This window comes from Sylvia atricapilla, chromosome 6 (genome assembly GCF_009819655.1).
Source record: "Sylvia atricapilla isolate bSylAtr1 chromosome 6, bSylAtr1.pri, whole genome shotgun sequence".
NCBI lineage: Eukaryota > Metazoa > Chordata > Aves > Passeriformes > Sylviidae > Sylvia > Sylvia atricapilla.
The window spans coordinates 11,917,011-12,137,739 of record NC_089145.1 but is presented as its reverse complement, the minus strand read 5'-3'; the positions used below and the strand labels follow the sequence as shown (position 1 = coordinate 12,137,739).

The following is a 220,729-nucleotide window of genomic DNA, read 5'->3' as shown; positions in this document are numbered from 1 at the left end:
TGAAGCAATGCTTCAGATGCTGTGACTGCTGAGAGACTAATGAGTGGTGAGGTAGACAGGAATAAGAAGTAGGTGGAGCGATAAATAGAATCTATTTACTAGAGGTTTGTGACGGGGTGGACATGAGCTGCTTTTTATTTAATAAATAACTGTCACTGCAACTACTGTGTGAGTGAATCTTACTCTTTATCCCTAGAGAGTACACCACTGAAGTCATGGCTGGCTCTTCCAAGGCTGGCTGCTTTAAGTGGAGGTGAAGGGCTGTTGCAAACCAGGCTGCAGCTCAGCTTTCACATTTGTTCAGCGTCGTCGTATTTGCAGTGGGTTTATTTGCTTTTCTCATTCTACTAATTTCTGTTTCAGCTACTGAAGGGGATGAAGGGAAGGGTATTATTTGTGTTGCTGTATTTCTTATATGTGTTATTTAAAGAAGGGCAGAGTTCACTAATAACTAGTGCAAACTGCCTTCTGGGCAGGTGCTGTCTGGAGCTGAAAGATTCAGCAAAGCTTTGCTCTGTAAGGATGTGTGAGTTGAATTGCAGCCCTCGTGTTCCATTTCTCCTAAGCTTGGCCTTTAAAAATAAATAAATAAATATATAAATAAACATAAATATTGGTTTCTGGATCACAGAATACCTCCTTCTTAAGTACCTGTATTTATAAATATTATTTTATTAGTAGTGGAAATTAAATCCAAACATTCCATTGCAGCAGTGGAGTGCGAAGAAAGCTTCTAAAAGCTGAAACCCAGCCTCTGTGGCAATATCAAAGGAAGGTCCTGAGGACTCTGACACTGTTCACGTGCCATTTCCGTGACTAAGACAAGGTAAGTGACCCTATTGCCTTGCAGAAATCTGCCTGTGCCTGTGACCTGTGGCTCGCCCTCCTGAGGAACAAGGCCAGCTCCGTGTAAAGGTGAAATGGAATTGCCTCCGTTTATCAGTTATAAAGAGCTAATGTGTTTGGTGTGCACTTACAGATTGCTTGCAGATAAACACTAGGACACAAAAAGCAGATCTCTTTCCTGTTTCTTCATGTGTCCTCCAGAATGGCTGCAGAGCCCTTTTTTTTCTGTCGTATTTGATAGCTACTATTCTCATTAACTCTGCAGTAAGAACCTCACCAATTTCAGCCAGTGTTGCATTGATCCCTTAAAAGGGGAATAAGATGGTGAATTGCTTATTGCTTTGCTTACCTCACCAAGGATACTTTAAGCTCAGGAACCCTGCAGTGAGATCAAATCAAATTCATCCTAATCTCAATGTAGTGGGTCAGAAAATGATACAAATGCATCTTTCTCATTCAGTAGAGAAAAAAACAGGGAAAATGTAGCCCCTTACTCTGTTTTGTTTCTACAACTGACTTCCTATATCTGTGTATTTTTTCTCTTAATATGGTAGTTGTATTATTAGAGAACCCAAGAGTTTGTTGATAGTCACATCTGTGCCCTTGTGTATTTCTCTGAAAAGCATTTCAGTATCCAGTGTTTTAATTGTCTGAGTAGAGATTCATTGCCTTCATTTTATTTCAGAGAAATCCTGAGTGACATATGAATCTATGAAATCCTGAGTACATGCCAAATGAATTGAGATTTTTACAAAGATTTTATGAACTTGTTACAAACCTATTTTAAAATGCTTACTAAGTCCCTAATAAGTAAGTCCTGGACTGAAACTACTAATGCAAGGAGCCACTTCTGACATTTCTAGGGAAGAAAAAAAAAAAACCCATAAAAAAAGCATTTACTGAAGAAATTACTAAGTTCACAGAATCATGGAATGGGTCTGTGAATGGACCACAGGGGGCTTATCCAACCTCTCTGCTCTAGCAGGGTCATGCCATGGCACAGGACTGTGTCCAGATGGCTCTGGAATATCTCCATTGAGGGACACTCCCCACCCTCTCTGGCCAGCTTGTTCAGTGCTGGTTGACAGCACAGTAATGAGGTTCTTCCCCATGTTCAGGTGGAACTTCCTGAGCATCAGTTTCTGCTAAGGAATGTGCAGTCTGCTGTACTTCCCACAGAGGTCTTGTTAGTCACTCAGAAAAAGTAAACTGCATTTGATGAAGTTCCCCCTGGTATTTCAAGGAGAAGAGTTCAAATCTAACTCGCTCTTACAGAAAAAAAAAATGATCTGTTGAAACAATTAAACTGCAAAATGCCACGCTGTGCTATTTTGGCAGTGATCTGAATCGTGACACACCTTCTCCCATTTGTGTGGGGGAGATCTCAAGTGGAATGCAAGATTAATTATTCTGTGATGGTTGAGTTTTCTTCCACCAGCGATTACCTCTTTGCATAGCTATGAGCTGCTGGTGGCAGTTCCTGTCCATATCCCCAGGAAAAGCAAGTCCCTGTGTCACAGAATGGAGTCAGAGACCACTATCAGCCACAGCTGCACCTGGTGCAGGGAATGGAGCTTGTTTCTATACACGCTGCAGTTCTCAACTGCTCCTGTCTGACAGTCCCCATGTGACCTGTTGTGTTTGCACAGAGACCAATTTGATTTCAGAAAGGCTCTGTGCAGTCACTGCAGCCTGTCTTGATGTTATCATCTGAGAGATGAGAGTCATAGATCTTAATTCTCACTGTTAAGGAGTGTCAAAAATACACAGCAGGAGCCCTTATGTTATGTGTATATTACTTAGACCTACCTGTTATCCCTAGGGCAGCTTTTTTTATCCATTGAGACACAAACATGATACAATCATGCTGCTTTGGATGTAATATCTGTAGCTGTGTGCGATCCATTCCCACATGGCCAGAAAAGGTGGTCTTTGCACTATGCCTCTTGTTATTGAATGCAGACTGACATGAAAGAAGTGGTGAGGATGAATCCATGCTCAGATATAGCATCACAATAAAAAGTCAAAACCAAAACTGAAGTTTTGTCAACATTAGACATTGTTTCCAGAAAAAAAAAAAGCCTATCCTTTACTCCCCACGCTGAAAAGCATTTACACTTCATTGCCTGATTATCTATGAAGGTTCTCCAATACTAAGGCAAGTGTCAAAAGAAGAGTCAAAACTCCTGTAGGGCATGGACGAATGACAAGTTTGTTTTTATGACTTCCTACAATGAAATGTGAAATGACTTTACTTTTCAGAGAGTGGGAATTGCAAAGAAATTTAGTCAAACACATAGTGTGAAATCTTTGCTTTCAACAAAGCAAGAAGCATTTTCATCAAATCTGAAGGCGTGGCTTAATGGAAGTATTTGGAAGCCAAAGCCTTCGCTTTGGGCCTAAATGTAAAAAATCTGAATGTCTATCGTTTCACTACTATCAGGTAAATCCAAACAATGAACAGACCATACCTTTTGGCTGTGTCATCAAGTGGCTTCTGGTGCTGGGATTCTTATGGCCCTGTTGAGGAGCAAGCGATGTTTGCTTCCTCCTGCCTTGGGCCCCATCCTGCCGTGTAGGAGGCTCCTTGGCCACGGCCAGACAAGGATCCTCACTGCTCTGGGCTGTGGCTGAAGCCACACACTCGCTTGCTCCCAGTCCCTTTGAGGACAACTAAGTTGGCAGTACTTGGTTTGGCTGTGCTTGTGGTCTGACCCTCTGCTGAGCTGTGATGAGGGCTCTGCTGTTCTGTCTGATCCCAGGGCTGTACCACCACTGTGTCCTTGGTCTGTAATTCCCTCACTGCAGCACTATGGAGCAATTGTCATGGGGTAGAAGTTGTATTTTCTGCCAGGATAGTTTCTTGCTTCACTCTTTGTGTGCCCAAGGAGTGCCAGGTAGGCCTGTTAAGGGAGCACAAGAAAGAACAGTGTCTGTTGTGTCCTCCTCTCTTCAGAGTCCTCTTTAGGTGTGGGCTGAAGTGCACAAAATGGCAGCAGGCTCTGCACCACAGGGTGACCTTTTAGGAGTCTCCTCTCCATGACATGGAGGGGCTTAAAGCCACCTGGGGTACAGGTGGCCTCTTGTGAGGTCCAGCAGGCACAGCCACTCCATGTATAGAGTGGTTGGCCAAAAGCCTTGGTAAAAGGGGAAATGACCAGTTTCTCTAAAGATAAAAAACATTAGAAAATGGGACAGGATAAAAGGTCTTATGTCAATGTGGACAGGAGGGAGAAAGGATTTCCTTGGTGAAGGGTGCTTTTTTTTTTGTCCTGCATGATCCAACCAGCTGGTTCCTTGCCTTGCCTTTCTAGCCCTCATCAACTCTTCCTCCCCCATCCATACGAGCTGCTTACACAGCCTTATTCCTTCTGCCACTCTCTCCACTGCCTCCCAGGAAGCAGACAGCAAGCAAATGTCTCCTCACCCTCCCCCCTTTCCTGAGCTGCATGGCACGGCCACTTGTCAGCTGCGTTTTTCCCTAGCAGAACACGTAGCCCTCAGCCCGTGATGTTTCCTGAGGGTTGTGGAGGCAGCAGTCACAGCTGCATGCCAGAATGCTCAAAAGGTCAAAAAGGACACAGAGGGCCAGGACAGGCACAGTCAGAGAAACCATGCTCTTCCTCAGAAGCACAGATTGAGGTGCCCCAGGGAGTGAGGGTAAAGCAGGCACACCTAAACCTTTCCTCTGGGAAACAGAATGGGATAGAAAAGTCATTGAGCTCCACCTTATCCTGCTCAGTTGACCCTAATAATGAAGGCATGGTTAGACACAGAGGGTCATCTGGCTTCTCCACCTACCCACAGACTGCAGACGATGAGCATAAAGCTGCTGAAGAAATAGTCCTTGCTCGGTCCAGATGGAAGGGATAGCCAGTTCCTTGCAGAAGCTGTGTAGGACACAACAGCCATCAGGGCCGCACTGTTTGTGCAGCCTGTGCAGTTTGCACATTCGTGTCTAGTCTGTCAATCAGGACCTGCCATACTGTAGTCAACGAAAAAAGCACATTCCATTTATTTACAGTATTTCATAGCATGTGGTTAAACTAGCCCTGCTCCCTGCTGTTGTGCCAGTATGGCTTCACCACCAACAGCACCGAGGGCTCTCAGCCTCTTCCACTCCATGCTGTGAATGATTCTGCTTGGATTGGCGACCCCCTTTGAACCTGATGATGGAGGAGAGGAAAACACAGATACCACAAAGCCTCCTGGGGCAGCCTGCTGGGATGTCTGCAAATGTGTATTGGTTGGTCCATCAGAGGACTGACCACTGACTGGCAGCCCCTGTGGGTTATGTAGTTGGAGCTGCCCTGGGGTGGGGTCTGAATGGGAGAATGGGATTGTCATAAAGGGGAATCTGTGGAGAGCAGTGTCTTGGATGCTCAGTGAGAACTCTGACTGGTAAAGTCTAAACTGAGGTTTGGACAAGGGCTGCAGGATTTAAAGGGTGGCTGACAAGGGCCACAAAGAGCTTGAGAAATTCAATGCCTTTTTCTTCTTCTCCCAAGCCTGAACAGCCTCCCAAGGCTGTTCAGAAAGAGCCAGTTCACTCTGGGTGTCCTGAGGAGCTGCCTTGGCTGCCTCTCATTCTGCCTCTGCCTGCAGCCCAGCTTAGCACCGGGAGAAGGCCTGGACAGCAGGTCCACAGGGTCACCCAGAATAGGACAAAGAATGTTAACAGGAGCATGGCCATAAGAAAGAGGTGTGCAAAAAGTCTTGTCTCCTGATCCACTCCTATTTCACCGCATTCCTTGTTAGCAGGCAGTGCTCAGGCAGGAACTTCAATGTTTTCATTTGCTGGGAGCCAAGTGGGCAAATATTTCCTTGCATCTTCTAAGCTGCTCTGAAGAAGTGCAAATCTAACACACTAGACATGATGCCAGACCCAGAAAAACTGCAGGTCACTTTCTGCAGTTCCCCACACGGCTCCTGCCAATGTGATAATGTGAGAAAAAGCTGCTGGTTTCCTGCACAAGCTCTGCTGTAGCCAGGGAAGATGTGCTGACCTTGGGGTTGGATATCTTGCCAGCTCTCTTGTCACCACTGAATGTGTTAGTTAACATTGTCTCTGCTGATTTTCATTTTCACCACTTTCCTTTTTGTCCTTCTTGCTTTTTGAGATGGCGCTCGTTAAAACCAGGCCATAGCCTTGAAAATGATTTTGGAGAATGTCCATTCAAAAGTCCTGTCTGGGGGACCAAGAAATTATTTAGTTGGGTAAGAGTTAACTGGAATATTACTCAGTTACTATAAAGTAGTATAGGCAAGTGGTGTTTTGAGTACATGAGTGAGTTTGGTGAGTGGTGAATGCCCACATCTCAGTGAGCTCACAGGTGTAAGCTCCTCAGTGTGACTGTTTATTCTATGTAATAGAAAGATATATTTATATTTAATGGTAAATTTGAATATTATCATAGGTTTTTTTCCATTACAATTTTGTGTGACTACTACTATTTTTAAATATCTTTAAAATATACTTTCCTTTAATAGGAGATTTGACAGTGAGCCAAAGTGTCTTAAATATTTTGCTTTATTGCATTAAGACTTTTAAAGATGGGAGTTGGTGTTGCTAGGAACAGAAAATCCTAGAGATGTGTTTTTTCAATTTTTCTGAAAGAAATTATTTGGCAAGTAGAACATTTGTCTTGCACGATGCTTATCAGAGAAGACAGAATTTAAAAAAATTGTACATTGAAAAAATAGTGTCTGATTACATACAACATGTTCTGCCAGATATTCTGAGACAGCACCAGAAGGCACCACATTTCAAGTGGCAACAACATGTCATGGAAATATCTGAAAAGCCCCCCTCTCAGTGAAATGTCTGTTTACCATGCACTTGTTGTCAAGCTGACTTGTTTACTTTTACCTGAATTTCCCCATTTTTCCACTGTTAGACATATTTTCTGTTTTTCAGATAGATTCTTATTTTCGGTGACATAACAGGATAAAAAAGCAGAATATTTGTTTTAAAATATATATTTAAAGGTAATTCGTTCCTACAGCAGTTATGTTGATCTCATTGATTCTTATTGACTTCAATCTCTTGTTCTCATGGACATAAATAATGACAACAAAAAGAAAATAGATTTCAACAGCTTCTTCACCTGTGGTGTTCTTGGTGATGAATTAATAGGCTGATTTAGGGGAAGATACAGAGTGTCTGGAGCAGCAATAAGTAAAGGGCTTGTGTTGTTCATACCCCAATATGGCTCACTTGACTGATGTAGTCTTTCTGAGTGTCCTCAGGCATATTCCTTGGCATGTTTGTGCTTGAATGGGATGGGATAATATGTGTCTGCAACGGGATAATAGTATTTCTTCTGTCTGTCTAGATGGTAATTTCCGTGTGACAGAAACTGGATCTTACAACATGTTGGTGCAGAACCCACTGGTGTGATCCACTAGTACTGCTTCTTTAAATTGATGGTAAGTAACAACTTGGACAAATATGAAAATACTGATTCCTCAGCTGACATCTCAGTACAATCTAATTTCACGTATTTGAACAAACACTTTTTTTCTGCTTGGCAACAGCCTCACAGGTCAAAACATGAGAGATTTGGCAAAATCTCCTAGTACCACCTTTGACCCAAAAGCTCAAGTGCCTCTGAAGCTGGACAGAAGATATTGTGAATATAGAGTCTTTTTCTGTGTGTGTAGGGTTTCCTTGAGGTATGCAGATTGAAGCAGGAGGAAAAGGAGTGGAAGAGGAATTGCTCAGACTCTGCAGACATGCTATTTTCTCTTCTCTGGCAATTATTTTTGCACTCTTATGTCTCCATATAGGTATGGAGACCTATGGCTTGCCCTAACTGGGGCAAGCCAGAAGGCAACAATCTCACTTGTGCAGTGTATGTCTGTTGAGTTATGGAAAAACACCCTTCCAAGACCTTGAGCTGCCATTCAGCAGTGTCTCACAATACCTTGTATCCTGAGAAAGGGCTCCCTGGCCTGTTGATGACATGAGGAGCATGGAAAGGGTGTTGACTTCATTGTTCATGTGTTGAGATGTACAGGGGGTTTGAGAAGCCCACCACCCTGCAGGACTCAGTGGCGGAATCTTAGACAAAGATTGGCAAAAGAAATCAGTGGTGAGAGAGTTTGCCAACAAGGAATAGGAAGAAAATACAGCAAGAATGGTAGAGAGGAGAAAAAGATACATTTTACAGGATTTTTACATTGGTTTTTCAATTCGCATACCCAAAGAATATGAACTGCTGAACCTTCTCCTGTTCACCCACAAGTAACCCTTACATGATGAAATGACAGCGCTGAAGGAAATTGTTGTAGGCTGAGAAAACAGTTTCCCTAAGCCATAGCTGTGATTTCAGCTAGCTGTGACATTTGAAAACACAGCCAGACTAACCTGTCCTTTATTCCCTAGCAGCAGAGATGCCCTGATATGTTCCATTATCAGCAGCTGAGTTGACCCAAATAACAAGGGAAGCCTCAGCTGTTGGGGCATCTTGAAGGTATGAAGAAATGTGGCATTTTGGTGATAGGATGGTTGAAAAAGAGAGTGGAGATGGGAAAAGTATTTATTTAAAAGAAATTCGTGTCCCCAGGCAGTGTTTACTCCTAGAAAGAGTAATGCTTATTCATCTACGAACGTCTCTCTAGACAGGACCTTGCTGTACAAACCCCATTGCTAACAACAGCACTGTTTCAAGACATCTCTAGGTGAAGAACCCTCCCTGCCTATTTTTAGCACTGGAAATTTAAAAGATGATGTAATTGTTTTGAAGAACAGCTCTTCTTGTGGTGCCTAGATGGTGATGCCGCACTGCATGAATTTTTGGTCATTTCAGACACCTGACGAGCCAAACATTAAACCACCAACAACAGAGGGGTTATCACCATCAGACCAGTGCTGATGGTTCAAGGAAGAGCCCCACATTTCATATCAATGGAGAGAGAACCTTTCACTGTGCTCAGGATGTACATGCATTGCACAGATAAGTGCACACTGGAGAGGCAGGGTTGGCAAACTAGTCTGGGCACCTAAGTCATGGATCCACATGTAGATAAACTTGTTTAAATATACTTGCAGTATCTCTCTCCTATCCAGTAATCTCATTTTTTTTTAAACCACTCCGAAGTACTGACTCTTAAATCTCATAATTTCCTACACTCAGACATCTGGTAAACTCCATCTGTGCTGTGGAATTATGCTATTTCAAGGTCATGCATTTCAGTAAATGATTCCTAGTGCATTTTGCTCCTCTGTGGATTTAGAGTTCTCAGAATTAACCAGACAGATCTCTACATCCAGCTGAGGTACAGAAATACTGGAACAATGAATTCTAGAAAAATTGCATCCCAACGTTAATCAGTGGAAATGGGTCATGAAGGGTAAAGGGAAATAGAACTGGGGCTGGAAGTGAGTGGCCTTACAAAAAGTGAGTTTATAGGAAATAGCAAAGTAGGCAGTTTGCTAAATAAATGCCATGAAGCACAAGCACGCATCACCCCGGTGCAAGAGGAGGATGGGAATTTCAGTCAGACCAGTGCCTCAATCATTAGCTCTCCTTTGATCTCAGCATAAGAAGGAAATATGCAGAAATGAAATGTAGGTCATCATACTAAAGAGTTATACTAAAATGGTAATACAAGCCTTTATCGTGGAAATTACACTGTAAGTTAGCCAGAGAAATAAAATGCAAGGAAGGATATTTCTGAAAGTACATACATAAAGGAGGGAGTTCAGGCTCAAATGGTGTAAAATACCAAGAAGCAAGGAAAAGCACCAAGGAAAGAGAAAGTATTTTTTCCTTTTTTTTTTTTTTTCTAATATACATAACTGCAATCAAATAACTAACAAATTCTTGTCTACAGGCAGAACAATATGTGCATTGTTTCTGAATTGCATTTTCTTTTTTTAGAACTTTTCTTTAATTCTTGTGGTTATTCACAAGTCTTGTTTTCTTCCCTGGCATGCAGTTTCTGAAAATGTAGGACATGTGCTTTCTTGTTTCATAATCTAGGTTATTACTAAAATATTTAATAATACTAGATGGTGTGACATCTTCTGGATTGTGTGCTGCTGCCCTCAATTCTGTCCATGAATCACTGAAAATCACTGGGTTCAGCTGTCCCACCTGCCCTGCTGCAGCTTTACTGCTGCCATCTAACATAACACAGGGGTTATAAAATCACCTAATTATAAGCTATAAAAATTATAATCATAAAACCATACAATAGCCTGGGTTGGGAGGGACCTAAAAGATCCTCTGGTTCCAAACCCTTCTTCATGGGCAGCGACACCTTCCACTAAACTAAGCTGCTCAGAGCCCCATCCATCTGGGCTTTGAACACTTCCAGAGATGGAGCATCCACCACTTGGTCTGGGCAACATGTGCCAGTGCCCCACCATCCTCACTGTAAAGAATTTCTTCCAAGTATCTAATCCAAACCTGCTCTCTTTCAGTTTGAAGCTGTTCCCCCTTGTCCTGTCAGTACATGCTTGTGTAAAAAGTCCCTCTCCATCTTTCTTGTCAGCTCTCTTTAGATTTTAGAAGGTACAATTAGGTCACCCTGGAGCCTTCTGTTCTCCAGGCTGAACAAACTGAATCATGAAAGACTACCAAGGTATAGGAAGCATACTGCTTCCTCCTACTCAAGTGCCCATTAGTGCATCTCAGGAGAACAATATTTTGATTAGACACCGTTTGTTCTTGGAGAAGGACATATTTGTTGTCAGTTGCCTCCTTGTTTTCTTAGAGGTATGAACAAATAGTTTAAATATTTGTTTTAATACTTTTTATTCCAGAAAATGAGAGTGGAGTGACTGACAGATAATTTTCTACTCTTCCTTTTTAACCTTCTCCTCAGCTTCTCGCCCACTTTCTATAAAGCTCTAAGGGTCACCACCAATGCCTCTGAGACTCCTAACCATGTACTTTACAGTGAATGTTGTCAGACTCAGATGATTTAGGCCAACCTACCTAATTTCTTGCCCTTTCTTTCTCTAATCAAGCTTAACTATCACCTAGGTGGATCTAGTGCAGTCCCCGTGTGGGGGCTTTGGTGAGAAGTGGAAATGTGGTTTTCTTGCCTGCACCATCTTGCAAACTCCAAAAATGCAATAGAAGCCAACCAAGAGGTGCCCACAAACTTTCAGGTTTTTGCAAGGTGAGCAGCAGAGTAGTCTTGGGACAGGTGGTAAAAGCTGCTTTTCCATTCTGGGGTAGCAGGACCATGAATGATGGAAAGGTGTATAAAAATCTGGCTGTTCCTCAGGCTGAGATTCAGAGGCAGGTTTGGATAGCTTTGTATTTCCTACACGAGAACCATCTTTTTGTTGTGCTGCCTCTTGTAGCTCTGTGGAAAGATAAAAAACATGAGAAAGCACACAGGCTCATTGCATCAGGGGATAAGAAGTTGCTTATATCCTGTATGAGGGGAACAGAAACCAGCAGTGTTTAGCAGATTTGGTGGCAAAGAAAAAAACCCCGTTTCTGAGTCTTGTGAGGGCAGAGATTCTGATAATACTGTGGTGGTACATGGAGTGGCTGTGTACCTTAGTTAAGGTAGCTCATTTTCTGGCCAAGGAAATCCAGCCATGGTCCGTGGAATTGCCTTTCACAGCACTGGCGGTTCATCCCCTCCCAAAGCCCCCCACATTGAGGAGTGGTGCATGCAGTGAACTTGGCTCCTGAGCCCCTTCAGGCTGGAAGGGTCCTCCTGCAGGGTGACAGGAGAGAGGAGCAGCTCTGTGGGGTGTGCTGATGTGAGTCTGGCAGGCTGGGAATCCTCTAAACCGCCCTCATGCAGGTGGCACGTGCTGCCATTAGGAATGTACCCCGAGACCAGCACAGGGACAGAGAGTTGCAGGTGTTAGCTCAGCTCTCAACTCTGAACTCGCCACCCACGGGTTCTCTGCAGTAAGTCTGGAGGTCCACTCTTGTTTTGGGGCTCAGCACTCCACTGGGGGCAAGTTGTGGTGCTACATGGCAGCTGCCTTTCCTGAGAGACAGCCCTCAACCTGCCCCTGCATCGTGGAATGGTGGATGCCATTCCTATAAAAAAGTTATCCACCAAGGAATGGACACCATAACACAATCTCCCCTGGGATCTCTCTGGCCCAGAGACAGTTCTCAGAAGATGCCATGAAGACTCTGCAAGGAGTACAAACAGTGACCAAGGGCACGTGTGGAGCTCACCAGCCTCTGGGGAATGCTCCTGCCAGGTCCCGTGCTGTGAGGAAGATGGGTCAGTCATAACCACACTGGATGGAGGGCATTTGTAGTGTAAGGGATTGAAGGCACCAGCTCCATGGTGCAACATGAATGTGGCCACTCTGCTCCAGAGGGAACACCATCTGCTCTGAGCTCATTTCTGTGGTCTATCACAACCAGTGTCTGTACCCATACTTACTGCCTTCCTCTTGAAATAGACCGGGAAAGGTTCATGCCTTTCCAACAGAGTAAAGGTTTTCTTTCAAGTAGTAATTTGGAGGTGATTTGTGGGGAAATTTCCTTTTGGGATCACTTTCTCATTTTTAAAGTCTACAGGGGAAGTCTAAAAGGCTTGGGCTTCTTCCCTGCCTCTTTTTTCCCCATGTAACATAATTAAATAAACAGATAAATCAATACATGTGTAAAAATAGATAAATACATATTATCTAAATATATCCAGAATCATATAAATCAATCAAGATTGGATTGCTTGGTTTGGTACAGGATTGACTGAAGGCCCAGGTGTGCAGAACTTGAGCTGCTCACTAAAGAGATGATGCTGCTGCATTCTCTAAAAAAAAGCAACCATATATTGCCCCATGTGTTAATTGTTCAAGGCAGTTATGTAAATGTTAGGGAAAGCACATAGCATCACAAACTTACACAATCTTGTCTAAAAATCCTATTCCTATGCAGTTTATTTTACTCTTTTCTCTTGAGATATTATTTCTCTGTAATTATTCCTGAATATAAACACATGTGAATTGCTAATGTAATCATAATAATTAATGAAAATTGACAAGCCCGTCTTAAACATTATGGAAAAAAGAATTAGGACTTTTGTTTGTAGATCAGTTCCAAGCCTCCAAGAAAATGACACATTTTGAAGTGTTTACTATAGACTACTTTACTGGAATAGGTAGATGTAAAAATAGATCAAGATTTATAAAAAGCTGTAGTTACTTGGCTGAAAATAGTTTTACTTTTTACTCAGATAGAAACTAATAAGTATGTCTGGGGAGAAACGGCTTATTTTTCTCCCAGTTTCTGGGTGCTCACTGCTCATTACAAAGCTCATGTTCTTTGCATAGACAAGAAAAAATATCACCTGTTTTATTCTGAATTGGGTCTTGCTTTCCTATTTTTTATATCTTTTTTTCCAAAACTTTTTGTTTTATGGCTTTGAGAAAGCCAGTTTCCTCAAATATTCTTACGGTCAGCAGTGGAGTCCTTGATGGGAATTGCAGCACATGGATGTCCTTTAGGTAACACTCTTTACATGATAGGAGGGGTGAGGTTTAAGGCATGTTTAAGCCTGGTCAATAAACAAGTGCCAGTGATAGGTACATATATAATCATAAATCAGTGGAATAACTCAGAGTTAAAGTTACCTGCCACTATGACTCATGTCCCAAATATTTTTGTAACTTTTTTTCTGTGCTAAGCCTGAGAACAAGTTCTCTTCTAATTAAGATTTTAGGTTCTCACAGAGTGTTTTTTAGCTTTCAATATGTCACTTGCTGCATACACGTCTTCTAACCTTCCAAACCCACATCTTTGCCAGGCTGCCAATGTAAAATAACGTTCTGGATCTTTCCCTCAAGCACTTCCTGAAGATTTTTTTTTTCTCCTGTCATTATATAAAGCGCTATGGTGATCTTTCTTTTAAGCCTGCCATCTGGATGTCATTCCTGATTTTGTCTCTTTTTCAATATGCATATTCAGGCTAGACCTGAAGTGACGCAGCTTCTTCCCATGCAACGCTTCTAAAAGCTGTACTTTCTTTCCCAGCTGCTTCATCAAAACTTTGGTCATGGCTTCATCATCTCAAGTATTGGTATTTCGAGTTCTTCCTCTCTGTTATGAAATCCCACACTTACTACTTCCCTAGGGATATGAGAACTGGTGCTGTGAAATTTATTTTCCTGGCTGCATGGGGCATCCCAAACTCCTTTTGCATCATGTTCTCTTGCTGCTTCCTGTCAGTCACAAGTTTCTTGTCTTCACCTGCTGGATAAAGTGCCTCACCAGTCAAATCTGTCCCAGGTTAGTTGATCTTGAAGTGAATCCTGGAGTGTGTCATTCCCTCTTATCCATGTCTTTATTCATGTGCGTACTCCTTGTCTTCCGAAACCAGAGCTCACAGCAAGGGCTGCTCCTGAGGGAAGACAAGGTGTTGACTTGAGTCAGGGCTCAGGGTGCAGGGAGTAGAGACTGGCACTTCCAGGGCTAGATCTGCCCTGACTGCCCTGGGTTTAGACTGTCTCTGTCGTTGATGTTCTCTCCCTCTACCTATGTTTATACAGCAAAGAGTAAACAATTCCTACTGACATCTTTGGGTGCAGTTACAAAACTACAAAGCCCACCGCTGTTCATTAGTTGCAATCCATCTCCTGTTTTGCTGTGATCACTGCTTTGTGTTTCAAAAGAATATAACTCTATTTATGAAACTAGATTTCAAAATTTACAAATACAAAGAATTTAACAGTATTTTTTTTTGCAATAGAATCTTTTGATCATAATAGATTATTGTATTATTTTAACCCTTTGTCATATTTGTCAGTGTCATTGAAAGAACCGCAAGATTTTCTCACAGAATTCACAAGATAAGAAAGCTATATCAGAGACAATATTTATTGTTTTTAGAATACTAAATTTGTTTCAAATTATGCATAATGAAACTGAAACCTAAAAACTAAGGGATAATAAAACTGTTTGGCTTTCTATGTAACTTTGAACAAAGAACTCAGATATCCTACTCCAATAGTTTGCACAGAGATTAGTGTGTTCTTAAAGCGCTCTTAAAATCTACTTTCCATATCACTGCAATTCCTGGCAGTGGAGTTTAGTGGTTACTGTACTAATGGCCAACTGCGAGATTGCAGCTGTATTTTGATTAAAAAACACCCAATACTTGATAAATTAGCTGCAGCTTCACTTCACAGTCTGTACTTTTGATTTTTCTTAGGCTAGAGAACATAATTAAGAATTAGGAGACTTGTCCTGCTGGATCAGTACTCGCACGGGTCCCTGATCCTGTCAGTGGCCAGTAATTGATTTGTAGGTGAGAGAACACCAGAACCAGGACACATGGGAAGAAAGTGGGTTCTTTGTTTAGCCAACCTGCCTCCAGGCTGCCAGAGCTTTAGGGACTTCCCTTCGCTGTGCTTAGTAGCTGCTTTATGCTGCTCTTTGCTCTGTGACTTTGTCTAACCTTTTGTCACTCACATGCAGTTTCATTTTCCACAGCGCCTTGTGGCAGAGATTTCCACAGTGCCATTGATTGTGTCTGTGGAAAACAGTATCCTCTTTTATCCTTTTTTGTTTGTTTAAACCGGTTCCTTTCTACTATCACTGGGTGTCTCTTAGTTCTCCTATTTTAAGGCTTTCTCTGTTCAACTTCCCTGTGCTGCTTAGGAATTTATAGACCTCTGTTTTATCTCCCTCTCACTTATCTTTTTTTCCGAACTGGAAAATATTAGGCTACGTATTCTCTCCTGTGCGAGTTGTTCCTTATTTCTGATCAGCATGAGCAATAAGGAAACGGATGTGGAAAAGTGTACCTTATCACTACAGGAGAGTACCGAGGCAACTGAGCCTGAGTGCTGGCATTCCTCTTCCAAAATACTGTTGTGAATCCCGTGACAAAGTATCTTCTTCTCATACAGTTACGCCATTGACTCACAAAGTATCGGTTTGTTTCTTGTGTGTCGGACACTCTTCTCCCCTGAGACAGAATGAGCGTTGAAGGATGTTGTTCTTGGTTTCAAAGTTTCGGGGATTTAAGCAGAGGAATTCAGTTAAAGAATTGCATGACCCATGCAGATTGGGTAATGGTGGAATTACGATTAGAGCTACATCATGGATTTGCTCCCATGTGTATATATGATATCATGTTCGTTGTTAATTAGCTGCACAAGCTGTAATTTCTCTGTGGATCTCTGTTAGTTCCACAGAGAACTAACAGAGCAGTCGGTGCTGCCCTGGGTCTGTGCGGGGAAGGAGGCTCCTGCCTGTGGGACCCTCCCCTCATTTTGGTGCAGAGCTGAAATATGTGTTGAATGTTGAAAGTCTGAGTTTCTTGGATAAGCAGGCATGGATTGCTGTTCCTATCTCCCCACACAGCTCCAGTGTTGTACAGGTCAGGTCCTTTCAGCAATGATCCCATGCATGGCCACTGCTTCTGGAGTTTTGTTTGTAGGGAGGAGGAGCGTGTCTATCTTGCTGATGTGGTTATGCCGTTCAGGAACATGATAACAGCTTTCTGTCATTCTGTGTGGGCAAAAGGAAGCTCTTATGTACAGGTGTGTAAAATTAGACAGACGTGAGGTCGTTGCTTTACATCTTCACAAAAAGGGGAGGGGAAGCAAAGAAGAAATTCCCTGAAAGCAGGTCTAACAGCAAAACTTCTGCTTTGTATTTGGACCATGTGCCAGGTGTTGGGTGTACAGAAACATCCTGGGCAGGGAGATATTACCCAAAGGGGCAGGACACCGCTGGAAGATCACAGCAGCCTGTCCCCAGCCGAAGTGGTGGAGATGCAAAGGATGAATTCACCATGCACTGAAAGCAGAGTGCTCTGATCGAGTACAGAAGGGGATGAATATGGGGCTGTGACATCCAGCAATGGGTGACACTGGGAGGAGAGGGTGCACTTGATCTGAATGGCCCAAACCAGTGAGAAACCCGTTTGAGCGCGTGGTCAAAATAACCTGATGAAGAGTGGCGAAGGGCTTTAGTCACTATGACTTTTTCACATTTTTCTCTCTCAGTGGGAAGCGACATTAGCGACGCTTCGGCTTCAAACCTCTCTGAGCCTTGGCTCTTCATCTGTACGCAGGGTCACCAACAGCTCCCTCTCCATCCCGCGGGCACCCGGAGCCTCATTAATGTTGATGAGGCACTCAGACGGGCGCCCCACCAAAGCCCACGAGGACACCGCTAATTACCTCCTGTCTGCCGGGGAGGCAGCGGGGACCCCCGGGGCCGCCACCACCCGCACGACACAAACACGGCGGCGTGGCGGGGCCGCGGGGCGGGCACCCCTCATACATATGCATCATCTCATTAGCATGGCCGTGCCGCGGCCCCGCCTCCCGCGGCTCCTTGTACGGCGGCTCCCCGCTGGCCCCGCCCCCGCGCGCACCCACCTCATTAGCATGCAGCTTGGGATGCCCCGCCCCCTCATTAGCATGGCGCTGAGCGGCCCCGCCCCCGGCGGCCATTAGTGCCGCGGCGCCCTGGCTGCGGGGGCGGGCGGTGCTGCGCGCTCCGCTCCGCTCGGCGCTGCTGCTGCCGGCGGCGCTCGGCGCGGCGGGGCCTGCGGCTCTCAGCCCCGGCGGCACCGGGAGCAGCGGGAGGAGAGCGCCAGCGACAGAAGCAGGCGTCGGACCCCGCGGCGGCGCTGCCGCGATCGCCCCGCTCGGCTCCCCCATGGCCGCGGGCTGCAGGGACGGCCCGGGGCAGGAGAAGTACCGGCTGGTGGTGGTGGGCGGCGGCGGCGTGGGCAAGTCAGCGCTCACCATCCAGTTCATCCAGGTGAGGGGCCGCGGCGCCCGGCGGGAAGCGCTCCGCTTGCCGGGGCCTGGGCGCTGCCCGGCGCGGGGGGGCCGGGGCTGGAGCCGGCGCGGCGGGCGGCAGCTCCCGGCGGCGCCGTGGGATGCTGCCGGCGGGGCAGCGGGAAGCCCGGGGCGGGGAGGCGGCGGCGTGACCTTGAGGGGCCCGGGGCGGCGGCGGTCGGGCTGGTGCGAGCCCCCGGGAAGGTTCTGGAGGGCGGGAAGAGGCGGCCGCCGCCCCCGGCCCGCCGGGCGCCGCCGCCGGGGTGGGGTTCGCGGCCGGGCTCCGGGGCCGCCGCGGCGCTCGGGACCGGCGGCTTCGGTGTCGCGGGCGGGGTCCGGCCCCGCGCTCCGCCCGGGAAGCGGCAGGCGCGGCCGGGGAGCGGTGACACTCGGCGTCCGGCTCCGAAATAGCTGCCCCGGGCTGAGCATCTTGTGCCGGCCCGGCAAGGGGCCAGGAAGCTCCCGCGGCTCCCCCCGAGAGCAGCGGTGTTTGCGGCGGGGCACGCTGTGCGAGCTGGGGCCAGCCAGCGCCCACCGCCCCTCCGAGCGCCTGCTGTTCATCCTGCAACTTGTAGACAATTGAACTTTTTCGTCTATTCGTTTTCAGTAAAAAACACGCCCCAATAGGCGATACAAAGGGTGCGTCTCAGTGTTACGAGGAAGATCCCGTTTTACTGTTTCACCACGGATTCAGCCGTGCCTCCTTTACTTGTTTTCATCCTTTGCCCTGTTGCTGTTAGCATTTCTACCTCTGTTTATGGTGGTAGGAGGAGACAACTACTTGCGTTCTGCTTGCTGTTGTTGCTGACGGCAGAGCAGCAAATCTGGAGAGCATGGCTTCTTGTTTGTTTTCTTTTATTCCACTGAGGAGAGGCGGATAATGCTCTACCTACCCCTAAGATGGGCTGCTGGACAGCGGGGCATACTTGTCCTTTAATGCTTGGGGCAATGATGGTCTCAACTAACATTTTGTTAGAATAGGTGATCTGATAGCAAAGAAACTGTTTCTGTATTTCAGTGGGTTTTTTCACTCACACGTGCATTCATGTGTTCATTAGCTCAACTACTCTGTTAAGAATTTAAGCTCTGCAGCATAGACTAAGTAACTACATAGAAAACAACACTTTGAATTTTTGGGTAAGTGCTGGATATCTGAACGCTTATATGATCCAATGTTGTACAGAACATTAAAAGAGGGGACACTTGTGGGGAGAATTAGTTCTGTGGAACTAGTTTAGTTTGAATGTTGTTTTTTGAGATGTTTTGTAGAGGTGTCTTGTCAGATGTATAGATATGGCTGGTCAGTTTTTGGTAAAATACTGCCTGGTTGATCTGTTTGAAGGTGGTGGGGCTGGAATAACTGCAGTCCTCTCAGTGTGTGGATTGAAATCCTCATTGCTTGAGTATGGAGATAATTAAACCCTGAGTTTTCTGCGGCTGGTTTAGGGTGCCATTGACTCCAACACGGCTCTGCTGCTTTAGCTGGTGTTCCCTGTGTCTTGCTGTGGCAGTAATGTCTGCAGCTGGATATGGCTGCTGTTCTGAGATGCTGCTGTCTCGGGAAATGTTGCTGAAGGGGTTTCTGGATTCTGTGGCAGCATTGAGGGCTTTGGGATAACTTTACCTTCACAACAAAAAAGCTGTAATTTCTACTAAAGACATAAGAAGGAAGAAAAGGGAAGTTCACACTTGATGCCTTTGTATGGCCATCTTTTTTAAGAGCAGTAAGGTTTTGCTGAGTACTGGATAGATAGTATTTGAGTACTTGTAGAAATTAATTCTTTCACCTAAAAGTTTGAGTTTATATTAAATATAAATATAAATTTTGTGTCAAGTGCTGTGACTGACACCTGTCTTTGTCAGACACCACGTGTCTGCAAAAGAGGAACCTGTGTCTGTTTTGTCACCTACAAGGATCTTTTCAAATTAACAGCAGAAAAATAAATAGTTCACTTTGAAAGAATGTTGAGGGAACAGCACCATGGTGTTAAGCTGACACGTTGAGGGTGAATTCTTCAAAACAACTTATTGTCAGTTTGCATTAAGTTATCTCCACCTTCTTGCCCTCCCGGCAGCTTTATCCTGAGATAAAATCTTGCCGCTGCAAAGTGAAGTTTAGCAGAAAATTCGGTCTTAAAAACCCCCTAAACAACCCAAAACAAAACCAAAGAAAAATAGCTGGGAAATAAAGACTTGGACGGTACCTCAGGTACCTTAGAGAAGAGCTTTGTGTTGTTTCCATGCTTGCTGTGTGGTTTTTGGACAAGAAGAGATGAGGCTTGGTGTGCTATTTATATCCCACAGCGTCTTCTTGAGCTCTTAAATCTGTGATGTTATCGAGTGTGTGCTTTGCCGTGCAGGCACCTGCGTAGTTTCTGTATGGCAAGTGTATTGCCAGATAGGTTGTTTGTCTTTTAAGGCTGCACAGAAACTGCTCCAAGTTGTTTTAAAATTGATTACAAGCAAGTCACGTGCTTCATTTTTGGAATTTCTTAGGATTAAGTGACAAACGTGTAGTGGCCTTCACTAAAACATGGATCAGTACTAGCTTTTGCTACATGACAGATCTTGGTGTCAGTGGAGAATTTAAATTCTTTTTCATTTCTTTATTGCTTGTGTTTAAAATAAGTCTGTGACCAACTGAGTTCTGAAGCTTAAAAAGGAAAGGGTTGTTTTTTTTTTTTTCTTACTAGCAAATATTTCTACACTTGGTTTTGCTTTCCTTTTTAATTTTCAGTAAATCAGTACTCAAGTACAGCTGTTGCTTTTGCTTCAGTGCTGATTGTTTTCCAGGGGATAGGACTTTTGTGGTGATAGGATATCATGAGGAATGCGGCATGCGTGTGCCGCAATTTGGGTTGTATCTTTGAAAGACGACAGGGGATTCATCTTTGAAAATGGGAAGACTCTTCCTTGATTTCAGATAAAACAAAGGGAAACATGAGACAGTGAGGATGTAAGAAGAACCAGTTAATCTTCTTTCTTTTGCCAGCTTTCTGGGGTCTCTGCACAGCTCATCCTTCCCTGCCTTGTTTAGATGATGGTGGGGAGACAGAGCATTCATTCCTACCCGAGCAGCAGTGGCTGAGGTTATGGCAGTGCAGAGTGCTCTGCTGCTTGCTGTCCTGTGTGAGACTATCAGTTCCTGATGATTGCCTGGCCTGGAACAACAGTGTGTTTGTAAGGAGGCTGAGTGAGCAAACCCATTCCATGCAATGGAAGCTGTTTGGTGTCCTCAGTTCAGCCTCGGGTGCTAATCAGTGCAGTGCAAGAGTAGGTGAGGTGTAACTGGTCACTTGTGTACAGCTGCCTGTGATCTTGGGTTCGCCTCTCAGACGTTCATCTGACACCTTGGAGTAACTTTAGAGTACAAATTAGCAGATCAAAGCTTTCAGTGGTTAGATGAGTAGTGTGTTCCTCAAAATTCTTCCTCTAGGGAGAGAAACACGGCTCAATATTGCTGTTGGTGGGCCAGGATTTCATCCTGGAAATATCAGATCATTTCCTTTAAATCAGGATATGATAGATGAACTTACTGCTGTTGAGCCTGTTCACTGGTAAGACAGGAAGTGAAGATGTTTTAATTGTGGAGGAGAGTTAATGGGATGTTGCAGCTATAAACTCTAGGAAAGCAGCAGTGACTGATAGTTCAGCATTACACCACAGCATTTTGTAAAAGTCTAAGTGGTAGAACTAAGCATTCCTTCTGTTATTGAAAACATACACAAATAATCCATCATGCTCACATCCCAAGAGGCAGAGAACTTTTAAAATGCACTGCAGTCAGTTAACTGGCCTCTTAGCAGGCTGAGGTATTTGGGAGTATGAGCTCTGCAGAGCACACAGCTGTTGCCACAATGGCTTTTCTCCAGCTGTCATGCAGAGGTCTGTCACAAAATACCCCACATTCCCTTGTAACTCAGCCCTTTGTAATATTCAGGTTTCCTTGCTCAAAGGGAATACAGCCTAGCAACTACCTAATCACTCTGATTTTTTTTATCCTCCAGTTGCCATTTACTTCATGCCTTTTTTTTTTTCCCCCAAAACTGAACAATATGTAGCTAGTTTTAGCAGTGTGCAGCAAGAAAGCCACTGATATTTTATTCTTTCAAGTCTGCTGTGCAAAATACTGTTTACTTTTGATCAGAATTGATAAAATTTTAGTCCAGGTGTTTTTTCCTCGTTGTAAAACTATGGCTTTTGTTTTGTGGCAGTGACATGTATAGTTTTGCATAGTGAGTAGGCTTTAGTGACTTGTGTGCATGTATCAGTTAATAAATGTCACTAGATCCTTGAGGTGGTATTGAATGGATGTAATTCAGTGCGGCTGAGATGAGCTCAGTTTGTCAGTCAGTTTAGTGTTACCTGTGGTAATGCACGAACATGTTGGAAACTGCCAAGACACTTAGCACGATACAAAATCTGTGTAGGGCTTCAGTGTTTGGGGCTTGCTTTGTTTGTTTACTGATTTCATGCTGTATTTACAAGCTCAAATCTTACTGCCAAGTTTGTAAAAGAAAATACTTTTCCTACTGCTCCTAAAGTGTCTGTAACAAATTCTTATTGGAGCTGAGCTTACTGTTCCACTCACTAGTGAGTAAAATAACTTGGATGTAGATTTTTGACTCTTGAATTTTCAGACGTTTTGTCTGAAAGCAAGCATATGACTTGCAGATGGATGGGTGAGCAGTTGGTCAGGCTTTTTTCCCCCTTTTTCTTTTCCTTTTCCGAGCTGCTACTTTCACAAGACTGTTCTCATTAACTGGCAATAAACCCAAAGGTAGGTTATCTCAAAGTGTCTTTTATCTCTGAAATAGCTGTTGGGCAACAAAACGGCTTGTTCTGAATTTTATGCCCCATATATGAATTCCAAGCTCCAAAATAGAGTAGTAAAGTAGATTGAAAAGCAACAACTGAACGTGCAGCTGGTGTTTGAGCTGGCCTGCTGGGTGTTTGACAGACCCTGGTGCCTTGGTGCCCCACTTCCCTGTGCTGGACTTGGGATGTGCAAATCCCTCCACAGTTTCTGGGTATTCTGACTAACCCTCATCAAAAAACGCTCTTAGAGTAAGCATGCAAGCAAGTTAAAGGAATAAAATGCCACGGATTCCAGGCTGCAGATTCACACAGGGCTACGCTGGGGCCGGTATGCTCACACTGAGATAAAGCCTGGGGCCTCCTTACGGTAACTCAAGGTGACAAAATACAGTTTAGGAACAACTGATTGTCGACATCTGTTGAGGTTAAAGGTGAGAAATAAAAACCCTAATCAAAACAAAGGACTTGTGATGCAGTCACCTGGAATAATAAGGGCTGCTTGTCGCCCCTCTTGTGAAACTTGAACTGCTCGGCTCCTTGCTTCCTGCAACACTGCTACCAGGCAAAACTCTGGGCTTGCTCTGGTTACAGATCTACAGCCTGGGAATGTAGTAGGTGACTTCAGGCTTGCCTTGCAGAAAGCAGGAAACCTCAGGCTGCATGTGAGTGTTTCAGTATAGCCAGCAGTGGTATAATGAATCTTATTATCCAGCAGTCACGCCTTGTACTAGTGCACACACAGGGGACAGCTGAGCTGGGTTCAAAGCCTGGCATAAATTTGGAGCAGTGCTTAAGTTTTCAGATACTTACCGTTCTGGTTTTGAGCGATTTACAATTTTTTTTTTTTTTCCAAAGTGAAGTTCCTTTGGGACAACTTAACCCACGTGGCAGTCTGAGAGCACCTTTCTGTGTGTTAGCTCCTAGCAGCGGTTGCTTATATAGTGAACAAATATTGACGTACCTTTTGGTTATCAGGTCGTCTCCTACTGCCGCTTGCACAAGGAGTGCTGGCACAGTTTCCCAGATCCCTGCCTGGCATGCCCTTTGCCCTCCCGGACATGAATAGGCAGCCGCTGGCCTCTAGCCCTGTGCCTTCCCATACTACAGGGAGAGGCTCCTGCCTCTGGTTTTGGCTGGAGCTCTGAATTCCAGTGCTCAGTAGTGGTGGTGGAGGGTGGCTCTTATAAGTAGGGCCCTTATATTCCAAGAGTTTGGAAGGACCTAAATGGCTCGTGTTTGTGTACCTCGTGCAACCTGTTCGCACTTACCGAAAGCATTCCCGGCGCTGAAAGTGTCGTGGCTGAGCTCCTTGGAAGTATCCAAAGATAAATACCAGCTTCGTGAAGTGGAATGTAGCAGACTTGTGGCTGGCTGGTAGGAAGATAGTTTTGCTGCAGACCTTCCCAAATTAGTCAGTCTGCAGGTCTAGACTGGTGTGACACAAGCAGAGAACTTCTCCCATTTTCTAACAATCCAGGTGGCTTAACTGCACTGGTTTGGTAGTCTTGTCTTCGGTTATGGTCATAAGGCACTTTAAAGGAAAATGGAACCAGATAAATGCACCACTTCTTGTTCTAGTTCAAGAAGTATGTAAAACCAACATTAAAACAGAAATTGTGCCTGTAATTGGTACTTTTAATTTTTTTTAAACTTGTTGCTCCGCATAGGACACGTCCAAAGATTTCTGGATGTAACTTTAACCAACCAAGACAAACTCTTACTGTGCGGATTAGGAGGGAACCAGATTGAAAAGTTTAATTGCAAATAATGCACTTAGGCGATGTTGGCCTGCAAGTGGTTTGCTGTACAAAGTTACTGGAGTTCTGTTTTGAAATTCTGAGAGATAGCAGTGTTAGGCTGCTGCTACAGATTTCTGGTTAGATCCCAAGGGAATTGTTTCGGTCTGGGTAGCGAGTGAGGCCCTTACTGTTCACCTTGAACTGTATCCTTCTTTACCAAGACCTGCTCTTTGACTGAGAACAACTATTGTCTCTTTTTTATCTTCTCTTCTTTGCTATTTTGTATATTATGTCTCATGGCTCAAGTGTGGTTGCAACTTGGGTTTGGGATAGCCTGTAGGGCACTTAGTGAGGACAGGTTACACGAAAGAAAATATTTCTTTCCTCTCTTTATAACTTAGTTACTTAAAGTAGATAGCAGACAAGGGATGTTTGCTTAATAAGTTTGCTTTGCCTTTTCTTACTTTTTTTTGCCATGCATATACTTAAGCTGGTCACATCCTAGTGGAGTTCATGATGGGCAGTGGTGCTTCTGGATGGAACTTTGGTGAGGTTGAAATTACTTCTTTTGTAGATTGCTTGCTTTTGCTAGGTTGTTTTTAAGAGGGCTGGCTGGACTGCTGTGCCTGGACTGGTGTTGGTTAAGCTAAAGAAGGTCATGTCTCCATGTTTGAAGTCCTTGGTCTTGAGACTCATCAAGTGTTGTGTGCAAGGACTGTTGTCACGGCGATGTCATTCTAATCTGGAATGGAGAGCTTGGATTTATGCAGAGCCTCAGACCTGACCGAGTGAGACGTTGCTGAGGAGGATGGTGTGCACTGCTCTAGTTCCATGGGGAAATGCCTTAAACTCTGCTTACAGAGGGAGATCCAGCTGGATGATGGCGTTCATGGCGAATCTTTGTATCACACAGATGTGCTCACCCTAAATCTCCCAAAGGACAGGGCCTCTGGAAGAGGCTTGTGTGGAGCTCCCCAGAGCTGCAGTTGGCAAGTGAGGGCTGCATATGTGACCACGAGGGCTGTGCTGGTGTGCAGATGGGGAGCTGAAGGGCCTTGAAAGCGAGGGCAAGTTGATTGTTTGCTTTTTAGAAGGGACTGACAGTGGGGAGGCACGAGGCTGGGGAAATATTTTTGTTCTTCAAGCCTGAAGAAACAGGGCTTTGCTGTAATTGAAGGTTTAATTTGATAAGCTAGTACTACAAGTAAGGAAAAATGTTCAAAAGGTCCCCTTGCTGCCACAGCAGTTTGCCATTATAGCTACTTACTCCCTCCAGTGCACCGAAACTCCGCAAGCCATCTGAGTTAAAAATAACCAGGGAATGTTTTTACCCAGGATCAGTTACCCTGTCTGGTTCACTGTGCAGCTCTGCAAACAACTTCATCTGGCAGGCGAGCTCATTTAACCAGGCCTGTACCAGCTTCTCAGTTGGGAGCAGAAAGTGAAGTGTAGTTTTTGGTGAATCCAGATAGGAATGAGTTCAGGCGATAGGAATGTATGCAGAAGGGCACTATTAAAGATAGCATAAAGTGCTGGCTGCTGTGACCAGCGTGCTTTAATAATTAACTAGATGTTAGCACTGACACATAAAAAAATGGTGCAGTTGAAGAAAAGAATTAGTGTAACACTCGCAAGCAAAGTATTCCACAAAGATCTTTATTCAAGGGACCTATAAGAAGCGTCATTTCTCAACAGATTAGCTGTGGGTACACACATTAATAACTTTCAAATGTGTCACTTTCTTCAAGTCTTCTAAGCCAGAAAATAAACTTGAGCTTCCACACAACTTAGCAGCAAATTATTTTTCCAGTCCTGTTCAGAGCATTCTGTAACTGTAGTGATATAATATGTTGAGTCATCAGTTATATTTGCTAGGAAAAGAAGTTTTAAAATCGCTCTTATTACCATTTTCCCGACAAAACTAACAACCCAACTCATATTGCAGAGCATCTTCAGTATTCCTCATTTAAGCAGACATAAATCTATAAACCTGCAAGCAAATCTGAGTGTTTTGCTTTGAATGTGGTAAGTAGACCATGAAATGGTAGGATGCCAGTGATAAATCTGTGTGAAAAATCTGGCATCTTTGGGTAGAAAAATGATCTACTAAATTTCTTCTGTTATTAGACTTGTTTCATGCAGGGAAAATAAGTGGGATTACAGTAATATGCACTGTGTGAGGTAGGGAGTTACTTAACTGTGTGTTCATAATATTTCTGTGTTTCTCCCTCCTTTTAAGAAGGTGCTTTGTGATCATGTAAAAAGGTACCTGTCTATGATATACTTGTATATGTGCTGCCAGCTCTACTAAAAAAGCATGCAGTGTTTTCCTCTACTAGCTCACACTAACCAAGCCTTCATTAGCAAAACCCAATAAAGTAGTGGTGATGTATTTAAATGGATTCTGGCTTTACATGACCCAGTATTACTGAGAATGCAATAATGAGTATATTTTAACTTTGCCTTGCAATTTCAGTTGCTGCTTACGATTTTTTTTCCTAGCAGCTTGTCTTTGAAGTCCTCCAGAAACACAGCATCTTTGCCTTTGCATCCTATTCTCCTGCCTCCTCTCAGACCCCACACTATAATACCTGAATCTTGACCACGTCCTGAGAGATTCCCAAGATGTGCCCATACGTACTGTATCACTTTGATTTCCCATACTTTGATTTTCCTTAAACTGATATTCCCCCTCCTTCTGAAGCAGGCTTGCATCCTGATGGGAATTCTGAAAATGTCATGGATGGAGGTGATATCCTCCTGTGCTCAGCAGCACGCCTGTTGCAGCAAATTGTGCAGCTTTTTTCTGATGGATGCATGCCATGATAAACATTTTCCAGACCCTCCAGTTTGAAAGTGAACCTGTAAGACCAAGATCATTTTTAGCACATCAGCAAAGTTAACCAACTGCGCCTTGAGAATATTTAAGGGAGAACTCTTAAACTGTGGACATAATCTTATTTCTGTCTCTGTAAGGGCCTTAAAAGGAGTGTTTGTGGTGGGGTTTTTTGGGTGGGTTTTGTTTGTTTGTTTGTTTGCTTTTGTTTTTCTTCTAGAAATAAATTGTTCTGTCTGTGGCATCCAGTGGACCAACCACTTTAAATGTCCTCCCTGGCTGCTTTTATTGCTGGCTCTTAGCAGGTTGTCACCAAGCCATAGTGCTGTTGTCTGCTTAGCTTTGGTTTGGAGTCTTGTGCTTCCAGCTCTATTGAGTCGGTTTAACTGCTTCTCTAGCTGTTGGGACGATAGTATTTTATGTTGTACAGATGATACTACCAACTGAAGGCGAACTAAACCCTTGAGTACTAAACCTTAAAGCTGGTTTGATTGCTGCAGTGACTGCATGTTTAAGTGCCATTCCAGGAATATGGGAGGTTTAATCCTCTGGGAGCACTCCAGAATCATCAAGAAATTATCAGAAGGGAATCGGGCTGCTCACTGGAACTTTTGGAACATTATTTTAGCATTAAATTTTACATAAAAACCAGACCTTCTGCCGTAATGTAATTTTAGATGCTTCTGCTTCTAGCAATTACGCGGTTTGTAACTCGCTCTGTCATACCACGTCAGCCTCGCGGTGATGCTGTAGGAAGGATCACGAAGGTCCAGGTAGAATGGGAGAATTCTGTGTAGCTCACGGGGACCAACAGAGCCGTGGTGAGACCCTTGTGCAGGCAGGGTGGGTGGGACAGGCAGCTGCTTCTGCGGTGGGTTAACCACAGAGGCTGCTGTGCGTACAGCTGCCTGCAGCCTTGTGCAATGGGGGGAAGTTAACCCGTTCCGGGGTGCAGGCTGAGACTGCGGGGTGGTTTTCTTTCCTCCTGCGGAGGGCAACAGGAGAGCTGTGAAATGCCCCCCTTGTGCGTAATCCTCGTGAGCAAGTCCTGCTCTCAGAAGTGAAGTCTCAGAGGTCAGACTGTCAGAGCAGCTAATGGAGCAAGAGGTTTGATTTCTTTCAGGTTCAGCCTATAATGTCAAGGCAGCTCCTAAGTTTTTGAGATGTTGTAGTGTTCTGGCTGATCCAGGTGCTGTAGGAGCCTGCACATCCCTGAGACCAGAGACTGGCAGTGGGTTTGCTCTTTGATCTGTCCTGAGAGCATTACTTAGTGCAAAGAGACGTTTTAAACAGAGTGCTTCACTTTCATCAGGGATGTTTAAAACCTGAAGCGTTTCTGAATTCCTGTATCTGTGACCTAAATCTACTAACTATAGAAAATGTTTTGTCTCACACAGAGTTTCTGCTTTGTTTCCATCTTGCTGGAGCAGTACACCAAATATATTACTGCAGACATCTCAGTTTCTTTGAATTAAAAAAAAAAAAAAAGACTTGAAAGCTCAGCTTTTGAAGTAGCTAAAGACATGTTTTCCTTTAGCTGTCTAAAAGTTTTTGCACCCATTAGAATGGATATAGTGTCTATCAGGTAACTGAAGGATTTGACGATTTTTTTTGGTCTGTTAAACTACTTTTAGTCACATGTATCCTACAAAATTTGATAAAATTCACTAGCGTCTGTAAATTTGAAATTGCCCAGTGTCTGTTGGTGGGACTGTATGGGAAAAGAGCCTCAGATCTGAAGTAGTCGACTTCCTTGTCCCATTATCTGCCTTCAGCCGGGTAGGTTACATTCCACACATTTTTAATAGTGGCTTCCCCTCCTCCTTAGCTGCTTTGACTTGTTTTGTAGGAGGGCTTGAATATTTCAACTGACACACCAGAGGTTTTCTCCCAAAAAAGGAAACTGATTATAAAATTGTTCACTTAAAGCAGAATTTGAAAATAATCTGGTCTGTGCTGATCTGGGTGTCTGCTTGTTGAAATTGTGACCTGGGGTTTTAAAATCCAATTTAATTGGGGATTTTGCTCAAGGTTGGAGGAGTGGCGGTTTTTTTTTGGTTTGGGTTGTTGTTGTTGTTTGATGTTTTTATTTTATTTTGTAGTTTAAGAGCTAAAATTGCACCACAAAATTCTATCTTCTGTGCATTTCTTCAATTTACAAATACTCTGAAGAAAATAAACATAAGCTCTGCATTTCTTGAGCTGATCGCCTGAAAAAGATACTGGATGCCTGCCTGCAGGAGGGAAGAGGGTGATCTGGAAGAATTTGTTCAGGGTGATTTCAGCAGATGAATAATTTAAACTGCAGCCACTTGCTTCAGACTAGATAATTGAGGCTGGGTTTTCTAACAGCTGAACAGCTTATGTTAAAACTTAAAAAATTCCCTGCAGCACATGTACTTTAGGTAGCTGTTTTGTACATGAGTTAATCCCATGCCAGTTGAGTAGCATGAGAAATTTAAAAGTATCTCAGCTTTTCCTCTGTTTTAGGAGTTGAGAGATGCTACTGTGCACTATTCACCTAGTTTTTGTCATCTTTTTGTTACTTCTTCCTTGAATGGATTCTCTCCTCAGTCCAGAAAATACATGATAGATGTAGGGAAAGGGACCTGTGCTACTTTATTCTCCTGGACAAAACCCCATGTTCTGTTATTGCTGACTGAAGACGTCCAGGTTGGAGCACTGACTTTTGTCAGCTTCCAGCCTGTGCTTTGAAGTGGGAACTGTTGGAAATGAGTGGCTGCCTGCTCTCCCAGCAGCGGGCTGTCACTGTGATTCCCGGGAAGATATCCCCAGATTGCTTTGTATGTCTTCAGGATCTGACAGTCATTTCCTAAACCTAAAGCACGTAGACTGTCAGTGCCAAAACTTACTTGAAGAGGACTTTGTTATAACTCCACTTTCCTGGCTTAAAAAAAAAAACGAAACTAAAATAATAAATAATAAAATTATATATATATATATGTGTGTATATATGAAAACCAGCAATGCATTAGTGGGCTTTGATTCTGTTCCACATGTTTGTAACGCATACGATCCCTCCTGGCAGCTTTGAGTTTTGGTCATTATGAAAGGTTGAATTTAACACATGCACAGGAAATGAGTCTTCTAAGACGTATGACTTAAATTAAAATACTTTCTAATGCTGGAAGAAAGCTCAAAAGAGAAACTACTTGCCTTTAATTGGTAGCATCCACCCTGTCTTTGTAAATAACATCAGCTTTGCAGCCTGTTAAACGCTGGCAGAGCTGTGTGCTGCTGATGCTCTGATCAGAGGGACGTTCACACTCTGTACATCCAAGTTAAGCAACAAGAAGATAAGGTCTTCTGAGGGGTTTCTGCTTGTCACACTGGGGGACTGGCTGTCCAGAGGCTTCACCTGTGATTGCTGGAAATCTGAATAGTCCATTATTCTAAGGCTGTTGAAGTTGAAGAACCTGTTTCTAATCTATAAAAATGGAGAGAAACTCAAATTGTGCTTTCCTGTGGCTTTTGGTGCAGAAGGCTGTCCGCCTGTGCATTCCACGCTCTGTTTTCTCTTCACTGAATGCCTTAACCACAAGACCTCTACTTGGTGCAATATGGGAGCGGAAATAGCAGTAGGGTTTATTTTTTTTAAAAAAAGCCAACCCAAAAAAAAAAAAAAAAAAAACCAAAAAAACCCCGCTGATCAAACCCCGTGCATTCTAAAGCTGCTTTCTGGAAGTAAACAAATTGAAGGTCTTTGCATACTGCTCACACATTTTAAGGCAGCATTTGCTGTACTGCTGTTTCTTTATACCTTTAAATGAAACATTTGCAGGAGTTCTTTGCTCCAGAAAGCAATCAAGTAATGATGTTCCCTACTTATTTGAGGTGATACTTTATTATGTGTCAGATCAGGGCAGAATGTTGCACACTGCAATTTGAATTTAGATGTTGCTCTGTAAATCAATTTCCTAATGAAAACAAGTGGCTTTAGGTGATGGAGTATGTTCTCGCCTTCAGGGCAGGATGTTTTAAGCTGTCTTCCCTACTAGATGTATGGTAAAGCCACTTTTTCACGTGCTGTTAACCTGTTAATAGCAGGTTAGCAGAGGTTGGAGTTAGAGTTAGTACAGAAGGACTGTGACATGTAGTGAGTCTGGTTGGTTTGCTGAGTTCCTTACTTCTGGACATGTTCTGAACTGGGATTGGGTAATTTACTAGTTAGCTACTCATTTCCTGTCAGTGTGAACTTGCTTGCAGAGAGAACAACTTGAATTTTGTTTGTTTCTAAAGTTTTTGTTTGTGGATTTTATAATTGCTGCATTTCATGCTGCAGAAGCTCTTAGGCTGCCTTCTTTCTTGCTCTTTGCAAGGGGTAGGAAGGCCTCCTTGTGCTGTCCCTTCTGTGCTCTAGAATCAGCCCCTGCAGAATTATGGCCTCCAGAAATGAAGAATGGAGGGATTGCTTTGGAGATGACTAAAAAGCAAGTAACAGCAGCAAAGAGTTACATTTCAGGAGTACTGGCTCCTCTCCTGGAAAGTCTTACAGGACTTGTCAAGTTGAAAGACTGTAAGTTAACATAGTGTGACTGATTATGGCATGGAAGTATCACTTGGCATGTTGAGATGATAAACAAAAGGGATCTTCTTCATAAGTTGGTTCTAGACTATGGAGAAATCTAATACTTTCTGTGCTATTTGTGGAGTTCATAGAGTACCCTCTTTTCTGAGTGTGCTATATGCCTAAAGAATATTGGTCTAACATTGTTTTCAAAGGCAAAGTATTTTAGTAATAAACAAATTAGAGTTACTTTTCTGGCAGTGACAGTTCAGTGTCTGTCTTGAAGAAGGCAGCTTACTTCACTGAAGATTTGTTACAAGTTAGTAATCAGAAAATCAGAGAGAGAGATAGCAGCTGCTAGTGGAACCAGCTTGTCTGAAGTAGAGAAATACAACTTGCATGATCAAATTATTTTTCTTCAGCCCTTATCCTCCTTCCCTTTGATCATCCATGTATGTGGTTTAGACAATGTGTTTACCAGTGCTTCTCACGACCTATATTCTTCTGATGTGCACCTCTGTTTTCCAAATAATAATGCTTTTCCCCTTAACTGATATCTGTAAGAGAATAATGTATAGAGAAGTCAGCCTGTATCTTCTAATGCAAATTAGGTAAAAATCATGTTGTCTGGCCACCCTGTGCAGGCTGGCTTGTAAGTTTAGAAAACAAGTTTATTTGAGAATTTATGTAAATTCTTTGTAAGAATGAGTGCACACGGGACAGAAGGGAAATCACCTTGCTGGAAACCCCCGGCGCAGATCTTGACTATGTGCTGTTACTGAACTGAAGCATCTGAATTTGAACCCTTAGTTTTTAAGTTCACACCTTCAACAATCTGAAAAATCTCAAAGCTTGCCAGTCTTCATGAGGAGGTGATAGTAAACTGGTCAGTGTGAGTATGCTGTAGGAGAGAAATAAATTATTTGCATTTTTAGTGGTGTGCCTTCCTTATTTTCCCTTAAAATTTGAAAGCCTGCTAAAGTATTAGATTGTTTTATTCAGAACAGGAGTATCAGGAGAAGAAGAAAAGAATTTATTCAAGTGCAATTTATTTGAAGGGTTGTTTTTGAAGGTTTGTGTGGACCTACCTGGATGACTCCAAAGATTTAGCTCTTAGGAAATGGCAACAGAAAACTGCTCAAATCTGCTTAAGTAAGCACATAAAGTTACAGTTTTGCAAAAGGATGAGAAGAATAGTTTGTTTACCTGAACTGAGCTGAGATGAATTATGTGTAGTCTGATGGTGCTTTTGTCCTCTTCTAGTTGGGGTGGAGCACTTCCCTAAAGCAAAGTAAGTGACAGAGCAAGATCCCTCAGCCAAAGGTCCTTCCTTTCTCTTGATGGTTGGTCTGCTAAGCCTTGGGATTCCAGCAAAGGCCATACTATAGATACCATCTTGTCAGGATTTGTGTACCTGCAGCATAGATGGTGTCCCAGAGGTTGTTAATATGAGGGTCAGGTGAAGAGCAAGGGAAGAGTGCATAAAGTTTCTAGATCCAGTGAAGGTTTGCCTGCTCTTGATGGTCTCACGTTCTGTAGATGCATTTAATAGTTTTCACAGAGTTTGCTGCTGTGCTGTAGGAAGAGCATTTTTATGTTAAAGCCCTGTTTGCTGTATTAATTTGCTTGCCCACTTAAGGAAAGCTGTGTTTACAAGCTTTAGATGACAGAACCAAGAGTGGAGAATGACGCTCTGAGGGTCGTGCTGTCACAGCATGTGTGGCTGGATTGGTATATGGAACACTTGTGCTTCAAACAAGGAATTACAATGCCCATTGTTGCATGACAGAAGGTCTCCACTGGAGTGCTCAGGTTCAGCCTGAGCATCCAGCTCTGGAAGGAAATTAGCACTGTTCCCCTTCAGCAGTTCATGTGCTTCTGAAGGAGGAGTGTTTGCTCTTAATTTGATCTCTTAACTCTTCTTCCCCTTGGAGGAACTTCACTCACGAATGGGTAGAGAACTATTTTGGAGCCTGCTCTAATATACTGCTAAATAGGATGTTGGAGAAGAAAATACTAAACAGATTTTCAGTGATCCTGAGCTCTATGTGACTCTAGAAAATGCTTGTAGCTCAAACTGTGAATTCCTGAAATAACGATGGATTGCCTGTAGATGTGCTGTTTGATGCACATCATGTTTTTTATCTGTTATTTGGAATCAGCTCCACCATGGGAAGTGATGGTACTCAGTGTGAAACTGCTCCAATCTTTCATTTGCCTTCTTTATTGCTACCATAAATGGCCATACTGTAAAAACATTTGTTGACTGTGTGTGATGTTTGATTGTACAGCGCCTCAGCTGGATGTTTGCTTGCAGTTTCTTGATGTGGTTCGTCACAGATGTGGCTTTTTGAAATGTGAGAGTAGGTGTTTGCGCATAAAACCAGTTTGTGGCATGAAGTAGATCTTAGCATTAGAACAAGTCTCCCAACATGCATCTTGAATGTGCTGTGTCTCTGTGTTTTAATGGAATGAGAATGGTCCCTTACAGCAGATGTTTGGCTTTTTTTGCTTTAGTTATAAGAGCATGTGGTTTGGGGTTAGTTATATTCTCATTATGTTCTGAGGTAGAACAATCCTTGCTTTTAAGATATACGTGCTCTAAAAATGCAAAAGCTAGGATTAGCATCCAACTGGGTAGGTCCCCCAACTCAAGAAGTCATGTGAAATACTCATCTAACAATCACAGAATCGGTTTGGCTGGAAAAGACCTCTGAGATCATCAGGTCCAACCTTTGATCACCAGCATGTTACCTAGACCATGGCACAAAGTGCCTCCTCCAGTCCTTTCTGACACATTCTTAACATTAACATCAATACCATAGATATTAAGGTTAACTATCTCTATCTTTTTCTATTCCATTGTCTGTGACAATTCAAAGTAAAAAATAAACTCCTTCTGAGATTTCCCTGTCCTGTGAGTGGGGTGATGCTGACTAAGAGTGGTACTACACCCGCAGGTGCATAGGCAAAGGGGAAGAAACACTGTGGTTGGTTTTAGTACAACCAAATGTTTTGCTGGTAAATAAGGGGTTTTTTAGATGGAAATCGTTGCTTGCTTAAATTTGTAGACTGACTACTGAGGGCAAAAGCATTTTTATATAAAATTTGAGGACATAAATGTGTTTCCATTTGACTTCCTTTTGACTTCATAATCTGGAGTTGCTGAGGCTGAAAATTCTGGCACTGCTTAAGAGCATTTTAATTATGCTTACTGGGGCTTTAGCATCTCTTCCTTTTCCCTGTAGATCTGCTAACAAGCTAATTTACGAAGACAGTGCTTATAACCAGTTCTGTGCTATGAAATCCTACTCATGTCAGGATCAGCAATGATAAAACCATTCAGTAGTTTCTGGTTCCTGGAATTTGACTGTGTGCACATTTCTCTGTATCTGAGCTGCAACAATATTGGTCACATAGTGCTTTTAAAGTCTTGACTAATTGGGAGGATAATGCTACCCAAGAACTTGCCTCTGTCAAGCTCTCTAGTGAATATTCCAGTTATGGATGATTTGGCTTTGTGTCTGCCATGCTGCTGGGGTGGGCCTGTGTATGGTGTTTGCTTGGTGGAACAAAAGGATGGCCATCCATGCATCTTCTGCCAGGAAAGCCTCCTCTGCCCAGAAAGCATCTCCCCCTTCCTTGTTCTGTGGTGATGTTGATGGGACTTCATGCACGCTGTCAAATAACTCAGGAAAATATTTACTGCCTCATTTAATACTCTTGAACTGAGTCTAAGTGAATGTGGCTTCTGAAGGAGGGGCACAGACAATGTTTGGGTTGCACACAAACTTCATGTGTCACTCTGCAAATGTGGTGATTTCAGAGTGATCTCACTGAATAACCTTGTGCCACTGAGGTGCAGGGTCTAGAGACACTGCAGGACACCATGTTTGGGTTGACTTGTGGGACGTTGATGCAAAACATGGAGTGGAGCCATAAATTCTGTCTTCCCAACCATGAGTCTGGTGGTTTGGGTTTCCTTGTTGTTGTTATTTATATTTAGGATAAAACTTTCTCTTTTTCCTCTTGGGCTTCTTCTAAGAACTTCAGCTGTCTGCTTGTAATGTAGAAGTTCCAGTAGACATGGCTTTGCTTCTGAAAAGCCAGAAATGAAGTGCTACATAGCCTGTTGTAAACAATCCTCATGTGCTGTACTGTGCCCTAGCCACTTGATGAGAAAACCAGGCTGAATTATGCTGTTGTCAGATGGGAAGGAGTAATAACCTTTGATCTTGAAATCTGCTTCTGCTGGTAGTGACAGAGACTATGAAGACATTCTTCAAGGACATTAAGATTAAACTTCTCTGCAAGCACTGATTAGGCTGGAAAGGAAAGCATTGTACTCCCCTGGTATCTGTGCTGGGAGATACTCTGTATTGCTTTTTTTTTTCAAAGTGGTTTGTCCAGCTGAAACTTTGTTCCAGTTACACCAGTCCACAGGGCAGGCTCTTGCACCCTATGTATTTGATTTCTAAGTTTTGTTCTTCCAGAAACCTGGAATTTAGAGGATAGTGATAATTATTTGAACGATTGCTTCTGAAGCAGTAGTGTCCACATCTGTGAGACTAGCCTCTGTTTATTGTACTTGTGCTTTGACAGGCATCATGCCTCAGGATGATCTCAGGTCAGCCTGCATCATGAAATATCTATGTTAGGTATCTCTCTGCTCACGTGGGGTAGGATTTCTCCATCTCACTCCAGAGGTGGAGTGACTTACCATGTTGCTTTGCTAGCTTCAGCTTACAATGGCTAAGTCTGGGTTCTTTTTCTTCCCACCTGTCAGAACTGGATCTGTTGAACACCGTGCCCAAGCAGTAGGACAAAACAAAGCTTGTGTGCCAGGAAGGTCTGAACGTGCTGTGCCTAGAGTGAAAAGGCTTGCACAGCCTGCTCTACCTTGGAAGAGATCCCCATCCTTCCTTTCCACTCTCACAATCAGGTGGGTTAACCTGACACCTTAGGTCAGAGCCACAACAAAAAATACTCTTAGCTTTTTGTTGTTTGGCTCTAAATCCCAAACTGAGGTTATGAGCGCTTCTCCTTGATGTGTGTGGGTTAAAAATCAGATGCTGAAATTCGAATCTCTTGAAGAACTTCACGTGGCAGAGGGGACGTGAAGGTTGTGGAACTTTTTGCTGATTTGGGAGTGAGTGGTGTGACGTGCTTTGTTCTGCTTCTTGGTCCCTGTGGGAGCCTGTGAACAGGGCTCTCCTCAGAGCAGCCAAATCTGCAAGTACACATCAGATGGAAAAAAAACACCTACTGACCACTGCAAATTCTCCTTCTTTCTGAGGTTTTGTTGCTTAGTCACAAACTTCTGAGAAATGGTTTCAGGTGGAGGAAAGCACATTTTCATCTTAGAATACAGCATGATTGATGACTGATATGGATGTGCAAAAAAACCCTGGGTACTCCTGACTTCTGAGCTGCTGGGCCTGCAGCATGGGACCAATGGGCCTTGGGTTAATCAGCCTGGCTTGGTGTGGCTTTCATGCCCTGTCACTGTGGCGTGTGGAAAACTTTAGAAATTGCTGCGTTAGAAGTGTGTGTTGAGTACGTTTTTGCTGTTGGAGTTTTCAGCATGAATTTCTTGTTGGTGGCTTGCCACCTGCAAGGTGTTCAGACACCCTTTTCTGAAGGAAAGGTACCCAGTGTGTTTTTATTTTAATGAATTTTGCAGCACATTTTACCATTATAATATATGCACCATGCAGCCTCTGATGCTGGCACTCCTGAATGATTAACACACTTTGAAGGAGTCCATTGTTTCATGGGTAGGCAACCAATTATTTCATTATCATTTAAAATTGTCATGCTCCAGAATAACTGCCATGTGTTTTACTGAGTTGGGTGAGGATCTGGGGAGAGGGCTAGTAATTATTAGCCTTGCTAATGAAAATAGATGGCTAAATAACACTTACACAGCTGTAATTTCAGCATTTCTGGCACTTCTGGTTATGACACTTTCCAAACTTAAAGATAATAGTAATTGTCTGTAGTCTGCAAAATTAGTCTAGACAGTCTAATCTAAGGCCAAAAGGTTGGAATTGAATAAATATGTAATTTGGGCAAATAAAGCTCTTAGAGCTGTGCTTATCTTCTTGAAGCAATAGTTCTTATTAGATATAAGTGCTATTTTATAGCTTTTTCCTAAATAATTAGCTTTTAATGATCAGTCAACAAATCTTTGAAAAATAAAGTACTCCAGACTTTGCTAATGAAACTGAATGTTATTGTGTTGGATATTGTCCAAGCTGGTGTCTAAAAATTCCATGGAATTTACTGGTAATAGAAAAAACTCTACAGGACAGGAACTAGTGCATTGCTATCAGTGTCTACAGTGATCTGGCAGTGTAAATAAAATGTGTTACTGAGCCTGAAAGAGTCATTTCAACCTTTTTGTTTCCCAGCAGAACAAGTGCTATGATCAAGAATTCTGGAAGCTTTCATTCTTTGGGCTCAGTACCTGATTGGCACTTATATATTTAAGCAAATAGCGTATTAATAAAATAGTTAAAATAGTTGTATATATTAAAGTTGTGTCAAAAGGCATCTCTTGGTGATACCATGTGAAATTTATTAAGATGCCTGGACATATAAATGTGGTTTGTGTGGCTAGAATTTATTTGGATGAGGGATTTTTTATTATTTTTATGTGGCAATTTGAGCTTTCTGGTGTTTTGATCATCCTGAAGGCAGCAGGGAGTTACAGTGGAATATCAGGAGTGGAGCTGAAAAAACCTCCCTTTTCCACTAGGAAGTTGCTGTAGTTTAATTGTAGAATGAAATACTAGCCTATAAATATTTAATCCTAGCTTGACTCGTTCTAGAAAACTGTAGGCTCTGGGTTTAGTGGGCTAGTCAACCTGATTGTATCTCCATGTTAAACAAATGTTTTAAGAGGAAGAATGTGGAGAATTTACCTTCCTCCAACTTTCTACCTGACTCTCATGAGCCATCAGAATAAGAAAGGTGTTAACTTCAGAAAGTTTTGATCTTAACTTGCTGTGGAGTTCCAGGGATCAAACATCATCAGATACATAAAATGTGAAATAGGGGTTAGAGTTGCTGGAGTGCAGCTTTGTTTTACTGGCTTGTTGGGCTAGAAAAGCTTCTTACTTTAATTAATTTAATTAATGTAATTGTCTGACTCCAAACGTCCATAACCTAAGCTAGACAATCTGAAAAGTCCAAGTTCATCAGAGTTATGAAGTGGCTTCTTTGTTCATAGACTGGAAATGCCCTCAACATGAGTCTCCTCGGAGCCACTAAGCTGAAGTCTGCTGCTGACTGTGGTATAGTTACATCTAAATTACAGAAGTGAAGAGAGATTTTAATTGACTCTAAATCTTCTCCAGTTACTGTACTTGGTTTATAAACCAAAATCTTTCAATTACACTATATATCTGGAGGTGTTCTAATGGTTTCATGTGTATGAAAAAAAGTATTCTGTGACTTTTGCCTCACCAGGGGATTTTTGGAGCAACTTACTTTTTCTCTTACAGCTGCAGTCCCCATTATCTGGTTATGCACAGTCCTAAAATCAGATATGTACTTCTGAAAAAAAAAAAAATCACTGTTTTCTTGAGGAAGCAAAACTTGAGTTTGTCATAAAGAGTTTGTGTGAGCTGCTAGTTTGAAAACCATCTAAACATGATAAAACTTATGGATGAAAAGATAGTGTATTGTGAATGTTTTAAACATTCCTTGAATTAAGGTTAAGTGGTTAAGAGTGGTTAAGATGAGGAAGGTGAAGTACCTGGAGTGTTCATAGTTCCTGTACATGTTTACTGTGAAGCAAAAATGAAGTGAAATTAAATCAAGACTCAACTAAGCTTGCAGTATAGAATATGCTTTCCAGTCAGACATGTTTCAACCTGAAAAATTGCAGAACCTCCTTCAAAGAATTCTGTAGGTGCTTACCGGCATTAAAGGGCATTAACTGAAGGCATTACAAAGGCCTTCTCAGACAGTGAAAGTGCACCTTTCTCTGATCTTGAGCAATGAAAACTCCACCACTAGGAAGTACTCAAGATGCCAAAGTTTAGTGCACATATTACCTAAACCAGGTGTCTGAGCGTGCTTGGTGTTTGGTGCGGTTTGATTTTGAGATATTTGAGAATTATAAATTGGAGGGAAATGTTCACAGGCTGGTGAGCTGTTTAAACCAGGTTGCTGTCACATGGGGAGAACTGTAAGCTGGGAACTGAAAGGGGACCTAAGCACGGTGCAGATTCATTTTGAGTTTAAGAGGTGAAAGCTGTCTTTAAAAAGTATCAATCTGTTGTTTTTTAAGGAAGTTAATATTTTAAAAGATGTTCACATGCATTGCAAAATATATGTGAAAAGAACCCACTCTCATCAGTATTCACATTAAGTTCATGTAGCCAGCACCCACTCTGTCCATAATTGGCCTCACAGAATCCTTTAGATTGGAAAAGACATTTAAGGTCATCAAGTCAAGACTGTACTGGCATCTGATGGTGTGTTTAAGCTTGGCAGTGTGTTAGCAGAAGGGCACGTAACTTTCCAGAAATGTGGTTTTAATGATTATTCTTGAAAGCTCTGTGATTTGGACATACACTGAAAGGCTGTCTTAGTCAAAAGTCTCAAAGACACTTTCTTTTCCCCAAGCAAATCTACTGGGTTGTTTTGGGTTTGTTTTTCCACTAGATCATGTAATTATCTGTTTAGCAGTTGCACTCTCCAGATTTCTATCTGTAAACCCAAGCTATTTTGTCAGCCACGCCTTAGGTGACAGGTTTGAGGGAGAAAAAAGGGTGGAGTTGGAGAAGGTAAAACTGCTTTAAGTAGCAGTGAGGGGAAGGACAAAAATTGGCAGAGGGTTTTTGAGGCATGTTGAAATGTGTAAGAGGTGATGGATGTTCCCTGCCAGTGCACAAAAGTCAGTTTGATTTCAATCTTTCATGTTCCTGAGTCTTGGTCCACTATGTGACTGCAGAATAAGTTGATGCTCCAAAACCAACCCAGCTTTTGAATCTGTCACACAAATCAGTCCTGCTTAACTGGGGATGAAGTCTGAAATTTCCCAGCATACAGCTATCTGGAGAAATACTGTTGGAAGTGAGTGTGTTTATGGATACAAAATCGAAATGTTCATTAAAAAAATGCAAAAATTAAAGGTCTATACACAGATTTATGTGTTAGCATTCAAATTGAAGACACTTTACCCTCCATATCATTTCCCATTGTCCATCCTAGCTCATCTTCCCTCACACCTGTGAGGGATGCAAAATCAGTTTTGTTATTAGGTGCTTTGGGTAGTGAGCAGAACAAAGCCCATATAGAAGAGAGCCATGTTATATTTAGCTACGTGCATTAAATATGCCCATGCACTGAACACAGTTTTCTTATGAGCTTTCTTTTTCTGATGTGCTCACTCAGTGTCAATGTCCATGGAGAGAGAGGGACAGAAGAATATGTGCCTGTGTAATAGGACTCACACTTTCAGTGTTTCCAGGCTAAGCACAGCTTTTGACAATCCTTGCATTGCATTAAAAAAATGAGGAAAAGACTTACCTCTGTGTAACCAAGTCAGGTGTTTATTTCTCACTATCCCACTATCTCTTCTGTCTTTGAGTTGTATCTTAGCAAGGGAGTAATCTAATGGATGTACTCTAAGGCTGCCTTGACTTATACAACAACTGTGCATTTTCCATTATGATTTTCTTCTTTAGTAGAACCATTAATGTGTGATTAAGCATATATTTAATTGTAAAGCTTGATATTATATATATATGTGTGTTGCTATTTTTTCAGGAACAAATCAGAATTTTCAACTTGTGTATGAATTTCCAGGGGGCTTAGCTTGTACATGTCTCATGTTTCTTTCACTCTATAATGGCAGTAATTGAAGTTACAAATGACATTTGTTTCCCTGGACAGCCATAACAATGCTGACAGTACACATTAGGGCAGTGGGAAGTAGCGCAAATTGAGGGAAGCATCATTGATTACTTGCAAGCACTGACTGTCTTTTAATTTATATTTCTTGGAAGAAAGGAATGGGTGCTCTTACTGTTTGTATAATTAAAAGAAAGAACCTCTTAAAGATTTGTAGGAATATGGGATGATTGGATGATGACACACTTAGCCTTCTGTAGCATGAGGCAGTGTTCAGATCATTGTTTCTTTAGTCTGGTCTTTATCAGGATAATTCTAGACCTTTGGTCTCCTATTCTCCTAACATTCAACACCAAAATATTTACCCTCATTCTGTAAAGTGTGACTTTATGCCAGCAAAGTGCACTGAATGCAGTCCTGAATACCTGTGTTTGAAATGTTGCTGGGTTGCTGTGGGTACCTCCTGCAGTCCTTTTCTGGTACCAGTTTGGCACTGCACAAAACCTTTGCAGAGGTGGCACTTCCTGTCATCAACCCCAACACATCCACCTCCTGCTTTTCCAGCACCAACCAGTAAACCAGTCTGGAAGTACTGAGTCCTAGTGAACCACCTGCTCATGGGGAGGTGTATGTTTGCTATTGGAACAAGCTTGTCAGAGACTCTCTTGATTTGTGGTGTGCTTCTAGTTTGTTTGGGTTTTTCTGTGGCCCAAATGCTTGGGGCACTGCAAAATGCTAAATTCGTGTGTTTTGCTCTGTCTGTTCCTTTATTCTGGAATGCTGTCTGGGTTTATGTTTGCTTCTAGAAGTCAGGGTTTTTTTACAGCATGTTTTCCTTGTTTTCTAGCCAGCCAACTCAATGTACTCTAAAGAAATTACTTCTCTTTTGTGCTGTGAAGGAGGTTCTTTTAATCCCTTGAGGTGCTGAGACCCTGAGCTGCTGCTTTGCCTGGTTTTCCCTTCTGCTGGGCAGGTTATCTCTGGACTAGGGCAGCAGAGTGCTTGGGCAAGGTGACAGGTTACTGTCACCCATCCTCTAGGAACTTGCCTGTGGTGACATAGAACCTGTCTGCTTGCTCCTCCAGGGACAGGAGCATAGATTAGAACTCCTAGAAATGGTCTCCCACCTCCTTTGCAACCTGGAGCAGGGCACAATGTGTCACTGGGGTTACTTTAGCAGAGACTTGGCTGCTCTGCCACTCTTAGGTAGAAGAGTTGAAGGCAGAGGCTATAGGATTTAATGGGTGGGAAAACAGTGGAAGTTGTAAACAGACTTATGCAGTCAGTCATTTAGATCTTAATTCATGGTCTGGGAAGGCTTTTATGCTGTAGCCAAGCACATCAAACAGAAAGCTGTCTACTTATGGCCCTACTAACTGGCCATGGCAGTGGAGCTCTGGTCTTAACCCATGGCACTGGCTTTCTCTAAAGTTTGGAATGAATGGTAGAAATACTCATTTAAATGAAGAGAACTTAGGTTTCCGTCTTTTTCTGGGTTAGATATTTCTTATGTGATCAGCGTGGTTGTGTGATACTGCTGTTTGTTGTATGCCCATGGTGAAGACCTGGCAGTGCAGGGGATGAGTTGGGCTTCACATTGGTTGAGTGGGTCAAGAGCAGGCTTGCTCTTGGTGAAGGGCAGGAGAAATGGGACAAAACCTAGAGAAGAGATGATAGTGTAAAATACTGGCAAAGAAGAGACTGCCAGGAGAAGTTCTCTGTCAAGGAGGATAGCACAGGAATGTCTTGGGATCACTTATTTCAGGTATTTGGGAATGTATTCAAGTCTAAAATTGAAGCTTTGGTGTTGGTGGATGCTACACATTTGTTTTAAGTTCTAGCATAAAAATTACAACTAGGGAGGATTTTTGGGCTGTTTGCAATGCTCAAATTGCAGATGCTTATTTAAATCCAGAGCTGGTCTGTAACTGTAGCTGGAGGGTGGAAACCCTTTATTTCCTTGCCTTTACTGGGTTTGAACCAAAACCTTAAAACATGTGGAAAAAATTTAAATAAGCAACCAGTGGCTCTTGGAAACATTATGTGTGTGTTTAGTAAATACAGATGGAGATTATAGAGACAGCAAGGATGAATATATATTTTGGCATGTACCTCTCCTTTAACTTAGTCGTAGTGGTGTGCTCTCACTGTTCTGGGCTGCCTTTCATTTCATGGCCTTGGTGTAAAGAGAAAGGGAAGAATGTTGTGCAGCCAGCCTCTGGACTGCAGCCTCCTGTCAGCAACATCCTACTTCTCTCCCATCCTAAAACATAAAAGTACAAAATAAAGTTATCTCCTGGCTTTTTAGCTTGCGAACTGTTGATTGCTTTAGGAAGGGTAAATAAAAAGCTGCTTAAGAGCAGTGATTTGGAACTGGGTTTTTCCATCAGAGGTGCCTTTACTTAGTCATTTTTATTAATTTATGGGGTGGGACTCAAGCTTGTAAGGAAGGAATTTCTCTGTGTGTATTAAAGGCAACATATAGATGGAGGAAGATGATAAACTTAAGAGCAGGTTTTCATATCCACTTTACCAAAAGACTTGAGTGATTAAAACAAATGATTTAGGGATTGCTACTGCATAAAACAGAGACTGCTATAGCAGTACTCTGTGTTGTGTCATTGTTTCCATGCACTGCAGGTAGAAACTTCCTTCTCCAGGTGAAGGTCAGGAGATCATTTGAAATGCATTTTAGGATGATGAGTGTGTCTATAAGAAGGGATTTTAGTGGTGAGTCGCCCTGCTGTATGTGATGTAGGTAGTGTGGGGATGGGGAATTTTATGTTCTTTTGGTTTTTTTCCCCTTTGCAGAAGTCCTTGGCAGCGGGCTTTCCCATCTCTGGACTCGATTGCCTCAGCAGTCATAGAAAGAGAAAACCTAGAAAACCTGTTGCATAATATTCTGGGTAAATTGAATGGTTGATGAGACTACTGGGCTCAACTTCTCGTTTCCCTTCCAGGAGATGGGTGGAAAGAGCTTTGATTTTGCTGGTGATTAAGGGAGTGGTGTAACAGGGAGAGCGTGTTCAAGTTACTATCTCCTTAGAAGAAATATAACTGCTTCTAATTATTTCCTGCAGGCAGTGGCCAACTGCAGCGGAGCCAGCTGAATGAGTCGTGGCTCTTTGGATTTGTCAGAGAAACTCAACTTCTCCTAGAAAAGCAGATGTGACAACCTGGGCTGTGTCAGGCCACCCTAGAGAGCTGAGCCGTGTGTTCTGTGCCAGCTCTCATCCCAAGCTCCTGCTGTAGCTGAGCAGGGTGGCTGCTCTGAGGTGTTCGGGCTTGCACAGACAGCTTTCATAAAACAGACAGCAGTAGGCAGGCCTGGGTATTCCGACACTCTGGGATGTGCTTGCGCCTCTAATTTGTCTGGGCTTGGCATCTGTTTGAGACCAGTAGGTTGTCAGTGGTTTGTGTCTGCTGGAATTGTGCTCCTGTTAGGCTTTTAAGCAGTCCTGCCACAAACTCCTTGGCCTCTACAAAGTAATTTATGCTGTTGTGGGGTCTTGGGCTTGCTGGGTGCACAGACACCATGCCCAGATGGCATTCAGGAGCAAAGGGATAGCTTCATGGGATGTTTCAGGGTATGCTTTGCCACGCCTTAATTCTTTAAACACTGCCTGAACAGCAGCAGGAAGGTCCATTTCTGCTCAAATTGATAAATACTGTGTCTGCTACCTCTATTTTTTGTAAATCATTCCAGACCGAGTAAGGCCTGCAAAGCTGTGGTTGTTGTTTCCTGCAGCACATAGTCCCAGTGCAATTTGGGAAGACTCCTTCAAAACCAGCAGCTGTTTCAGGCACATAAGCCTTGTCCAGTGCCTGGAGGTAAACCACAGCCCTAACTGCCTTGCAAACCTCTCCTGTAGTGGCTGTGACAGCAGGTTTGGCAGTGAAACTCCATGGGAGGGAAGTAAATACTTGTAAGAGCGATTGTTACATGGGGGAGCTGTGGCATCTGCTGCTTCTGAATTTGACATGTGGCTGATGCTGCATCAGGACAACTTAATCTTGTTTCCCTTTTTAGGGAGGAACCATATTCCGTGTCTCTGTACCTAGTCTTGCACTCTTGCTTTGTGTATAGTTGGAGGTTTTTTTAATTAAAAAAAAAACAAAAAGGGTGGAGGGACTCACAGAAATGCCCTGCAGATTACAGAACATGCTGTAGTTGTTGGCCCTTGGACAGATAATGAGGAAAATAAGAAGAATCTGTCTGAGATCATTATGGCTTTCTTTTTCTGGACACCCTTAGTGAAAAATATTGCCCTTGCTGGATATAAACTTGCTGCTTTAGGTGTTCTACTAGCACTGATTCATGAGAGAAAAAGAAATTGATTCCAAATTCTCCCTTTTATTTAAATGCTGCTATCCTTCACCATTTTGTAGATGTAAAAGTTCAGACAGTAACTTTGAATTCTGCAGGATGGAGGAATGAAAGCTGAAGCTGGAGAGGGATAGGGAGTAATTTCAGAGTTCAGGCTTTATCTTCCATGGTTTAGTCACCTAATGCTTTTTTATAAGTATCACTTTGTTTTCTTAATGAAACATAAGACTTAAATTCCCTTTCTTGTGATCATCCCTTTAAAGTCAGATTCTGTAAATTATTGTATTTATGCATCTTTATGCTTGCATCACTTTCTCATCCATCTTTCAAGGTTTGTTAAAGGCCACAGAAAAATTGAGACCTTATTTAGAGTTTATGTAAATTAATTCCTCATAGTCTCTTCTTAACCTCCTGGATAGCACGTTTTGAGTCATGGATACAGACAAAGGAAAAGATGAGAACAGTTTTGAAGGCTGAATTTTTTTCCTTCTTAAATCTTAAAGGGAAGCAAGGTAAAGGGATGTAGTTGAAAGAGCTTGTTGTTCTGAGGTGAGTGTTCTGCTGCCTCTAGATGGGCACTTGGGCTGTGGGTTGCGTTTAGGGTCCCATGCCTGTTGGTTTACTGGATATTTTTTCTTAGTGGTAGAGGGTTTGTTTGCGGTTTTTTTTTGTTTTGATTGGTGTGGGTGGGATTGAAGCAGGGAGGCTGTTCAGCCTGGGTGCCATCAGTGCAGAGTGGCTGAGACTGCTGTGTAGGTGTATCCTGAGAGGACACTGGTGTCTGCTTGAAATGCAAAGGAGCTGCTCAGGGTCTCTGCTCTGGGGGGCAGCAGTTTTTTAGTGTGGTGCCAGATCTAAATGAACAGGTCAACAGCAACCTGTACAAGGTCCTCCTGCAGACAACTGCACCATGGTTGTGGTACATGAACACAGGTTATATATAGCATCCACAGCTGGTCCAGTGTGCTGCAACTGGTGATGTGTTTCTCCCAGGAAGGCAGCTGCAGCTCAGTCCATGAGCTCTGCTGGGGAGCCCCTGTCCATGCTGCTACACCAGGAGCCTGGCATGGACATGGACAGGTCCAAGTGCTGGAGTCAATTGGGTGCAGTCAGGACAGCGTCCTGCAGGCTGCCCTCATGAGCAGCTCCTAACCAGAACTGGACAAGGGCAAATGCAGCCACATAAATTATCTGCAAAGAGCAGAGTTAGCTGTGTTTTTGCACGGACAGTGGTGTGTCTGGACAAGGTTAGTGGGCTAGTGCTGTGATTTCAGTTCTTCCTTTTATTTTTGTTTTCCCTTTTCTTTTTCTTTCATGATTTTCCTAACCAAGACATCTGTTGACTTGATTTTGGTTAAGTTTAGAGGAGCAGAGTGTTGTCTTGGTATCTTTAAGTTTGTGTGATGGGCTTTGTTTTTGTTAATTTGTGGATTTGCTTCAGTAAAGCTTTTTTTTTTTTCTTTCCCCTTCCTAGTAGCCAATATGTAGTTTCAAAACATTCCTAATTTCTTACTGGTTTACAGAACTGAATAATGTACACTGGTGGTACTCCTGCAGTTCTGCACAAATTGTGCACTGAGTGCCTGCTGGGAGCACAGATGGGAACGAATTTGATCAGGGTTCAGATTTGTTATGCCAATGTGATTGCTTTAGTTTTAGGTGAAGTTAACTTTATTATGACTACGTGCAAGCTAAAACTTCATCCTTTGAATTCTAAACTTGTCTTTTGATGGTGGTGTTTACCCAGTATTCAATACCAGATCTCTACAGAAATGTACCAGGATGTGCTTTGCTCTGCAGTCTGGGAGATAAGCAGCAGCCTGGCAGTGTCTGGTGGAGCCTTGTGCTTAGGCCATGGGTGGCACAGGCATTTCATGCCTTATTCTGCTTTCAGAGGTTGTCTTTCTGGAGCATGTGAGTGCTTAAAGTCATTAAAACCAGGAGAGAAATCCTGGGAATGAGGATGTTCCAACTAACTTCATTCAGCTGACAAACTGAGTGTCACTTGTGCTGTGTGGAGCTGTTGCTAGAAATTGTTCTAAAACTGCTAGAGAATTCTAGAAACGGCTGAGATAATCCTGGTGCTTCCTAGAATTGGCTGGCTCTGGGAACAGGAGAGGAAGTCCTGTAAACTAATTTCTCTGAACTTCTAAACCCTACCAGAAGTTCAGAGAAATTACAAGAGACCTTAGAAACTCCTAGAAACTTTCAGTTTCTAGGGATTTCTGAAAAATCCTAGGAGTTACCAGTAATGTCTGGAGAATGTTGGGAAGGCTGTGGGAATCCAGTGAACTCAGTGACTCTGCTAGTAATCTCTACAATTTATGAGCATTTGCTAGGAATAGGAAAACCATTCCTGGTTATCTCTGGATGAAATGTCAGATGGTTGTACATGGATAAACACACTCAACTTCCTTATGCTGTCAAGTGTCCAGTTTTAGCATCTCCCTCAATGAGTGTCCTGTGTGTGCTTGTCTAAGACACAACCTTGTTTTGTTCCCTGCAGTCCTACTTTGTCACGGATTATGACCCAACCATTGAGGACTCCTACACCAAGCAATGTGTGATCGACGAGAGAGCAGCGCGCTTGGACAGTAAGTGCCCACCCACAGTGCCCACAAAACTGGGATTAGGAACTTGTATTATTCCCAGGAGTTACCTGGGTGACATGGTGGCATGAAAAACAAACCCCTCTGTGCTGCCTATCCCAAGTGCAATAAAAATGCTTTGCTTTAAAAATTTCAGTTCTTGCATGTTGGTGGTTTCTTTAAGAATAAACTGACAATCCTCATCCTCACGTGTTTGTGAGCATTTTCCATGTGTTTCAGATGGTCATGAATTAGCAGAAGTCCTCAAGTGTTTTGTTGTTCAGTTTGTTTGATAGGTCTTGTTCTTGCACTGACTGAACAATTCTTGTTGAGAATATTAGAAAAATATCCAGTATTGTCTGCAAAAAGTGGGTTTTGCTTTGCTGTGATGCACAGGAGATACTCACAGTATTTTATCAGGAATATTTTTTTTTTCAGTCTATCTGAACATGCAGCGTAGTAATCCATATTTTTGCTTATGTTCAGTTCTGGATACAGCAGGACAAGAAGAATTTGGAGCCATGCGTGAACAGTACATGAGGACAGGGGAAGGTTTTCTGCTTGTTTTCTCAGTCACAGATAGAGGAAGGTAAGCCTGAGGTCAAGTTATTAAAACAAACAAGTTTGAATTATTCTTAAATTGCACCTTATCCTTAACTGAAATAACCTCAAATAAAGCATTAAGTATGTATTCACTCTTACGTTCAAGGTTGATGCTCTTTCAGCACTAAAGAGGACCAATTTTGAACCAATCACTTTGTGAAAGTGTCTGTGTGTTTCAATAGATGACTTTAAAGCATAAACAAAAAAATGACAGCTGTATTCAAGAACTTCATTACAGTCCAGAATATAATTTTCCTCTGAGTGGCTGGTATTCATTCAGTCCTTAGGAACATCCCTTTGCCATGAGCAGCATCAAGTAGCTGGCTTTGGGTTTCTGAGTGGGTTTAGGGTGTAGTATCTACACTCTTTTGCAGGCAGAGGTCCCTCTGCTTACTCCTGTGCATTGACTGAATGGCTGCAGAATGGAGATGAAACATCTTCTTAGAAGCTCATGGAGAGCTGTGCTTAGTGACATACATCCTTCTAGTTCACCTTTCATGAAGTGTCTGGCTATCTAATTCTTTTTAATGTGACTTTTTTTACTGATGATCATCTTGCTTTTAAATTTTAGCTGGCAAATTAAGTGTAAATGCCTTCAGACTATGTCTGGAAGGCTACAAAAGGTATGTGATTGTCTGCAAATGTCTGTGCTGAAGGTCCTTATGTAGTGATGTACCTTTAACAGTGTTTACTTGAAAGCAGTGACTTATTATTCATTCTCCCAAAATCATTGCTTATGCCAGAATTAGCTTGTTTAGTATACTGTCTTGGAAGAAGTTTTTTGCTCTGCTCACCTTTCCTTTAACACTGCTGGAATATTCCTTATGCTTGAACAGCATCAGTACCTGGTATAACTTAGTTGGTAGCTAGAAAGCTTTCTGATCATTTAGCCCTGCCATTTTTGTGTCCTTGATGAAACAAAACTTTCCAGCTTTGATAGCTTCCCCCAAAATTCTTAGAAATAGCTCTGAAGGTTTCCAGCTGGAATATTGATCACCAGGGTCTCTATGCTGTAGTTTGAATATTCTAGATGGAGTAGAACTCCAGAGTCAGTATTTGTGAAGTAGACTGTGGCTGGTTGATTCTCTGAGTCCCTGTGGATTGCAGCACAGTGAGTGTTTTGTTCACCCTGCAGCCCCACCTCAACCCAGTGCAGGGGACACTGCTCACTTGGGGAATTTTTTGGTTTGAGTGTTGAATGGTTCTCTGACTGGTCATGCTGTGACTCTGGAGTGCCTGCAGCTGTCTGTGCTTGTGTGTCATGGCAGGGCAAGTCCCAATAGGTGATTCATCATTTCTGAACTTTTTCAGAACCTGAGAATCTGTGAATTAGTGCACTGATGATCTACTCGTGTTCTTTCACAGCTTTGAAGAAATCTATAAGTTTCAGCGACAGATTCTTAGAGTGAAAGATCGTGATGAGTTTCCAATGATTCTTGTCGGTAATAAAGCAGATCTGGACCACCAAAGACAGGTAATTCATCTGCTCACTTTCTTCCAGAATATTCTGTTTTCCCCCCAAAACTCAACTTCCTCCCAGAATGGAAAAAAAGCAAATTGAAAAAAGTCAATCATACAAACTAATTCCAATGCAAGAAACTCCACTCAGTTTTTGTACTTGAAGAACCTTAAGAGCACGATGGCATTCCATACCCAGCACATCTCCTGCCTGACTCAGTGGGGATATGTTGAGACCAAGTCTATTCACAGAGCTGAGAGCCTTCTGTCATGACTTGATTACTCAGGCATGAACATGTCTAATTCCTCAGTTCTGTTACTCACCACTGCACTGTGCCAGCAGAGTGCATTCCAACACTAACTCCAATGATCCTTAGTCTTCAGTGCTCTTGCTTTTACCTTTCACTGCTCTTATGTATAATTCACTGTTTTCTCTTTGGCCACTCATCTTCTGCATAACAGACTTAAAGCTTTAAAAGCTGGAAGTATAGCAACAATTTCTGTTATATTTATGTACCTTAAAGTTTTGCAACCAATAGTTTTCAACCTCACTGCTAGTCACAAGACAAATTAAAATATTTACCTTAGAATGATTTGAAAGACTTTCAACTGTGTTTTTCATACTTGCTGTTGATTTTTAATGAATCAAACTAACTTGAGCTGAAGTGAAAAGCTTATTATAGCAGCAGGAAAGGAACAGATGTCAAACTTGTATTTTCTTCAGCAGCTAATTTGAGAAGCTTAATATTGTCTCATGAGACAGTAAGATGACATCTAAAGCTTGGTGGCAAACACATGATTTTCTAAGAATAAAGTAAATATTACTAAAATTGCTGTAATTGTTTTAAGAGTTTTGCAAGAAAAAACATAGCTTAAAGAGCTGAGTGAGTTTGTGCAATGTTGAATTGCAGTTACAGTACAAAAAAAGTTCCTGTTGAATATGGTCCCTTGACTGTCACAGCCTCGTCATCCTGAAGCTGTGTAGAAAGATCAGGACAAAATTAAAAGCTGTGCAGAAAGGTCCTGCCTTGAAAGAAGTTTCACAGAAGTAACTCACAAATTCCTCTAAAGTAACTTGGAGTACTCACACATTCACAGAACAGCTTGTCCCTGAGACAGAAGCAAAACTCTCATTTTTCAGTTACCATCATGCCCTCATCAAAATTCCTAGATTTAACCTTGCAGGTTCTGGAACATGTGAACTTTATCTCCTGTTGGCATGGATATTACGGACATGGAACTGAACTACTCTGCTAGTTGTTGCTGCTGAAGGAGAAGCACCCAGATGCTTTGGGAGGGAAATAATAACATCATTGCTGTCAGGCCCAGCTCTCAGGATACCTGCAGTTGTAGTTGATAATCCTGTACATCTATTTCTAGAAACAGCTGTGAACTTTGTTCTCTCTCCTCCACCCTTCTGATGTTATTACACTGCCTCTGTTTCTCCCTTAAAGGCAGAGAGGTGCCTGTCAGCTGTTCTGCTGGTCCCTCTGTCCTGTTCCAAGGTTCTTTTTCAGGTGGAGATGGGCTGGAACACATTCATGCTCAAAGCAACTTTTTCTAGATTGCCTGACTTTGCAATTTTGCCGCTTGGATCAATATATGTCTCCAAAAATTAACTTTGCTTTTTATGGCTATGTCGATTGCCTTAATTGATTAGATGCTGATGGGCATAACTTTTTGGTGCTCTCACCATTTATATACCAATTGGTGGGCTTGTCACTCCCATCATAAGCTGGGGCTTAGGCAAATGTAGCTGAGAAAACTCTTCTGGGTTTGCTTAAATAGCTACTACATATTCTTAACTCTTCCTTGTCCCTTTCCCATCACATGGTGTGTTTCACTTGGCCTTCAGTCAGTGTGAAGGAATGGTTTAGGGATGCTGAGCTGACATAATTGGTCCCCACATGGGAGATGCTCCCCTCCCTCTTGACTTCACATTCCCACTCTTCCCCAGATCTCACTTGAAGCACTTTTGGAGTTGAATCATCTCTCTGGATGGGGAGGAGCAGGAATGTCTTCCTGGGACCTGTGTGAGCTAAATCAGCTTGCAGAAAGATTCAAGTGCCAGTGCTGGAAGCGTGGGGAGGGGTGGGACTGTGGCTTGGAGCAGAGCAGGGAGGAGCTGGGGTGGGGGGAAGCCAGTGAGACCTCGCCTTTTGGCAGCACTGAGCAGTGAGATGTTATCAGCTGGGTGTTAAACAGGGGAGTTGGTTCTGCTCCACCACGAGAGCTCGAAGTACAGCCATCCAGTCACTGAGGGGCACCAGCTTGTTCCTCTGGCTGAAAACTTGTCCACTAGTCCTGCCCACCAGCTAAACCAGCCAGTCCAAAAGTGAGGAAAAACTTCAGCCTGACAAGCAAGGTCATCCTGCTCTGGCTGCAGGTTTCTTGAGCAGGCAGCTGCGATGGGAGGTGTGGGGTCAAAGGACAGAGTGCTCCCTCCCCTTGGCCGGGAGTGCTGGGTGACTGGGAAGTGTGGGGTATCCTCAGACTGTAAACCTCTAGGCAGAAGCATGAGAAGGGCAAGTCCTCTGAACTTTTACACCTTGCCTGCTGGTGTGTCAGGCCTCACTGGGCACCACTAAAAACCTGCTAGGCCACACTAGTGTCACATCTATCTTTTACTTACCTGGTTCTCCCTCTCTTGTTTAATCCCAGCTGAACATTTTCCAGCTTCAGAATTAATATAACATTTTTAGAAAGTCAGGAAGCTGGGAAGCTTTTAAAGCAAAAATGCTTGTACTGGGCATCTGCCTGCTTTTTGCAAAAGGCAGGAGGCAGACCAGAGAAACACGTGCAAGCTCTGAGAGACTGAAACTAAGCTAAAGAAAGTAATTTAGTGTGTGTTTGGATCAGCAAATGATACTCAACGAATCTTGCCAGAAGCCAAAAGAGTTAAACATGTGGAAGAGTTCTGGATGTCTCAAGGGTCTGGCCACACCTCTATCCAAGTAAATGTGTGTAGAGGTTGAACAGAGTACAGAGTACTATCATTGGGACACCGTAAATCTGAAGGCTAATGATGCATAACTAATCATCCTTGTGTGGTGGCAACTGTTTCTCAGGAAATACATGATCTGGGTTGTACAGCAGAAGTGCACAAACAATGGTATGATCTTGATGAATTGCTGGGGCTCACCAAAGGTGTGGTGTAAATTAGTGGGGCTCTTGTATACCAGAGACCAACTCACAAGTGGTTTTGGGAGGGATGTGAAAGAGTGAGTTTGAAATAGCAATTTGTCATGGTAATAACTGTTTAGATAAACAGAGTTAAGCAGCTTTCTTGTGATTCTTGTCTCTCAATATCCACAGGTTACATTGACAAAGAAAAATGAGTCTTTAGAGGACAAGCAAGCATTAATCTCTAGAATGTATGATAAGGAATGAAGCTACCAGTGTTTCCAAATTCCCCAGTCACAAATTGCTGACTCTGAAACTAGAATTGAAGCACTATCTCTCACTGCTCTTTCCTAAAGTTAATGCTGTGTAGCAATATTTTCTGTTAAATGGGTTAATTCCTTAGAACTCAACACTAGATATTTCTACTGTCAGATAATTCAGTAGAGCACCAGATGTTTTAATAATAACCACTATAGATGGAGGAGTAGACTTGTCAGTGCAGGATATGTATGACTTTCTGTAGATAACTACTAGCTTACACTGGGTCAAGTCTGATCATTCCCCAGATGGCAGGGTTTCAAGGAAAATCCAAGTTGCAACAGGAAAGTGCTCGGGTTTCATTTAATACTAGTTCTTGTTTTGCATCATGACTGACCTTACACCTATGACCTAGTGCTGAGATCATCTCTACTGCCAGTTACCTTTAAACTGAAGTCTTAAAGAAAAGTCCATGTGACTCCCTCTTAACAATCACTTTGTGGTATTGTCATACTTTCATAACTTCTTGCAGGGGTAGATATTGGGATTGTGTCCAGGGACACCTCTGTGCCCACAGACAGATTGCACCTTCTGGTCCTGCCATGGCTTGTGTGATTTTGGGCTTTATAGAGAATGAGCAGTTGGGCATCCGATGTGGTGTCTGAATACAGTGAGCCAGTCTGAATATGTGTCAGTGCTTACAGCCACAGATGGCATGTGCCAAAGCCACCTTTGATAGGAGAGTGTGGACAAGCTGGAATTAGGGGATAGTGAACTACCCCTGCAGGGAAATTGGGATGACAGATGCACTCTCCGGGAGCGATGGAACTCTTGGCAGAAATGGGCAATGTGTTTGTGCTGGGAGCACTGTAGGGTGGCCACTGAGTGATAGAAACGGATTGCTCTCAAACTTGAGGAAATATTTAAATGTTACCTCTATGATGTGTCCCATGGTCTTGTGTAAGTGTCCAGGTAAAATAGAGGTGCAGTGTTAGGTTAGGCAGCCTTGTAGAGTTCCTTTAGGTGGAGGAAAGCTTGGAAACTTCAGAAATTAATGTATTTCTGACAGATATAAGACAGACTAGTGATGAGAGAAGGACATGTGTTCACAGGATTATTGTGCAGATACTCAAATGGGAACTGTTTCAGAAGAAGAATGTAAACTTCGGGAGGTGGGTAATAAGCTTTTCCATGTTTGACTGGCTCACATCTTCTGTAATGAGTTTTCATTTGAGAAACTTTTACTAACTGTGTGAACAGTACAAATGAGTGATATCCAGAAACGGAGAGTAAAATATCCTATTACAAAAAAGGATGAGCATTCTGAGTGGTTCTCATTCCTATTCAGCCTTAAGCTTGCTAAAACTGCGGAGCCAACACACAGATGTACACACAGTCACTACCATCAATCTGTGGTTCTCTTTAGCTCTGTCAAAATAACATCCAGTCTTCTTTGAAGAAAAAAGATTTAGTTTTTATCTTGGTGGTGATGTTAAATAAGCTGTTCCATCACAGTTCCTGGAAAACCTGTCATGTAACAGGGTTGTCATGCTCAAGAAGGGACAACAAAAAGATGAAAATTCGTGTTTTTATTTACAAGTATTTCTGTGTCTGTACTTGCATTTCCCTCAGCTTTGAAGATGGAACTGGTATGTGCTGGCCTCTAATTTACATCTTGGGCACTGCTCATGTTTCCATCGTGTTTTCAAACCAAGTATTTTTTTAAAGTGACTTCGAGGTTACTAAAATTGATCACAAGTAACTTGACAGTGTACTCGTAAGACTGACAAAAAATTATTTTGGAATTTAGCAGTTACAAATATTCTAGTAAATACAAGAACTTTAGTGTATTCATAATGTTTCAGATGCAGGATATTGTGTAAGTGTAGCTAACTTTATTACAGTGTTAGTTTGACTTGCACCTGTAGTGTGCTTTTAGTACAATAATAGTAAAGAAATTCTTTAAACATATGTTTAACGATCGAGTTCCATTTCTCCTCAGAATTATAAATTTCTTGTCAATTTATTTATTTTTATTGAACTTCAGCCTCTCTCTCTCTGGGGCTGCAATAAACTATGCAGGGATGAAGAAAAGTAAAAGGAGTTAGTTTTGCTAGAACTGTTTTAACTTATTAGTCTGAGGTAGAGATGTACAGAAGGTTCTGGTGCAAACTTTAGGAGATTCTACAGTCATTCATGTGCCAGAAAACACATAAATGCTATAAATATTTGTCCAAGTGGAGTCTTCATAAGCTTTGCAATTGGAATATTTCAACATCTGAGGTCAGAGTGGAGGGTTAAAGTGGAATTGTTCTAACTGGGGGAGCAGGAGTCTTCATTAGTATTCAGTTTTCAAACAGCAGTAGGGGATTGAAGGCTTCCAGTTCTCCTTATGTGCCCTGCAGTTGTTGATCTGGGGGTTGAGTTGGTTCAGAGGGTTTCTTTTCTGGCTTCAGCTGGTGATGACAGCACTAAAATGAATGTAGAGTTGCTGTGGGTGTTTGAGATCAGCAGATGCATCCTGAATTACTCCAGCTAATGGCACAGGGTGCTGGGAGCATTTTGTAGAGCTTCATGAGGGGTTTAGGGGGAGCAGCCCTGATTTCAGCAGGAACTATATGGATATAGTACCAGTGGGATGCTAAGGACAGAGGAATCAAACATGTGGAGATGCCATGCATGAAGGCTCTTAAACCACTGTGCAGCTGTTAAGAAACTATTTTGCAAGCTGAGGAGTACTTCATGCACTGTGGTGAATGCTACCACTACTTTTCTATTCCCATCTATTTCCATTTCTGTGTAGCTTCTTAATCTAATGAATATTCTGAGTTCCTTTTCAAAACTGATTTTAAAATAAACCCTCCTTACTTTTGTTCTTTTATCAGTCCTCTACGTGCTAGTTTAATGTTTTTCTGTGAAAGCAGTGTAATCTTTGACATTTCTTCCATTAGGCATTGTCTTGGCAAGATCTGTTGTACTTCCTTTTATCACTGAAGGCTGCCCTTTCCTCCCTGGCCCTGTGGGTGACCTTCCCGTTGGAGCCTTGCATGCCTTGCACCACTCAGGGTGGCCTCTGTTCTCTGACCTCACTGCTTTCCACCTCATCCAAAAATACTCCTTTGCTTTTGCCTTGTGCCTGACTTATTTCTCCTTCCTAGAATGGTCTGCTGGGCTTCCTGTCTTCTGCCTCATCGCTTTAAATTTTGTACCAGCTTTTCAGGGTCCTTCTTTCCTGTTCAGCTCCTTTTCCACTGTTGTCTCAAGGAGTCATTATGTAGCCAGGGTTTCTTTAATATTTCTGGTTTACCTGAGGGGCCTCATGGATTTTTAGAACTCTGGTAATCTAAGCTATGTTTAAAACTGGCTGTGTTAATATTTTGTTGTGTCATTAACAGATTTTTTAATGACTTTTGTAAAGACTAAGTAAGACTTTTGTAAGAAGCTAAACAGCAGTTGTTTTAATAGTAGTCTGATTTTGTTTGTTTCTCTAGATTTAGCTGGGACATTGCAAAGGCGAATTTAGTGATAACATTCAGAATTCTGTTAGTAATCCAGCAGATGCTGATGGAAGCACTTGCTTTGAGAAGCAGCAAGGGACTATTGTCTGCATGTGAAGGAAAACTTGGTCTTATGCAGAACTAAAGTGGAGGCACCTGGAGAGAGAGGAATTTCTTGTAAAGTCAGGCTTTGTCTGTTGCAGAAAATTCCTTTAAAACAAGTCTGTTTCCCAGCTGTAGAACATGGACAGGGTGGAAACTGTGCTGTGCCCAAATAACCATCATTGTTTGAGGGAGCTGGATCCTTAACACACAGCGTGTACTGATACAAACCTGCTTGCAGAACCCTTGAGCTTCATGACTGCTCTCTCTTACAGGTGACACAAGAGGAAGGCCAGCAGCTGGCACGGCAACTTAAAGTAATGTACATGGAAGCCTCAGCAAAAATCAGATTGAATGTAGACCAAGCTTTTCATGAACTTGTCAGAGTTATAAGGTATGTTAAGTGAGACTGGATAATTCATGTCCATGTATTAATGGGTTGCTGCAGCAAAGGTGTTGAAATGCAGTGGGAAATTGCTGGGAAGGTTCTGCCTGCTGTTACCTCTAGCTTTAGCCAGTGATCTCCATTATAAAATACTCAGGTGCATTAGGAAAAATGCTTACATGAATTTAATATATATTTGAAAGAGAATTTTGCTGCCTTAATCTTTCAGATTTTGTTGATCACCCAGTCAGTAAATGGGATAAACTACATCTGAGACTGGCCTGTAAAAAATAATGTTTCTTTAAAAAAAGCCCTAAAAGGTGAACTCAGAAAATACCACTTATTTTATCAGTAATTTAAATGTAAAAAGGAAGTGAATTCCCTATGAAAGTATAAAAAGAAAGTGTTGAATGCAGTAGTTGTGTTTATTTACCTGAAAATTATTCTGTGAATTTAATCTGAAATTCTTATTTCCAGGAAATTTCAGGAACAAGAGTGCCCTCCTTCACCAGAGCCAACACGGAAAGAAAAAGACAAGAAAGGCTGCCATTGTGTTATTTTCTGAGAATCCCAAGAACCAAGCTATCAACTGCCAGATCATTTTTTTTTCTTTCCATCATTTTACATCACTTCTGGTATTGGTCTAGCCTTATATGTGCATGTCCTAAAAGTGGTCACCAGAATAGCCTTAGTCCAAGAAGCTGGCAGAATAGTTCTTGAAGAAGACTCGGTCATCCTGGGGCAGACTTCAAACCAAAACACTAAGGCTGCTTCTCTAATACCACAGTTTCTTCCTTCTCTCCCTTCAGAGCTTGCACCTTGTGGAGTTTTATTCGCAAAGGAGATGAAACAAAACCGTGTAGGACGAGGTGTTGAAGTCATGCATAAGTTGTCTCTTGTGAATTAATTTATTTTTACTTCTGACATTTCATTAGCTATTACAAAGACCTATATTGGAGTATAGAGAATACTTTTTAAAAAAGGGGTGGATTGGCTTTTTTTTTTGTTTTGTTTCTGCCCTCAGTTAAATTAGACTTGAGTATTCAGCTAGCCTTAAGAAACCTACACTGAATTTCATTGTCAGCAAAATTTTTCATCTCTCATTTATGCTGCAGTTTTATTTCGGTGGCCAAAACATTCTACTGTATTTATTTTTTGAATCCAGAACAGCTACAGGATGATTACTACTACTATTAGGATATGGCCAAATACCTGAGCTCATTCTGGATTGAGGCATTTCAGCTTATTAAGAAATTTCACATTATGTTTGAAAACAAATTGTGTCTTCCTTTGTATTTCTGGGTAAGGGATTAAGGAAAACTTAAATTGTAGCTGTTTTTGTTTCATGTGATATAAAAACGAATTTGATCTTTCCATTGTCAGAGATGATTAAATGTTTTTGCTATATACTTTTATACATTATTTTCTTATCAAACTAGTTAACAAGTATTTTTATATGTTTGTAAGCAAATATGCTTTCACAGCATAACTTGTGTATATGTAAAGATGAGTATTTAATTCTCACAGTTCACTTTTAACTGACAAAATGTGGGATTTGCCAAACTGTGGTAAATTTCTCCTTACTCTCCTGGTTATACCCAAGAATGGCAAATTATGTGCCTGCCCAGCACACCTATAGAGTAAAATCTAGTGTTGTGTTTTAATGAATTTCAGTATCCCTTACTAAAGACTGACCATTATGTGAATTATTAAACTGTAAGACTTTTAACTGATTGTTTAGTTAAACTGTGGATGGTGGTTTAATTTTGAGTTCTGTGGATTGTGTTTAAACAATTCAAGAGTATGGTCCCTGATATTGAAATACTGAGTGGTATTGCACAGTTGTCACCTTAACTGAATGTGTCCAACAGTTCTTTGAAACTTGATTATTAAGCAAACCCTTGTATAACTTCAGGTGCTAGAATTAAAGATGATCTAACCATTTCTGGGGGGTAAGCACACTGCCTCTTTCTGAATCTCTTCCAAAACCTGCATTTTTTTTGGGGGGGCAGGGGGGAGAAGGGAGTGATGGAACCTGGCTAGGGAGTAGCAACACGTGTCTGCAATAGCATTTTCCTCAAGCTTGGAAGTAAAGAAACTTTACTTTCAAGCAACATTTCAACTTAAGTCATGACAGATGACAAAAGCTGATGTTTGCTTTGGCTGGAAGTGTGTAGTCAGTGGTCCAATCAACAGTCCTTGTGTTTTCAGGCTATGCTCACTGTCAGGTGCTCTGCCATAAATCTGGAAGTGTCTCCTGAGAAAACAGGACTGAAACAATTTCCAGGTACCTTTACAGCAGCAAGGCATTAAACCTTGAATTCAAACTACTGCCAGGCATTGCAGAGGAATTTGAGTTCTTAAATGTAATTTAGATTAGCTTGTGTAATGCAGTTTTGAGAGAGTGTGTAGCTTCCCCTCCCCAGTGAATTTATTGGTTGATGAAAGGCTACTTAGGAGGAGTGTGTGGAAGGTCCAAACCAGAGGTTACAGTGGAAACACATTTGGGAGATGCATTGCATTTTTTCGAGTCAGATGTAAGAAATTACAGCCTGTAGCAAACACCATGTGCTTTCTTAACTATGTAAAGCTCTCTGGGGTTAAATCACTGAATATGTGGCTTTAGAATGAGTTAAGACAAGAGATTACAGCATGTATGCTGAAACTGAACTTATGAAGTGAACATATCTTTGGCTTTTATAATTATTTTCCTTTTTTTTTGTTTTTAACCTTTCACTCATGGTAGAATGGCTTTAAATAGTAGAGTATTACATAGATAAGTTTTTTTTTTTTTAGCATGCAGTTCCTCATAACTGATAGAGAAGGTGGTAAAGCTCCATGTGGAGAGATGGATAACTTTGAGGAGGTTCATGCCAAGGGACCTACACCTGCGAGCCACACTGTAAACATGGAGAACCTTACAAAATAAACAACCCTGGGACCACCAGCAGCTGCTGTGCAAAGTTTCTTAACTAAGACACGTGCAGGTGTTTTTCAAGGCTTCTGTTGTAGACAACATGCAGAGACATCTCCGTGTGATGTTACCAGCCCTTTTCAAGACTGTGGCACTTTAAGGAGCTGTTAAATGTAGGCATTTGGATCCTACTCTTCAGGCATGAAGTAAATATTTAGAAAAGTAGTAGGGATTTTTGGCCTGTGATGATCTAGGTGGTTGTGAGTTCAAAACAACTAAAGGTATTTCAACTATTTGTTTTTCTAATTGTTGTAGCTGAAAGTAATGGTGAAAAATGATCCTTCTGGCCCTGGTGTGGTGCTTGACAAAAATATAATAGTGACCTTGTCAGTCTCTTTAAAAGTAGTAGCCCTGATCCTTAGGCCTTGGATTGGTTGTGAATTTACAACATTGCCACCTTGCTGTAGGATAGAGTTTAGCTGACAGTTCAAGAGACATTCTTACAACTTTTCCTGGCAGAAGAAATGCTTTAAATTTGTCACTTCTGTTTGTAGTTACCTCAGTTCAAGGCCACATCCATAAATGTATTAAACTTGCAGTTCAGGAATCTAGAGTGCTTAAAATGTACCCAGCAATGATCTCCTGTTCTTTCCTAGAGCACAGGGTAGGGTCTGAATCTGTGTCTAAGCACAAAATAACACCACTTTCTGGCATCTCACACTGCTGAACCTGCTGCTCCTCTAGATGAGGAGTGAGGTTGATGTGCCCATAGGCAAAAGCCTTTTTATGCACAGGAGCATGAGCTGAGCTGTTTTGAAAGGGTTAATAAAGTAAAATATATTTGGAAGGTGTTAACTCCCACTAATGCCAAGGGAAACTCTGACTTTAATGCATGGCCTTGTGGTTAGTCATCATTGATAAAGTTCAAGTCTGGATTCAAACAAAAATATTGGCTGACGTTCTCCTGACATCATTTATGTGACAAGATTTCACCCGTGGTGAAGTGTAGTCACTGACTGGCCTTGCCATGTCTTGTTACAGGACTTTGATGAACTTACTCCAAACAGGAGACTTTTGAAGTCAGTCACCACAAGCCCAACACTGCCAAAAATTATCTGCACTTATTCTTTAGAAGCTCATTGCTGGGAAAGGGTCAGGCTGAGCAGAATGCATTTGCACTTGATTTAGGCATAAGATTTGAAGTTGGTTACCCTCATGTACCAAAACCATGCTAAAACACTCAAACAGAATTTAGGAAAACATCCGAGCTGGAAATAGGAGGGCATTGGGAGTGTTTGCTTTGTTACTGCACTGACCCACAGCAGGGCAGCAGTCTGCCAAAACATGAAGGCTTCAAACTGTCAAGATGGGCTCTTGTTCTGAGCATCCTGAATGGTAAATGCACTGCTCATCACTTTGCAAGTGTGGATTTTTCTGCCTGCTTACCTGAGTCCGTAGTAAAGTCAAGTTAAAATTGCAGGCTTGAAGCAAATTCTGGGTTTCGCATGATGGTAAGTAGAGATCTTAGTCCGAATGTTGTGTACACATGTTGGAAGGCCAGAAAACTTCAGAAAATTCTTAAATATTCTTAAATAATACCTAAATATTCTTGTAGGGCTCTGACCATGGCAACACTTGTATCAGGTACAGAAATGAGGATGGATGGCAGAGTAGCCTTTAGCTGGGAAGATAAAGAGCTTTAAATGAGAAACCACAGATGTGGAAAAGGCAAGGGATTAAACCACAAGGAAAACTTAATACTCAGGAGCAACATTGTCAATATGTGCTGGGCTTGCTTTACATTCTAGACTTTCCTGTTTCTTGCTTGCTATCATGGACTTTTAAGACTTCAGTTATTAAGGGTTTGAGAGACTCTCACTTATTTGTAGTGACTTCAGCACTTCTTGAATTACTACATTTTTGAAAAATGCTTCTGACACTAAGGTATTGTAGAGGGAGAAATTAGCCAGCAAAGTGTAAACACCAGAAATGCAATTAGAGACAGTGATTAAACCTCATCATTCCCTATCTCCTGGTCCAAGGCGTGGATTAGGGTGTATTAAAACCAGTTTTCACATCAATTTAACTGAACTGGAGAACAGTGGAGCGCAATTACTTCTCTGAGTATCCCAGGATCTCCTGCAGACCACCACGAGATGGCACCAGGGGCAGCCCTACGTGCTGCTGCTTTCCCCAGGATCCCTGCACAGAGTTCAAGTGCCTGCTCTTGAAGACGTGGTAGGAATGAACAGCAAAAACCATAACAAAGCTGTTGATCTGTAGTTAAGCAGGGCTGTGTGTCAGGGCGATTTTAGGGTAATTATTTTCCATGAGTTCTGTAAAATCCTGATGGTCAGTAGCTGGGGGAAAAAACAGTGGTTTATAAATAGTGGTTCTGAAGAAATTGATATGAAAAGCAGGAATGATGCTTGCAAGTCTAAAGCATTTGATGCATGTTAATTAAAACATTGTACAAATTATTACTTTCCTCAGAGTTTGCCAACTTTTATAGTTGCTGGCTGCGTCAGGAATATCAGAGACAAAGCAAAAATGAGTGATATTTGTGTATCATTAGTAGCAATAATGACAATAAACAACATACATCTGCAGTCAGAACGTTATGTATAGACACTTCATGTTCAATGAAAGAATACATCCATGATGATTACTGATACCAAATTTTGTTGGGTTTGTTGGATATCTGGGAGAGCATCTATCACTGCTGGGTTCTAAGGTTTGGGCTCTTCCATTGCTGCCAGAAGCTGCTTTGTGATGACTTCTTTCCAGTATTACTTGTCATGAATGTCCTTGAAGGGCTCTGGAGTGGAAACAGAAAATTCACATCTGTTTCCATTTGTAGCACCAGAGCAATCCCTTAGAATTCCTATTTGACTTCTTCATATTGCCGGGACTGAATGTGACATTCCTCTGACTGTTCCAGACCATTCCCCTCTGTTTGTTGGTCTTTCAGGAGGTAGGTGCTGGACAAGGGAAATGGGGAGCTGTTCCTGGGTGATTTAGTGACAGTAGCCACAGTACCCAGAGCCTCCATTCATTGCCTCTTGACCAGGCTGATTTCCAAGGGCCATGTGAGGAGGTGGAATGAGGAGATGAAGCAGGAGCAGTGGGTAAGGATCAAGGCAGGGGTTACTTTGAAGGGCTCGGCCCATACAAATTCACAGGACCTGATGGAGCCCATCCAGGATGGAGAGAGAACCTGCTGGTGCTCTCACAAGGCTGCTGGGACACCTTTCATGACCATCTTTAACGGAGAGCAGGGAAATTCCTGGAGGAAAGCAAGTGTTGCCCCCCTCTTCAAGCAAGGCCTGGGAGCAATGAACTGCAGGGAGTCATCCTTGCTGCTGTGTGTGGAAAGCCCTGCAGTGAGTCCTTCAGGAACATGTTCCTGGGCACATTACAAAAAAAAAAGGTGGTTGGGAATGGTCTGTGTAAATGTATGGATTTACTGGAATCAGTCACACCTGACCACCAGGATTGCCCTGTGTGATAAAGTGATGATAAATTTGTGGATGAGGAGAGAGCAGTGTATGTTTTTACCTCAACTCAGCAAGCCTTTCAACACTGTTTCCCACCCTGTTTTGATGTCTAGGTTCAGGGTGTTGTGGGCTGGGTAAAGCACTGGCTGATGGATTGGGCTCTGAGGGAGTGGTCATCCTCAGTGTGTGACAGCCTGACCTCCAGGTAGAGTCTGGTGACAAGAGAGATGCTGCAGGGATCTCACCTGGCATCTTGAACATTTTGCCAGTCACCTGAAGGAGACACCTCAGTGCACCCATAATGTGTTTGCAAGTGACACCATGTTGGGGACAACCAGCTGGTGAGCTTGGGCATGGGGCTGCTGGAGGAACAGGTGCCTGGAATTTTACAAGGAGAAAGGCAAAGACCTTTTTAAGATCAGAAGTTTCCTTTAAAGCAGCTTAGAATTCCAGCAGAGCTCTGTGACTTACCTGGGGGTCAGGTTTGCACTCATACATGCCAGAAGGTTGCACTGGGCTGTGCATTGCTGGCTCCAGTTCATCAAAGATCCAGAAAAAAAGGAGCAGGAGCTGTGGCTTGTGCAGCTGATGTGTTTTAGGGGGTTAATCAGATACCTCTGTTATATTTTTGGAAGTTACAATTTTGAATGGAGAAGTTGCTTGTTTCTGGGCAAGGAGTAACTTGTTGGCTGGGATGTCAGGAAGACAAAGGTGAGGTCATGCAGCCCAAGCTCAGATGTTTTAAGTGAACCATGAAACAGGTGTTGTGTGCAGAAGGACAAGGGGGTTTGGTCTTTAATTACGGGCTGCTGCCTATGAATGAGGAATAAATATGTTACAAGGCTTTTGCAGTTTGGTTTCCAACTGGTCACCTGCCAGAAGATTCTGCCACTTTAATATCCATACATGGATCTTCTGAAGTAATGCCCTGCACAAGAGCAGACCTCTACTGTGGTTTTATGGTCTAGTGAAGGATTTTGTAATTCAAAACTCTTCTCTACCTGAGCAGGATCAAGTGACTCCTTTTCCTTATCTGGCTATTACATTATCCATTTGAGAGCAACATTAAAAACCTGGAAAACGTAACTGCTGTGTTCCAGGGTGAAATCTGTCACTGTTTATCACAAACCTGAGATGTGAAAGGGCTGACAGCTGCAGGGAGATCTGTTGGTGCTTTTTACCTGCTCTTCTGAAGATGTCAGGTTTTTTCGCTCTTTGAAATGTGGTTGCCATCTCATTGTTGGCTTTGTGACATTTTTGTAGTGACATTTGTGTCACTACACTGAGGTGACAAAGTTCCCACTTTCCAGTAGAAGGGACAGCCTGATGCATGTGACGTCTCCCTGGATTTCAAATTCACTTTCTGATATTTTCATGTTCTGTTTACCTAAAGTAATCCAAATTTCTCGTGACATTTAAATAAGGATAATGTATTTTGTAAGCTTTAAAATTAATTTTTAAAAGAGTAAATTGGTCGAAATATTTTTTTTGTTTTGCTGTTTCTGCTCCCCCCCCCCCACCCCCCCCCACCCCTCTGGATTCTGATTTATTTATAAATTCTGAGGAGCCTTTTTTAATGCTCCTGGTGCTGAATTCCTTCTCTAGCAAAATGCCTTATGGAAGAAAGTTTTTACTGTGAAGGTGTTGAGGCACTGGAAAGGTTGCCCAGGGGAGTTGTGGATGCCTCTTCCCTGGACGTGTTCAAAGCCAGGCTGGCCTTGGTCTGCTGGGAGGTGTCACTGCCTGTGGCAGGGGGTTGGAATGAGATGCTCTTTGATTTCCCTTCCAACCCAAACCATTCTGTGGTTTAAAATCTCTGTATTAGAAGCCAGTCAGTGTCAGTCTTTGTTCAGGACAGGGCAGCCTGGCTGGCTGCTTATCCACTGTCTGTGGTAGCTGCAGAAATCTGGGAATGTCACTATGGTGTCTGAGGACACAACCAAACGAGGAACCAGCAGGAGCCATAGAGGATCAGGAATGGGAATAACATATGTAGGTGCAGGGCAAGGATTTAAAACACCTTTACTTACACCTGGTTCTGTACTGGGGCTGATGTCATTGCTCCTGCAGCATAAACTGGAAAAATAATCCAACTGTTGTGGTTTTGTTAAACCTGCATTTCAGTTCGTAAAGCTCAAAACTTCTTTCACAGATAGGAGGATGCCAGTCCAGAGGGATGAATGCAATATAAAAATCCCCAGCAGATGGGGACTGGAATTTCCCAAAGAGTGGCACTGCCAGCTGGCTCCTGAGGGGCTTCAGGGCTGACACAAGCTGCTGCAGCCTGAGGGAAACACTGGGAGGCTGCTGGTGTCTCTGAGGAGGGGAACGTTGTGGGGATTTGAGCATCATTGTCCAGAGCTGCTTTGTGCCTTCTTTAACACAAGGGAAGTTCCAAATTGTCAGAGCAATTTTTTTATCTTCTTATTTTTATTGATTAACAAAGCAGTACCTCACAGGAGGCAGCTATACTCATCCATTGGCACAGTCTTATGTTTTATGTAAATGGGATGTACATGTGGGAAATATTTCAGAGAGGAGTAAATAATATATATATTTCAGAGAGGAGTAAATAATGAAAAGAGCTAATGAATTACTAAGAGATTGCCTTAGCAGTTCACACTGTACAGATGGATGAAAACAGCACACTGTCCTTTCAGCAATATGGTCTTTGAGGGAGACTGAGCTGCTAAAAAATACAGATCAGCACCCACGCTGCTGTGGACTTCCTCTGCTTTAGTAATTATGTATTTTCTATACAGCAAGTATAGTGTACACATCATATATATATATAGTAAATATAGTATTTTCTAGCTCTTAAAAAGAAGGAAGAAGTTGAGCTCTCATGAACACAGTGCCAGTTTGTTACACTTGTGAAGGCTAGGACTTCAAAACCACCATGGTCAGGTTTCTAAACACTTCCAGGCAGATTACCAGAGGGTTGGGTCATCCTGTGGCTGTGTAAGAGTGAGGGCATCACAGTGTGGAGGCTGCAGGGCCAATGTGGGTGTCTCCCAGGGTTTCTTTGTTGCTGCTAGGAAAGCTGTGCTGCTTCAGGTTCCCCTCTGCAAGATGTAAATTGTCATGCTGGCTTCTTCACAAAATGCCTGGAGCCTGAGAAATGAAATTGTTTATTGTGTCAGGAGCACCATAAAATCATAATGGCTCTTGGAGGGAATTTTTAGAAGCTGCATTATCCTTGGAAAGGAAGATGAAATACAGACATATGCCAGATGCTCTTAAGGATGTAAATACCCTCTTTTCAGGCAAAATCGTTAAGCCCAACTTTCACAAGCTTTACCTTGGCAGGGTAATGTGAGGGAAGGTGGAAAAGCAGACAGGCATGTTCCGAGTTCCCCTGCACGAAGCATTATGTCATCCCAGGCACTGGCTTACGGAGTCCTCAGCATGGATGCTGGACATCCTGGAGTCACCGCTGCTTGTCCCATTGCCTCGTGTTTCTCCTCATTTTAACAAGCTGCTCCGCTTTTGTGCTGTTGTCTTCTTTTAATTTTAAAATTATGTAGTGGTTTTCTTCACAGGCATCTCATGTTTCATGTAAGGCAGCAGAGCTCCTGTGGGGCTGCAGGCCCTGCAGTGCTGGTCCTGTGTCCTGGGCCCAAACCTCCTCCTCCTAAGCGAGGCCCAGGTGTTTGTTCTGCAGGGGAAGGCGCTGTCCAGGTGTGACAGGGTCTGTAACTGCTTTTCCTGGAGGTTTTCCTGGAGCTGGCTCAGAACCTGCCTGTCAACCCTGAAAAATCCCCTTAGTGCTTAGGAGACCAGATCTCCCCTGTCCTCACTGTCCCCCCACCTCCTCCTCACCTGCAGAACCCGATGTGAGCCCGGGCAGCCCCTCAGCAGGACAAAGGGAGGAACTTTGTCAGAGCAGCAGGGCAGGGACATTAATGCTCAGAGCCGGGAGCATCCTCACCTCCAGGCAGCAGCCCCGAGGGCTTGGAAAAAATCCCTGCTTGCGTAAACACTAATTAGCACTGCTGGAGGACTCTAATCTCATTGAGGAACTGTTCGGGGTGGTGGCGGCAGCGTCCCTGCTGTTGATACAATATATATATATATATATATATATATATATACATAATCACAGAGTGGGTATGCCCAAAATGCACACTTAAAACTCAGAGTGTTTCTAGAATATCTAATCGGGAGTAGGTTTTGTTCTTGACTTTCCACTGTTAAACCTGTTAGGCTCCATCCAGTGACTCAGCAGGTACTTTGCCATTTGTCTGCAGGGAAATGCAGCAACAGCCTGTTTGCTCCAGCCCTGCTGCCAGTTTAATTTCTGTGCTGTTTCAACAGCTCAAGCTAGTATTCTCGATCACATTTGTTTGGGTGATAAGGTCATTTGCCGTATTCTGAACACCTGAAACAAGGAAGATTTTGTGTCTTTTCAGTGGTCGGTTCTAGTCTTTCTCCCAGCTGGCACTGGGATGAGGGGGGTCTGTGGGGTAGCTTCTCAATGCTTTTAAGAACAACTGAAATGTTATTAGTGCTCCAGCATTCATATGCTGTAACCCAGAAGCCCAGCCCTTTGCTCCCCCCGGATTAAACATGCTTGCCTTGAGATGTCCCTGCATCTGCAGTGGTCAGAGGGAATCTCTGGAAGCAGGGAGCAGACGTGACTCATTTCGGATGTGTGTGGATGCAGCCATGCTCAAACACATGGTGACACATGCCCTAAAGCACTGGAAGCAGAAGGAACGGCAAGAAAACCGTTTCTGTCTGACAATTCCAGCATGGATCTCATTTGTGTCGCTGCCCCTTGCACGGGCCCATGAGTGCCCCAGCTTCACCATCAAAACCTTTTTGACAATTTCAGCTTTGAATAACACTGTCAGCAATGCAGGCTGTGGGGTCAGGGGGCAGGAGCTGAGCTGGGACACTTGCAGAGGAAAGTCACTGCCCAGCAGCAGGACCTGGAGGTGCCCACAACTGATCACGGGCAAAGAATTCCCTGTCAGTCATCAGCATTTGTTTGGAATTAGTGAAACAAGAACTGACGCACTCCTGAGCAGAAGGATTGGGAGAATTTGCATTCAGGGAGCCATCACCGTGCAGGAAGCAGGAAGACAGACACCTGCTCCCAGGAGGCTAAGTCTGCTGCCCAAGGTATTTTTCTGAGGACTCTCAAGCTGTGGTTTACCTGCAGCAGAACAGTGGAGACCACACTAGGTTCTTCTCTGGAGCACCTCTTGTGTGAGGATGTGTGTGGAGTCCCCTGAGGCAGACACAGGCAAGTTCTCCAAGCACTACTCTGCCAAAATTTGTGGGGATGGTGGCTTGGTTTTGATGTGTTACCCATGTAGAGAGGCTGTGCTTGCCCTGAGGTTCAGCAGGGTCAACCCCAAATCTTTGCATCCCACCTGCCTCAGCATGCTGGGACAAGACGGCTCTGGGTGTATGGCTGTGTTTGCCCTGTCAGAATGAACCACTGTGGCTGACATTCTCCTGCTCAGTGCTTTGGCCCAGGATGGGTGAGAAGGAGCCTGGGGTGCCAGTGAGCTACACTTTGAATGAGGCATGTGAAGAGGAGGGCAGCCAACCTGTGCTCCTTGCTTTTATTCAGGTGTTTTGTTTCTGACAGAGGCTTCTCTAGGCTGCAGGGGCTCATCAGGACGGTTTTCAGCTGCTCCCATGTGGAAAATGTTGTCCTGAGTAATCCCACAGATAAGTAAATGGTTTCAGTGTGCCCATTTCCAAATGTCTCAGTTTGAGCAGAGCAGGTGGGTGGAGGAGATGGGCTGTGAGTAACTCTGCTTTCCAGATGGTCCAATTCATCCAGGTCACTCGATGTGGATTATAAGTGAGACAAATGGGAATGCACTGTCTATACATCACATCAACAATAGGGTATATGCAGCTACAAGGAGCAGGGCTCAGGCTTGGACATTTTTATTGCCATTCCAAGGATCCCTGCCTGATGTTTCCCCTGTTTGAAAGGCCAAGTACCACCCATATTCAGGACAGGTTTGATTTGGGTTAAAACTGCTACATGGAAAAAGCTCTGGAGGTTGTTCTGCCTGTCCTGATGCAAAGGGATTGAGGGTGTGGTCTATCCACCCTTCAGAAATAGCGACTGGAAATCAAAAGAGTGATGGCAGGTGTTAATTTTCTTAAACTAAAGGAACCATTGGCTAACTGATGTCCATTAATACCTTTGAGCTAGGAATGGGAAGTCTCTGTCAGCAGAGTGGAACTCCAGGACTTTCAGGTGCTTTCTGGAGCTCTAGCAGCCTCTGGAGCTTCAGCCTGAAACCCTTATTACATGTAGTGGTTTGTGAGATGAGTGACTGTGCCTGACCCAAGTCCCTTCCAGTCCTTATTTATGTAGCCTTGGGATTTTTATACATTTCTCAGGAGAGATCTTACATGTAAGAGCAGGGCTGGGCACTTGGCTGGCCTAGCAGTGGAAGAAGGAGCCAGAAGGTGCTAGCACAGCCCAGAGAGCTGGGACTGTGTGGGAAAGGTTTGAGAGCAGTCCCCACCTCTCTGTGTGTCTGTAGATACCCTGCATTGCCCTGGGGGCTGACTGTGCTGACCTGGCACTGCTGCTGGCAGCATCTCCCTTGGCCTGGGGCTGCTCAGGAGCTCTGGGCAGCCCCATGTGCTGTGGTGCTGCAGGGGACGGGGTCACGGTCCTGCTGTCCCTGTGCCTGACGCTGCACAGCCGCACGCCTCAGCAGCCAAGCCTCACATCCGTGTGACACTGGGGAGCCAGACCTGCTTCCCAGCCACTGGGCAGGTGTGGGCACCTGGGAGCACCACAGGCGCTGGGCTGCCTGCAGCTGAGAGGTGAGAACCAGAGGTGTCAGCAGAGGCCCTGGCGCTGCACACTGTCCCCAGCAGGGCCGTGTGGCAGGGGCCGTGAGGGGTGCTTTGGCCGCTGTCCCTCACGCAGCTCAGGGGGAGCCCCTCGGGGCTCTGACATCCCTGGCTGGGCTGAGCAGGGACCGTGCAAACCCAGTGAGTGCAGAGAGGCTCGTTCCGAGCCCTGGCTGCCCCCTGCCCACCCACCTGCCGCCTGCAGCGGGCGGCGGGCCCGTGTCCCGGGGGCCGATCCCGACCCCGGGCAGCGGTGGGCTGGATCCGTGCGCGCCTGCAGGATCACGCCGGCGGGACCCGGGGACCGGCGGTGGGTGGGAGTGATGTCAGCGCCATGGGCCCGTATCTGTGGCAACCGGGATAAATAAATAAATAAGGCGCGTGTGCCGGAGCAGGAGGCGCACACGGCGCTCCTCAGCGCAGCCCCGCCGAATATCCCTTAAGCGGCTTAGCGGCCGCGCTCCGGTTTGTTACCTGCGCGTCCCCGTGTCTGCCGCCTGCCTCAGAGCGTCCAGCCCCCTCGGCGGGACCCCGGGAGCCTCCCCCTCTCTTCATCCCTCCTCCCCGGCGCTGGCAGTGGGTTGCTGCGGGCGCCCAGAGCTCGATGCGAAGCCGCTGTTCGGGTGTCGCGGCGCAGGGCCGGAGGCGGCTGTCCCTGTCCCCGGGGCGGGCCGCTGTGTGAGCGCCGAGCCATGCCCGGAGTGCTGTAGCCGAGCCGGAGATGGATGGTGGCAGCAGCAACAGGAACATGTCTTACAGTAGATGGAGTTACAACAGGTATCGTCTGTCTGCTTTTTGGTTTGTTGTTCTCTTGGTTTTTTCTTGTTCTTCTTTTTTTTTTTTTTTTTTTTTTTTTTTTTTTTTTTTTTTACTTCCTGATATTGTAAGACCATCACTCTGTTTATATAAACCGAGACGGGGAGCGCCTCTTCAGGGGAAGCAAAACCCTTTATTGGTGCTGCTTTTCCAGTCTTGGGACACCGTGTGTTCCCAGCAAGTCCAGCTGCGGTGTTTGATGATGTTTGGCCGGTGTTTGTCTGGAAATCAGGGTGGGAGTCCCACCCTGGGGTGGCCAGACTGAGGGTGCTCCCAGCCCTGAATGCAAATGTCTCTCCTCTGAGCTGCACTGACCACCTCAGCAGCCACCCAGACTTCTGAAAGGTGGTCTGTGGGAACTGCTGCTCAAAGCTTTCAACAAATATAAACTAAAGCTTGGGAAATGGAGGTGGCAGGGAGCCAGGATGGGGATAAAGAGTGATGATTTCGAGTAAGCACTGTGTGCAGCCCAGGTACCACAGAGCTGAGAGGGCTGAATTTGGTGTCTCATTGAGACAGTTGAAATATTCTCACTGCGTTTCACAGCAGCTCGTGTACTTTTCCTCTTCCCGGAAACAGAAATTTGTTGTAGCATTAATTTTTCGGTTTTTTTTTTAATGTGATTCACAGCTGTGACTGACAGGTTAAAAAAAAAAAAAAAAGGCACAAACTCCATACTCTTATTTTTTTTTTTTTCTTCTGTGTAAATGTTGCACCTGAAATGCTAAGCAAAAGCAATGTTAGCATCCCACTGAATCATTACCACAAGCCACCATGAGATTCTGGAGAAATAGCCCTTGGAAGTGGTTTTCAGTGCTCAGCCAGGTATTCAGCATTGCCCACACTCCCTGGATGCGTGGGTATGTATGTTTTATATGTGCATCTAGAGAGTTTCACTCATTTTTGGTGCATTCCCACTGCCTTGGCAGTAAAAATACAGATACCGTGGTACCAATGGAACAGTATCTTCTTTTTTAAAAAAACTGTATGTATTTCTGTGTACTTAAATCTGAGTTATACAACAAGCTGTGATTTTATGCGTGCATTGTCCCATGCAGAGGATCCTTTCCATCTGATGCCACATCCTCAAAGGGCAGCAGTGAGACCCTGAAGAGCTCAGTCTGCCCCATGCAGCCCAGGTTTACAACAGTTTCAATATTCTTACCCTACAGTAAAATCCAGACATCTCACAGAAACTCCTCTTGAAGGTTTTCTCCCAGTGCTATCACATTGTGATCTAATATTCTGTATTACTTGCAACCTATTTCTCCAGTTTTCAGTCTTCCTGACCCTGACAGAGAAGTCACTGATGAGTGTTCATCAGCCTGGGAACGTCCTGCACTTATGTGTCCACCCTGCATGGCTCTCCTACATCACCTGGGGGGATAAATACAACATTTCAGTGCCCAGGCTGGTTTTTGGTGGCCTGTTTTTAGATTTGGGGATTTTTCCTAATAAATCCAACTATGTAATATATATACACACACACACATATATATATATATATATATATATATACAAACATATATATATACACACGTTTCAGTGCTGTGAGGATGAGGAGTAAATCGTGGCTTTTAATGTCTTCATCTGAAAACCAGTGCAGAGTTGCTCTCTCAGGCTGAGCCTGCCCTTCCACACCCCCCTTGTGCCCAGGCTCCTGGCAGGAGAAGGAACTAACTCTATTTTATCCCAAACCCTGGCGGCTGATGTTTGCTTTTGGATCATGTCCCAGCTTTGGTCTGTCTCACCAGTGGCCACAGGAGTCCCAGCAGCTCTGTGGCAGAGGGACTCTGCGGCACAGGGCATGTGGGACAGCCCTGTGAACAGCCAAGCACTGTGTGAAGTCTTTTTCTTGAGAAAAAGAGCACACAGGTACTCCTCTTACGTTGGCATCCTTGAATCAGCATTGCAGGAATAGAGGGACAGGGCCAATGGAGGAGGTGCTGTCTCTCATAAACACAATTGCATCCGTAATTAGAAAAGAAACCAGGCATTATCTAAGAAATTTAGCTAATTAAACCAAGAGTTTGGCCATTGGACTCGGTAAGATGTGTGCATGAACTTTTCCCCATGGAAATGAGGGGAGTTTCTGTGTCTCTTCTAAATGGCTCACAGGAATGCAGCTGGCAGGTGCTTCTCAGTGGGGTTTATTTGACATTTGTTGTGTATCTCAGCATTTGGCCCTGTGGTTGTGGTATTCCTTTGGGCTTGCTGCCCAGGATCTCCACAGGTTGTTCCTGCAGATGATTTGTGCAGGCAGAGGCACTTGACTGCACAACTGGAGGTGAGGGAGCCCTGCTCAGCACAGCTGCCCTCCTGACCAGGGGGAAGCTTCCCCCGCTCCCTCTCCCAGCCTAGACCAGTGTGTGTGCATGTAAAAGAATCAGGTATAATTGGAAAAGGCTCTTAATGATCACTTTTGGCATTTCCACACCTGGCACCAAGAAGCTGGCCTTATCTTTGCTTTCCTCCCATTTTAGTGTTGTTGTAACTCCTTGGTCACTCTGAACATTGCCAGCTGAAAGCACAGGACAGGCAGCAATTTACACAAAAACCGGGGATATTATGATGAACCCTGAAACACTTGGGAACTCTGGGTTCAGATGGCTAACTCCTCGAGTAAAAAAAAGCTTTTCTTTCACCTTCTGCCCTTGGTGACAAGCTGTTTATTGGACAAATTTATATTCAGTTTCTGTTTGGTTTCTTTTCCTACTCATCATGCCTTCAGTCCCTGGGTATGCAGACATGCTCACCTTCCAGGGCAGAGTGAAACTTGCTCTCTTCCAAACTTTCAGTGTTCAGTGCTGGTGCAGGTTTTGGCAGCTGGGCTGGTGCCCACCAGCACTCTTGCTGCCTCCTCCCAGCTTTCTTTGGGAACAGTGCAGGCCCTTGCTCTTGGAGATGCTTGAAACCTCCTTGTGCTGGTGCTATCTGCAAATAGAGGTGGCAGGTGGAGGTTTTGCCCGTGCTTCTCATCATTCCCATGTGGTTTCATTTCCCGTGCAAGCTCAGAGAGAAGAGTCATTAATATGATAGGAAGGTGACAGTGGGGAATACTCTTTGGCTGCTGTGGGGCTGAGGAGACATTCCCATGAGCTGGAACACCTGAGTCCTTTGTAGCACTCACAGCAGCTGGTGACCAGATTGTCAAATGCTTAAACCTCAGCAACACCACCCAATTTTGACCACTGAAGGTCAAAATGGTGCTTGTGAAGGCTTGAGGGAGCTTTGATACCATTCATGATGTTGAATTCAGTTGAAGGCACAATTTAGGACAGTGTGTGGGATTCAGCCAATCCATGGGCACAGCAGACCAGTTTGATATCAATTATATGGGTAAGTACTGCACAATGGGAATCTGCAGTCCCCATTTGGAAAAACTGTGCAAGAAATCAGTGGTTCTCCATGATTTTGCAAGTTTTTTTCATGAATCAGTGGTCTGTGCTTAGCTCTCATGGCTGGTCCAGAAGGATTTCTTCAGGAGCAGCAGGGAGTTTTGCAGAAGTAACAGGTAACCTTCACATCATACCTATGCCTGAAAAAAAAGGTTTCTTTACAAAAAATCAACAAACCAACAAGCCATAGCAAAATACTGGATGTGAAGTCATCCCTCCTTTCTCACATCTCTTCCTGACACCACTCCATCCATAGTTTTCCACACATCCCCATTTTCTCTCTTTGTTTTGTCTCCAGACTTACTTTCTATTTCTTTCCTGGTGGGCTTCAGTGCAGCCATCCCGACCTCACCAATTACCACAAATGAATGACAGAGGTTTTCATCCACCAGCATTTGGAAGTATATTTTGGGAAACCAACTCCTAGGATGTTTCAACTGTTGGAGACAGTTCGAAAGTTTTTTCTATTGATCTCTATCTTTGTTCTGTTCTGAATATCAGTGCTGCTTTTTACATCCTTTTGAAGCCACTATTTCTGGTTTTGCCTTTTTTTAGCCTGTGTTGAAAAGCTGTGACAGTGCATCTGGGTCATGATGTTGGAGGATATGGATCTTAGATCTTTGTTTTTGATGGTTTTAGACTCCTCTGCCTTGATTTTTCTGGGACATGCTTTCATCAGTGAGTAAATAGGGGCTGTCCTCCAAACTTAATCCAAAAAAGTTGTCTTAGAGAAACTTAACTTTCTTTTTCCTTCTCTTCTTTGAAGTAGCATCTGTGGAATCCTGAAGCATGCACAGGTTTGCTGCAGTGAGTGCACTTTAACTACATCAGAGAGCAGCTCCTCTCCATTGTCAGCCAAGCCACCCTTCTCTCCTCTGCCTTCTTGTGTCTTCGGGTGTTTCCTCCTGGGTGAGGTACCTTTAAAGCTGTAATCACTGGGCAAAGGATCTGGGAGGACAAAAAGAGGAAGCTGTTCGACAGGACAAAAGGAGAGGTAGAATCAGCCAACCCTCAAGTGAAGCCAGAATAAAACATTTCTGTAACAGATACAGAAAATCCTTAGAAGTTTATCAGTCTTGTGCACTGAGTTTGCTGGAATCAGGTTCTGTGTTTTTCTTTCACATCTTCATTTCAATGACATAGGAAAAGTTAGACTTTGGGAGTGATGTTTCTTTCCTTAAGCCAAGGCACTAGGAATGACCTGAGGTGAATTCATGTGCATCCTCCCGTGCTCAGGGTGAATGTTTTGCACTGGTTGGCTGCACATCCTTGGAGTGTGTGAATTCTCCAGAGACTTGTGGCAGCCTTGCAGAGAGGTGTGGGAGAGGAAATTGTAGCTCCCTTTTCCCTGAAGAAGAAATTTTAAAGCTTCTTAAACAAAAGTAGCCTGAGAATATAATTTAAACCTACTTGGCTCATGTACAGCATAACAATCTTAACAAATGTAAGAATTTCTTCACTGAAAGAGTTGCAAGCACTGGAACGGGCTGCCCAGGGAACTGGCTGAGTCTCCATCCCTGGAGATATTTAAAAGCCGTGTTGATGTGACTCCTGGGGACGTGGTTTAGTGGTGGACTTGGCAGTGCTGGTTCAATGGTTGGATTTGGTCTCCACGGTTGTTTCCAACATAAATGATTCCGTGGTTGGTGTTTGGAGCAGTAAAAATCACAGCCAGCAGCTCAGTAGTGAGTGCAGGGTAAGTTTTTAAAGGAGAGTCAGCATTTATCCCTAGTAATGTTATATATCCAGGTAACGTAAGTTCGGAATTTTCAGTAAGAAGGAGAGAGTCACTTGAGTCTTAGCTTGCAATAAAAATGGACAGAAAATGTACACATCTTTTGTCAGTACGGTTAGAGACCTCTGTAGAAGTTCCAAGGTCTCTGCAAAGCTTTGTGCCTAAATCCTGCCTTCAGGTAGTCTCTTGAAACATAAAGACAACTCAAGCATTTCTTCAGGATAGAAGGGGGAATAGGAAACCAGCAAAACTGTCTGTGAAGAGTGATGTACGGCGTGTGAAGTACCTCAAGAAATGCTGCTCTGGGTCTCTTATTAGCACTTTTGTCTCTCCTTGCTCTGTTGTCTTATCGCACAATCCGTGTGAATGTGCCTTTTAGACATGGTAGCCAAAGGTATTAAGTGCCAAATCTCTGATGCTGGAGCACGGAATTGTCACTCTGCTGTGCCTGAATCCATGCACAACGCAGGGAAGATAGAACACTGCAGCTCTGAGCTATCAGAGACTCCTCGTGCCCTCACTGCAGCTCTCAGCATTAGATTATATCTTAAAGAAAAATCAACCATGTCGCTCATGGTCTGCATTATCATAAAATTGAAAACCTTTTCTCTCTCCAATACATAATTTGTATAAATGCCACTACTAATGGAAGTCTGAGGAATAATGTTCATGGCTGAACACCAACACAGAGGGTTTTCCCCTTCAGAAATTAATCGGGACAGAAGACCCACGCCAGCTGTGGACACAGTGGGATGTCCAGTTGAGATGGCCAGGCTGAGCTCAGCCAGCAGCCACCTGTGCTTGTAGAAAGCAGTGTTAGCCAGTGCTCGGATATAGCTGAAATGCTTGAATGCTGAGGTCAAGAACAGGGGAAGATTCCAAGGGCCTGTATGAAAACAAAGATGCTCCCAGAGGAGTACAGGTCTTTGAAGAGCAAATTGTCAACTAATCAGCTCAAAAACAATTTCAGAAGTAATTCTTAACTTGTAATTTGTCTCTAGAAGTACACGACATAGATGATCAGACAGGTAAGCCACCTTGCTTGAAAAAAAAAATATTATTTCCTTATTTTATGAGCTTGCTGTGCGGTGTGTTTGATTCCTTTTATCCTGCTGGTGCTGTGGTGTGTTACAGTCCTGTTACTGTGACAAACTGCCACGCTGTGTCAAACATCCAGTTGCTTACCTACCTGTCAGGGAAATGTGCCAGTTCAAACTTTTCCAATTTGTGGGTCCTTAGGGAGACAAGATCATGCCTAGATGTGATTCCAGAGGCAGTGCTCTTCTGTTCTGGAGACAGTCCAGTTTGTTTGGAAGTTTCACTGTTTCATGAACCCCCAGCTGTGCATTTCTGCTGCCTGTGAACACAAAGGGCTGTTTGGAGGGTGGAACTGTTCCTCGTGGCCCCTCCAGGAGCTGATGCCATTGATATTAAACTATTGATCTGTTCCTGGGGAATTGTGTGCGAGCTCACCTAGATTCACTCCTGTCTTCGCAGAGTTTGCTGGCAATCCTTTGAAACATATTTCTCAAAGTGAACCTTTTCCAGCTTGAAAATCCTGCTTGAAAATCCTGCTCCAACATCTTCTGCTGGGACTCCTGGAGTATCAAAGCCAATTCCTCACCATGGCTTTTCTAGACATGCTCTCACAGGTTGTTTTGCAGAGCTGTAACCTAAAATTCTACTGAAAGCCAGGGAATTTGCTTGGTTGGTGAGAGATGCTCTCAGAGAGCTTTCTGAGAAGGCTGAGTAAGGAAAAGGTCTGGAGGGACTCAGCAGGAGCTATCAATCAGAGAGTCAGTCCGGAAGAGGCTGGCTCCACACAGATTGTTTTCTCTGTCTGCAGGATGCTCTGGTTTCTAGCAATATAACTTCATTTTTGCTTCATTCCTCGCTTGAATTTGGTTCTTTTTTAACACAGCACTATTGAAGTACAGGTGCATGAGCTTTCCCAAACTGAAGTTTCTGCTCAAAGTTAGTTTATCCCTCCATCATATTTGTTTTTATCTTAGGTGGAACAAATAAAGTGCTCTGCTTTTTAGTATAATTTGGCTCGTTTTAGGAAGGATAATGAAATTTGGGCTTCAAAACAGGGCCTCGTAGAATTGAGTTATCATCTGGATTGTGAAACTATGAACTCAGACTAGAAAAGATTTTTTTTTGGTCGGAAGATGCAGATGAATCAGAAGCAGGAAATGAAGAGAGGGGTCAGTAGAGAAACTGGGAGCTGTTCATTATTAAACACTGTAGAGCAGGTGAGCTGATTTTTATGTACATGTGAGGCAGCGCTGTCACCGAGAACGATGTATGTGGCCAGTGGATTTGGTTGAGTTTCTTTAGGTGGGTCTGAGTAAATCTCAGAGGAGCTAACTTGCACAGTGCAGATTTCTGGAGGGGAAAAGAAAAGCAGCTATCTAAATAATGAGTAGTTTATAGCCTTATCTTACTAGCAACATGTGAGTAACAGGTAAATGCTGAGAGGGAGCTGGCAATCAGTGGGACTGGAGCGGGACTCCAGTGTACTGTGTGAGTAGAAGGTTTGAAGGTCTTGGCAGCAGCTTTCCTTCCACGGCATTCTGTGCTTCAGCAGGCCTAAAATCCAGACACTGATGGATGAGTGTCCCCTTCTCTTGCAAGCTGTGATGTTGCTGCTGTGGTTTTCTCCCCACCTGTGCTCTTTGGTGTGCACAGACCCCCTGCCACATTTTCCCAGTAACTGCATTACCCACATCGCCAGCACCCCAAATTTCACTCCTCCTTTCACCTTCAGCATGCACCACATGCTCAAACAAAACACTTTTGTTTCTCTCCCGCACACTTCATTTTTCTTCTCACCTCCCCAGAAATCCCTTGCATGTATTTGATTAGGGAGGATTTTGAAATTCAGTGTGGGCCACTCACGCAAGAAGCAGAGGAGCCAGCCTGGGCTATGAACCCTGGCTGAGGCCAAAGCCCGCTTAAGTCCCTTCTTACAACCCTTCTGCTCTTCTGCTAATCACAGTAAGAGGATTAACTCCAGGAGTATGGCATGTTGGATACTGCAGCCAAAGATGTTCATACCAGACTCTGGGCTATTTTCATTCATCCTTTTGCAAATGTAAAATGATTCCTGAAGCAATGGGTGTGCTGAGATCCAAGGCAATTTACTTGTGCTTGGAATGCAGGGGTATGGATAGCAAGGGAAAGGAGCTTTGAACCAAAAAATAAGAACTAGTTTAAGATCAGAGCTGAGAATTAATGTTCCAGACTTGTTGAAAACCAGAGATTTTGTTTCCACTCTCTGCTTTTATTTGGTAGTTGTATTACACAGATGTTGCTTGCTCTCTCTTATGAAAAATAATGAACAGCTCCACAACATTATTCTGCATTTTTTTGATGTCTGAATTATACCGTAGGTGAAGGTGCACTCCTCCCATCATCTCCAGGTGCAGGTGGGCTGCCCTTTGCAAGAGAGCTGAGGCTAAACCACAGCTATTTATGTTCATAATTTTCAGAGCTCCTGGAGCTGAGCTTCAGTCTGACTACAGGGATTATTAAATATATCATCTCAAATATGGCACCATTAAGTGCAAATACACTGTTTTTTACCTCTTAGACTGGGAAGGGAGGTGGTGATATTTCCCTGACATTTACTGTCTCCCCTGGACATGAGGTCTTGGCTGCCAATAAGGCAAAAGGCTTTGCTGCCTGCAGCCCTGCTCTTGTGCTCCTGGGGAGGTGAAGCCAGGGTTTGTCCACCAGACACCCTCCTGGACAGCCTTGGACTGCAGGCATCTCAGATGTGCCTGGGAGGGAAACTGAAGCCCAGATGTGGTGGCCAAACTCTGTTTTGTTCACCGTAAAGCCTTTATGATACGTTGTATGCAATTGATTCATTCACTGGGAAATCTGCACGGGCTAATAGGTTGTTTTGAAATGCAATTCAAGTAAAATATCTGCAAAAGCAGAAGCATTTGTTTTGCCTATCCCTTGCAGTGAGGTTTTCCTGTTGTCTTGGCTGAGCTGTAGATTTGTTCACAGAAAGCAATGAGATGCTGAGTTAAAAGCTGAAAGAAATCTTGCTCTAAGGGTGGGAGTCAAGGGTCTGTTCCCATCTCAGTACACGAAAATGCATTTGTTTAGGTGCAAGCTTTCATTGTTAATTAACAAGTGTGAGTGTTCTGCAGTGCTTCTGTGGCCATCCCATGAGGAGCATTCCCACCTGGCCTGGGGAAGCTGTGCTGTGGGAACAGGGTGTGGGTGCAGGATGAGGCTGAGTGCAGTTCCTGTGGGGCTAAACCTTCTTGATAGAGGAAGCCATGCATTTATCTTTGACTCAAATTGAGTTTTTTGGTGTTGATTATTATCTCTCTGCTAAAAATCTCTCTTTCACCTTGCCCGTATTGAACTGTGGGATCATCTCCATGCTGTGAAGTATGTGCCTAAATCCCTTCCCTGTGTGGTTCTTATGGATCATGCCAAGAACAATATTGCAAAGAATATTGATCTGCACCTGATCCTTTACCTTCCTGGCTGGTTATTAGGTCCAGACTTTGTCACTAGGAGAAGCTGCTGGAATTTATATGCATATATTCTCCTGATGTGCTGTGCAGCATAAAAGTGCTTGTGACTTCAGCAGCAGTGTGATGCTCCAGCAGGGGTGTGAGGCTCTGAGTGTATTTGAAATTCTGGCCTCTTTACCAACAACTGCTTTTTTTTCTATAGTCGTAATGTCCAAGTTTACCTTTTTGATCCCATCTCAGTCATAGTGCAGCTGTACAAAAATTCTGAATTCTGTGTACAGTAAATGAAGTATGAAGGTTTCAACGGTAATGCTGGAAATATAGAGAATTTTTTTTTTTTTTTAAATTAAGTTTCTCTTCACCACTCTTGTGTAGGTAGTTAGCAAGTCAAGGTAGATGACTTGGATAAGAATAGGTACGGAGAGAGGGAGTAATAAAACAGATTATTTAGCAGAGAACAATACGAGAGCCCTTTAATGAGCCTCTTCTGAAATATCTCAGATTGAGTCTTTTAATATGGTGCAGAAATTATGCAAAAAGTTTTCTAATGACACTTGAATTGTGTCCACAAGTACTGTCGACTTTTTTCATGCGTAAGTTACCAGAGGTCTATGAGTTTATAGCTTAGGCACCATTATAACCTAGACACTGTCAAGTTTTTCTGTGCAAAAAGTACAGCAGATTTATAAGTTATAACTTTTGGCTTTTTTTGAGGGGACCTGAAAACCCCACCCCTGTGCAATGAACTATTCAAATATATGCTCAGATCCTGCTGTCTGTGATATGGGGAGACTTCTTAAATGCTTGATAGTCTGATTTAAAAGTCACCTTTGGATGCTGTGCGTGAGGCTTTGCTAAATGAAAGAAAAAGAGCGTGGGTACCAGGGGAAGGTCTCACTGTAAAGGTACTGACTGTTCAAATTTGAGTTCAGCTTTGTTTTGGTCACAGCCTTGTGGGCTGACATTTAACTACAGCCTCGTGCTTTCTGCCCTGGCCCCAGATGGGCTTATGAGCACTCTGGTCTATGGATGTAAAAAGAAAAATAATCTATAATAGAAGACACAGAACATGGCTGAGGAAACAAGAAGTGTTACCCAGCACATCTTAGGGAATTGGATTGCTGACATCAACCAGCCACCCTCCATCTTTTGCTCACCCACATCTAGGAGGGATGTTCCTCACTGGATGTTGGAAGAGGGAAAGTCTCTAGAATTAGATATTCAGAGTGAAGTTCGCCCCATGATGCTCCCTGAGAGCTGCCAGCACGCTCCTTGCTCTGCCATCCTGTTGGTTCTGTGACTGGGAGCTTCCCCTTTTCCCTGATGTTTTTTTTAGGAGACTTTGAGGGCCAATAGATGAGCTTTTTTTTTAACCAAACCCTTATATTCTTATCCCTCTGTCTGGAAACGTGTTCATGCAGAAAATACCCCTTTAACAATACAGGAGGTTTAGAAAGATACTTTGTTTACTTCCGTCTCTTTCAAGTCCTCTCCTTTGTATTCTTTTTTTCTGCTACTTTACTGTCTTGTCTTTTCTTTCCAGTTTTACTGCAGCTACATCCCTGGACTATAATAAAAAAACACAAATGTGCATTATTTTTGATTCACCTTAGCAGTGGGCAAGGCTAGAGAAAATGAAGGAGGACATTCACAGCTTTTCCCTTCTCTTAGCTGTTTCATGAAGGATTCAACTGCCTCCTGTATTAAATCTGTGCTGTCTCGATGGTGCATTATCTGAGAGCTGGCCAGAGAAGTACGAGCTGCTATTTTGAGGTGTTTGATCGCATTCTGAAATGGTATTACAGCGTGGTGACTGTGCAGTGAGAGCACAGCTTTGCAGGGCTGGAAGCCTCGCATGTGCAGTGGCAGGTGAGCAGGCAGGCACCACAGCAGCACAGGAAAGCCCAGAAGAGCAGATGGAGAGGAGTCCTGCAGAGGAGGACGTGGGGATAACGATGGATGGGAGGCTGGACGTGACCTGGCAATGTGTAAATGTGCGCTTGCATCCCAGAAATTACCCAGATCCAGGATGCATCCAGAGCCCTGTGGGCAGCAGGGCAGGGGAGGGAAAGGGTTCTGCCCCTCTGCTCAGACCCCACCTGCACTGCTGCATCAGCCCTGGGGTCCCAGCACAGGAGGGACATGGAGCTGCTGGGGTGAGTCCAGAGGAGGCCACCGAGATGATCAGAGCAATAGAGCTTCTCTCCTGTGAGGAAAGGCTGAGAAAATTTGGATTGTTCAATCTGGAAAAGAGAAGGCTTTGGGTGACCTCACTGTAGCTTTCCAGTGCCTGAAGGGAGTCTGTAACAAAGATGGAGAAGGACTTCTCACAAGGCCATGTAGTGACAGGAGAACGGGGATGGCTTCAAAATGAAACAGAGTTGCTTTAGATTGGATATTTAGAAAAAAATTTTTACTGTGAGGGTGCTGAGGCACTAGCAGAAGTTGCCCAGAGGAGTTGTGGATGTGCCATCCCTGGAAGTGCTCAAGGTCAGGTTGGATGGGGCACTGAGCAACCTGGGATAGAGGAAAATGGAATGAGATGATCTTTAAGGTCTCTTCCAACTCAACCCATTCCATTTATTCTGGGATTCTTCATATAGGAAATGGACAGAGGACAGAGGTGTTAGACATGGACAGAGGTGTTGATGTCCTGCCTCTCCTCTCCCTCCTTCTCAAAATACCTGTTACCAAAGGGTGGAGGGAATAGGGAATCTTCCTCCCAAACATACATCCAATTTCTCCCCATGAGTTCAGCTGTGCTAAGCTCACTCAGCTCCCCTGCCTCAAATCCTCCATGTGCATTCCTTTTTTCCCCTCTACCTGCCTAAATATATAATAGTCACCCCCTTTGCCCAGTGTTGCAAGACATAATTCCTTTCCATTTTTAATTAAATAAATTCCAAAGCTCTAATTAATGGAATAAGCACACCTTTCTCCTCCTATCTGCTGGCTTAAGACACTCATCAGAAACAATATTTTCATCTCAAAGTGAGGTCTCTTCCCTGGAGTTTGCATCCTGTCACTCACAAATTTTGGGCCCAGGACCCCCCAAATGTCTGAATTTGAGCTCTAGAACCCTAAATTTTGGGTCCTGACCCCCCAAATTTTGGGGTCCTGACTCTAAATTTTGGGGTGCTGACCCCCTAGTCCACCAAATATCTGCCCCCCCTCCAATTTCTGCCCCCCCTCATGTTCTCAAATTTAGTGTCTGGAATGCCCGATTAGGGCCCAGGACTCCAAAATTGGGTGGTTTTGTAATGTCCTGGACCTCCCACACCTCCCAAATGTTGAGGTCCTGACCCCAAGTTTTGGGGTTCTGATCCCTTCAATTTTCTGTCACCTGCAGAGGCCCTCAGTTTGGGATCCCGGCCCCCTCAACCCCCAGTTTTGGGGTGAAAACCCACCCCAAATCTCAAATTTGAACCCTGAATTTTGGATGCTGACCCCCCAAATTTTGGGGTCCTGACAATAGTATAGGTGGATTAGAGGGTGAGCAGCTCCTGGGACATGTCACAGGCATCACTGGAGCTGCTCAGCACTCTTTGAGCTGCCAGGAAACCTAGGAAACATGTTGACAGAAAATGGACTACCCTTCACCCTCCAGCTGCTGTGAGGAACCCAGTCCTGGGCAGTTTTCCTGCACATTTCCATCCATTTGGGGCTTGTTTTATGAGCAAGACCCAGAGTGGCTGTTCAGTTACCAAGAAGTGTTACTCCAGAGTGCTCAGTCACTCAGCACTGAGCCCCTGTGGCAAAAAATAGCTTTATGTAGATTGCAGGAGGTACTGAGAGGAAGCTGAATCCCCTGGGGCTCTTGTAGGAGGGGGAATAAAAAGGCTTTTTTGTCCGACTATGTCATACTCATGCAGTCATTCCAAAGCGCAGTGCTGCACTGCTCCTGCTTCTCAGAGGCCTCCAGATGCATTGTTTGTCTCCAACACCAAGATAGCTGGAAGTCCTGGTGATAAATGGCAGCGCAGCCTTTCCTCCCTCTCTGCAGGTCAAGCCTTTCCAAAGAAGAATAAGGAGGCTGCTAACATGGGGCTGGGATTTCTTCCTGAGACCTGCCAGATCCAGAAACTTTTTTTTTTTTTTTCTCTCACTCAGTGCATTTTTTTCCAATAATAGAAACTGTCATCTGTAATTGAGACTATCACATAGAAAAGTGAGAATGGTGCAGAAATGAACGTAATTTAACTTATTCTGAGCCTGCTCAACCCCCTTGTTAAAACAGACAACATTTTTAGTAACCTCATGCAGTCCTTTCTAGCCAGCTGAAAGTTTTCCTATAAAAATGAGGCAAATCTCCACCACTTACACTGCAAGGCAGAAGGAGGGATGGTGGACACTGGATTGCCTCCTTCAGTTTGAGCTGTGCCTCTTATCCTTAGTGGTCATGGAATTTGCCTTTCTTTTTTAAGCACAGAGCAGCATCAGTGCAGGTGGATGATTCTCCACCTTAATGTGGCACAGTGGCCCCAGCACAAACCTCGATTTTTAAAGCGTATTTTTTAAAATGTTGTTACGTAACTTGGGGGTTGCGTCCAGTGAACTGCAGGTGGGATTTGGATAAGCAGTTTGATACAGCTGTTGCTGTGTGTAACTGCCTCAGATTTGGCTGACTGATGTTGGTAAAATGCCATTTCTTTCCTACACCATGCACCAAAGAGCTGGACAGATGAAAAAGCTAAACCAACAATGTTCATGGGTTTCTTACCACTCTGGTATCTATGACCCAACAGAGGTTTTTTTATTAGCCCTCAACAGGGTGCAGATTTAATAGAGTACCATTTTCTTTGCTGAGGTTTCAATGTATTTCAGATTTCGAAGAAATGGTCCTTGAACTCCTGTTCAGCACTGGCCACGTTAAAGTTGCTTGTCACTAAGTCATTGTGAAGAGGTGGAGGATAATCCACATTCATCTTGTAAACCCTTTTGATTTTCTAAATGCAAAAGACAGAAAACTTGATCAGACAGAAGGAGCATGGCATTGCATTCAAGGCTTGGTGGCATTAACAAAAATGCTGCTTTCATCATCACAAAATCATTGAGATGCTTCTGAAATATTTCTTTTTTCAGCTCCTAGTGGTTTTTTTCAGCTCCTGTGTGGAATGTGCAATGGCATCTGTTATTAGAAGTTATCTTTTATCATAAACATATCTCTCAAGTCACCTAGAGCTGTTTGCCAGATATACACAGTAACGCCTTCTTTGGTGTTTAACAGCAAACTGATGAGATGCTCATTGCTTTACTGTCACTAATTAAGTAATTGCTTCATCTGGGAGATATGCTGCTTATTTTCCAGATGCTTGACTTTTCAGGTGAGTTGACTTTAAACCCAGGTCACTTGAGTTCACTTTTTTAAACCATGGTTGAATTAACAAGTTTGCAAGTATTGCCCTATTTTTTATGATAATTTTACTGTCCTGTTATGACTGACCTGTGATTGAGGCAGAGCATCAGTCTGCTAAACAATCCAGGTATGTTTTTCAAATTCTAACCATAGCATATTTTGAGTGATCTTAGTTGATCAATCTTCAAAATTCTTGATATAAAAGCATGTTTAGGATAAAAAAAACCCTCTAAGCCCTAAGTTAATAAGAGATCTAGCATTTTAAAGATGTAGGGAAATGTTAACACTTTGGCTGAAGGCTGAAAAAAATCCCAATCTGTTTAGAGAAGCACTGAAATCCCTTGGTCTCCTGAAAATACCGCATGCAGCTCTTCATCCCTATGTCATGCCCGATCCTCTGATAAAGAAAAGGTGAGTCTGGTACTTGCACACACAGGTTGGAAAGGAGAAATATGAAAATAGTGATGCCTTGGGAAGGCTGACCTCAAACAGAGACTGGACAGAGAGAATAAAGTAGATATTTACTCAAAGGCCTTTAGGGTACAGCTTGGGCAGGACAAGAGCCTGACCAGGGCTACACCCAGGGTGGACCAAGAATGGTCGCAAAATGGCTGACTGGTCATGAGATCTTATATTTTTAAAAGTTTTGGTCCATTTTCATATTGGGGTTTAATTGTCCAATTCCAGTTTCAGGTTGTGAGGTCTCATCCTTCTTGTTTCTCTCTTCAATCTCTTGTTTCTCTTCAGTCCACCGTTGTTTATGCTGTTGGGCTGAAAATTGTCCTTCGTCTCCAGCAGGAAAAGGATTTGTTTTGTCTCCCTACTCTGTGAAGAGAACTTACTGATACTTAACATGAGGCTCAGAACTACACCCCTAGGCAGCACAGAATCTGAAATACATGAAAGCTAAAGCTTAAGGCATCAATAGGCACAAGTCCTCATGAGAATTGAAAACACAACTGTTCCTCTGGTATGTGACACGCAGGAAAAGTGACATGGCTGATGCTGTGCTTGGTGGACTGTGGAGCCTAAGGTGGGTTGGTGAAAAATCTTGATATGTTTAGCTTCCACCCCACTGGACAATAAAATAGCCAGAAAAAATTATTCATTAAAACCCCCCAACTCCTTGTAAGGGAATGGCTGAGCCTTGACAGCTCTGCTGGTCAACTTGTGATGGACTTTGGGGCAATTAAAAGTGACTTAAACTGGACCCTAACACCCAAATAATGATGAGTATTGAGAAAAATTGTGGTAAGTGAAGCTAAACTAGAATGTGACAGCATTTCCTAATCCCATAGGAAAATGTTTCACAAAGCAGTCCACATTAAAAACACAGAGGCTTTAACACCAGAAGCTGCAATGAGTTTGTGCAGCCCCCAACCAAATAGAAAATTTCAATCCAAAATCTCCCCTGGAGGAAGATAGATCTATATGAGAGAACAGAATAACTTTTCTTTAAGGCACTTTTAAGCAGGGTCATGCTGGAATTTAGCAAAATTTGTCAGTTTGTGAGAGAGCAGAATAAACCAAAAGCCTTCACCCCAGCTCCAACCCAAATCATCCCCATCCTTAAAACAGTTAAAATACACGTTAAAAGGCAGAGAGATGGTCAAGCAGAATAAATGGGTATTTTATTTAATTATGATTGCCTTGCTGAAATACATTGGGGAAATGAATAATTAACATCTCATAAGACTGGCTAAATTTGGAGGGGAAGAAAGTTCAAATATTTTCAAGGGCCTATAAATTAGTTTAAATAAAAGATGACTTACATACTACTGTGATTTTCCTTCCTTCTCCCCACTCATCCTTCAGTACATTTTGGGCATGTATTTTCTTAAAGTGCAAATATTCTAAAAGAAAACACTGTGGAAAAAATGCTTAAAATTGGAAAGAAACACAAGTGCCTTGCTCCATCAGGAAATGGAGAACAAATTCTGCATGAGCAACACAGTGAACTTCCTCCCACGTTACATCAGTGATATCCCCCAAAAGATGGTGACAGTGTAAACAGAGGATGCTGTGTAAAAACCGTGAGAGAGCTGCACATAGTCATGTTTTATGGATTCCTATCATGCTGAGATAGGATTATTTCTTCTGCCAAACTATGAAAAATCTTTTTCTTTTTCTGTGTGGGGTAACTGTACTCAGCTTTATACTCAAAGTGCAAAGTCACTTTGGCTTTCCACATACCCTAGTGGAAGATTTTACCCTTTTAACTTGCAATTTTTGGATGTGGCCTCGCATGTCTGCTGGCTGCTTGTGCTGTTCAGCACGTCCCAGGTATGGCCAGAGATTGTTGCCCTGACAATTCACTGCTGCTGAATCACACTTGTTGTCTAGGCAACTGCCTGCAGCTGGAAAACCAAGAGTTAAAAACCAGAATCTTCCCAGCGTGAGCTCTCCGAGGGTCATCAACACTTAGGGCTCTCCTGAGCCTTAATCTTCACAGGTGTGTTCTGTAAAGATGCACTCCGAGGGCAAGAAGGGGAATGTGGCACCAACAAGGAGTAGGAGATGATTTAGTGCCGTGGAGAGCTGCTGCCTCCTGCACAGAGTGAGAGGAGTGGGCAGATCCCATCCCTGGCCAGGGACTCCAGATCCCTCGGGAGGATGCAGACGGCGGAGTGGGAGCACCGTGTGCCCTCCTGTGCCCTGCTGATGTCTGGCATTTCCCTAAACGATATAAAATGTCAAACTCTTTCCCATCTGTCAGAATTTCTGCGCTGGGCAGGGCAGCCTTTTATAAGGCCCAGCACAGACAAGGGAGACGGATTGCCAGCAGCTGGACCTGCCCCGTGACTGTGCTGTCATACTCTTGAGCATTATAGAAAAGAGAAAGAGAGACTTTTTACATGGGCTGACAGTGATAGAAGAAGAGGGAATGATTTTAAAATAGAAAAGGAGAGATTTAGATTAGGTATCAGGAAGAAATTCTTTTCTGGGTGGGTGCTGAACTCTGGCACAGGCTGCCCCATCCATGGAAGTGTTCAAGGACAGGGTGGATGGGACCTTGAGTAAACTTGTCTGTCTATGCCAGGGGCTTGCAACTAGATGGTTGTCAAATCCCTTCCAACCCAAGATTTTCTAGGATTTGCCAGCAAAGTTCTTGGGAAGGAGACAGAGAAAATGCTGCTTCTGGCTTTTCAGTGTAGATCTAGATTTGTACAGAGCTTGATGGCACCTTCCAGTCCCAGTTTTGGGGTCTCCCTGGCATAAAGGAAGATGGCAGAGGACACAAAGGGATTTTCTTGCTCTTTTTTGATGCACACACATATTCAAATAAGGTTCCAAATAGCCTAGGCTGCCTCTAACATAGTAGTGGCAAAGTTGCCTATTCAGAATGACATGAAATTAGCTCTGAGAATTTCGCTGCAGGTGCTTTCGAGTGCACAGCTGGGCAGCTGCAAAATAGCACCAACCAGGGGTACTGAACCTGGAAAATTTACATTGAGTGTGTGTGTGTGTGTGTGTGTTTATACTGAGCTTTGGCAATTCTGGTTTACATTATGTACCAATGTGCTGAACTGATGAAGCAATCATTTTAGGAATTTGTGTAAGGGATAGAAAAATATCACTTCCCTCTCCTGAGTCTGTGGCTGTTCTGAGGGTGTCTTTTTCTAGACTTGTTCTCTGCCTGTGAGGGTGCAGCTGTGGGAACTGCAGAGGGTCTGTGTGAGGGAGTTCATGGGATGCTGGTATAAAACAGGGCTGCTGGGGCAGAGAATGCAGGTGAAGCCAGCAGGGTCAGGAGTGAAATACAGGAAGATGGGTAAGCAAGAACCAGAAAACTCCACCAAGCATCCTCTTGCAGAGGTTTAAACACAGCTTTCTCCCTGGGGCTGCTTCCATCTCCAGGGCCTCAGCTCTTTACTTCTGCCACGTGTAAGCATCAATGGAAATAAAGAACACATCTTTTTTTAAGAACCTGCACTGCCTACTGAGTGAAATGTCTAAGCTTCCATGATGCTTTGTCCCAGTACATTTGAAATAATCTCTCCAAATTTATGCCAGGTGCCTGTCTTCTGCATTTGTGTTGAAAATCTGTGTGGCCAGACAGACACTGTAGTACGAGCCGGAAAAGAGAGCCATAAAAATGGAGAAAACTATAGACTTTGGGAATAGAATAATAAAATCATAGAACAGTTTGGGTTGGAAAGGAGCTTTAAAGTCTCCTGCAATGAGCAGGGATATCTTGAACTAGATCAGGTTGCTCAGACCTGCCCAACTTGCCCTTGAATGCTTCCAGGGATGTGGCAAATAACGTGTGACCACAGCTAACCCCTGTAACGAATATTTCAACGCAGACAGATGGAGGTATATTCTGTACAAACCTGTAGAAATTGTTACCTGAGACCTCTGAGGCAGAACAGGTTTTGCTGCTGTGCTTCTTCCAGAGCCATCAACAATCCTGGCAGCTCTAGTTTCCTGCTGAAAATGAAATGTTTTGTGGGAATTGATTAATTACTGCTAATAATCTTGACAGAATGCTGTCAAAACATGTTGTTTTGATTTCTATGGAATACAGGAAGCAAGTCAAAATGAATCACTGCTGCTTGAAACAGCACGTTTTGGCATTTTAAATTTAGCGTTTTCAATTCTTCATTAGAATGAGTTCTTAGCAAATAAAAAACCCCCTTGAAATTCTGCAATAACGAGTTTTTCCCAGTTAATTCCATCTCATAGTTTTCTTTCCTTCTCTGCTTATATTTTAACCAAATATATCCAAGGTATATAGAAGAAAATTTAAAAAGGAGATTATTGATGTGTGTAAAACCTTTATATGAATGTACTATTAGCTCCAGACTTAAGGCCTTAAAATACACTGGATATTTTAATTGATGCTAAAGTTCAATATAATATGTTTATTACATTTGGGGGGGAAATATAATAATTTGGTCACATCTACTGAAATTTTGGGGGGGCATTCCTAGGAATGTGCTATACCTGAGAAAGATATTGATTCTGCTCTTCAGAGACACCAAATCAATTTTTCTCCAGAAAAAGATGCTACAACAGAGCTTCTCAAATGTGTTGCTGATTTTTTTATCAGGAAAATGAAGCCTCCTGTGGCACAGGGCCCCATCCCAGCTGTAGTTCCCCGATGTACTATAAGAGGATTGATGAGATCTGAAAGGAAAACAAAGGGGGTCTCCTTTTTTTCTACAGCACAAAGTTTATTTTGTAATGAAATAGTGCAGAGGTGTGATGCAATTAATGTTGGAAGAGATGAGGGAGAATGGCAAAATCTAATTATGGCTGGGAATGTGTGAGTGAAGTGCAGGGAGCAGCTCAGGACCTGCACCCACGGGCACACAGGGTCTGGCACTTTTCAGACACATCTGGGCAGCACCAGCTTGCAAGTTTTAAAAGTTTGGTCCTTTTGTTGAACTCAGAAGGTTCAGGCTCCCCTTGATATTTCAGAAATTTCTTCCCCTGTTGCACTCCCATGATAAATATTCCCCTGGCTGGAGCACGTGTGCTCAGTGCCAGATTTCAGCAAAGGACTGGAAGTGTAACACAGGGGTCTGTCTGACAGACTCTCCTGTGCTCAACAGTAAAAGATATTTCACATTTTGGAATGGTGTATGCACTATACATCAACAAATAGTGGATTTTTCAGAACACAAAGTGAAAAATGAAATGGTTTGGCTCATTCCACTGAGCTGAAGTCTGTGGAAGAAGATTGTTTATTCCTCTGGGCATGAGGGAGCATATTGTGCTGATTTGCTTTAGACTTCTGAATAAAAAAATCACAGAACCACCTGGGTATCACTATTTCTTAAAAAAAATCTCCATGAGAAATAAGAATAATATATGACAGCATATAATTGTAACTATAAACAGGATTTCTTCAGCAGCTTTACAGCCATTTGCCTTTTTAAGACGTTTTTGTATCTGTAAACATCTCAATCTGTTTCTGTGAACCATGAAGCTCACACAGCATTTCCAGACTTCTCATGAAGGGCAGCTGAAGAAGCCAAGCACAAAGATATTTGAAATATCCCTGTGGCTCATGCTGGAAATCTGCAAGCATGGCAGGGCAGGTATGTGATCTACATGCTGCCTGATGTTTAGCATGCAGACAAATGAATCCAAGATCTCTCTCTGCTGGCATTAAATGGGTGAAGGAGCTATTTTGGCCCACTTTAACAAACACTCCGGCATTCTGCATGCTGCATTGAGGACTAGGATAACGTTTGTCATTGCAATCATAGCAGACATTATTATGTGCATTCTGGAATTGATTTTCTCAGTCTCACTTCATTGTTTGACAGTTTTATTTATTTCTACTTCTCTGTGTTGTTTCCTGGAGACGTAATGAGAATTGTGATTTTCTGAGTTAGTGTCAGAGTGAATTATTCTAAAGGAAATTTAGGTGTAGAAGCATAACTTGTTGGATATTGTAGTCAATCAGCTAAGTCAAGTTGCTAGGTGGGATGCAGGAAATTTGCTGTGCATAAAGTGGGAGGAGGAAATATTCCAAAATCCAGTCTACAATTTAGGACAACTCTAATTTGTGTTTTCTGCATATATCTAATACAAGACTGTTTTGGAAAGTAATGTAACATGGAATGTAATCTGCATTCCCTTCAAAACTAAGATGTTAGCACCTCTATTAACAGGGGAGAAAACGAGGCACCATATTGAATGATATCAAATATTTAATATCCACATTTTGAATCTCCTTGTGCCTTCGAACCCTCCTGCAGTGCTCCAGCTGCAGAAAAACTCACTTATTGTTCTAACTGAAGTAAACAGCACTTGTTATTATGGGCAGATTGTGCTGCCAGAGAGTTTTTAGCTGGAGCATTTGCCACTTTTCCTGGTAGAATTTGGTTTCATGACAGAGTCAGGAGGTGGTTGAGGCAAGCAATCAGGCAGCTTGGTGCCCACCAGTTTATGGCAGACCTATCTGTAAATCTCATTGAAACACAAAATTCTGGTGTGCAGGGAGGAGGAGGGAAAGGAAGGAAGGAAAGAAGGGGTGCTGAGGGGTCAAAAATTGTCACTTTTGTCAGCTGCAGTGAGTCCAGATCCTGGCATCTGGAAGTGGATGTAAGGGGCTGCTTGTTTTATTTGGGATTCTGGGCAAGTAGTCTGAATATTTTAAAAAACTCTCTTTGTGTCAAAAGGCTGCTAAAAGCAGCATTTTGTGTAAACCTCAGCTCAAGTAGTTGAAAGGGGATTTTCCCCCTTGGTATTATCAGAAAGCATAATATTTGTATATAAATACTGGTTCTCAAAAGATTTGTGGGGTTTGCCAAAGTCTGTTTTCCTCTCTTGTTTGGGGAGAGGGGGAAAAAAGAGGGGAGAGCCCTATATATGATGAGCTTTTCCTCTCTTCCCAGTTGAGTGTGTCCTTAAGCCTCAAAGTGTTTTATAGTAGAAGAACTAGGAGTCAGAGCAAACCGAGCTAGTGGGAGACATGATCCAAACAAGGGAAAGGAAGTGAGTTTTCACACAGCAGGCAGCAGACTGGGAGCTGCTTGCCAGAGAAAGCTGTGGATGTGAAAGTTTGTCATATGGATCCAGGAAATGCCCTGAACCGAAAATACTTGAAGGCTGAAAAGTGAAGTATCACTTCTAATTTTTTTTTTTTTTTTTTAATTTCAAGACATATGCTTACCTAATTAGTTTATTTTTTTTTCTGTGTGTCCACGTTTGCTGGTGGTGCAGGCAGGATGCTGAGCCCTGGGTCTGAGGCTGCACAGCGCTCTGGCTGGGTCTCACACCTCACACCGATAGTGTTTCCATGGCTTTTATGGAAACAGAATAACACCCCAGAGGGAGCAGCCCGCCAGCATGTGCTGATGTAATCCCTCAGAGATGAAAGGAGCTCTTTAAGTAAACACCAAGTCATGTTCTAACCTAGCACTTGTGATGAGACAGTGAAATGATTTACAGGCCAATAAATGTGAATAACTCTCGGCTAGCAGTTCTCCTGCAGATATCCACACTCCAAGCAAACAGCCATTGCTTTTTGTAGCTCATAAATTCCCAACGAAATAATAACTAAAGGTGATAAGACCCTTACCTGGAAATCTCTGTGTGGACAATAGAAGCTTTTCATTTTCCAGACATAAAGAAAGAGCCATTCAACCTGTCAAAGTTGGGGGAGAAACACAAATGGCATGGACAGAGAGCGATTCTGTAGTGCTGGATAATCCATCTCCTTTCTAGGTCCTTGTGTGCTTTTTACCTGCCTCAGGTGGAAGTGCTCCTTTGCTTCCACCTGATTATTCCAGTGTCAGCAAGAAATGGTCATGAGTTGCAGATAGCACTTGTCCCAGAGACAACTTTTCCCTCTCTGCCCGTCGGTTTGCAACCTGGCTTCAGGCCAGGAGGAGGCTCATGTTGCTGTTCAGGGCAATTCCAGTGAAATTTGGAGGGAAAGGAATTACAGCACTGCTCAGAGTCTCGCAGCACAAAGTCTGCAAGGCTCTGCTCCCGTTCATGGTTATTTCCCACTCATCCAAATACTTGTCATTGAAGCACTTTTGTCCTGGATTTCTGTGATTAACTATGTGTGCCATATATAGACAAAATGAGTTTATGATTACATGGAGCCTGGCTTTCCTTTCCTTTCTCTTCCATATAAATAGAGATGAGTGCAAGCAGGCCAGAAATAGGAGCTGTTCCCTCATCTTGAGCTCACATTGTGGCTGAAAAGCACCCAGGCACCTCTTTGACCATGACCTGCTTTTGGTTTGAGACTTATTAGTGATATTTACTCAACAGGTGTGTTTGTCTGACAAAATATGAGGAAACTCTATGCATAAATTGCTTTAAAAAAAAATAATTAGGGAATACATCGCAGCCTGAGTGGATAGGCAGGAGGGTTGCTTTATGTCAGGTGTTTCTCTTAAAGGACAGATTGTGGAGCAGGACCAAAAATTCTGCTCTCTTCACAGGGGTAGGTGGGATTTATGGCATGTTATTCTTGCTTCTCTGGAGTAGAAGGATGCATCCTGAGGAGATTTTGGGATATGCAATATTAATCACTAGTTAAGGTACTGAATATTTAAACAGAAAGCAGAATAGATAAATACAGTGCACAGAAGGAGCATGAAAGGTGGAAGAGAAGCAGCTCAGAAAGGTAAGAATATTTGGCAACTCTTCTGAAGGCTGATGCACAGGGAACATCTCACTTAATCCAGCAGTGTAGAGCTCCAACAACACAGAGAGGGGTGGCAACTGAGCCCTGAAAATGAAAAAACGTGAATTGTCTTTCTCTGTGCTTAAAAGCCAAGAGGAAATTAGTATAATATTTCCCCTTCTGTTCTCCTGTGATTGGAGCTCTTCAAAATGTTTCTCTTGCTTAGGAAGTAGGAAAATACCAGGAAGTATCTGATAACAAGAAGACTTCTATACCAAGCTGTCCCTAGCCTAGACATAGATGCATTAATTTTATCCATGCTTTGGTTATTTAACATAGTGATTTTGTAGGGACAAGAAATCTCAGCTGTGGGGTTGGGTTCTTTGGCTCTCCATGCTTTAAGAGCAGCCACACACAAAGGTTTCTCTAACAGATCCGTGCTCTGGGGGGAGAGGAACAAAAACTAGGAATTGGAAAGTCATATGAGCATAGTCTGCATGTTTGCACGTCCTTCTGTCTCTGTGAGAACAGCAGAAAAATATCTGCATTTCTGTCTTTTGTCGGGGTCATGGCACAGCCCTTGGATCAGAGGCCAGCAAATGAATGAACTTCTGAATGTCAGCCCCTGGGTCTTTCCCCTCTTGTCTCTGCTGCAGGAGGGCAGAAAGCTGAACCCAATGAGATAAATCTGCTCTTTGGTGCTCACTGCAGCTGTTAGAGGACAGGTCCCCTCCCACAGGTGGACAGTGATGTGCTGGGTTGCTGCAGAATCTCTGCCAGCATTTAGCTCCTGTGCCTCTCTCAGGAATAATAAGAAATTAAAAGCTGTGACGCAAATAGGATCGTGGGTCAAAAAATCCGGTCTTCTTCAGCATGGGAGGGCATTTTCCTTGTGCTGCTAAAGGCAAAACGCTGATTTTTATAAGGCCACCCAGTCTTAAAAAGTTTCCTGCTTTTGCTTTTATATTTCAACACTAATTTTTCTTTGGTAAGTGTTCATTTGTTGTTTTCAAACACTACCTATACCTCAAATGCACCAGAGATTTGAGTAAATTACTGGAAAAATACCATGGCATTGATCAAATTTGTGATATATTAGTGCTGTAATTGGGTGCATTCAGGTATAGCTGGAATGAAATTGAATACCTCCTATGTTATTAGTTTAAGAGCCTACTCTCTTGGCATTAAAAACAAATCTAATCCCCAAAATCTCTTTGCCACCCTTTAATGCTGTTATTGATGTACTTCCTAGAGAATGGATTATTTTCATCTTGAGAGTGGCGAAGGGAGATTTGTTTTCTTTTAAATTCACTACTTTTGAAATTAAAATATTGGACAGATCTCATGGCAGCAGAGAGAGCTAAGAGATATTTTGAAGAACACACAAAAGAATTAGGCTTTTTTTAATGGAAGGATGTAGGTAAATCTGTGTGTTCTCACAGATGTAATCTGGTGCTGTCTTGATGCCATCCAATGAACCTCGATGTAAAATTGAGGCTCAGTTCTCAGAGAAGAGAGAGCAAAGCTCTGAGTCTCATGTGTCTAAAATCCTGTCTGAGAGAACTCTGAGCAGATGGGGGAGACTGGGGAGGTTCTTCTCTGATGGGAACCACTGAAGAAAGTGACTTCTGGCAAAAAGATGTCATAAAATGCAATGTTTCCATAATGGCAAATGGGGTGCACCCCGTGTCCCAGAAGAGCTGTTGGCATGGACACAGCTGTGAGCTGGTTCCTGACCAGCCAGCCCAGTTTGTGCCTCACCTGCCCACACAGGCATGAGCATCCAGATGCTTGAGTTCTGCCCTCAGCTCTGCAAGCTCAAATAAACACAAATCAACATGTTCAGGGGCAGAGCAAAGCTCTGCTGTGCTCTGTTAGGGACAGAGTGGTGTTTGTGATCACGGGTGGATTGGTGGTTACTGTGTGTCACCGGTGAAATTTAACTCATTTTCTCCACACAGAAATTCATGCGTGCTGCTTCATTTGCATGTTGCAGACAACCGTGAAAATGACCTTCTTTAATTTGTTAGTCAACTTCAGTAAACCTAAGCTGGCAAAACACCTGCTCTAGCTTGATAGCAACGAGAATTTTACAAATTCAACAGTGAAGTTATCCCAGTGTTTTTTCCTTTGGTGACAAAACACATGCATTTGGGCATTTGCTAGTAGAGAGATGCAGGAGGAGATGAGGCTCATGTTCAGGGCAGCAAATCAGGGACAAAAACTTCTGAAATTTAGCTGGGTGTCACAAGGCATTTGATGGAAAGAGGCTGCAATGTTGTAGGGGGCAAAGATATAGGATCAGCTCACCACAGCAAGCAAATGTGTTTCTGACCTGGTAGACCTTAAAGCTCATGATTTAGGATATTCCTAAAGCTGGCCATAAAATGTCCAAATGTTTGTGATATTGATGAAGAAAACAGCAATTAGGTGTCTGGTGTGTTTCATGCCTAATTTCAATGTTTTCTAGACAAAAGGCAATATAGAGCAGCTGAGTACCTGTCTCTTCACGTCCCTCTGAAGTAACACAGATGTTTATTGTAGGGCTGGTCTGCAGCCAAATGCTCTTAGGGCTGACCATGCTTTGTCATGCTCCTTAAATTAATCCCAGCTGAACTGGTCAAGGCCAATACTATTTTTTGGAAGCAGCTGAGTTTGGGTGAGTCTTTCTTTAGCTGAAGAGGAAGAAGAAAACACACATCTGCTCTTCAAGTAAACACTTACTTCAGCTTGAACCTTGGGATTTTAATTTTTTGTTGGAGTTGTGGCCTGACCCTTTGTGTCACTGATCAGATGGGCATGGGTACTTACTGAGTATAACTTAAATAGCTGGGAAGTGTTTATGGAAAAATAGGGAGAGAAGAATTTTATAAGAAAATGTGTCTGTGTCTCTGAGGGTGCTGTGATGTCAAGGAACATTTTTAATGCTCAGGTTGGTGTGTAAGCTGCAGTGCAAGTTGCAGATTGAGCTACCTGCCCTAAATGTATCCCTCAAAAATGAGAGAGGGATTGGCTGTGGGGATGAACAGTTTTATAGAACAGCTCATATTTTCAGGATGGCTGTGATGTTGGGCGTAATCCTCTTTCAAAAATTGTGTGCAATCTCTTGGGGAGAGTAAACTTAAGAAATACTGCCTTATACCACAGTATTGATTGGAAAAATACTTCAGCAGCAAAAGTTGTTGAAGAAAAGATATGATTTTTCCAGACAAGGTGTTGCTGTACTTAGATGTTCCAGCTTTTCATAAACTTATTGCTTACATCTTTTGGAAACTGATATATCTAAAGAGAGTCTCTCCCCTCTCTCTTGTCTTAATTTCTCTTTGCTCAGTGCGGCTATTTTTAGTTCACTGTGAGATAAACTTGTTCAGATCTGTATCTTTATCAAAGACTGATGTTGGTAAATAAGCCTAGGCAGCTTCCAAGCAATTTCTGTTTCTGGTTATCTAACAGGTATTACTTAATTGAGGTAGAAAAGCACTGCTGAGAGGAAAGTACTTCAGATGTAAAAGCTTGTTTGCAGTTTACATCAGAGAGTTGGTAATTTCTGCTCTGTATATTTCAATTCTTTCTATCTGCTGATCTGTATGAAGCAGAGAAAATACCTCTAGCTGTTAAATGTTGCAATGGTGCTGCTTATGAATCAGCAGTGGGTTTTTGTGCTGTGCACTCATGTGGCAAAAAGCCTGTAGTGAGGTCTGCAAGAGCTGGACTTGTGATTAATGGCTCTTGCAGCTTGAGCAGGGCTGTGAGTGACACTACAGCAGCATGGTAAAGCTGCATGCAGATCCTGTTCTGTGCTGGAAACCAGCACAACAGCCTTTTCTCAGTCAGTCTTGGAAGCACTGGAAAAGCAGCCCTTAGCAGGAGGGTGGGAGGAAGGCTGGGAATACATGCTATGGTGTGCTGCTTTGCCTCCCTGGGGCAGGAAAGAAGTTTCAGGAAAAGCTGTCATGCCTTGATTCTTTTAAAAAAATTAGATTTCTTGACTTTTGTGATTTTGAAGCTCCAGTTGTGAATACGTGCAACATTTCAGGGTGTTTTTATAGCTGCTCATCCGAGAAACATCTGTCTTTTAAGGTGTTTTTATTTTCTAGCCTGTGGTCATAACCAGGTGGCACTTAGCAGAGCTTGATGGTGACTCAGAAAGTTTCCTTTTGAAGGTTCCAGCCTTCTCTTACCTGCCCAGCAGTGAGGCTGTGGGAGGATCAGGGAGAGTTTTTCCTCCTGTACGTGGTGGTGCAGAAAGAGGGAGGGGAGGTGGCTGCTGCCTTGTGCAGGTTGATGGGTAGATGGAAAGGAAAGGTGCAGGAGAAGGTGTCACCAGCTGATTGGGAAATGGGTATTTTGTATCTCTGAGTTTTTCTGGCAGTAGAATTGCAGTGGATCACACAGGAGGGCAAGGCAGGAGTGGGAGTAAAGGCAACAGGGAGAGGATGATGAATAGCTGGGGACAGGCAAGAAAAACAGAGATGTTGAAGCAAACAGGGAGAGAGAAAATTAAAACTATTTATTTACAGGTGTTCCCTGGTATCTTCCTGGTTATGTGGTGGGGCTTTTGTTGGTTTTGCCTTGTTTTTCCCCTGCAGAAGCTGAGTTGGCTTTGCTCCCTGTCTGATCAGAGGTGTCTCATCCTCTCACACACCCCCAGCCCCAGACCCTGTGCTGCCCCTTGCCCAATGCAGCAAGCCTTGTTTGACTCCTGTTGGAGTGACACCCCTGGCTGCCAAACTGCAAAAGTCTCACATTCAAAAAAGAGAAAAGGTATGTGGGAGTTTGTCACTTTAAAACATTGAAATTTTACTTAAAATCCTCATAACAAAGTAATCCATTGCAGGAGATGGTCAAATCTGTCTTCAATTCTGTATATCTACTGTAACTTGGATATAATTTTTTAATAGTCCTTACAAAATGAAAACCTGCCCAATCCAGGTATCCATTCTTTGTTTGTATTTTTAGAACCAGACACCTGTAAACATGATACTTTTGCTGATCTCTTCTCTTCTAACATCAAATTCTCTAATTATTTCTTCAGACATCAGAATTAATTTTTAGCATCAGAAATAATATTGTCTCTGTCAATATTACTAGGTCAAGAAAGAAGTTATTCCTTTTATCTTGTCTCTTTGATTTGGGATATAAATGTAAAATAGGTTGCCAGGGGTTTTTTTCCAGATTATAAAATCTTTGGCTCTGAAGAATCAAAAATACACTGTTGCAATGTTGTATCTGTCTCAAAGGATTTGAAATTATTCATTGAGGTCAGATTTCAGTACTTAGTGAAGCTATTTTACTTTCTGTAAACACCAGGGCTGTTTTTCTTTGAAAAAGGCTACAATGTACTTGCATCAATTTGCCTTCTAGTTCTTTCATGCCAATAGGGAAACTTAAAGTTGGGGTTTCTTCTCTCAAACTGAGATATAGCTGGGGTGTAAATGGGAGCATAGAACCATGTGGGACTCTCCAGATTGCTTTAGTGCATCAGTCAGGCTGTTGAGCCTGACTCAATGCTCTTCTCTTCTTGGTCCAGTTGACTCATACTTGATGCAGCTAAATTTAAATTCTGCCGTGTTTCTCAGGGTCTTCACAAGGATCTAAACCATTGTAAAAGGTAAAAAAACCCCATACAAACAACACCTTACAGTTCACAGTAATTTCCTTTGTGAACTGAGTCAAGATGAAGGAGAATGCTCTCCCAAGCACACAGGGACACCACTTCATCCAAACTACACATGGACACATGAAAAGGAATCCAAAACATTCATATGGGAAGGAAACAAACTTCATTCCTGGTGGAAATAAAATGGTTTTGTAGGCAAGTGGGATTCAGTGTGGCCATGCATGTTTTACTACCTCTGAAGGACATTGAGAGCTTTAATGCTGGAAAGATTGAAAGGTATAATACATAAAATGTTAATGATGGAAGGGGAGCAGGTGTTTTTTTTTTTTTTTCTCTCTTAGTAATTCATAATTAATGTTTACAAGGCTGGAGAATGTAGGGTGTTTTGTTTGGTTTTTTCCCTCTCTTTTTAACTTGGGGAATTTCAGAGCACCGTAAACAACAGGTTTTCCATTCCAGTGGACAAGCTGTTCTGGGCTCTCAAGCTGCAGCTTTTAGCCCATTAGGTTGAATTCTGCTGGAGTGATGGATGCTGCAGCCACCGTTCAGCTGGCAGTCTGGTGTGTCTCCATGCTTAATTAGTCAGGGATATCAGCTTGAAAGGCAGCAGTTGCCTTGACAGAAGCGCTGAGCGAGGTGGGTTGTCATGTGCTGGGGTTTTCATGCAGTAAATGTTTGGCTCCCAGGGGCTGAGAGTTGGCTGGAGCCTGGAGCAGAGGAGGTGGAAGGGAGTGTGAGCACTTAGCCAAGAGGTGTGGGAAATCCTTTGAGTAAGGAGCAAACAGGGTTTGGCTCAGTTGGCACAAACCTACCGACCTCAGGGCAGGAATTCAAGGGAATATTGGAGATGGGCTTGTGCACTCTGGCCTTGTGTTCTGAGCAGCTGTGTGCCCAACTTACCCCAACACACAAACTAGCTGTGAGATAACACTGTCATTGCATAAGATGATGGCTTTGAATATTCTCAGTACACTCTTGGGCCAGACACCAGCTGGTTCTGGTAGTTTGGCTTCGTAGGGAAAGAGTCCAAATGGTGAATCATTTAGAGATGGCCATATCCTGTGCCCACCTACTCCTTGGCTGCTTTTCAGGAAAGACTGGACTGTCCCAGCCTCTGCCAGCTGAATGTTGGCTCTGATGATAAAAAAACTGCGCTGACAGAGTGGTCTCCGTGCAGATAAGGCAAACAGTGCTCTGGGCTGCAATGGAAGGGATGCCCCAAGCAGACCAGGGGAGGTGTTTATCTCCCCCTGGGTTGCCCCGGCCAGACAGGAGCCAGGGTACTGGATCCAGCTCTAAGGAGGTGATTCCTCAGTAGCTGCCTCTGGCAGTGACCTCAGACTCTCTGCTTTTATGTTCCTTGCAGTGGTCAGTGTTGCTCACACTGGGCTAGAGAAGCCTGAGATTGCTTTGCAGGGTACAGAAAAGGCTCTGTTTTCTGGCTAGCTGTTGGTTTTTGATCTTCATTCCTTACCTGTTTCCATTTTAGGTCTCCCATAGAGACTTTCAGCAAGCCCTGCAGGGCTCAAGCTCAGCTGGTGTAAATTGTTGCACCAAAATTTTGGTCTAAATAACTCAAACCATGTTTGGTAAAAAAAATCCTTTCCCATTCCAGTCCCTGTGTAGAGTCCTTGCTGCTAGATATGAGGTGTCAGGAAGCACATCTGCAGCACAAGCAAGGCAACAGATTTAACAGCCACGCTAATTAAAGCAAATCTTCCAGTGATGTCTGTCTAAATTGCACTCTAGGGTAATTAACTCTTTATTGTTATTATACTTTTTCCAAAGCATCTCCTCAAATAGAGGACTCCCTTCTGCCCATGTTTTTGAAGAATAATATTCTCGTGGATTGGCAGAAACAGTTTTCATCCATTTCCTAACAGAAAATCTCCTGTTATTAATCAGGTTTGGGATTTTTGGGGGGATGCTGTTATTACCAGCTTTTGGACTGGTCTCCAGCAGTAACTTCATGCACCAGAACATGGCTATTTGTAAGATCATCTTGCCTGTGAGCTCTTGTGAGTGGCTCTGAAGAGACAACTGGGTTATGTCTGAACTAACAAAGCCTCTGTCTTTTGGGTTCTTTGCCCTGACCCCTGATTTTCATCAGCTCCTTGTCCCAGGTGTCCCTTTCCACCAGGTTTTTGCTGCACTGTAAGCACACTTCAGCTGCTTGCTTGCTCCCAGCAGATCACAGTCATGCTAATATTAAGAGCAATTAAGATGCTGAAACCTTGAGCAAAAGCCTCTTTAGCTAAGGCAAGCTCCTAAATTCTTCAGGACCTCAAGGCAATTTTACTAATTGGTACTAGACACACTCAAGTGAAGGCAGAGAGCCTGACACCTTCTGCCAGAGAACATGTGAATGTTGTGAGGAGTGAAAAGACCCAGAAGGCTGTGTAGTCCAGCCTTTTCCTGTTTTGAAACAAAGAAAATGCCTCGTGGCAATGCTAGACTGGAGCTAAGAAAAGCTGTGAAAGTGTCACAGGCAACAAAAGATGGTCAGGCAATGGGCTTCTCCCCGTGAGAGCCTGGTAAGGGCTGCTGGAAGTGACAGCCATAAAGCCACAAAAATATAAAGCTGTTTGGTGGCAGCTTGGGTCAATTTTGTTTTCTTCTCAGGCAAAAGGTGGCCCTGTCACAGTTACAGAAGTTGACACAAGCAGTTCACAGGGAATCAGCAAGACCACTGCAAACAGAGCAACAGCAGAAAATACCCAGAGTAGCAGGGGAGGCATTTCCTTTAGACAATGTTTAATAGGGAGACCCCTCGTGTAGGAAGCAGGAACATCCTGCAGACCAGACACCGGGTTTGCAAACAGACTTTGGTAACTCCAAAATCATAAACTTTCGACACTTTGGTTCTGCTTAATCAGCTCCTGGAGAAAACCAGTCTGTGTCTCCTATGCCCAAAACTAACTACTTAAATGTTCATTGCTCACAGCAGGAGCTGCCTGAAAGTAAGGCTTTGAACTGAAACGAATTCTTTCTTATTCCTTTTGTATAAATTTGACATCTAATCCTATGGTTTGTACATGGATGTTTTGCATCACAGCCTGTCAATGTTGTCACCCTTTGTCAGGGCAAGTTTTTTAAGCACAAATAAAAACCGTCAAAACTGCAAAGAGCTCAACTTCCCCATAGAACTCTTCAGCTTTAGCTTGGAGGGGTTAATAGGAACTATATAACAATAGTTTTTACTATTAAATCTATTACAATTATTCACTATATAATAATAGTTTTAAAAATAATAATTTTTCTCACCCCAGTATCCAATAATTTTTGCAACATTCTGTGTTACAGAAATGCTGAACTCCCATGAAACTACTTTCCTATTGAATTGGACGGAAGGGGAAGGCTTTTTAAATACAACATATTGTGTCACGTTTTAGAGCACTCATGAGTTTGATTTCCTTTTCTGCCATTTAATGAAAATCCAGGAATGGGACAGTATTAGTTTGACAGGTATATTTGACAAGTGTGCTGTCCTCCTAAGGCATGTAAAAGGCAAAGACTTTTCCAGTATGTTGGAGTAAAATAATTTTCCTCCTTGAAAAATTCACTTTTATTTCCAATTCTTGAGACCTTTCTGGTGTTTGTTTTCAGCTCGTAATCTGAAGCCCAGGAGCCAATCTATTTTTTTGCCTTTGTTTATCACTTTAAGATGCAAGACCAGATAATGGTACTTAAGGACCTTAATCACAGGGGGAAGTACAGAAATTTCTGGGACGCAGCTGCACCTTAATGTGCTTGAAGACAAATTCCACTCTGCTGGAAGAATGAAGGAAGATGCTTCAGTGATCCCTGCTGTCAGCACAGCCTCTAAAAGGGGACAAATATCGCCATCTTGAGGTTACTGCTCTGTATGGAAAGGAGATAAACATTCAGCTACGGCTAATTAAAAATAAAATCTCTTCAATTCTGCTTAAAAAGCTCTGATGGAGCACAAAAATCAAGTTGCTGCGATAGAGAAAACCTGATTTCTCTATTGCTGTTCTCTCCTTTTATAAAGAAAAAAAAATGGTGAATAGCATTTGTCAGGCTGTCAGAATCCTATTAAAATAGTAAGTATTCCTTTGTTAAATAAAATGAAAAAAGTCCAAGTGATATCGTGGTATTTTAGACATATTTCTTAATTTTAAGACAGCCTAACTACCACTTGTGCCTTCATCCAAGAATGCTGCATTCATTTTTACAGATAAAGCACAGCAATGGGTTCAGGTTCTTAGCAATTTCTATCATGTAATTTTGTGTGTTTTGACTGTACAAGATGATTCTCTTTGGAGAGTTGTAAATGTGTGTAAATCTACTATGCCAAGAGCCAAACACACCCCAAAAATTTATGATTCTACTTTTTATCACCCTGGCACTGATCTATTACACATACACAGGGGTGGTTTGTTGAAGGTCTGAGCTGCCAGGACAGAGGAATGTAGTCTGAAATATATTCTCAATTCTTTAAGGTATTGATTTAAATGATCCAAGATCTAGGCGAGCAAATGGAAAACAAATGTTACACTCCAGCACTTAAACTGCTAATTTCAGCATAAGGTTTGTGGGGTTGAAGTCCAACAGGATTTCACAATACTTCAAAGGCAGGCTTGCAGTGCTTGTTTCCAGACAAACTAAACCATCACCTGGGAGCGATTTTACAACTCTTTCTTACATTCTTGACCTGGTTGCTGGCTTTCTGATTAACTCTCAACCTGTCACTGAGTGCCTGTGTTCGACCTTCTCTGCCCGTAAAAAAGGTGATTTGCCATCTGAAATGCATAAATGAGAGAAGATGGGCAGTATGTGCTGAATGCAGAAACTGGTCAATTTTACAGGGGAACTCTTCTTCCCTGTGCTCTGCATTCCTCACAACTGATAACTACTGTGGTTTGTTTTTTTTATTTATCCATTTTTAATGGGAAATGGATTTCTTCAATATCCTATTCAGTGCCATCATTTCTGTTTGGGTGGAGGAGGGAAGGTACTACTCCAAACAGAAGCCTTAGAGGTCCTGATTTCTGAAGGTTTAGGGCTGTTTCAGGTCACAGTAGAGGTCTGACTAGTCCACTAATTTTTTCTGACAGCCTCTAGGAGAAGATGCAAAGAGAACAGTGTGAGCAGCAGCCAAGAATATTTCACCACCCGTTTTTTCCACTCAAGGCTATCGAGTCTGCTAATGAAAGAGCAGTGCAGACATATTCATGTGTATTTACATTCACACACACAAGACTTTGGTTAAAGAAACAGCTCAGCAGTGCCAAGAATCAGTGTCAGGGCATGTAATTTCAAGAAAAACACTGGTGCTTAATGGCAGGTGACTGTAAGTGTGAATATCATCTTACAAAGGAGCAGGGCTGGGCTGTGGCACCAGCTGGTTCTGGGGTGCACTGGGAGTTCCCTGTGTGTTCTGGATTAACCCAGCAGCACTCAGCTAAATGAAACAGCCACTCACGGTGCGTGGGGGAGACAATCTGGGGAAAACAGACAGAACTTAGGAGTTGAGATAGTTTAATAGGACATGAAAGGAAGGGAAAATAATAATAAATGAATGCACAAAGAAGTGATGCACGATGCAGTTGCACTTTGCCCACTGACCAGTGCCCAGGCAGACCCTGAATGTCAGGCTGACACCCTCTACTCAACTCCCCTCAGATTTATAGTTCAGTTATTTGCTACAGAATATCCCTTTGGCCAGTTTGGGATATTCCCAGCTCCTTGTGCTCCCAGCTTCCTCACTGGCAGGAGCTGAGAAGTCCTTGGCTTGGTATAAGCTCTGCTTAGCAACAACTGAAACATCAGTGTGTTATCAACATAATTCTCATCCTATAGCCAAAAGGCAGCCTGTCCCAGCTACTGGGGAGAAAATCAGCCCACACGAAATCAGGACAGCATGGTCCACACCAGAACTCTCTTTGTCTCAGTGTGTGAAGGGGAACCCTGGAAGAGTTCAGAAGCTCCGTGTGTGTGTGGCACTTGGGGATATGGTTCAGGGCTGAGCACGGTGGTGTTGGGTTCATGGCTGGATTGTTATCTTGGAGGCTTTCTCTATCCTCAGTGACTCTGATTTTTTTGTGAGTGCCTGGAAACAGAATGGAGCAGCTTCTGAGTGAAAGCTCTGCCTTTTGAGCTTGCCATCCCAGATATGACCAAGTGTCTGTGGCTATTTGTCTCAGGAGATACACGGCTAAGATTAGAGCCATGGCTGTGAAGATGTGACTCAGTTCTCCCCTGTAGCCCCTCCTTTTTTGCTCCTAGAAATCAGAGTGAAGCAGAACTGCCTCATGGTAATGAAATAACACAAGTCTGTTGTAATCTGTAAGAAACTAAACTGAAAGATCAGGCCCTTTGGTTTCTGTGTTCCTACTTTCTGTCCTGCCAGGGCAAATTGTGAGCCTCCTTCTGTTCTTGGACGATGCCCCCTACATGGTAAATACTGTGATTTAGTGCTAAACTTCTGGGTCTGAGAATCTATATATCAACAGTAAGGATGTTTTTTAAAAAAACCCCTGAGTTTAAAATATAATTTTGATGCTTAACTTTGTTCCTAGATTTTTGAACATTTTAGAGGTCCTAGTTTTCAAGCTTTCCTCCATAAGCCTGGTGGCAGAATGCTTTATAGGAAAGTGGATCTTCTTAACCAGAAGCCCTTATTTAAGGAAAAAGGTTAAGCATCCTGAGAATCTGGATAAATACGTTGTTGTCCAAGCTTGTAATTTTTATGAGCTTCCTCTTTTCCCTTTAAAGGAAATGGCACTCCTCAGAACAACTCTGCTCTAGTTACAGCTGACTCTGCTCTTGGATGTGTTTCCACGGTCTTGGTTCCCCTGCTTGAAAGACGGCAGGAGCTTAAGGGGCTGTACTGAGGGTCAGGGGGTTGGCTCAGGCCCGTGGTGTGTTCCAGCCCTCCCTGCTGCCTGGGTCATGTCCTGAGGATGCTGGCTCCAGGCTCAGGGAGGAGCAGTGATGATGCACTAATGGTGCCCTGAGCAAAGCCGCCTTGTTCTGAGACTCCTGCTTTCTGGCAAACCAGGTGGTGCTGAGCTCTGCCTTTCTGGTGAGATTCCAGCCCAGTGGGGTTTTCTTCCTGAGGAAAGGTAGCTGGAATTACAGCGTGTCTGCAAAAGCCTCCTGAGAGCATCGGCTGTGCACAGAGGCAGGAGGGGAGGGAGCTGAGTGTGCAGCGCTGTTGGAACTCATTCCAAGCCACTCTCTTTGCATTTTCTCCTTTTCTTGCCAAATTATAGATCAAAGCACGGGCCTGAATATGCATGTTAGGAGAAAGCACTCAGATAACTTCTCCTTAATTATGTTACAGCCCGTTCCTGCTTTAAGACATAATTGTCAATTTCATTAAGTGTTAATTGTTGCAATTTTAATGTCACTATCCAAGTGAAGTATCCTGGCTGCAAGAAGCAGCACTGTCATCTTCTTTTGTGTCATGGCCCACATGTTACTACACACCCAGGATCAAGGCTTGGCCCTATTTCTGAAAGACAGATTTGATTTTAACAACAAACCATCGGGGGATGCTCTGAGTCTCTCCAGGCAGGAGGTCAGAACGGCTCTCCAGGACCAGCCTGTCTGATTGTGGTGGAAGCTGAGATACCTGTGGTTCTCTTTGTACTGCTGGTCCATTCATTTATTACTTTTTTTCTTTAAAGGCAGGCGTTGAGCTGTGCTGATGTGTGGCAGTTAGGCAGGCAGCTCCCAGACCTTTCCATGGATATTGAATTGCCTTGGTTTTGTGTTCCCAGATGATGCAAAGAAGGGGACACTTTGTTTTTGGAGAGTACCTCATGGTGCTGCACTCCCTGAAGTGGCCCCCACCAAAAGCTGCCTCTGGCTCATCGTATGAAATATACAATAATTTGATGCTTTGGATCAGTGTGGGATTTTGAGTGAATAAAACCAAGCTACGGTAAGAATGAAAGGGCATGTTATTTAGACAGGTCAGCTTATAAGCTTATATTATAAGATTATGTTATATTATATAACCTTATAATTATTTGTAGGATTGTTGACCCCTTGTGAAAGACAGAACAGTTAGATGATACCTTTGTTCAAGTATAGTCTACTACTACTTCAGCTCCTGAACGGGGGGAAAAGATGCTAAATATGATTTAGGAGGCACTTAAAATTGTATAGTGAAGCTGCTCCTAGGGATAGCTGTGATAGAATGGTCACTTAAGGCTAAAATTAACTGGTTTATCTCAATAAAGGCCAGAATTTGCTCTCCTAATGGCTTTTAGTGCCCATTTCCTTCTCAGCTAGGCAGAGAGGGAGTATAGAGGGACTGGAAATCCAACCAATTGAAAGAATGAACCAGATTTTCTTGGGAAGATGTAGGGAAGTTTGTGACTTATTTTTTTTCTTCTTTTCCTCATTAACCACTTTGGGCATGTACTGAGGTGTTTCCCCTTTGGTGAAGTCCTGGGAAGGATGTCTGTGTGAGGGGGAAGGAGCATGTGGCATATCTGCAGCCACAGAGGAGCATCTCCTGGGCTTTGGAGGGCACAGAGCTCTGTTTGCATCTCTATCAATTTCAGACTCATTCGAGCACAGATTTTCCTTGAAATAACTAGTCCAAAGACAGCAGGTAAACATAGGGAAAAGCACAGAATATTGCCAGGAAAATGCATCCCCTGTGGGTGACACCACTGGCTAACTGGCCAGCCTTTCTTCCTGTGGGCCTGGGTGCTCTCTGCATTGCTTGCTTCAAATTAAACCAAGCACCAAACCCAGGGCTCTGGACTTTTTCTGTTGTTCCTTTCTCAAAAGGCTGACTTCAGGCTGCCCACTTTGGCCAAGGCAGGAGGTGGCCTTTCAGAGGGAGCCCTGGCTTGCAGCCAGCCAAAGCCCTGGTGTCTGTGCAGCCCCAGCAGTCAGAGAAGCAGAGCAGAGCGAGGTGGAGTCGTGAGCCCGGGCAGGTTGTCTCAAGAGCTCAGTGCCAGTCACAGGGCGGCAAAGCTGCCTCCTCCTGGGAAGTGGGGATGTCTGTAGGTGCCTTCCAGATTAGGAGTGCACTAATAATTCACCTCTGTGACTGGCAGCAATCACCCAGCCAGCCCTGCCCTGAGCAGCCTCGGCAGCACCTATTTGCATCCTGCAGTTCCCTCCCATCAGGGTGTCACTCAGCCCCGAGTCTGCTCTGCCAGCAGCTACACCGTGCCTGGGGACGCCAGCACAAGGAGCAAAGTGATATTTTGAGAGGGATGTCATTTCTTTTTCAACACTGCAAAACATCCACCCATCTGTCACAAACACGTCTTCCTTCCCGGCACCCCGGCATCTCTGCATCAGTCACACACAGAGCACAGCTCAGCACTCAGAATTTATCAAATTAATTTTATTGCTCATATGACAGTCTAGATTACTTGGGAGCTCCAGAACCACCTTCCTTTCGCCCCTCGCCACAAGGCTGGGACTTTTATTTTAAGATTGTCCTAGAGAAAAGAGATGGAGAAAACACAAGTGTGGAAATAATGCTGAAGTACCTCTGAAAGATCAAACTGGCTTGCAGACAAACTGAATGTCCATGTTTGAATGAAATCTGCTGTCAGGTGGCAGAATTAGAGCTAGAACTCTTAAAGCCCTGCATAGCTGATTCTTCTCCACATCCTCCCACAGCTCCTTTTTTCCAAAACTCAGCCTGGTGTGTTTGGTCCATATTAGGGGATGCTGATCCCTCACAGGAGAAGAGTGACTTGCCTGGTGAGCTGTCACACCAATAGCAAGCCAAGCAATCTTCATCCTGTTCATTCTGGAAATCTTGCTGACCCTAGTTAAACACTGGTTACCCAGAGCAATTCCACTTTTATGGCACTTATGGATAACTTCACTTAAAAAATTATAAAGGACACATGGTTCCCACAGTCACTATCAGAATCATCAACTTCCTGATTTGCCCAGATGTTGCACCAATGTTTTCCATCCAACTCTTATGCCACCTTTAGAAATATCTTGTTCTTTGAGACAAATTTTATTTCCTTTGTTGGATATTTATACTTGTGCCTTGGCTATCTGTGTGTGACTTGCTGAGATAGAAATCAGCCATAACAATTCTGGAGAAAATTCATTCTCCTTGTGTCCCAGTCACCTAGAATGCTGATTTCTAGAAGTTGGATTGCATTTGTCATTCTGAGAGTGCTGTTATTTTGTCAACAAGAAAAAGTGACAACAGGGATTGTGTAGCTCACACATAGCTTCTCAGATAATCCAGTGTATTCATGTTAGGTTCAGAGAACTATGAAGGATGAGGTCAGATTAGGACTGTTATTCTTTAGGCCTTTACAAACTTGAGTTTCCTTGGATTACTCATCCTGAACAGAGAACTCATCTATGTACTGGTGGTTGTCTGTCATGGGCAATGTGTGATTATTTAGCAGGCCAATAAGGCAGCTCCAAAGGCCTCAGGAAGTTACTTCTTCCCCTCCATCAGCTTTTTGACTCCATCTCATCTGGAGGGACCCAATTCCTGCTCTTACAGCTCCTGAGACTGTCAAACGTGATGGCAGACAGTGAGGTGGTTCTGGCACTCCCAACTAATGAAAACTTCTGGTTCTGGATGTTGGAAGAGGGATAGCAAAGAGATTCAGCCTATTTCTCTGAGAAGAAGAGGGCATTTCCCATGCCCCAGGGATAGGAAGGAGATGTATTAACAGAAGGCAGAATTTTCTTGCTTACTGTAGACTCTGCTGTCTGAAAAAAATAATTGTTTCTATCTCTGAAAATCGTTTCCAGCCAGAACAGCAGAGGACGTGGCAACTGGCCAGAGGGTTCAGACCAGATTGCACTGAGGTTTATTACTGGGACAATGGTCCAGCTGGACCACAGAGATGGGCAGGCTGTCTTCTTAGAGAAAAAAATCCCCAAAGGACCACTCCAAAACCCCTCAATCACTTTATCTCCACTATTTTAATTGGCATATCTGAGTTATGGCCAGAATGCGAAAATAGCATACTCAGAATTTTGCTACTTTTGTAGTAATAGATCTGTTGTCAAACTGCCAGTCAAATGCTATTTGCTCCAAAGAAAAGTGTGGAGACAGCTTTTCTGCAATTGAGACTCCATTACCCATCACCTGAATATGCCACCCAAACAATGCAGCGTCCTTCAAACATCCTGAATCCTTTCATAGGTATATTTTACTTTCGACTAAATCACCGTAAGGAATTTCTAGTCATCTCTGCTAGCAGAACATAATTCTTTTTAAATTAGAGAATAGGATGCAGCACTCTCACCATCTGCAGATATCTTTAAAGATATAGAAAATGTTTTATGCTGGGTTATTTAGTGAACCTTTTAAAGAACTGTCTGAGGGTGAAACAGAAATATTGATTGTGGGGCTTGAGGTTATGTAAGGGAGTACAGGTGGAAAGCTGATGGTTTGGGAGGGGATGTTATTTGTCAGAGGTCTGGAGTGGAAATAAGTAGAAATTTGTAAATTAGGTCCCACATCTCATAGTCCTGCACAGTGTCCAAGTGGATGAGCCATTTTGGTGGTCTGAAACATGATACAGAAGGAAATGACCTTCTCCTCGTGACCCAGACACAATTAATGCATGCTTATGGATAAATTCTTGTTGCAAATAAACCTTATGCTTGCTCCCATTTGGTTAAATACCATTCCCAGATTTAAATTCTTCTGAAGGATGATCACTCAGACTTCCTTCAATTTCCCTTTCCAGTTGGTCTGGAAGTAAAACACTGCTTTTGAAAAAGCTGTGTGATTTAGTTCCCTCATGTTCATTTAAAAACACTTAAAAAATGTTTTTTAATTTCAGTTTCAGAGGGTGGACAGACTTAATTTGAGAACTTTAATTTACTCCTGCCTAAGAAGCTTGCTGGCTAATTCAAATGCTAAATGTTAGACTTAATTCAATAATGACTTCTCTCAGATGAGTGCTGGAGGCATGTTATGTTTTAAAAGTCTTAATCTGCTTTCCTAATTAAACAATGAACAATCTATGTTAAAGGGTTAAAATAACTTCATCTGGACTTCAGATATGGGAGAGAAGAGGGTTGTCACAGACAGATACCTCTATCAACAGAAGGGAAGTGGGATTCCACCAAGCTAGGAAAAAGGAAGGTGTATTGTAGGAATAAAGATCTTTACATATTAATTCAGAAAACAGCATGTAAGAAGGAAGACAGAACCTCCTCACAGTCACTGTGGGACTAGAAGAACTGTGCTAGAGAAGCAAGTTCAAGGATCAAGTGTGGTTGTCAAGAAGTGTCAGTAAAGACAACGATTTTGCTAATGTCAGTTCAAATTTGGTGACAAAAGCTAATGAGAATTCTAAAATTACTAGGTAAAAAGGAAGAGAGAGAATGAGATAAAATTTACAGTGCCCTATTTCTGTTCTGTTACCCATTTTACATAAACTGGAAAACAGCAGAAGTTTATTATTTTCTTGCATATTTTATTTATAAAGTCAGAAAATGTGGATAAAAGTCTTGGCTGAATTCAAAAGATCTATTTTCATTCAGTTTCTGTGCATCTGTTCAAAGCTGTCTCTATCTTTTGGAGTGTACTAAAAATTGTTTTCTATAAATATTTTTCATTGTTTCTGGTGGCAGCTGTTAGCATTTTTTCACACAACCTTAACAAAGAAATCCCAAAGCAATCCTAAATAAGACAAGTTATTGCATGTGTGAATAGAAAACAGCTGCTAACACCAGTCTAGGTGTAGATGCTACAGTGATGGAGAGGTGATTAAAATCTGAACATGTTGCTTGGCTTGTGTCAAAAATAGTGTGGCCAGCAGGACCCAGCAGGGATTGTCCCCTGGGCTGGGCACTGGTGGGGCCACACCTCGAGTGCTGTGCCCAATTCTGGGCTTCTCAGTTTAGGAAGGACATTGAGGGGCTGGAGCAAGTGCAGAGAAGGGAAAGTAAGCTGGGGAAGGGTCTGGAGCACAAGTCCTGTGAGCAGCAGCTGAGGAAGATGGGCGTGTTTAGCCTGGAGAAAAGGAGGATCAGGTGGGACCTCTTTGCTCTCCACAACTCCCAGAAGAGGAGGCTGCAGCCACATGGGGGTTGATCTTCTCCCAGGCAGCCAGGGGCAGGACAGGAATGAATGGCCTCAAGATGCACCAGGTGAGATTCTGGTTAGACACCAGGAGGAATTTCTTCCTGGAAAGAGTTGTTGAGCACTGGAATGGGCTGCTAGGGGAGGTGGTGGAGTCACCGTCCCTGGAGACGTTTAAGAAAGTGCTGGAAGTGGCACTTGGTGCTGTGGTTTTGTTGACAACTGGTGATTGTTCAGAGGTTGGACTTGATGATCTTGGAGGTGTTCTCCAACCCAAATGTTTCTGTGATTCTGTTTTTAAACACTGTGACTTGGCTTTAAACACTGTGGTCAGTTTGAGTAGGGCCATGTTAAGAATTCCTTTAGTTTATTCTTATGTCTAAGAAAACTTGGAGAGCTTTGATTGAGCTGATTTAGAAGGGCAATGTAGTTAAAGAAGTCGATGAAACAGCTGAATTATTTTATGCCAGACCACAAACTCTGTAGACTGAAATACTGGGATGGAAAATCCTTTTTGGGGACGTTCTGATACAGTCCACTTGAGAAAACCAGGCTGTGTAGTTTCCATAATTTTCTTTATCTAAGAATATAACATACAATGGTGTTGCATGACAGATCAGAAAAAAAACCCCAAACCCTTCTTTTCTTACTTCATTTTTAGAACCTGAAGCAACATCTGAAAATGTAGACTGTAGATGTTTGGAAAGTATGACAAAAATAGGAATTTAGATTGGAAGTTATTCTTTCTGATTCAACATTTTTTCTATAGATTACAGAAAAGGAAATGTGAAATACATATTAATTTGCCTTTCTTAGCTTTTATTTTTGAGTTTTGTTCTTGCATGTAATTGTTTGAACAGACAAACTATAATCCTCCTCCTGAAAATTGTAACTATGCAGAAAATTATAGCACTTAGTTTTTTGTCAAAGAATATCCAAAATTACAGATCAGTATCAGCTGAATTATAACCAAAGGTTGTAGACACTTATTTTCAATGTTGTAAATTGAGAAAATTAGAATCCTGAAAAAAAATTTAATTACCTTATCTATGGAGAAATGTTTAAAAGAAAGCGTGTGAGGAAAGTCCCAGAAGGTTTGTGCTGAGACACAAATCAGAACCAGTTATCATTAGAAACCAGTAACAGGCAGTAGCACTGCATAGGAATGAAAGCAAAAATCTCTTAGAAAATCCTGTGTCTGTTTTTTCAAGATGCCTGATGTTGTTTTCTTTCCTTCAGTATGCTATTTCCAAAATCTTCTAAGCCTTTGGAAGTAAAAGCCATACTTTGGCTGATAGCCAGGTTTTTCAAAATACTGCATGTTTCTGAAAAGTAACAATATTATGTGGCCAGTGGCACTTTACCATAAGATTATCTACATGAGGCTTTTGCCACTTTAAACTGTAAAAGCATGAGAACAGCTTGGCAAAGTGATTCCTGATTTATGTATTCATGTCAGCACTTCACAAGTACTAAAATACAGCATTTGCTGATTTGCATGTTGATGCCCGAGCTGGAAGATATCAATTTAACTGCCACTGGTTTATTGGCTGCTGGGTCAAACTTCCCCATACGTTTTCTAAAAGTGAAACTGTTTTATCAGTCTGGTCCTTTTTTGTTTTTATTCACCATATGGAAAGGAATATGATTGTTCTCTTCAGCACAGTGTCACTGTGTGCATGAATGTTGCCTGAAACACCTGAATTTTGCGGGTGTCCTTGGCTCATCTTTGTGTCTAAATTTGTGCCCTTAACCAGCAGTCCTGCTGTTCACAGTCATGACTGGTCCAGCTGCGTGGCTACCTGGCCACAGGTTACCCAGAAATACAGAGTGAGGCTTTCTTGCTTTGCTGCTCCCTGCAGGACCTCTGAACATCCCACGAGGAGGTGCTTTGCAGCAGTCGTGCAGCACAGAGGTTGGGCAAGTAATGCAAGGGAGCTCCTGTTTGCTGCCTTTCCAGGAGGAGCCTGCTGATTTCATTCAAGCACTGGAAATGCTTTCATCCCTTTGGCATTCAGCCTGTTTTTTCTCTGCTGTGCCACCTGATGGTGCTTCGTCAGGCGAAGGGCTGAGCTGCAGGAGGTGTAGTTAAACTGTGCCACAGAAGAATATGTTCATTGGGCTAAAACCAAGACGGAGGTTTCAAAAAAAAATATCACCTGGGAGCTGGGGTGTTGCAAGAGCTGATGTGCCTTTATATCTGAGGGAATGCACAGCATCATGGTCGCCAAAATAGTTTGAATTTCAAACTCTGGAGTTCAGCTGAGTAAATCACGTGTTTGGAGGCTTTAAAAATGTATGACAGAACAAACTCTACTGGGTGTTCCTTATTTAGAGCTAATTAGGCTACCTTGACCTGCAAAGAAACTAGACTAAGTGTTGCTGGGGACAGAGAATGTATTTTTATTTCAGTTTTTGTCCTGGAGGTACAGTTTTTGCATGGCACCGTTCCATAACATTGATCTTGTTTGAATATATTATTTTTATCATGCATGTATCATTTTGATTTACTAATTAGATTACTGCAGCTCTGGAAGGTAATCAGGCCACTTGATTATTCACTTCTTATTGCCAAAGTAGAGTTTGAGAGGAAGAAGCAAAACCCTCAAGAAATCTGTACAATCTTCTGTGCAATCTTCTTTTTCTCCTGCCTCTATTCCTCTTTGCAGCGCTGACAGTGATAAATGGGGAGAAGAGAAATTAATGAACCTGAGTATTTTTGAAAGCTTGTTACTCTATATACCACCCATCTGGATTGCTTAGCATGGCAAAAATAAAAAATACGGGGCTTAAGCTAGACAGGTTTTAAAAGTGGAATCTTTGTAGAGGTCAATGAAAAACATTGGAGTGCATGCAAAGGAGAAATATTTACTGACGCGTTTCTAAAATGCAAAAACCAACCCACTACCAACAATGTTGAAGACGGTATATATACATTTGTAGTGATTCATTCTTGTGACTAGTTGACCCATCTTCAAAATATGAAATGAATAAATTTTTTGGCTTGGCAGGAGATGTGGAAATATTTGGGTTTATGGTTTGGGTGCATTGTTTTGGGGTTTTTTGGGATTTTTTCCCCCATTTGTCCTTGCTTGCTTTTGTTTTCCAAATTACAGCGAGATAGGATAAATTGGCCACTTTGTTTTACTGTGTTTTTTCTAAGAAGCTAAGGGCATGAATTTGCCACAAACATATATATATATATTTAGCTGTCTTTCACTATTTTTGAAGGCAAATGACACCTTCATGATAAATATTAAATTATTCTTTCTTAATCAGATTTTTAGAGACAGAGATCAGAAGCAGATTCTAGCATTTTTCAACACAAACATTTTTATTTTGTCACGAGAGCTTCCCTTCCAATGTCTTTTCCAGTTTGCTGTGTGCTTTTGGAAACAGGAGGCCTAAGACTGTGCATGGTATTTGTAATATGGGTGGAACATATATTGGCTTATTGAGATAATGGTGTTAGTACTTTCTGTTCTCTTTATTTTCTTTTAAATTCAAACCATCTACTGACTCCCTCTTCCACAAAGTTTGAGACTTCACTAATTTATAAAAGACTACTTGTTATAAGCAATGGATTGTTTTTCCAAGTTAATTTCCTACTAGGGCTCCCATTCCTGACTTCAGTGGGCTGTTCTGACACCCAAGGGACTGCTGCATCTTATCTTGTGTTCACCTGAGATTTTTATTCTGTGTCAAATGGATTAAAAGCATGGCTATGAACCTACTTATTCCTGAAAGTGTTAGTTAATCCATGAAATTTGAATTACTTTACTTGAGTTACATAAAGTGACTGTTTTAAAGCAAAAAAAACCAAATAAGTGTTTTTGTAATGCTAATGCAAACAGCAGAAACTCCATAATGAGTTTTTCCCAGCAAAGTAACCGACCAGGAATGACATTCTTAGGTTGGTGAAGGAAACAGTGGTGTTTCCACTGGTTTCAGGGATGTATTCCCTGTGAGCTTCTGAGCAATTTCAAAATTCTGAATAGCTTTCTGAACATTGTGGTTGTCTTCAAATGTGCCTTTTGAACAAAGGAAAGACCAGCAGTTTGACTAAATGCCCATATTTGCCTGTCTCCCCCACAGGCTCCAAGTGAAGTGGTCACACTGCTCCCTCCCTCTCTGTAAACGCAGCTCCCAAAAGCCCAACAGCTCAGCACTGCCAGGCTGAGCCAAACTGCAAGTGATGGGCTGGTATTTACTGAGGGCAGCCCTTGGCACCCCATCAATTTATATGTTCTCCTACTTAAGGATTTGCTCTTCTGTAGAAAGCTGCTCTTTAGAACACTAAGGAAAGAAGATTTTGTGTTCTTTCTTGAAACATGTTGAACATTTTGAATAAAAGAGTAATTATAGTTGTTAGAGTCAGCAGAACAATGTGAAGTCATTTTCCTCAGAATGATATGCAAGCACTTGTCAGCTTGCCATTCAGAGGAGCCTTTTAAAATGCCACAGTAGTTACTTTCTAATTGCATAAATATTAAGTCACTGGAACACAATTAAAACAATCATATTCAGGGAAAGATTCTTGCACTTGGGTTTTGACCACAAAATCCATGGCAGCAAATCTACGTGTTTCTAGGAAAGCATTAAAATAACATTCAATTTAAGACAGATTTCTTTCTTAAATGGCTGTTAAAAAAAAAATCCCATGCCAGTAACCCCCTCCAGTCCTGCTATAATATTGCACTATCCCTAGTACTTGACAGTAACCTATTTTAAAAAGTGAGTAAAATAGGAAACTTTTATGCCAATACATCCATTGTAGGAATGTCCACAAGGTGTAGGAAGAGCCGTATTTTGTTCCAGTGGCTTGGGGGGTCTCTGTTGTCAGTTTACCACCTGTGATGGATCCCTGCACCACACTGAGCCAGAGCTGGTTAGCACCAGGGTAGAGAGCCATGCTGGATGCATTGTGCTGTTAGATTCTGAAATGCTTAGATACCAAAATCACATAACACTGCTGGTGTTTTTTAACGAGTCAGGTATTTCTGTGTGATGCTATCCCTCTGATAGTTGCTGAGGGCACATAGTACAGGAGGACAGATTTTTCATCCCCATTATGTCTGTGTAGATCCAGCTGAAGCTTATTGAATTCAGTGGACTTCCTGGTGAGACACTCTCTTGTACAGCAAGGCAGAATTTGGGTTATGTTCTCATTTCCTGCAGGCTTCTGTGCTGCTCCATGCTGGCTGCAGAAAAGGCACTGCACTGCTCAGATAGCTGTATCCCAAAGGCAGAAGTGCTCCTTGACATTTGAGCTCGGGCTCATGGGGCTTTGCTGCCTTTCTGCTCTCCAGCTTCTGCAGGCTGGCTGCATTCACGGGGATGCTGTATTATAAAAATAGACTGGTTAGTAAGTCATCAACAAGATACTTCATTTAGAAACAATACATAGACATTTTTGGTGGGGATTTTGGGAGAGTGGATAAAACTGCACGAGAAAACCTCAGGGCTGTTTTGGTAGAGCATCAGCTTGGCTTTCAGCTAGACCCTCGTGAGATTGGGGGTGCAAGTAAAGCTGCTGAGCTCCTTCTTCTGTGAAATATGCTTGAGGTCATGGGCTCTTAGAGGAAGTTTGCCAAAGCTCAGTACCTTTGGATGAGCCCTTGCCAAGCCCACCCTGTTCTCAGCTACACAACACCATGCGTAGTCTTTTCCCCAGGGCAAAAGGACATCCAGAAACCTTTCAGCAGGCTGTCAAGGCATGGCTCTCATCAAAGGTTAAACCAGCTCTGTATCCAGAGGGAATGTACCCTGAAAATGGGGTACTTATTATGTTTAGTACAACGTTGTTTCCATCTTGAAGGGCAGCATGAGGTCACTGGTCTGTATTTGCATCCAGATGGGGGAGCACTTTTTGAGGGACAGAGTAATCTGTGGGTAGCTCAGATACATTTGCATGCAGGTATTAAAGGTTATTTCTTGTATCACACACACACCAATAAACGCTGACTGCAGGAATGAGGAGGTTCTTCGTGCAAACATGTTGAGAAAGTGAAGATTGTCTTCACACTAGAGAGCCTACAGCAAATTACCTGACACTCAGGCTGTTAATTAAGAGTCTGAAGCAAGGCACTATGTTTAAAACACTAGTCATGATATTACTAACCTATTTTTTCCACACAAAAAGCTCGAGGATCTTTCTTATTCACTGAAAAGATGAATGAAAACTCATGCAGGTTGAGGTTTACGCTCATGCTTTTTCTCTGTTAATTAGAAAGCCACATCACACTTCATGATAATTTCCATAAAATTCCCCGAAATTCAGCTTTAATGATCTAAAGTTAAACTAGGGCTTAGTTTAAGTTTGTGCTTTTTTGGTCTCTGCAGGAATGTTGGGACTGATGGGAAGGGATATGAGAGCTCAATGACCAAAAAGAAATAGAAAAACTGGTTATGGAAGCAGGAAAATTATTCACTAAAGAACAAAGCAGGGTCAAGTTATCAGGAAGGTCAGAAAAGTGCTCTTTGAGGGATTTGTTTGACAATGACATGAAGACAAATCCTTGTAAGGAAAACAGAAACTTAAGTGTAGAAGGTTTGTGCAACACGGCAATTTCTTACATCAAAAGTGAAAATGGTGCTTTTATCTTAGGTGGATGTTTTTTGATTCATTGAATCTTTTCTTTGCTTCATTGGGACAGTCTTTCCACATGGTAAAATCTGACTGTGTTACATGAAACAACAGGTGTGGCAAGGCATTGGCAGTATTCAACTGTACAAGAGCAAGAAAGATTTATACTTTTAAACTGCATCTTATAATATAAGAGTTCTATGGGGAAAACGGTGCAGCAAGTGGTTTTGGTTCTGAAAATATGTGAGACTCCACCATTTTATTTATTTTTTAAGTGGAGAATGAAATGGGCAACCTCACAGATATAGTCTGTGATTGTATGTAGGGATGAGAATTGTATCCTCCCACCAACTGTTCACTCAGTGGTAGATCTATGTATTTAATGCCTTGCTTTATCTGTCTCAGGGGAAAGAATATAATAAACCTCAAGAATATAATAAACCTCATGTCTTTAAAAAGAACATGCCTTTGTATTTAGCCCACAGACGATCCCCTGAGGTCTAACTTCATCAGAGGCTTTCAGTAGCTGGAACATTAATCAGGGCAGGAATGAACCCAGAGCAGAATATAAGCAAATGGGGAGAGTCTGAAATATTCAGGGTCTAGTTGGGAAAACAAGATCAGTGCTGATGTCTGTAGCACTGTTATCTTCCCTCAGTTGGTCTCTCTCTTTTTCATGTTTTTATTCTTATGGCTTCACTTTGGGTCAGGGAATTCTTTAAAAATAGTTAAAAGCTTGGCCAAGTTTATAAATGCTTTATTTGAATTATTCCTTTAAGCCAAATATTGCGCTTTAAATTATTAAGGTTCATGGTAATTCTTTCCTCTCTAGCCTGTGGAAAATTGTGCTATCTACACTTATAGACCTGTCTGAAAGTGATGTCAGCTTTTTTGAGCCCATGACAAGTAAATTCAAAAAGCTCTGAATAAAGATGAAGTAGTCTGGTATCAAACATGGCATTCCATATTGTATCTTTGCCACCAAGCTCCTTTCCCACTTGCTCTGAACTGGCACACCTGTAATTTGGGCAGAACGCAGCTGGTGGATTGTTTCCCAGTCCTAGCTGTGGATCCAAGGCACAGCATCACAGTGTGCCCTTGAGTGGCTGAACTGCAGCAGCAGCTGCTAAAGGAGGCACAAATTCTTCCCCCTGAGCTTGTATGGACATTCCTTTCTGTAATGCATTATTGTTCCTCCTGCCTATTTACAGCTTCCCTTAAATCCGGGTTACACAAAGCACTGGGCACCTCCTTAAGTGCAGTAGGAACCAACCTGGTCCTGAATGTACAGAATGGACACACAAGGAGTAAAAACTTGCTCAAGGTCAGCGTCAGCCTGTGGCTGAGCCAAGTGGAGATTTCAGGTGCACAGTACAGTGCTTTCCCACTAGGATGCAACATCATTGTCTTGCAGATAGTGTGCTAAGAAAATGGAAGGAAAAAGGAGGGGTGATACATCATCTGGACTGTGAATCACCTCTTTTTCAGCATTAAATTAATAGCAAGGTACTACAACAAGGCAGTGAGGAAGTTACCCATGCTTTAGGTGCTTCTTACTGCTAATGCTTTTTAAATACACCAGAGAAAGGGCCATGCAGACTTTTCTTGAAGCTTATGTTAATGTTATTTTATTTTAATGTCAAGTGCATGTTTTGATCTGTAACAATTCAGTGTCCATTGATTGATCTTGTCCTTCGTGCCTTCCCAAAGACTGATGAGAATACCTGTTTTACCACAGTGCTGCGTGGGATCACACTACCACAGCATTCCTGAGTGATATTCTGGAATCTGAATAAGAACAGGGTCTTCCTATCACTTTTTGAAGAGAACAAAATTCAACAAGAGAGACTTTATAGCAGTGGTGACATTCAGGCAACACCTTCTAGGCTTGTGTCCCCATCAACTTGGCATCCTTCAATCTGAGCAGAAATTGCCCTTCACTGAGGGAATTATTTGAGGTTAAGCAAGACAGACCAAGGTGTTTGAAAATGACACTGTGGCAGCTGAGTCATCTGAGGACATCTCTGACCCTATGTTTGTCGCAAAGACACATGTGAGGCCACGTTGTAGATGTCCCTTATAGTTCCGAGTTTCAAAAACTTGTGTCCTGAAATGGCCTATGACTCACCTGTATCTGCAATGCTTGCTCTTGTGACCAGAGGATTTTATTATTTTAATGTCCTTCTAACAGAGCTGCCAGCAATTCTTCTTTGGAGTTTCTCATTTGTCCAAAACGCAGCTGTCTGCTTCCTTGCTGAAGTCAGCAACCGTGCCTGTTCTGCTCTCACACTGACAGATTGCCTTTAAGCTGCCCCTTCGCTTTTTAAAGACCTTAATGGATATGCCACTTGGGTTTGTTTGTTTTTCTTTGAGCCTTGTGCTTTGAGCTTTGCCTTCTAGCAATGTCAGAACAGTTAAGATCCTAAAGCTGTGTTTTGTCTTCTGTGGCATCTAGGAAATTAATCTCCCTTCAACTAAAATGTTGGTGTATTCTCTCTGCCTTACACTCTTTTGCATCTCTCCACACTGAGGATTGCTGAATGCACATAAAGTTTTACATTTAAACTTGTGCTTTATTCACACTGTGAGTCTTCGACTGAGAGGCGTTTTAAAAACACAGCCAATACATTTCATAATGGTAGGGTAGGCTGGAATCGTCCTTCAGGACAAGAGCATGGGGTAACCAGAACTGTTAGTTTAGGAAATGGGACACTGAGAGCCAACTTTGACCGAAGTTTACAAGAGGGAGAGCGCAAATGTGTTACTAGATGTGGATGAGCCTGAGAACTTGGAACTTCTGGAAGCTTTCTATTCTAAGAACAACTTAGAGTAATTTTAGAATATGTAGGTCTTTAGGAGATAAAAAATTCTTCTGTAGAATTTTGGTTGACTAATTGGGCAACTGTCTGAGGGTCTGGTTTAAAGGGCACCCCAAAATTTCTTACCTAGGGGCAGGCAAGAATTCTTTTCTTCAAGATTTAATTCTCCTTGATTGTTCAGTAGCTGAGCACAGTCATTACCACCTTTCAAGTTTTCACACCATGTAAAGTGAGTACCAGAAGTGCCCTCTGCCTTTCATGCTTCCTTTGTCTCCTGCAGTTCTGCTCAGCTCCTGCAGGCTTCTCCTGATGCTTGGAAGTGCCTCAGGCTTCCCAGTACCTAGACTGTGTTATCATGGAAAGTGAACGAGAGCAGAGCAGCAGTTGAACAGCCGTGGCTTCCAAGTTTAAAACAGGAATCTGAACACCGAGTTTGACAACCCTTGGGAATTTGGAGGTGAACCTCTGAACTGCATTGCCTTTGGAGAGGCTGGCACCATAAACCCATCAATCCAACACCTGCTAGGTGCCCATGTTCTGCAGAGCAGTAGCCCAGCTCACTTCTAACTAAAATTCAGGCTTTAATCTGAGTGGAGATGAGCTAGAACATCTTCCTTATTTCCTTTCTACCCTTTCTCTAGTATTTGTGCTCCATTTCTGTTTCATTAACCTTCATGGGGTCTGTTCAGAGGTGAAGCAGGCAGGTGGCAGTCATGGGATCCCAGACATGCATTTTGTTTGTAAATGTTTCCAAGTGACCACAGTTTTGTTTATTGCTTCATTGTTCTACCGCAGAACCCAATTTTCCACTCAGTTTTCCCTTTAGGAAGGGGAAAATCAAACTGCTTGGTGAACAGCTGAAGGATACTTTCTTTGACAATGGAACTGCACCCATTGAGAGGACCAGAGCAGGTTGAGAGACTGACCGTATTTTGAACATGTCACCTATTTCTTTGAGCTGTGAGTAACCTCCAGAGGGGTGACACACTTACAAAAGTAGCTCTCCATCTTTTTTGCCACAAGCACAGTCTTGCTGAAAATAGAATCCTCAGGAAAAGCAAAAGACAGTGACTGCAACTGCTTGGAGCTGCCTCACACCATCCACAGAAAATATAAAGCCCACAACGTATGCTCAGCTGCTGGTACCAGCTGTCACATTCATTATAGTAATTGCTGCCATTACTGTGCTATTAATATTTCTCTTACAAAATCATACAAGAAATCAAATGAAAGTTCAAAGTCTGCTCTGTCTGCAGCCGTTTGTGCTCTCTGTGGGTCAAGTCGCAGCAGCCACAACTCCTGGCAGTGCTGTCCTCCAAGGAAACATTTCTTGGGAGGAACTCCACTTCCCCGAGTTGCTTGTGCAACTTGCATTCTGTGCTGGAGGAGAAAGGCAGCACCCACATTTGGGAGGGCACAGGTATAGCTGCTGCAGGCTCTGCTTGCCTGCTGTAGCAAGCCCATCACCTTACAACAAGCAGCAGGAAGCTTTCGGGGCCTGTTCTGCCTTTGGTGTAGCTTTTTGTAGAGGCTGGAGCTGCAAATGCAGCCTTCTACCAAAAGGCCTAGGTCTGAATAGGTGGCTTAACCTCCAGACTGGAGGCAGCATCCACAACCAACCTCAGATGTGGCCTTGGTGTGTGTGGATCTGAGGTAATGTCATTCTGAGTATTGTAAAGTGCTCCTATATCAGCTCTTCATCATCAGCATATTCCTAGAATGGCTTTATTGTGGACCAGGATTTAGCCCTTTTTTCTGGGGTTTTACCTTCCTTATCTCTGATTTTTCTCCCTTTCTTTGGGGAAATTCTCATCTAAGAAAGTGCCATTGAGTCGTCATCTTTCAGCTCATGAGTGCCAGCACTCAACAACAAGTAGCTGAAAAAATGTGTTCACTTCAATTTTCTTTTTTGATATGAAATATTACAATGGAGAACATCACTGACCTAAATAACACCTTCATGTAAACAGTGAATATAGCTGAGAAAAGACTAGTTGATTTTTCCAGTTCACCTCACAAGAAAATGCAAAGTACTGGAGAAAAGTGCTATACTGGTGGTTTGTGGTCTGCACCATGTCCCACTGCTATGGGCAAAATGATTAATCAGAAGTATATTGGAGGTAAATATTGCTTACTTAATGGTCATTTAATGACTCAAGAGCATATCAGTACTGTTCTCTGCTGTGGAATGCATATGCTAACGCTGCATACATATGGCTATAACATGGTTAGTTCATGGTGACTGCTTTTGGGTGCACTTGGGCTCTCTTAGGCCTGTCCATTCACAGGGGAAATACTTCCAGCACTCCACGTTGTACAGCAAATGTGAAAAGCAGAATTCTAAAGATAAAATCCAAGAGGCAGATCCACATAGCCTCAGTTTATTGGGGAACAATATGGTTTTCAAAGCCAGTGCTGCAGCACTGGAGAAGCATGGCACAGCTTATGGATGCACAGGCTGCTCTGTGCAGGTGCCCGTGCTTTCACAGTGCTGCAGCTCTACTTAGAAGCATTAAGAAGCAATAAGTGTGATTTTATTTCTTTTAACTTCCAAAGATGATTGGTGTCTGCTAAAACAGTGGCTTCTCCTGCACGGATAAGTGTCCATCCTTTATTAGGCAGTGCTGCGGGCAGGACTGCTGTCTCGCAGAAGTGTGTGAAAGAGCCATTCTCACGCTCTTTTCATACCCTTCTCTCACTGCCTGGAGGGGAAAGGAAAGGCAAGCTGGTTCTGGGAGTTACCTCCTTCATTATTCTGGATTTCCCCTCCATCCTCGCCCAGAGTCGGCTTGTTCACCCTCCGGGCTCAGTGAGAGGGAACTTGTTTGCCCATCAGATAACCCGACTCTCACAGGAATTTCATGCACCCTCAGAAGTGCAGGAAGGCTGTACTCAAAGCGAACTTCAATCTAGGACTAGACCTGAGTACATAATTTGTCCCAGCCGAAAAGCAATCACCTCAAGGAGAAGCAAAATATAAAATTTGATGGATTTGAAATGAAAGCAGTTTATTCCAGAAGTGTCATACACTTCCCTGATTGAAGCAACAAGGTTTTGGGGAGATCCTGGTTAAGTTTTAGCAGCTCATCATTAATGCTGCGTCTGTCATGTTTTATGATGATTTAGATAGTATTACAGAAATAATGGACCCAGCTCTCAGCTGATGTAAATCTTCATTGCTCACTCCAACTCAGTGAAGTTCTGCTAGACCCTTTGGAAATCTGCAGTTTTATTGCACTTTTATTGTTATACACACTATTTTCCCTGCTTTTAGAGGCTTTGCAGTATGTATTTCAACCAATATAGATAATGTTGATAAATTCATCTGAATGCAGAATCTTCTCTGCATATTAATAACACGAATTCAGTCTCACCAAAGGAGAGAAGTACCTGACCTTGCATTGCTAATGCAATTAAAAACACTGAAGAGATCGTGGTACAGTATTAGCTGTTAGCACTCCTGTTCTTCCATCAAAAATGTGACATGATATTTATGCTGCAACAGAAAATTCACTTTTATTATTTCCCAAGTTGCATCCCTTCTGTGTGAGAATGCCCATCAATTTGTCTTTATGATTTCTACTTCCTGCTAATATCTACGTGCAGTGTCTTATGATCCAAGAAGTTGGACTGATCTGTTAATTCGCAGAATGACACTTGATGTGACCTCTGTTTTACATCTCTCATTATATTTTCATCCCACTTCTTCCTACAGTTTGTTGATCTGAGCCAGGAATGTAGAGCTTGATTTTTAGGGCACTCTGCTTCTAAGATGTGAGGGGGGACAGAGACATTGTCAGTCTGGGAGTAAAAGGAGGAAAAACTCAGTACCATTCACAAATTTGGCCTAAAGGAGAGACCTGAACATGTAATGGTGTGCCCTTCCAGCCTGTTCTCAAATAGATCACACAGCTCTTAAATCCAAAGTCTGTGTGCCAGCGATCTTAAACAAAGAAATTGAAAAGCTTTGGGCTTGAAATCTGATTTAAATTTAAACCATAATTGATTTTTTTTCTCATTTTGATTTTATGAACAGATGGACTATAACTAGCAGTTGCCCTTGAGGAGTCTTTAAAACATAGTTCTGTGAACTGTTTCCCTGAAGATTGATACAGCTATTTCTTCAGCTATCTCTGAATCATCCTCAATTACTACATGTCTTTATAAAATAATTATAGGTTTTATCCAGGAACTGAGCTTGGCTCTGTACTTTTCATAAAACAGTTATGCAGAGTTGGTTAGCAAAAGAGATGATTTAACCCAAGTTTTCAATTGTTTAGGTTTGAATGTTATTCTCTTATTCAATGTTTTGCTATTATGTAGAAGCTATATTTTCTTGAAACTGAAATTAAAAAGGTTTTGGCTCCTCTATCCATCTCTCTACACTTACTAATTTGTCTGTCAGAGTAAATCACACAAAGAAGGAACTTAGGAGAGTTATTAGTTCAGATGAAGCTATTCAGACTCAAACCAATAAATAAATTATGATCTTGCCCTGCAATGTCTCTGCTTGTGCAAACGTCTGTCCACTCTCCCCCTTTCCCTCTGCATGGATAATGAGGAAATGCTTTGTAGAAAAAGATCAGTTTTAAATGCAAGCTGAGAATGAACTGAATGAAAGTACCTGGCATTAGCTCTGGGGGACAGGCTTATGGGAGTTGGGGGGAAGTTTCATTTTCACGTGAAAACGCCATACAATGGTGCAAACTCAGTCCACAATTTCATCTTGTCCTTGCCCCTCTGGACCTCCAGATACATCTTTGACCATGTCTTGGGCAATGACAGAGGGAGGGCAGCAGTGTAACCTCTGACAAGAGTCAAATGTCCAAGCAAGGCAGCTCCTCACGCGTTAAGGCTGGCAGGTCTCTCCCTTCAGGCACCCTAGGACATTTGGGCTAGAAAACATTTTGCTAAGAAAATGGGTTTTTCCCTCTGCACCTTCCATTTTTTGCTACCCCTAAGGACATTTTTTACTCATGGCAGAGATTGGGCTAAAGTACCAATCTTTCTTCTGGAGAAATGTGAGGAATTTGGGAGTCATATAGCTTCCATGAGCCTTTATAGAATGGCACAGTGGGGATTGTTCTTATTTCAAGGTGAGTTAGAGAAGTTATAGATTATCAGAGTGCTAGTAAAAGAGATTTTCAGCTTTGTAGAAGTTGTGTCTCCCTTTTTGTTTTCTGTATTATTTTGATGCACATAACCTGTAATTTACAGGCACTGTTAAGGAGGATTGCACGTGCTAATCTTTTGCCTGGATGAATTTTCATTGTGTATCTCACTGAAATGAAGAATGGAAGGAGTCTAATCCTTAGCTTGCTTTTCAGTCCATTGTGCCCAGCAGCTGCTGCTGGAATTTTGCAGGGCTTCTTAATGGAAGTTGCCACTTCCATCTGGATGTGTTCAGAATAACCTCAGAATCCTCGTGTTTCCGGTGTCTTCAGTACCTCAAGAGTGAGTGCTCAATAGGCACATCAGTGATTTAGGCCTTCCTAAAAACCTCACAGATTTTACTTAAATTATAATGGCTTCCAAGTTCATCTAAGAATAAGTGATTTAATTTATTTTCCATGTTTGTTTATTTGTTTTACATAGCTCCTCCTCCAGATAATGCCACTGCAAGGGCAGGCAAACACATTTGGAGGCTGTCCTGCATCACACTTTGGCTGCCTTGTGTGTTTATGCTGTAAACATTGCACAAGAGAGACCTAAGGGTGTGGTGACTTGTTCAAAATCACATAATCAGGTCCTGGACTCATTCAGCTGAAATCCAGTCTCATGTGCTCCTGCAATTAAATTGCAATTTGCTGCCTCTTTTGATGCTTTGCTTTGATGCCTGGAGTTCTCTTACTCTTCAGGGACCGCAGGTGTTCATAACACTACCTTTATTCATTAATATTTTCTTTTAAATAAAGGGGAGATAGATTGCTTCAGAGATGCAGCTGATCACAAGACATGAAATGTAACTCAAGCACCTTTGGAAAGAAATGTGTGATGATGAAAACCTGGCGTTTTTCAAGATAAATTTATTGAATCAATCCTGCTCTTGAGATGTGCCTCTGTCTCAATGGCAGTCTCCCTCTGTACCTGCTTAGAATTCATTTCATGTCAGTGGGGAATGAAAGTAAGTTATATTCCATGCCTCAAACCATTGATTGGTAGGTGTTAAAAGAGCCCAGACTTTCCATTTTAAGTTTGGTCAGAATGTGCCTGTGCCATGTAAGCAGGCAGAAGTACTCCTACCACTCAATATTTTTTACAGCTGCTGTTCTGCAAGAGTAAAATACACTGATCTCAGTGTAGGGGATAAAGGCACAGAGGCACCTTCTCTTTTACTGTCACCCTAAAAACTCACTGGTGGACAGAGAAGTTTTGTTAAGCAGGATGCCAATATGAAAACCTAAAACTTTTCCAGTACTCTTTTTCTTATTTTCATAGACCAAAGGTTTCATTTAAAGGAAAATGACATTTGTTGATTCTTTCAAATATTTGAACTAATGATCTAGTTTTCTCTAGATGTCCAGAGTTAATTGCAAATAATTAAAAATTGTATAAGGGGAAGATGGCACTTACTGAAATTAAGAGAACACAGTATGATATATCTTGAGGTTTGCTTTTCCCCCCCTCAAAACGCCTACCCTGATTGTGTCAGGCTGACCACAGGATATATTTACATAAATAATTCCACCAATTCTGGTGGGAATTCTAGAAATGTCTATTTATTGGCAACTACTTTCTTAAAAAACATAGTTTTCATCTGAGTCTGCCCTACAAAATCTTATTTCAATGTAATAATGCATTTAGGTCAGTTGAAATGCCTGCACACAATGAGTAGCAAAGGGAAAGCCAGGAACTCTTCAAGTGTGTTTTGACAGCTAGGGCAAACAGCAGGGAAACATGTGGCACTCTGTGAGGCTGGGTACTTTTAGCAGAAGCTAGCACCAAAATATATATTTTTACAAACTGATATGTTTTTAGAAGACAATCTGAAGTCAAATCTGCTGTTCAGAAAAATATGCAGTATGTTTCCTTTCAAGGGTTGCTCATTTACTATATGACTGGCATGTGCTGTGCAAAAAAAATGCCATGAAGCAGTAAGAAGTTGGAAAATAAGAAAAAAAAGTATCATTACCCACAAGCTGCTTCTGTCTACTTCAGGTCCCACATCCCTTTGCATACGTAGTCTGTGACACTTTTCTAATGGACTGACTTGCACCAAGATAGTTACAGTATGTGGTATTTTTGGAGACTTTTCATTGTTGTAGGGTTGATGTGGATTCTTCCCCCCAGCCTGCTGATATATGGACCTTTTGTGTGTAGTTTCTGATTGTGTTTAGTCCATTAATTCTAACTCTGTCTTTTAGACCTGTTCTCTGTGTTTGTTTTTATACAACTTCCCCCTCTGTCTTGTTCTCTCCTTTTCCACAGCAATTTGCCTATTACACCCCCATGAACTTTTTCAATGTTGTCTGGATTGGGGTGGTTTTTTTCTGTTTCTCCTCGATTTAACTTTCTCCACTGAGTCTTGCTTTTGCTTTGACATTTCTGTGTACAGGAAGGGTGTTCTTGTTGAGCTGGGTCTGGAGGAGAGTTAAATAGGAAAACAAGGCAAGAGGCACAGGAGGGAATTTCTCTAGGTCTCAATACACCTCTCTCACACAGGAGTACAAGGCAGCTGTGGCTGCACACAGGCTGCTGTTACATTACCACTCTCCTCATGTGAAGGAAGACAGCACGGACCAGGATCAATAAATAGCAAATGTCAGAATGAGGAAACTGCTCAGCATTTCCTGAGGAAGAGGCAGTGCTGTGGGCACAGTGGGTTCTCAAGGACACGGCTAAATTTGGACTCCATGAGAGGGAGCAGGATCACACAGCAGGTATAGCAGGATACATACATATATATATATATATATATATATATATACATCTATGTATGGATATATCAGGTATAGCCTGTGCCATCCACTACATACAACTGCTTCATCATGGCTGCTAGAGGTACAACGTGTACATACATTATATGGATATAGAACACAGCTAAATATACTTCTGTTTTCTGGGAAAGGGGCCATCAGAGGGTTTTGAACGGTTTCCTAGTAAATGCAGAAAATCTGGTGGCTTTTATAAGGCCTTCTTCACCCCAGCTCTTTCCTATTCCTTCTTGTTCCTCTCGCAGTCAAAGTGTGCTGACTTTCAGAGGTTAACTGTGCTGTGCAGGGCAGGTGGGACAGCGCTCAGAGACAGAGAAATCCCTTCCTAAAGACCCCGAACCTCCGTCTTTACTGAAAAATCTTAATTCTTTAGATCCAAGAAATTGGGACAGAGCTGTGAAAGGAAGAAATGTAAACTGAGACACTCCTTCATGGATCATGCAGGAATGATGGGTGGTACCAGCAGGAAGGCAGTCACACATTCTGATGTCCCAAGTTCTCATGCCTTTTACCTTTTCCTTCTCCCCAGCTCTCTCACTATATCCAGCCTTGTGACTAAGCTTACATAATGATTATTATTTTTTTTAAGTGAATGCATCATATCTTTTCCCAATTCAGATCATCTCCCTGGTTTCTCATTCTCCATAGCAAGTACTGTATCCGTGAGTTCACTGAAGGAGAGTTGCATTGTTCTCACAGCCTCCTTTTGATTTAGTCATAAATAATACATTTTGTGTGAAGCTGGAATCATCCCTGCTTTCAGGCAGGGATAATTTGTAACTTGCACCTGAAGGGGGGTTGAAGGGCACGGCTGCAATGATGTTACCGGTGTTATGACCCAGACTGGAATAACAGTGTTTGGTGCATGGATGAAACAGGCACATGAACACAGCTGGGAGGATAGAGGGGAAAATGCAGTTTCTGTGCAAGGGAAGCATAACAGGATTCGGCTTGGAAGAAGAACAGGGAACTGTCACTCATAAGGAGGTGCAAAGAAATCCCAAAGAGTCAAAGTAGCAATTCCTGAGTTGGATATTAAATAGAATATTCGTAAATTTCTACCTACAATCATTTCAGATAAAGTGGACGTTGTCTGGAAAGGGTCTGAGAGGCCAAAACCCAGATTGGTTTATGCAAAGCAAAATGAAGAAAAAGTTGTCAGACAATCATCTCCTTGTATAACAATCTGCACAGGCTCAGAAAATCATGTGGATCTAGATAGGCATCCATGTAATTTTTTACAGTGTTTACTAGAGAGATGTAAACTATTTGATTGACCTTTGTTTTTAATTCTTATCGTAAAATTACATAAGAAATGTTGCTTTACATTATCTTCTGCCATGGAGGAGAAGTCTCTTTGAAGAACTTATTTTTTTATTTTATTTTTTATCATATTTATATTTTATATTTATATATATACATATTTATTTTTTAATTTCATTGTATCTCCAGGCAAAAAAAAAAATCTGCCCTGGCATTCTCCAGTGGAAACTGGGGCCTGCCCAGCAAAGAGCTTTGATGGCCACATCACCTAGTAAACACTGAAAATAAAGCATTTTATAAGAACGTGCTGAAACACCTAAAGAAGAGGGCTCTTTAGGCTGGACCACATTACTGAACACAGTGTCTCACATTTAGCTTATGTTGAGCTATTTGGCCACAGCTTCAGTCATCACTCGAGGCAAAGTGAAAAACTGCGTGCTCAAATCAATAACGTTAATAGCGTTTGCAAACAGAAATTCTCAGCCAGCAGTTTAAGTTAATTTAGTGTATCTGTGCACTTGAAATTATTACCAGTTGCATTAGATTGTAATTTAGGGAAACACTGAGTAAGCAAGGCTCTCTCGTCTTGTCCTTGTCCTGGCGAATATGGAGGACTCGGAAAGCGCCTGGCACACACTACCCAGAAACTAATTTGTATGGGGATGGGTGTTTGGGGAAGATCAACTGATCATTCCCCAGCCCATCCAGAGGCTTTCTGTACAGCTGCAGCCAAACCAAATCATCTGGCTCTTGCCCCAGTTTGTCACCTCTAACGGGAATGTGACATTTTATGGCGTTACGAAGATGATGTAAAGCGGTCGTATTACAAATGGTGCCACAGATTGGCCAGAAGTGCAGATGATTGCAGTAAGCCAACTTAATATCTTGCATAAATTCTGAAGGGAAATCGGGTGTTTCCATCGCAAGATCAAATATATCTAGCCCGTTCTAGTGGAAAGGACAATAATTTAAACACTCTACTCCTGCTTCTTTTGAGAAGTTTTACCAGCTAGATCATTTTAAAGAGAGCAAATGAAAATAATAACTTGATAGTATTTAATCTTAAATACAATCTGAAGACTTTGAAGACTGCAGAATGTTTTCTCGCAATAAAAACTCTCAGCTATTCTAAAGCTGGTTTCCAATTTTCCAGCTGCTTTGATTCCAAATAAAACCATTCAAATCTTTTTTCTTTGTACAGTGAACCCAACCTCATTTTAATTTGATTGCAGCTCTGTGCTAAAGTGTAACGGAACGTTAATTCTCTTAAAATTTGTAGCTTTTTTTTTTATTTTTTTTTTTTTTAAAGAAACTGACTTCTTTGAGTAATCATGTTGGATGGAAGAAATCGAGAGGGTATAAAATGAGAAGGTCATTATCGTGATGTTCCATCCAAATATCTATGGCAAAGCACTTCTTGGTTCTACTTACAAGTTCTGCTGGGAGCATTTCAATTTTCTGGCTCATTGTCAGGTGAAGTTAACAGCTTTTAAGGGCAGATAAGCCACAACTGAGTTTGAACTATCTGTGAAATGGAAATAACCCTCAGATGAGCTAGGATTTTGTTTGGCTTTGTGTTTCACTCCCCCACAGCTATGTATGAACATTTAAAACTGAACTCACAACTGGGGTAGGCAGTTTTACACATATGATTTCAATGTTTGTGGCTTTTTTTTTTTTTTAACAATAATTGGAAATAATTCCTATGTATACTTTCACAGAACAGTTATGAAGGATGTGCTTAGCTTTAGATTAATCCTGGGGTTTTGCAGTAGTAAGTAGAGTTGCTTCCTCACCCCACTGCAAAGGGAGGACTATTTAATATGAAGAAACAGTCTGAGATTTATCCTTTTAGCAGGGTAAGACATGCTACCACGTGCTAACAGCTTGCAAGAATTTCAGCATGGCTCTCCCAGTCTGAGTTGGAAGAGCCTACATTTGTCCTGGAAGGACACCTCAGGCTCCTCTACACTTGGGACAAAGGGAGGTGCATAATGTTCCCCTCTTGCTGGCTGAGTGTAAAATGATCTCCAGAAATGAGACTCTTCCATTGCCATCTATCCTGCGATTCCATCAAAACAAAACAGAAAAGGAGTCAGAACTGAAAACGATCCTTGACATTTAGAGGGCAAAAAAATCACTCCAAATGACTTAATTTTCATGGGCAGTAAACTTGCATTTGCTTTTCTACGAATTTACACCTGTCTTATAGGGAAGAGATATGTAATTTGGGCAGGGGTGTTTTTTGATAGTATGTGGGTTTTTATTTGGTATTATAACTGCCTTAATTGATATTTAAGTAATGTAAATGGTTCAGAAAAGTTCAAAGAGCATAAGTGCCAGAGATGAGAGCAAAAATACAGTACAAAATTTGGTATAATAATAAATAAAGGGAAAAGAAAACTTTTAAAGCAAAAGTTATGTATGCTGAAATGACATAGGATTATCCTATTTTGTATTTAAGCACTGTCATAGGAAAATTCATCTTTCATGAACAATCTCTTTAGGTATCAGTATGTAAGGATCATGTTAGAGCGTAGTCAAACAGGGAGTCTGAAGGGAATTTGGAACAGAATCCACTTCTAGTGGCCCCACTGGATTTAGTAATTATTCAATAGGACAACAACTCCAAAGATGACAGGAGCTTCAGTTATGATGGTACTGGCTTCTCACTCAAGTTTCAGTGGCTTTATGTCCACCAGTGACATAGTTTATCTTCCTCTCAGTGACAGGATTTTTTACTTATCCTGGAAAATAAGAACACTGGATATACCCAGAGAATGACTTTTAGAGAGATGCTGAGTGTGTTAAAGGATGTGGTATCAGACTGAATTAAAAATTCTTTAGAAGGTGTTGAAAACAGGCCACCATTGTTGAAAGCAGGCCACCCACACAAGGACAGTGACATATGAGGTTTGATTTCCAGTGCTGGCAAAGGGAGCTTAACAGCTTTCCCTCCTCAAAAGTTAGCATTTTCTCATACTTTCCTATTCTTTAGGAATGTGTAGAAGTAGGTGTCAGCTTGATATTAACTGTTAAAGAAACTGGTATTAGACAGGATCTCCTGGAGCTAGGCAAGCTCAGACTGAAGTGCCTAAAGTGAAAAATTACCCTGGGTGGTAAGGGAACTCTATTCAGTTATTGCAGAATAGATTTTATTTCAGGGTGTTACTGATAAGTATTTATACTTCACAGCCTCACAATAAAGAAGCAGGGATGTTCTTATTGGAATGAGAATAGATGAAATGCAATAAGGAAAAGAGAGCTTTTATGGAGACATGGAGAGGATCAACCATGTAAACGCTGCAATTAGTCTTTCATGTACCAATCTGTTTCCTCCCCAGAGTTTCATCTCCAAATTGCTCACTTTACCACAAAATTTTCTTCTTATATTTGAAATATGTAAAAAATATTGTGGGGTTTTTTTTTGTTTGTTTTCTTACTCAGAAAACAAGATCTAACCTGGGCTTCTTTCTGTTTAAGACACAATGACAGTGACACAACAATGGGCTGAATTACCTCTGTCATGTCTTTGGTGTTACTGAAGTGTTTAAAGCCAAAATTACTACTTCAGGGCTATGATTTTTTTTCCCTTTTTTGGGAGGATTTTATTTTTTGATTTGGGAAAGTGTTAGTGCCCTTACTGTCACCCCGAGAGTTTATTCTGGATTTGATCCAATGCATTTCAGAACTCACTGGTTGGGAGGAAATATATTGACCCTGATGAATATCAGCTCATTATACAAAACCTTCAGCTCTTGCACCTGGTCCTGGTTAGTTCCACAGGCTGATTTGCAAACAAGCAAACAAAATATCCTAGATATGCCCACAATTGATCTGAGCTTTATACAGAAAAAATCATTAACGTTTTTAGAAAATCCAGGTTTGTAAGGAGTAAAGATAAATTTTATTTTGTGTGGTTTAACTTCAAATATGATCTCTTGATTCTAGAAACACTGGAATGGAAAAATCTAAACACAACCACTTCCATAGCTATACTTACACAAACACATCCTTCATTATTCCTTGTGAGTTGGAGCTTAAAACTGGAAAATCTCAAGCCAATAAATTAAAGCTCAGGATCTTTACACATTTATGCCAAATCTGTTCTGTTTGTGCTACTGTAAGATTTAAAAGTCTAGATAGAATTGTTTCTGCACTGTGCTTGAACTGGCCCAGAGGCAACAAACTGGCAGCTCATGCCCTTTTAAGAGACCTAAAAAGTAAAGATAGTTTTAGTCTCTTAGATGTCTTTTGAAAGGCTTGGGAACTGTGAACTAGGATGTGTGTAACACCCCAGCACAAACCAAGGATGGGTTATTGAGTTCATTACTATACTTGCCTAAAATCAACCTTTATTCGGGTCAGCTAAAAAGGCAAACGAGGCAGGAATTTAATTCAATACATAACCTGAGCATATTGTAGCAGCTCTGAGGAAACCTAAGGCACACAACAGGCAGACCTTTCTCTCTGTAGCACACGAGCTCTGAACAGTGCCGTGCTCAGCAGAGCAGACGTAACAGTGGGCCTAGGAAGAAATACAAAGGACTAGAGATAGATAAAAACTGCTCTATAAAAGATACCCTATGCTCTTTTTCAAATCAGTATATACATTTACTACTTCTATTTTTATGGGCTAAACAATAAAATAATTCATTTCCCCATCATGGGAAAAAACTGACCTAAAAGTAATGAATCTGTACATTTAGGAAAGAGCTTACATCAGTTTCTTTTTTTACTGCTTTCTGAGGTTCTCCAGGCTGCCTTTCAACAGTGCTTCTGCTTTGATGTCTTGCTCTCTACCCAGATTGCCAGAAGGCTTTCTGTTGCAAATGCAGGTGTTTTCAACTGTTAGATACAGTTATGTTGTATTATTCATCACCTCAATATAAAAATGTATTAGTGGGACACTTTATTTTACACAGAGGACAAAACAGGGATAATTGGAAAGATGGCAGACTGTACATAGACGAAGATGTTGCTTAGTGAGACATGTTTGGCAGTGGAGGAGACAGGTTTGCATCTGCGTCGCTCTGTTTCATGTATCAGTCCTTGAACCTTTAACGCACCGTTTTTCTAACAGACTGCCTTGCCCATCAGGCTGGCATCTTGAAACTAATTAAACGCGGCTTTTGAGAAGTGCAGCTCTATTCACAGAGAGCACCTAGAAATCATGGTGGTATGTCAGTGTTATTTGTTACATGCTGCTGCTTTTTCCCTGGTTTTGGTTTGTTTTTGTGCTTGATAAAAACCTCTGTGTGTGAAGCCGGGTCTTCCCTGAGCCGCTGAGAATTACTAGAGATGCCAGTGAACGGATCTGCACTCAAAGGGCAATCTCTTACACAGCCAAATGAACACCTCAGTCCTGCTCCTGACAAGGATTTCTCTGTAACACTTGCCCTGTCATTCAGAGAGAGCTCTGTGTGGCACACAGACAAAGGAAAGGGACATCCAGAGAAGGCTGGTGAGTTGTGACCCTGCTCAGAGGTGTGCAGTAACCCTGCTCTTAACGCTGCCAGCCGCAGAGGAATGGTATTCACCTTTCCACTCCACTCAGCTGCTTCAGAAATGGAGGCAGAGCATTGCTGGTGAGAAAGAACAAAGCCGGACAGTGAAACCATATAAAATATATTTACCAAAGGTAAAGAGATGAAGGAGAATCAAGGTGGGGAGGATGAGGAAAAGCATTGGGGGCATAAGTAAGCCATTCAAAAACAGAGAAAATGCCAGAAAATTGGTTTCCCCTTCTTCCCATAAAATAATCTTTATCTTTCTTCTCTTCTGTCAGCTTTCATAATGTCCTAGATGGACATTGTTATAAGTATTGGATAATTGATTCGTGTTTTATAGAAATATACTGTATCAAATCATTCTAATTCCACCAAGTAAAAGTAATTGCGAAATTGCAAGCCTCTGCCAGGAATAAGGGAAGCAACCCATTTGCAACATAAAGAGGGGTGTCTCCACCAGGAGATGGGTCCTCTCCGAAGATGAGATTGTCAACGACCCTGATGGAAGTCTTATCTACATCGGCCTGAGTGGGCATGCCAATGCCGGTTCCGTAAATGCGCTCAGACGCCCAGCCCTGCCCGGAAAACCATTCATCGGACCGGCAAACGGAGAGAAAAGAAATATAAATATGAAACACTGACTGAGTGGACAATGGGATGAGGCAATCTCCCCTCTGGCTAGAAAAACTGTATATAAGTCAGCCCTGCAAAGGCAGACTGTGTGAACGGGAGAGGATACGGCACGCTGCTGGATCTGAGGTTCACCCAGCACTGAGCCCGGGCTCGGTGCTGTCCGTTGATTGTGGCCTTTTCGAATTCCTATTTCGCAATGTTTCCTAAAAAAATGGCATATTGATGAAATTGGGCTGATTACTTATTACAGACATTTTGCTCTGTGCAAAACCCATCTTTCAGGACACCCTGGCAGTGTCTCTTTTGAACGCCTGGCAACCCTCTATGCTTTGTTTCTGTGAATACAGGCATGACCTGGGGCTGTTAAATGGCAGTAAAGCACTTCCATATTTTGTATCACTCCAAAGTTCAGATGCATCATTTTGATGTGCGTGTATTTGCTCATCTACCAACCTTTACACTTACGGCTTTTTCCAAATAGATATTCTAATCATCAGTCTTGAGAACTTTTGTCTCTGAAGGCAGGGAGCTCTTCTTTTGTCTTTCATCTCTTCCGCAGAAGCCTCAGTGTTTAAAAAGCATGCAGCTTAGTACCAGGAGATGGGAATCTCTCCTCAGCCGCCTCCTCATGCTAATAACCCTGCCAGATGGTGAAGCCCATTGTTTCACAGCTCCAGGTTGTGCCTGGCTGGAATGGAGGGAAGTCTGTCGAATCCAGTGCCTCACACTGTTCAAGAAAGCAGCACAATGTTTTATTTGCATGGATATGAGTGATTTCTTCCTTAAATGCAGTTCTCCTTTGGACTTCTGGAACAGGTTTAAGGTCTGGTTTCTGGATTTAAAATAACTTCTGACACTTCATGACAGCGAGGAACATGATAACGTTTGTGCTGTCTGCTAAGTGTGCCATCTTCTGTTGACTCCGCTGGCCTCCTCGCCCTGGCCATGATCATTGGTCCTGAATCCAACCACACAGTTACACTGAGTGAAAAAGTATCTTCTTCAATCTGTTTCTAATTTGCTGAGTTATAATACTCTCCTTACTTTTTATGCTATAAACCCAAAATAAGAATTCTTTTTCTGTTTTACTCCACCATTTCTAGGCATGCACCTCTAAACTCCCCAACTCTATTTTCTTAGGTGAAGTTTTTCTTGGCTTTTTTTTTTAATTTTTTTTTTTATTCTGCTCAGATGTGCATCTTCCCAGAGCCTTAATCATTCATCTTTCCCTTTAATTCTGCAGTCCTTGTGATGGGATAACCTGTACCATCATCTTCTTCCAGATGAGCTCACACATCAGGTGGAAGACCAGTGTTGCAATTGGGGTACGGCTTAGCAAGTCAGAACTTCGCATATTGATCACTAAAGTGCCCCCCACTGCCTAAGCCTTTCCAAGGTACGAAAGGTGGCACATTTAACTCTTTGGTTGTTCATTTCCCAACGTCTGTTTTGGGAGAAAAGGTGACTTCAGTTAACTTGTAAGTTTTCTTTAAATATCTCCCCCACATGCAGTACAAATGTTACCTACAACAAAACCTGCTAGATATTAGGGGCCAGACTGGCATTATTCAAGGCCAACAGATAGTATTTTTCATTAATCTTTATCTTTCACTGATTTTTTTGCTCAGGTCATTTCTTCCGTGAAGTCAGTAACTGTTTCTATAAGCTTATAATCTGACACGGGATTTACATGGTTTAAAAGGGCTTTACTTCTGCCGTGGCTGTAGAGCTGGAGCAGAGCTGGCCTTGTTGTGCTGAAAGGATGGTGGCCTGTACTACACCCGTGTAGCAAAAGGTGGGCTCCTCAGGGCGCCGTGGCTGCGCTCTGCTCCCAGCCGGCCTCAGCTTTCCACCGTGGTTTTCCCAGGAGAGCTGCCGGCCAGGGCCAGCAGAGGCGGCTGCGACCACCAGCTCCCAAAAGCTCTCATCACCGCCAGGCATCAGTCCGCGGTCGGCAAACCGAAACCGTGGATTCCCCCTTAAGGGCCGCGGTAAGCTCTTACTAACAGCTCCCAGGCCGCGGTTCCTCGACCATTTTGGGTTGAGTTGCTGCAATTCATACATTTTGGCGGCGGGCTGGGCTGAGAGGCGCCCGCTTGCAGGCTGCGCTCTCCTCGCACCTCTCCACGCCCCGGTCACCCGAGGGCTGCCCGGCCAGCGCCCGACTCACGGCTGGGTGTCTGCCGATGCCAGGGCGGGCTGGGCCGAGCCGAGCCGAGCCGTGCCGAGCCGGGGGCAGCCCGCGCCCGCATATGCCCGGCGGCGGCGCGGCTGACGGGGCAGGGGCGGGCCCGGCGCGGAGGGCGGCCCGGCTCGGTTCGGCGCGGCTCGGGGCGGCGGGACCCGCCTCGCCCGGGCGATGCCTGAGCGCGGCGGCGGCGGCGGCGGCGGGGGGGCGGGCGGGTAGCGGCAACGGGGACGCGGCGCTGCTGCCCAGCCTTTCCCTGCCCGCCGCTGGCCCTTCCCCCGCCCCTCCCCGCTCCGGTGCGCGACTCAGCCGCCGCTCCGGGCAGGGAGGAAGGGCTGGGAGCCGCCTCCCGCTGCCCCCGGCCGCCCCCTCCCCATGCAGCCCGGCCCGCCGCTGGGAGCCCTCCCCGGGGGGATGTTTCTGCGGCCGCTGCCGGGATAACCGGCGCGCCGCCCGCCCCCGCCCCGGACGGAGGATGCTGCCCGCGCCGTGGCGGGTTCCGACTCGGGCAGCAGCGGCCGCGTCCGCCTCCTCGGCTCCGGGCAGCGTCGCCGGGGAGAGATGAGTTCGCGGCACCAGGCGGACTGGATCCCTTACAGGTAGGGGCAGACCCCGCGGGAGGCGGCGGTGGGGCGGAGGCACGGGGGCCGCCCCCGGGCAGGAGCCGCTGCCCCTCGGGGGGTCCCCGCCGGGAGCCCGCGCCTCGGTGGCGGGGCCGGGGCGGCCGGACCCTCCCCGGGGCGCGGCGGGGCGGCGGTGGGTCCCGCCGCGGGGAGCGGACCGAGGGCCGGCCCGGTCCGTGCGGACTCTCCCGGGAGGGGCGCCCGCTCCCGCCTCCCAACTTGGGGCCGGCGCCGCTCCGCGAAGTTCGGGGGCTGCTGTCGGGGCGAGCCGTCGGCCCCGCGGGGAGCGGGCAGAGCGCGGAGCCGTCCCGCCCTGCGGCCCCGGCGGGCGGAGCGCTGCGCCGTCGGCGGCGGCTGCCGCGCCCCGGGCTCGGGCCCGCCCGGCCCCGGCGGCTCCGGGAGCGCGGCCGCGGGCGGGCGATGCTCGGGGCGGCCGCGGGCGGCGGAGCCGCCATGGCGGGGAGCGGGATCGCCATGGCAGCGCCCGGCCCGCCGCTGCCATTGGCTCCGCCGTTGCCATAAGCTACGGGAGCCGCGGCGGCGGCCCGGGAGCCCCGTGCGTCAGCGGAGCGGCCCCGGCCCGCCGAGCCTGGCCCGACCCCCGGTGCCCCGGCGTGGAGCCGGGAGCGTTTGCCCTGGAACCACGGAATAGTGTGTGTGTGTGTCACACTGGCCGGACCGAGGGCGAGCCGAGACAGATAATTTCGCTCCGGGCGGGATGGGCTGTTCTAGTAATAGACCCCTTTCCTGAACCTGCTCTTCGGATTTGTTTTGTTTGTTTTGTTTTTAGTTTTCGCTAAAATGTCTTTTTCCAGCTGAATATTTACAGAAAGAAATCACGAGGGGTTTAACAAGGTGCTCTGAAAACGACAGAAAGCGTGTTTCTTTCATTTGTTTGGTTGTCAGTGAAACAAGGTAGATACAGTAACACGGGAAAAGGGAACGCAGTCTTACTGTGCCAGGGGAGGTTTAGGTTGGACATTAGTTGAACAAAAGTTCTTCGCAAGAAGGATGATTGGGAATTGGAATGATCTGCCCGGGGGGATGGCAGAGTCACCGTCCCTGGAGGTGTTTAAGGAACGACTGGATGTGGCACTCAGTGCCATGATCTAGTTAACAAGGTGATATTCGGTCATAGGTTGGACTCGATGATTTCTGAGGTCTTTTCCGACCTGGTTGATTCTGTGGTAAGCCTTTTATTTTTGTCGGTAGAGAATCGTGGAATTAAAGATACGTACAAGGTGCATTTTAAAACCAAGACAGCTGCTTAAGCCGGTCAGTTGTAGTTTGCCACGTTCTCAATGACAGTGCTTGTGGCAGACGTACACCACGATGAATGCAACGTGAACGCAAATACATCAGAGAAAAAAGAAAAATAAAAAAAAACCAACACCAAAAAAAACAAAAAACCCTCAAGATGACTGCACAAGTGGAAATCTGCTATTTTGATATGTGCACATCATAGTTCAAATCAGTGGAAGTACTAGAAAGAAAGAAACATGATTACAATGAATCTGAGAATATTGCCACTCTCTCAGCAATAGCACTTTCAGCCCATGCATTTTGAAAAGATGTAAGGAATTGGCAATAAGGCTTCAAAAATGACTAGTGGATGCATTCTGATGCAATTTGAAGCCTTGTAATGAGGACAGAAATACCAGAGGAACAGCTGTTCATGGCTCATCCCAGCAACAGAGGAACAGTTTCTCTGTTCTCTCACTGTACACAAGGCTCTGCAGAGGCCAATGCCAAAACTTTGCTGAGGGGTTTTGTAGCAGTGGCCTCGGAGAAGGAAATAAAACATCTCTACTTCTGCTCAGTGCAGCACGGAGAAACAAAGGGGGGCAAAGCAGCAAATCTTCAGAGAAGCACAGATTTGATCTTGCTCGTATCTTTTCTAATATAATGGTATTCTTGGATGTTAATGATGTGTTTATGGTCAGAAACTGCTGAGGACAGATTGAAACCAAAAGGCAACCAAACCACGGTTCTGCTCTGAAGTGTCTTTATTTAGGCTTCTAACAGCATTCTCTCAAGAAGCTGGCTTACTTTTCAGTCTTCAGAGGTAATTCTTGAGTTAGAGGTATATCATTGCAATTCTTACTGGAGCTGTGTGTGCAAAGCATCTTCCAGGATCCCCTAAACATACTTGTCCAGGAACCAGTGGTTTGTGAGTGCATATGTGACTGAGTTTACACATGAAAGCACTGTGTGAGTAAATTAGGTCAAAGTACCATTTCGAGGGAGTGAAATACTCAAAGAGGAGGAGAGACCTGATGTGCACCCCTTGGAACAGTTCATCTTCTCTCTGAGAGCAAAATGCCCCATGCTTATCTGCCCTCTTGCTTCACATTCTTGTTTGCTGGGGTGAGTTCAGTGGGTGCTGACTCTCAGAACTCAGTGTAAGGTTCACCACCTTCTTTACGGTCTGGGTGGCATGTGACAGCCAAGAGTGTCACTGCTGCTAGTGTGGGGGACAGAGCATAGGCTGCTGGGCATGCTGAAGTCTGGAAAGATGCGTCCTTCTAACAGTGAAATGTATGTGCAGCTATATATGTGAATTAACTCAAGCAGAGAAGGATTGTATTTCCGCTAGTAAAATGTCATATTTTTCCTTTCAAGTGAAATGAGCCAGAGGGAGTCAGTTCCACATGTGTCATGTACAACTCATTAAGCAATCCACCTGCGTGTCCACAACTCACAAACTTATACTTCCCCTTTTAAGATGCTGAGAACATTTTGAGTGAGTTAACAAATAATAGTAGGCAATTTTTTTCAGTGTCAGTGCTAGTTTGTGTTGAGGTCAATAAAAGATTCGTATTATTTGTGAGTTTGTGATTTCAGTGTTTTGCCCTTGTCTCTTTTCATCGTCTCTTGTGTATTCTGCTTTTGAAACACTAATAGTCATAGGATGAGATTTCAGTTCGCTAATGTTAAGAAAAATAGTTAAGAAGCTGTCTTTTAAAATGCTCCATTTATTTTCATGAAACACATTTCACAGATAGAAATATAAGCATATGATTAAGCACTTAACAGGAAGCTGCACATCAGGTATAATGAGGTAGGAATTCTTTTAATTGTACCCATTTTTAACAATATCTGCTCTTTAGTATAAAGATTCAAAACAGTTTAGATGCAATTGAAAAAAAGAATTAGTTGGAGTCCATCAGTAGCTGCCCCCAGCCCCAAAAGTGGTTTGCAATGGAAGTTAAGAGTAAGATGTAGTTTCTTGAGGAATTATGTTCTCATGCACAGTAATGTTTTCTTTTGGTATCCTTCAGCAGTTTCCAGTAGAAAATGCAATGCAGAAGTGTCTGGGAATCATTACAAATTCACAGGAGTTCAGGTTTTTTGTTCAAAGGTATGCTTCTGTTTCATATTTTTTTCTTGAACTCCTTTTTAATTGATAGTATTTCTTAAATATAACATACTCTGTTTTTATTTTGTACTGGTGTGTCTTGAATAAGTGAAGACATTCCTCATACTATAAAACTGCAGTAAAATAAAACTGCTGCTAGGTAAGATGAAAGTATCAGTAAACTCAGTTTCAGTAGGGCCCCAGTCCAGTCTCTATTATTATTATTATTGTTATTTGTTCTTATGTTTTCAGCTGCTTCTTGAACAATAACTCTTGAGCCTGTATCTTTAAAAGCAGCATGTACACAACCAGCTAACCTGTTCCATGAGAAATATCTAAACACCACCAGCTGAGAAGCCCAACCTACACAGGAATCAATTTAACTCAAGTCCTCAGAGTTCCCTGCGAAGTGTCTGTGTGATGCTGCTGAGCCTTGCTTTGTGTGGATCAACCTGCCATGGCCAGAGGGGACCCTATGACCTGTGCCCTGGGGGGATCTGACACTTGGCACTGAGGGCACTGAAGAGAGCAGATCACACAGCCTGCATTTGCAGTGGCAAAATATGGCTTGATACGTACATGATGGTGGTAATAATGCACATTCTTTTTGTTTGTGACAGGTTTTATTATGCTCAATTTTTGCAGCTTTCGTGAATTTGCTCTGAAGCTTTAAGGCTGTGCTTAGATATTGCAGCTATAAACAGTCACAAGTTATTTACTTGCGAAGGGAAGGATTACACTTGGAAGAAAATTGTGGAGCACAGCTGGGTTGTAAATTCATGAATCATCGCAATTAGGGCAGATAAGAAGATTTCTGAAAGTGTGATGTGTAAACAAGTGCGGGAACAAGCACGGCCTTGAAGACCAGCGGTGTCCCACGCTTGTATCTGTGCACGTTGTTGAGCTACTGCCACGTTATCTACCCCTAGGTTTAGGCACTGTGAAGGCAGCCGTGCGGGTGGAGTGCTCCTCTTGCTGCAAGGTGCGGTTTTGTGACCGAGAGCATCGCGGTGCAGGCAGGCTCGCTCCCAGCCTCCTGCCGTGGGGAAAGGCAGGGATCATTTACAAGAGCTGCTTTTTTCTAAAGAAAGGAGTTCAAAGACTGTGCCTGTCCTCTTCTCTGAAACAGGCTGTCTTGTCCCAGGCTATTCAGTGTATAAAATTAGCCCGGTCGTGTGCTTTTAAAACATTTAAGTTAGTGCTCTCCCTTAATGGAACTCTGTGCTCCTGCACTAGAGTGTTCCTGCTGTGGTGCATAGCGACTCCAGCAGAGATCAAAGGTGGTTTGCCCGGCATCAGTGTGAGGGAGATGTCACAGGCAATCGCTACCCTGAAGCTGGTAGCCTAAATCAACCAGGCAGAACAGAGAGGTGAGGAAAATAAGTATCCCGAGCCCTGGAAGTTGTGGGGTGTTGGCTTAAGTGGAAATGGGACATGGCTCGAGGGAGATGAGCTGCAGAGCCGGGCGTGAAACCTCGTTGTCTTGTGCTTTGCAGTGTGCTAGAGGTGGATTTAAATGTAAGTTAGAGGCTGGAGGGGCTTTGCCACCCCTTGCACTGCCCTTACGGCAGTAAGTGATGCACCAGTTGTCCCAGAGCACGGCCACCCCCCACCACCTTTGCAGTATCAGCAGCCAGATTGAGGCAAAATCTGATTTTTTCCACAGGCCAATGGGCTTCTGGTAGCAACAATCATTTGCAGGTTCCTGGCAGTGACAATCATTTACAAGCCATCTGTGCCAGATTTGGATCACAGCCGGGAAGTGGATGTGAAATGTAACGTCTCTCCTCTCGCACTTCCCTGAGTTGGACAGTTTTGATTCTTATGCCTGAGGGTTTTTGGACATTCCCTGGAGTGGCATCCATTTAGACATGCAAGCAGCAGTTTTTCTGGAAGGTGGTATTTTTTATTTAGTAACTAAAAATTGCCATTCTAGAGAGCTGGATTCTTTTCACACTTCCTCCTCATTTTTCTTCCTCTCACACTAATGACTTATTTTCTAATTCATGCTTTTCTGTTCTTTCAGCTGATGAACAGATTTCTTTTTGCCATTTTTCTCTACACTTGCTCTTCTTCCCTCTTTTTATGTTCTCTTTTCTACTTTGAGATTATTCACAAAAATAGAATTCTGTCTTGCCAGCTGTATGGTGCCTGCAGAAGACCTTTCTCTGTAAACATTTGCTATTTAATTTGTATTTTATTGTTTGTAGCTTTTAAAGAAATCCATCCCAACTTCTCATTGGGTTACTTAAGTGGTTAGCACATTTGCATTTTTTAAAAGCTGAAATTATTTATTTTGCAGATTATTGAGAATTAATTTCAGTACTTGCAGTGGTGTATTGAAAGACTAATGCCTTAAGCATGGATATTAAAATTGATGTTTGTTTTGTATCTCAGTTACTGCTGAACATTTTGTTCCTGCAGTATGTGATGGCCAGTAACTGGGACTCGGAGATGCCCTTCTTGGTGACAGGTCCATGCCGTGCAGAGGGTGGCAGGGATGGAAGAACTGTTTCCCCATAGTTTTGCAATATCATTTACCTTGATGTAATGGCAGGGCAATGATGACGATACCAGCAAGTTCTGAGGACTCTGAGCTGAGAATGTGACACCTCTCTGGGCCCTGCTGTTATTTACATAATGCTAATAACAGGCAGGTATACTGCAAGGCACTCTTCAGGCTGGAAAATTTTCAGTTTAGAAGGCAGGTGCAAGAGAGGGGCACAAAATGCAGATGGAAAGCTCAGGGTGATTGCTGTCATGTTTTTTTTTTTTTTTTTTTTTTTTTTCTTTCATTTTTGTTACAGGCATATGATCATTACCTTCTTTGGACTATCTGTTCTTAAGAAAATGGGAAATCAGGGGATACTGACTTAGGTAAGGAAATGTGCTCTCAGGGAAGTATGCATAGAGTGTACAAAGGCGAAGTGGGAGAAGGGGGAAAGACTAGAATAATTAGATAAACACATGTCATAAAAGATAAAACTTTTTTTCCTGACATAGTTATTTTACACAGGTTGTTTCATCTAACACTTGATGGCCATGTAATTTATGTAGTTTATGCCTACATTGTGTAGCTTCATGACACTTTGCTCCATAATTAAATGATTTTTAGATGGTTTTGTATTTTATTCTTTTATGTTAATAAGGAACTAAAAGATATCTTTCTTGCCCTTTCAGTGATCACAGCAGATGTAGGTTTCATCCTTTTGTATTGCTAATAAGTTAAGGGATTACATATGTATCTATTTTTTTATCCTTAAAGAAAAATGGTGACCCAACTGAAATCACTTCCTCCTTCAGGGAAATGCAGTAGGCCCTACAGAGCAGAGGGGAGGAACTGCCTCTGCCAGGACAGGAAGCAGTTTTGGATGGGGTTTTTTTTGCAGTTTTGGATGCTGATTTTGTGCATTCAGCCCAGCATCCTTCCCCATGAAAGCAGGGATGCTGTAGAGACTAGGGCTGCCCTCTGCCATCCGTGCACTTGTGCGGTTGCTTGCAGGGAGCTGTCACAAAGAAGTGGCACCAGAACCTTTCTGCTGACTTGAAAGGGGGCTGGATTAGTGCCATCCCCTTCTCCGGGCTCCTGTTTTAGCTGAGCAAATAACAACAAGCAGGCTATAGTGCATGAATATGCCAATGTGCTCGTGAGTGACACACTTACCTTGCTCGCTGACAACACTAGTGCCCGAGTCATTCTTTCATGAAGTTGAGCTCTAGCTTGGATTCTCAGATGTTTATGAAAATTAAGTCTTGAATTGCAAATTTCAGTGGAAACCTCGTGATCCCTGTTGTGATGCGTGTTAACACAAGCCTGTGAATATCATAATTCATGATTATTGTAACTCATTTGACACAGGTAATGAAACCACAGCATGAAGTTTTTAATGGTAATTTTAATTCCAATCACAGTTCTAACTACCGGCAAATGAGATATTACAAGATGAAGAAATTCCTTGATTAGCTTCAGATGATGACTAAGTTGGAAATTGTATTTGCAAGTGAAATACAAGTACATTGGTATTTTGATCTACAGTTAGGGAAGAGATCTGAACAGTTCTGTCTTTCAAATTTGGTATCAGTTTGAAGGCAAAATGAATGAAGTTAAAGGCTATATATTTGCATTAGTTGTTCCTGTGCCACAGCAAGAAACATAAAGAAAACAGGTCTGATTATTTTTCAGAGCAGGTTATTGCTAGCCCATATTACTACAGCAGCATTTTCACTTGGCTGCAGTAACAGCAACAAAAACAAATTACATTGCATCATGTAGCAATTCTCACTTCTGAAAATTTGAGGAAATTATTGAATATACTGTGGAAATTAAAGAGCAGATAACTTGCCCAAACAATGACTTAGACTAACTGCTCAGGTTGAGTGGAAACCAAAAGACTAAGACACATACTGTACTCTGGAATTCATCCCACTATTTTTGGCAGCTATAAATCCCGGTGCTCAAGCCAGGAGTGTGAATTTCCATTAAAGAGTGTTTTGCAGACCTAGGGATTGCTTGAAGTCTTCTGTGCTGAAACTTTAGCTCAGTTATACGGTTGAATAATGCCTCTTTTGGGACACTGCATCTATAGAGCAATGTTAAGTAACTTTAAAGGTGTCTGTACACACCATTGAGTCAGACCTTGATAATTGACTCTTCCAGGTTACTGAATCTTAAATCATTCCACTGGCTGTTGCTGCAGATTTAAAAAGTGAAGTGTAAGGTTTTAGAGAAACTTTTAACACTTGCCCTAGAATAACATTAACATTGTTTCATTGTCTGTCCTTAAGGCAGAGCTCATGTGCCTCTGCATGTGGTGTGTTGTTACATCTCTGTAGTCATAGAATCATTTGGTCAGAAAAGATCTCCAAGGTCATGAGGTCCAGCCACTTACCCACATTGCCAAGTCCACCACTCAACCATGTCCCTAAGTGCCACATCCATGCAGCTTTTAAATTACCCCAGGGATGGTGACACCAGCACTTCCCTGAGCACCCTGTTCAAAGGCTTGACAACTGTTTCAGTGAAGAAACAGTTCCTAATATCCCATCTAAACTTCCCCTGGCACAACTTGAAGCTGTTTCCTCTTGTCCCATCTCTCATTACTTGGGAAAAGAAGCTGACCCCACCTGCCCGTAATGTCTCTTCAGGCAGTTGTAGAGAGTGATAAAGTCTCTCCTGCTCCTCCTTTTTTTCCAGGCTGAACACCCCCAGCTCCTCCTCACAGGATTTGTGCTCCAAACCCTTCCTCAGCTCCATTGCCCTTTCTCTGGACACTCTCCAGCCCCTCAATGTCTGTCTGTCTTGCAGTGAGGGGCCCAGACCTGGGCACAGCACTCGAGGTGTGGCCTCACCAGTGCCCAGGACAGTGACAATTCCTGCCCTGGTCCTGCCAGAGCTGCTGTTGCTGATCCAGGCCAGGATGCCACTGGCCACCATTGGCCAGCTCATGTTCAGCCCATGTTGCAGCACCCTCAGGTCCTTTTCCAGTGGGCAGTTTTCCAGCCACTCCTCCCCCAGCCTGCAGCACTGCCTGGGGTTGTTGTGACCCCAGGGTAAGGATCTGGCACTCAGCCTTGTTCAACCTCTTGCAGCTGGTCTTGGCCCATCAGTTCAGTGCAGAGCCTTCTGCCCTCCAGCAGACCAACCCAGCTTCGTGTCATCTGCCAACGCACCGAGGGAAGCCTTGACCCCCTTTTCCAGATCACTGGTCATGAGCCACCTCAGAAACGCACAAGTGATTCATTTACTCCTTGGAGTAACAGTGTAGTTCAGTCTGGGAGGAGGCAGCGACTGCCACATTTAAATTGTTTCCAGTGTAAGTGTTAGATTGTTTACAGCTAGCTGAGAATCTACCACTGGGCATCCTAAACTAAACTCTGTAACTAAAAGTTGTATGCCCATGTGTTCACGGTGGGCATATAACTTTTAGTGTAGAATTCTTGTTATTTGGTCTGAAATAAAAATATTCAATTTTGGCTATTAAAAGAGCACTAGCCATCTCTGAGTCACCTAATCTAGGCTCTGGCTTTTCAGAATACTAGGATAATTCCTGCATCTGCCAGATATAATAAGAAATACTGTATTAATACCCAGACAAACTGGGCCATCATATCAGAACAAAAAGATCGTGACATTGCTAGAAGTTTGAGGAATCTTAGAAGATGCTTTGGCTATTTCAAATAATGATATACTGTAGTATTCTGGCAGCATTGATGCAGCTTGAAAAATTCTTAATTACTTCCTTGGGGCTTGAATATCATTCTGAGATTTTGAAGATCAAGAAAAACCAGCACAGGAGAAATTCAAATGAAATTAAAAGCCCTTCCTAACTTCCTTCCTTCCTTTCCTCTGTCCTTCCTTTCATGTCTTTTTCCTTTCTGTTATTGTTCCTGGGCACCCTCTGTTTTCTTTATTAATTTAATGCTGTATGCCTTAGGATTTGCAAGATATAGATTGTTCTAAGTAGTATCAGAAGGATAAAATTCTCCTATCCTGTGCACCTTGTGCCAGAGTGATTTGTTGATTATTCTGTTGGAAAAAATGTGGAGGTATCTTTGCATAAGATAGAAAGTGGGATAAGCAAGTTCAGGTGTTCAAGTCTCTGCCCTTTGTTTCATTCTTTAGAAAAGTCTAATGCCTCAGATGAGTGCCTGGATTTTCAGGGTATTTGTTGGTGTGTGCTGGGCCTGTCTCCCCAAAATTTTGTTCTGAAACTGGGGAGGTCATCAAGTTTATAACCTTTGGATTTGATAAATTGACATTCTCTTACAAAGACTTCTGGTAAAAGAATCCAGTGAACTCTAGACTTGGAAGAAAATATTTTAAAGGTTAGGAAATTAATTTCATGTACAAAAAACTGTAGTTTCCGAAAGCCATCCTTTCATTGATATGGTATCAAATAGTAGAAGCTATAACCAAGATTGAAAGAGATAGTAAGGCAATTGGGAGGTCACTGGGAATGACTGTCCCATTTATTGCTTGTTGTATTCTGTTAAAATATAAAGGTTTTGAAACAGAAGGTTTAAAACCATGCAGAATAGCTGCATTTTATCTTTAGGCTGGTATAGGCCTTTCAAAGGACGGAACACTGTGAACCTGTCTATGGCTGGATTTTCAGGAGTGCTCAGATTCTGTTGAAAATACTTAATGTGGTGGAATGAGAAGGGAGGAGAAGGACTATTGTGCTGCCTAGTCAAAATGACAAACAGCGCATAACACAGGACGGGTTTTATGTGTTCTTTGGCAAGAACAACTAATTTTCTTCTGAAAAAGCTTATTCTGAAGAAAAATGTAAGATACATTAGAGGCACGGAGGTTTTCAGTGCATTGTGTGATGGACTGTAAATATGCCCAGTTGACATTTTTGAAGCAACCTCAAAATAAGTCTCTGTGTGTTGGGGTGAAAATTCAGCCCAAAGGGTTTTAGTTTACAGCCAGCTCTGCAATATTGCATCTGCCATGGTCTTGGATTAACAGTGCCAAACACGAATGCATATTGCAATGAAAAGTGAGCAGAAAGATGTTATTCTGTATGGTTTTGCTTTTCACTTTGCACTTGATGACATCTGTCTTGGTGCTAATTTTTCATGACATGGCTATGATACTATTTTTTGTTTTCATGTCATTAGATCCATAACCGGCAATGATTGAGTCATTATTAATGACTCCCTAAGTTATTTACTTTGAGAAGGGAAGGCATTTGTTTTCTTTTTACATCATTAAATGCCTGCCTCTGTTTCCTAATGATACTCAATATATAAGGAAGCCTGTTTTCCCTGTTTCTATTGTTCTTCCCTTTTTTGTGTGTGTCCTCTGCACCTGGCTGATGTTGGTTTTGGGAGAACAGTGGCTGTGCTGCTGGGAGAGTGCCTGGACATAGTGTGGCTTGTGCTAAATTTGTCAGTCCGTGGCAGTATTTCCTTATCATCTTCCAGCTCTTCTTAAATTAAATCTTTTAATAATAGTAAAGCAGATAAATATTTGAGCAGGATTCCAAGTCTCTGCTGCCATCCAAAAACTGTCAGCAGCAGTCTTTCTAATGTAGATTGCAGACTCTGGCGGAGGTCCTTCTGTCAGCAGGTGGGAGCAGATGTGTTCCCTGGAGAGCAGCCTGGTCTGCCAGCACACAGAGCTGCAGGAGGGTGGGTGAGCAGTCTCCAGTCACTGGGCAGTGCAGACAGACACCCCGTGTACTCACCAGTTGGACACTGGTGAAGGTAAGAGTGTGTGCACTGGTAGTGTGCAGCACCACCCCACAATGGTAAAAACATTTGGAGGGTCACATACAAGGAGCTGTTGCTGCCTTATAAATTTCTAGCTTGCTTGTGCCAGGCAGCTCTCTTTCCATAATTCCGCTGAACCTCCTCACCCTGTGCCAGTTTTGGTAGGTCCTGAGTGAGCAAGAAAATGGTGCCCTCTGAATGTGACAGAAGGAAGCTGAGTGGCATTCAGAGGATGCTCCTTCAGGCTGATACGGCTCACCTTGTATTCTGCAATAAACACAAACTCATGGGTTGTGCACTGAAGTATTGGAGCTATGAAAAATGTGCAAATAACAGTGATCACATGCTGCATCAATTAGACCTTCTGTGCAGTGGGCAATTAGTGTTTCATAAAGAAACCAGAAGATACACAGTCATATGTATTTATCAGAGAGGAGAAGAAAACATCTGCTGGTGTATGAGTCTTGATTAGACCCAAAGGGGAATCTTAGCTTCACTCCTTTTTAATGGTCCGATAGCTAAAATCATTCTTTCTGCCTTACTTAAATGCATTTGGAAATAGCTTCCCACAGTGCCTGAAGTGGTTTAATTACATCTGATGTGGTTAGAAGAGGTCTCCAGCTTTGTGTGATAGAGCTGCCTCTATCTGAGGGGATGTGTGCTCACTGATCACACCTTTGGTCGTCTCCTTTGCCTGGCATGCTCCTGGTGGTCTGCAGTGTGGCTGTGGCTCAAAGCTCAGTGGGACAGGTCTCTCAGTGTGCTGGATGTGCCTTGGCATTGTGCTGGAGTGTTCTGCCAGGCTTGTGTCTCACTGCCTTGGTGTGGAACTCCCGGAGAGTTTGCAAAGACAGAAATGTATTACCGCTGTGTTACTGATAGGGACCCTGCACATACAGAAATGTGTTTTTTCCAGGATGAAAACTCAGTAGCAAGATTGGGGAAGGTATTAAGTTTGCTTTATCTTCCACCCTTCTTTCCCACAAATAAGATTATCTTTTTTATTTCACTTACATTGCTCTTTGTCAAGCCAAAGTGGGATAGTGAGAACTATGCACAAAAAAGCCCAAGCCCTGTAAGTTTTCTTCACAATATGTTGATGTTGGAAGGAATCTTATGCAGATATCTGTAAGAAATGGCCCTAGGATCCATATGAAGACGAGGATCCCTGCTTTTTAGAGAGCAGAATTCCTACAGCTGTCCTTCATAATATAACCCTGTGTGGATTCTCATCGCTCTAGTAATCTTATAGAGCTGAGCCTCAAAACCTCCTCTTAGAGAGACTGTTTAAAGCCTTTGCCTCTATCAACCCAACATCTTCATTATGAGATATGATAGAAATATTAACCCTCTTTAATTTTAGTTGAAATTAATCAACTGAAGAAATTATTATAGACATTGTGAACGCGTAAATCTTTCTTTGTTACGAAACCAGGCAGAACCCCCTCATTATAGGAATTGTCAATGAAGGAATTTTAAGTTTGAGCACTCTGGTCTAATTTTAGTGTAGAAGCCCCAGAGCAATGAGAATTCTTCCTGCAACTTTCAGAGGTTCCTTGCCTTCTACTAAATGTGACATTAACATACACATTTCATGGGAAATAGATAACTTAATTCCTTCTCTGACAAAGACCCCAAATTTTTAAAATTAATTTTACTTATATAGTATGATCTGCTTCTTATTGTAGGAAATCAGCAACCAAACTGATAATCACATATTTCTGCTCTCATTTTACCCTTTTTAATTGGAAATATTTCATAGGAGGGAAGTAACAGGCGTACAGGTGTGTCCAGAGACAAGACTGTGCATGGCACGTCAGTCTCCAGTGGAAATTCCTTTTGTTGTAGCTGTTGCTAACAGGCATTCTACCAGGTGAAGTGGAATAATCAAAATGGCAACTTCACCCAGGTATTAAAAATACATGAAAAGGGTGGTGGAAGCCCTTTCCTGTAATGGTTTGCTCTGGATGTCACAGCACCTGAATAGCTCTTTGGTCAATTAAAATGCTTTGCATCTTATTCTGCCAGCCACGGCTTTACAAATTAGGCACAAGGCAGCCTCCTGCCAAGTAGGTTTATGTGTTTTTGCTGTGCCTTTTGTGTCCACAAAAGGTGTTGGTAAACTTTTCTGTTTACCAACAGAAGTTTGCAGTTTGTCAACGCAACCTTTCTTTAGCAGTTAATCTGATCTACTTCAGCTGTGATCTGTTTAGTTACATTTTTAAATGGCACACGGGAGCAAATTGGATTAGGCTTGTTTTCTTTGTTGAAAGATGGAAAGCACAAAATCCAAGACCTGTAATATCTTGAATTACCTCAGGACCTGTTTCTGTCACGCTTAAACAAATCTGCTACAAGGGCATGGCTGCATCAGTGGTAGCTCTCTAAAGCTGTGCTGGTTTAGAAATGAGAAATTGAAGTGCTTTTAAACAGATTTGTTTTTGATTTTATGATCAAAACATTTAGGGTGGGAAACAATTTGTGCTTTTTCTGAATACATGAAGAGTATTTGCTAAATTCTATATTCTCTTATTCTTTCTATCCTGAAGATTTTTATTAAGTAGGAAGCAGTACTTGTCACAATATAATTACATATTGGAGATTCATGTAAGTTCCACACCTTGAATCAACAAGGTGTTGTTGAAAATCAAAGTGATGCTATCATTCATCTTCCTTTAAAAATCAAAGGAATAACACAACCTTCCCACCCAAAAGCACCCAAACCCAGTGATAGATGATTATGTGAGTTATATTTTAAAGAGGAGGGTTTTACTGTTCTATGCAGTGTGTAGAGTCAGTGGGTTTTTCCTATGTTATTTCTTATCCCTGTCTTTGTGTGGGTTGATAACATGCCTGAATGTTAGAGAAAAAGGAGGAAAAACAGTTTTTGTCTTAAATGGTAAGTGAACTGCAGTATCTATATCTAGCATGAAAGCAGCCATTGGAATTGCAGATTTAGCTATCCATTTTGTTTCTAGGAATGACAAATGGACAATTTGCAATCCTATATAATTATGATTTGATTCTAGATAGAGTGCTGTAATTTCTACCAGTATCTAGAAATGTATAATTTGAGCATAAATTTTCAGTAGAGAATGTGCAGGGATTAGTGGCACAACCTTAACGAGAATTACACTGCTTAATTCCTTGGATATTACGCTGGTATTGTGTCCTTTATCTATTTTGAGAGGTCATATTATACTGAAAATCTGTAGCAGTACATGAACAGCAAAGGATACTTGTGGCTTTGCGTGAGAGCTGTCCATCAGTTTATAGAACCTGGGACCCCATTTGCTTAGCCATTGGCACATGGTGAAGGAAAAAATGAATGCTTAACTCAAGTAGAAGCAGTTCAAAAAATGGTAGATTGGATAAATGCTGAAATCTTTTTGATCTAGTTCCTTTGGATGTTTTGTTACAGTCGCAAATGACAGCTGCTTGCCAGTTTAAGAAAAAACAAATACTTAGAGTTGACACAGCTTTTTTTCTAATTACCTTCTGCATGCTTTATTTCAAAGACAAGGTTACTCTTTTTGCACATAGCATACTTGTGTGAATCTTAGGAGATTTCAAACAATAATGAAAAGGATCTTACTGTCTTTTTTAGCTTGTTTTTTTATTTTCTTATTCCTCCTTGGTTACGGTTTGATGACACTGGTGAATATTTGACAAGCAGTTTAGAAAGCAAAGATAAAAATGAACAGTTTTTTTTATCAGCCTTTTATTCAGGTGTTTAACAGTCTGTGTGCTATAAGCTTTTATTGTGCAAATACTTAGCCATTTGAGCAGGTCTAGATATTTATGTCCAACGTTAATAAGTTATGTTAGTCAGTTCAGAACCTTAAAAATTAGGTGGTGTGCATATATCAGGCCCTGTTTTCAGTCTGATTCAAATGCAGTGAAAATGATGTTCCAGAGTCTGAAATGTCTTGCCTGGGGGACTGGCTTTGCTCTCAAACAGTGCCACACAGACTATTCATGTGACAGTGTTTTAAAGCCCAGAACAATAATTTGAAAAAGGTAGTTGAGTTGCAATTAGAAATATGAATTAGTTGGGTCATGACCATTAGGTCTTAGTTTCTCAGTAATTTGATAACTGTGTCAGCTGTAAGCTGCATACTGCAGAGTGGATTTTCAGCTGGAAATCCAAAGGTTTTTGGGGACACGGATTCCACGTTATCTGAAGCTGTGAGTCTGTGTGCTATCTTGGCTCCTCTGCCACAGCCTTTCTCATAATTCTCATTTCTTGCTGGCAGCAGGCATTTTTTCCTGTTGTGTACATCTCACAGAGCAAAATTGTCTGTCCTGAAAGGAATTGCTATATCAATTAACTGCCCAACACTGAAAGAATCCAGCATTTGAATTAATACCAGGTAATGATGATAATTTTCCAGACTATATTAAGAAACAGTAGTAGTTTTCCACTTCTTCTCTCCCAGTTTATATGTAAATATACACATACACACACACACAAATATCTATGCATATATACTTAAATACCAGGAAATGTCTTGTCTCATTTCTGTTGAGACATCAAGCTGGATAGGGCAGATATTGTATCACTTTTCTGGAGTTAAGTTATCCCTTCTTAATAATTAAATGTTTTTAAATTATTTTTCCATTTATGCATCACTGTAGCAAGGCATTTCACTTTGCTTTTTTGTAGCACCACACAATGTACTCTGAAGTGTTGAGAGAATAATCCAGAGTAATTAATAGACTCAGTGATAATTTCATTGGAGGCAGTTAAGGAGAACCAGATGAAGATGATTGTCAGATGTAACAAAAATGGTCACAGAGTAGTCAAGAAGGGGTATAGTTGGGATTCTGATGATTCATGATGAAAACAGAACTAAAAATACTGCGATAACATTTTCCTGACTAGTTTTAGATTTCACTAATTTATTTTAAATACTTAAAGCAGATATGCTAAACTAGGTGTATAAATTCAAACTGGTGAGCATGGTTAATGTTTATGAAAAACAAAGATGATTGAATTTTCTGCAATGTACATATCTTAGTATGCAACAAAAAGGGGTGTATTGCATAAGAATATTGAGACTGTTACTTGATGTGACACTTTCAAGTACTTGTAAATGTAGTGAGTGCATTTTGCTATTAAAAGCAAATATTTTCTTCAGTTTGAAACAGAAAAAGCATTCCAGCATATTTGGGGTTAAATAGAACATAAACAGAATGTATAAATATGGGTTGAATGGGACAAGTTAGGTTTTTCCCCAAAATGTGTCAAAAAGTACTATTTGTAACTTTTCCTATTACAACCTCTGACATGTGATTCTGTATAGTATTAGCCCATGTTATGTTCCTTCCTCTCCTGTTTATTTTCTCTCTACAGTTATTTTTACTAGAGAAAGTAAGCTCCCTTGGCTGGGACTTAGGCACAGATGTGGAGAAAAACATTTAATGTAACAAAAGCAAAGAAAAGCTGAAATGTGTTCCAATAATGTTGGAAGGGGCCTTTAAAGGACACATTGGAAAACAGAGCTAGAGAATTGGCTTTCACTGTACACAAACAACGTGGGTTCACAGCTGCAGCAAACTCTCTGACTGTGTTGTAAAGTTTTTTTTTTTTCTCCTGCTTCAAAGGTCTTGAGAATAGATTCCATTTACCACACTTGGTTGCACACAGAAGCAAAGGAAAGAGATTAGCTTGGTTTTGAAATGGAGCGCAATGCTCTTCAGGTTGTTTACTCACAGGATCATCTTCACATAGGGAACTGATAAATTGGAAGATTAAATATGTAGCTTGTTTTGAAATTATCTTTGAATGCTGTAGACATCACCAAGATTGAATACCCATGTCTCACTAAAAAAAAAAAAAAAAAAAAGGGGTGTGGGGAGGAAAATCACCATCACAGCCTTATTATTACTATGGTTTCTTAAGGTTTATTAAAATTTGAGAAAGAGTCTCTTTCTGTGCAGGCACTGTGTATGCACACTGTGAAAACAATCCTCTGTCTTCAGGAGTTCATAATTAAAAACCCCAGCCTGGAGGGATTTATACATGTGCTCCTTTTTATGCAATGTGAAGTCAGTGGCAACATTCTCATGAGATTGAATTCATGGTTTGGGGGATTCAGGGCCTGGGTATGAGGCTATATGGAATACCTCATCTGCATAGAGTGCTGTTAGAAAGAATGACTTAGTTTTCATTGTAGGGAACAAAACAGAGGCCAAGTGGTGTTGGCTACTTCTTGCCATCAACATCTGGCCAGTCTTGAAATCCGTATCATGTACTTAGGCACCAAGATCTTACAAACTCCTTTTCCTCTGAAAATGCTGTCCAGGATTGTCAGTGTTTGCTACACTGCATAGAAGGTAGTATAGAAGTATAGAAGCTAGTATAGAAGGTAATATAGAGAAGGAACTCAAACCAAAATGAAAAATCTGCTTTCCTCAGTTCCAGCAGAAGAGTACTAGGTTGGATTATAAAGACAGCATGTGTGGGGGGGAAAAGTGACAAAATATTTTGTTTCACGGTTAGTATTTATCATGAAATGACATGTCTTCCCTTAGAAACTGTATTCCATAGAAACTGTAAAACCACCTGTAAAAAGGAAAAGGGAGCTTGGCTGTTTCAATTCACTAGCATCTATCAGAATTACAGTTCTCTACTGAATTTTTGTCCAGTTTTAATTGTTAGAGCAGCAAAAGTAAACTAGGGAGTCTCTATTGCCTTCACATTTTCAATGAATTGATAGCTTAATTTTAATATTGCTTTAAAAATCCAGCAGATACAACTCCATCTTTTTCCAGCCCTGTCCTAAACATGTACATGTCAGGCAGTGGGATCCGTTAATACTTTGCTGCATTAGTGAATTACCTCAGATATAATCCATTTCAGCAGCAGCATGTTTGATCTACATATTCATGCCTGTGTTTGCATGCTTGCTGCAGGGAGAAGCCTCACTGAACACCTGCAGCTGTCACCCTATGGCTGGCATCAGTGTTTTGTTTGTTAAGCACTTCACGATTATGCTGTTATTTTAAATGCCAACATTGTTTCTGGGTTAATAACTCTACCTGTGAGGCTTCATTCTTGCTTCACAAAGATGTTTCCAAGAGGAGTTAAGGCTTGTTTGTTACCCTCATGTTACAGGTGTCTTGGGAGGTTGTGCTGTTTGATATAAAATAGCCCCAGTAGCTGCCAACTGGACAAACCCATGTTTCATGGAACAGGGAGGGAAAAGAGCCAGCAGTCATCTTGTGCGGTTTTTCTCTTCATCACAGTGGCCCACAATGTTTTCCACATCAAAAAAGCAGAGGTCTATTCCAGGTGACACCTTTTACCTGGTCAGCACTTAATGGAACAGGAGAATCATTGTGGTCCAGGCAGAGAACTCTTGTTCTGCAGTGTATGGATGTATAAGTGCAGTCTCCTTATCCAGACAATACTTTTCCCTAGTTTCTGCTCGTTTAGTTTACTTTTTTGTTGTGGTTAGGTGCTTTGTGGATCAAGGGGTTTGGTTTGTTTGTGCATATATTTTACTGTTTTAACAACTGAGATGAGTTGGGTTTTGGTACTGAGAGAGAAACCTGGCTGCTGGGGCTGGATCTTTGCAGCGGCTGGCAGCAATGTGTTTTTGATAAAGGCACTTCCTGAAAGTCATGTCATTTGTCACCTGGATCCATCTGCATTGCAGGTAGTGTATCTCCAGGTCATGGCATTTTTTTTATTTTTCCTTCCCAATTTGCTTCTATTCAGGTAATTCTCATCAAACTGTTTTAAATACAATTTTAGCATAGATCACCCAAAGACTATTGTGTTTTACTGCTCCATCATTCTTGTTTATTAAATTCACCTCTGTCTTTTGGGACATGGATTCCTTCTCTGACATTGTGTTCAGAGTTTTGTGTGTTGAGGGAGGGTGAGAAATAACCCAGCTCTTCCAGTAGATGACATTTTCATTACCTGCATTTTACTGCCATATGCTATCTTGTTCAGTTCTGTGTAATTGCAGAGAAAGAATCTGTACAAATATTAGCTCAACTGATCTTTCCAGGGCAGTAGTGGCAGCCCTGTAGTTCAGTTATTTAAAACATGCAATGTGCTGTAGGGAATAGTTTTGCTTTTCATCTCACTAGATCTTTTCCTGGCCTCTTATTATCCTTACTGAAAGCTGTCAGCCTAGGCATTTCAGATCCTAAAGTGTAGTTTCCTTTTCTTTATGACTACGGTTTTGTTGTGATTTAACTCAAAGCTGGATCTCATTACTTCAAAGCATATCTGAAGTATCTGCAGAGCTCCTGTTGTTCCCTTCAGCACCGAGAGTCTCTTGAGTTTTTTGCTGAAGAATGGTCAGTGTTTGTTTTTATATATCCTGTAATGCATGAATCTAACAATGCATTTTACCTGACTCTGACTGATTTTTCAAACACTTAGTCTAAGTAGAACATGTAGAAGATTTGATTTCTACAATTGCCATTGGTTTCATATACCCCTAAAGTTGTTACAATTGGAGATCTATTTTGATGAACTGTTCTAATTTAAACAGAGCAAAATGCTGTTACAGAATCATAAAATGGTTTGGGTCGGAAGAGACCTTAAAGATCATCTCATTCCAAATCCCCTGCCGTGGGCAGGGACACTTTCCACTATCCCAGGCTGCTCAAAGCTCCATCCAGCCTGGCCTTGAGCACAGCCAGGAATGGGGCATCCACAACTTCTCTGGGCAACCTGTGCCAGTGCCTCACCGCCCAAACCGTAAAAATGGTTTTCCAATATCCAATCCAATTGCCTCTCTCAGTTTGAAACCATTCCCCCTTGTCCTGTTACTACATGGCCTTGTAAAACTTCCCTCTCCATTGTTCCTGTGGGCTCCCTTCAGGCACTGGAATGCCACAACAAGGTGTCCCCTGAACCTTCTGTGCTCCAGGCTGAACAGCTCCAACTCTCTCAGCCTTTCCTTAGAGGAGGGTGCTTCATTTCTCTGATCCTCTTTTTGGTCTTCATCTGGACTTGCTCCAGCAGGTGCACATGTTTCTTATGTTGTGGGCCCCAGACCTGGACACAGGTGGAGTCTCAGGAATGCTGAATGGAGTGGAAGAATCGCTCCCCTCACCCTGTTCTCCATGCTGCTTTTGAGGCAGCCCAGGACATGTTTGGCTTTCTGGGATGAGAACTCACATGGCTGGGTCCTGCTGAGCTTCCTATCAACCATCACCCCCAAGTCTTTCTCCTTAGGGCTGCCCAATCCCCTCTCCTCCCAGCCTGTGCTTGTGCCCAGGCCCAGCTGCAGGACCTTGCACTTGACCTCAGCTTCATGGGGTTCACACAGCCCCACCTCTGCAGCCTGTCAGGGTCCCTCAGCATGGCATCCCTTCCCTCCAGTGTGTCACTACACCACACAGCTTGGTGTTGGCAGATTTACTGAGGGTGTCCTTGATCCCACTGTCTGTGTCAGCAACAGCTGCCCTAGTCCCAGTACCAACCCCTGCGAATGCCACTCCTGACTGGTCTCCACTTGGATACCAAACCACTGACCATGACTCTTTAAGTGTGACCAGCAATCCAGTTCCTCATCCACTGAGGGTTCCAGCTGTTAAATCCATGCCGCTGCAGCTTGGAGACGAGGATGTTGTGTAAGAGACTGTGTCAAATGCTTTGCAAAAGTTCAGGTAGATGGCATCTGTGTATCTTCCACTAGTGATGTAGCCCTCTCATACACCTCTGATGTAGCCACCAGATATTTCAGGCATAATCTGCTCTTACTGTCACCATGTTTGCTTGCCACCAATCATCTCCTCATTTTCCATGTGCCTGAGTTCAGTAGGGACTTCCCTGGACTGCCACATCTTCTCAAGAATGATGGGTAGTGTCTTAGCTACTCCTTCTGCCAGTTCCCTCAGGACCCGTGGGTGCATCCCATCAGGTGCCAGGGACTCCTGCACCTCCAGGTGCCTTAGATGCTCCCAAACCTGGCTTTCTCCTATGGAGAGCAGTGCTTCACTGTCCTAGTCCCTGCCTCTGCCTTCTGCACCCAGGCTGTGTGGCTGGAGCGCTTGGTAGGGAAGCCTCACCCAGAAAATTGAGTACCTCAGCCCTCTCCGTGTCCTGGTAACCAGGTCTTCCATTTCCTTCTGGAGAGGGCAGATATTTTCCCTACTCTTCCTTTACTCAGCAATGTACTTACAGGAGCTTGTGTTGTTGTCCTTGACATCTCTGGCCAGATTTAATTCTATCAGGGCTTTAGCTTTCCCAACCTGATTTCTGACAATTGTGTGGCCATGCTGAGGATTTGGCTGGAGTTAATCTTAACAATTATCTACATGGAATTAAGAAAAAAAAGATGAATGTGTTCCTGTTGTTACGTTTGCTTTCAGTTAATCTGCAGAACTGTTGCCAAACATAATGAGTGTCATAGATCTTAATGTACAAAGGACATTTAGATAAACCTTACTGGAGCAAATAGTACCAACAACCTTTCAGGAAGGTCTCATTAATTTGCAGATTTTTAAACTACTTTGCTATCCAGGATTTGAGAAGAAAATAAAGCATTTGGTTCTGTAATTATTTGTGCAACTACAAATGCAGTCTGCTATCAACCATCTGCCCTGCAGGCATTACTTTTAGTGCCATTTGGATCATCAGCACAGTGTATGATCCTCTGCATCTTCTGTTTTGTGGCTGGCTTGGTGCTGATACTTCTCATAAAAATATCTGTTTCATGTTTCTGCCTTTTCCCTCTATCCTTTTGCTTTATTATTTTCAGTCTTTTAAAGGGTCTTCTGCACAGGCAGAAGAGGTGATGCTGTACTCCTGGACTGGCATTCTCTAATTTATTATGTCAGATTCACAGTGAAATCCTTTATTGCTCTGAAGCTTCACCTAAAGAAATGCAATTTCGATTTCTGCAGCAGTTCCTGGTGTCTGTGCTTTCCTGGTCAGTTCAGTGGTGACCTGTAAGGGCAGCTTGTTGCCCTCTCTGCCCTCTGAACATGGCATGGGCGAAATCCAAGAGTTGCTGTTGCTGCTCTTTGCAGTAGAAGGGCAAAATAATTTTCAGTGTCCTTGGGCTGCTCCTCAGTATTCAGACTTCTGTTAGCTCAGGTGGCCCAGGAAAGCAGTCACTCATTTTACTGTAAAGAGAGTAGCTGCAGGTTTTACTCTAAATCAGGTGACTGAGCAGCTGCTTTAGGGTCAGAAAGCCTTCAGGATTCCTGGCATGAGGGGAGCCATTACAGTCTTTCCACGTGCTTTATCTCGTTTATAAGTCTTCTATTAGCCTGTGCCTGATACAGTCATGTTCTCCCAAGTGCTTCTGGTGTGCTCAGCATATGGCAACCCTGGGGCAGCAGACCTTGTTTTAGGTGGGCACTTACAAGTGTCGGGGTTGGCAGGTGCTGGGCATTTTTGCCGACTTAGGAATTGGTTGAATTTCACTTGTTTGAAGAACCTAAATGTGTGTCATTCCACCCGGAGCATGACTTCAGCCTGCAGGTCCCTAACCCTGGAAATGGGCTTTTACAGCAGCGTTTCATCAGTGCTGCGGGAAAGCTCCTTCTTAAGGAGTTTACAGTAACATTGTTCAGAGCACTTGGGCTTTATGGAACTGCAGAGACTTTATAGAGATTACAGAGGAGTGTAATTGGGTGAATATGACAGATGGTATCCAGTCAGCCAAGTGCTATCTCTTTACAGGAATTTTATTTCCTGTCTTTTTGGAGGCTGTGATGTTCAAATGGCACATCACACCCATTCTTGTTCTTTTGAGTCTGTTGTGCTCTGAAGGATCCCATAACCTGTTTGTCTTGACACAGCGACACACCAGCTTTTTCTTCTCAGCAGGAGTGCATGGAAAAGATCTTAGGGATCTTGAAGATTAGTCTGATACGGTGCTTTTTTTTTTTTTTCCTTTCTATCTGGTTAGGTCATCCATTGTTTTTTAATTGCAGCTCACAATATGGCAGAAGAAACTCAAGACAAAAATACCACCTCTAATTTTCCATTTGCTTCTGGTTCAGTGTTCTAAATGGGAGGAACAATTTCTTAGCCAATTCTTCATATTTTTATAATGTGAACTGTCTGTTTCAGGAATTTTCTCTGCCCATGTATATTCATTTTGCCTGTGCAAAGGTCCCTGATTTCACACAGAGCTTTTGGATGTTGCTGGTAGTAATATATTATAAAGCAACAAAACCAGAAAATGCAAGGGTGACACTTCTTAAGCAGTGTGTTAAAGTTTAGTGGTAGTATGAGCCTGCTTGTTTGACCAGCTGTACTTTTTCATGCATTTAGTGCTGGGCTGCAGAGATGTGCTAGGTGAGATTTTGTCCTGGTTAAAAAGTTATTGTCATGGAAAATGTTCCTTTATGAAGCAGTATTAGGAAGGAACAAAAGCATTGCCTTGTTCATCAAGCAGAAACAATAGAGAAGCTTTACTGTGGCAGACTTTTTCTTTTTAAAAGAACCCTGGAATAAAATCAGTGACTACATGTATCTTGGACGTTCTAATTAGAAACATTTTTTTTCTTGCAATGGCTTCTTGAAATACAAGCAGTTTGCCTTTTCAAAGAGCAAAGGCAAAGTACTTGCTGTGAAAAGTGTTATTCGAATTAAGTCTTTTCAGATTTTACTTCAACTGAAATCATCCCATGTGGAATTACAGTAAAATGCAGCAAGATGTTGACTTACAGAATCTTCTGCCTTCATCTCAGCAGTAAAGTGTGGAGCTTTCTGTGATCATGAAGTTTCATCTTTAGAAATGATTGGTCTTGGATTTCTCTCTAAATTCTTTTTAAGGAATAGAGATTATAAAAAGCTTAGAATACTAAAATCCTTTCATATGTTTTCATCTTTGTTATGACATGCAGCACTTTAGTAAGCCTGGCTTACTATAAATTGAATTTATGTTGAAACTGTTTCTGCAAAATAGATTTTGTGTCTTAAAAGGGTGGTATAAAAAGTAATATTTTGACTAAAATGTGATTTTATTTTTCATGGTTTTCCCTTTCAAAAACAGGAGTTGAGATGTTTGAGTCAAATGCTGTGTTTGAAATTTGAAAAATGCTAAGGATAATACTTACATCTGTGTGGGCCTTGATCCAGCCAACTGATATGAATCTTTACAATAGCTAGCTATAGGCTTGACTTCTTAAACCCAGCACCAGTAAATTCTAATGGCTGGATTGTTCAAATTCTGTATAGAAGAATGGTTTTTCCCCAAATCTGCAAGGAAAAATATACAAGCTCTGATTTGTCAGCTGAATTTGGACTAGGCTATTACTGCAGAGCTGAAGGGCTGTTTACAACATTATGTATAGTGGAAAATTGCTTTTTGTTTTAAGTGGGTCAGAGCCATAGCCAAGATGCCAGGCAGATGCATGATCCTTGATCAAATAGGAGTAAAAATGAATCTTACTGGATCTTCAGGATACTTCAGCATGCTGAGCAGATTGCTAATATGCATGCATGCTCTTCAATAATTCAATTTTCATGAATTATAAAGTTATATTTCTCTATTAAATCTGACTGAGTTTCATGCTGCTCCTGGGATTTTCTAGCATCACATCAAACATGTAGGCAGAATTGTTGTAACAGCCTCTCTCTGAGGCTACTTCCTGACATCTTGCAGTCACAGTTTTTCTGCTGTATTGGGCCTTTAGTTTCTGGTCACCTCAGTTATTTGGACCAGAGTGCAACAAAAAAACTGGACAGGACAAGTCGGGTCATCACCGTGTGCACGCCTCTTCCAGAGGGATGAGCAATTGATTCCTGCTTTTTTTGAAAGACCAGGGAAGGGCAAAGGCTGTGCTTCTCACAGCTCACACACGTTCGTGTTTTCCAAAGAAATCGAAGGCAGAAATCCAGAACTGGATTTCAGCTCTTGGACCTTGGAGCATCTGACAGAATGCCAGATGCTGTGGTGAGATGACCTGCTCAATCTTTCTGCAAGGACTCACTGAAGTGTGAGAAAAAGGGTCAGTGGCACTTACACACTTCATCTCAGAGTCCTCTGCAGATGCTTTTCCAGGGAGCAGGAGCGAGGGCCTGATGGAATTGCTATGGAAACAGAGCTGATATTATGTATTTATTTACCTACTTATTTATGCATGCATGTATTTAAACCCTGACTTCCCTTGGTAGCATATCTTGGAAGTCACCCAGTTTCAGGAGACTTTGTCCACTGGAATTGGGGAACGTGAGCTGTTGGCTGCTAGTCAGCAACTCCAAGGTCCAGTAGCTGTGCAGAAAACACTGACAAAGTGCAGCCTGAAACTGGAGTGCTTTGTTGTTGTAGCAGGAGAATATATAGGCTAAATTGAACCCTTTCTTTGTGTTTGGAGTTGTGTAAGTGTTATTAGACACCATAAAAGGACAGAATTGCAGCTTTCCAGAGATACTGGAACTGAGTGAATGTTAAAATAGATAGAGTTGGTGCTAATAAAGCCCTTTTTTAACATTATCCTGTGAAGGATTCAGAAGAGTGGTGTGGCTGGCTGGTGGGGGCAAGGCTTTCTCATACCAGTCCAACATCCTGAAGGGAGAGAGGATTGTTGAAGCAACCTCTTGGTGTTTGTGAAGAAAGCTGGAATTCAGTTTTGTTGAATGTTAAGTGCAAGGCTTGTTATTAATGCATGCCTAAAAAAGGTTGTGGAAAGCTACTCAGAACTTTATAAAATATGAAGTGGGATAATGAAGGAGCTGGAAGCTCTAGATGAGGTTGTAATCTGGTTTTCAAGGCATGCTGCTCTCAGTCTCAGCTTTGATTGCATATATTCAGAAGCTTAAAAAAAAAAAAAGTCTTGCAGTAAGAGGAGCAACGTGGAGAGGAGTTTTAGCATTGCAGCATCCATAGTTTTTGGATGGAGTTTGAAAATTTTTTTTTTTTTGGCAGTCCTCTGGTGTATCTGATAGTTGCTTTGCATTCCTGGAATGCTGGATGCAGATCACACCATTCTCTGCCTGGGGTTTGCTGTTGGGTGTTATTTAAACTGCCATGTTTGTCATGCTACTGCTGGGCATTAAGAGACATAAAGGAGCTGTGCCTGAACCTGAATTTGCCTCCTTGTGGCTTCCCACTAAGGCACGGGACATTTTCCTGCCCCCTTGTTCCATGCAGTGTGTCACTGCCAGGACATGGATGCTAGGATGGTATATGCATTGCTGCCTAGGCAGTTCTTGGGGTCTCTATTAGCATCATTACACGGTTTTGGCTTTTTTTCAAGCATTGTCTGAAATGAGGAGGATTTGTTCAGGCCACTGAGCCTGAAACTTTACACTTAGGCATCTATAACTCAATTGTTTGGCCAAAAATCTCCATTAGGGTAGTTGTATTTTCTGGCAGTGCAGCTAATACTGCTGCAGATGTAGTGAAGCACTCTTTTGCAAAGCTGATATTGTATGCCATGGAGGAATGCGTGTCTTCCTTTTACAACTTCTGTCATTTATAAAATGAAGAATGCTTGGTGAAAAGCAGAACATTTTTATGAGTGTCAGGAGGGTTTTTTTTTCTTTAATCTTTTCTGTGGGCTATGGGTAATGCATTACTTCTACCAGGAGATGGTAACTTCGTACCTGAAGTACTTGAACAGCACAGTTTCAATCAGTGGAACATCAGCCTTTTGTAGCATATAACCTAAGAGAAATTGTGAAAGGCTGATACTACCAGAAATGCTTAATTATAAGTGTTTGATAATGCTGGCATTGGAAAGGTGGCATTCTGCATGTCTTTATTAGCTGTTCTGTCTAAGGCTGCTACAATGTTACTGTCTCCTAAAGACTGTGAATTAATACATGAATACATTCACATTTCTTATGCAATTTCCATGGCAATACTGTTGGTTTGTATGTAGGTCAGAATCCAGGTTTGTTTGTCCTGGATCTTTTTTTTTTGCTCTTTTTGATTGCTAAGAGTAATACAAGAGAAGGAGCTAACACTTTATTATGTATTGTAGGAGAAAATGAATTTTCCTTGTAAGAGACTATTGTTTTTTTTCTATAGCACTATTTTCCTTGTAGATGACATAGTACTATTTAAAAGATTCAAAGGATTCAATTATCTGTGTTCAATGTTTAACTATAGTGTTCTTACAATAGAGACCTTTGTTCTCCAGAAAAATAAAGCCTAGTCAGTAGTTTGATAAAATACTTTGCAAAAATAGCTTTGATTTCAATGCCAGTCTTTAATATCTCATTAATGAAGATGATTGAATGCACAGGAGCTAGTCTCCCAACAAGCAACAATTAACAGAGAGAAATATGGCACTGAGCAATGCTGTTTATCTTGCCTATCTCTAGGCATTGAAGGATGTGACTTCTCAGATATTCAGGAATAAATTGTGATTTTCACTGTGTAAAACACCAGGCGGTTAATTTTCCTACCGTAATTTTAAATACTGCTGAGTTGCTAAGCAGTTCACCTATACTTCTCCCTTTTCCTAGGCTTTATATGCAAATTTTCAATTCCTGTGCTGTATACACTGATGTTTTACATTAGAAGAGAGTGGAAAAGAAACGAAGCTGTAGATTTTGCATTTCTTTGAGAGCTGCCTGATTATATATTTTTGTTGAAGTTTGTGTGAGCCAGAGTTTTTCCATTTTTCATGGATTGCATCTAAATCCTCTGAAGACAAGTTTTTTTCAGTTAGGGCAGGCAAACGTCCATGGAACATAGTGGGAGTTTTGTATGGATAACTCCTGCGAGAGCTTCCTCCACTGGGTGCTGCTAGGTGTCTTTTTGAGTGATAAATTTGTTCCAGTTATGTACTCTTTGTCTTTGCAGTGTTCTGGATGATGAGGGGAGCAGCCTGCGTCAGCAGAAGCTTGACAGACAGGTAAGATTTTGGAGGAGGATCTTCTTGCTCCCTAAAGTCTGAATCTTGGGGCAGTGAAAACTCTGAAAAATGATAGAAAATTGCATCCTCTGACTCGGGGATGCAGAAGAGAGATCTGTGGAGGCTGAAATAAACTCCCAAGTCTAACTTCCATTAAAATCTGTCTTCTGACGTTGGTTTGAGTGATTCCCACTGCCTTGGACTTGTTTTAAGCTGTTGTACAATGTGTTACCCCGCTGTTGGAACAGTCACACCAGCCAACAGAGGTTAACCACAGAGTTTTTATTCAGTGATTTTTACCTCTTGTGGCTGTAACCTAGTGGCACTGTGTGCTATGTTGCCTATTTTCTGCCTGTATTCCTACATGACTTGTACAAGGGAGTCAGAACCCCATGCATGAAATCTGAGGGATTTGTGTCACCAAGTTTTAATGGGAGTTGAGGTTTCCGCTGTTAACTTTGATTTCTGTGGTCCCCTTCTCAAAAACCGTTGTCATTTTTATGGTTAAACCTTGTGAGTTTAATTTTATCCTTTTCTATTGCCACTATTTAATCAGCTTGCATGTCTACCAGCATCTCATTTTCAAATTCAAGTACTATTTATGCCGTAATCCTGTACTTAATTCTGATTATGTTGGAGTCATGTTGAGGTGTTAACACAACTTAGGGAGCTGAAAGAGCTCACTCTCCATTTTTATTCCTCAGTTTTATTGCATCTCCTTTCTAGAAGCTAAAATATCACTGTACAGAAGCAAGGAAATGGTAAAGTAATAGATAATTAAAATTAACAGTTCAGTTCTCTGAGGTTCTGGAAGAGGGCTCAAATAAAGTCCCTATGGTGCCGCTGGGTGCTGAAGGTTTTGGTTTTCAGCAGGTCTAACTGAGAAATTTAAGTGTTTAATTAAAGTTCATCTATTATAGCTGTTAAATTAGGCTCGTGTCCAGTATTATCACTCGATTCTAGTTTGCAATTACCTGCTTTTAATTTACAGAAGCTGAAATTGGCATCTCTGCCTCATGCCCTTGCTTACCCTCCCATTGCTTCGCAGCCAGTATTCTCACACTGTTGTTTTCCCAAGGGTTATTTCCAAGCAAGCTCTGACAGCTGGTGGGCCGCCCAGAAAGATGTATTTTAATTATTTGCTGTTTTCAGCAGAAGGTGTTTCAGCAGTGGGTTGGTTGTGGTTTTTTGGAAAGATTTCCCGTAACCCGACATCGCAATCTCTCGCTTGCCAACTGCTGTAGAGCTGGGGAAGGTGTAAAGCTGACCCCTGTTTTCCATGGTGGGTTGCTGTTGTTTGGAGTCCAGTTTGGATGCTTTTCTGTGTGCTCTTCCCCAGAGAGCACTGCTGGAACAGAAGCAGAAGAAGAAGCGCCAGGAGCCGCTGATGGTGCAGTCCAATGTGGACGGCCGGGCACGGACGCGCAGGACCAAACACTCGGAGGAGCAGGCTCCACTGGTGGAATCCTATCTCAACAGCAACAGCAGCACCATCTACCATGGTACAGAATGGAGCCTCCTGCGCTGTGTTTGCTGAGAGTCATGGTGGGGTGCTCATTGTATGCTTGTGAGGACAAAAGCTCTTGTTTTGCCTGGTCTAGTAACTCACTGATATCCTTCACTTGTGTTTGGGGGTAAAACCATCAGAACCTGCAATTGTTCAAAAAGCCTAACAGGAGGGAGCAAGGTGCCTAGCTGCCATTTCAGTGCTGAGCTGGGAAAGAGACAGCTTGTCCCTTCTGCCATGGCTCTTCAAGTGTCTCCAGCCTTGGTTCCTACTTAGTAAAGCTGATGGGTTCCGCTCTGAATATCCGTCTGCATGTAGTTTTGCTTAAGCCTGACAGAGGTAATGATAAAGTTGAAACCTATTAACTAAGTTCAGCTAGGACTGAATAAAGTAATTTCAAATTAATTCAAATTTCAATTTCCTGTTTCTGCAAAGTCCATTAAAACAGGTAGAGAAGAACATTTCAAACTTGTACGATGTCACCACTTATTAAAGATCACAGGATCCAGCAGGGACAGAGTCACTTCTGGTGTCACACCCACAAGGGGAAAAAATTGTAATGTCATTTCTTTTCAAAGACATTAATAATCAGAAATAAACCCTAAGGAAACCAGGCATTATTTAGTTCTGTCCTCATACAGCCCATGCTTTTTGGCCCTCTGAAGATGGTATGGGCATACTTTTCCTCAGGATTTGGCAACTTGAGTAATCCTTGTCCAAAATTTGACTCTTGAAGATATCATTCCAGGTTGATAACACCTCTGAGATATATAGAGAGTAGTAATTTTCCAGTTTTCTTGGTTTGCAGATCATTAAGTTGAATGTAAGTCATTCAACTTCAGTTGAATGAAAGTAAAGGATTCATAAGCTTCAATAGCAAAAGGCTTCCTTCCCTGATTATTGATGAGTTTGTGGGGCAGGAGCTGAAATCTACTGATAGTGACTGGGAATGCAATTGACAGCTTTCTGGTTGGGAGTGGTGTTAGGTGGCAGGGTATTTAGGTTTTGAGATTTGCACTTTAAATCTTAAGATGCCTTAGTGAATCTATCTCCGTTAAAAAATAAAAGACCAACCAGTATCCTACTTTTATACAAACAAAGACTTAGCCCAGCATTCAGTTCAAATATCTGTCAGTTTTACTCCAGGTGCTGTGCCTTATTTCTCCCTGTTGTTTTATTTTCACTTGGTGGTCTCATTTTTCCACAAGAACAAGGTGGGTATTTAGTGGACTAACAAATCCTGCTGTGAGAAGTGCAGGTTTCAGAGTCTTTTCTTCCTGGTTAGCAATTGGTGAAAACTTTTAGCTGATTACTGCTACAGAATTTACTGTTAAGTTCTGGAAATGGCATTGTTTAAATGATGAGGTTTTGGCAATAATGAGCCTTTTTAATCATGTTTCTCCAAGCAGATAGGATGCCATAAGTGGTTTCAGATGGAGAATAATTTTTTCAATTTAGTAGTATTTTAGTTTCTTTTTTCTAATAAATATTAAAAACATTAATAATATTTCTCTAAGAAAAATTACTGCCTGTTTCTCAGGGTCTGGGATGTAATTTTTAAAGAATAAATTGAATTTCTTTCCAGTCTAAACCAAAAAATTGTTTTAGCACAAATATTTAATTTGTTTATTTTTTTTAATCAGAACAAATAGACATTTTCTCTTTTTCCTCTTACACTCAAGAGTTTATTAAAGGTACAGGGCTGTTCTAATAAATAATATCTTGTAGTAGAGAGACGGTGCTGTTTACTAAACCCCTTGTGTTGTCAGTCAATGAAGGTTTTAATTTTCACAAATCAGAGAAAAAGGCATTATCATCCCATAATTGGTAACAAATTTCATATATGCAGTAATTGAGCTGAATTTTGCACCAGTTTGCACCAGAGTGGACTCTCTCACAATAAGTGAGATTAACTGTGCTCTTAAGGTAAAAGTGACCCTTCCTGTCATATGATACCACACCATTCACTGGAATACTTAGGATTTATTCTCCCTAAATCACTTTGTTCTAAATTTGTCTCTCTAACCCTTTTAATGTTTCACAAGGTTTCAGAGAAGCAAAGAAATATAATGTTTCTCATATTCAACACGACATTTGTTAATCCCTTGGGACAGCTCTCCTTGTAATAAACCATGCAGTTTGCAAGAGCCAGCTTAGAAGAATTTAATTACCTAGCAGGGTGTTTTATTGCCTTGTAAAATTCTTTGTTAGGCACGTTGCTTTTGAAAATGCTGTGAGAACTTTAGAAGAATCCTTTTTTGGTGTGGCCTTCTCTAGGAATGTCCTTCATGTCTTCAGCTCCCCAGTTTGCAGGGTACATTTTGGGGTCTGATGGCCATTTTTAACTGTGGCATTGAGCTTCAGGGCTGGCAGGTTTTTTCCCCTCCTTCAATGAAAACATTTGTATGTGGCAGTGTGGGATGCATGAGACAGCTGGGCTGTTTCTAAAGAACTATTTCTGCTCTTTTCCGTTCATTTGTTGCTGTTATGGGCACGCTGATTCCGAGTTAAGAATGACTCTTTGATGGGAGTTGATGCTCTGCTGAATGAACTACACTGCTTGGGTGAGCACGTTTGTGAGATCAATTCCTGTGCTAGCAAATGCTACAGAAAGAACACTTCTTTGCACCTATCATCCTGCTCTTCTCTCCCTTTTAGCTTGTACTGATTCTGTGCAGCACAAAAGTACTTGTTGATTTCAACAAATAATTGGATGCCTGTGTGGAGATATCTCTATGGTACTTTGAGCAAAGTAGGTCAGAGATAACATCTCAGCAATTCTCAGATGCTGGGCTTTCTGTGCTGGGAAATTCTCCTTCATACACTGCCACTGCTTATTCTGGTGCCATTAGCTGTGCTGGGAAATTCTCCTTCATACACTGCCACTGCTTATTCTGATGCCATTAGCTGTGCTGCAATGGTTCCCTCATGGGCAACTTTACTCTGCAGTAAAAACTCATTTAATTCTAGAATAATTATCAGAGCCTGGAGTAGAAAGTCAGTCATTCTTGTTCTGGAATAGAACATTGGCCAGGTGAGCTACTTGTGGGTAGATAGGGAACACCGTATTTTACTAGTTAAGCTAATTCTGTATTGCCAGAAAAGCCATAATTTTTTTCTTAGGTGACTTCAAGGCACAGAAATGACACATTGGTAGGACAAAATGGTATTTATGTTCCCTGCCAAGTGAATTCCTCTGGGTGCCATGAGACTTTTCAGGAGTTAGCTGCCCTTCCAGTGAGGAGATGGCTCTGCAGAATCCACCTTGCACAAATCCCCTCACAGAACATTTCTTCTCACTTGTGCCCGTATTTGACCTACAGATAAAAGTCTTCAGATGCTGTAGCTTGTAAATGACTTGCATGTAGTGTATCTTTTTCGAACCCTTTTGTTTTTGACATAAGGCCTAATTCACTAATAACAGCGAGAGTTAGCTGTGGTAACAGAGATGAATTAAGCTGAAAAGACCAACTTGAGATAAAAAATCCTTGGCACTCTGGGGGTTTAGTTTTTTATAAGGGGTGAGTTTGAGCTGGAGTCCCAGCCAGTGGTAACAGTCATCAGCATCTGTAGATCAGGTGGTTAGAATTAGGCCCTCTATTTCTGCCTGCCATTTCAAGGATTAGGTATCCTTCCACTGGGTTCCATGAGGTTGTTCCCTGGCTCTAATTGGTACTATTTACAATAAAGCCTCTCTCTCACAGTGCCAAACACAGCTCAATTGCTATTTCATCATTATAAACAGCCACGTAAGAACCCATCGCAAATTCTTGTATTGCTATTACATTTAAATTCTATATAAAAGACAACAAAGGCATTCATTCACTGGAAGAAATTTATTCCTTCTTTGTAGGAGAGATCACTTGCGTTGTTTTTCTTCATGTTTTCTGGTTTATTTTCAATTTAGTGTCCTTCATTAGGATATATTGCTACCTGTTAGTTTGAAGTTTCTTTAAAATTTGACTTGCCATTCTGTAATATGTCACAGTTACATCTGCTTGCTTGTTTTCATGTATTTCTACTCAGCCTATTTTGTGAAGTTTGTTCAAAACCTGAACAAACATTTTAGCCTGATTTGACATTGCAAAATTCTGCTAGAAATAGAGTTCTTTTCAATCTGGATTGCAAATACTGAACATTCCTGGAGCCAAATAGCATGCAGAGATACACTAATTACTGCAACAATTTAATTACATTATTTAATTACATTTAATGCAAATGCTGAAAGCCCATTTTTACAGAGATTTTTACTTCTGTGAAAATGGTGAATTTCCATTGGGGAGTGATTTTTCTTTCCACAGCACTGAGGAAGGCAGAGATTTGAATGAGTGCCAGATATGCTTTCATTAATATTGCCATACTTTGTTGCAGCTGTGCCTTTTTTTTTTTTATAAGACTTGAAATTAAAAATGTTTTCAATTAGATACTCTCAAAGTAATTTTCATTGCAACTTCCAATTTAGCGATTTAGATTAACCATGTGTAAAAAGGCAGAATGACTTTTTTACTTTTCTCCTTTGACATTTGGCAGCACATCCAGATGTAATGGTGGTGTGGTGTGTTGAACAGACCTCTGATGACAATTCATAGCTTTGGGCTGTTAAATTTGACGTGTCATTCTGCTATTTACCATAAATGATGAAGAGAGAGTTTTCTGATGAGTATCTGAAGCTGTCAGCTTTAAAAGATGACATCACTTAACACTTCATTTAAAAAAATCATATATTTGCCTGTTCATCAGAAGAGTGTCTCTCCATCCCTGTTTTTCACTGACCTTGGAATGAGTAGGTATTTGTTTATTTTTTTCAAGATAGCAAGGAATGTTCTTTGCAAAGGGCTGTTAATACTGAGAGATCAGGCAGCGCTCCAAACATCATGTGGGCAAAATACTTAACTTCCAATAAGCATATATTCTGAAATCTTTATTTCAGCCACAGTCTCTTCACCTTAACCTTTAAAGCATCTTTTTGATTTGTCAGCAGTCCTTACTGCACCAGTGCATTTCTGGAATAAACAAACTCACCCAGCAGCAAGGAGCAGAGGGCAGTGGGTAGCAAGTGTTTCACAGGTCTTTTTGTGGTTCTTGATTCTGAACGATTTGAGAGGAAAATTTAGAGGAAATAGCCTAAAAACCTCCCTTCTCTTTCCTTTATTGTCCCACTTAAAGTGTATTTACTTTCAGTGACTACTTCATATTTAGCTATTTTCTGCCCTGGGCAGCATCTCAGGAGCCAGGAGCTGGGGATGGCCCCAGCACGGGAAATGTCCTGGCAGGCAGAATCCCATCCCAAAGGCTGCAAACAGGGCAGGCAGAGGTGCCAGCAGGATTCCCTGCAGCCCCAGACATGGCAAGGGATGAACCAGGGCCCCCCCAGGGTATCAGTCAGGGTGGAAAGGAGATGCTGCAGTGCCCATATCTCCGTTGGGTAGATGAGCTGCCTGCAGTGCCAGGATGCTCCCAGGAGACAGGCTGGGAAGCAGCACCTACAGCATAGCCCTGGGCTCAGCTGGAAGAAAGGCCATGGGCAGTTTGTGGGTGGAACCCCCCAGGGAGGGAGGCTCAGGGCAATTAAAGCCTAGTCGTGCCCTTAAGGCTTCAGTATCACAAAGTAATTATGTCATTTAATCTTCCTGGCATAAGTTTTTCATAGATCATTTTAGCTTCCCTCATTAGTTGTCTGCTTTCGCAAAGTCTAGTTCATTGCTATCAACTCTCCACTTCACATGCTCCCTTTGCCTTCCACCTCCCCAGGATTAGGCAGCAGGTACATGGGGCTTAAGAAAGATATTTTAATTCCTTCCCTTATTCTCTCTGATGAACTCTCAGACCAATGAGCTTCCAATAATGTCCTTAAGCAGCTCCAAGTTCCCAGGTACATTGGTGCCTTTTTTTGGAGCACTAAAAAAGCCATCCCATTTAACTTCTGACTATTTTCGTGTCTGCAACATCAGCCTGGTCATCAAGTCACTATTAGAGGCATAAACTGCAAAGAGCCTTAGGGAATTCATTGGCAATAAGATTTGGGGAATCTGGAATCTGACTGTAAGCTGGAGGAGCAATGCCTTTGATTATAAGCATTTTGAAGCAAGAGTCAAATCTTTGCATGTGATTAATCAGTAACTAACACATCAAAGTCCTTGTCCTAATTCAGGTCCTTATATTTAACTATTTGTGTGGTCTATGTAAAACTAATAAGAATATTTCACTGCACTGTAAAATGTGGTGGGCTTGCCCATCTTCAGAATATTTCTGATAGACTCCAGTGTCCTGCAAACGATTGTAGAAATACTAGACCAATTCAGAATCTAAGTTGATTAAATAAGCTAGTAATGAATGACAGCCCAAATAACCAGGAAGATTGACTAAGACTAGAACTTAACAAAGAAAAGCAACAAGCCATTCTTACAGTGAAACACAAGAGCATCTCAGGCAACAGGAAAGAAAAGGACAACCAGTTCACGCTGAGTTATTAAGGTACATCCTGACTGAACTGTAATTGATCATTCTTTGCATGGTACTCAATCTGAGGCTCACTTTTATTGTTGAGAGGATGTTGGTAAAGAGAATGAATATTTGTCTTGCACAGTATTTGCCTTATTCTTGTCTCACATACCTCGTTGTCTGGTTCAGCCTCTTTCTACTTAAAGTGTTTTCCAGACAGACTGCACAATTTTAGAATTGTTTTTCCTTTTTGTGATTTTTCATTTACTTCATTCTTCACATAATGTACTGATCAAAAGCAACTTTTTTTAGCAGATGGCATTTTTATGTGATAGAGATGGGTAAGTTATGATTCATAGATTTTTTTTTTTCTTCCTCTAAGATCATAAGAGTGTGCAAGCACTCGTATCAAGAAATATGGTCATACAAATGGCAAAAAGAAATCTGCATTTTCATTCATGCTGCTTTGAAACTTATTTCCTGTGTGAACTTCTCATCATGAAGGCCAGATGGAAAGACATGTTTTATGTTTTCATTCACTCATATAAATATATGTGGCTAATTTACAGAATTGAAAAAGAACTTTTGTCTGCATCATAGTTTACTCACATGCTTACAAGCTACATCCTTTTATTTGACTGTGCATTGCACCTTTATCCTTGTAACCTGGTCCATCACACAACTGGTTCATGGAGAGGTTTCTTTTTTTCCCCTTTTCTGAGTTAGGCCATTGGTGGTGCAAGGCAAAGCTGGGACACTGCCCTTGTCTGACAAAGCCCTTCCACACTCACCTGTGTTATGTTAACAGACTGTTTATTCTTCTTTTCTTTTCTTCTCAGATCCTGAACTAATATTGCAATCTGTGCTCCTGTCTGTCTCTTGAAAAATACTTTTTTTAATACTCTGTCGAGGTTAGCAGTCAGTATTTGATTTAATGAAGAGGGATGAATAATACTGCAATTAAAGTCATGTAGTTGTTTTATTCGTAAGCTTAGCATTTAATCTCAAAACTATTTATTAAGTTCAAACTAGTATGAAATACCACGTCTGAGAGTGCAGTGGATTTTTCTGTTTGGAGTGCTGACTCACTACAGCACTTGTTCCTCCATTTTTTTTCTTGTCTAAATTCAAATTCTACTACAAACAAATAATTCTTATGGAAAAGGAAAATCTCTGGGTTTTTAAGGGAAGATTTTAATAATCTGGGGTGGAGCATATGAAGTACCAGGATAGATTTTCAAATCTAGTCTCTTACTGTTTAAGATAATGTCAGTAGGGATTTTTAAAGCTGCCTAAATGGGTGGCTGTACTGAAATTAATGCATTTTTGAGTGACAGTCTTTGAATTTTCACCCTCATATAGCTGCATTTAACGTTCTTAATGATAGGAAGCATCAAAAGATAAATAAAATGTTTTTAACTTTTTGATGTCCAACGAAGGACATGATCACATTGTTGTGTCAGTGAGTATTATTTAGGGAGCCAGTTGATCTCATTTTCCTTATTCAGGCTTTCTTGCAGGTAGCTGTAAATTGTTTTATGGGGCTATCTAGAGCCTGTGGAAAATGTAGGCTAGAGTTAACCTCAAGGTTTTCATCATGCTGAGAAGGGAAATTCTTGTCAGTCTGTTAGATAATGATCCAAAGATGCAGTAGAGGGCAGAGGGGAAGACATTTGATCCCCTGACAACGTGGCTGGGGATAAACACTGCCTCTCTGACTTGCTTCATCTCCACAAAGGCAGCCTGGAAGGAATGCTGGTTGGAGGAGTTCAAAGCTGCACATGCTAATGACCAGCTGCAGAGTGAGTGCACAGGGCTTAGAAATGGTCCTTCTTCCAACTCTCCAGGGCAGAAGAAAGCACTGGAAAAACAAAACAGGATTTTTCACTTTGCTCCACATCCAAGCCTGCTGGACCCAGTGAGCAGGAGAGGTTCACAGACCTGTCCCTTTGGGTTTGCAGGCTGCAAGGATCCAAATCCTGGCTGGCCTGTTGATAGGAGCTTGCCTAAATGCAAGGATATTACCAACTGCCCTGAACTGAATTTGTACAGAAAGCAAACTCTCTCTGGTGTCTGCAGACAGCAGCAGAGAAAACACGAGCGAGTGGGTGAGCCTTAGCCGAGGTCTGCTATTTATCAAATAGCTAAAAGCTAAGAATGAAATGGTTTTGTGGTGGAGATGGCATGTTGGGATTACATTTGGAATTATTATAGAGGTAGTACTTTAAATGTAATGGTAATGCTCAGAAATGTATCCTTTAGAAACAGGACGTTCTGTGCCAATTCCTTTCATGAACCCAGGCACAGTATCATTATCTTTATGATTTAAATCTTATTTTGCAGCCTCCATCACTTGTGTCTGAAAGGCCCATTTACCACAGACAGCAGCCAAGGTATAATGCTCAGAGTGGCTACTGGGCTGAAATCCTGTTCTCTGCCTCATAGAGTAAAGCAATGGAAATATTCCCTTCTCTGTCCTTTGGAGCTCCCTCACCGAACTTATAATTAGATACTTTTTGCTTGAAGTTTTGAGGCAAAAGTAACTCAAAAATTTCAGAGCTTTACTTGAAAGATCAAAGCATGGCTGGCAAGATAGAGAAGATAAATCCTTCATTTTGCAATTAGTAATGTCAGAAAGTCTCATCCTTTGCTAATTGATCATTGCTTTGCACCAAGTAAATGGTGCCTCTTCTGAGTGAATGAATGCAGCCAGATTTAAAATGATATAGAGAACTGTCTGGCCATTTAATATAGGTCATTTGTAAAGTACTGAATTTAATTATAACATGGATTATCGTCTTCAAAACAATTAAAAGAACACAGCCTAGTTTTGAAAGAGAGACTGAGGTACCAATATAGCACGGGTGCTGGGTTGGCAAATCACACCTATTTAAAGACTGTGGGGAGCTGACTTTGGCTCCCTGCTTAGTCTGAGGCTGCCATGCCCATGGAGGTAGAACCTAGTGTACTGTCTTTTATGTGCCATTTTCCCTGTGCACTGGCTCCTTTGATTTTGTCCTACTCGTTTCCAGTGCTGCTTTCCACTCAGCAAAGGGATTGCAGTCCTGTGATTAGTGTTTGACAGAGACAGGCATGAAAAATTGGGCAGTGGCAAGCTGCTTCTTTGGGCTTCAAGTCTCTCCTCTAATAATTTAATATATGTTCTCTGTAGAGCTGGAACCCTTTCCATGCACAATGAGAAGAGGAGCATGAGTTTCCTGAGTGCCTCAGGTGCCTGCTGTGTTGTGAATGCAGTGCTACTCATAACAGATTGCTGTGCTGGGGAGGGTAGCAGCAGGTTTGGGAGCTGCAGTCTACACAGACATGACTAAATCTGTTTCATCTTTCTCCTCTGAGAATCTCCCTGGTGTTTCTATTTCTGTTCGTGCGCTTCAAGGATTTGCTGAAGAGGAAAGTTGCTTCACAGAGCAGAAGCTTGGGGAGAATTTTCCCCTTCAGAGAGTGTCAGTCCACACGTCATTGAGAATCATCAAGTCTTTTGGGCGTTTGAGAAGTTTGTCTGGATATTTTTGAAGTAATTTTAGGGCAGCCAGTTCTTTCCTGTAATGGTCCTTAGTGGACTTTTTTCTCTCCTTTTAAAGAAAGTACTTTAGTTTTGGGGAAAAGAAAGGGTGGGTGTGCATGTGCTGGGGAGAAAAACCATGGTCACCACATGAAGCCAGTGGGGCTTAGCACTTACTAGTGACCAGCAGCCAACCCCAAAATCTCTTAGAGCCCACCTATAGCTTGGGGTGCAAAGTTTGACAGTTTCTTTATGCATTTCACGAAGGCAGTTGTGATATTTATTTCACTTCAAGGTTTGGTCTAGCCAGGGAAAAGAGTTATGGCATATGCTGCTTTCAGAGACTCAAATATTGACCTCAAAGTGTGTCGTGCTTTTAGGAAAATGATAAAGCCTCTTTTTACTTTGAAAACAAGGAACACTGCATGAATTTTGCTGGCATTCACACTTTATCCATGCATATTTTGTAGAGAGTCTTTCCAAGGAATTAATTAATTTGTGTATGCTGCAAAGTAGGCAGAGTTTTTAAATTCAGCTTGGGTGTAGTTTCACCATAAAATGCATGGCCAATCTACTCAGCATGCTGTGTTACACAATTGTGCAAGCTGTGCTTTGAAAGTAACCTTCAGATGATTCCTTGTTTAGAGAGTTAGGATGTAGCTTTAAGCATGGATGCTACAAAGTCAAAATAAAATTTTTCTGCCTTCATGCTGCCACTGCCTTCTGGCAGAGCTTTACTGTGAGGAAAAATGCTTTCTACAATAGCTCAGTAACACAATAATATTCTGATGTCACTCTTGGACTAAAAGTTAGGAGTTGATTTATTATTGCGAGGAAGAAAAATGTAAGGAAATATATCTTAGCTAACCTAACATTTTCAGATTTTTACTGTAGCTTTGCAAATTCTGGTTTACTTGGCTCTCCTCATAGCATGAATTGTCTGAAATACCAAACTCTGCTATGTTTGCTTTTTCTTTTATGCCTTTGCAAAGTTCTCAATTCATTCTCTCGTCTCTCTCTTTGTTTCTCTCTTCTCTCTCTGTTTATTTTCTTTTTTTGGTGGGGTACCCTGACTCTCTGAAGCAGTGCAGGAGGCTGAACAGGAAGATGTAAAGGTGGTAGTGGACGCCCAAGCTCCGAAACCAACTAAAAAAACCAAGGCAGCAGCTGCGAGCTGTCAGAGTAGCAGCACCAGAAAGGAGAAAAAAGGGAAACACAAAGGTTAGCTGCATGCAGCTGCATGTCAGATGTTAAATTAATTCTTTTGCTGTCAATTCTCTCTCTTGTTTTTAATACAATTTGTTTGAAAATCTGAAAATTGTCTAAAAGTAATTTCCTGACATTTTTCTGAGGTTGGAAAATGCATGTGACTTGCTCGTGTCTGGGCATGTACAGCCTTGGAGTCAAAAAATTTGTACGTGGAGTCTTTTCCAGAGGAGAGTGTTTGCTCATCGTTTGTGCAGAGGAAAAAGAAAGTTCTGAAGGAAAGATGATGGTGTTTTCCTGCAGTGGTAAAAAAAAAAAAAAAAAAAAAAAAAAGAGAACCATCTTACTGGAGTGTGCTTTTTTAGATTATCTGAAACTGATCTTGTTTGGAGAAGCAGCCTTAAATTGCAGCACCTTCTGACCAGACTCTCAGTGAGGTTTAAACTATACAAATTAGAGGTTAAGGGGACATTTTGAAAATCAATTCAACAACACTGAGGTGACATCCTCAGAGGGGTTTTTCAAGTTGTTACTTGTGTTACTTTGTCCCACCTGACAAATGGGAGGTGTTTGTATGAAAAGTCTTCTGCAATGACTTTGTGTACGATTAGGTAGACGAAAAAAATACACTATTGGTGACAACAAAACAGTAGGTAGAAATTACATTGCCACTCTTAGATTTACAATTTCAGCTAGGTGGAAGAAGTAATGAGCTACTTTAAATTTTCTACATACATACATACATACATACATACATATATGTATATATGTATATATAAATATGTATGTATGTTTGTATATTCACAGAAAAAGGGAGGCTGTTGTACCACACACAGTTACTTTTTATTTGGTGCTGAATAACTAATGAAATGAAGTAACTTTCCAATAATTTGCAGTTCTTGAATAAGGCCACTGTAACACTGTCCTGCCTGGGCTGTGCTGTATTCCTGTCTTGTGCTTGTCCAACAGTTTCTCCACTGTTGCTTCAGTGAGAAAGTAGTGTCTATCCTTGACAAGTCACTTTAAAGATAGCAATGACTAATAAGGTTAATTATTGAGGTCAAAGTATTGGGGCTTATCTGTAGGGATTTTGCAGGACTTGAGCCTACCTTAGTAAAATCCTTAGCGTATTGCAGCTTAATTCTTGAGATCTGAATGTACAGCATCTTCTGGCTGCAAGGGAAGCTCTAGGTTATACAGGCTTTAGAGCCTGCTCCTGAGCTAAAGCCTATTCATATATTTGAGAAAAGGTGGTGTGTGTCAAAGGTAAAATTAACTGAATTGAAAGATTATTGGCAAAATAAATGAACAGAGAGCCAACATTTCCCAGTTTAATGTAAAAAGTAATGACATTCCAGCTTAGTGGTACAAACGCCAAATTTTATTTTGCAGTACATCTTTGCTGAAGAGTAAAAATTCTTTTTGCTGGTTTAAAAGAAAACTTGTAAGGGAGCATTACTTGAGCTAATACTTAAATCATGGTTCTGGCATAGCCTTGAGGTTCTGTTTTATCTCATGCAATACCTCTTTTGATATGCCTCTGTCTCTACTGTGTTCGGAACTGAAGATATTGTGCTGCACAGTATTTTATTATCCCACAGCAGGTAACACCTAGTATTTTTCCTCATGTGCCAGTTATAATTTTACTCATCCTCTGAAAACTCCCCGAAGCAGGCAAATGTTGGCCTATGTTAATAAGAGCAAGTCGTGTCAGTAAAAGAAAAGTCACTTTGTGTAGACTGAGGACTTTGGCATGCTGACACTACCCTATGTGTTGGGAACTAACATTTTTAGCTCTAGAAACCTCAGCCTTTGCTGCAATTCTTATTGCTCATCCTGCTCTGCTATGGGAGCTCTTCCCTGGCCTTCAGCATTTGCCCGTCAGTTCCAAGTTTTCAGAGAGTGGAGGTGTTATTCATCAATAACACATCAATTACAGCAAAGGAAATGCTGAGTGTCTCCTCTTCTGAAGTTCTTGTTGGTGATTAGAAGCCAATAAAAGTCACTCAAATCATGTTCAGGGCATGCACATAGCACCTCATCCAGCTTGTCTACTTTCTCTGTACACTGGGATTTAGCTGTTCATTCATGTATCATTTCACCCTTGGAATAATATGTGGTTTACCTTTGACAATGTTGTAAACTTGGGAGGATTATGACTGGATTTTTAGTCTTCCTTCCTTAACAAAGCTGCAAAAATATTTTTTTTATTGGATGTAAAAGTAAAACCAAATGTGTCTTTAAAATTCCAGAGGGATTTTGCTGATAAATCCACTACAGACATAGGTAATTTTGTACTCAAGAATTAAGAACATGCAAGTGATTAACTGAACTGTGTAGTGGAACTTGTGTTAATTTTCAGTTACTTTTAAAAATAAATGTGAATCTTAAGGAAAGATTTTTTTATAACAGTATTGAATGGATTCGCTAATAACGTCCGATCTAACTATGGAAATGGGTGAAGGGGAAGTGGTATTATTCCATGTTTTAGCACAAGAGATTTTGTTGGAGGGAATCAATTAGAGAAAATCTTGGGAAATTTTAGGTTCTGCTTTTAGCTTTGCATTTGCTTCAGGTTTGTCTCCTCTCTGAGTGTAACCTTTGTATGTCCTGTAAATGAGAAGGATGAATGCTGAAGGCTGAGTGCACTTAACATGCTAAAATAGCATTTTAAAGGGTTTTGTTAGTATTTAGCTATAGCGGACCTTCCCTTTCTAAGCATAGCACAGCTCTTTGTGTTTTAAGAAAAAAAGACCACTTAGAGCAGATCCTATGAATAAGAAGCTAATTCAGAGCAAAAAATTGCTGAATTATACATGAGTAGCTGTTGAAGCTGTAGTGTAATGACTGCACTTTGGTTTTGGATGTGTAATGCCTTTTTAAGTGGCTTGGAGAGTGATGAAGCTGTGATCAGAACAATGTGCTGAAGACAAACGTGAGAGAAATATCAGGTTTAATGAGGTTACACTGGCATAGGAAAAGGAATGTAGCTAACTGCTCATGTCAGTGCACTTTGTAATTCTGTGATGGGTAACATGGTATTCAGCAATTTTTTCTAAATCTGTAATTATTACTGGTATTTCTTAATGGCAGTATGCAGTGTGCACTGTGCCTATTTTTAAAAAGAACCATAATTTTTGTGGGACAGAGTCTGGAACTGCAGTAAATTGATGACATTTTGTAGTAGCTTAGCTCATTAAACTGGTATTTCTGAAAGCTTCAGTCTCACAGTTTATTGCTGGGCATAATATTCAGTATCGGGGAAAAAAAAAAAGCTCCAGATGTAACAAATGCATATGCAAAATGGTTGTCTTTCAAATGGAGATGGTGGATCAATTTCTAGTTTGATTTGTGGCAGATTGGGGTGATTCAGGGTAGCAATGAACCCAGTGTACAGCATCACTAGGTTGTTCAATAGAGAAATCATGCAAATTAGTGAAAGTATTTGCAGCAGGAACCTATGAAAACTATGCAGCCTACATAATATTGCAGAACCAGAGCATCTTTAGCTATCAAATGTCTTCATGACTCTTTAAAAAAAGGAGATTTATGGAAGTATTACAGGTGATAGTGGAGTCATTACTTTGTTTGGTGGTGTTTTCCCCCTAAGATAGGGGATATAATTATAAAGAAGTTAATAAATACACAGGATAAAGTGCATTTTTTGGCTATATGCAGTGAATGGGGCAAATCAGGAATATAAAATGGCATGTTTAAAAAACACCAGAAAAGCCCGAGAAAGCCAGGAGTTAATACAGAGTCAGATCTGATAGGAAAATTCAGGAATCATTCTGTGAAAAGCTATTGATAGTTGGTTGGGTTTTGTTTTTCCCAAAACTTTTGCACTTAGACTATGTAAGTACATTCTAGGAAAACCATGCTCTGAACTGCCACAGACAACATAAATGAAGATGTCTTTTTCTTCAGTGAAATCAGGAACCTGGATGTGTTTAGAACATCAAAATAAACAATACTTTTGCCGAAGTTTTCCCCTTATGCTGTGCCTTAAATGTCAGTGGTACACTGGGAATTTCCTGCTGACTTTCTGGGAGCCAGGAAGCTGCTGTGACACACAGAGCTTTTCCTGCCAGGGTGGCTATTCCATGTTGTCATTTGGTTGGCTTCTTCTGTGTTTCTTCTCTCTCCTTCACGCCTGTCTGACTGTTTTGATTTGTGCATCCTGTCCCGTTTTTGTATGTAACAAGCAGCTACATTAGCACTGGCTGGCTCAGAAAGCAGCAGCAGTTGTTGGGTAAGAAGCATCATCTCTCACTGCAGCACTTCCTTTCTGCTGGGAGGAGGTTCATATAAAGCAGATTTATCTCAGCTTCCCTTGGGGTATTAAGTAAAAAGGGTAGGAGGAACAATAAGGGAATTTCCACCAAGAAAAGTCCTGTTATTTCTAGATCTGACAAACCTTTCAGGCTGTGCTTTGGCAACACATGAACTTGATTGTGAAGAATTTTGACCTCCTAAGGATAAAGATTTATGAATGTACAGTTCCTGTTTACTGTTTCATATTTCATCAAAGTGAATGCAGAGTTTAATGCTCAAGTACTTGCTTTTAGTGTCCTGATCTGGTGCTACAATAGTCTGATGGAGGTTTGGACTAAATCACCTCTAGCTATCCTTTCAAGAAAAAGTTTCTATTTGCTCCCTTTCCCCCTAAACAAATCCCTTAATGATTTTGCAGTTGCTTGAACCCCTACCAGTGGATTCACAGCCCCTATGAGAACAGGAATATAATGGGAAACGGCTTAAAAAATATTGACAGCAGGGTGTGCTTTAAGCCAAGTTCTCTAAGGGATGGAAACTTTGTTCTGGTGTCAGACCTCCCTGAGATTCTCTGTCTCACCCCAGGGCAGCCATCCTTTGAAGGGAAGTGCTGCTGTCCCTCAGCTGGAGGGAGAACTGCTCTGCAGAGGTCTTGAACTGCATTTGCACCAGCAGCCTTGGGTGTTATCCACGTGGCTATGACTCCTTTGTCAGACCAGGAGCTGAGCTCAGGAGGTGTGTGTTCTCTTCCTGAGGCCTCCTGCCTGAGCTTGGTCATCTCTCCAGGTCTGATCTGCAAAGGGCTTAATCATGTCCTTACTCTGCGAGCAGTGTGCCCAGCTTCATCCATCAAACTGGTGCCTTAAACACTCTGTAAAATGAGAACAAGAACTTCCCTGTCCTGCAGCTCCTCATTTGTAAAGCAGGGACACAATTACTTGTTTTCTGTGTTTTCTTTCCTGATGTGTAATCTTGTTTGCCATTCAGCAGTTTAGATTACCAGCTTTTAACACATTGGTGCTGCCTATTTATAAATATTGTCTAGAAGATTTTAGGTGCTAAGAGAATACAGGCATTGATGAATAGTAGTTTGCAGGATATAAATGCCAGCAATGCTCATTTACCGATGCTTTTCCTTTCTCCCAGTATTGCTTTGTTTTCATTTCTGGTACCTCTGGTTTTCGTCTGAGATATGATCATGTCAAAGTGTACCAAAAGGCCTTTTCTGAAGGGACTGGCATTCTGAGAGTTGTTCCAGTCTTCTTTCTTCTTTGCCCTCCTTCACGTTGGCCTTTCAAAAATTCCCCTTTCTTCTTGGCAGGAATTCAAGGCAGTCTCTGTCAGATTTTTTTCCCTACCCGATTTTTTGGAAGCACTGTAAAAAATGCTGACCATAGCAATAAAAACTTTTTTGGCACAACCCACTCAGCTTCTTTGCCTCTTTTGACCATGTCCTTAAGCACAGAAACTACAGATGAGTGGCTTGTTTTATTACATGGAGAACCAATCTTCTAGGAAGTGGATGAAAAGGAGTCAGTGAGGCAAAAAGGGGGAGAGATCCACCTTGAATGTTGTGGTTACACAAATTTGGAAGTGTTTTCAGGCATTTGGTAGGTGGTGGAAAAGCTGCCTTTTGAACTATGGCTTACAAAGATGCACTTGTGCCTCATGGTATAGAAAAATATGTATGTATGCCTGCATTTAGTCCCATTTTACACATGCATGTGTAGCTACAAAGATGATGCAGACACACAAGTATTAAGTAGTTAATGTAGTTGATGCTGCATTTGCCATGAACCACCTACAGTGTTCTAATGCAGCAGAGGTTCTTTTTTTTCTCAGGGTTGTTTTTTTTTTTTTTTTTAATCCTCTCTATCTTGCTGCATATTTCATTCCCTTAAATGTGCTCACCAGTGGAACCATTCCTAACGCTTAATAACACACTCTACCAGTGATGCACTCTTCAGAATACTGAAATTGATTTTTCTGCTCTAAGACTGTGACCTGCCAGTGTAGCCTTTGTCCTGACTCCTAATAATACACGATGTTCCTGACAGCATGGGGTGTGAGTGCAGATGTTCTGCAGGCATCCAAAAAGGCAGCCTCAGTGCAATCTCCAGTGCTGTCGAAGGCATTTCATTTGCTGCAGATCAATGTCTGCTTTGAAGAGGAATAATTGAGGTGTTTTGTTCCTTCTCAAAAGCGTTCTCAAAATTAGGTTTGTATCATCCAGTGCTTAATAAGGGGCTAGATATGATATGCATGAGGCATCTCGTTAAACTCATGGATTCTTAACACTTCTGAAATTCAGACTATTCAGGTAAGAACCTATCTTTAGGCAGCCACTTTAATGATAATGGTTAATATTGTAAAGCTGTTAAAAATACCACAGAGGATCTGAGCAGCTACCTGTCTGTTCTAGAGGACCTTTGCAGTGGTGCTTGTCCTAGGATAAATTTTAAGAAAACTGCAGTTCTTTTCACTGCCTTATTATACCTGCAGCATAGGAGATGATACTGTTCATTCTGTATCATGCAGAGCTGACATGAAATTGTCATCCTAGCAAGGTCACTGAGACATTTCCATGGAGTTTGTCTAGTCCTTCAAGGTTGGGTGGACAGATTATTTAGATTATTTATTTTCTGTTAGTTGTTGTTGTTGTTAGCTTTGCTGCAAGTAAATCAGAATTTGCAGGCTTGCTGCAGAAATTGCCAGGATCTGTGTAATGCAGATGAATCAATAATTCCTTGTGGTCTTGAACTCTGTGAATTTAACACCTCTGCAGTGTCAGACTGAATCTCATTGAGTGGTTGCACAGCCAGTGCTGTTCCTGGGGATATGGACCACTCTTTTTTCCACTTATGCTTCCTATTGCAGTGGCAGTGACAGCAGATATTGCAAAGTACAGTTAAGCATGCTAAATGTATAATCCAGCTGTCTTTTAATGCAAGTTGACAGCTGCTGGCAAAGCGGGATGAAACAGTATTCTTGGGAACTTCTGCTAGAGATCACAGTGAAAAAAAAAAAATCGCAGTCCCTGCAGCTCCTTCTCGCAGGGTTTATGCAGCTCTGTTTGATGGGAGAAGCACCATATTCCTTCACTGAATTACCTTGTTGTAGTGCTAACTCTCCACAATGTTGCTTGCTTATTAACAAAAATTTCACAACAGCAGTGAAATAGCTCATGCTATTTATTATACCTATACATGAAAATATTACCGTTTTTATAGATGCAGAAGTGTGTTTTTATATAGCTGATTTAGTAACATATTCCAGCTCTGTGTCTTAACTAAGAGCTGAAGTACATTTGCAGTCTGTTTTACCTCACTGTCCTGGAGAAACAAAATGCACTTGGCTTGTGGCAAGAACACCCCTCCACCCCTTATTTTCTCTTTCTTTCTTTGGAGGTGATTTATAGCCATAAGGTGATTTACAGCAATAGTTTCTTTGTGGCTGTGGTCAGGAGCCAGGGGATCACAGCATGGCTGAGGCTGGGAGGTGCCTCTGGGCACTGTCTTGTCCCTCATCCCTGCTCACAGCAGGTTGCTCAGAACTGTGCCTGGTTGGGATTTAAGCATCCCAAGAGGATGGAGGTTCCAGGGAATATGGAATATCTTTCATATTAACTGTATGGTGATTTTCCTAACTCAAAAGGAGTATTTAGGCTTGTTAACATGCTGCCCCTCTGTTGGATACACTGCCAGGTCTACCTGTGAATTTTCCAGGGTTTTGAAGCTTTGAAGTATTTCATGACAGCAGTGGTGTTTATATGGGGGCATGGCATAACCTCAGGTTCATTTGTTCCTGGATCACCTGTGTGCCCTCATGAAAATTTTACCTGTTTTCTTTGTCAGTTCTCTCCAATGTGTTTCTTTTCTGCTTAGTTTTCAGTGTTTCTGGTGCATGGGGCAGGTGTGCTTTGGGGTGTGGAGGGCACCAGTGAAATCCTGATCCTCTCCTGGAGATTGTCTAGTGCAGTTTGTGGAAAGTAAAATGTTTGCCTTGAAGGTTAGCTTAGTCTTATTTAAGTCTGGAAAAATTATTGAATGTGAACATCCAATTTGTGATTCCTAGAAAAGCTGCTGTTCTTGTGAGTGAGCAATTCTCTTTTCAGTAACTTCTTGACACAATGACAACTAAGGCTTTTGCTGCTGTCTGACAGGGATTGATGGCCCAGCTGCTTTTCAAGACGATGTTCAGAAGATAGGAAGTCAAGTGCAGATTCTCACTGTTGGGCAGTCTAGCCATGATGAAGATGATGGTGACAAAGTGGCTACTGGCCAACAACAGCAAAGCAAGCAAGATCTTAGAACAGCAATGCAGAAAAAAGGTGAGTAGCTAAAGCTTCCTTCGTGTTCTCACTGCTTGCCTGATGGACATTGACTCAATTTCCTATTCTCACTCTCAGCCCTAGCCTAAGCAGAGTTTGTTAGTTCTGTGTGTCTTCTCCTCACAGCCTGTTAGGCTCTATTGTGTTACCTAAAAACATCCAAAACCCCAAACCTAAAAATATATATAAAACAACGATGTTCTCTCTTGTCCTAAGGAACAAGAGTCCTGCAGGCTCTCAGGGATGTGACTTCCTCATCTGCAGTGCAGTGTCATTATTAAGGTACTAGGCAGATGCCAATGCTCACATCCATCTGTTCACATTTTTATAGTGTACAACTCTGGAAATTACTTGGTGGTTAAAAACCAGCGTGAAATAGCAGCATTCAAAGTAGAATATTAATTTTAGTGGCGCAGTCAGTGACACATTGTTCATGTTTTCGTGGTGTCTGTTCAGAGGTGAAAAGTACACCACATTCTGCAGCATTTCCCACGCAGAGTCATCAAATGTTCTGGAGTTTATTTTTCTTTTTCCAGAGGCATGCATGCTTTGGGAGATATATTGTGTATGTACACATTCATGCATCTGTCTCTTCCTTCCTGCACTGTTATCTCCCCTTAGACACTAACCGTAGGAAGGAAAAAAAAAATCCCCAAACCCTCACAAAGCGTTTTCTGAAGACCTTTGCTTTGGACTTGTTCTTCTTCAGTGTTCAGCTTTTGAAGCAAAGATGGCTCAAGCCAAGAGTGCTCTGATGCTTTAAGAATAAACTCTTTGTGTATAAAGAGCAAAATGTAAGTGCAAACTTGACTCGTGTAGAATGGACTATTCATACCTAAATGCTGCCTCTTGTCCACAGAGCAGTTCTCACTAAGATTCATTTTTTCTGGGACGTTACCCTGCAGATGTGAGCAGCTCCGACTGAAATGGGCAGATTTTCTCCAAGTGTGCTATTTCCTGGGCATTTGAGTTGCAGGGGTGTTGGGCATGACTAACAAGTTCTGATCTGTGTGGTGATTGTGTTGCCTTAGACCATGGCTCAGAATATTTAATCATCAGGCACACTACTAAACTAAAGCTGATTGACTTAAAAAGTGCCCACAGACTTTGCAAATTAGGTCACAGCACTCAGATTTTTACTCTGGGAGACACTTCTGGTTTTGATGGGTTTTTTGCCAGGTTATCATATATTTTTATTCTCCCCAAATTTGTGTTTATTTTTAATGGAAGCAGAGAGTGGAAAATTTCTGGTTTATGTTGCTTCTGTATATTCTCAAATATACGATACAACCTTTTGACTGAGTATACTCCTGCTCAGAGCAGACACTGCTAAGAGTGAACCACTAGTGTGTTTCAATTTGAGGTGAGGGAGATACTTTTATTTAAATCTGAATACTGAGGTTTATTTCTTTTTATTGGCAGCAAGGCTATGCTGGGTGAGACACAAAGACAGGTATTAAAACAATGCCAGCAGCATCTCTGTAAATTATTTTTACTATGTGTGTGTAATTTGCTGCTTGATACCAGCAGAGGATGCTTGTTTTGAGGAAGTTTTGAGTATCCCACCATTCATGTGATACTTTATGCAGAGATAAAGCTCTTCATGTGGATCTCCACTGCCACTTTACTGCTCGTGGCATGTCCTCACTGGCATGTCACCTGAAAAGGGTTCAGAGTTGCTGTCTCCCATCAGACCTTCTCTCGCATGGAATAGGAGCAGAAGGAGAAGTACACAAAGATAAGGCACTGCAGAAAGGGACCTGGGGGCCCTTGTCCATGGCAAGTTGAACAGGAGCCAGCAGTGTCCTGGCAGCCAGGAGGGACAGCTGTGTCCTGGGGACATCAGGGACAGCACAGCCAGCCAGACAAGGGAGGGGATTGTCCCCTCTGCTCTGAGCTGGGGCAGCCTCACCTTGAATATTGTGTGCAGTTTGGGTGCCACAGTGTAAAAAAAGACATTAAACTGTTAGAGAGTGTCCAAAGGAGACCACGAGGTGAAGAGTCTGAAGGGGAAACTGTATGAGGAATGCCTGAGGGCATGTGGTCTGTTCAGCCTGGAGAAGAGGAGACTAAAGAGAGACCTCATTGTGGTCTTCAGCATCCTCATGAGGGGAAGAGGAGGTGCAGGTACCAATCTCTTCTCTGGGGTGATCAGTGACAGCACCTGAGGGAATGGCCTGAGGCTGAGTCAGAGGTTTAGGCTGGATATCAGGAAAAGGTTCCTCACCCAGAGAGTGGCTGGGCACTGGAGCAGCTCCCCAGGGCAGTGCTTACAGCACCCAGCTCAACAGAGCTCAAGAAGTGTTTGTACAATTCTCTGGGACACATGGTGTGACTCTTGGGGTGCCCTGTGCAGGGCCAGGAGTTGGACTCCATGATCCCCAAGGGTCCCTTCCAACACAGCTTATTCTTATCATTCTATGAAATGTGAACTGGTCTCATGGAAAGTCTGAATCCCATTGGGTTTCCACAGCCCTAGTTCATGCCTGTTCTGCTCTTTGGCACTAACCTGGTGGAGAGAAACTTCTCTTAGCACGTGTCTCTCCCAGTGAGTCAAGTTCTGTAACAAGACAAGAGGTTATAGGCTACTGGGTGTGAAAAGAATATGCCACTTGCAAGAAAATGCCAAATGCTTTATTTGATTTCTCCATCTGTTGGAAATTGCCACGCTAGAATAATTTTCCTCCTGTAGGAAATATTCGTCCTTTTGATTTCCAAAGTGTTAATCTGTAGAGTTCCTCCCTGGCAAATGAGTCACTAGGACAGAGTCAGACTTCCAGAAGTTTTAACACTGGATAACTAACATGTAATCCTCACACTTACCAGCTTCCAATGTGTCTCTGTAAAGGGCATGGAATGAGCAATTGGGTTTTAGTTCTTCTTTGCCACCTGAAGTTTTGAGATTTAGGGAATGGATCAATTTCATTTCTGGATTCCAGAACAGGAGCTCCTTGAAGCATTTTTCCCTGCAGGTCACGAGTGCAGGCTTTTCTAAGGCTGGCACAGGATTTTCACCACTAAAGTATTGGTGGTGAAATAGTGAGCACAGGTGTGGAAATAAACCAGTTCTGTCCGTGGATATGAATTATGGCTTTATTGTGCAGCTGCCAGCTGAGGAGATGGACTGTCTCTATTACCCATGCATAGAGCCTAGAACACAGTTGTCCTTATTAAGAAATAATGCTTGTGATTAATGAGTGTGTGATTAATAATGAATGAATTCTACAGGCTTTGAGAATATCTGTTGACCTGTGAACTCAGGCCTCCCTTGCATAACCAGGTCCTATTGAAAGGTTGAAAGGTTTTGCTCTTGTGCTCTGTGGTGTATGTCAGCACTGGGGGAGCTGAAGAAATGGATAATGAGAGCTTTCACGGGGCAGCTGAATGCAGTGCAAGTATTGTTTATGCTCCTTGTTCACTTTTATACCCTCACTCTCACTACTCTGGTGGTGTTTCACTGTCCAGTGTGCATCTGGATATTGTAAAGGGATATGCACCGAAGGTATTGGAAGCAGCAATAAAAACAAGAAGTATTTTGATGCCTTTTTTGCTGTCATTTTCTTCATCTGTTCCAAAATTTGAACTGAAGAAAACTATTACTGAGTCTGCATCTTCTGTCTATATTTCTGTACATCAGTTTGGTCTAGTGTCTGCTTGTTACAGACCAAGTTCATAATCCAGGAGACTAAACTACAATAAAATCTTTATGCATATCCCTGGAGCTTCCAGAAAAAGTTTGGAGAGCCTGATTTCATCTTTTGATGATAAGGACGCAGGGACTGAAGTAGAATTTAGGCCATCTGAATACTTCTTTCAATGTTACTGACTCAATATTGTGCAGAATCTGTGTGTATCACTTATGTCAATCAGGTTTGAGGGTTTTTATTTTGTTAGAATTCAAAAGTGGGCCCAAACCCCACCATGCAGCGCACATCACACACAGAAGTGCTGGTGGCACAACTGCTCAGTGTGAATGATGTTTGCTGAAGCTTCAGCTCTGTGATCCAGGGCTTTTTCACTTTATTTAGGGTACTGAAAGTGAAGATCACAGCAGGTATAAGCAGGTAGAAGGTGAATTTGATTGTGCAGTTCAGAAGTTGTGAATCCAAGCAGCAGCATTGTGGCCCCATCCCATGAGACTGTGTGGAGTCCTCTTGCCAGGTTACACTTGTTCACTCAATTAAGGGTTTGCAGAATCAAACCCTTGGATTTTTTCCTTTCCCAGATCCCCATGCAAATACATCCTGGTCCTCTTCCACCTCCCAATCCAGCCTTGTCGCCCTGGATCATGTTCCTGGTGAGTACAGAAGGAAAAAGTTAATTATGCCCATGCTGCTTGGCTCTGGAAATCTGCATTCCATTTATCCTACACTGGACTTACCCATAACGGGAATTCTGGACCAAGTGATGATTTTTTGGTTTTTTTAGGGGATAGACTATAGCCTGTAATATATGGAATTTGGAGAGCTTGAACTTGGATATGGGGTGGCTTCATCTGCATGATACTCTTTGAAAAACTAGGCCTGGCAAATGTCCCACCATTGATGCTTGTTGCTGCTAAGACCTATTTGATGTTCAAAGTTGTGTTTCCCTTTGAAATGTCTGAGGTTTTGAATTCCTGTAAAGTCAAATTTTCAAGTGCTGTAAGGCAGTTCTGTTGGCCTGGGCTGATACTATTCTTTACATGAAATAAAGATGCAGGAGAACGTTTCCTTGATGTGAATATTTCTTCCTGGTCTAAGATGTGCTCTTGAGCAGATCACACAGCTAAAAGTGTGCCATAAAAAGGGCCTATATTTTAATTGTGAGGGTTTCCAAGTGGCTGTGCTAGGTTGTCCTCTCAGCCCCAATTTCAGCTTTATGATTTTGTGTTGTGGTTAAAGTACTTGATGGGATGAAGATGATCTGAATTTAGTTCCTAACCAGATATTTGCTCCGGTATCACTGGGTAACTTGATCTTCCCTGTGGAATGGAAACCATGATGTTTCCTTTCTCTTTTACTGGAGTGTTTAGGAGAGTTGCTGTCTGACCCATGTTTTCTTGCACTGCCTCACACAGTGAACCACTCTCACACACCCCTCACTCACTTAAGGGTGCAGCAGCCTGATAAGTGGTGTTTTACAGCAAGGATGGGCAGCTTTTATCTATCACTATTTCATATAAACGTGCTGTTTTCTCCTCAGGCATTTCAAGCAGCATGAATTTTGATGAGGAAGAAGATGAGGAGGATGAAGACAGCTCCAGTTCTTCACAGTTAAACAGTAACACCCGGCCTGGTTCTGCCACGAGCAAGAAATCCAATAAGGTGAGGGCAGAGTGCAGAAGAAGGGGTGTGCAAGCTGCTATGAGCTGCATGATTTCAGGGTACACCCAGGGCAGGCCTGGCTTTCTTGTTCTGTTTTTAATATGCACTAGAGGATCTCCAAGGTGATTTACTGTGGCAGCTCTCAGGCTTCGCAAGAGCAAGCAATGAAAATAACGACCTGGAGAAAAGAATGGCAAATATTGTCTGAACTTGAATGAAGAGAAAGGGAAACAGTAAATATTTACCTTTCTACCTCTTGCAGGTGCTTAGAAGGATCTTTTGTTTTCATTGACTTTTTCTGGGCATTTTCCCACCCTATTCTTTCTGCTGCCATCTGAATATCAAATAAGACTTTGGCTGATTCAAATATTCAAAATCACAAGCTCTTGCTAAACCAGTTGAATGTGCCCTGCTTTTTAATAGATGCACTGACTTCTCACCTTTCTTAGATCTCTCTGGAGCTTAAACTCTTGCTCGCTATCCCGTTTCTTCCTTTCATCAAAGGCCACTGCTGTCCTTGAGCATGGCCTTTCTGACAGGAGTGTGGTGAGATGGGAAGGTGTGAGCCAGGGTTTGCTCTTTGTATCTTCAGTACAGCATTCTGTCTGTGCAGCCACCCCTTTCTGCTCCACCAGGTGGGTCTGTACACAGAGCACCAGCAAGACAATATAGCCCTTGGAATGACTTTTTTTAAGTGCAGCTTCTGTTAAATGCCCTTCCTCTGTGCTTATAACCTTGTTGTAAATGGAAGTTATAAAACTCTGAATTTTGCTTATTGTTTTAGGAAGCGGCCTCAGCCCCCAGTCCTTCCACAAATGAGCCTCTCATAGATGTGGATGACCTGGAGGAGTTTGCTGTCAGACCTGCCCCTCAGGGGGTCACTGTCAAGTGCAGGATCACAAGAGACAAGAAGGGAATGGACCGAGGGATGTACCCTACTTATTACCTCCACTTGGAAAGGGAGCATGGTAAAAAGGTCATAACATAACTTGAATGGCATACCAGTTGCATCTGAATATTTAAAAAAAAAAAATTAAAATCTGAAGGAGTCTTACAAAAAAAATGTAATTTTATACTTTGAATGTGTTTTTCACTAGATCTATCCTACAGTCTTCCCAAAGCCAAACAACACTATCACTTTCTTCCACTGCCTTTCTACATATATCCAGTTTTTTGCTTTAAATAATCCATGCATGGCACCTTAATGTGAACTGTCAGCAGTTGGAGCTCTCTGCATTCTGTGGCCTGAAAAGCATCTACATTCAGCTGGAAGAACCAGAGCAAGTTAGAATGAAACATTTAACAAAATAGATCAGATTTAATTATTTAAACCATAAATAATGGAATGAGTGGTTGAGGAGTCATTTTCCCTTACCAGATTATTTTTTTCCTGGTTTTGCTAAATCCCAGGAGATCTTCTGTTACTTTGCTAGTGATGCTTGAAGACAGAAAAACTGCTTATGGTTTCCTTATATCAAAGCAGGAAGTGGTGTGTGCTGACCCCTTTAGCATTCCAGAATATGTTTTTTTGCATTGCTTAGGTGTTTCTGTTGGCTGGAAGGAAACGAAAGAAGAGTAAAACCTCTAATTACCTCATCTCTATAGACCCAACTGACCTGTCTCGGGGTGGAGAGAGTTTTATTGGAAAATTGAGGTAAACAATGATAAGTCCAGGAATTTTCTTTATATAATGTAAAGTTTATTTGATATTAAAAAGCCTGTAATCCACTATGTTTTCTTAGTTAGAGGCTTGACTACATCATGTGATTATGGTCTTAAAGATCACCAGTATCCAAGGCATGCTTTCAAAAATGTCTCAAGTACTTACAGGATCACATTTTATTAAAAGTCAGCAGGACTCTTAAGTGCTCAAAGGCCAGATTCTCAAGGGTGTACCGGCACAACTTATCTTAATGGGATTTTCAGAAGCGCTTGAGTACATTGTGTCTAGCCTCTATTGATATAAATACTTTGGAATGCGCTGTTACACAGTCTGAAAATCTCTTTGGTTTTGCCTGTTCCTTAAGATCCAAATTAGTTACTTACAGGCTGGTGGAATGATTTCAGAACCACGTGTTCCTTTTCTGTCCATCCCCACATTGCACAACCAGTCCACTCTTGATCTCTCCGTGGAGCCTCTGGGTGGATGTTCAGATCATCTGTGCTTGTGTTGTATTTTGCACTCCTTTCCATTGCAATGGGAAAGATTTGGTCTCATTTATGGCTTTATAAAAGTCACTCTCTATACTCTAACAGAGTTTAGTAGTCAGGTAAGAAAGCAGATGGTTTTGTAACGAGTAAGTGTATTTTAAAAACCAAGCAGACACACAAAATAACCCCACCCGAGTGTTTCCTTACAGCTCTCTTGAATTTCCTAGTTCACAAGATGTTATCAGAAATCTCCAGCATGATGATAAGGGACCTTTAGGATTCACTTCTGTACTGTACCTTTACATTTTTACCATTTTGGCCTTTAATCCAGGAATTGCCATGTAGCTGGGATTCGAAATAACAACTCCCTGTACTCAATATTTGCCTTTCCTCTGGGGCCACAGTGCAGCAGAGAGGATAGATGTCTTGGGCAGCATTGCTGACAAATGGTGATTGGATTTTCCGTTTTTTTTGGTAGATCAAATCTTATGGGAACTAAGTTTACAGTTTATGACAATGGAGTAAATCCAATGAAAACAACATCCAGCCTGGAGGCGAGTACCCTGCGTCAGGAGCTAGCTGCTATTTGTTACGTAAGTACTGCTCACAGGCACAGAGTGCAGGAAGGGCAGCTCAGTTTCTGAAGCAGCACACTGAATTTCCTTCTCACTTGTGATTATGTAAATCAGCGTTCAGACTTTGATATAACCAGGCAGCTGATCTCCACTGGAGGAACAGGGAGGCTCAGTGCAAAGTAGAGGTGAAAAACGCTGTGCGCTGAACAGCGTCGCCCAGTTCTCACCTTGGTGAGAAGGTGCTGGAGCTCTTCCAGAAAGATATAATAACCCTCTGGAAAGGGTAGGATCACAGCCTGCAGGCAGCACCTGGGGAACCTCCTGAACTGGGAAGAGTTGTGCACATGGCATTACTGTTCTAAAGTATGATGGTTTGTTATTTTGGAGGAGACTTCTGTGATCCAAACCATTGGTAACTGACTACGAGGTCTGCAGCAGCTGAGATTGGGACAAAACCTCTAAAATTCCTTTTAACCAGGAAAAAAACCCAAGTAAAATCCAAAATTTGATTGAATGAGAGAAACCAGGCTCTTACAGGAGAGTAAGTAGCATTTGTCAGGAGCAATGCAGACAATCAAGACTTGAAACATAGTTGCTGTTGTTTCACAATTGCTGGATGAATAACCTTTTTGGTGAGAGTGTTCCTTCTGTCCAGAAATATTTGGACCCAAGAAACTCTTCCAGTGAAAACTGGTATGCACGCTGCTACAGAAAGTTGTCTGGGTTCACAAATCACCAACTCCCAATAAAAATATCCAAGGATGACTTTTCTGAAGAGTTCCTGTTCAGCTCTAATCAAGGATGCCTGGAAATCTGTCAGGTTGAGGTCCACCACATACCCCATGCATGCACAGAATGCATTCCCAGAAGGGTCAGCTTTGGGCTGTGGGGAGCAATGGATCTGGAAGATTTCCATGAACAAGGAAGTGAGAGCCATCCTTTCCATGCAAAGTGCTGCGAGTCCTGGAGGAGGGCAGTATTAGCTGCCAGCACATTCCCTCCCTGCTGCTTGGGATGCAGCTTTAATGTGGATAAAGTGTATGTGTTCACACGTGCAGTTACTCAGGCACATGGTTTATGGTTGGAGACAGACAGATGAACAGATACATATCTCTGCCTTCCTGTTGAATCTGAAATTCTGAGAATTTCCAAAAATTCAGCTTGCAGGATTTAAAAAGAGACTCCAGGATTTGGGGTCACTTTGACTGAAGTCTCAGTAGAAGCCTAGCAGAACATACAAGTTTAATAAAGGTAGTTTTGCTGGTTTATATAGGATGGCATTCCCTGGAGCCAGGACACTAATCTGGTGCAAACTGGAAATGCAAAAAGAAAACCAAAGCCAATTTAAAAGAAGTTATATATTGAGAAATTGAGGCATTGCTTAAGTCAACAACAAACAATATTTGGACAATGAACAATACCAAATAAAAAGCTGTTCTGGTCAGCAGAGGTAATTAGAAATGTGGGTGTTGGAAAGAACCAAACTGTTGCCTCAAGTTTGCCTGCTTTTCACTGCATTTTGTTGTCATGCAGCTTCAAGTGAACTATGTATATTTTTAGATTTGTTTACATACTTCTCTCTAGGAGGAGAAAGATGATTGTTGGTGATGTTCACCAACGAGGTCGAAGAGGTGGCTACCTGTGTAGCTAATCTTGGCCTGTTTGTAAAACTGTATATATATGGAGTCAGAAAAAATAAAGGGGAGAGCTTTCCTGCTTGACCTCCTGCTGCCTGCTTCATCCTTTTTTGTCTCTATCAGTGACACCAAACCATGGCCACTGTTTGGAGAATGGGGCTGAGATAAGCTGCTTTTATATGTCTGTAATCAGCACTTTGAAACCAGTATATTTGTATAAGAAAATTACTTGTTCAATTGATATTTTGGTACTAATGGAGAAAGGCAGCAGGCTTGCAGGTGTGCTGTGGCCAGAGGACAAAAGGAAATTGGAATTGTATTTCATTTCAAACTAGCCAGGTTTGCTGAAGTGAGATTATTTTTCCTGGCTGCAGCAGAACCAGAGCAGAGAGTGCCAGGAACAGCAGAGCTGAAACACCCTTGTCCTAAGGCAGTCTTTTAATTCCTGCCCTGAGATTTCCCCTGCAGCAAAAGCTATAAAAACAATACTTTGAAAGCACCTCTATGCCTCTCACTGTCCCTCAGCTCATCTGAGCAAGTACCCATGTGGAGATCAAGCTGTACCCAACTTACTGAGCATGACCTGCTTAATCATCTCAGCAGGTCCAATTTATATAGGCAGAAACTGGTGATGCATCTGGGGCTGACTGTGGGATAAGTGTGGAGAGGACTCTCTTTTTGGAGGTCACCTTCAGAGGTGTTACAGGCAACAGGAACAGAGCTGGGCAAGGTCAGAGTTTTCTCAGGTACTGCTAACTGCTTTCACTCCCCTTGTGTTGGCAGCCCAGCATATTAATAAACCTGCAGCAGCACCTAATGGCTGATTGCAGAATCGTTGGCAAAATTTATCCAGGAGCAACTGTGAGGTGCAGGATTTTCTGTGCTGGATTCCACAGTCCCTCAGAGTTCAGTTTGTGTCAGATTCCAGGCAGTGAGCCCAGCTGGTACGCTGAGGTGTGGCTCAGCTTTCAGTGCAGTAACAAGACCCTGTGCTCCTACTCAGGCCTCAGTCGCTTGCACTGTGCCCCTCCAGGGTTGTGGGTTCTGTGATTTGGGCCTTCCTTGGAATGGTAGTTTCCATAGTTTCATAGCGTACAGAAAATATTAAGGACAAGACGTAGCTGTGTGAAACACAGGAATGGAAGTGGCTCTAAGAAAATGTGGGTAATAAAATTGTGAATCTCCTGGGAGCTGCTGGCATATTCACCTTGCTGTTTTTATCGTGGCAGCTAATTGCCACTAAAGCAAGGTGCTTACATAATTATTTGAAAGTGTGTAAGATTCTAAAGGCAGCCCAGGGGAGAGGCTCTGTGTTCTTGCAGCCCAGTTCAATGGGAGGCTGACAGGATGGGCTAAGGCAGAGAAAGAAGCAATACTGGGCTAAGTCCTGAGCTGATAAAAATAATTGATGTCCTGGTTGAGTCAATAAGGCTCTGACAGTGAGCAACATTTGTGTTCCTGTGTAAACCAAGGCTGTCAGTGGCGTTAAAATGGTGTGAAATCAGAATTTGGTTTATGTTCCCCTAATAAAGCCCTTTGTAGTCTTAAATTTGCACACACAAAATAGTGGAGGAGGGAAATAAAAGAGAAGTAGGGAGTGAGGCAGGAGGTGAGGTAATTCTAATAATTTTCCTCACATATTCCGTGTTTATGTAATTTCAGTTTGGTGCTGTGAGTTTAGCAAAAGGGTAGAATGTGCCAGCACAGCGTGTGATGATTGGTGATGGTGGTAATGTGCAACTAGTAACCATTCTCTTTGTCATGTGCCAGAAGGACCAATTTCAGTGTTTCTGAGTAAAACCAAAGAATATAGTCCTGGGTTTTTTTCCTCTGCTTGTTGGGAAGGAAGTGATTCAGCACTATTATTTAATTTTACCTTCAACAATGTCTTCCACCAGTCAGCATCTAAATTAATTATGTATAGCATAACTGCAGCTTGAGGAGAAGAAAAGCTTGTAAGGCATAGCAGAGAAGCCCAAAATTGTCAGTACTTAGTAGAAAATAAGCATAAGCATGAATCTTTTCTTAGAACTTGTCCTCTGCTGTGCTGAGTCTCTCCTACTTATAAAATCTGCTGGCAGTCATATCAGTTTTCATCTTCCCATGATGCAGAACCAGCTGAACTGATAACATGTTTTACTCTGCCAAAGGAGGGGACATAAATGATTCAGAAGAGAGGCAGAATCTTCCCATTAATGTGCAGAGTTAGGAAGATGTATGAATATGCCTGGATTGCTTCAGGAGCATGCAGTAAAACAATCCAGTAGAATTTCTCTTGCATGCAATGCAAATCTTTAATGAGTTGTGGAAAATCTCCAGATGGTTTGCTGGAACAGGCAAAGTTATTTCAAAGGTCTGATGATGGCAAAGCTGCGGGTATTTTAGGTGGGTATTTTCAGATGTCTCCAGTGGGTTGAGATGCATGGATTTTTGCTTGCAAAAGTAGAGATGTTTTAATAAGTTTAGTGTTCCATAAAATCGGGGTATTTTAATTAAAGCTATCAAAGCAGAGACAGCTGAATGCATAATTTTTAAATGTCTCAGTGGTAAAGCCACACCAGCTGGAGCCCAGGGGTGTCTGGTTCTTGGCATCTTGTGGTATGTTGCTGGGAACAATGGGGATGTTCTTCCTGAGATTCATTTCTGAGATCTCCAAAACCCTTCATTTCAGTTTGGCAGATGGGGAAAAAAATACAGGTGGCTGAAAAAAAGCTATCACAAAACATGAGGAGATGGACTTGAAGGTGTCACTGTTTTATTTACTGGGTTAATGCTGAAATCAGGTTTTACTGGAAAATATTGCTCTTCAGTTTTTCTGGCTCAAAAGCAGATGATAACTTGCTGAAATATTTGGCTGAGGTTGCTTCTCTGGGAGGTAAAAAGGTGTCAGATGAAAATAAGGATTTAGGCTGGTTTAGATTTTGTGTTTTGAGAGGGCAATACAATGCTGGAGTGCTCTTGTGAAAAGATGGTCAGGAAAGCATCAGATCCTGTTTAATGGAAAAACTTGTGTTTTCTGTGGATTTATTTTTTGCTGCCCACATGATTTCTTTACTTTCCCTGTCTTCATAGCTAGAAAATTTGCCTTCGTGCTAATGTGTTTGTTTTTTTATCGTGGTCATCTCTAAGCAAACTTTGAAAACCACAGCACTGGATTGACTGTCAAATGCTCTGACTTGCATTTTGTTTGCTTTTGTGCTGGCTCTGGAATAAATGGAGCTGGTCCCATATATTTCATTTTGTCTTGCATCAAAATGTGTGACTGCATGTTATGATTTTTAAACTTCAACTACTTTATCTTGGGATCTAGGAGTAGCCAAGCAATCTGGTTAATTCATATCCTTTTTTAACAAAGGGATTTAAAAAAAAAATAATATGAAGGTTGCTGGCAGCCAGTGTTAGGAGTGTTTTTGGAAACCTCTCTATTTCCATTTTTCCTGTTGTTGGAGCTTCTAAGACAAAGCTAGAATGTTTGGCAGTGCCAGTGAAGGTGGGAGTTTCAAGATGTTTTTTGAGTTGACTAACAAATAAGTTCCCTGGTCTGCCACCGTGTTTCTCTGCTGAAGAAATTAACTTTAAAAATAAAGAACATGATGAAATCTTTTCTGAACATTTTTAGGAAACAAATGTCCTGGGGTTTAAAGGACCTCGTAAAATGAGCGTGATCATACCAGGAATGAATATGGATCACGAAAGAGTTTCCATCAGGCCACGAAATGTAAGTCATACCAGCAGCCAGCACTAAAAATTACTTGAATTCTTTTTCAGGTAGAGTTGGGGTTTTTTATTTGCATTTCTGAAGGTCTAGAAGTTAATAAAATGGTATTCAAACAATTGCAGAACAATGGGGTGTGTGACTACTACTGTGACTCACAAAAGCACTACAAATAAAGTATTTGGATAACAAAGAGTACAATTAACATTTATCAAACTGTGGAAAGGACTCAAATGCACATTTGCATTTAGGTCCTCAGAGTTCTCAGTTTCATTCATTGAAGCTGTTTCGAGGTTTGAGGGTAAGAGTTTGGTCTTTGGGCCAGGATTGATGAATTTTTTGTTCCCCATTAATGAATGTTTTGTCACGTGAGCGTGTTAAACTGAAGTGTGTACCTGTGGTGTGTGCAGGAACACGAGACACTCCTTGCAAGGTGGCAGAACAAAAATACAGAGAGCGTCATTGAGCTGCACAACAAAACACCGGTCTGGAATGATGACACCCAGTCCTATGTTCTGAATTTCCATGGTCGAGTCACACAGGCCTCGGTGAAGAACTTCCAGATTATCCACGATAACGATCGTAAGTAGAGCTCTCTGAGTGTGAGGTGAAGGAACAGCACTGCATGCACAGTCTGGGGGGAACTCTGCCCTCACAGTTGTCACCTGAGCAGCTTTAAGATCTGAGATCTGTGTAAGAGGCTTCTATACATGAGACATCTTCTCTCTGTTCTTGCAAAAAGAGTATTTTTTATATGCGTCATTTTTTTGACACTAACAAGTCTTGCAACCCTTTATCACTCAAGCTGTCCTTGCTTCTCGCTCTGCTATCAGCACACCCACTTGCATGAATAAGTGCTGTGAAGTTTGATGAGTGAGCATGTTTGGTTGGTATTTCCTTGCTCTGGGACAGAGGGTAGTGTTGGATGCATACTTCAGTGAGGGCTGCAGACAACAGTAAATGCTTTTTGCCTTTTCCAACCTTTCCTGCAGCTGACTACATCGTGATGCAGTTTGGCCGCGTGGCTGAGGACGTGTTCACCATGGACTACAACTACCCGATGTGTGCACTACAAGCCTTTTCCATTGCCCTTTCCAGTTTTGACAGCAAGCTGGCTTGTGAGTAAAGGGGCGTGGGTGAGCATCCTCTCGAAGGAAGCAGTTTGCCATATGATTCCCAATTCCTGCTGGTGTCGCTTATGGTCCATACTAAAAAGGTCAGGGAAAAATGCAGTTATGGAGGACCACTCTGTTGCCGAAGAGAGAGTAAAAAGGAATCTTCTAAAAATTCAGGACATTCAGGAAATTATATTTTCCTTTTTTTTTTTTTTTTTCCCTGTCATATTTTTCTGGAAGTGACATCAAGTTTTTGTAAATAGGAGTTGTCTCTCATGTCCCTGGTTATGTTATGGATGTGTGCCATGATGTACTGTACCGTGGCTCCAGTAGCACCATGACAGTGGTGTCCTTTTTTAAAACCCGGGAAGGGCGTGAGCGCTCCAAACGTTTGTTTTTACATTTAAGAATCATTCCGAGGCTGCAATCGTACCTCAAGGTTGCATTCCTGCATCAACTAATCAGAGCTTCACGTCATCCAGCGTTAAGAGAAAGATGAGGAAAAAAAAAAGATGCACTTTTTTGGGTTTTTTTGATTGTGTAAGGATCTCATGTAGTATAAAGCCGAGTCTGAAGGTTGAAAACCTCTACTGGACTGAACTTGATGCATTGCTATTGTACATGTAGTAGGGCATGATGAATTTTAATTGCAGTAGGAGGAAATGGAGAAGTGGAAAGCACAAAATAATGTTGCACAAGTCACTTGAATTCTAAGCTGTCATTATGTTTTAACATCTACATGCTTTTTAATTCGTTTCGAGTGGAAATGTATTTGCAGTACGGAAAGGGAAAAGGAAAACATCTTGATGCCAAGAAAGCATAACTTATGTTGAATTTGGCATTTTGTGGGCTGGGAATTTATATCCTTGTATTGCTGTGGTAATTCAAACACATATTTTGTATGGAGTGATATAAACAATTGGATAAAGGCACTCTGCAGAGAGTCTTATTATTTTGAAGAGGCTGTGTAAAGCTGAGGAAGGTAAATGGAAATATTTTATTAAATTTGTCTGGCCTTTTGAGCTTTTACAATTTGTTGATCGCATTTTTTGAACTTTGAGCAACAACCACTTTTCATATTTATTTCCCATTGTAAGAATGCTTGAAATTGATTGAAACTGTGTATGTTGTTCTCTGATGTAAACGTGCCAGCTACTGAGCTAAATCCTTCTAGGCAAATCTAGTGTATGCTGCATACAAATGAGACACTGGCAGGACACAGAATAGCTTAAAATAGTGCAGATTTTGCATTTCCTTTTTTTTCTGATCTATCTGGAATATATAAACAAATACCATTTCAAAACCAAACACAAGCAAAGAACAAGCCATTGTTATCTTCTCTCCTGAACATTTCAAACGCCAGGAGCTGCAACTCGAAAGCACACTGTAAAACATCTTTAAAAATAATGGTCTTGCTGCCCTTGTTCTGTGCAATGTTGTCCAGAATGGCACGCAGAGTAATAGAGTTTATATGTTCACCAGAAGGCTGTGGAAATGTGAGTGAAGTGGTAGCTGTGTTTTATACTGTGTGTATTCAGGCCCTCCTTTTTATTCCTTATAAACTCTTGCACTGCACAACCAGAGATTATGCAATGTAAAAATGAGATCAAATCTGGTTGTCCCATAGTTGACAGGCCCTTTTTGATTGTAGGGGAGAGGCCATAAAGCTCTCCTGAAGGTCCTGCCATTTGGACTGCATCATTTCAACTAACAAAAGAAATATGCTCTCTTCACCTTTGCCTTCAGCTCTCCTTCCCAGTATAGAGACAAAGGAATTTCAGATAAGAGATGAAAATAAATAATTGCCAGCATTTTTCCTAATCTTTTAAACAATCTATGGGAAGAAAGTCTGCTGGCTTTAAACAGTGTTTTGTTGATAGGCTCAGCATGTCAAATATTATCCTAAGTTAACAGGAAGCTCTTTTTTTTTTTTCTCCTCATTTTTTTGCAAGGAGCCTTTCCATGCAATGGTATAAAATGGAAAGACACCTTTTGTTTGAGTGAAACGAGCATCAGTTCCCTCCCTGAATGATCGAGGTGCTGAGTCAGGAGCTGCAGGGGGTGATACTTTGGCTTTGCACTTGGGTGCTTTGTTTTCACCTGGTGGTTTCCCACAGTTTCACATCCCCATCTGTCATCTCACTTTGGAGTTAACAGAGATGGCCCTTAGGCCTTTGCTCACCTCATGTCAGCCTTTAGAACCTAGTTCCAGTGACCACCAGATTTTTTTGTTTGGACTACTGCAAAACCAATCAGGAATTCCCAGTGCTAGTATTTAGGTGTGATGTGGATTCCAAGAGCTCTGCAGCATGGGAATGGCTGAATCTGCATGGCTTGAATTCTGTGCCTTGCCAGTCACAAGCTTACTTCAGAGCCTGAGAAAGTGGCACCTGACACAGTTTTCTGCCTCTGTCCGTGCACAGCACTGTGTCAAAGGAGCCCAGTGTCTCAAATACACAATCTGCTGGCCTTAGTGGTGGAGTTGGTTTAGGAAGGGTTATTTTTAACCCAGATCATAACAATGGTCTGACTCACACCATGACCCCCCGGGGAATTGGCATGAAAGGAAACTCATGTGCAGTGAACTCCTGCACAAGGGTGAGAATGAGGGGCTGGGGAAAGGCTGCAAGTTCAGCTTCTTGGGACAATTTTGCTGCCAGCACATTGTGTAACTTCACTCTCACTGCATGTCCTTCCCAGCCAGGTATTTTTTTTTTTTTTTTAACCTGTAACCATGCCAGGAGGAAAGTGATGACTCAAATTCCCATCATCTTAACAGAATTGTACAGGGCCATTGGCCAACGAGCTGCTGAGGGAAAAACTCCCCACAATAAACTGAGGTCACTAGAGGGGGATGTTAACCTGGGACTGAGAATGAGGAGCTCTCATTAAATCTGGCTCAGTTAGAATAGGATTTGTTCCTCATGCCCTTTGCCAAAACCCTAATTCCTCACTACTGTTGAGCAAGGTACTGGGTTTGATTCACTTGACCTTCACCATCTGCTCTGGAAGCAGTTTCAAAGATTAATTTTGAATCTGCATAATTTCTGATAGATGATTTTTGCTAGGTATTTTCTGGTGAATATCACATGCAAGGTGCTACCACAAGCTTTCCAGCACATCTCTACATTTTGTCCTCCTAAATTGAAAAAGTCGAACCAGGTTTTGTCTTAGCGTAGACAAATTACATTTTCCTCATGAAGTTGCATTTTTTTCCCCATCAGTAATAAAATCTTGGTACTAGTAAGTATTTTCAGAGGCAGGTGCACACTGAAGTAACCAAGGAGTAGTTAGTGGTAGACTCCTGTTAGTAACTTCTGTTGTGCCTGCATTCAAGTGTAGAGCAGGGCATAACCTTGTTTACTCAGTGTGACAAAGAATAGAAAGGCCCCGAGCTGTGTATTTCCTTCACACAGTCTTAGTGAATGTTTGGATACAGTAGATTTAATGTTATTTAAAATCCCAATATTGATGATTTTTTGCAGCTGCTGTTGATTTTGGCAGAGTTGTAAACAAATTCCTTGCTTGAATTGCTTATGGGCAAATGCTGCATGCTTTAATGAGAGTTCTTAATCTAACTTGTCACTCTGTTTACATCAAACAGTTTCTTCCTGGCCCTTTATCTAATTTTCTTCATCTCTGATGTTCTGTTCCTTCTCATTCTCTTTACAATTTCATAATCTGCTCTTCAAGGATGTGCAACTCAGAAGTGTTTGACAATATTGCTCAGTGATCTCTCCACAGATGAATAATGCCTTTGGTGCACATTCAGTGATGCTCCTACAATAGAAGCCTTATCAGAGGGGTGAATTTGGCCCTTTGGCTTTTCAGTAGAGTAAATTAACACATTAAAAGGTAGCAGATAAAAAAGCTTGCCTAAAATATAATCAGAATTTTTCTCAGTAAACATTCAGTTTCCAAATCATTGGTTGCAAATCAATGAGCAGAGCTGTCCACAAGCCTGGAGGCAGGCTGTTAAATTCCCTTTGTAGTGCTGCCTTATTTTTCCTGTATTTTTTTTTTCCCAAAAGGTTGGAAGTGATTTTGTGAGCTGAATTGTGTTGGTGGCTTAAAATAGTTTATTTTTTAGAAGCTAGGCATCACTGTTTCTTTTGTAGGATAATATGTGGCACATAAAACAGTAATGTCATAGGCTCTTGTTATAAATTCTGCTGTTAAGAAATCAGTGAGAATGGTTTTGTAATAATTACTGGGCAAATCTCTTGCTATTCAAGTTGCCTTACAATAGTGCTGGAGTTCCCAGCTGGCTGTCCTCATGAGGTCCTAGCACTGAAGGAGCTGGAGTGAAAAGGGCTCTGTAATAAAATCTGGTGGCTGCACAATTGAAAAATATCATTGTGGAGTGAAATGACACCACAGAATTTTATCAGTCATGGGGAACCAATGCCATCAATTCAAACTTTCTGAGCTTTTGCTCCCTTGTGGTGAGCAAAGAAGGGGCTTTAAGCAAGCAGAGACACCAGTAAGCTCTCTAAAAATATTGGGCGTTACACCTACTTTTCTGCTACTAAAATCTTACCCCTACCTGGGTGATGCCCATTAAAAAATCAGAAAATCAATCCAGTCCTTGCTATGGAAAGTCGTTCTCAGTTCTTGTATCATATCTTTCTACAAATTTTATTATTAATTAATTTGTAATTTCACATGAGGATAAAACAAGGAAGGGGAAATAAGAGTTTTTGCCTTGAAGGGATGATGAGTCTAGAACAATATCAGATTATTTTGTCTTTGTTTATTGTGGTAGGACAAGACAGGGGGTTGCCTGGTGTTCTGGGCAGAGAAGGTTTCTCCTAATGTATTGCAGATGTCAGAGGGAAAATTTTGGGTTTGATCCTGTGCCATTCTCTTTGCCTCATACTATCCCATTGCTCTCCTAAAACATAATTTCTGAGATTTTTTCCTGCTTTTACAGAAGCCTGTGCTCACCAATCAGATATCTTTGCTTGGCAATTAAAGACAGTACAGCAGTCACCTTTATTAGAATTATGGGCTGATGACTCAGATTTCTCAAAAGGCCTCATTTTGATAACTAGAATAAAGTAGTTTTATACATATAAATCTTGCAGTAGAGGTAATTAACTGTAGGTGCCGGCTTCTCTTGTATGTGCTACTTAATGAAATCAGGTTCCTGTTGTTCCTCATGTACAAAAAGTACCTTCCAGGGTTCTGCTCTGTAAGTGTTTGAAAATAATTATGTAGATATCCTTCAGTTCTTTTTGTTGCTCGCCAAGGAACTAAGAAAACAATTTGCACAACTATCTCAATGCTTTGGTGTTTTGCTCTGAACTATAGCTCAGTAGCTGATACTCACAAATGCCTGTATATTGGATGAAAACGCATTAAAACTTATTTTGTATGTTGTATTTTATTTAACTGCCTATACATTTTCGACTCCCCTTTTTCAGTAAGGGTATGTTTATCTACACCTTCACTGAGAAGATTTGAATTAAGTGGCTTTCCTGAAACTCTTTAATAGAACCATTACTGTGGTTTGTTGAATGGCTCTAGGAAGAGGACGCTGTTCAGAAAAATTATGTGTGTATTTTTGAGAAAAAAACCTTCCCTATTCACATCATAATTGGATTATACAAAAGCACTGGAAGCTTACCATGGTTTTATTTAAGTCTGTAATGGCAGTTTGAAAATTACTCTGAGAAAAGCTTGTTAAGCACATGAACTGTAACAAAGTCCTACTTGAGAGTCAGAACCTCACAAGTACCTTGAATACTCATGATCTATCCTGTGCTTGGGTAAAGGCAAAAAAAGTCCTGAAGAGTCAAAATCTGTGTTAAAATCAACACAGTCTTCTAGGCTGATTCAACACAGGCCTGGGGATTGGGTCACCTGGGCTTTAATCCCAGTGGAGTGTCTGACTTTGTGCAAATCTTGGAACATCTTTGTGCCTCAGTTCCAACAAGTTGAATGGAACTCCTGGTTTTTGGCCTGGCTGCATCCATCTCTGTCTGCTGAGAGGATTTCCAGGAGTGCTTTGAGGCTGGTGGATGACAGGTCATGTTGCTGTGCTCAGAATCCAATTTAATGCTCCCTGAACCAACCAAAATGTGAAGTTTTCTGCTGCCTATGTAGAAACCACATAACTAACCAATCTCCTAGGATCAAATCTTCATGCTGTTGAATTCTATGGAAATCTTGTCAATGATTTAAGTGAGGCTTCAATTTTTTTTACCTTGTGTTATTTTTGGTTACTAAAAGTGCAGAAATAACAGCAAGGACAAACCATCTGATACACTATTCCTTCTGCCAGTGTGTGTTGTTGGTTCCCAGCATCTGTTGTTTTAAATCTATTATTCCTTAACACATAGCATAGGTTCAGTTAATGCAATCACCTATTTATGCTTTTATGTAGCAAACTGAGACAATTGGCAATTGTGCTGAAAATTGCCTTTTTGTATTTTTGTTTGGGTTTTTTTTTTCTTTCCCTTGGATGTGACTCAGTCGTTCAGAACTGTTGTTACTGCCCGCTTTGACTCTGTCATGCACATCTGATTTAAAAACAATGAGCCTCATGATTTCTCAGTACCTTTATACTCAGCTGGGATGTTTACAGTGTTTCTCACATTTCACCCTGTATCTGTGGCTTCTCACTGAGGCTGTCCCAGTTGGCACAATGCCATTAGAAATGTCAGTAGTTTAGGAAGGATAAGAGTAATTCTCAAAGTAACAGAATGCAATTTATGAACATTTTTATAAATTTTACCATTAAAATCTAGCTAAGTTTAATGCTTACAGTTTGGATGAAATTGCAAGGAGATTATTTGTTCAAAATTTTCTTTCCTTAAGCTGGGTTTGAAGCTTGAGCTCGCATTTAGGAGATGTAGTAAGCTTTAGTAAGCTTCATGCAGATTGCCAGGCTGTGACTGCAGCAATCTGTCAGTGTGATGAGGACACACTAAGTGATGAGAATTCCAAATTCCTGGCACAAGTGCCCTTCCTAATTCTCTTAGGCACTCCTGAACATCATGTAGGAAATTGTGTACCTTTTCTATGTTGACTTACCAAATAACAGCAGGAATATTTTCACCTCCTTTGAATTTTAAGTTGGGTTGTTTTGTTTTTTTTAAGGCCTGCCATCTAGGCAACTGTAACCTTAACATTTAGTCTTGATGTGCTGGGAAATTACATTATGAGATCACTTATTTTGCCAGTGCAGAAAATCTCACCAGTACACAAAACCAGAGTGTGTTAGGTGGGCTTTGGACACTGCTCATGGAATCAATAAAGTTGGAAAAGACCTCCAAGATCATCAAGTCCAGCCTTTGATGTTCAGTGTTCAAACAAGTTTATGAGCCCTGGCACCTCCTAGCAGGAGGTCTTCATTCCAGTCTGGGCCAGCAGAAGACAGATAACCCAATTATTACCTTCTCTTCCCTAGGGAGAATTTCCTGGCCTTCTAGAAAGTAGAACTTTGTTGATCCTGATGTGTCTTTAAACATTACAGCATTTTTTAGCTATTTTAAAAACGTTTTCAAAGATGTGTTTTAAGCTCAAATAAAATAGTCTTTTAAGCAGTTAGAGGTGTACTAAGTTGGTTTAGTTGAGAAGCAGATGCTTTTTCCAGCCATTTCCTCAGTTGTTGTACAAGCAGAGCTTGATAGTCCTGCTGGAAAAACATAAAATACCTAATATATATATATCAGCATATTATATAATAATATGCTTTCCCTGGGTTTTGCCTGATGATGCTGCTGGTTTGTGCACCACCACATTTCTTTCTGAAGGGCAGTATTTCCAGTGCTAAACACAAATAGAGCCGTGTTTTCTAGTAAAGGCTCTGCCTCATTTCCTGCTGCCTTACATGTGATTTGGTATTTGTTAGTAAAAATATAAATTTTTCATCCAAGAAAAATCCAGGATTTCTAGGCAAAATCACTGATACACAGTGCTGTGTGCCTGGATTAGCAGAAGGCTTTTTTTGCCAATCAGGAATGTTATTATTGCTTACTGTTCCAGCTATTGCCAAGGGTGAGCACTACGAGACAGAGGGTCTCCATTTTGAGCTTCATCTTGAAGACCAAATTGTTTCACTTTAGAATACTGGAAAACCAAATTGTGTAACTACAGAGTTCTCATCAGGCACTTAAGCAGCACTGAAATAGAATTTCACACAAATTAATTTACGAGAATGACCCCAAACAAACATGGGAACACAGAGCAAATTTCAGGAACTGAAAAGTTACTTAGCAAGATATTTAAATCAAGAGCACTGAGTTTTCCCAAGTTAAAAACCCCCCAAACAATGAGGCTGTATTTCATTCCTAATTGCATTTTGTTGGGGATTCAGTGTTTCACAATGTAGGCCGAAAATAAATTCCATCTACTGTTAATTCTAACTGCTATTTTAAAGTAGGGCTGCAGCAGTGATGTGTACTCTTACACGATTTCTAATAGTGTCATTTCAAAAAGCTGATTGTGGAATATAGCTCTCACTGAGGAATTCTCAAGAGTTACTGAATCCAGTGATACTGTGACAAGGCTTTTGTTGGTTTTCTTTCCAAAAACCCCCAAACCCTTGTTTTCAAAAGCACTGTCTATTCTGTCTCTTGGACTACACTGCACAAGTCCACGAGGTTGAATTCCTATTTGGTATCACTCAAATACTTTCTGGAAGGTGGTAGGTGCTTTTCAGCTTCTTGGTAATCTGTGTCACTGGAATTCCTTGTTTTGCTTTAAATTCCCTGATTTTTTTTTCTTTCCCACCCCATCTATAACCTTCTCTTCTTTCAAACGTGTGAAGGCTTTTCCATATGGGGACACTTGAGAACACTAAGTCAGTGAAAGCTCTATAAAGTCAGTATCTGTGAATTAAAGCGTGTTAAATCCCTGTGTATATGTTCTCATTTTGAACTAGGGTGGCCTTCAATTCTGGTTGCATAATCTTCCACCTGGGTATTCATCAAGTTGGGCAGTTCAAGGTCGTTGGGGAATTTTAAAATGCTGAACAGGTTTCTGACCAAGCCCTGGTGAACAAGTTAAAGGGATTCACCCCTCTGCACTCTCAGGGTGGCCCTTAGGACTTACTGCACCACATTTTTTGGCTTCTTGAATTGTACCTCAAAGCTCAGCACCTGCACAGTGTAGAGGCCACATTTCCCAAGCTCTGTTTTCCTACTGCAGTAGTTTTCAGCATTCTCTGATTTATTGCTGCCTGTATGATGAATTTAAACTTTCTGACAACAGTGTGCTTTCTACTTGGGATTTTGTGTTGCCAGGATGCTTTCCTAGCGTAGCAGAGCTTGGCTCTAGGAGCGTGATGTAAAATGCCCATAGAACCAGGTTGATTTTACAGTGCCCATCAGAGGTTATGCTTGTTTCTCAGAAAATAATCTTCCTTTCTCTTTTTCTTCTTCATTCCTATCTGCCTGGATCTGGAGGATGAGAGCCCCTCTTAGCATTCATGCCAGCCGTGTCAGAAAAGCACACACAGCGGGTTTATCACGGAGCACTGCCGCTCTCCCGTGCTCACTGTCACCCTGCTCTGTCACAGTGCATGCTTGTCCCCGTGTGCTGTCCCCTACCTTGTGTGTCTGTCACCAGTCAGAGGACACGGCTGCAGAGATGTGCATGGAAGCTTAGCAGAGAGAATGCTGAACCGAAGCCATTAAGTTACAGCTCTCCCAATCCTGAAGAAAGAGCTCCTCCTGAAGGCAAAAACTGGGACCTGTGGCTCTTTAAGTTACTTGAACTTTCCCTGTGTTTGCATTGCCTTGCAGAAGAGAACACATTTCTGTTATACTTGCACTATTTTGAGCCCTGTGCCCAGAAAAAGGCAGCACAGAAGCCAAGGAGTGCAGACAAGCTCCGTTTGCAGATGTGGAGGAAGTCCAGCGTGCAGGCTGGGCAGTGGGATGTGCTGGGAATGGCAGGAGGGGATTTCCTGCCAGAGAATGGGCACACTGCTTGGCACTGCTGAGAGGGAGTCCTGGATTTCAGTGTTCAGTGATGGACTGATGGTCACTGCTTGTGTTGTGTTGTATTGGTAAGAACTCTGCCCATACCATTTGTTTCTCATCTGAACTGCTCTACTTCTGTACAAATCTCTTCATGATGTCTTTTTCACCCGTTTATTTCCATGTCAGGTCTAATCCCAAGCCTGCTGGTGTAACCAATGTTTCTTTCTAACTTCTGTTGTGTCTCCATAATGCCACACTTGTCCGTCCCTGCCAGAGTCCTCATGTCTTCTTGTCTTTGTTTAAATGTGGGCTTAACTGGATCACAAAAATTGGGCATTACTGGCATGAACACTTCAGAAAATTGGATTTGGAAGGGAGGCCGAAGTTTGATCTTACATACATCCCATGCAGACTTGTTGACACTCAAAGGGGGGAACTTGAATATCTGTTGCTCACCTTTTCCATTAAATGTGCTGCCAAATTCAGTGATGTCATTGCTGCAACCCCACAGAGCATTTAGAAAAACAAAACTTTGCCCATGATTTAAGGAGTAAAATAGGGTGGAACTGAACCAGCACGAGAACTAGCAAATCACACAGGGAGTTTCCCTAAGAAACAAGGTCTGCAAGAAGCAAACCCCTTACAGTGGCTTACTGAAAAACATGTATGAAAAAGATAAATATTGGAGCTTTAATAATTTTTATTATCCTAAAATTGTAAACATTTTTTCTGGTGATTTATGTCTAAGTTTATGTCAAATTAAAATTTTGTGCCCAGTGACAGGGAAATCAGGTCTCTGACAGTTGTATGCAAAGTATAAAGGGGACAGCAGGACTGTCAGTATTAAGTGTGGGATGGGTTTAGTTTATGACTTTCCCAATATTTTCCAGGTTTAGATTTGCAAACATTTGTGCACACACAGATATAAATATGGATACAGTCATAAGAAAATTCCTTTGGTGGTATCTTCTTTCCTCTCTGTTCACAGTGACAGCATAAACCATGATACTAATTTGCCTTGGGGTTAATAATTGCAAAATATCTCTAAAAGAGTCAGTTATTTGAAACCTCTTTTAAAATCATTTTGAGCAAGTGATTTTTTTTCTATTGAAAAGATTACAAAGAATTGTTCTCTCTCATGCTCTCCATATCAGTATCTATTACAAAGAACCATCTGCTTTTCCTTTGAGCTGACTTTTCAGTGGGATTGATCCGTGCAGTGAGCCATTCTCTTCCCCATGATCACAAGACTGAGGCTTTTGTTTCTCCTTTTTGAACAATTTCTTATACTAAGGAAAACAAAACAAAATGTCTATGGAGGATGTTTTGTAATTTGTTGCACCTCTAGAAGTATCTCAGAAAGTACATACTCTAGAGGTGGTTCATTTCTGAGAGCTCCTAGTAGCCACTGAGCTGGTTTTGTACTTTCCAACACTGTCTTTTTCCACCTAATGGCAGTCTGAAAGATCCAGTGTTTGGGAGCAGCTGTAGAAATACACATTTTAGAATACGTTGAGACTATATCTACCTGTAAAGAAAAATAACCTTTGTTTCTAACTTGTTTACTTAAATTTCAAGAAGTAGAAAATGTGCTACCTGAGTGTTTCTGTCCCTAGAAAATGAAAAAGCAGATTTATTAATTTTTTTAATTTTTATTTTTTTTTAATTCCCACAGTAAACATTATCTGATTCATCTCTTTGCCTTTCTTAAATAAACCAATGTTATACAGTAGAATTTGCATATGTTATGGTCTATATTTTCTTTACATATGGGGTTTTAAAGAATGGAATATATCAAATATATCAAATTTGACAAAAAATGACCTAATCATGAGAACTAACATTTAACCAGATATGTTTCTTTACCATAGCTGTAACATGTCAGGCTTGTTTGCACACAAGACTGTCTTGGCCTGTTTCAAGTACTCAAGCATCTCCCTTTTTTTCAGACTTTAGAGAGTTTTAGATAAACCTGCAAGAATGTGCTTTTGCAAATTAAATTTTTTTTAAAGAAACTGTTTGGTATTCTGGAGTAAATGTATTTATTTACCAGTATGTTCAACGACTAATTTTTGTATTCTCACATAATTTACCTGGTATGTGTCATAAAGGCCCCAGTGTTTGTGCATACAGAACACTGTGAAGAAATTTAATTTGTTTGAAACAACGTCTTTCCCTACCCAAGGCTGGAAACACCACAATAAATTACTTCCACTGGATATGGAGTTATTTAACATCAAGAGTTTCTAGGCCATTTAAAATGTATTTTTACAATTTCCTCTGTCAAGAGCAATATAGTTTGGGTAATCTTGCACTTGGGCAGGTGTTTGATCCCAACAGAGAGGAGGAGTGGTCTCTGAGCACTACCTAAGCCATCCCAGGAAGATCACTGAGAAAAAGGAGAGGTATCTATTTGCTCTTTAGGACTTTTTGCCCCCTCAAAAAACTGATGAAGCTCCAAAGCTGAGAAAAATCACTTGACCAGACCAACCCTTCCAGCTGTGTTTGGGATGCTCAGTCTGATTCATTTCCTTTGAAATACATGGTCAGTATAAAACCATTGATATATAGATGATTTTCTAACTTTTACCTGGTTTGTCTTCCCCCATGTTTGTGATACATGAGGTTAGAAACATAGAATTTTATTATTTTTTATTAGAATGTGCAAGTAAATGTTATTTAAATGGAAGATCATTACACTTGATTGTTCTGTGTTCTCAAAGGTAAGCATTGTTTTCTTATTCTTAGCTGGAAAATTAAAAATCCAAGATATGGACACTAATTGCTATTGCAAAGAGGTCATAAACTTCTGTGATTCTTATCGGCTTTTTCAAATACCATTTGATAACTAATGCTCTTTAGAGTATTTTTGGGACCAGCAGTGATCTTACTGTTTGCTTTTTTCCTGATCCCATGGAATGCCTGAAACAATCTGTAACCGTTCTCAAATATCCTGGGAGAACTAAGCCCATTTGTGTGTTTTAAAATCTAGTTTTATCATTTTAACAATACATGTGCTGTTTCTTTTAGCTTTAACAAAAAGTACAGCCATTTCGTTTGCCAGATGGGAAACATCACACATAAAGGAGCAGGTGCTTTTAAAGAGCCTGACTGTTTCCAATGGGCAGCCACCTGAGCTTCTGTGACTTCTTCTCAAATTCCCAGCTTTGCTGATGTTCTGACCTATGATTCTGATTGACTTACTTAATCAAAGTTGTCTGAGAATCCTGATTTTGGTCAGCTAAACTGTCCTTCAAATTATGAGTGCTCTCTAGTAGAAGTGAGCAGTTAATAGTTGTGAAAGCTGGAGGCACATATTTGATGGTCCTTTTCTAAAATGCTCCTCTAAATAGACATTTCTGTTTTTCCTCCTGAGGGAGGAAAGCTGAGGCAAAGGGTGAAAAGGAAATATTATTCAAATGGCGGAATCCCAGTTTGAAGGCTGCTGGTGAGCTGCTACATGAGGCAAGGCTGGCTGCATTCAGAGAACACTTACTGGTCCCTGGGGAGGAGCTGCCAAGGCCACTGACACCTCATGGATGAGCTCTTGAGGCTCTCTGACACCTTGCTGCAAAGAAACAGGAAGCCTTTAACTCTGTCACAGGTGTTAAAAGTAGCCCTAACAATTCCTAAGGTGTAAGGGATTAGAGCCCTGGCAAGGCTCATGTAAAAGGGGAGTTCAGTTCCTTTTTTTTTTCCCCATGTAAAAGAGGGGTTCAAGTCCTTCTTAGCGCTTTAAACAGTGGGAAATAGACCTGGCATTGAAAAGGGCATCCCCTTGGCTGAGGTTTTGCAAACCTGGGAGAAAATGTCTGGTACAACATAATTATTCTAGGAGCACAATAACACTGTGGTAAGAGGATTGGGCAACTCCCTCCTGGAGAACAATGGCCATCACGAGGAGCTCCTGATCAACTCAAATCCACTTTCCCATGGTGATGTCTGCCTGGTGGATTCCCAGATTGTGTGGATTATTGGTACATTTGGAACAATTGCACCTGGCACTGGTGGTGCTGGTGAGGGCAGTTGGTGGGCTAGACCCATAATTCAGGGATACAGATGCTCTGGGGGCTGGGCTGGTGGGGTTGGTGTGAAACAGGTCTGGTGACTCTGGATGTGGCAGAGATCCTTTCCACGGGGCGTTGCCATGGGCACTCCCCCCACACCCCATCCCAGCACTGAGGGCCAGATGGGAGCAGTTCTGTGCCCCAGGCCAGCACCCCACCCTGACTGGCACCCAGCATCTGGCTTGGAGCTGGTGCAGACCAGGGGAATCCAATTTATTTCATTAAAGCAGAGGTCCCAGAGGCCCATGGTGGGTGTAGATGCAGCGGGATGCCTGCCCTGTGATCCTGCCTTTCTGCCTCAGTGTCACAGTTCTGGTGACACCCAGGGAGCACTTGCCAGTCTGTGACAATCCACGGAAAGGGTGTCAGCCTCACACTGGGCTGTTGTTGCATCCACAGCTCCAACACAACTGCTACCATTTCCTTGGTAGTACTGGGGAATGATGTAAGGGCTTGGCTGAACACTGGGGTGAGGCTGACACTAGACCAGATTGGTCAACGCC

General features: G+C 42.3%; 2 protein-coding genes across 9 annotated transcripts; both read left to right on the top strand.

Annotated features, from left to right (window-relative positions):
- The first annotated feature begins 17,254 nt into the window (after positions 1-17,254).
- On the top strand, positions 17,255-59,657 carry RRAS2 (RAS related 2). The gene is made up of 6 exons (XM_066320802.1): positions 17,255-17,564; positions 48,206-48,293; positions 48,774-48,876; positions 50,256-50,364; positions 57,604-57,722; positions 58,191-59,657. Exons 1-6 carry the CDS (start codon positions 17,460-17,462, stop codon positions 58,276-58,278), a joined length of 612 nt encoding a protein of 203 aa, XP_066176899.1. The 5' UTR covers positions 17,255-17,459; the 3' UTR covers positions 58,279-59,657.
- Positions 59,658-71,693: 12,036 nt separating this feature from the next.
- Positions 71,694-207,259, top strand: TUB (TUB bipartite transcription factor). Of its 8 annotated transcripts, none has more exons than XM_066320795.1 (14): positions 98,555-98,583; positions 122,313-122,425; positions 170,395-170,446; positions 171,786-171,948; positions 183,004-183,138; positions 191,561-191,728; positions 195,954-196,025; positions 196,913-197,034; positions 197,819-198,010; positions 198,576-198,688; positions 199,664-199,778; positions 205,017-205,115; positions 205,523-205,694; positions 206,105-207,259. In XM_066320795.1, exons 2-14 carry the CDS (start codon positions 122,385-122,387, stop codon positions 206,236-206,238), a joined length of 1,578 nt encoding a protein of 525 aa, XP_066176892.1. In that variant the 5' UTR covers positions 98,555-98,583; positions 122,313-122,384; the 3' UTR covers positions 206,239-207,259. The 8 variants fall into 8 exon arrangements, with proteins under 8 accessions (XP_066176893.1, XP_066176892.1, XP_066176890.1 ...); XM_066320793.1 differs by having other exon boundaries at positions 183,001-183,138; XM_066320796.1 differs by lacking the exons at positions 98,555-98,583; positions 122,313-122,425 and adding an exon at positions 71,694-71,741 and having other exon boundaries at positions 183,001-183,138.
- Positions 207,260-220,729: the final 13,470 nt, after the last annotated feature.

Coding starts and splice junctions, on each gene's coding strand:
- TUB (XM_066320793.1), top strand. CDS start 122,385: ATGTACAGAATGGACACACAAGGAGTAAAAACTTGCTCAAG. Junction 198,689..199,663: donor AGTTTTATTGGAAAATTGAG/GTAAACAATGAT, acceptor TTTTTTTGGTAG/ATCAAATCTTATGGGAACTA. Junction 205,695..206,104: donor GATTATCCACGATAACGATC/GTAAGTAGAGCT, acceptor CCTTTCCTGCAG/CTGACTACATCGTGATGCAG.
- RRAS2 (XM_066320802.1), top strand. CDS start 17,460: ATGGCCGCGGGCTGCAGGGACGGCCCGGGGCAGGAGAAGTACCGGCTG. Junction 17,565..48,205: donor TCACCATCCAGTTCATCCAG/GTGAGGGGCCGC, acceptor TGTTCCCTGCAG/TCCTACTTTGTCACGGATTA. Junction 48,294..48,773: donor GAGAGCAGCGCGCTTGGACA/GTAAGTGCCCAC, acceptor GCTTATGTTCAG/TTCTGGATACAGCAGGACAA.